Genomic DNA, 237,151 nt, shown 5'->3' with positions numbered 1-237,151 from the left:
TTTTTTGGGGGGGGGGCAGAGCTTTGTGACGTCATATTTGAGGGGGGGGTCTGACTTGTTTGTGACGCCGTGTGACGGTGGGGGGGGGTCAAAAATTACGTGACGTCATTTATGGACAGCCCCCATAGGAACAATATAATTTTTTTTGTCGTGCGGTAACGATGTCGAACCACACACGCCAGTGAGCAGCGAGTGTTCGTCACCGCAGAACGTAAGATTCGTTCCCAACGGCCGACGTAGGTTTTATTTCTGTGTGCGGTTGTGCGGTTGTGCTTCCTCGATGTGTGTTGCGGGTTGTACGGCGCGATGTTCGGCACCTGTTGACGATCCGCTTGCACGTGCTGCGAGCTCGTTCTTCTTCAAGAATGGATTTGTTGTTGTTGGAGCTAAACGTCAGACGTCGTGCCGGACGACGCGTAAGTGCAACCCGAAAACGCATCGAAGAGCTGTGGGGTTTTGAACTTTGCCTCCTGGAGCAAGTTTTGCACCCTCTGCGTTAACCTGGCAATGAACGAATCATTTTTCACAGTCGTGTAAACCCAGTTTTGGAATTCAGGGAATTATAACTACAGGGAAAAAAAAGAATTCGTCAGCATAGCCAGCCTGCATTATTATAGTCGGATGTGAATTAAACTTCATTCAGCTGAACGTTATTTACAAACCAAAATGTAATAGTCAACTTGTGTTTTCAGTACTGCCATCTTTTTGAAATTCAACACCCACAAGGCAAATCGTAACGCTCGTGCGAGCACCGCGTGCAGAGAAAGCCTCCTCGTGTGTGCTTCATGAGACCAAATTAAGTTAACACGCGAGTTTAAAATTGGCAGCAGCTGCCAACTTGCATGATTTCGACTTTTCATTTGAATCTGCCTCCTGTTAAAAGTTGTTTATTTCCTCCTAAGTCTAATTTAAACCTATCCCATAATGCTTTTCACAAGCGTAACATACAAAATGTTGCATGCTGCTCCACGTGTTCTTCATAAAAGTATCAATGAACAGTGTTGGCTTAAAGCTTTCGTGACTGCAGGAATTCATATTCTTTGGGTCTTCAGGTAAAGTCACGAAGATAGGTTCAAAGAAAACACGTGACTTTACCGAAAGACCCAAAGAATATCAATGAACAGTTTAATCTTTCTTGATTTAAAGTTTTCGTGACTGCAGGAATCCATACTCTTTGGTTCTTCAGGTAAAGTCACGTAGGTAGAAAATAAAAGAAATCACGACGTTTCGGTCGCAACACAAGCGTGGGAAAGCATTGCTTTCCCACCTGATGACAGATGCTTGTGTTGCGCCCGAAACGTCGTGATTTATTTTAGTTAAATCTTTCTCTAGTTTCCGATCAACACGACTCCATTCCATGTTCATAGTGTACCCATTCCAGGCTTTAGCATATTCGCAGCATGATCACGTGTCACGTCAACTGGTGCTGTACACATACACTCAAATTTCGGTACACTTTAAAAACTCGAATTGATGACCATGTCACGTGCATCGTGTCATCATCGCTGCAGTAGATAAGCAATGTTCCAAATGAAAGTGCTGACATTAAGACCGCGATCTCCACGATGTGTTTTAACGCAGTGAAAAGCAGAACGCAGGCGTGCGTCTGCATTGGTGTACGCTTTCTTTGTTCAATAAAAACTGGGCTTTGATACATTTGCAATGAGTCTTCTTTCTCATGCACACATGAGGATGAATGTGCCCTGTTTAGCCTCAGACTAGGCCAGTGTTCCGAACGGGCAATTATCCAGGTCGGCACAGGGCACGTGGTTGCTCCCCTGAGCATCACCCAATGTTGATATTCACACACGATAACAGCACTGGGCGGGGAGCGGTGGTGCAGTGGTTAGCACACTGCGCTATGAACGCAAACCCCCGAGTTCGAGTCCCTGGCCACGGTTAACACCAGTGGCGGCTGATATCGCAACTGGTCCCCCGCGTTCCACCTGCCACCTTCACCAACCTGTACTGACCAGCATGGTGAAGTATGGTCAAACATCCACCATGACACGGGGGTTAACCTGAATCAGTGGATTCACAAATCAATTTACGTTCGATGAACCTACGGGAATCCCAGGACCGGTTCAAAGAGCAACTCCCATTGATGCTGTACGTGGCCAGAACTGATTCCACGTGCCCAGGTTCACACGCATGTATTTGAATCAAAATAATAATAATCATCATCATCATCTACAGCTTTCTCAACGCGCTGGCGGATGAAGTCCTCCACGCGCTGTCTCTCTCACCATACGTCATCACGTTGGTCAGTGCGGGCTGCCGAAGGTGGGCTTAGGATCGGATCGGAGAGCTTGCCACTGGTGTTAGCTGTGGTGTGGAATCAAAGTGAGGCCACTCGGTTGATAGCGCAGCGCACAAATCACACTTTGTCAAAGCTCTACCCCGAATAATACATTCGGTGCTTATATACGTGTGTGTGTGTGTGTGTTCTGGGACATCACGTACAAATGTGTTGTTTTAATTTATACTGCAATTCAACGCATTCCGTTCGTGGTCACACATGGGCGCTGTAGGCAAGGCGTAAACGGCTCACACGAGAGCATCCCGAGTTTGGCACTCGATTAGCACCTTTACGAAGATTGCGCATTGCTATTTACAGCTTGCCAATTCACCGATCTGCTCCGTTTTAACGGAGCACCTGTGAGGATTGGGAGTCCGAGTACAGGAACACTTCTTTTATCTGCGACATTGGGGGGGGGGGAATATTGCGGATCCGATTATCCGTGGCATTTATCCGCGATTGTACTCTCATCCACGGGCTTAGAATTTGGGGATAATCACGGATAATACATTTCATGGAACCTACTGCTGACGTGGGTAATAAGGTCGTGGATGAGAGGAGTTCTGGAACTCGACAGGGACTCCTCAACTTACGAACGAGCCAGGTTCCAGAGGTCTGTTCGCAAGTCCAACTTTACTCCTGTCGATTACAAACATTGTGTACGGCATGTACACTAAACACGCGGATGGGCTTTTAAAGTTGTATAATCTCCTGTAGATGTAGATGCCATCACTGCCATCTATTGCGTGGTGGTTGAACTTCGGTCCGCACATGCAACTGGACATGAGGACAGATTTGTTTGTATCTCTGAAAGTTCGTAAGTAGAATGTTCAGAGCACCTGTATTGTGATCCCATGCTGGCGTCACAGTTGATGCTGTGACAAGCGGGAGGCCCCTTCAAACACATTCCTGCGGAAGGAGCTGGTAGGAACGTTGGGTTGCTCGGTCAATGGCCAGGGTCAACGGCGGCGTGGTGTATTCCGCAAATATGCCCGACTGTGAGGGCGGGCACAAGCCGGCGTGAGTGGGTTACACGTTCCTTCGGAGTGGGCAGTTGGTTGGACAGCGCGGCGCTCAGGGGGGGGGGGGCAGTTGGATGAGTGGGCATGTTGACCCTTCCCCCCCACCCTCCCCGACATCGTCAACCAATCGCGGCGTAGCTCGGTGTTCAGTGGGGAGGTGCATGGGTGGGCGGAATTCCGGATATGCATGACAGACAAATAATCCCTGGTGGGCAGTGTGGAACCTGTTGTTCCTACCTGTATAACACTCTAGGTAACTAAGACTCACACACACACACTCACTCTCACACTCTCAGACTCACACACATACACTCACTCACACTCTCAGACTCACACACACACACTCACTCTCACACTCTCAGACTCACACACACACTCACACTCTCAGACTCACACACACACTCTCACACTCTCAGACACACACACACTCACCCTCACACTCTCAGACTCACACACGCACACTCACTCTCACAGTATCAGACTCACACACTCTCAGACACAGACACTCACGCTCACACTCTCAGACTCACACACACTCATTCTCAGACACTCGCACATACACTCTCACACTCTCATACTCACACTCAGCACGGCGTTCAGGGGGGGGGGCAGTTGGATGAGTGGGCATGTTTATCCTTCCCCCCCACCCTCCCCGACATCGTCAACCAATCGCGGCGTTGCCCGGTGTTCGGTGGGGATGGGGATTGCATGAGTGGGCGTGTTTACACCCCACCTCTACCAATGGCGGCCCCGCTCGGCGTTTGGGGGGGGGGAAGTTGGATGATTGGGCGTGTTTATCTTCCCCCCACCCTCCCCGACATCCTCAACCAATCGTGGCCCTGCTCGGCGGTCGGTGGAGGGGGTGCATGGGTGGGCTGCAATCCTATGCACGACAGACAAATAATCCCTGGTGGGCAGTGTGGAACCTGTTGTTCCTACCTGTAAAACGTTGAGTTTTATAAGGGCACCACGGGGTGATCAGCCCCTCCTCACCCAGCCCCACCCCTCCCACACCTCACCCAGCCCCACCCTCCCCACCCAGCCCCCCCACCTTTCCCTCCCCACGCAGCCCCACCCTCCCCACCACTGGCCCCTCCCCACCCTACCCTCCCAACCAAGCCCCTCCCTCCCCACCCTCCCCTCTCCACCCATATTTGGAATGCACAACGGACAGAATAATGCCCCGTGGGCTGGTGTAACCAGGAGGTTACTACCAGTATAATAAGAGACGTACATTGTGTACCTATGCACACGCCATGCGACAATAGATTCCATTGGACTAACAAACGACAAAATGCATATAAGTATTTATTTGTTTAACAGACAGTTGTGCATGGATAACATGGAAAAATTCTTGATTTTTTTCTATCATTATAAAATCGACCTTACTTTTTTATTGCAAAATGAGAGTTTTTGCTCTTAATATTAGCGTTACATAAAATGTATTCATCAAATGCAGGATACGTACAAGCAATATGATTTTAAGCTATGAAATGCATTAAAAATAACAACAATTTCTGCTTGAACTAAATGTACACACAAGGTTAAAATCTTATAATTGCAATGCCAAAGCTATAATTAGTGCAGATATATAGAAAACACACAATTGCATATTTAAAGTGGTCAAATCAGCTTAAGCGGGGCAGGAATAATATCCATTACACACTGATATGACCCTTTCAAAAACCAGCTACCTTTGTGTATGTTCATGCAACAAATGGAAAATGAGCACAGCCTATGGTACTTTTTTTAAATAACAGTCATGTAAGTAGTTTTGTAAAATTTCTATTTGGCTGAGAAGGCATTTTATAAAGAAATCTTGACAGCAGATATGTTCACGAAAAGCTCGCTGTACTAAGGTTAAAAATGGTAATGTTACATTCATGAAACTGTACGCTTTGTATTTTCGTACAGCACAACACCGTGATATGAAAGTCCTTAATGAACAAGAGTAACTGTTAATTTGATAGTACTGTGGTTCTTTTTTTGCCATATTTGTGTTAATATTCACAGAATACAGGTTGTATACAATGTGTATCGAATGCTGTAACTACTTTCAAAGGAAGGTGAAATTAATCAAGGAAAGCAATACTAATGGATACATTCAAAAGATGTGTTAATGAATGTACGTGTTTTATTATACAAGGTGATCCCTTTACAGATATCTTCAGCTTTCTCACAACCATCTTACTAATTACATTGGCTATGGTGAACAAAGTATTTTGGGGAGTATTAAAATGTCTAAGAAGTGTATTGTCATTGGTGTGAGACTTGCCAAGGTTTTTAATTAAAATGTCTCTATTCCCGACCCCTCTACCCCCAAACGTTATTTTGGTGAAGTGTCTACCAATGGATCAGCCTGTATTATTACAGCAGGGGTGGCTGCGTCTAAAGCTGCGTCATGATTCATTCCACCTGTGCCAACTTGCTCAGGGTCGCAATTTCAATCGAAGGATCGATCCTCTTTATTAACATTGCAGTGACTATAGCGGCCTCTCGTGGCTGTAGGAGGTTGCTTGTATCATTACACCACCAGTAGGTTAGAGGAAGTGTCATGATTTGTTCCAATTAACATTATGGGGACAATGTAAAAAAACATTAACGGATTGACTTCTTAATATTCTTAGGTTTTTTCGGTAAAGTCATGTAGGTAAAAAATTAAAATTAATAAAAGTAAAATAAAATAATCGTGCTTTGACGGTTCCACCTGAAGACGGAGGCTTGTGTTGCCTCCGAAACGTCGTGATTTTGATTTTATTTTTATTAATTGTAATTTTTTTACCTACGTGACTTTACCGAAAAAACCTAAGAATATGAATCCTTGCAGTCACGAAAGCTTCAAATCTAGAATTGACTTCTTAATGTGGTGCTCACCAAATGCCAGGACCATCGCAATGTCTATGGGACGACGTTCCTGCTAGAATGGATAATGCTGCAATATTAGATTGGGGAAATGTCGAACACCGGTCCCAAAACTTCACACCCACTTGAACAACGTGCTTATACAGCTCTTATGTACAAAGGTCGCTAATGCACGCTGCACATTGCTAAGTGTTACTCGATGAGCATCGTTGATGATTAGTTCACAGTACCGTTGAAGTATTCTATACCCAGATTTCTCCCATCACGGAAACACCGGATTGTAATGCATCATCAATATTACGAGTGTTTAGATATGCTTAAGCGATGCACTTTTAAATGTTTCTTCTTTTGCTCTGTGTTTTCGATGTACGTGACTCCTTTAAACCAATCGCTGCCATCAGTCCTGTTGTTGGGGTACACGGGGAGGTAGGGATAGCAGGGTAGACATCTAAGACACAAAGCTGAGGGACCCTGAAAGTGTCTTAAGTGGGCGGCAGGGGGGCGCAGTGGCAACACTTGTACATCGCAGCAAGAAGGCCCTGGGTTTGATTCCCAACTCGGGTGCCTTTTTGTGTGGCAGAGGTCGCAATCGCGTACCCGATACCCGTACCCTACCCGATACCCGGCTACCCGTACCCGGTCGGGTACGGGTACCCGTTTGCGACCCTGGTGCGGCCGGGTACGGGTAAGGGTAGGCCGTGAGTCACTGGTGAGTCACCGTTTGTCACTCATTTCCCAACGTCTTGACTCTTCTCACAATTCAAGTTCCTAGAATCAACCCACCCGCACCTGCAACATGGCTTCATCCCAGAGGTCGCAATCGGGTACCCGTACCCGTACCCTACCCGATACCCGGCCGGGTACGGGTAGCCGGGTATCGGGTAGGGTACGGGTACCCGTTTGCGACCCTGGTGCGGCCGGGTACGGGTATGGGTAAGGAATCAAAACCCGTTTGCGACCTCTGCTGTGTGGCGTTTGTATGTCCTCCGCAATGTTCCTCCGGGTTCTCCAGTTTTCTCCAAAAGTAAAACAAACACAAAAGTACAACAAGGTAACTGGTAATGGCCAAAACATCCAAACGCACAACAAATACCGGCAAATGACTCTTACTGGACTTACACAGAGCAGCAACATCGCCCCATACTGTGAAAAACTTGGCCAGGACCTTCTCGAAAAAAGAGTCTTGAGATTGAGTGAGGGTTTCCTGGGTAAACAAGCGTAATAACAAGAATAAGCACAGGTAATCTCGTGGGCTTTATCCAGCTCTACGTGTACACATCACGGGCAACACACACCAAGTTACAGGACGGATAACAAATGAGAACAAATTAAAAGGGTCATCGCCAGGAAATTGATTTAGGGTCAGGCCTGATAAATAATAATGATGAAAAAAGCATGTGTGCCAATCGTTTCTACCTTTGTGTAAAAACGGGATGAAGTATAACACGTATTAAGCAATTTTTGTAAAAATTTCTACTCGTTACTCTCAGTGACATGATTGGAATGGTTTCTGGTGCAAGGAATTAATGTCCCCCCTCTTCGTAGATCTGCGTCTGGGCCACTCCAGCCGGTGGGCGCTGGAGCAGTTGCACCGCCTGCACACTCGATGGCTATGCCACTGATTACTGCACACGCAGTTACAGGCAGTCCTCGACTTATGGGCGAGTTACGTTCCCGAGATGCGTTCGTAAGTCCATTTGTTCGTATCTCGAAAACTCGATATTTACGGTCAGTGTCATAAAATGTGTTATGGTTCACCAATAAAAGGGGAGCACTGTCATTGTGCATCATGCAGGATGATGCTGGGACTCATCACATCTTGTGGATGATTGCTTCGCCGAACAAAATAGTTCCGCGGTTCGGTTTGTAAGTACGAACGAACATTTGCAAGCCGGATGGCTAAAAATAATAACATCTTATGCTAGTTCGTTCGTAAGTGCTGATGTTCATAAGTCGTATTTCTGGGACTGCCCGTATAAGAAATACTAATGATCACATTTAACAACAGCGAATGCAGTCACCGTTACTGTTACAATGATTAGCCATGTTCTGTCCACTACTGGATGAAGGCCCCTTCACACTGCCACCATCCACCACAATCCTGTGATGCTCCAATTGGTCTCACTCCTGCTCAAACTAATCTCATCGCTCCATCACCACAGTGGCCGTAATCCTACTCAGGTGCAGTCACTCCTCTGCCATGATATTCTGTTTGTGTGCAATGTCACAATTTTTTTTAATGTTTTAGTTTCATTGGGTGTATTTTAAAATAAAAATTGTTAAAATGCTTTCAACATGCCTCAAGAATAATGAACGCAAATCTAAATAAATTATCTGAGCTGTCTTATTGGCCTCATATTAATGTGTTTTTGTTCACAAGTAGATTTTGCTTTCTTATACATTTTATTACATTAATACTCGACGGAAATATTGGAATTTTTACGTATGCATGTACGTATTTTACACAAATGTATATACAATACAGCACAATATGCATATATAATCTACCATATGTACACACACATATACATACACGCATGCATGTATATGCAGATACACTTTTCGTATATGCACACACACTTGTGTGCATATTAAGATGAGGGATACAGCAACATGTGTTTGCATATAAAGAAATGAAAGCTATGCATTGGGGTGTAAGCGACTGATTGGTTGGCTGTATGAAGGCACTGTCGTGCAGTGAAAGGTGGTAGCGCTGGTCTGCGAACAATCGCCGTTGTCCGTAATAATATCGATTAAATGCCTTGGGAAACCAATTGGAAGTACCGCCGCACATGCTGGGGCACGTGTGTTTTCTGCTGTGTCGTACGCATCACACATTCCGCTACTCTGAAAACTACAGCACTTGGCAAAGACTACACTTACTTGGGGGACACTTAAAAACGGGATGGATAGCTCTACGAGTTAGTCTCAATGCCCATTTGGGTGTCAGCATATATTACAATTTATATAAAGAGATGGTCCAGCCCCGAATGTACACATTTATAGGAAGTGAAGATTACGTAGTATCAGTCCCGAATTATACTAAAAATACTATGTTTTTAACTGTGTGGGATTAATTTAACTCTAAAGTTATATCTGCTTAAATAGCATGCTATTAAACAGGTTCCAGTAGATAACGATGATCAATGTCGGGATTTTGTATTTAAAACATACTGCAAATACACTATACAAATGTACGATTTATATGCATACTCTACCAATGACTACTTTATATTAGTAAAAAAAAAAAATTACAATGCCACCCCTTTTTTTTTGCAATTCATCTGCACTAAAAAAAATCCAATTCTGGTCTCAGCCTAAACTAGGACACCCGCGACTCGCCGCCAATTTTCATGCGCGAGATGCATTCATTTCACGTGCCGCCACAACCGCATGCACACTCCCGACCGCACGGCCGCACTACAGATTGAGCATGAAGAAGACCTCTGGTTCCTCGCTGAGGTTCGGCTCGGAGTAGGACGGCGCCTTCCCGACCACCAAGGGCTCCTCCATGAAGCGGGCCTTGGTGAGTGTCGAGCAGGCTCCGTCCGGTGCCTCCCGCCGCTCCGTCAGCAGCGGGTTGACATTGATGCCATCCAACGAGCCCACCGAGTGCCTGAACAGGCCGTAGCTCGACGCGGGATACCTCTGCGCAAACTGACTCCGCTTGAGCGCGCTGCTCGGCGGCTGTCCGCTCGGCAGCCTCCTCTGTGGGCCCGAAGCGCCCTGCTGCTCCGTGGAGACGCTTCTCAAGAGATTCACCGGCATGGTCGTTCTGCGGTGGAGGGAGCTGCCGTCGCTGATGCTCCTCGACCGGGAGCCAGAGAACGCGGGACCGTACGAGAAGGACCTCTCTCGCATGGCGGTGGGGCTGAGGTTTTGCGTCCCGGGCGACCTCAACCTGGGAGAGGTCGAGCCTTCAGGCGCACGTTGGGGGGGCGACGACGTGTACTCGGGCACCTCGTCCTGAGTCAGCGTCGCGAGCTGAATAATCTGCTCGGTCAGCGGGTTCTGTGGTTGGTTCGGAAGGCGCCCGAGCGCCACCATCCTGCGCTGCTCGCGCATCGACTTTGTGATAAAGCTGCGGCAGATGCTCTTGTACTTGCTCTGGAAGTTGCTCACGATGTCGTCCGATGTCAGGTCCCCCAAGCTCTTGGACTTGGCTGCGGCGCTGTCGCCCCGTGGGGCGTTCACCTCGGCCGCCGCCTTGCTCGACTGCACGAGCGTCTGCATGTACAGCCTGTTCCACGACGGGCGAGCGGCCGCCACCGTGTCGCAGCGCGCGCGGCGTTCGTGGGCGCCGGCGGCCGCCCTCTTGCCTGCGCTCATCGACGTGGCCGGGTCGAGCGACAGCGTCCTGAGCAGCACGCCGCTGTCGGGCGACGGCTCCTGATCCTCGCCGATCGTATCGCCGTCCGCGCTCATCTCCCGCACTCGCGTTCCGTCGCAGGGATCCGGCCCAGACGTCTCGCCATTGGTGGATGGTGGAATCTCTTCTGCTCCCCCGAAGACGGTTGTTGCGCTGAATGGTGGTCCGTTAAGTTTGTCTTTACGCGTCACCGCAGCCGAGTCCGGGCTGAAGTATGCGACATCATAAGACATGGACCTTTTAAAAGGTTCATTTCCACTTGGCAATGCGGAGGAAGTTTCCATAGCAGGTGTAACTTGAGAATATTGATCATTCGTTCTATTTCCCGAATCTACTTCGTCGTTCCACTGGTGTCCCAAGATGCCCATGAACTCCCTTTTCAACATTGCTACCCTCTCAAAGCTTGAAAGCGATTGCCTGTTATCGTACGGCCTCTCCAAATCATTATTTGGCTTTTCAGATGGAAAACGAAAGTGTGGCACGTTGCCTTCTATTTGGCCTTGTGAATCAGGCATTGTGGACTTCTTCTCTCGAAGCTGGACAAAACCGAAAGGCACCTTTCCTTCATTAGAGCCAAGAGCTGATGATGAATTGTCCTCATTTCTCACATTTATGTGGTTGTTATTTTGATTATAAGACATGCCATTTGCATCCGGAATTAGCTTTGCAGTGAAGTCCGATCGAGCAGCTTCCAGTTTTGTTTGAGTTCCAATGGCTACGTCGTTTTTCACACCCTCACCCACTCTATTGTCCACTGCCATTTGCTCGTTCGGGCGAGACGACGCTGGGGGAGACACCAACTCATTTGCTCCGGGCAATCCACCGGGAACACAACGGGGATCTGGGCCCACCGTGTCCCCTCTGAGGAACACATTTTCCAGCTGCTTCTTCTTTAGCATTGCAATTGATGAGCGGCCTTCATACGAAAAGGCGTCAATGACCGTGTCGGCCGATGAGACACTCGACGCGGATGCCACGCTGTCGCGCACGCTCTTGCCGTCCAGCGGTCTCCACAGCTTGTCATTGGCAGTGACGTTCACCGAAAACATTGGCGACGGCTCAATGGAGCTCCTTTTCATGCTCTTGTCTAAGGGATCTTGACAGTGTCCCGCTCTCCGTGTCACCTCTCCGGTAACGAGACCGTGGTTTTGCGAGCCCGGGATTGGCTCGGCGCGATTCGCCAGTGTCTCATCGGAAGACGACTCCGAGCTCGTGTTGATGTCCCCGTCGAAGCCGTTGATGGAATCGGCGCTGTCCGAAGCCGCCGACAGATCTCTGTCCTGGGACTCGATAGAAGCGTGGTGGCTGAGCAGTGGGTGGCTCGCGTAATGTCGCGCGTCGGGCCGGGATGTGGGGCCGCCTGCCGCCGGGCTCGCATCGGGGTTGGCCCCGCAGGTCGGCGACGGAGGGTCACTGCTCTGAGATTTTTGAGAAGAAGCCCTCTTCAGAGACGCACGGTTGATCATGTGGAGAAGAAGAGGATGTGGGGGAGTGCTCGAGCGAAGGTCGCTGGAGTGTGCATGGTTGTCTGGAGCAGAGTGCGGGCATGCAGAACCAATTCCACCTGCTTTGAAAACAAAGGGAGATCTCGGTTAGAGCCCGCACCGATCAACTTCCACATTGACTGCTCAGCAAGATTTATATAACCCGCAATGTTTACACCATGACATCAAGTGGAGTTTGACTAAATAGCGTACCCTGGATCGCACCCGGTGGTGATGTGCCAGGATTTCTGAGAGAAATCCAGTGCGGTTGATGAAAAGGGGTAATAGATAACGTACGGTATATGTTTTGAATTTATAATGATACCGTCTGTTACAGAGATAGCTTTCGACTACATTAAGGATTTCATGTCATCAAAGGAGCTTATTTTGTTATTTCATTAACGTGCCATGCCAGATGTGATGAAACAAACCAATGTAAATTTGCTTTGTAAGCCGAATCTTAATTGATCTATTTTCCTACACCTGGTGCTGCTAACAAAATGTAATGTTAATCACCTCGCAATTTCAATGACTTTAGTTTTCCTGTGTTAATAAACCTTTGAAAATAATTAATTATACAAAGCAATCAACGTAACATTGTCTCTTTGAATTATGAGACAGATATAAGTAGAGAAAAAAAAGTATGATGAGTATCTATGCAAATATAAACGTAAACATCGGTGGCATCACACAATTGCTCACCTTGCTGGAAATGTAGAGTGCAAGTACGTCTACTTTATTTGAAATTCTAAATAATTAGCATTTTCTAAAGGAAGAGTGGGTATGTGTTTCATGTAAGCCCACCGAGAGCCAATTTGATTGGCCCAAATGTGCACACGTGATATATTTTTTATTTAGGCATTTCAGCCAATTAAATTGTTGGCTGCAAGCTACCCCATTTGTTTGGGTTAATGACTTTGAAGCTAGGATGAAACATCGTGTGAACGTATAACACCCATCTGAGTAATTATATTAGATTAATAATGTACGCTCAAAGGAAGGTCAGTGTTTTCCCGCAATATCTGTGTATTGTATTTGTAAATGTAATCACACTTTAAATGTAAGTGATTTTTCAAACCTACATCAATAATGCTGAACCCCATAAGAATACATATAATAATAATGTTTTTTTGCTAATACTTTATATCACACAGTCAGTGTTTCAGTAAATGAATGGGAATGCAACAGCAATGATACCATGCGCACAAACAAACGAGGAAAACCACGGAGAGAAATGCATGTACACATTTGTTACCTGAACGTTGAGTTCCTAGTCAATCCTGAGCTATTTTGCAAGCGTTGGAAGAGACATAACAAAGACAGCCTATTACAAGTAATGCTTATCCATTGGAACACTCTGGCAGACACAAGGCTCGCTCTGGAATTATGATACTGGGAATAGTTTTAAAAGGTGCATTCGTTATTCGACCAAAAGTTCATCACTGTTTGCAAATTTGGCAATGAGGAAAAATTATTTCCCACCACATATTTTAAAACAAATGTTTTTATTTTACCAGGTAAGGCCCACTGAGCTATTTAGCTATTTTTCAGAAGCGACCTGGCCACACATGACATCTCAACGAAGTGACTTATCACGTGGAAATGTATAGCAGGCAAATACTCAAAACTCATGTTTCTAAATGTGGAGAGAACAACCGGACGACCCGGAGAAAAATCCACGGGACCACGAGGAGAGAGACATGCAAACTCCAAATATACAGCAGCAGGCATCAGGGTCGGGATCGAACCCACGACCTCCTGCATACCAGGCGAGGTAGTCAACATCTCCCCACCGTGACGCCCCTTATTGAGGGAGCTCCTTGGAGCTGGAGGCTCTACGAGGTGAGAGGAAAGGATCGCAGGCCTATCCTGGCCAATAATAAACATTATAACCGATATCGGTTGTGATGATGACTTTAAGTGGAAAATAAATCAACACAATTGCTTTCCTGCAAATGTGTCAGTGGGGGAGCACTTCAAATAGATGTCCCTCCAGACCGGCTCTCTAGAGTTCCCTCTAGTGGAGGGACTTCCACCAGCAGGAGAGCGAGCAAGGCATTGCAGGGCTGCTCCTTTGCCTGAACGTGTCCAGTGCAATGCAACATTTTGATTAAAAACATACACATAAACGTATTTAAACGTTCTATTCTACTGCCAGTATTCTAACGTTACATTCTACATTGCAGCATACGTGACTAAACTACTCCCGTGAAATTATACCTAGTGGTGGCAGTCATCTGTTTACATTTCTATACTATGATTACATTCTATCTGTTAAACGTTTCTGGCACCTTCATCTTGTAATTGTACAATGACGAGTCTAAAAGCAATCTGCCCTGAACCAATTTGCACTGTTGGGAACGTAATATTTAATTTTGAGTTATGATTTAAAGCTTTCGTGACTGCAGGAATTCATATTCTTGGTTCTTTCGGTAAAGTCATGTAGAAGGGAAATAATAAAATAATATAAATATAAAACAATAAAAATTCTCACGACGATTCGACTGCAACACAAGCAATCATCACCAGGTGTGGATTTCACACACAAAATGCGATGTCGTCACTTGTGAGCCAATCCAGTGCAAAGCAACAAAGCTCAATAAATAAATGCGCAGCAGTGAAACAAATTGAAATCAGAACAAAAAGCAACCGTTTCACGTGCATGATTGAATTTTTTTTTACCAAAACTTAACTCAAAATTAAATATTCTTGGTTCTTTCGGTAAAGCAACACAAGCAATCATCATCAGGTGTGGATTTCACACCTGATGATGATTGCTTGTGTTGCAGTCGAATCGTCGTGAGAATTTTAATTGTTTTATATTTATATTATTTTATTATTTCCCTTCTACGTGACTTTACCGAAAGAACCAAGAATATTTAATTTTGAGTTAAGTTTTGGTAAAAAAAAATTCAATCATGCACGTGAAACGGTTGCTTTTTGTTCTGATTTCAATTTGTTTCACTGCTGCGCATTTATTTATTGAGCTTTGTTGCTTTGCACCGGATTGGCTCACAAGTGACGACATCGCATTTTTCCCTCTATCTGAGACCGAGACTGGAAGATTTGTCCACAACTCTAGCTGCTGCCTGATGGGGCTGGTTGTAATTACCGGCGAAACGTCACGTTACTCGAATTGTAAACGTTGTGGGTTTACTCACCAACACAAAACCGGTGTGCTGTACTAGTAACGAATTGGCGTGTTCTGTTTACGTGACAAACCTTACTAGTTGGCTGTGTCGGGTGTCGGCGGGTTTAACGACACATTTATGTTCACGTGATCTGACCCAAACAAAAACCACTGTTATAGATAATATTGTTCGCGTTAAGATGGTCACGCTTGTAAATGAGACTCATTTCTGGTCTCTTGAGTTGTGCACCTGGTTAGAAAAACGTAAAAACTTGAGACTTGACACGTGACAAACAGCAATCACTCTAAAAGGGTTCCCACACAATGCGTGCTAGAGTCACCCGTTAACCAAAAGGACCGGCGCTAACAAAACGCATCACTAATTCAAGTGGTCGCGCGTTTATCGCTCCATAACTCTGAGTATGTTATTAACAGTAGCTAGCCTACAGACGACAGAGTTGTGCATTCTGTATGACACCCACGGCCTCACACTGCCCCGAGGCAATCTCATTATTATATTGTGTTCTCTCTTTGCTTGTGTGTCTGTCTTTGTGTCTCCTTGTCTGTGTTTTATCCCTCTCTCAAATTTAGCAATCTTTGGAAGAACGTCATCAAACAGTTGGGGTGTTGACTGTTGTGTTGGCCGACTCTGGTTGTATTGCATTATATTTCTGAGTTTACTATGTTTTTTTTCTCATTCATAACGTACCTGATGATGGTTGCTTGTGTTTCAATCGAAGCGTCGTATTCTATTATTATTTAATGTATTTTCTTTCCACTTGCCTTCACCGTAAGAACCACAGAGCAATCTCATAGAGTTCATTTGTCTTTAAATTTGCCACCACAACCACTACCACAAGTCAATGTCTCATTCCTTCACCACTGAGCATACCTCCTTACAAGTGCGAAGTTCGTTCACAAGGACATAATTAAACCATCGTAGGCCTGCATCCAGTTGATAAGCAAAGTTCTCTCGACAACCTAGCAGACCGATCGGTAACACCTCACTGAGGGACCAGAATTCAGTGAAAGACGACGGGACTGGATAAATGTGTGCCAGGATGTGGGGCGAAGCTTGCATATCAAGTTGCAGTGAATCTGAGAACCTATAGGCATCATGATGATGCCGCACGAACGTTTATCATGACGTGCGTTTATTGGATGGGTCATTACACTTCGTTACTGAAGTGTTTAACTTATGAGTAGCAAATATGTATTTTTCCCCGTTGTGTGATGTAGGATGAAGTGGTCGGTATAACTTGTTTTAACGAGTTAATCATTCTCCGAAAAAATGGATGGCTGTTTTTTTTTAAATAGGGAAATGTTGCTCAGAGTTTTTGTGCAGAAAGATAAACAACACAAAATTGCGGCCAAAAGGTTGAATATACAAAACAAAAATAGTTTCGACGTGAAATAATTTGCAAATTAGCATCAGGCATTTCTTACGGAAGCCAATTGCAACTGTGGCTTTAAACACGAAAAAATAGAGAAGGAAACGTTTACAAACTCACTTGCCATAAGCGTTAGAAATGGTGAGGATTATATAATTAAAGCTGCTCTGGCATACAGTACGCCAAAGACATTTGACGACGATTTAAAGTTTAAACACGGTGCTTATACTCGCATACACTGAGGTGTCCTGTCGCTTTTCGAATTACATTTTTGTCATATACAATGCCAATTGAAACGCATCCTATGAGGTGGCTTTGTTAAATGGAGTCATACGTGAGAAAATATATTTTCTTTCTTTTTTCCTTACACAGCCATGGAGACCCAACCAATAAAGTGCTGTCATCCTCACGGTGTGGCAGACGCATGGCAAAAGAAGGCGATTGTGCAGTTGCACGTACGAGCTCATTTTGGAAAGAAGCCGCTGGGACAAACTCGGCAACGTTCGACATTCCCATGATATTGAGCAAAGAAGCGACATTATTGCCCCATTTCCCACGATCCCTTTTCAATAACCTGCAAAGAACTGCAGCGCACTTGCTGTGCTGGACACGTGCTTCGAATTTTACGTCTGGGCTGATCCGCAAGGTCACGGACATAAAAAAAAAAAGTACAATGACATCGATAAATCAATCTCCCGCTCTCCAAAAGGGACGTGCTTCTGCCACAATCCATTCCGGCCATGCCTAGAGCCACCACGACCTATAGAGTTTCGCTGCCCAGTGCTCATTTTAGTCGGGAATCTTAGTCTGAGGCAAATTATTGAGAGAAATCCACAGACTAAGACTCGACTAAAACTTCATAGGTTGTCGTCGACCAGACTACGACTAAAATGCCTACTACATTAACACTGCTGCTGCCCTTACCACGACGGAAGATGGGGGATTTGCTCCTGATCTCCTCTATCTTTTCAGTGAGCAGTTTATCCATTTCCCTCTGCAGAGTGCCCACGGGTCTCTGCGGAGCCTGCGGGGCCCAACACGCCTCTGGCTGCAAGCCGTCAGAAGCGGCTCCGTTGCTGACGACCGAGGCCACCCGCCAGTGCACATCAACTCGGCCCTCCTCGCCGACGGGCCAGGCCTCGGCGCCGCCTACCGGGCCCCGTCTAGCCGAGTGCGACCTGCTCCTCGGCCCGAGCTTCCGGAACGACGCCGGCGGGGCCGCGTCGGACGGGGCGGCCGCGGCGGCACGACCGCCGCTCGTGCCGCGGTCCCCGACGTCCGCGTACACGAAGCTCCTCGTGGACATCCCGGAGCCCTGGTCGTCGAAGGACACGTGCCTGCGCCTCGGCCTGCCGGCCCGCCGCCGCGGAACCTCCGTCTCCCGGCAGCCAAGCTCCAGCGCCAGGCTGCACCTGACGCAGTTCTCCCCGGCGCCGAGACAACCGCCGAAGCACGCGCCCACGGGGCCGCGTGCCAAGCGAGCGCGGCCGCGGGCGTTCTTACCTCCCTCGCGGCAGCCCTCGCCGTCCGCCTGCGCCCCGCGGGAGCTTGCGTCGCGGTCGCCGCCGTCGTCTTCCTCCTGTTCTTCCGCGGCGGCGTCACGCCGCGACGGAGCCGAGGTCACCGGCGCCGCGGTCGCCGTCATCCCGTCGGCCGCGAGAGCCTCGCCGGGGTTCCCGACGGCGCCGGCGGCGGCCGAGCCGCACGCCGGCTGCTCCGCGACCTCGCCCTCCTTCTCCACGGTCACCAGCAGCGACATGGACTTGTTCTTCCTGCGGCCCTTGGCGGGGACGCTGGACGTGCGCCGGAGGAAGTCCTTGCCGAGCGAGCGCCGCCGAGAGAAGTAGGACGTGCGGCTGTCCAGCGAGCCGTGCTTGACGCTTCTCGAGAAGAGGCTCTTGAGACCGCCGACCTGTTTGATCTGGGAGAGAGGGTACAGGTATTCCGTGGCTCTCTTCTCCACCGCCCCACCACACCCCCCCCCACCACCACGAAGACCGCCACAGGCAATGGTGCACAAGCTCTGTTCTTTTAGTTGTTTCTCGTTACTAATGCATGAGCACTGCCAGAGAATAAACTGACAACAAAGGGTGGGCCATTATTGAAATATTAATTTGGTTTTGTGATGGCTTGTATGCGCGTGTTCTTTTAAGCAGTATATGAACCTTATGGCGGGAGCCCTGGGTCTCATAAGCTCCCGGCTCTCGCATAGACATTATGTTATAATGTAAAGAAGAACTTTGCTCTTTTTCACCAATGGGTTTGAAGGATGGTGGCAAGTGTTGTCTTGTTAAACTATGCTTTTAAAACTGAAAACTACTAACCTGCAGTACCTCTATTTAAATACGCTCTCGAAAAAATTATTTACACCTTTCTGTCAATCATCGTGTTTCTCGGTGTGGATTTGCGAACACACTTTGCAAACAGTACATAAAATAGTACGCGTTTTCAATGCGCTGTTCATGTTGTAACAAGCGTTTATACCAATGTTACTCTACAGAGTAGTGGGTCGCCGCTCCACTTATCCGCATTGATACGAGCGGTATGTGGGGACTAAAAAAAAAAAACCTATCTGAACAGATGCATATGCACAAGAGAAGTATTATCAAACAGGAGGCATTAACGGTGCAACGCATCTCATCTGTTAAATATCTGCAGTTAATAGGATTGTCATCGATTGATCCTGGCTGCAGACATTGGTAGGTCACACATAAGAATGAAGATAAGAGAGCAGTTTCACTGTGTTATGCATACCGTGATGACAAATAAAGGACTTAAGTCGTGTCGGCAGTTTGAGCAGCTTTGGATAAGACTTACGATCCTGCCCAAACCCGAGCATGGAGTGCATTCGCTTGTTCAGCTCTTCTGCGCATTCGTCCTCGCTGCTGCGCTTGGACACGACATGACAACAGAATTATCCATGCCAGGTGGGTCGCGGCGTTTATGTGCTTGGTGGGATGGAGTCGCCAAAAATATTTAAAATCATTACGATTTTGACTTCCGTTTATTCGGGACCTCGGGGTCCCGCCATAAGGTTCATATGTAATATGCATGTACGGGTACGGGCCTTTGCCAGTACGCTGCTGGATGAGGGCCTTCTCACGCGATACGGGTCGAGGAGGTTATATGACCATACTTCGCCATTCTGGCCAGTGCGGGGTTAGTAAAGACGAGGAAGCATAAACGTCTCAATGCTGACTTCTAAGCCTTAATCAGCATTTTATTAAGGAAGCCCCATAATTGCTAAACTAAAAAAAAAACTTATTCAATCATTACAACTTGTCTAGTGTATGTAGTTGAGCTGGCAAAAATTTGACGACGTGTTGTAGTCGACGGGGGATTTTTTTGTTTTGTTTTACAGTGAAACCAACCTTTCCAGAGAACTCCTTGATGACCACGTGCACAAAGACCGAAGCCTCCGCTACTCCCTCCAGGTACACGTGGCGATAACCTGCGGGCCTCACACAGCGTTGCGACGTCACGTCGAGCGTTTGACCGCATTAAGAATTTTCATATTTGGAACACCGCCGGCGTCGTTTCAACCCACCGCCTCAAATTTGTATTCAGTGATTTACATTATTAGTCATCGTCAGACTCAGTATTCATTTGTAGATCTTTCATGCCAGCTGGCATCTCTCCATCTGTTGGACACTCAATGGAAGTCCATATCTAGGTATGAGTCTTCTTTTTATGAGCAACCATATACAGCCCCTTGTTGTTTGAGGCAATCCGTAACTCATTGTGGCTCACTGATAAGAGCTTATAAGGACCAATATAACACCATGGGTTTACATGGCCATCTACAGTGTGATTTCCCGCACCTCCAATTAGCATGGTTGGCTACGTACGGTGCAAAAGAAATTCAACATACATATAGTGGGATGTTTCTCTGAGTGCAAATAGCAAACATGTTTTTGATGCTGTGAATAATGGGTAAAACGCTTATGTATAGGTATATATGTAGATACTACTGACTTTATTGTATGTGTAGGTATATATGCTTACAAAATACATTATTTTGCGGGAGTCGACAATTGTTGTAAACCTGTTGGATCAACTTTTTACCCCCACATCTGGGGGGGGGGGGGGGTCCACTTTATATAACGTTTTGATTCAGGCCTTCTGAAAGGCTCTTACAATTTAGTTGACGGACAAATGGACAAACGGAACGCCGGGCTTTTATAATAAGATATTTGATTAAGCACGCCGATGGGAATTCCGTTTCTGAATAAGCTACGGGCACGTGAAGCAAAACGTCGTGCCGAACAACACATGCTGCAACTCGAAAACACACAAGGAGCTGAACACAATGCATCATTATTCTCATGATGATGAACTGGAACAGAGCAAACACGGTGCACAGCACGGCTGCAGGAGGGGGTGCCTGCCAGCGTACCGGGCATCATGCCGTTGAAGGAGATGGTGCGCTGCCCGATGAAGTCTCGGCCGATGGGGTCGTGGTCCCACACGAGGAAACGGATCAGCGCCATCTCCGGCATGTGCAGCGTGAACACCAGAGTCTCGTCCCACACGGGGTTGAAGCCTGCTCAAGAGGCGCGCACAAAGCAGGCGGCATTACGGAGAGGCCATCTTAACGATCCTACGTTGAATTTCGATGTAAAGCTTTCGTGACTGCAGGGATTCATCTTCTTGGTTCTTTCGGTAAAGTCACGTAGAATGGAAATAATAAAAATAAAACATAATAAGATAATTCTCACGACGTTTCGGCCACAACGCAAGCGGCCGTCCTCAGGTGAAGACCAGGTCTTCACCGCGTCTCCCCGACAGACCTGGTCTTCACCTGAGGACGGCTGCTTGCGTTGTGGCCGAAACGTCGTGAGAATTATCTTATAATGTTTTATTTTATTATTTTATTATTTCCATTCTACGTGACTTTACCGAAAGAACCAAGAAGATGGATCCTACGTTGCATCGTTAGTAAGTAATGTTAATACTCAAACGGCACCGACATGAATGCACCATCCAAAACTTGCAGCGCGAGCACTGGTCACGGTGATAAGAGGGACATTGATGGGGAAGACCTTGCCAAAAGGATGGATGACAGGAGTGGGCGACAGTGGTGTTTGACCGAAGAGGAACATCACGATGGGCAGCAAGTCAGCAGCACAACGTATGGCAGAGAGAGTGGGAGAGCCATTGCCAACGAGCCACTGGCCTGTAGTCTGGGAAGGGGCGATAAGCAGCATTGTGTGAATTCACTTTGTGCTGCACAAATTCCCACATTCAAATGCAATTTGGATTTATTAGCATTCAACTGCAATGCAACCGCATTGCAAGGCGGCCTACAAAGAGAGCGTGACGTGTATCGTGGGGAGGGGGGTGGGGGTGCGGTATGTGTGCACGTGTATTTGTATGGTTCTTGTCAATCCACTGCTCAATGAAGGCCTACCGCATGAAGCGTCAGTCACAGGAGTTGTACTTCACCGTGATGGCCAGTATGGGTTTGTGAAGAGCCGGGTGAGAAGCGGTGCCATGGCAGGCACCACTCATCGTTGATGTTGGCGTCGCTGTGGCGAGATGATAACTACCTTGCCTGGTATGCAGGAGGATGGGTCCTCCGGTTTCCCCCCCCCCACAGCCCCGCATTTTGAATCAACGTGCGTTTAGAATATTTGTCTGCTATAAAATTGCTCGTCATAAGCCACTTCGTTGAGCGATCAATCGTGACCAAGTCGCTTCTGAAACAAGGGCTACGTAGCTCAGTGGGCCTTACCTGGTGAAATAAAAATAGTTTATAATTTTCTTACAGGTTTAGGCTTCTGGGTTCATCGTACATTGCGCTAACCATTGTAACACCGCTTCTGCTTATAAACCCCAGAGGAATGATGTGATTTTTTAAATGATTTATTTAACTATGTATTTTTCCTACTTTGCTTACTTTTTCATATATAGAAATGTAACAGCATATTATATCTTGGTGGAAAGAGAAGTGGAAAATTAAACGATTTAAAAACCTTTATTCCTTCAAATATTGAATAGCAGCATCCTCCTCGGTGTCAAGCTATTAAATATAATCCACTTCAAGCCCTTGTATGATGAACAGAACCCAATTCCCCCGTTTCCCTTCTTGTCTCTGAACTTTCCTCTGTATTCCACGCCCCCCGCCCTTAGGTTCTCCCTGGGCAGAATTATCGTGTCAACGTGTTCTCACCAGACTCCTTTCATGGAAGTCAACTCAGGAAGACACCTGTGGGCCATGGTGGTAAGTGTCTGAAATTCCGGGGTATAAAACCTGACCGACCCTGGAATTATATTTTGCGAGGGTTACCTGTGAGTCCGAGCCGCAAAAAAAAGAGATTGCAACAAAAACGATGTCAAAATAATACAATAAAGCCGCATGTGTATTGAAGAAAAGCTCACAAATAAGAGGAGAATGAGGCATGCTGGGAATTACACTGTGCAACAGACAGCTTGACACATGCATCAAGGAACACGTGTAAATCAGAGACATAATACTGACTGTTACTGTGTATGTTTGTTGAACTTGTTTCACGCCGTACGTAGCCAACCGTACTGATCGGACGTGCGGGAAACGGAAAACAAACTAAACGCAAAAAGCAGTTCTAAGGAAATGAGTTTTCAATCTAGATTTGAAAGTGCTTAGCTCCATTGGATTCCTAATAAAAGACCGTTCCAGACGGCCGCAGAAGCGCATCAAAAAGCACGTGATGCAGTGACCGTCTTTGTTCGATGGTTATCAAAAACCCGCTGCGAGGATGACCGTAGTTCGAGTGATGGTTTATGCTCCTTGACGTGATCAGCAAGGTATTGCGGTTCATTTGTGGCAAGCACTTTGTGTGTAACGAGCACGACCTTACGAGGGGAAGTCAGTGGGCTTGAGCAGGACATGGCTAGCGGGGAAGATGACTGATGGATGAGATGTGTGATGGAATGGCAGCCAAAATAGAATGCCCCCAAAGGGGCGACCACCGATGAGACCAGTTCCTGTGGAAGGGTGAAATTAATTGTAGCATCCCAGCAGGACTGTGAGGGATGGCGGTGGCAGTGGATAGATGACAGCTGAAAATAATGTAGTTACGACTCCCCGCGTACGCAGACTTTAAACAAGACGGTATATCTCAATGAGCCGCCACTCCATTCATGCATATTCAACTAGGATATGTCTTACACTGACAATGTGGAATTACAACATTGCACTAAAAACACCGGATGACGACAATAAAAAGGAAACACGAATGCAGATGCGTGCACGTGAAAAATGACACACGCTTGATTTGAAGCTTTCGTGATTGCAGGAATCCATACTCTTTGGTTCTTTCGGTAAAGTCACGTAGGTAAAAAAAAAAATAGCTCACGACGTTTCGATCGCCACACAAGCAATCGTCTTCACCACCTGAAGACGACAATCGTCTTCACCACCTGAAGACGATTGCTTGTGTGGCGATCGAAACGTCGTAATCTATTTTTTTTTCTACCTACGTGACTTTACCGAAAGAACCAAAGAGTTGAATTACACACGCATCAATGAATAACATTCAAGACTCTTCAGAGGGGAGAAGGTGAAAACTCCCAACACACACTGATACAGCATCACCCTCAGCTGTGAGGCCTTTGTGGAAATGCTGATAATTGTCATGGACCCTTTGGGCTTCGTGCGTTGCCTGTGTGTTTGTCAGTGTGTGCGCAATGAGCACATGCGTTTGTTTACCGTTGTCGTCGATGACTCGAGTCTGTTCCTTGCAGCAGTCAACCGGCAGCCCAATGATTTCCACCTCCACAAAGGGGTCAATGATCTGAAAGAGACGAGTAGGCCATCTCGAACGCTCTTCGACGTTGAAGCCAATGCCATTGGGAAATAAACCGATGCAGAAAGCAGTCGTTTTGGTCGACATTGAACTCGTGTTGTTATTCAAACAAAGACGGTCACCGCATCACGCGCTTTCAGATGCGCTTCTGCGGCCGTCTGGAACGCTCTTCCTTCCGATATTAGGAAGCCACTGGAGCTACGCACTTTTAAATTTAGATTGAAAACTCGTTTCTTTAGAACTGCTTTATGTGTTTAGTTTGTTGTCCTTCCCCCGCACGTCATATTAGCACCTGGCTATGTACGGTTCAAAAGAAGTTCAACATAGAAGGGAAGTAATAAAATAATAAAAATAAAACATAAAATAATTATTTAAAACATAAAATAATTATTTAATGTGTTTTTTTTCCCTTCTACGTGACTTTACCGAAAGAACCAAGAAGATGAATCCCTGCAGTCACGAAAGCTTTAAATCGAAATGTAAAAGTTCAACATACATACATGCATAGGAGGCTTCGACTTACAAGTCAGGGGCTGACTGAGAGGGGGAGGAGGGAGTGAGGGAGGCAGGAGTCTGGACTAAGGCTACCTAAAGTATGAGAACAGCAGCAGCTGCTGCATAGAGATGCTATAGCGGAGGGGATTGAACACAAGGAGGATTAGTTAAACACGCAAGTGCAGGTTTAAATCCTGTAATATATATATCTTCCAAACCTCATATAATCTGACAATTGAAAGAGCTTTTTGATATCTCTCCTATGCCTTCTTTATATACCTTTGTCGCAGTCTTCTTTGTATTACAGGCCTCACTGGCTGGCATCTGCTTAACAACTGAGATAAAACCGGTTGCAGTGCTGGCTGCTCTGGTTCTCTGTTCCTGGATGTGAGTGAATACGCTCAGGTATGTAGGTGTAGTGACGCCGGCACACGTTCTTGCTTTACTCACGAGCCTTTATTGTGGACACTAACACTAATTCTAGGCCCGGTGTAACAGGCCGTAGTATACCCCCAGGCCGTAGTGTACCCGGGGTTAAAACGGCCTAGGCTAGATTATACCCGGGAATATTATGGCCTAGGCCAATTTATACTCTGGGGTATATTATGGCCTAGGCCAAATTATGCCCCTATAGGCCAAATCATACCCCCATGATAGTAATAGTGTTGAGCGATATACACATGAATTCGCTGTGGCCATGATCTCGGCATCTGTTGCCCAGACTCTATCACGAGAGATGCCAGAGGTGTGCACATATTCATTGACATCTTGGTCCAAGTAGTCCCGTAGTTCTTAGTTCCTAACCCTATTCCGTGACTTCCGGCAACACTTCAATGGAATTACACGCGTATTCCACTTCACTGGCTTCGACTGCTTCTAAAAATGCTTCAATTGATCAAATTGAGATTCTTACTTCCATTGATACGCTTTTTAGATATTGATTGCAGTTCGTTGTCGGCTGTTCTCTGTATGGATAATTGCCTTTGAACTTTCACATGGGGCATGTTCTGGCCTGGAGGGCTATGGTCTGGCCCAGTCTAGTTTAAACCCCCGGGGGGTATAGTTTAGCCTAGGACACTTTATCCCCCCGGGTATGCTCTAGCCTGGGCCAAACTATACCCGGGTTTAATCGGGGCAAGAGTTATTTTAGCCTGTTACACCGGGCTTCGGTTCTTGATGCTTGAACTTCGTCTTCTCTCCAACTGTCCCTTGTCCTTTTGCGCTCCCCTTTTACATTCCTCGAGCCCCCGTTCTCGAAGGTTTGCTCACCCCATTTCCCTCGGGCGATCCTCCTCCTTCTTCTCAAGCGGTTGTCAGTCGTTACCCCGACAGTCCATCCTCGTTTCCCCGCCTTTTACGTTTGAATCTCTCCACCAATCAGTTCAACTCTCTGGCCCTAACCAATCCTGTTTGAGGCCTCCCTGCACCAAACAGAGGCCCTTAAAACACTTCTTGGCTGCACTAAACAGACGTCCTTAAAACACTTCTTGACTATCCATTTGCACACGTACCGTGTCAGATAAGTGGTTTGTTGTTTTCTGTCTTTACATATGTATATGTATGCTGAACTTCTTTCGCACCATACATAGCCAACCGTGCTCATTGGAGGTGCGGGGGCAAGACAAGAAACCAAACACGAAAAGCAGCTCTAAAGAAAGAAGTTTTCAATTGAGATTAAAAAGTGCATAGCTTTAGTGGCTTCCGAATATCAGAAGAAAGATCGTTCCAGATGTCCGCAGAAGTGCATCTGAAAGCGTGCGATGCGGTGACCATCTTTGCTCGATGGTGATCCAAAAGCCACTGCTGTGAGGATGACTGGAGCTTGCGTGATGGTTGACTAGATCAGCAAGGGAGACACTCACCTCTCCTCTGTCGCCAAGCATGGAGTCTGGGGGCTTTGGGAGTTGCTGCCCACTGATCACCTTCACGATGAGCTGGGTCTTGGGGTAGCCTGGCAAGGGGTCTTCTGAGAATGGGCGGAAGGTTCCTAAACACACCCCAAACACGGAGACACCGGCGCTGCTCTATATACCCAACGTAGCAACACTCGCCACACCGTTTGCAGAAAAAGTAATGCTTATATGTCACGTTATTGATGCTTAATGCGCTTTACTATGAAGGACAATTAAAACAGTATTACTATTCATCATTGTGGTGCAGGGCCTAATATAAGTGATGCTTAAAAAAATTAGACACGTTTGTTTTTTACAACAATCCAGAAACACATGCTAATTATTCACCAATTTATTTACCACGTAATATGATTCTGAAAGTCTTTCCTGAGGAGTCGGTGCCCGGTGTATTTTGTTTTCCTGTGTGCGGTGGATCCAATTCACGTGGTTACTACAACGGCTACGAATGAAGAACCGCAACAGTCTGGAGAGTTTTCCTGGATGCCGTAACAAAACGCCGCAAGGCCACTTCAGGTTCGATGGAACTCCAAAAAAATCAGAGGTTGATGTAAATCAAATAAATAAATAAAAATCGCGTTTTGGAGAAGACATCCTCTCAAGCTGTGAGCAGCTGGGGACGCCCAAAGGTCACGCTTGCGCGCGCGTGGATTTCGGCGGCGAGCCTTGTTGCGAATTCTGCGCCGAAGAAAATGACAACGCGTCCTCTCAAACGGTGCCCTTTCTAGCGCGGCGAGCCACCCTTCAACACGCGCGCGCAAGTTGGCAACGGCGCGTCTTCACGTCTTCCTCCCTTTTTGTTTTTTGGCGGAGAAAAAAAAAGTCCCCGTGCGACCTTTTTTTTTTACCGCCAACGCGTCTGGCGCGACGAGTTAAAGCGGTCACCTGACGCAGCGGCTCCGCGCGTGGCTCAGTGTGGGCAGCGGAGGTTGGCTGTAAGTGTCGCATGAAATCCACTGTGTGTGGGTGTCGAACACGGCCGTCTGCTGTAGGGGCACCTATCGCTGGCACAAGTTGGCTACCGTATTCCTCGGATTAGAAGATGCTCTTGAAAGTCAGGCACACCCCACCCCCCTCCTCCCTACAAAAAAGAACCTGTGTCCGGGCGTCAATAAAGCTGTACGAATCTGGTCGCACACCTGCCCGGATGATATAAAACCGTACCTCAACCTTTGCTTTAAAATAAGAGAGAGCACGATAGTGCGTCTCACAATCAAGAGAATACGTGAAGTGAGGGCTTGGAATTGTATTTTTTTTCATAAACTATACGTCCTCGTGTAGGCTTTGGAAATTCGTTACAATTAATATTGAGTCACCTGGCAAGTACGCGGTGGGTTGTTTATTTTGTGACCAATCTGATGTGGGTTTCTTTGTGCATGGGGAACTCAAATTTGTATCGTTTATAAAAACAAGAATAGACAATCATTTCCATTTTGTTATCCTAACATCGCCCAACGACGTTATGCATAGATCCACTTCCTGAGACTGAGAGGGGCTTTCCAAAATAACATTCAAATCATTTAATTAAAAACTTTTTACCATTCCTTGTAGAGGAAATCGCATTGCCATTACCAGCAATTCTAAAGAGTCATTTTTACTTTCAAGTCAGGCCAAGGTCAACGTGCCCACAGGCTCAAAGGAGCAATTGGCTTTTTGCTCATCCCAGCTGGTGAATGTAGCCCACAATATAAGTTCCACAATCGTATGACAGGGATATTGACCCGTCCCAACTGTGAAAAAGAGCTTTATAGCTCATCGGATTAATTATTAAAATAAGAATAAATAGTCTCATTATGAAAAATAGTCTTATCAGTTTCTTCCATAGGACAGCCACTGTTCACTGCCCAGATAGTGGTAAACGTTGGATCAAACCTCGTTTGAGCTGATTGCAGACTGGGATTTAGACTTGCGCCTCTGACCTACGTAACCCGAAGTTTGTTGCATTGTGCGTAGTTATGACGGTGATGCTCGAGGTGCAGCCCTGCAAGGTTTTGCTTTCGTCACTCCTGGCGGAAGGGCACCCGCTTGAGGAAACTTGAAAACAACCTTTACTCAATCCAGGATAGCCAGACATCTTAGACAAATACAAAGATCCCCGTGTAGCCTTAACAGGCTGCTGGGGCTAGTGCTGTTAGCGAGCACCTATGAAGGCCAGAACGGCACACGAGGGGGTAGGTGGCAATGTTTACACACCGCACAAGGTAATCTTAGAATAGGTGGCAGGACCAACACTTTACGTTATCACAGGCGACCTACCAATTTACTAACTATGATGTCCTCATTGATATTGCAGGATGTAGAGAGGTTTGAGGGTTTCAAGAAATAGCCCCAATGTTATTTCAACTGTCGTGCCAGAAAATTACGGTGCAAAATAAGTTCAACGTGCATACGTACAGGAAATAAAACCGGAAACCTCTGCATTGAAACACGAGTGTGCTGACCGTGACACTGCTGCAGCATCAATGGTGGTGATGATGATCATGAGATATACATATACAAAACATGTACCCATGGCCATACACCATGGGAAGGGGAGTAGAGTTAAAGATTGAATGTACGTGTGTATGTTGAACTTCTTTCGCAACATATACGCATCCAACCGTGTTAATCGAAGGTGTGGGGGAAGGACAACAAAATAAACACAAAAAGCAATTCTAAAGAAATGAGTTTTCAATCTAGATTTGAAAGTGCATCGCTGTAGTTGCTTCCTAACATCTGAAACTGATGAAAGGATATAATAATGAAAGGACAAAGGAAACGGGAAGGGAAGAAATAAAGGATGTGAAATGAGAGAAGTATGTAAAAGGAACAGATAAGCGGCACCAAAGGGTCAGGAGAGATGGGGATTGGGAAGAAGAGGTGACATTCGTGCCTTGCGATAGACGCAGAAGATGGGGAGAGGGGGAGGGATGCAGGGTGGGCGTGGCCAAGCAGAAGTCACGTGAATGACGGGAGGCTTGAGCTGATACATGTGTAGATATTCTTAGGTTTTTTCAGTAAAGTCACGTAGGTAAAAAATTAAAATTAATAAAAGTAAAATAAAAATAAAATAAAAATCACGACGTTTCGGAGGCAACACAATCCTCCGTCTTCAGGTGGAACCGTCACAGCACGACAGCTGTTATCAAGTGAGAGAAATTCCAAGAAACAGTATTTGTATATATACTGGTTGAGGGTGGGAGGAGCCAAGGTAGGCCCTGAATATTATTTTTGTGAGGTTCGGTGCGGCTGAAGCACGCTGTTAGGAATGAGCCTTTGTTGCGTAAACTAGGTGCAGATGATGTAAAGGTGCGTGTAAAAGGGACTGAGCCTTTTTGTTATGTAGAGAGGATGCGGCTTTATTTTTATTTTACTTTTATTATTATTTTTTTTACCTACGTGACTTTACCGAAAAAACCTAAGAATATGAATCCTTGCAGTCACGAAAGCTTCAAATCTAGAATGTGTGTAGATATTTATGCACCATCGAAAATGCAGTCGGGCTTGAGGACGTATCCGCAGTTGCCATTGTCCATGAAACGAGCCCTGTTCATCTCCATGACCCGTCCACTTGTCTGATAGTTCAGAGCCACTGGAAGGAAAAGCATCGAGACGCACACGCACGGAATTCAAAACCATTCGTTTGGCAGCAACACGAGATGACAACCCTGCAGATCCGCAGGGCCTCGATACCCGGCATTGCTGTCTCAGCATTGTACATTAAAGTGGAGACTAAAACCACCTCTGGTTACGATTCAGGGGGGTCACAATTTGGTTCAAGAATCGAATCTTTACTGTGTTATTTGCCAGTGTTTGTTTGTGTCGTGTCCTTAGTCCATTTCTTTGGTCCCATCAGCTAAAGGTAATACGGTAATAGCGTACAGTGTGATATAATTTGCATGAATAGTATTCATATTTGCATGAAGAGAATATCTGCTCCTATGACATGATGCATGCATCATGAGCCCAATATGTTATTTTAGACAATCATCATTTTCATCAGCCATTATCTATCCGCTGCAATCCCACACAAGTCCTGAGATGGTAGAAACAATCCCGCTCCCGCACATGAGCTAATCTCATCGCTCTGTCTCCAAGGTGTTCTCTCCATTGGCTACCATTCTATCACCAATCTCATCCACCCTCGCCACAAACGATAGCTCAACGAAGTGGCTTATCACGTGGACATTTTTGTAGCAGCCAAATACTCTAAACGCACGTTGATTCTAAATGTGGAGGGAAAAAACCACACGACCACGGGGAGAACATGCCAAAATCACAGATGATTGCCTGTTACGTTAGCCTTGGCTGGGAATCAAACATTTGCACGCAAAAATTCTCCCCCTGGGTAAATGGGCGATGTTCGCACCCATCTGGCAGCCCACGTTCCAGTAGGGCTGCGGGTTGAAGTTGCTGGAGTCGACGCGGTAGGAGGAAGGGTAGATGCGTGAGAGTTGCCGCTGGTTGAAGGCAAGGAACGCCTGCGATTTCTGCTGCAGCATTTGGCTCGCCTTGTTCTCACTGAAGGACGACACTTGCCAGCTGCTTGCCACCGCTGCAGACAGACAGAGAGAGAGAGAGACAGTGAAATTCCCCCTCGCGAGGTTTCGAGACATCAACACAGCCTGTACACGAATATACAACAATGTGATCACTTTGAAAATAGGACACAATAATTTAAAAAAATTACAGCCTGAAAAGCTTTACATTCGAACAAGCGTTGGATCGTGTTCATCTCCAATGGGGTTGTTATGTGCCAGCGGTGGAAGTTCATCATTGCCATCTCCGCAGAAACCGCTGTTGAATTCCCACGCAAAGCAGCACCCATTTAATTGACCCCGACGGGGATGTGAAATCATGGCCCTTCCTACTGAAAGTTAAGTGGTCTAACCACAGAACTGCCCAGCTGGAGTGGATTAACACTGCATTACCCCAGATACGAAAAAGAAACAGCGGTCTTTTAATAACACACATTTTTTAGGAATTCATCAGAATCAGAATATGTATTTATACTGGAGGAAGTCGATGAGCTATAAAGCACTTTTTTCACAGATGTCCATTTGGGATGGGTCAGAAAGTTCAAACTACAAACAATACAAAAACACAACAGGAGTGCAATTTAAAGGAAAGGTAAACAAATCACAAAAAAAATAAGAAAAACATTTACGATTTTTATTTTACCCGGTAAGGCCCACTCAGCTATTATCTTTTTTCATAAGCGACCTGGCCACAAATGATAGGTCAACGAAGTGGCTTATCACGTGGATATTTATAGCAGCCAAATACTCCAAAACGCAAATGTGTAGGGGAAAACCGGAGGATCCGGAGAAAAATCCACTCGACCACGGGGAGAGAGACAAGCAAACTCCAAAAATACAGCAGACGTCACGGTCGGGATCGAACAGACGACCTCCTGCAAACCAGGCGAGGGAGTTAACATCTATCCACAGCGGCGCCCAGGGGACTCTAGCCTCCGCGTACCGTCGTGATCGACGTCGTGCACGGCGACGGAGCGCGTGTACTGCACCAGGTCGGACAGCGCTCGCGACAGCTTCATGGTTTTGCCCGGACCACGGCGAGGGGAGGCGCGGTGCGAGCAGCTGCCCCGGCTCTCCTGCCCATTGAGTCGGGCGCTGCGCACGTGGTGGGGGGCAGAGGGGCAGGAGGGTTAGAGAGACGAGCGGGGGCGTTACGCACGGGGACCGCCACAGAGGTTCGTGCTGGAGGCCCTGGGGCAGACCGCCCACGTGGGTCACCTCCTTGCACCATCCGCAGACGCGCGCAGTGGGGCCCTCTTGCGTGAGACCTGGTCATGAAGAAATTGAACATTTAAGCTGATGGCTGATCTATAATGTCAATGCCAGATGTATCACCTTGTAGACAGCATGTGGCTCTGCTGTCTACACGGTGTCCTGATCGAGATTGAAAACTCTTTAGAAGTGCTTTTAGTGTTTAATTTATTGTCCTTCCCGCACACCTCCGATGGCTATGAAAGAAGTTCAACATATTTACATGATCTGTCCACTGATGATGGGAGCACATTTGAAATGTGCACGGTGATCCATTGAGTGACAACCCACTGATTTTTAATGACCCTTGTTCTTCTCAAAAGGTGATTGAATGTTGCGGAAGCAATGGCTTTGTATCCTACAGAGGGGAGTGTTCCTAGATAAGAGGGTATCGAGATTGATGGGAGACACGTGGAGGCTTTTGAAATGCATGTGTTGTTTTCTCTCGCATTTCTCCCTCGTCATTTTAGTGGCGCATCTGTGGATCGATCACCCGGTACGTGGTGAACAATAGCAAACAAGGGGATGGACATGTATGCCTTCTTGTCAACACCCATGCTGGGTGCATGTATGTGGAACTTCTTTCGCACCGTACGTAGCCACCCGTGCTAAGGGCCTCCCCATAGGTCGTGGGGTCATGGGAATTATTTGACCATGGGGGCTGGTGAAAGTGGGCAGCATGTAAGTGGGAGCATACTACAGTACAGCAATGGATTATTCTTGCACTGCCCTCTGCCGTTCACGAAGATAAAGGTGAGAACACGCCAATACAAATACAACTAATGTAATGGGCTGAAGTGGGTGGGTAAAGTTAGAGGTTTTTATTTGGAATGGAAGACCACTGCAGAAGAGCAGACTCATTGGTTACTATTCTTATAAGCACATACAATATGGCACGAAGTCTACTATGTGCGAGTGTCACCAATTACAAGATTAGGCCATTAGGTGTCAGTGTCACAATTTGACAAATTGTAGCAAACATTTTTTGAAGAAAGCGAGAATTTAAATTACATTGTCTTCATTTGGCTAAACAAAGTATGTGTGACCTTTAAAATGGCCTTAAGTGAACATATCCTGTACATATAACCCAATAATCACATGTAATTAGATGATTGGCATTGTAGTACTGTAGCAATGTAGTAATTTTATGACAGCTCATGACGGTAACAATACCAAAAAGTCTCAATTTGTAAACGCGTGGATGCAAAAATGTTCCGTCGCTTTCAAAGCGAGAGAACAACTCAGCGATGCAAGGAAGCAGACGAGTAACGGGAAGCACCAAATCCCGCTCCTCCCCCCCACCCACCACATCTCTGCGGTCCTCTCTATATAAAGATGTTCTCTACTATTAATGAATGTTAATGAATGTTGCCAGTGGGGCAACACTACATCCGATGCAGATGGAACAGGTGGCGTCCACACTTTGCTGGACCGTGTTCTCCTGGCAAGCCACGGCGTGGCACCTCAACGTCAACGGGGAAGGCAGTTTCGCGACGTTCGTGTGATCCACCGACCCTTCCCTCCAAAGTGCTGACTTGCAGGCGCGCGTAGCCACCGCCGCCCGACGGTGATTACGATCGTGCGCGTTAAGCCAATTGTGCAGAAGAGCCTAGTGCCGTTAAAAAAATAATCAATTGCTCATCTCTGCAATGTGCCACATAGAAAGAAGAAGATCGTGATGATGATGTTGATAGGGACATTTGAGACAAATATTAAAGTGCAAAGTCCAACATTTGTATCACTCGATCGCTCGCACGTTCGCTGCCATGAGGATTCGCGACATGACAGTGCGATAATTGGCACCCTTTCAGCAGGCGGGAGATTTACTTTCAGACTTTGGCATGCCCCAACTTTTATGTCAAAAAACCGAAGTTAATAAAAGCAGATTACAAAGGAGGTCAATAGCAGGCACCCAATTAATTTTTTTTAAAGAATCTACAAGGTTACTTCTCCCAAGAAATCAAACTTCGACGGTGACATGCACACCCAATCTTTTCTCGATGTCACAGAGTGCACAATTAATCAGCATGTGTGAAACAGTGAATGCAAAAGTGTCAAAACGCGTTTTAGCACGCGATATGGCGTATAATAAAACACGCACACGCTGCAGCGTTGTCTGCACTTAGCGGCCACTTAAATGCTGCCGCTGGCGTCACGGTTTGCACACACTGGGCTTGCAGTCCAGAGGGTTGCAAGTTTGATCTGTAAGCACGGCATATGAAACTATGGTGTCCACACCAAGCAATTAGTCGATTGGCAGGCCGCGTGCGGTGGGGTAAAGTGTTGGGTAAAAACAAAGATGCCACCACCTGATGACTTCAAGTGAAACACATGCTAGCTCAACATCAGGTAGAATAAAAGGGAATTCGAGCCAAATACCTGCCGTTGCGCAGAGGACTCTATGTAAAATAATGTTAATCTTTGAGCCTTTCACAATTTTAAATACCATACATATCTCATCTTTCCATGGTGTAATCATATGAATGCTAGCTATTGCACGTGACAGTTTGCCTCAAGGGCTTCTAACAGGAAAGGACTTCGGCATTAAAAAAAGAATTCAACTTATTTTTTCTATATAAGTATGTTGAACATGTTCGCTATCATCTCAACACACAATGCCAAACGGACTCTAATAGAATGACAGACAAGGCGTGTTTACAATGCCACTCTGGCGATGCGTTGCCGAGCGCGGATACGCTTTTTACCGATGTACTCTTGAGATCAACTCGGTAGCACTCCGTCCGCCAGATTAACCTAGTGCCCTGTATGCGTATAAAGTTACGTAAGTCGATAACGAGTGCTGTGGTGCAATAGCTCTCACCAGTCCGACTGAGTGCCATTCTCTTGCTCGGCTTCGTCAGCGGCGACTTTTGGCTTCACGTTCCGTTTCTAAATCAGAGGAGAGTGCAAAAGAAACTGACATTACCGCCCCACACGTTAACATTCACAACCAGATTTACGCGTAGGCTCTCGCGACCAATATTATCCATAATCGAGGTTTTTTTGGATTGGATCGCGTAAATATAAACGTGTTTGTTAAACCCGCCACCACCCGACACAGTCAATTATTAAGGTGTGTCACGTAAACAGAACGTGCCAATTCGTTACTAGTACAGCACACCGGTGTGCTGAATTGACAATTCTGGCTGTCGCCTGATGAGGCTGGTTGTAATTACTGGTGAAACTTTGTAATCAAATTGTAAAATGTTGTGGGTCTACTCGCCAACACACCAGTGTGCTGACATAGTCACTGATTGTCATGTTCTGTTTACATGACAAACTAATTGGCTGTGTCGGGTGGTGGTGGGTTCAACAACACATTTATATTTACAACATCTAACAACAACAAAACCTATTTTATGGATTAACAACCAGAGATGTATGACGATGCTATTTGGTGATCGAGAATTAACACATTCCTGCTGCGGAGGGAGCTGGTAGGAACGTTGGGTTGCTCGGTCAATGGCCAAGGTCATCGGCGGCGTGGTGTATTCCGCAAATATGCCCGACTGTGAGGGCGGGCACAAGCCGGCGTGAGTAGGTTAAACGTTGAGTTTTATAAGGGCACCACGGGGTGACCAGCCCCTCCCCACCCAGCCCCACCCCTCCCACCCCCCCACCCAGCCCCACCCTCCCCACCAAGCCCCTCCCCACCCAGCCCCTCCCCACCCGCCCCACCCTCCCCTCCCCACCCAGCCCCTCTCCACGCTCCTCTCTCCACCCAGCCCCTCCCTCCCCACCCACACCTCCCGGCACGACGGACACAATAATCCCCTGTGGGCTGGTGCAACCAGGAGGTTCCTACCAGTATAACCCTTTCATGGAGATAACCTGCATGATCTGAAACAACTACCAACAGCATAACGCATATGTATATGCGACTGGCATTTGTTTTACTCTGAAACGACTCTTGGTCCACCGCAGAGGTTTGCTTTCAAAACGCGTCAGAGAGGACGTCCGGGGTGGAGGGGGAGACGTGTACACACGCTCACAGATCATCACATCGCACCACCGTGAGGGACAGCGACAGTTTATGGAGGCCCGCATCCAGCAGCGGATCAATTGTGGCTGAGGATGGCGATATGATTAAGTTCTTGGTACGGGCTGTCTGTTGTCACCGCTCTCAAATCTCCCACTTAGGCACGGAACCGGCAGTGTTACTAATTTAGCACGTGCCAGTTTTGTTAAGGCCATTAATGCAGTCGGCACAGGATCCAAATATCTTGCGCAGACGCAGCATCCACAGAGACAGCGATTTTGCAATAAAACACACGCGGCATTTTATGTGACAGCTAAGCCACCGTCTCAACGAGGGGGGGGGGCATTGCCGTGCTTATATAACGGTTTTGATGAATGTTTTCACATTGACTGAGATTAGACGTTGTGAGATGTGGCTGGGCGCCTCGGGGGGGATGATTCTACCGTGTTGTGAGCCGGTCCGCCACCGCCACTGCGATGCTGAATGTGAATCTGGGCAGACATCCGTGATTAAACCAGATTCTCCAGTGTAATAAGTTGAAGGTCTCTGCTCAGTCGCGAATGCCTGCGTACACAACCCCCCCACCCCCCCACCCCATCCAAACTCTAATTGAGGAATGTATATATACAAGGTGCTTAAATAAAACGTGAACGATTATATGGGACTCTCGTTTTAAATGGGAAAAGAACGGAGAATACACTGTAACATGATTTAAGAAATGTATGTTAATAGTTTAAAATAGTCAAAGAGTCTTCACTTGTTCGCCATCATTGTCAACGCGTTGCCTGGAATCTTCTCCAGGTGGTCTCCAGAGCCCGGAGGCACATTTCTTCGTGGAATTGTAGCAAATTCTCAGAAGTGTTCACATCTTTTTCGAAGCACCCTGTATGTAAAGTGTGTGTATGTTGAACTTCTTTCGCACCATACGTAGTCAACCGTGCTGATCGGCAGTGAGGGTGAAGGACAGCGATCGAAACACAAAAAGCAGTTCTAAAGAAATGAGTTTTCAATCTAGATTTGAGAGCGCATCACTTTAGTTGCTTCCTAATATCTGAAACGAATTAAATTATATAATAATGAAGGGACAAAGGAAACGGGAAGGGAAGAAATAAAGGATGTGAAATGAGAGAAGTATGGAAAAGTAACAGATAAACGGCACCAAAGGGTCAGGAGAGATGTCGCCAGCAACAAACTAAATGGGAAACTATTAAATCAAGTGCACATTAACGACTGTGACACGTGCAAAATTGAACAAATAAGCAGAGATCTGTGCAAGATTAGAATAACATTGATGGACAAAAAAAAAGAACACGTGCGTGAGAGAAAACGTATGAGAGTTACACAAAATATATTCACTTGCTGAGAAGAGTAGTGGGACAGAACACGCCAGCAGAAATAAACTTTACGTCGGATTGCCAGCCAAAGTAGGGGAACTCAACCGAGAAGACATCCTCTGCCAAGAAGGAGCGATGAGATTCGCCCGTGGATTACTAAGTCACAGTTCTCCGTGAGGCGGCAAAGGCTTGGGGGAGGCTTTCATCCAGAATTGCAATGAGCATGGCTGATGACGACGGTGATGGTGATGATGATGGTGATGAAACCTTAACGACTAGAGTCGTTACGGTGCACGAAGCAGTGCCAATCACGTGTTGACTGGAATAGGCCAATTGCAGTGACTCCCGCGGCGTTCTATATTGCCATCATCCAGGGCCACTCACTGCCGAGCAATCCTGTTAGAGTTCCAGAAAGATGCATTTTCCATAAGGACGCGTGCGTCAGTGATTTGCGTTTGCGTAACATGCGGGCTAAAAATCCACTATCAAGGGTTACCTTTTCCTTTTGAAATGCTCGGATGATGGAGCGTCTCTTTCTCACGGCAAACTCCTCCGTTACCTCTGTTCCCTCCGACTTCGGCAGCTGCAGTGAAGCGAGAATGTTAATAATCAAACGAGCTTAAATAACGGTTAAAGCCAAGGTGTCTCCCTGCTCAAGCAAGCAAGAGGCAAACCTTCTGTTCAAATGACGCCCTTTGATTCGTAAATATTCTACATTTCTATGATCAGGAGCAGTCACAAAAAAAACACAACTGGTCAAATTTTATCACAAACCGGTGCCATTTTTATTTAGTTGATGATGGGCTGCATCAACTTCTAACTGGGATTTCGACTCGCACACAATTGTGAATCATCTGTACAAGCAGTGGCCAGAACAAAACCTGCGTAGCTTCTCTAGGAGCTGGCAATGTTTGAATCCTGAGTGTTATTAATTTCATTTTTTTTCCTACGTGACTTTACCGAAAGAACTAAGAGTATCTCCCAGGTCACCATTTCGTGTGGCACACGTTGTACTTAAAACCTGTTTCGATCTTTGACTCTTTAGCCCCAATTATGCCAATGGGTAAAGTTTAGCCTCGAAGTTCAGCTGTATCCCCACTGAGAGGCGAGCCAAAATTTGCATTTAACACAAAGAAGCGGGCTCATTTTTATAAGCATAAACATGTCCAGCTGTACCCCCCTGCTGATCTTGAGAAAATTAGATTTCAGTGAATATTCCTGTGGGAAATTATACAAGGCCATGTGTCTCACTCTTCAATGCAAACGCAGGCACGCCAACTCAAGAAGGCAGCTTCTCACTGTTGCACAGTGTTTCAGTTGTTCTCAAACAGTAATTCCAGTTGAGTTTATGCCATCACGTTTCATGTTCAATTTTACAATATGTATCCCACGTTTGTAAGTGTACATGCAGTATCTAAGTCTTAGGTTAAAGCTATTGTCTTTATGCAGATACTAATAATAAAATGCATCATGTACTTGTTTTATTATATTATTTGAAAGATTAAAAGGCCTGTACCATGATATTGCTTTACTTGGATGGAATCTCATTTCATATGGGCACTTTTGAATCAGATTACAGTATTTTATATCTCAGGTTTAACAAAGAGTATAACACGTAGGCTTTCGCGACCAATATTTTTAAACCCCCCCAACAAATTGTAAATGTTGTGGTTTCACGCTTCAACACACCGGTGGGCTAAAGCAGTGAACTATTTGTCTTTTGTCAACGTGACACTGTTTTACTGATTGGCCGTGTCGGGTGGTGGAGGGTTACGACACATTTATAAATAACGCGATCTAAACCCAAAAACGTTGATTATGAAAGTAAGAGTATCTTTACAATGCAGCTTTATAAAGTCAACAGACATATTCAGGCAATAAATATAGTACCATTCGTTAGCTTGTTAATGTTGAAAAAATTCATCTATCGCCAGGAGATGTAATTATTTTTTTTAAAATAAACAAAGTAAACTAATAGATAAATAAAATGTAACTGTATCATATTTTTATGTCACGGAAAGGCTGCAAGTTTGATTGAAATATTCCAAACTTGCAGTAGTTAGGGGCTGGGTAGATTGCTGAATATAGACAAATGGTTGATACCTTGTCACGAGTGTCGATTTTTACTCGCTTCTCTAGAGGCTGCATATCTAAAAAGTATATAGAGAGTGGATATGAAAACCTTTCTCGAAGAAACCTTTTTTTCCTCAATTTCCAGCAGCGTTTAGCCTAATTTATTTTTCCTTGGACAACTTTACCCATTTCAAATGTTGTTAAATATTTGTTAAGACCACCACTGTAAGCAAAATATAAATGTGCTTTACATTCACGGGGTTATTACCTCCTTAAACATAAAATAGTAAGTGGATTTTCAAATTTTCACTTAAAGCTTTCGTGACTGCAGGAATTCATATACTTTGAGTCTTTCGGTAAAGCCGCGTAGATAGAAAAAATTATACAAATATCCCGACGTTTCGATCGGAACACAAGCAATCGTCATCAGGTGCAAAAAATAGCAGGAGAGCTGCTGAGGCAGGATGTTATAAAGGTTTGAGATGGGTGTAGTCCAAGGGTCATAAGCGAAGTGGGTGGGGCTAGTGAAGAAATTTGCATGTCAATGTAAAATCGACGACGAAGTTGCGGAGGTGGCCATTGTATTGTGAGAGATTAGCATGTCAATGTAAGGGGTGGCCATTGTATTGTGAGAGATTAGCATGTCAATGTAAGATCGTAGAGCCACCGCCACATCGAGGAAAACGAGCAACGGTGGCTGTGTTGGTAAGACATTTAACCCGTTAATGTAAAGACATTTAATCTGTTAATGAAACACCAGAGAGTCGAAATCAGGAATTTTCACTCCTGGTTTAAGGTCACAGAGGTAGTCAAGCACTGCCTAAATGCGTATCTTAGCACGGACAAATACGCTCTTGTAGTTTATTCAGGTAAAAGGTAAATGTGCAACCCCGCAATTCCTTGCTCGTGCCACCGCTGGCAGAGGTGCCTCCATGAGAGACAGCTCCTAAAGAGGCCCTCTAGGAGGTATTTGACGTATTATTTCTTCCCACTGGCCCAGCTATCTTTGAAGAGGTGGGATTACTCGGAGATCACCGTACTACGTGTGACCCGCTGATCGACCAACTGTGGTGAGCCCATGCATACTGCTGGGGGACAGAGCTGCGGCTGGGGGGAGCGGTAGTGTCGTGGTTAGCACGTTGCCCTACGGCCAACACCAGTGACGATTATCTGAACCGGTTCTAGACCTCCCCTAGGTCGACTCAGCCTCAAATGAGAACACAGTGCAGTGTGTAAACATCGCCACTGGGGAGACAAAGGTGGCCGGGCGTGGCGCTGACCACCCAATCCCCTCATTTGCCACAGTGCCCGGCCTTCACAGGTGCTCGCTAACAGCACTTGCCCCAACAGTCTGCAAAGGCTATACGGGGGATCAATGTCTTTATCTTTTGGGGGGGGGGTGGGTGGCATTTAAAGAAACAAATACCATTGTTTCAACGCTGTGCTAACCGTCGCAAAAGTGAACCACCTGCTCTTGCTGGAGGCAGATGGCGGGCTTGGTGGCACGTGGCAGGGCTCCGATGGTGAATTCCTCAACCTCCTCCTCGTGGCTCCTCAGCTTCGACTCCTTCTTCATGAACTCGAGGCGCCTCTTGGCGAACGACTCCACCAGCTTGCGATGGGGGCTGCTGTTCTGTACGGGGCAAGGGCGGCACAGAGATGGGTTCGCAGCCGCCACTTGCCAGCGCACTCGGGCGGGCACAGCTGCCACGGTCCACGAGTTAACAGTAAAAAGGGGTTCATCTTCTTGGTTCTTTCGGTAAAGTCACGTAGAATGGAAATAATAAAATAATGAAAATAAAACAATAAAATAATAAAAATAAAACATAATAACATAATTCTCACGACGTTTCGGCCACAACGCAAGCAGCCGTCCTCAGGTGGAGAACAGGTCTGAAGACAGAGTCATTCATGAGAATTATTTTATTATGTTTTATTTTTATTATTTTATTATCTCCATTCTACGTGACTTTACCGAAAGAACCAAGAAGATGAATCCCTGCAGTCACGAAAGCTTTAAATCGAAAAGTAAAAAGGGGGTAAAGGCACAGGCCCTGCAATGTCTTGCTCACGCCACTGCTGGCGGAAGGTTCTCCACTAGAGGGAGCTATAGAGAGCTCCTCGAGAGGATATTGTGGCCAACTCTTCAAACGCTGGCCAAATGTCTTGGAAAAGGTGGGAGGACCCACACTTTACCCCCTCACACACACACATGAGGCCTTTCATACCGTTGGGCTGACAGAGTCAGGGTGGATGTAATAAACTTGGGACATTTTTTTCAACCGCCCGTGTCGGTAGACCGAATCAGCGACCTCTCACCGTGTCTCATTGACCGTACATTTTTTTCTAAACCTGCCAATGATAGTACTTCGTCAATTCACCTGACAATCGTATCAGCGGAATAAGCTGCTGGACATTTGTGACATAGAGTTTTACAGCTTGTGGGATTACTCCAGTGTAAATAAAGATTCTGATTCTGACAGGTTAGTTGAATTTGTAGGCTTGCTAATAGGCTATCAGCAACCAGTGTTGAAATCTATCTGGCTGTGGCAGAAATTTAACGACAATGTCAAAAACTATAAAGCTACTTTTTATTTTACCAGGTAAGGCCCACTGAGCCACAACTTATAGCTCAACGAAGTGGCGTATCATGTGGAAATTTACAGCAGCCAAATATTCTAAACACGTCTCTAAATGCGGAGGGAAAAACGGGAAGACACGGAGAAAAATCCACGTGACCACGGGGAGAGAGAACATGCAAACTCCAAATATACAGCAGGCGTCAGGGTCGGAATCGAACCCAGGACCTCCTGTATACCAGGCGAGCTAGTTAACATCTCCTAGCCACCGTGGCACCCGATTGAAGGGGTAAGAATCCTTCATTGTGCGTGCCGCTTTTTTCGCGGATGGGGTTGTTTTGTTCAGCCCTTGGTGGCTCTCACTTTGCTAAGCGACAGCCAAATACAGGAAGTCAATGGCAGGCAATCAAAAACACACATGTATTACGATTGTATGGCAGTACATCCATTGTTGGACTTTCAATGTAATCTGAAATTTAACCCGGTACATTTGTCCACGTGGTTATTTCATTACTGGCGTTTCTCTGCGCCCTTTCTCAAATCGCTGTGGTCACCACAATAGTGCAGTTCGAGACTATGAATGGATGGCCACGCGGACACAAGGAAACCGGAAAACAGTCACCTCTCATACATTTTCATTGATGACAAAAATAACGTTATGTGCCTGCCGATTTAAGACTCGTATTTCAGGGAAAAAAATTTGTGCAATATTTCATTTGTAAAAAAAAAAAAAACCCAAAGGGAATTGGTAAAAATCAAAGCGTAAATTTATTTATAATAAAAAATACATAAATTTGTAATTCTAAAGATATAATTTTCATCACCAGTATAATTTATGTGTGTGTGTTATATTGTGTCTCTACTTCATGACATCGTCTCTTTAATTACAAATAGGTAGCAATGCGTTGAGATGTGTTGTATCTTGTACAACAGATCCAAAAAGAGTATAAAACTGATTAATACAAACGCCAATAGTTATTGTGCTATGTGAATGACCTCCTCCTGCCATATGAATGTGGAATTTCTACCTCTCAGGACCTCCACTCGTAACGAGCTCCATTGAGTGCACCGTCCGATATTTTTTGAAAGAAATGTAATCATCAAAATTACTTCCTTGTTCAGTTTAGTTGTCTATAATATTCAAAGTTTGCAACATGGGGCATGAGCTGGACTCTAAATGTCACAGGGTGTGTGATGCTGTCCACTGTTAAGTGCACGGTGTTCCATGCTAGTGTCCTGCCGAATTAGTTGTTATTCAGACGAAATTGAACAATCGACCCCATGCAGTGACAAGGGCGCTAACCGCCAGGCTATCCATCTGCCAAATGACCTCAATGAAAGGCTTACTCCTTATGCTTATGAGAGTTGACAGAAGTGCAGCAACAAGAATTGCTCCATATGGTTCCATTAAGTAAAAATGTCACCAAGTACAAAATAGTTTTGTTGTTTTTGTTTAAATTCCCCTTGGGTTTTTTTTTTGGCCAGCTGCCATTTAAAACAAATTTGCAAGAACGGGATTTTTCAGCAAATTAAATGGTCATTCGACAATAATGGCAGTCCTCTCCATTCATCCAAACGTCTTGGGCAACAGTTGTGGAATTCATGATGTTAGACGGAGGCCAATACCATTACTGCAGGTCACATGCACACATTTATCATTCAATTAGCCGTATTGACAATGCCTGATGTGACCAGTCCATGAAACTCAGTTAGACCTGTAGATGGAGGGGACAGGCGAGTTCAAACTCTGGTTAACACGGCCCCGGTATGCGATTGTCATGAGTTCACAACTTAGATATGTCCTTCAGGATTAATTCTAACTGGGTTTTATCGATTTTGGCAACAACAAAAATAAGAACGATTTGTGGTCACCAAACACAAGTTGTGCTGAATCGTACTTTTAATAATTTACTGTGTGGATGGTTATAGATTACAAACCCTGTGAATTCAAATGGGAGAATGGGTGGAAAGGACTTAATATTTGTTTTGTAAGTACATGTGATTTGCATCATATCAACATTACATTCCAAACAACATAATGTAAGGCAAACTAACTTTGCAACGTAAACTTATATTTGGATCAAACTCATATTGGGGAAACAAGCAAAACAAATGCAGGAACAAGATCAATATGTGTGTATTTGCATAAGAACTTAAAACCAACGAAACTATTGTTGAAAGGAAGTACAAAGAGAAAACAATACATTGTCCCACCATCACAGCCACCCAGCAGAAAAAAAAGTAAAATTCTCAAATGTTTAAAAAAACGTGAGCCATACTGTACCTTAACCTTCAAAGATGCGTACGTTTGGGCAAAAAGTTAAGAAAAAAACTACATTAGTAAAATTTAGCCAAATAGCAACCCGCAACTTTAGCTACGACGATAAAGCGAGGTCAGAACTACAGAGAAAGAATCTGAGCATGATTTCATCTCATGCAGCAGATGGTGTCGTGTGAAGATTTAAGGGGGAGTGAAATATGTATATATAAAATGTAAACGAGTGCAACAAATAAAACGTGGCAAACACCATCAGGCGTTTTTAAAAATTTCAATGGGATTGATGGAATATTTTGACACTGTTTGTCATTCAGTTAAAAACGGGTCAACCGGTGGTGCATGCGGGGGATTATGTACCAATGTCCAGCCTTAACATTCCACGTGGGGATAAAAAAAAATATTTGACTTGTTTATGGTAATGCATGGCAAGTGCTCCGTTGTCAGAATGATGCATCTTACACATTGCAGGAATAAATCATTAGGCTGGAATGTGCCTCCGCACATTAGCTCTGCCTGGCGTGTGCAGCGGGCAGACGCAGCCTCGCCCTAACAAGTTGGGGAAGGAGGTGCTGTGGCTGTCCGTCACTGGTAGAGTGTGTAGAGAAAACGCACGCGAAATGGTGCTGCAATCTTGACGTGCAAAGCACGCCGGGACGTACTGGATTGTCTGTTTAAAGTCACTGCCTTGTTTTACCCAGTGACCAGCCGTTGGGCGAGGTGGAAAGTGCGCCGATGCACCTCAACTGGACCTTAGGGCCTTCTTGAGTAAATGTTCACGCTAATTGCTGCTCGCAGGCCCAACGCGAATAAGTTTAGTAAAAAATGCACAATCTATATATTCAAATCTAGATACAATCTCTATCGTTGCGTAGTTTTACGTTCTTTATGTGCATTAGTGGCAGATTTAAAAGGCAATGCACTCTACCTGTCTTTTTCCCGGTTGCATATAATGCACACATGTTATTACCTATTAAAGACCGAAAGAAGAGCATTTCTCCACAATTCTGGCTGTCGCCTGATGAAGCTGGTTGGAATAACCGGCCAACCGTCGTACTCGAATTGTAAATGTTGTGGGTTTACTCTCCAACACACCAGTGTGCTGAATTCGGAACTATATTTAGTTTTTGTGAAAAACCTCACTAATTGGCCGTGTTGGGTGGTGGATTTAACAACACATTTATATTTATGCGATCTAACCCATTACTTAAATAAATTTTAGATTGTATCATTTTAAGATAATTATAATAATACTAATAATACCTTCCAGAGGGGCCCTCGAGGTCTGCTTCGAGTGGAGGCCCTTCCACCAGCAGTAGCATGAGCAAGCACTTGCAGGGCTGTACCTTTACCGTTTTAATAATTTAGTCCTTTGTCTGCGAGATGAAGGTCCCCCCAGGCTAGACTTCAGAATAACATTCATTCGTGTTATCTATATTTTGTTGAAGCCACCATAGCCTTTCATTTCATTCTGAAGGGGGTTGGGGCTATGGTAAAAATAAATGTGCACTGGGAATTTAAGTTTGTTCATTTTAAAAGCCATACGAATGAGATATTGCCAAGGATCAGCTTTCACATCCAGGTACCGCGGATTTTAATAGTTTCCTAAGGGCAATCCATAGCCATAACCAACCACACAAGATGGCATCTGAGTGAGGCTATATCCCCAATTCAATAAGCATTGCCAGTATTAAAGTCTACATTGCATTATCATGAGATGGCAATGCTCACAAACAGTTATGACCAGTACCCAACAGGCATGTGTTGGGTATTGGTTAAATGGCCGCTGCAGTGGCGAGATGTTAACTACCTCGCCTGGTATACAGGAGGTCGTGGGTTCCATCTCGACCCTGAAGATGTATCTTTGGGGTTTGCATGTTCTCACCGAAATCACGTGGATTTTTTGTCCGGGTCTCTCGGTGTTTCCCCCCCCCACATTAAGAAACATGTGTTTAGAGTATTTGGCCACTACATTTCCACGTGATAAGATGCTTTGTTGAGCTATCATTTGTGGGCAGGTCGCTTCTGAAAAAGAATTCGATAGCTCAGTGGGCCTTAGCTGGTAAAATAAAAAGTTTTTAGTTCATACATATTTGACAAGTGCTTTTAAGGGTTGGGAGAATTGAGAAAATTGGTCTCTGCCTCAAAGTGAATCTGCGTGTGTGCAAAATGCATCAATTGCTGTATCTGTATTCAATGGCCCGGGTGAGCATGTGAGACAGACGATCTCATAGGAAAATGACATTAATGCTTGTAAATGGCATTAATGCTTGTTAATAGCATTAATGCTTTGTATCAGCAGGCAAAGGAGAAGGCATAACCTACTCAGGGTGCAATGGCTAATTTATATGGAAAACATAAATCGTCTTAAATCATTGGGAATGTTTTTTTAAGGGTTGGGTTGAACATGCAAAATAAAATGTGCGGGATATAACACGAAACCACACGTCAGATTCGTACAACACAATTTAAACGTATATATATATTCGCTATACAATTGCAATGTTAATATTGCTGTTGATAAAATACACGCTAAATTAAATGCACAACACATCGTAACATTGCAGCAAAATATTCCCATTTCCTATTCAAATACAAAACAAGCAATACATATTAAACAGCACCACAATAAGTGAATGCGATTGGAGAGAGCATTACAAAAAAATGTTGCCATGTTCCACAAAAGCTACCCTGATTGTGCTCTTAGCATTATGACATGAGCCAAAGACTCCAATCTGATCTCTTACAAAGCAGTCCATTCATTCATCTTGTTGGAAAGTGGCGCACGGAAGTCGACATCACAGAGCCACTTCTGAGATCGCTTCAAGCAACCCATTCTGCTTATGAGAGTAATGTTCATTTCATGACTGTCAGGTCAATAAATTGAGCGTAGAATCAAATTTAATGTGAATGTGTGTGCAAACATCGGTGAGCAATTCTAGATCTGAAGCTTTCGTGACTGCAAGGATTCATACTCTTAGGTGTTTTCAGTAAAGTCACGTAGTAAGATATAATAAAAAAATAAATAATAGTAAATGGAAATATATTTATTTAATTTATTTTCATTTATTATTATTGATTTAATTGATTTATTTATTGATTTAATTGATTTATTTTCATTTATTATTATTTTATTTTTTATTATTTTTTACCTACGTGACTTTACTGAAAAAAACCAAGAGTATCGGTGACCAAGCTGAAACCATGAACTCGCTAGAATCGAGAACCTCGTTAAAGCACGAGTGATAGCCTGGATTTGAACCCAGGATTTCAGCGGTGCCAGGACCAGAGCCTCGAGTGGCTGAATGGGTTGCTGTAGATCTGTTCAATCCACAGAAGAATAGATCAGTTTGATCTACAGCAATAAGCAACAACATTAATCGATGTATTGTTACGCAACGAGTAATTTGCACATAAGAAAGAACAGGACGGCTATTGAAAGAATGTGAAAAAAAGCAATGAACGGAGATGTCAGTTGCATTTTCAACACCACGTTTTGCCATGTCGCTTATATATGTGTGTGTATGTAAAACCAACCGTGGTTTACGCAAGCATAAAGAGCAAATGCAAATCTTGTCAATTTGCAAGGAAATTCAATGTAATTTTAACAATTTACTTACCATGCCAATTCATGCCAAAAGACCCTTCTAATTGACAGGATACCTCTCACAAACCATGGCTTGTAAGCATGTCATTTTTAACGAGTGACCCACACAAATCAGATGCACATCCACATTCATTCTGCGGCGGACTATCGCACAACCCACGTCAAATCATCGCAGGAGCTCTGAAAAAGAAAGGTGAAAGTTTCGGAAGATATGATTCATCCGGCACCGTCTAGGAAATGCAATCGTACACCATTGTCAGTGCGGACGGGACAACGGCACACTTCACAGGGCATATCCAGATCTATTGCAGGCACTGTGAGCGGGGAAACAGAAAACAAATTACTGTAAGAAAAACAAAGGCATTATTCCACAGGCATTACCTGTACCTGAATGTTCATTGATTGTGAGGCAGGTGCTAAATGGGGTCGCATTCGGATCCTTCAACAAATAGCCCCGCCCTGGTCGTTACAATATTGCAAGACTCCATCCCCCCCAAAGTTAATTACAATGCAGTACTAATCAATCGATGAATGCACTAAGCTGTTACAAATAGTATGAAATACATTTACATTTCCCGTAATGAGAAACCGCACACGCTTTTGTTCAGAAGTAGTTCATGTAACTCGTTCTATCGCAGTGCCTCTAATGATTCCCCCCCCACAATCAATGTGACACATTTCCATGATTTGGGGTTCTGATTCGATTCGAGGATGATTTATTTTTGCTTATATTTGGCCACACCGCTTGTATTGTTTCTAATTTTCTATCTCGTTTCCACCTGTTCGTTAAACAGCATTAGCCTAAACACGACGATAGTACGTCACTTGACTAAATATTTTGCACAATTCGTAAATAATACGTCGCAATGCAATTGGGATTTATACAGCGTCTAAATGCATCCGCATCTCAAGGGTGCTACTCTCACACTTAAGATTTGTACTATTAAGCTGGAATAGAATAAAATGAATCAAAATATCGTTACATACATTTCTTGTTACATTCCTATAACCTCTATCATTAGCGGACGATGTTAACATGTTTAGCGTGCTCTTCGGCGGAGGAACACTCTGGCCTAATTCTGAACACAACAGCGCTTTGTTTACTATTGCTTCCAGCAGCGATCACGCTTTGAAGATGCGCTCCCACATCATTAGACAGTGGGGGGGGGGGGGGGGGAGATTTGGAATGATTGCAGTAGCATCGGCATGCGAGCTGGTCAATAGCTAATTGCTCATTAGAGCTAATAGGATTTAGAAAATAACGCACAGGTTAATTTGAAAGCTTTGGTTTGAATGCAGTCAAACGTTGCCTGGACTCCACAGTGCCACGGTGATTTAGGGAGCGCTGTGTGTGCCGGTGAGTGGGAGATACTGTGACTATGACAGCGAGACCCACTGTGTATGCATCGTGGAGAGATGACCGCATGGACAGGCAGAAGGATAGAGGGACACACAGTATAAGCAAAACAAAAACAAAAATCCCCCGTATAGCCTTAGCAGACTTTTGGGGCAAGTGCAGTTAGCGAGCACCTATGAAGGCCGGGATATATTTTTAGATAGTTTGTTTGTAAAATATGTTCATATGCGGACGTATGTTTTTTTTAGAATAATCATTTTATACGGCCCTTTTCCATTCACTGCCGGATGATGCCCCCCCCCCCAAGCCATGCTAGTTATGAGGGTTGTTTGACCATACTCAACCACTCTGGTCATTGTAGGTTGGTCAGGGTCAGGTGGTGTGGGAGGGGGGCTCGTTCAGACACCACCCACCACTGATGCCAGCCTTGGTCGGGATGCGAACACAGGTCACCGGGTTCATAGCGCAGTGCATTAATCAATGTGCCACCACAATCTGTTATTCGGCTGAAATAATATTCACAAATATGGTCATGGTAATGTTCCAGACATTCAAAAACATTCCTGAGAATGTGCATATTAATTCCAACGATGAATTTAACCGAATGCGTACCATTGGTTTGAATGATTGCTTTTGTTTGTCTTTAATAAAAAAAAGATTCCGTTAATTTATTTAGTTTATAAACCCATAAAAATCCAAGCAGAAAGCCACAACTTAATTGTTTGTCGCACGCTAATCACGCTGAAATAACTGTAAAAGAATATAAATAATAAAATGTGAAGGTAAAAAAAGTTTAATTACATTACAATCACGAGCAACGGAATGTGCATCGCATGTGTCTGCTTCGGTTATTTTCAGACGGAGCATTTAATTAGACAACGATCCCTCCTAAATTTGGGTCGACATTCTAAAGTAGCAGCCCACTGCGCCCGCGCTTATTTTATTAAACAGAAGTGAAAGCTGCCAGACGGTTTAAATGACGTTGACTATTACCCAACAGTTAAAGGAAATTTACTTAAATCCAATTTGGCCGAGGCAATAGGAGGAAGAGAAAAATAAAAACACATTCCAATGTTTCGCCAGAATGTCACTGCTAACACTCAACATTCAATTTACTTTTGTTTACCGACACACTTTTTTGGCAGCACTAAGCAATGTTTCCTGCTTTCACAATGCCAGATCGATAATGTGAGACCGGCGAATTTTATTCGATGTTTGTCGAAGCCACATTTAAACAACCGGCGATAAAGTGCCAAATTCCCCGTGTGAAATAATGCTCGCGGCGATCATTCGATGATGCGTTTTTGTTTGACGAAACTGCCGCACGCCGCCACCCACCCACCTACCCACACGCCCACCCATCCACCTACCCACACACCCACCCACCCACCTATCCACACGCCCACCCACCCACCTACCCACACGCCCGCACGCCGTGACTCGCCGTTATCTACCTAAGCATCGCTACGTGCGTTCCCAATTGCAAATCCGCGGTGTCAGCCGCGCGCATCAATTACACGGGGCAATGCCGGATGCGTGGGGTGAGAAGCAAATCGACGTTTTGTTGTTGTTGGGTGATAGCGATGGGGGCCAGCCTCTGCGCGATCTATGTAGTCCCATCCAAAAGCCTGAAGATGTTTATCTGTCACGACAGAATTTGCACGAGATACAGCCGACGTCCATTGCATTGTGATAAAAGCGTCCCGCTGTAAAATCCGAGAACTTCCTATGAGAGATGTTATCTCAACTTCTATATGAAACACATGCCGTATATTCGGAATGCACATTGCAAGAAGTGTGCAGTTGATAATGACATTGTACACTGGAAGAAGCTCCACGCTGCTTAATGGTGAAAGATAGCAATCATTTACATCCCTTTATCAGCTCACTGTTGGACGAAGCCCTCCGCGCAACTATTCAATCGTAAGGCTTATTTGACCATACTTCACCACGCTGGCCAGTGAGGCTCAGTTAAGGAGGAAGTGAAGAGTGGCCAGGGCTGTTTGGGATAACTCGCCACCTCCTAGCGGTAGCCGTGGCTGGAAATCGGACTCGGCTCACCGACTTCATAGGTCAGGGCCGGAACCACGTGCATCAATCCTCCCCTCCCACGAACTTTACACTGCAGTGTCACATAAGAGCATTCATATGCGTGCACACAAACGCATATGTTGTGTATGCATGTCTACAAGGAACGTGTACGAGTACACACGAACATGCTTGTGTACACACACACACAGCACAGTGGTAAACGTTGAATATGAAGATTTGAATACCAACAATGTCCATCCATTTCATAAAAAAATACATTGGAGCATTTATCTATGTACATTCAGTACATAACAGCCAGATGTCAACATGTATACCATACTGTGTGTGTGTATGTATTGTGGGAGCGGTAGTGTAGCGGTTATTACGCCGCGCTATCAATCCGGCGAACCGAGTTCAATTCCCGCTCACGGCAAACGCCGGCGACGATTATTTGAACCGGTCCTGGGTCGTCTCAGCCTCAAATGAGTACCCGGTGCGGTGTGTAAACATCGTTACTGGGGAGACAAAGGCGGTCGAGCGTGGCGCTGGTCACCCACCCCCTCGTGTGCTATGCCGGCCTTCATAGGTGCTCGTTAACAGCTCTTGCCCCAACAGTCTGTTAAGGCTATACAAGAATATCATTGTGTTTATATATGAAAGAAAATGGTGTAATGAACAATATTTAGCACCTTAATCAGGCGCAGGAGTCAGAAATGCCCAGGGCGGACGGAATGGCAAGCGATACGAGAAGAACGACACTTAGGAGAAGAAAATGAAACCAATTAGAGGGTGGCGACGTGTCCTTGCGATAGAGCCACGACATACGTCTCCGTTGATGAGCTTGCACGCCTCCTCGATCTCGTCAGCGCTGTCCTCGTCCGAGACGTCTCCCTCCTCCGCGTCGTCGCTGATGTTTGCCGGCAGCTTCTTGCCCTGCGAGCACGCACGCACGGGGAGCCGCGGACACATTTATGTACGACGCACCCGCTGTCGTGCCTGGATCGGTTCCTAACTCACTGCGCTCGACAGAATTCGACGTGGAGCGGTTTCAAGTTTTTCATTTTCAAGTTTTATTGATTAGGTATAGCCCTGTGAGCCATGCGGCTCTTGAGTCGGGTGCAACCGCAACAATCAAAATATGAACACAGAACATCCCAGAGCGATTACGCGTAACAGAAACATCCTGGAATAAACCAGCAAATATCCCCACCCCCCAAAAAAAAGTATTAAAACGCTGTGTGAAAAAATCACAATGTGGTGCAAGCCAACAACAACAACCATAAGACAATTTAGATTAACCGTATGTTTTCAAATCACTAAAATAAAGCTATAAAAACAATGTAACAACAGTAATCATAGGAACTGTGATTTAAATTGAACAATAAACGATATACACATAACACGTACGACCAAACTTGCGGCCAAGTTTGGTCGTACGTGAGGTCGACCGACGATCCGATGCTCGCCGATGCGCTCCAGTCACTCGCTCACCGGGCGTAAGTCTATAAAACTAAACTTTGTTTTTATGTTGCCAGGTAAGGCCCGCTGAACGATACAGCTCTTTTTCAGAAGCGACCTGGCTACAAATGATAGCTCAACGAAGTGGCTCATCACGTGGAAATTTATAGCAGCCAAAATGCTCCAAACGCATGTTTCGAAATGCGGAGAGAAACATGCGTTTGGAGCATTTTGGCTGCTATAAATTTCCACGTGTGTTTCGAAATGCGGAGAGAAAAACTGGAGGACCCGGAGAAAAATCCACACGACAATGGGCAGAACATGCAAACTCCAAATATACAGGCGTCAAGGTCGGGATTGAACCGACGACCTCCTGTATACAAGGTGAGGTAGTTAACATCTCTCCACTGTAGCACCCCCCCAGTCACCTCCTTGGTGAGGGTTGCCATCAAGTTCACTCGTTGATTCCTCCACCCATGTTGAGACACTGACCGTTTCGTCTCATCCACGTCGCACTCAACCACCACACTGCACGCCACCGCACTCCGCTTTCTGCCTCTTTCCACGCACTCCTCCACTTTGGAATTCCCTCCCATCATCATCTATTACCAAGTTCCTCTAACCTTGGTCAAGAACAATTAACCTGTGCATTACACCTTCAGCAGTGCTTGTTCGTCGCTTGCCACGTGGAGTTTTGAGACTTTGGATCTGTACTCAGCAACAGTGATGACAAAAAAATAAATCCGTCCCACCATAGCAGTTGAAAACCCCTTCAGGCTCAGTGCAGGAATCATCGTTATTAAATGCTGGTGGTGGCCCATGCCGGCAATCCAGCACTGTGGAGGTGAGGGTTTTTGTGGATCGCAGAAAATGTTTCAAAACTCCTTTCCCATCGGCATCGAGGCACTACACCCTGGGTTGTCAGGAGAATGCGGGGCAGCAAAGTGCGGACTAATTTCCATCTGTTACATCTGTACGACAGAGGGTGTTTCCCCCTCACACACAAGTGATTTTTTTTCAGGTGCTCCAGTCTCCTTCCACATCTATAAACACCCATTAATCGGATTGTGCAGGGTTGCGAGCTGTAATTCACATGAATGATGCAACTAAAAAGAAATAATGTCTTCTTGGTTCTTTCGGTAAAGTCACGTAGAAGGGAAATAATAAAATAATAAAAATACAACATATTAAAATAATACAAATAAAACATAATAAAAGAATAAAAATAAAACATAATAAAATAATTCTCACGACGTTTCGGCCACAACGCAAGCAGCCGTCCTCAGGTGACCTGTTCTTCTCACGACGTTTCGGCCACAACGCAAGCAACCGTCCTCAGGTGACATGTTCTTCACCTGAGGACGGCTGCTTGCGTTGTGGCCGAAACGTAGTGAGAATTATTTTATTATTTTATTACTTCCCTTCCACGTGACTTTACCGAAAGAACCAAGAAGATGAATCCCTGCACTCACGAAAGCTTTAAATCGAAAAAGAAATAATGATTATTATCATAATCAGTATTATAATCAGTCATTTTTATTATAGTCGCATTATTCGCACAATTTGGTGAGCGCAATTGCGGCCTGTTATTCCTCAGGTGTTGCTAAAATGTATATACGGTGCCACTCTGTGGGAAGCCATCAATGGTTGCCATGTGGTTTGACTCACCCACACCATGGACATGTGGAACTTTCACCGCTAAACAGGTGCTCGGTGGATGATCATGACACTGCAACTGCAGGATCGTGAAAAATGGTGGAGGCTTGGGAAAGCCTTCATATAACAGCGGCAAATGATGATGGCCATCGAGAATATGAGTAATGAGTCATTCTCGTTTGCCGTGCAACATGGCAATTCCGGGGAACGATGACGGGAAACATCATGAAGTAATCGTTGTTTTAACCCAGGGCTTTGGAAGTGGAGTTGGTGGATCAAGCAGAGATCATCAAGTGGTATGAGACTCCCAAATTTCGGGCCTGTAAGAAGATCAGCGTATGATCAGCGCAGCACGTTTTGGCAGTAGAGCAAATGAGTTGTGACCAGTCTGTGTGGAGTTTTAAGTGCTTTTCCTTTCATTCGTGACTTTTCTCCGGGTCCTACCTTCTACACTTTAATGGAACATGCAAACCACTCAGAGGAAACAAAGAGAAAAAAAATTGGCTAGGAATCCTGAGGCAGAACAACTCCTGAATGATGAAACTTGGCAACAGTTTCCTGGCTCAAGGATTTTTTTCATTATTATTTAAGTATTCCCTAGTTATTCACAAGGGATACGTTCTGGAGATGCTAGTGCATAGTAGATTTGGTGGATAATGATATTGGCCTCTGAAAATCATCTTAAATACATAAAAAAGCTATGAAATAGATAAAAAAATATATATTTAATCACTTTACCTCATCAATTTCTCTCTCATCACTTTATCGCGTGCCTTTCCTTCTCTCCCTCTCGATGCGGTGGTCGTGTAGAGTTCCAGATGCGATTGGTGGATAGCCAAAATCGCGGATAGCAAGTTTGTGAATAACGAGGGAATACCGTACTCTGTGTTTTACTTTGATAACAAGTGAACACTAACGAAGCATTGGTGAACATTGGAACCGCCTCACCCTTTGCAATCGTCCACATCATTGGCAAGCGCACTTTCAAGCAGGCAGGCAGGCAAATTCACCCAGCCCAGCGTCTAGACGAAGAGAGCCTCGCTTTCCCCTTTACTTATTCCCTTCTTATTTATTTGGGCAGAGACGAGAGAGAGAAAGAAGCAATGAACTCAGCAGAGCGCTGCTTGTGTGCAACGGTGCAGTCAATCAAACGATGGCCAAATTGTAACATTATGGTCCAGCTATCAGAGGTGGGACAAAGTCATTGTTATGCAAGTCCAAGTCGAGTCGCAAGTCATCAAATTCATGACTCGAGTCTGACTCGAGTCCAAGTCACATGACTCGAGTCCACATCAGTCATAGGTGGGACAAAGTCATTGTTATGCAAGTCCAAGTCGAGTCGCAAGTCATCAAATTCATGACTCGAGTCTGACTCGAGTCCAAGTCACATGACTCGAGTCCACATCTCATAGGTGGGACAAAGTCATTGTTATGCAAGTCCAAGTCGAGTCGCAAGTCATCAAATTCATGACTCGAGTCTGACTCGAGTCCAAGTCACATGACTCGAGTCCACATCTCATAGGTGGGACAAAGTCATTGTTATGCAAGTCCAAGTCGAGTCGCAAGTCATCAAATTCATGACTCGAGTCTGACTCGAGTCCAAGTCACATGACTCGAGTCCACATCTCATAGGTGGGACAAAGTCATTGTTATGCAAGTCCAAGTCGAGTCGCAAGTCATCAAATTCATGACTCGAGTCTGACTCGAGTCCAAGTCACATGACTCGAGTCCACATCTCATAGGTGGGACAAAGTCATTGTTATGCAAGTCCAAGTCGAGTCGCAAGTCATCAAATTCATGACCCGAGTCTGACTCGAGTCCAAGTCACATGACTCGAGTCCACATCTCATAGGTGGGACAAAGTCATTGTTATGCAAGTCCAAGTCGAGTCGCAAGTCATCAAATTCATGACTCGAGTCTGACTCGAGTCCAAGTCACATGACTCGAGTCCACATCTCATAGGTGGGACAAAGTCATTGTTATGCAAGTCCAAGTCGAGTCGCAAGTCCTCAAATTCATGACTCGAGTCTGACTCGAGTCCAAGTCACATGACTCGAGTCCACATCTCATAGGTGGGACAAAGTCATTGTTATGCAAGTCCAAGTCGAGTCGCAAGTCATCAAATTCATGACTCGAGTCTGACTCGAGTCCAAGTCACATGACTCGAGTCCACATCTCATAGGTGGGACAAAGTCATTGTTATGCAAGTCCAAGTCGAGTCGCAAGTCATCAAATTCATGACCCGAGTCTGACTCGAGTCCAAGTCACATGACTCGAGTCCACATCTCATAGGTGGGACAAAGTCATTGTTATGCAAGTCCAAGTCGAGTCGCAAGTCATCAAATTCATGACTCGAGTCTGACTCGAGTCCAAGTCACATGACTCGAGTCCACACCTCTGCCAGCTATAGACCTGAGCTTGCACGTGAATCGTGAAACAACAATAAAAAGTGGTGCTCGGAGTAAGAACACATTCCTGCTGCGGAGGGAGCTGGTAGGAACGTTGGGTCGCTCGGTCAATGGCCTGCAGGGTCAACGGCGGCGTGGTGTATTCCGCAAATATGCCCGACTGTGAGGGCGGGCACAAGCCGGCGTGAGTAGGTGAAACGTTGAGTTTTATAAGGGCACCACGGGGTGACCAGCCCCTCCCCACCCAGCCCCACCCCCCACCCATCCCCTCCCTCCCCCTCCCCACCCAGCCCCTCCCCACCCTCCCCACCCAGCCCCACCCTCCACACCCAGCCCCTCCCTCCCCCTCCCCACCCAGCCCCTCCCCACCCTCCCCACCCAGCCCCACCCTCCACACCCAGCCCCTCCCTCCCCCTCCCCACCCAGCCCCTCCCTGTACGACGGACGGACGGACACAATAATCCCCTGTGGGCTGGTGTAACCAGGAGGTTCCAACTAGTAAAAGAAAAACTAAGGGAATGTGGGTAAACAACAAAACGACGATTGTAGTGCTTAAAATGTCGCATTGCATTTCATGTATGTTTAGCACATGTCACATCTTCCTATTGCCCAGAGCACTGTGGGTAGAGGTGAAATTTGAGGCCACCACAACCGGGAAATCGACCACCTCCCGTGGCAAGCAAGTTAACCACATAGTTTTATTTCGATTTAAAGCTTTCGTGACTGCAGGGATTCATCTTCTTGGTTTTTTCGGTAAAGTCACGTAGAATGGAAATAATAAAATAAGAAAAATAAAACATAATAAAATAATTCTCACGACGTTTCGCCCACAACGCAAGCAGCCGTCCTCAGGTGAAGAACAGGTCTGTCGATATGACAGCGTCGTGAGAATTATTTTATTATGTTTTGTTTTTATTATTTTATTATTTACATTCTACGTGACTTTACTGAAAAAACCAAGAAGATTAACCACATAGCTCGCAAACCATATCATGGAAATAATATTACGAAAACAACAATAACAATAGCTTTAAAAAGCACACACAAAAATCCCATCTTCTACAGATGAAGAGGCGTTCCGAAATACAAGATGCACTCCAAACTTTTTCCGGGCGTCAATAAAGTTATACAAATCCCACACACACACCTACTGGATTAGGAGCCGCACCAACCTCACAATAATAATAATACAAAGCTCCGATCCAGGTGCCTGCCTTGGCTCCTCCCACCCTCAACGAGTATATATGCAGGGACGGGTCTCTTGGAGTTTCTCTTGCTTGATACAGCAATCGTGCTGTGACGGTTCCACCTGAAGACGGAAGCTTGTGTTGCCTCCGAAACATCGTGATTTTTATTTTTATTTTACTTTTATTAATTTAAATTTTTACCTACGTGACTTTACCGAAAAAAACCTAAGAATTTGAATCCTTGCAGTCACGAAAGCTTCAAATCTAGAATGGATTAGCAGACTTTATTTAAATAACTTGCTAAACACAGAGAGGGATGAGCGAGCGAAAGTGCGTCATAATCGGGAGAATACAGTGTCGTCTAACTTGTGCAGTCAAAGATGATCGTACTGAGGATGGTCTGGTATCAATGGAACTTTTAAATAATAATGAAAACCGGGAACAACCAAAAAAAAAACACAGCTTACTGCAACTCACAAACATAGTTCCGCCCTAAATTTCGATTTAAAGCTTTCGTGACTGCAGGGATTCATCTTCTTGTTTCTTTGGTTAAAGTCACGTAGAATGGAAATAATAAAGTAATAAATAATGCTTTATTTTTATAATTGTATTATTTCCATTCTACGTGACTTTACCGAAAGAACCAAGAAGATAGTTCCGCCCTCACTAGCCCAAAATGGTGTGACTGCGGCCCTTTGACCATGACGACAAAATGTAAATCGCCTACAACGGTAACAAGGACGATTAAAAAACATTCGATAATTGGTTATTTTACCCTTCTGTCTGGCAACAAAACTGACACCTTTTTTTGCAAGGAGTCATGTTTGCATAGACCACAATAATGCAAACAAAAAAGACAACTCTGATAATGTATACACTGTACTTGAAGTTGATTGGTCCACACCCGAGACAGCTTTCCTTAGAGCCTAGTCTCACATGGGTTGGACCAGATGACGCCAAAAGGCGCACAAATCAAAGACAATGCACCATCAGAGTATGAGAGCTCGGGGTAAGCATTTACACCATTGGAACCTCATTTGCCAGTAAAAAATATGATAATTGTTTTTTTACCCTTCTATCTGGAAACAAAACTGACACCTTTTTTTACAAGGAGTCATGTTTGCATAGACCACAATATGACTCCTTGTAAAAAAAGGTGTCAGTTTTGTTGATAGATAGAAGGGTAAAAAAACAATTATCATATTTTTCACTGGCAAATGAGGTTCCAATGGTAAAAAAAACATTCGTTTAAGACTTGCAACAAAAAAAGGTGTGCGTGCGTGTGTGTTGTGGGGATGGGCGGGCACCTTGACGAGTATTTTCCCCATGAGGCTCTGTGGAGAAGGCAGCCGGCTGGGGTCACCGTCCGCCACGCGCGACAGGTCGAGCTTGTCGGCCAGGATCTCGCGCATGCACTCGGCCATCTTCTTCTGCTGCGGCACGCTGCAGTGGTTCTCTATGGACAGGATCACCGGGAACCTGCCACGTGCCAAGGTTGGGAGCGACAACGTGCGGCGGTTTCAAGGGGCGCGTCGCGGTTTAAGCCCTCTCTCTCTCCGCTTTCCGAGAGACGTCCGGACGCGAGTTGCAGGGTGCGGGTGTCACGTTCATCCCCTGCTGCATCTCGGAAACGCGCAAGCAGTTCGGCGTCAATTCTGTTTGGAGAGGCGATGCGCCGTTGTTTTTCAAGACATACTACTCACCGCAGAGGACCGAGGTGACATTAAACGAAGCTATTTGTATTTTACCAGGTCAAGCCCATTGAGCTGTAAAGCTGTTTTTCAGAAGCGACCTTGCCACAAAGTGGCTTTTCACGTGGAAATTTATAGCAGCCTATATAATGTGGAGGAAAAAAACCTGAGAACCCAGATTAAAATCCATCCGACCATGAGGATAACATGCAAACTCCAAATATACAGGCGTCAGCCTCGCCAAAAATCCACTACCACTCAGGAAAACCCAGAGGCGCTAGTAAACATCTGCCGTACTCAACGGAGCGACTGTCCCGGGCCCCACGCTTAGGGGGGCCGCGCGCTTTGGGGGGCCGCGCACTTCGCCATCACAGTGTCAGATGTAATACCTCGGGTTTATCATGGGACCTTTTTGCCAGTCTCGAAGGTATCCCATGATACAGCTGCTCACCACAAGCGATACATGGTGTGATGCGTGTATAGCAGAGGTGGGACAAAGTCATTGTTATGCAAGTCCAAGTCGAGTCGCAAGTCATCAAATTCATGACTCGAGTCTGACTCGAGTCCAAGTCACATGACTCGAGTCCACATCTCATAGGTGGGACAAAGTCATTGTTATGCAAGTCCAAGTCGAGTCGCAAGTCATCAAATTCATGACTCGAGTCTGACTCGAGTCCAAGTCACATGACTCGAGTCCACACCTCTGGTGCATTGTATTTGTACTTTTTGCATTTTGCCATTCTCTGGTCTGACACTGGTGAGATAAGGCCATACAGACTTGATTCCTTGCAAAAAAGGTTTCTATTTGGTGTTTTAATTTCCAGAAAGGGGAAAACCAATTATTATTTTTTCCACTTCTGAATTAGTTTGAAGGTGTCGGGGAGTGGAGGGGGGGGGGCACATGGTGTGATTTGCCCCGGGCCATGCCCCCCCAACACCATGGTCGACCCTGGAGGTACTCACTGTGACTTGACGAAGGCATACTTGTTGATGATCTCGATGACATCGCGGAAGAGGATCTTTGACGTGAGCGTGTGGCCATGGTAGACAATGGGCTCTCCATCCGGTCCGTCCCAGCAGTCCACTGAGAATCAGAGTCATAATCATCTTTATTTAATCTTAATTTGGAGCTTTTGTGACTGCAGGAATTACTCTTTGGTTCTTTCGGTAAAGTCACGTATAAAGTTAAAATAATAAATTAAATACTAGCATACGACGTTTCGATTGCAACACAAGCAATCATCATCAGGTATAAATGAAATAGCAACAAAAATCTAACCAGAAAACTATAGACAGACATATAAGCAGACAGATATCACCAAGATACATAGAGAGAGAGCAACACATAGGCACACAGAGAGAGAGAACGTCTCTGTGACGAGGCCTTAAATAGAGAGAGGGGGCGGGGGCGGAGAGAGGGAGGGGGTTAGAGAAAAAATTAGCATGTCAATGGGTAGGACGACGGGTGGTAAAGTACGCAAGCTTGAAAATTAGGAGAACGGGAGAGAGACACATTAAATTAAATAACCTAGCAAAATATCGAAATGTAATGTAATGCAACACAGAGAGTCGGTCAACACACAATTAACGCATAGCCTGGTCGATTACGTATTTCAAAGATTGCTAAGTTAGAATTTAAGCGTGAAAATTACAAAGAGAGACAAAACACAAAACACGAGGTACGGAGACACACAGACAGAGCAGAACCTAAGAACAACAAAAAACAAGTGGAGACAGAAATAAGTAGAACCCGTAAAAACACAGTTTTTCACTATAAATCCTTTATATGCGTGGCGGCTAGAGTCCTCTCGTCCTCTGGCTTGACGTGACTGCCACCTATGAGTCAGATGATTGCATTGCACCATTAAGCAATTGGTAATTAAATAGAATATTTTTGTCCTAAAAAGTGTAAAATTTTTGAAAAACATTTTCACGAACATTCATTGTCACGCACAACGAGTCTGTGTGGAAAATGTCAGCTCGATTCGATCACGGGAAGTGGGTTAAAAAACGACCGAAAGATTTGCACGGTCCTAAGCAAGCAAGCGAACTTAATATAAAGGATTTAAAAAGTACACTAAATACACAGGCAGAGAGAGAGTCAGGAGGATGAATCCGATGGGCTATGAAGCTCTTTTTCACAGATGTCCGGTATGGGTGGGTCAGCAAGTTACAACAGCAAACGATACACAAAAAACAACGATAGGAGTGCAAAATATAGAAAATGGTAAACAAGTCACTAAATATTAATAAATAATACATGCATTCATGATATAAGTCCGATTGATCAAGACACGATACAGAGGACGGTGGGAAGAGATTCAATGTGAGGTGGTGTTGCTTCATTCCTTGAATTATAGCATTAATGCGCTTGAACAATAAACCAAGCATAACTATGCACACAGTAATCGCATTACAAATATAAAGCAGTGATGATATCACAGACGCAGGATCTCTTATGCAACATTTTAATCTGCTGTACAAGCACATTTAAACTCTTTAATCGCAGCATGATCATTACGCTGAAATGTGTACGTATCAGGTCCAATGGTCTTCACTGCAATATTGATATGGGGGGCCACAATGGCGAAAAGTTAACTACCTCGCCTGATATACCAGAGGTCGTGGGTTCAATCCCAACCCTGATGCCTGTATATTTTTAGTTTGCATGTTCTCTCCATGGTCGCACGGATTTTTTCTCCGGTCCTGTCGTTTATCCCTCCACATTTAGAAACACTTATTTAGAGTATTTGAAAATCCACTTCGTTGAGGTATCATTTGTTTGTCAGGTCACTTCTGAAAAAGAGCGATATAGCTTCATGGTCCTTACCTGGTAAGAAAAAAATGTTTAATAGTTTATAGGTATGGTACAATTGATCATATGCAGGTAAAGACGCAGCCCTGCAACAGCTTTTTGCACGCAACTGCTTGCAGAAGGACCTCTCAAGAGCCCCTCTCCTCTCAAGGCTATGATGGCCCACACTTCCACACTGGATACATGTCTGAAATTAGCCGGCAGTAGCCGCACTCTACCCCACTACATGCACTCTGATGTAGCATTCACAATTCAGCCATGTTTAAAAATACATAAAAACACACGGGATATACATACGCATTATTTTTCGGATGCGTACACAAAACTTCCAGATCTTCCAAAGAACGTAACGGTTTCCAAGTCCATGAAAAACTAAGAAATTATGCTTTCATTGACAAAATCGCAGAAAGTGGTTTATTAGGGCAATTACGTGACCATGTTTGTCTCTCGATCTTGAACCCAGGGACATACTTGTGTACAAATGCATAGAACTCGTTAATGGTGTTATTGCCGCTCAGCCACTGCACACCCAATAGGAGCCAGTGTAAATGATCAATGTAATGGCATCTTATTAGCCACTAATTCGCATTAAAGATATCTGCAGGGAATCGCATCTGCAGCGGATCCCTGCCATCAATACAGCTGGCTCATTGGGCACTTAGTGCGAGAGAAAGGCTCTCATCCTCATGATCTCGGATCCCACCTTTGTGGGTCTTACACTGCTCTACATTTATTATGAATTCGTAACGATCACCTGTCACTCCCAAACACATTACAGCAGAAAAATGTGTGTGCGTGTGTATGTATTATATATATACCGCGAATGCATTAGCATCAACTAAATGGACGGTTCTCTTGATCTTTAAGCATGACTTACGTACATAATGGGTCCCATACATGTGCTCAGGCTGAATTGCCATTTCTTATATAAATACTAAGCGGCGTAAAAACCTGTCAAATGTGCGTGCGATTCCACGCGGAAATTCCCACCATGCCATAGTAGACATTGAGTTGTGTGAGTGTGCTTTAGAACATTTACCGTGTGTGTGTGTGTGCGCGCGCGGTAGTGCAGCGGTTAGGTACAAACCCAGCGACCCGAGTTCGATTCCCGCTTACGGTCAACATCAGTGGCGAATATCTGAATCGGCCCTGGGCTTCTTTTAGGTGTGTAAACATCAGCACTGCGGAGTTGGTCGCTGGCCACACAACCCCCATCGCGTGCTATGCCGGCCTCAGAATGTGATTGTTAATGGCACTTGCCCCAACAGCCTGGTAGGTCTACACAGAGCGAGTCATTGTTGTTTGTGTGCGTGCGTGTGTGTGCGTGCACGGGCTAGAGAAGAGATGGAGTGATGTGGTACAGGAGGACGTGGAGCTGAGTGGACTTGCCGATGACTGGTACCAGCGGTGTCAAGATCGGCCTCAGTGGAGGAGGCTCGTGAAGGACGCTACTGGGCAGTTGGAGGCAGTCGCCCTCCAACAACAACGGAGGGCAGAGGAGCGACGCTCACAACAACGAGCGGAGCGCCGGGTGGCTAAAGCACAGCAAGTTGGCACAGTAGGGGGCACAGGTGGTGCATCAGCCAGTCATTTCGGTCATCTCGGTCAGTCGACCCGTGGCACCTGGGTCTGCCCCGTGACCTCCTGCCAGCGGGCGTTCGACACTTCACGTGGCCTCAGGGTGCACATGGCCTGGCACAAGCGTCGTGGTGACGTCACCGCCACTTAGTGGCGAATGGCGGTTGTTGTGTGCGTGCGTGCACGAGAACAACGGCAGGGCCCTTTTGCGCGGTCACGAATTGGCAGGAACCTTACGTGCGTCAATGACGCGTCAAACGGAGAGAACAGACTCTGAAGTTGGAGTTCACGCACGGTGCAATGCCAATATCGCCATTGCGTGTCGATTGTTGCGACTGCGCCACGTGAACGGTGCAGCGATTGCGGGGGACGGATGCGACGACTCTTTTACGAGCTCCTCTGGCGGCGACGCAGCGATACAAAGAAACGGGCAGATGCACGGCACGGATATCGGCGCCCTCTTTTGTGATCGCTCGCCTTGCTCTCTCCGAGGACCATAAGAGGTCTGGCGTAGGTGGAATATTTTAGCGAGCGTCCGTGAATGCACCTTGCAACTCCGCGACTGTGCGTGTTGGATGATGAGTCACGGGCTTGGCCGATGGCAGCCAAACGTTTGTCACCGTCACATAATTCCCCGAGCAACTTTAAAACCGGTCTGATTTAAGCCACACACATTGTCGACAACTCCCGTGGCTTCCCCCCCCCCCCCTCTTATCCACGTAACAAAGCCATGCCGTTGCTTTTTGGACAATGAATGTAATACTTATATTCTTGGTTCTTTCGGTAAAGTCACGTAGAAGGGAAATAATAAAATAATATAAATATAAAACAGTAAAAATCATCACGACGTTTCGACTGCAACACAAGCAATCATCATCAGGTGTGAAATCCACAGCAAGAAAATTTGAAGAAAATTTGAAAAAAAATTCTTGCTATGAATTTCACACCTGATGATGATTGCTAGTGTTGCAGTCAAAACGTCGTGGGAATCGTATTGTTTTATTTTTTATATTATTTTATTATTTCCCTTCTACGTGACTTTACCGAAAGAATCAAGAATATGAATCCCTGCAGTCACGAATGCTTTAAATCAAAAGAATGTAATACTATTGCACAGGCCCTTATAATGACGACATATGCACACATAGTATTTACTGTAATTACATACGAAATAAAAAATAATAATAATAATGCTTGTAAAAAAACATCTAAAAATAGGGGAAGCGTTTTTTTATTTCAGTACCTAAAGAAATAATACTTAGATCAATCAATTGGCCTTGTATTGGTCTGCCAGGTCTTCCAAGGTTTACCTTGTTAACACAAATTCTACTGGGATACATTGATCACAAAGAGCGATTTGCTGATGGATTATACGTCACTGCATCTCGGCAATGAAACAAATACCTAAGATGTTTAAATATATATACCTTCTATATAGAGGAGGTTAATGATTTGCATGCCTCATTGATTAAATTAATTTTCAGGGTCACAATTCAAATTCAAGAATCCAATATATATTTAATTATGGTGAGTATTGCTGCATCTCGGAGCTGACAGGGTCACTTGAACCCATTACATGCAACATTTGAATAAAAAAAACATCGATTCTCACACATGCCATTCGATACATGTATTTTGAGATTAGCAATAAATATTAACGGTTAATTGACACGTAAATGCATTAATGTAATATGCACGATATTACGTGTGTACATGGAATTACAGTGATGAAATGTGTTGAAAGGAATATCTGCAGAAGAATAATTTAGAGGGAAAATAATACCCTATATGTATATACATTACTTTACAGAAAAAATTATACTTTTTCTTTATGATGTCCCTTTGCCTTATGACAAACTGGTAAATAATATTCTTAGGTTTTTTCGGTAAAGTCACGTAGATAAAAAACTTTAAATTAATAAAAGTTAAATAAAAATAAAATATAATAAAAATCACGACGTTTCGGAGGCAACACAAGCTTGACGGAAGCTTGTGTTGCCTCCGAAACGTAAAATTAATAAAATAAAAATAAAATAAAAATCACGACGTTTCGGAGGCAACACAAGCTTCCGTCAAGCTTGTGTTGCCTCTGAAACGTCGTGATTTTTGTTTTATTTTATTATTAATTTTAATTTTTCACCTACGTGACTTTACCGGAAAAAACCCAAGTTTATGAATCTTTGCAGTCACGAAAGCTTTAAATCTAGAATGGTGAAGAATAGTGTCATATACTCCTTAATTTTCACGACGTAACACTCTGGCTGGTTAGCGCTGTGGTTCGAGTGCTTGGCTCACAATGGGAAAGTTGAAAGTTAAATTCCTTGTCAAGGGCCATCCTTCCCCCTGGGTTAATAAAGTACCACTTTGATATTATTAATTCATGCGAAATGTGAGTTATTTACGACAACTAAAAAGGTGCAATTGTGAACACGGCATTGATCCTCCCATCGTGCCTTGATTTTTTACGGAAAATCACGATACTGCCTGCATAATGCACAAATGTACGGCCATGACATTATAATAAACTCAGTTTACTCTATTTTTAGATGTTTTTTTACAAGCATTATTATTATAATTTTTTTTATCTCGTATATAATTACAGTAAATACAATATGTGTAGATATGTCGTCATTATAAGGGCCTGTGCAATAGTATTACATTAATTGTCCAAAAAGTAACAGCATGGCAGTATTTTAAGCGCTCTGAGGCCTTCTGAAAATTGCGCTAAAGAAAACTGAGTTTATTATCAATGTTAACAATCCTCAGCAGGTCATAGCCATGACCGCCTACTGCCTCTGCCGTTAGCTACAGGGTCTGCATGTGGACAAGCCCTCACCTCTGTCACTGTGTGGACAATGTGGCACTGCCTAAGAGTGACAATGAACCAATTCTAACACCACGGCATTACACATTCTGTCTTTTGATGATTTTTTTCCAACGATGATGCAATGTAGAATGTGAACTGCAGGCTCAGGGCTGCCAGCGAGGGATGAGCATCATCCCAATGCTCATTTGATCAGAGAGAGAGAGGCGAACTCTTTGACGCGTTGGCTTCACGGCACGCAGCACACGTGTAACCAACTCTGCTGCAGAATTCACGAAGCAGCGGCGAGGAACGAAATCGTGGTCACTTTACAAAGGGCGCAGAGGAGAGTACGGCAAATCTCGCAGTCATTTTCGTGAAAGTACACCCAGACAATGTTGGCAGCCTGTTTGTAAGAGTTAATGGAAGCTTTTTGAGAGGAAAAAAAAACCCCGTCATGCATGTGTCCTGCTGCTCAGCAATTGGAGAGCGATTCTCAGCTGTGTCAAGTCAAGGGCAACATCACTAGGGGGGGGGGGGATGTGGAGGTGCTGGCAGTACACACGGCCTCCCATTAGATTGTATAAGTGGCACCCGCACACAATGCCTTACGCTCCCCCATGCATGCCCCAGGCGGTGAAATTAATCTGAAAGAGACATTCCTGCAGGAAGCAGCCCCCCCCCCCCCATATGCAGCCAAATTAACGGATCACCTGCGTATAAACACTGGATGAGTGGCGCTTAAACACACCTGTGTATAGGGCACGTGCTGATTTAATGCACCTCTTTGTGGGGGACGGGAAGGGGGAGGGTTACAAATAGTTGTAGGCAGTACTTGTATATTCGTGATCCAGATGTCTGGTGACCGCCCCCCCCCAATTCTGTAAAAGTATTATTTTTGTAAACCAATGTGTGTGAAAACAAATGAATATGCAAAGTAAAATGTTTGGGGTCAGTTAATTGCGGGTCGCAAGACATCTGAACCACCCAGTGTTATGAGCATGGGGACAATATGGAGTCATTATTGATATAGTTGGGATGAATTAACATGTTTTTTTAATGAAACAAAACATGCATAACGTGGTTGAAATAATGAACGCGAAGTTGAAGAAGTCATCATGCGTACCGTACCACGTTGTTGTTCACTCATTGACATGCTAATTTTTTCTCTGCCCCCTCCCTCTCTCCGCCCCCGCCCCCTCTCTATATTTAAGGCCCAGTCACACAGACGACCTCTCTCTTTGTGCCGATACGTGTTCTCTCTCTGTGTATCTTTATGATATCTGTTTGCGTATATGTCTGTCTATAGTTTTCTGGTTAGATTTTTGTTGCTATTTCTTTTATACCTGATGATGATTGCTTGTGTTGCAATCGAAACGTCGTAGTATGCTATTATTTAATTTATTATTTTATCTTTAGACGTGACTTAACCGAAATAACTAAAGGACAATATGGAGTCATTATTGATATAGTTGGGATTAATTAACATGGTTTTTTTTATGAAACAAAACATGCATAACGTGGGTGAAATTATGAAGTTTAAGAAGTCATCACGACCAATGTGACTGATGCCACAATCGGTCCTTCCGTATGCTCGCTATTGCAGCTGTCGCAGTCAGCAACGAACCTCAGAGGTCTCTTCTTGCCGTGTCCCATCACGTGACTCTAGAGTGATACAATTTTTTTTTACTTCAAATGAAATCCACACGAAATGCTGAGATCCTGGGTTTAAATCTGAGCAGGCACATGTGGTTAAAATTGGTTAATTGTTAAAAACTTCATTGTCTTCAACCTGCTCGATAATTACTGCACGCAAAATCCATAACATTAATGTTGAAAAGTGATGATAATTCAGAATGTTCCGGTTTCGAGGACTGAACATTCTTTGGTTTTATTGGAATCTGATGAATGTCTCTACGGTAGTGAAATGGTGCCCCACCTCATGTGGATCAGAGGCAATTGAATTAATCTCAGAAGAAGTTCTCTGATATCACATTTCAGAGATAGTCGTCTTACCACGTGGTGACAGCACTGCTCATTGTGAGCATTCGGAAATGAATTGCATTCATCTGCAGGGAGGATGCCAAGAGAAAGCTTTTGTTATACAAGACTGCAATATGGAAAAAATTACCACGATAACTTTCATACGATTTTGATTTAAAGCTTTCGTGACTGCATGGATTCATATTATTGGTTCTTTCGGTAAAGTCACGTAGAAGGGAAATAATAAAATAATAAAATAAAACATAATAAGATACAATTCTCACGACGTTTCGGCCACAACGCAAGCAGCCGTCCTCAGGTGAAGAACAGGGCTGTCGGAAAGACAGCGTCCTAATGAACACTGCTAAGCTTGGCAGCGTATTTTTAAGCTGGGTCGGAGGAGAGAGCCTTGACAAAGGGAGTTTACATATCAACAGAGGAATTTAGCATATTGATGACAAATGCAGATATGGGATTAGTCACTACTTGTGGAATGTGTAGGTGCTGGGGTGTCTCAAAGTCATATTATGCTAGTGTATTATGTAGGATTAGCAGCAATAAAGGGAGGGAAATTTTAATAGTAAAAAGCTGCAGCAGCCAAACCACAGCATCTTAAAATTATATTCAACTACTATGTATATGCAGAATCCCCGAATGTAGATGTTGACATGATAGTTCATTGACAAATTCACCAGCATACAATTACCAGCGGGGTGAAGTTGGCCAAATCACTTCCACAACTGCACGGTGTAGGGATGCCCTCACTCAGCAGTGGATTAAAAAGAAAAGTATTATACTCTTTGGTTCTTTCGGTAAAGTCACGTAGGTATAAAATAAAATAAAAAATCACGACGTTTCGGGCGCAACACTTATGAATTATAATACTTTTCAAGAAATAAAAGTATTATTATTCATAAGCATGCACTGAACTTTGCCAAATAACTTTTCGAAATGATCACCTTAGCTCCTTCGCTTCCTGTGATACTAAATAGGGCAAAAAAGGGTGTATAAAATTACTCTTCTGGTGGCAAGATTGGCATCAATTAGTATATTCTGGAAATACTACAGGAATTCATTCATTGAGTGTGCGACGCTTGCAGCTGCGCTCGAAGTCAAACATTAATTAGGATCATCATATACATTATTAAGCAGCCACTACGGCTGTATAAATTAGACACCCTTCCCCTTTGCACTGTACAAGTACTGCCAGCTCATTAATTTTGACTAATTGACAAATCTGCGGAAAATAATGCACTGCAATTATGTGTTAATTTGCTTAATTAAAGCTGATTTTGCGGATGTGATCAAACAATTGTACATAACCAAGCCAAACAGATTATTACGTAATTTGGGGATTTTAGAAACGTGATTCAAAATACTCAGCTGTATATATATACAGCAGAATATTTTAAAAGCGGCGGATGAACAACCCAATCGCGTGCATTTTGAGAACGAATATCGTTGACCCCCCATTTATGGTAAATGCTGGTGCAGGATTTTGTGTTTAGTTTGTTGTTTTTCCCCCACACCTCCGATTAGCAGGGATGGCTACGTACGGTGCGAAAGAAGTTCAACATACAATCATTCATTGTCGTGAGACTATCTGCAGCAAGCCTACATTTCCTGCTTTCAATGACAATGCCTGTCACACCCCCTGCGATGGCTCTGTCTGCCCCATTAAGACACGTGCATTTTCAAATACACCTTCGCCACGCACAAACACAGGCCTGAACCTGACCCCAGAGGGGGAAATAGTCAAAGGACAGCGCCGTCACCTTTAATCGCTTCCCGCTGAGAAATGCCCTCATTGTCCCAGAGAAAATTACAAGTTTCACGGAGCGAAAATCAATGGCAGGACTGTGTCTATTGCCCCGAATGTCGAGGCTTCCTGTGCTGTAATGAACATGCCCCACCGTTAACCTTTCTCAGCAGAAGGCCGAGTAACCTGTAGGGCACCTTTAGGAGGAACATTTGTGGCACACATCCCAGAGGATGTGAGTGAATGCTCTGGTCAGATTCCCCAGAGTGATTTCAGCATTGCCGATTTTTTTTTACTTACATCACCTAGCCTTGTAGACCTTGCTACTGCACCGTGTGACAGGATTACAGGTCAAGTGATGTACATCACTGCTGGGTCATCCTGTAAGGCCAGAAAGGGGCCCTACCAATACTTCCCACTGGAAGCTAACTCGTGCTCATTCAACTATACTTGACCACACTATTGGTATGAATGTACAGCGCAAGCTTTGAAAGTATAGGCACAAATACGTACATTCAGTGCAGTTGTAAAGAATACTGAAAAACACGTAGGTATGACTCGATGTTCATATTTTACAATGGATGTGTGAAAAACTCCAACATATATTCGTCTCAAATGAGATTTGCACAATTGATACTGAAACTGTATTCCAAGTATAATATATATATATATGATTAAAATCCATACCAGACTGGAAAATAAGTGGATGAAAAAGTAAGAATGGAGGGAAGGCTAGGAGGGACTGTACGAAATGAAATAATAAGCACTGATTAAAATAGAAATGTAATTCAGTGACATAAAACAGGGCTTCCTCCATCATGAAGTTACCAGTGTTAGTCAAATTACATAATGGTTGCTAGTAATCTTCTTGGTTCTTTCGGTAAAGTCACGTAGAAGGGAAGTAATAAAATAATAAAAATAAAACATAATAAAATAATTTTCACGACGTTTCGGCCACAACGCAAGCAGCCGTCCTCAGGTGAAAACCAGGTCTTAAGAGTCGCGGCATCTCTTCAGAAAGGTTTTCACCTGAGGACGGCTGCTTGCGTTGTGGCCGAAACGTCGTGAGAATTATTTTATTATGTTTTATTTTTATTATTTTATTACTTCCCTTCTACGTGACTTTACCGAAAGATCCAAGAAGATGAATCCCTGCAGTCACGAAAGCTTTAAATCGAAATCTTATTATGTTTTATTTTTATTATTTTATTATTTCCCTTCTACGTGACTTTACCGAAAGAACCAAGAAGATGAATCCCTGCAGTCACGAAAGCTTTAAATCGAAAGGTTGCTAGTAAGTTAATCATGTATCCTTACAATCGGTCCAAACACATACTGACAAAAACAATGCCCAGTAGACTCAATAATGTGTGTGTATGAATATGACCAAGTTAAATTTAATACCGCGCTTGCAACAATCGCATGGTATGGCCTGATACGATTCAGTGAAACATGCTGTCCCCTGAGGGGCTGGCTGTGGATAGCAAAATGAGGCGAAAGCCACTTACAGATGTTTGGGCTAAGGCCCCACAGTGCAGAGGCATCTTCTCAACGATTAGCACAGTAATTGGCAACACCATTCACTCATCCCCAGAGTCCATCCTGCTGTGGGAATTATCTGCCCATTGCTCTATATTTTTTGCAATATTGAAGAAATACAACAACAAAAGTCCGTACAGTTGCTTTTTACATTCGAATCGTTTTAAAAAAAATTGTCCAGCAACAAGAAAGCCATATTTTGAAATGTCATAAGCTAAAATATCTAGTTAGTATTTTAGACTCCCACTGCATGCATGTGTAGGTCTGTACACAGATGGTGTAATAGCAACTGCTCACCCTGGGATAAAGCAGCAAGTTAATGACACCACACATATGTCCCAATGTACACACACATAGGTGTGTAGCAATCTGCGTTGGAAAGTAAGAGCACCCGCAGCATAATGCCGTTAAAATCGATGATAAAGAATAGTTGTGCCACACCAATGAATCTTAGGAATTATGGTAAGATCATTTGCCCAATGCAAAATGCTGCCCGAACAGCAACGCAATTCACGTGGGATTGTACAAACAGCAGCTGATATTACACGAGGTTAACCTCGCTTCATGCGACAGTTGTAGATGCACGTAGAAGGGAAGTAATAAAAGAATACAAATAAAACATAATAAAATCATTCTCACGACGTTTCGGCCACAACGCAAGCAGCCGTCTTCAGGTGAAAACCAGGTCCGTCGAGGCGACAGAGTCTGAATGAAACAGCACACGAGCTTGGAGCATATATATAAGCTGGGCGCTCAGCTTATATATATGTTTGCGTTGTGGCCGAAACGTCGTGAGAATTATTTTATTGTGTTTTATTTTTATTATTTTATTACTTCCCTTCTACGTGACTTTACCGAAAGAACCAAGAAGATGAATCCCTGCAGTCACGAAAGCTTTAAATCGAAAGTTGTAGATGCGTCCCAAAAAAAGGCGCACGAAGCGAAACCGCACGAGAGAGGTGCCTGCCGAGTAGCGCACACGGCACGTACCGTACACGTACAATGTTGTCTCACATCCGACCGCATAGCCGCGTGTAAGTGAATTCAAACAACACAAGAGTGAATTGTGGGTGGAAATAGGTTCAACCACATATATGTGTGAGAGCGCACAAACCGAACCTGCATTGTAGCGAGGGAAACCTGGAGAAGCATCTTATGAATTACAGAAAGATAATTATATAATTAGCCTCATATAATATTTCTGCAGATGGGTAGACTGCCCAAACAGGAAGGCATTTAACACGTGATCTTACAAATAGCAGATAATTTGATATACTGCCCAACAAATATAAAACGCTTCTAACCCTGTTAAATGCTTAGGCAAGATGTAGATTTGAAGTTTTCGTGACTGCAGGAATCCATCACTCTTTGGTTCTTTCGGTAAAGTCACGTCGGTATAAATCATCAGGTTTTCCCACCTGGTGATGATTGCTTGTGTTGCAATCGAAACGTCGCGATGTTATTTATTTTATTTTATACCTACGTGACTTTACCGACAGAACCAAGGAGTATGCTTCGGCAAGACTTCAGCTATTACCAGTGATAACCTCGAGGTAGCTGTGATTGTTAATTGACAGTCATTTTCAGAGCTGAGATGGAGTCGAAGGAACGGGACACATACAATGCTCTACGCACTTGTGAATGAAGTAGATATACTTTAAAATTGGCGGCACAGATGTGGTAATGCCGCAAGAAAATTACCAGGTCACGAGAAGTTTTATTTTAATCCCATGAATATTCTGAAAATGTAAATGCACTATTCACTATGCCTCTAGAGATACCTTACCACAGAAGCCTCAATGACAAATCTAGAGAGAATGACATTTACTGCCAGGCACACGTTTTGAGCAAAATACATTTCTTCTATACTGTTTTTTTTTTTCGGTAAAGTCACGTAGGTGAAAACAAAATAAAAAATAAAAAAGAGAAAACCACTAAATTAAATCACGACGTTTAGTTGTTTGCTCTTTATTTATTTATTTTTCCCCTACGAGACTTTACCGAAAAAAACAAAGACTATGGATACTTGCAGTCACGAAAACTTCAAATCTAGAATTACATTTCTTCTTTTTGTGTTTCATTTTCTGCGTGAAGTTCACAGTGTTCTCTGTTTATATGACCGAGAATGCCAATGTATTTTTCTTTATTCCATTTCCACCTTCATCAGATCTATGAAATGGCTTTTCCAGTTGGCACAATGTAAAGGGGTGCAGCGATAGTGACATGTTAACTCCCTCGCCTGGTATACAGGAGGTCGTGCGATTGATCGCTATTCTGTCGCCTGTATATTTGGAGTTTGTATGTTCTCCCTGTGGTCGCATAGATTTTTGTCCAGGTCTTCTGGTTTTTCCCTCCAAATTGAGCAATATGCGGCGTTCAGAGTATTTGGCTGCTATAAATTTCCACGCGATAAGCCACTTCATTGGGCTATCATTTGTGGCTAGGTCACTTCAGAAAAATAACTATATAGCTCAGTGGGCCTTACCTGGTAAAATAAAAATAGATTAGTTTATATGCACGTGTGACAAGTGGTTATTCAATGAAGAATGTGTATATTGTTCTCAGAATGTCTTTTCCTATATTCCCCAATTTATTTCACACAATGAACGTTGTCACGCTATTGTTTGTACACCAGCAAATTGTGTGTACTGCACGTTTATATCCCAGCGTCCATAAATTATGTCTTGCAGCTCATTTATTATGCATTAATTTTGTTTCAATGGCCTGTGTCTCCAATAGGCGACATTCATTAATGTTCAATGAAACGGACGAATTGCACATGGCACTTAGTCCTGTTGTGATTTCGTTAAACATCAAGGCATTATTTTAATTAAAGGTTTTCACGGGACATTAACAAATGAATTTAAGCTTCGTTTTTTTTTCCAACTGTAAGGTGTTCTCATTGTTGAAAATTACGTGAAAAAAAATGTGTGTTGTATCATGACGCATTACAGCATCTAATCAGATCACAATGGTTGCCTACAATGACACATTTAAATTCAACATTTAAGGTCCATCAGTCAATATTACATTGAAGTGTTATCCAAGACAACGCAAAAAAACACGTAATCATCTTTTAATTACAGTTCGTATATTTAACAAAAGGTGTCGTTTTATTTCATCATATTTGTGGACTCTTCAAAACCCAATTAACTTGCTTTGTGCCTTAGTTAAAAAACATCTATTTTACTTTGCTTGGGAAATATCACGCGCAATTCCTACGATAATGGCCTAAATTTAATGCGAAATCAGCTTTTACACGATTCCCTCTCCACAAATTATGGTGCAAAATTGGCGCTCGGGCCGTGATCATAATGTGCTCTCCGCACTGTTGGATCAACCTCATTAAGTTAGCAACACACCTATTACGACCACTAGGGGAGATTATGTAAATGTCTAGGCCAGTATGCTGTCCAAGCAACCGTGTTTACACATTGCACCAGGTTACTAATCTGACATCACCTGAAGAATGCGCCTGCTCTCGTCAAATCTCGCAAAACTTAAGCAGTAAATTTAGCTGTGACGGTCCCACCTGAAGACGGAGACTTGTGTTGCCTCCGAAACGTCGTGATTTATTAATATTTTATTATTTATTTTTACCTACGTGATTTTACCGAAAACATCTAAGAGTATGAATCCTTGCAGTCACGAAAGCTTCAAATCTAGAATTAAGCAGGGCTGAAAGACTTGGACAGCGCCTGCATTTGGTTGGACACAAATTAACGGGGTGCAGAAGTAGGCATTGCGGGCAGCAGAGAGCTTTGTAGTTCTGCACTCACTCCTTCCTTCACCAACCCGCACTGACCGGTGTGGTGAAGTATGGTCAAAGTATCCCCGCGTCCCCGTCCTCCCCGCCAATGGAGAATTTCCAGCCACTTGATGCTGCTGTGCAGCGCTACGCCGGCTCCACGTTTCGGCCGCCCTCGGGGAGGGCCGATTGCAACGCGGCAGGGCACGCGGCGGTTCTCATAATGAGGGAGTTAGAGGGGGCCCTGTACGTGGTAATGATGATGCACCCCGCACTCAAGCTGTGCTGCAGCCTCAATATCGCAACCAGCACGACGACGGTGGCTGCGGTACTCGCGAAAATAATTCAAAGAGCATAATTACTGGTGCATTTTCCAAATTGCCAGGTTTTCATTATTTGTGAAGTATTACACAATTACCTCATGCCAAGTCCCCCCCCCACCCCCGACCCCCTTAGTGGGAAATGAGTGCCACTGTACGAGGGAGTGAAATTTCAGACGACGGCGCAAAGTAAAAAAATAAAGGGCAAGTGTTAAAGTGAAAAACAAAAATGATGAACAACGTAAGATGCACATATCAAGATAACACGGGTACTGTAGAACTAGAAATCCGGCAAATAAATAACAGTATTACAGAAAATCCCAGTTAAGTGCATATCAGTATCATATAACTACTGCATGTATATTTGATACATCTAAATATGCAAATTGTTGATCATCTTTTCATACAATTGGATTTTAATTTTAGTTAATCTAATAGAAGAAACAATATACTCTCCGATCATTTACTGTAACTCAAATATCAAACTTACAGTAGTTTTGCCAAACATATACGTGTATTAAACACATAATCAGGCTCTGCACACTTTATATGGGCTTCATCATCACACTCCCCTGGAGAAAAATTAATTGGTGTAATTAAATATTATTCGACCATTGATATGACCGTTAATATGGGTTCAATAAAAACAAACATTGCCCATCAAACTATTTGTTATTTTACCAGCTAAGGCCCACTGAGCTACATAGCTCTTTTTCAGAAGCAACCTGGGCACAATTGATAGCTCAACAAGGCGGCTTATCACGTGGGAATTTATAGCAGCCAAAATGCTCTAAACGCGTGTTGATTCTAAACATGAAGGGAAAACCTGGAGGACCCGGAGAAAAATCCACCCGATCCTGGGGAGAAGATGCAAACTCCAAATATACAGCAGGTGTCAGGGTCAGGATCGAACCCATGATCTCCTGCATAACATGTGATGTCGTTAACATCTCGCCAACTTAATGATGATGACTATCACATATGATTACGTTTTAGTACGGAAATGTAGAACCTTAGGCTTAGCCCAACCAATTGATCTCCAGGCCATACATTTTAGGTGGCGATTTTTTTAAATATTTAGTAATACTGTAAGCATCAATTATACTATATTTGTGTCAAATTTAAACTTTCTAGCTCTTACAGATTTTACATCATCAGTCATGGGAGTCCATACCAATTAGGCTCTCCATAACAAGCTGCTAATCTGTACATTGGAATTCTTGTCCTGAGAAATGATCCGAGGGCACTCCACAAATTTCAATGAACGAGGTGTCATATTAAATCTCCTGACACACAATGTATGCGAATGAGGTTAAATTTACAGTCGACTAACTCGGCGTAATTACCCGGTGCTCCTTATCCGTTCAACCATTTACAACAGCACGGCATTTGACATGAGCTCCATTTCAAAAAGGTGGCCGGCACCCACGCCCGGTCACCTTTGTCTCCCCTGTGGCGATGTTTACACACCGCACCAGGCACTCGTTTGAGACTGAGTCGACCTAACCGAGGTCCAGGACCATTTCCGATATTCGTCACTGGTGATGGCCGTGAGAAGGAATCGAACTCGGGTCACTGGGTTTGTAGTGCAGTTGTCTAATCACTACACTGCCGCTCTCCTCAAGACACATATATATACACAGTCTGTAGTTGCCTTCTTGAAGAACACCGCGGTATGAATACATCGCGCTGTAATAAATAATATATAACATAGGGTATAAAGCACAGTTCACGACAACACGTGAGAAGCGTAACGCAGGCTGAACAAAGACTAACGTGCATGGGTAGCATCTAGAAGCATCCAGCAGCATCCCGCCTCGTGTGCTACTACACCGCGCGACGTAGTTCCGTTCATTCGATCGCGTTATATCCAATTGGCATCCGCGCGTAAATAAAAAAAAATGCGTTTCCTGATACATTCATCGCGTTACACACAAAATTCGCATCGTGAGAAAACACGCGGCGTTATAGGAGAACGGAGCGTGGACACCGAGAACAGGGACAGCGCGTACCTTCCACACAGCGGCAGCCGGCCTGTAGCACCCAGGCGTACATGTCGGCCCGGGAGTGCGACATGAGCTGGTCGCCGGTCAGGTACGTGTTGTGGGACGAAGCGATGAAGTAGTGAGACAACGGCTGCTTCATGTCCTGGTTCAGCTTGTAGTGCTCCATGTTGAATATGTCGCCCTCCGGACTGCGCATGTAGTTTGTGAAACCTGGAAAACCGAATCGGATCAACAGTACGCATGGGTGTTCAGAATCAGGGTATGTATTTATACTGGTGGAATACGATGGGCTTCAAAGCTATTTAATTCACGGATGTCCAGTAGGCGTGGGTCAGATAGGAGTGCAGAGTATAGGAACGGTCAGCAAATTACAAAAAAAATACAAATAAAATTAAACTAATCTTGATTTGAAGCTTTCGTGACTGTAGGAATCCATACTCTTAAGGGTTTGTTTCAGCAGCCTGTTTCTCTATCCCACCTGAGGACGATTGCTTGTGTGGCGATTGAAACGTCGTGATCTATTATTTTTTCTATCTATGTGACTTTACCGAAAGAACCAAAGAGTATAAAAAATGTTCACTATTTTAATTTTTATATTCTTGGTTCTTTCGGTAAAGTCACGTAGAAGGGAAATAATAAAATAATATAAATATAAAACAATAACAATTCTCACGACGTTTCGACTGCAACACAAGCAATCATCATCAGGTGTGAAATCCACAGCAAGAAAATTAGAAAATTCGAAACGTCGTGAGAATTTGTATTGTTTAATATTTATATTATTTTGTTATTTCCCTTCTACGTGACTTTACCGAAAGAACCAAGAATATGAATCCCTGCAGTCACGAAAGCTTTAAATAAAAATGTATTTTAATTTTAACAGATAAAGGCCCACGGCGCTATTAACTTATTTTTTCAGAAGCGACCTGGCCACAAATGATAGCTCAACGAAGCGGCTTATCACGTGGACATTAATAGTAGCCAGATAATCAAAATAATCTCAACGCATGTTTATATTGAATATGTTTACTCAAGTGCAGTATCAGCCCTCTACAGCCACCCCCTTGATCCCCCCCCCCCTGCCATGCTGCGGGGATGGTTTATCGATGACTTAAAGCTTTCGTGACTGCAGGAATTGATATTCTTTGGGTCTTTCGGTAAAGGATGGCAAGTTACCATTCTTGAATGTTTTAATCGTTCATGAAGCCATCCAGATATAAAAACACAAACACAATTTCAACCGAGAAGATGGGTACAAACTCAGCAATCATTGGAAGGACGTTATTAACCAGTTTAAGTCATAACTGGCTGTGATGTTGAGCAGTTATTTTCGACTCTCTGGTGTTACATTAACAGGTTAAATGTCTCACCAACACAGCGACCGTTGCTCGTTTTCCTCGATGCGGCGGTGGCTCTACGATCTTACATTGACATGCTAATCTATCACAATACAATGGCCACCCCTTACACTGACATGCTAATCTCTCACAATACAATGGCCACCTCTGCAGCTTCGTCGTCGATTTTACATTGACATGCAAATTTCATCACTAGCCCCGCCCACTTCGCTTATGCCCCTTGGACTACACCCATCTCAAACCTTTATAACATCCTGCCTCAGCAGCTCTCCTGCTATTGTCTCACCTGATGACGATTGCTTGTGTTGCGATCGAATCGTCGTGATATTTTATTATTTTTTCTATCTACGTGGCTTTACCGAAAGACCCAAAGAATATGGTTTATAGATGTTCATATATATATATAAAACCCAGATAATGATCCCCACCTTAATAAACACGCATTGCTGGGGAAAAGAGTGATTTGGTGAGCACCTATCAGCACGGTTGGCTCCATAACGTGCGAAAGAAGTTCAACATACATACATGAGGATCTGGTAGGGGGCGGGGGGGGCGCTTTACCAGCCTATTCACAATGAGTATATAAATGTGGCAAGGGCCTCTACTGAGTGATGTCATCCTAAAATTACGACCAAGGGACAATAGTGCGCCAACATCAACGCAGTGGAGACAATTGCGTGCGGCCCTCGCTTGAGGCCGAGGTGATGTACAGGGGAAGCAGTGATCGGGAGAAATAAGATGCTGATTTATAACAAGGGCATCAACCATCGTCGTGTCTGTAAACATTCTTGACCGGTGAAGGGCTCTCACCATCATCATCATCATGAGTTGAGAGTTTTCGTGAATTAAAAGAATGTCGTAAAATTGAGCTTCAAAATACATCTGACTTGGATGACAAGTTGGTCTATCAGCACAGTTATAAAGTGAACCTTTATTCCATCGCTATAAACCTATTGGCAGTCCGGCAACACATCCTGGCAGAAAACCATTCTTGTAAATAATTTCTGTAGGATATACTATATGTGTAATGATTCATATCCCACCAGCAAGCTGATGAATATTCACAATGCGGGGATATAATTTTAATGAAGTCATGTATTGTTAATTTATAGGAATTCTCTACTTGCATTATGTTTCAATGATTTCTGCGTCATGTGTACAATTTTGATCGTAACATTACCATAAATGTATCATTAGCATACTATTTCCATACACTTTACATTAATGGCATATAATTTCTTGTCACACACACAATTTGTAACATGTAATGTGAGTGTAAAATATCATTATTAATCAAAATATACATAAATATTGCCCTGCAAGCAATATACACCACCTCCAATCAACCCTTTAAAAGTAACTATATATTAGGAATGTAATTATGCATCCATTCATTGATTAAAATCTATTCTTACCCTCATGATTTACGAATTCAATGATCTGTATAAAAATCAACAATTTTTCAATCCCTAAATGTGCAATTGGTTCATGTAATTGCTGCAGCCACCGGAGGTGCTAAATGCACTACCAAATCAAATTCACAATTAAATTGTGACCCTACATCATGAGAATTCAACAACTGGCTGGGGCAATTAAGGCAAAAGCATTACACAATAGAATGAATATAATTCTAATTTAAATTTTAAAAAGTTATACCAATCAACCATTTTCAAAACCCATTTTAAAGAGTATTGTAGTTGTAATCTTGAGACTGCCGATATGTTTGGGAGATTAAAAAAAATGCCAGTGTCGAGGTCTGCGGGACATGAGAGAGTTCGTGAGTTTTGTTAATCCTCCATTGAATAAGTGCAGACGACAATGGTTTAATGCATGGCTCACGGTTCGAATCGCATGGCCACAGTCACACTGTGGCTCGTATCTTTAATGTGTCTCTATGTATCTCTACGAGTCTCTGTGTCCCTATGGGTTCACTATAAGGTCACCCATAGTGTGCTTTGCATGGCCACAGTCGCACCGTGGTTTATGTCCTCAACGTATCTCTACGCATCTCTATGAGTCTCCACGCCTCTATGGGTCTCCTATAAGGTGACCAACAGTCGAACCGTGGCACCTGCCTTCACGCAAGGTGGAACGCAACTTCGTGGACATCGAGGGTCACTAAACAATTCCGGGTGGTGGCGGCGTGTCGCGCGTTCTGGGGTTGCGCCCTCAAACCCCGCTCCCCCAGCCCAAAGCCACGTGACAGAATCGGCAAGATCAATGTCTTCGGCAGATTGCCATTTGTAGCAATGGAATTCTACGTCTCACTGAACGGACACGGTTTCAATTTTTTGAAGGGCCCGTCATATATTCCCGCTCAGTGATGTGTGTGTTTCCCACCTGTTACTGCTATGAAAAAGTCTTAAGCAATTTGTTTAATACCACCAAACTACAAATGGTATCACTTTTAAACCTCTTGTAAAAAAAATGAACAGTATAGCCCTGTGGCCATCCATTGCTGGGTGAAGGCCTCGCCATGCCGTTTCAGTTGCGGGAATTGTTTTGACCATACCTCACCACAGCTGTCAGGAATAAAACTCAGGTCGCCGGATTCCTAGGACGGTGAGTGACCCACTGCGCGATCGCTCCATCTTTTTTTTTAATGAAAGATGTGATGCGTTAAACAGCACAGCATGTGCACTGTAGTGTAGGAGAGATTACCCTGTGATGTTAATACGTAGCGTGATGTGATAAACAACAGCTTAAGAGTAGTTCTGCATGGTTAACACACCCCTGGGCGGGAGAAAATCCTGCTTAATGAGAATATAATGGTGTGCAGTCGAATGTGAACCGCTGTATAAAGTATAACGCCCAGGCACAGCAAGCAGCGGTATGACCTTATGAAATTCAAGGAGGCCATTTAAATATTGCATGCCCTGTACAAAGTGCTTCGGGACAGCTCGTGACGAACACTTTTGCCGTACTCGAGGTTGGAGGCAATTCATTCGGCGAACACGGGAAATTAAATTACTCTTGAATAATGCTAATGAATTATTTTACAAAGAGTATAATACGGGAATAAAAAATGGACCATTATTTACCAAGGAAAAGCCTCACTGAGTCACGAGACTATTTTTTGGGAGGGCCCTGCATTGGGGATGTTTAGCCAATTGCCTTCATGAGTATGACAAAATAAGAATAGGTTTTACCCTTTCTGGCAATAAAACAGCTGTGTTAAGATCTTGATTTGAAGCTTTCGTGACTGCAGGGATACATACTCTTTGGTTCTTTCGGTAGAGTCACGTAAGTATAAAATAAAATAAATCACGACGTTTCGGGCGCAACACAAGCGTCCGTCATCAGGTGGGAAGCATGGTCTGCTGCCCTCGTCTATGAGGCCTCTCTCCTATCTTACAGTTACAAGCTAATTTCTCACATTAACATCAATGCTAATTTTTTTTTCGATTTAAAGCTTTCGTGACTGCAGGGATTCATCTTCTTGGTTCTTTCGGTAAAGTCACGTAGAAGGGAAGTAATAAAATAATAAAAATAAAACATAATAAAACAATTCTCACGACGTTTCGGCCACAACGCAAGCAGCCGTCCTCAGGTGAAAACTGTCGCCTCGACAGACCTGGTTTTCACCTGAGGACGGCTGCTTGCTTTGTGGCCGAAACGTCGTAAGAATTGTTTTATTATGTTTTATTTCTATTATTTTATTACTTCCCTTCTACGTGACTTTACCGAAAGAACCAAGAAGATCAATGCTAATCTCTCACATTAACATAACCACTTCCGTGCCCTCGTCAAGGAAGCCTCTCCCCTATCTTACAGTTAACATGATAATTTCTCACATTAACATCACTAGCCCCGGCCACTTCTTTATGACCCTTGAGCTACACCCATTTCAAACCTTTTAAAACAGTCAGCCTCAGCAGCAGACCACGCTTTCCCACCTGATGACGGACGCTTGTGTTGCGCCCGAAACGTCGTGATTTATTTTATTTCATAACCTACGTGAATTCACCGAAAGAAGCAAAGAGTACGGGTGTTAAGATGTTCAAACACCAAATAGATGCCTTTTGCAAGGGATAAAGTCTGCATTCACCATATAAAGTACTTGTGGTGAACATGCAAACCCGTCCAGTGGTCTGACACTGGTGCGACTAAGCCCTAAAGAAGGCTGTCTCTGGTGTAGGCCAAAGACAATTAATATATTATCAGAGCATGTTTGTTTGCATGGTCACAAGTACTGTGTGTGGTTAATGCAGACATGATTCCTTGCAAAAAAAAGGTTTCTATTTGGTGCTTGAACATCTTCACACCTGTTTTATTGCCAGAAAGGGTAAAACCTCTTCTTATTTTTTCATACTGTGATACTGACAAAAAAGGTCCCATTTTGTAGATCACCTAATGCGTATTTGGAGTGTTCGTGGAAACCAGAGTTCCACGGCAAAACCCTTGGATACGATGGGATAACGATGCAAGCTCCCCACGGATGCATCCAAGCTCCCCCCACACACAGAGCCCACATGCTTTCGATGCATCAGTGGACTGAGCCCATTTCTGTGCTGTCATCTCCTGGTCACCTCACAGCCTCCAGCTGTGGTGGTCACCCATCCAAACACGACCGAGGCTTAATTCTCCTTAGCATCTGGAATCTCATGAAATTGACCACATTCTGGGTCACGTGATTTTTTTTTTATAAATTCCCGCCTCGGGGTACTCTACACAATTCAGCTGTAATTTTTTACGTTACTTAAACTACCGGGTGATAATTTGTGTATATGAGCGTGAATGACCGATGTGCTTATATAGTTTCTCATAATGACAATATGGTTAGCATACTGCTGTTACAGCAATGTGGATAAATTCAAGTTATTAATATCTCGATATGTTCCTTTGTGTGTGTATATGTATGTTGCATTGTACATGAATGTGTAAAGATAAAAAGTGTGTGTGTGTGTGTATACAGCAGAGGTGTGGACTCGAGTCATGTGACTTGGACTCGAGTCAGACTCGAGTCATGAATTTGATGACTTGCGACTCGACTTGGACTTGCATAACAATGACTTTGTCCCACCTATGAGATGTGGACTCGAGTCATGTGACTTGGACTCGAGTCAGACTCGAGTCATGAATTTGATGACTTGCGACTCGACTTGGACTTGCATAACAATGACTTTGTCCCACCTCTGGTATACAGTATACATATGCACAATATATGTATATAGCCTGCATGAACATATATACACACTATACAATGTAGAGTATATGTGTGTGTGCACATGTGTGTTTGGACAACTTCTTCTCTCATCTTCTCTCTCTGCCATTGAATAGAAGCCCACAGCGATGTACGGAGGGACAGGCACCATCAATCATGTCGGCATGATATATCACTCTGCGCGGCTAAATTAATCAAATGAATAGTGGCAGCACATGAATGGTGGGGAAGCAACAGTGATAGCGGTGCGTTGTCATTCTTTACGTTATGGATTGTAAGAATCCATTTCAAAGGTACATTTTGATCATTGGCAGTCGAAGGTGATTAACTTGTGTGTGTTACAGAAGCCTGTGGAGTCAGATGCCGTCTTTCCACAGCCAATGGGAAGTGGGCTCAACCTGGATTTCGGTGTTGACCATGTCAGGCCAACCACACTCTGGTGGCAGGGCCACCTTTGCATAATGGCCAGCAGCTGAGAAACAGACCGGGACAACACGGGCGGCAAAGACGGATCAAATAGCCGCGGGTCAACTTCTGAGCTTCGTGAGTGTGTTAAGAAAAAAAGATTATAACTCGGTTAGCATAACTTAACCCAAGTACGTATTAAGCCGTGTTTTAGAAATGTCAAAAGACAAGTGACAAATAAATAGCTCGAAAACATAAAATTCGTTCTGTGATTGGGTATCGCACGAGTTGAAGAAGCTATAGTCAGAGGCAGGCGCGGGTTGATGTTGGACATGAGTGGGCTGCAACCCACCTGTAAGTCAATATCACCGAGTGAAAAATCCAAAAGTACAACATTTTATTTCCCTCTGGCTACGGACAGGCAGGAGGAGGGAGGGCCCAAACGCGCAGTGCCTAGCAGCTGTGGAAGCACTGGGACGAGACACGAGGGGAGCTGGACCATCCCTGTCAAGAGTTTGATTTCTCATGGCTTCTGGAAAGCAGGGGCAAACATAGAAGCCTCCCAAGGGGGTGAGGCGGTCCTGAAATGTCAGGCTTTTCAAATAGGGCCCTACATTAATAATAATAATACAACATTCCATGTATTATCTTTTGTAAATATCAACAATATAGAAATGTTCATTGCACCTCCCCCCCCCCATCTACCCCACCAAGAAGGAAACAGAAGGCAGCGATTATCTCCACAGGTGACCCTGATTGAGCGGTGGAAATTCTAGCAATCCCTTCACATGAGAAGTTATTGTTTGTTTTGTTGCACAGAGTGGAACACAACTCTATCGGACACAGGGTGATGGGGCTGAGTCGACGGCAGTGAGACAATATTGCTAGCAAGGCCAATGCACTTTCTACATTCACGTATAAAAACGTACCCATTACCGAACCACAGGCTGCTGTATATATATAGATGTGTACATTTGTCATGTTTTAGTTTTGTTCCGGGGTAAAAGTGGTGACACATTAGCATATTAAACATTTGCTATAGTGGCAAAAGCCTGCCTTGCTTTTAATATGTTCGATGCATTCAATTTTACTACTTTATGGCCTTAGATTATTGCCTGTGCTTTTATAGTTCCTCGCGCTACATTCCTCCAAGCTTGCTTCGGCCATGCATTAATTTTCAGCATAAATCCCGGCACTTTGCATGCGACTTTGAAAAACGACCCTGTGCAATTTCGCAGTGTACGAAAGAGGAATACGGCTGGAACAACAACACTGCAGTTAGTTATATAATGGACATGGCACTGAGGATTTAACACACTTTTAAAATTCAGAATGCACTAAGAAATACGCATGAAAACAAGCCAATGGATGGCTTGAGAACAGTAATTCAGAAATAACAATAAGCATGTGATATTCTACTGCCGCCTGCGTGCCAGTGTGGCATCCGCAACAATCGTGCGGGGACTATCCCTGCGTTAATATAAAATGGTACCGACGTCCGCCCAGATGTTGAGAGATTGTTTTTTTTTTGCTGTTACCGTCAATTCCCAGAAGGCCTTGCTGCTTGTTCTCCTCGCACGGCTCGAACATGTTGACGACGTCCACGCAGTGCTCCCTGCTCACATCCGTCATCTGCAGCGCGTGGGAGACAGCGTTCACATCGTTTGCTGCTTACCCCCCACCCCTTCTTCCTTATGGACCTAAATTATACTCTTCTCTAACAGGGCATCATTACCTTGGTGTTGCAAAAAAGCTATAGTGCCTTGTACACACGAGGAGCTACACTGAGATAGTTAACTCTTTCCCGTTCCGATGACGTATGTGTACGTTATCACAACGGAACCGGAAGAAATACAATTAAATAAACTTTATCAGTACTGAGGCTCCCAGAAAGCTATGCGGGAGGGTGCGTGGCACAGTTTGGCGCCAGCTATCATAGAGTGCGGTCATGTCGCTACACTTCTCTGCGGCGAGTACAATGTCTTTAAAACAACGGCGCGATGCTTCTCAAAATAAAATTAACGCTGAAACGCTCGCGTGTTCCGAGATTCAGCGGTAAGCGGGACACCCGTCCTGCAACTTGCAGACATCTTGTAACGGCAAAGGGTTAAATGAGCATTGCGTTTGCGCTCGTCTGTCCTTTACAGCCCTGAGCCAGTGGTGGAAATTCTGTTTGCTTCCCCATGAAGCAGTACTTGTTGTATAGACCCCCACAGAAATGATGGGATGAGTCAACCCCTCAACCAGGAATATTAAACCTTCCAATTGCAAGCCACTCGCTCCACTGCCGAGCCAACCTCACTGGCTTTACTGGATCGGGTCACACAAATTATTGTCCCCAATAGGATGATGGGTCGAGTCAATCCCTGACCAGGACTTGAACCTACGTCCTTCTAATTGACAGTCAAATGCTCTATCCCAGTGGTTCTTAACCTGGGTTCGATCGAACCCCAGGGGTTCGGTGAGTCAGTCTCAGGGGTTCGGCGGAGGTTAAGACACACACCTGACTCACATGATTGTGCACCAGTAAAACATATACCTATGTTTTTAATTTGAAAAAATCATATTTTATTTTTACAATTAAGAAGGGTTCGGTGAATGCGCATATGAACTCGTGGGGTTCGGTACCTCCAAAAAGGTTAAGAACCACTGCTCTATCCATAGGGCAAACCCAGATGGTTTTGAATTCCATGTTTATCTTTAAAGACAGTCGGGGCAGGTGCTGTTTGCGAGCACCCGTCAGGCGTGGTGTGACCAGCACTGACCTGACACATCTACGTTTCACAAAGCAGTCTCAAGGAAATAACTCTGCTGCAATATCACCGCCAGTGGGCATTGGATGCCAATGTAAATAAGATGTGTCTAACTTATTGGGGATATTTCCAACCGAAATGAGTTTCACACATCTTTCGTACAACATGCTTTTTAATGCTCCGCATTGAATAGGCGCACGCAGAGACACGGGGTACAGTGCAATAAAGCATCATGTAAATATGTAGATCAAGCAATGGATTAAGAGACCCAGGTTGTTAATCCATCCGTCTGTTGCCACACGGTGGTTTGTGACTAGTAATCAAATGGGTTTTACCCTCCCCCCGCCCCGTTATTGCTGTTATTATTATTCTTAAACTCACTCAACGAGTGGAAAATAGCGTTTGCAAAGATTACGCGGTAAATGTCACGTGCAGCTGAACATGCAACGTGTGGCTCAAATTTAGGCCTAGAGTTTTTCAGGACACTCATGGCGAGGTACGTCCCGTGCAGTCACATATACAGCGCAGTCAATGGAACTTTAGCTCTGTACTTTCCGCCAGAGCTGGGGCAATGCATTGATTGATCAATTCAAATTGGCTCTAACGCTCCTGCATTGAATTGAATGTGTAAGAAATTCAAGATTTGATCTTTATTATGAAAATATCCAGGATATGGAAAAATAGGAATAGGGTTTACCCTTTCTGGCAAAAAAACTGGTGTTACGATGCTCAAACACCTAATATAAACCCTTTGCAAGGAATCAAGTATGCATTAACCACACGTACTTGGTGGTCTGACACTGGTGAGACTAGGCCCTAAAGAAGGCTGTCTCTGGTGTAGGCCAATCAGTTTCAAAGACAATGCATCATATTTTATCAGAGGATGTTTGTTTGCATGTTCACCAGAAGTAATGTGTGTGGTTAATGCGAACTTGATTCCGTGCCAAAGGTTTCTATTTGGTGTTTGATCATCGTAACATCAGTTTTATTGCCAGAAAGGGTAAAACCTATTCTTATTTTTTAAATCCTTTATATTAAGTTCACTTGCTTGCTTGCTTGCGCGCTTACGACTGTGCAAATCTTTCGGTCGTTTTTTAACCCACTTCCCGTAATCCAATCGAGCTGACATTTTGCACACAGACTCGTTGTGCGTGACAATTCATTTTCGTGAACAAACATTTCCAAAATTTTCCACTTTTTAGGACATTTTTTTTTTCATATTTAATTTAAAATACCAATGTGATAAAAATGAAACTCTTACTCAAGAAAAACAGAAATTAATAATAAAATAAAACCGAGGCCACGCATATAAAGGATTTATAGTGAAAAACTTTGTTTTTACGGGTTAATTTTTATACTTTGATACTGACAAAAAGGTCCCATCTTATGTCCAGTATATGTTTGTCAATCCACTGTTGACTGGGTGAGGACCTCTCCGCACCACGTGGGTCATGGAGGTTATTTAGCCATACTTCTCCACGCTGGTCAGTGCATTTTTGGTGCAGGTTAGTAGCATAAATCTAGAAGCAAGTGCAGTTCAACAATGCTCTTTGCTGACAGCAGCAGCAGCAGCCTGTACAGCACCTGTGTTAGGCATGGTAGTCACCCATACACGCACTATCCATGCTCGACCTTATCCTCCTGGATCTAATGAGATCAGGGCTGATTCAGGATAAAATGTTGCCAAAGATTTCATTGATCTTGCATATATTTCATGAGTTTTCAGTCCAATTCTTGCATCCACGAGAGGGAATCGCCATTTAGAGAAAAGCGAAAACAAAAATTCCTACCTATCGTTTCTTGGCGGCACCGTAACAATTCACCGAAACACAGTGGAGGGTCAATTGCTTCCCCGCTCAGGCAAATGAAACGTCTCCCCTTGCCGCAAGTCACCTCTGGTCGGAGCGTCTGTCCCCATTATATAGCGGGCATTAAAAGCTCTCAGAAACAGCTGCCTCGTCTATTATTCACTTCTTAAAGTCAGGTGAACGAAGGGATAAGGGAGAGCCTGAACGCAGGTGACGACGCACGCACACGCCCGACTGTCTCGCCCGTTACGTAGTGTGTGGTGCCAGCATCTCTGCGATGGCCGCTATCGGTGACGCTCGCTTCACTGGCGAGACAAGCTTGAGAATGGTTTCAGTGCAATGACGCCATTAAATGGGGGGACTCTTCCCCACCCCGTATCGAAAAGCATTTCGTGAAGTGTCCCGAACTGCAGCGGCGTTTAGACGCTACGCAAGTTGAAATTGTATTGCATTTTATTTTTACAGCATCTAGAGCTGCGGTCACACTGAAGACACGTTGTACATTCAACGTCAGTATATATATGTATATAGGATGGTTTTACATTGAATGGGCCTTGTTGAACAGGTTCCGGACAGGACAAGGTCTCTCAGAGCAGCTAACCTCTACCCTAAGGGGTCTTCACGACAACCCAAGCTGCAGCCGTGGCACCGTACAAACGATGTTGTCTACTGGCGGTGACCGTCCACTGGCCAAGTTCAGCTGAGGGCCACGTGAAACGCACATGGCCACCGAGGACGCTACTGGCGCGGCTCGGCGATTACGCACCCGCTGAATGAATACGTTGAATGCTGGCGAGACGCGAATGGGGATTACCCCTCTGAGTGAGTGAGCCATCATTTGTCTTCTATCAGAGAAATAATTGTATTTTAAATGTAAATTATGTACAGCCAATATCACTCACACAGGTGCAATGGCAAACACGAAAATATGGACTCTGAGCAAGGGCAACATGTTAATCACCACCCTCTGTGGTTGACATCCACTGTCAAAATATTTCCATTGGAGGCGCTCACGTGAGCTTATAGTTTTCACGAGTGATGTTGTCGTTCAGGAGATCCCCTGTGAGACTCTGCGGCATACACAGCGAGCACTCCCCACTTCGTCAAGCATTGTGCCGTTTCGACTGCTGCAGCATTCATTCCTGCCTTCTCATGCACGCTCTCTCCCCCGTCGTGTCGGCAAACTTGCACTACACTTCTTCCCATCGTACTTTTCATTGCACGGTTATACTGGTAGGAACGAAGTGGACCAGACCACCAATAGATTATATCGTCCGTCCGTCCGTCCGTGTATCAACATCGCCCCCTACTGCAAACACTTGGCAGGACCCTACAAAAACCTTTTGACTCAGTGGGGCTTTCCTGGCTTAACAAGTGTAATAATACATTATGTTTATATTCTTTGGTTATTCGTTCCTACCAGCCCACCCCGCAGGGTCCTGTTCTTTTCCAGGCCTACTTCTCCTTCTTCTAATATAATTTGCGCAAAGTAGCTCAGCTTTCCACGGTGTTCATCCTTCAGTGTTCTCTGTTCTATTTGCGATTCGTCGAATAAGTGGCCCCGCTTGACATTCTTTCCATCCAGGGATTTACGAACTTTATTTCTTGTTGTATTGAATCTCAATTAATTGTGCCCTTGTTCCGATGCCCAAGATTCAATTAACATACAACGCAATTGGGAAGATCATTGCAATTAGAACTCTCAAGTCTTAATTAGTTTAATTAATGTTTAGTTCTTGCGGATGTCTAACATCCCGCACATCCGATGAGCACGACTGGCTACGTACGGTGCAAAATAAGTGTAACATACATTCACACGTGTGTGGAGTTACTCCTCACCACAAGCCAATTTCCTTAATTAATTATTCTGGCCAGCCTCCTGTTGGTGTTCGTGTTCAATGCCAAAGTGTGTCCGTATCCAGTATCGACACAAGGCGAGCGCGGCACCTGTTGCTCTATCTGCAGGAACCGCTGAAGCTCATCGACCGTCAGGTGGTCCTTGCGGTTGCTGTAGCGCAGCAGGATCAGGTAGAGGTCACGGCGGGTGGACATCTTCTGGTAAAGGGCGCAGAACTCCTCAAAGGTCAGCGTTCCCTTGTCGGTGTCTGTGTCGGCCTCCTGTGGAGCAGAGGGTTTCGTACGTCGATAAAAGACACGGGGGGGGGGGGGGGGGGGAGAGGCACGCGTGCATCGTGCAAGTCCGAGGGCAGTATTCTCGAATTGACAAATGTTCACTTTGGTGAGGTTTTTGTTGGTGTTTATTGGTAATGCGGTGACGTCTGCACAGCAAACGGTATCGGTGAGATTTCCAAGACAATGTGTTTCTCAGCTGTGTTGTTCAGATTGTAATCTCGGCCAATGTATAAGGTGTCAGTGAAGGCACCATCCATGATTAAATAATTCTAATTAGGCTGCAGTTTGAGTTGGGTTGATAAAGCTTAACAAAGATAAAGACACATATCTCCTATATAGCCTTAACAGATTGTTGGGGCAAGTGCTGTTAGTGGCCACCTATGAAGGCTGAAGCGGCACACGAGGGGGTGGGTGGCCAGCACCACGCCCGGCCGCCTTTGTCTCCCTAGTGGGAATGTTTATACACATCACACTAGGTTCTCAATTGAGGCTAAGTAGACCTAGGAGAGGAGGCCCAGGACCGGATGAGATAATCGTCACTGGTGTTAGCCGTGAGCGGGAATCGAACTCAGGTGGCCAGGTTCGTAGTGCAGTGCGCTAACCGCTACACTACCGCTGATAAAACTCAATACGCATACGCACATACACTTGATAGGATGAAGATTTTATCATATGGGTTTCTATAATTCTATAATAAGGGTTATGACACCTCTTTAAGCACCCTATATATTCTTGATTCTTAATTGAGCATGGGACAACACAGATCATCTCGGAATATCCCAAGCCAGTGGCATAAGTCCATATTGCAATAGTGAGGCAGCAGTATTTCTTTCGGGACCATCAACACCCCCACTGATAAATGCTAAAGTAAAGAAAAAAATAACCCAAATAAATAATGCACGGCAAAACAATCAAATAACCAAACTTTGCAACAAAATGTGTCATTTCTGGAAGGCAATAATGTGGGGAATAGAAATGCAGGTCTGCAGCAAAGTTGCCCCGCGAAATTTGTGTTTCAACAAACAATTGGATATCCTTCCAGTTTGACAGACACTAGGGGCACGGATGTTGAGAAATCTCCCACGTGCAGTGGACCCAAAGCACATGGAGGTAGCAGCCATCATAATTTGGCCATCTGACTGCAATTTTCATATTACAGGTGTGATCACGACATCTATTAGCAGAGTGCCATTACTAGTCCACCACCGCTCCCCGAATGATAGTTGTTTTCATTTACGTGAAAAGATTACGCTGTTGACAGTAACAATGAAAATAATAGATGCAATTATAGGGCACTTAAATGCCTCAGCATCTCAAAGTGCCTGAAATCGTATCTCATCTAAACTAAACTATTTTGTTTTATTTTACCAGGTAAAGCCCACTGAGCTATACAGCTCTTTTGCACAATTGACCTGGCCACAAATGATAGCTCAACTAAGTGGCTTATAATGTGGAAATGCATGATCAGCCAAATTCTCTCAACGCGTGTTTCTAAATGTGGAGGGGAAAACCGGAGGACCCGGAGAAAAATCCACGTGACCACGGGGAGAGAGACACGCCAACAGCAAATATACAGGCGACAGGGTCGGGATCGAACCCACAATCTCCTGTATACCAGGTGAAGTATTTAACATCTCGGCAACCGTGGATTCAAAGGGACCCCCCCAGAGGCAGCAGTTCATGTGCAGCACAAGCAGACAACAGTTTGCTAGTAGGGGGCGATTATTGTTTTGTTTATTCACAATTGAATAATTTGTGGGTAATTTTTTTTACATTTGGCAAATGTGTACCGTTACACTGGCACACAATGGTCTACTCTTTTCCAACGACATTACTGTGAAGCAGATAGGCGCATGTTTTTTACGGTTAACTTACAAGCAGTATTAACCAGGGCATCCTTCCGGGTTTCAAATCGACATACGAGTGGCAGTCTTTCCCGCAGCGGTTGTAGCGCCGTGCAACAGAAAGGGCATGTGTGTTGAAACGCCACCTCTCACCTGGAACATTTGCTTAACCTTCCTGCGGGGAAGGTTAACGTTGAGCTTGTGCATGAGAAGCAGGACTTCGTCGATGCTCAGAGATCCATCGCCGTTCTTGTCGGCCTCCATGAAGGTCTGCTTCAGCCACCTGAACGGTCCGTTATGGATAACGAGTTTTCCCATTGCGGCCACAACGTGTTGGCAAATGTCGGACTGCGTTCTTGCTTTATTGTTGCCTGCATGCCTGCCACGTCAACACTCCATAACAACTAAACACATACCGCTTTGCGGGAAGACAACAGCAGTTACTGTATTCTTGGTTCTTTCGGTAAAGTCACGTAGAAGGGAAATAATAAAATAATATAAATATAAAACAATAAAAATTCTCACGACGTTTCGACTGCAACACAAGCAATCATCATCAGGTGTGAAATCCACTGCCTGATGATTTCACACCTGATGATGATTGCTTGTGTTGCAGTCGAAACGTCGTGGGAATTTTTTTTGTTTTTATTGTTTTATATTTATATTATTTTAATATTTCCCTTCTACGTGACTTTATAAAAAGAACCAAGAATATGAATCCCTGCAGTCACGAAAGCTTTAAATCAGCAGTTACTGTATTAAAATATACTGCACGCGCTATAGGAATGTGGAATTTCTGTCTTGAGGCTGCCAATTGATACAGGCTCCAACCAATGCTCACTTCGCTATGCAGGAACGTTGACATTATTCGTATAATCAAACACCACGGGTATAAATGAATATTTTAGCACGTACATGCAGGGTAATTCATTGGTGGTTGGCTATATTTGCAGGGGGCATGCACGTTGCGGATTAGGTGTATGGTGGTAAGAGAATAGACATATCCAGAGTGTCTCAACAGGCCACTTTGGAATGCCTGAACAATTTAAAGCTGCGAAAGCAGTTGTTGGAACGTAATCGTGAGGCAACCACAGAATAACCGTAAGGCCCAATTCACAATGGGCAAATGTTATTTTTGCTGGCAGAAATAATTATTTTCTATTGTATTGTGTAATGCATCGGCGGTGGCGAGATGTTAACTCATATACAGGAGGTCGTGGGTTTGATCCCAACCCTGACCCCCTGTGCTTGGAGTTTACATTTTCTCCCCGTGGTCGTGTGGATTTTTTCCTGGGTCCTCCAGTTTTTCCCTCCACATTTAGAAACAGGCGTTAAGAGTATTTGGCTGCTTGAAATTTCCACGTGATAAGCCACTTCATTGGGCTATCATGTGTGGCCAGATCGCTGCTGAAAAAGAGCTATACAGCTCAGTGGGATTTATCTGGTAAAAAAAAAAAATGTTTGTTTATCCTGGCAGATATCAAAATGTAAATTTTGCTAGAACCTCTGATTTCTAAATAGGATCATAATGTGTGACCTTACTGTGTTATCGTATTCACTTTTACCTACCAGCTAAATCAACCATACCCACACCTCCATGAACAGTGATATTTCTTTTATCCACGTTAATGGTGGGGAAATTATTGGCAAATCATATTTAATCCGTGCTTTTCTGCGAACATTATTCCTCTTATTTGACGAATTAAATAACAGATACACTTGAATAACAGATTTCAGCAAAATAATTGTGGACAATAAGACTAACTCAGCACTTCCATGTGACGCCTGTCCATGGATAGAGAGGGATAATGTGATTATTTGTCCACATTACTCGTGGATAATAACTTGCTATCCATATACACCACCTCGAGGGTGGACCTCCGTGCTCAAATTTGGCGTGCAATTCCTTGTATCTGTACAAGTAAAAATGTGGCCAATGGGAAGATTTGAGGACGAGTTAGAGGCCCCAGATGGTGGAATTTCTGCCACGAACCTAGGACCACTTGATGGAGACAATCGGCCCCAATGCACATGTGATCAGTGAGATACTACAGAGTACCTCGGTTTAAAATGTACTGCCGATTCACCTTGTGTTTGTTCGTGGTATAATATTACTTAAGGACCCTGCCATACTCGTTCCCTGCAATGTCGATGTTATACTGGTAGGAACGAAGTGGACCAGACCACCAATAGATGAATGTGTCCGTCCGTCCGTCCGACTGTCCGTCTGTCCGACAAGATGGCCGCCCGCTCCCCCTGCGATCCGTGAACTAAATGAACTAAACAAGATGGCCGTCGCATCCGGCGCAGCCAATGACATCGCCTGTTGCAATCCTTGCTCTGTGGGCGCGCGAGTCAGTGGGGAGGGGGGTGTGACGTCATCGCTCACCCCCCATGCACAAATCATTTTCTTTATAACTCCTCTATACCCGGTCGATATCCCTGTACCGGTATTAGTATTATTCCTACCAGCCCACCCCGCAGGGTCCTGTTTGTTTTGTTGTTGCTGCTGTGCTCATGCACCACAGGTCTCCCTTGTAAAATAGCCGGGCGACTGGCGAAATGGGACCATCGTCTGTGTAATAAACACAAATAAACTCACAGTTGTGATAATTTATAATGCACTCCTGAGAATGTTTTTTTTTATCTCACTCCTAATATACAGCCGTGCCTAAATGTGTGCCATGTTAATTAAAGGAGACATTCCCAAATGAGACAAATTGTATGATTTCAGAGGGCCTATAATTTAGTTTTCACTTTTAGTAATTGCAATTAACATAAAATCAACATATCTGGTACCCGAATCCAATTTGCGTATTGTAACCTTTTCACCTGGAATAATCACAGCCGACATAGTGCAAGAAAAATGGATACTTAATGGTCGTAATGGTCGCGATCATTACACTTGTGCAAAGTACCATTTGCAAGATTACAATTACAGAATGGAATATTACTGAAATACTGAAGAGAAAATCAGTGGCCAACCTCGAGCCTGTATTAGAATGTGCGATGATTTGCTAAAATTCAAATGCAACCATGCATCTTCTGTGGGGCGTTTCAGTTGCCGAGCATGCATTCATATACACGTCGTGGTGAACATCTAAATAACTCGCGAAAGAGGATTTCATGGATGCAAATGACACGAAATCATTTACTAATAAATTATAATTCCGCACTGCTTAAGGGAAATAAAATATTAAATCGTGTCTTATTATTAAAACGATCAAATTGCAGGCACATGGATAGCCATTGAAAGTTTAATGTCTAAAACTGATTAAAAATATATTATAGATTTGAAGTTTTCGTGACTGCAAGGATCCATACTCTTTGGTTGTTTCGGTGAAAATAAAATAAAGTAAAAATAAAAAATACTTGTAAAGTCACGTAGGTGAAAATAAAATAAAATAAAAATAAAATATTTGTATTTTATTTTATTTTCACCTACGTGACTTTACCGAAAGAACCAAAGAGTATAAAAATATATTATTTGTGAAAGTCAAGTTTTGTACATATGGTAATAACATATTTAAAATGCACTGCTTTTATGTGAATGTGTGTTTTTTAATATGATCTCAGGGTGAAAACTAGTTACTGTTTTTTTTTACAATCCATGCCTTTACAACACTCGTGATTTGATCACTGCCACACATTGTTTATGGGAAACAGCGATTTTAAACTTGTAAGTGAAGTAAATATGGTCCTGTGGCTAGTACTTGGATGTATAACTACCAGAGCTTGCGAGGTGTTGGAGGCTTAGGGCCGTGAGGTGGCCAGAAGATGACAGTGCGGAGTGTCACCCTCCTCGTATGTGCGGGTCTTACTCCAGGTACACTGGCTTCTCCTATCACATGCCAAACAATCGTTAAAGAAATTGGCCAAACATCCCAATGCAGGTTCTTCTGGAAAATACTCTTTGCGACTTCGTGAGGTTTTTTGGGTAAAAGAAAACGTAATTTCTCAACAGCCATAGGCATTATCACGTTTGTCCTCAATTTCCTACACTGGCACAGGTGTCTCAATCTCTCACATCCATCTCACAAACTCTCTGGCTCATTGTAGACACGACGCATCGTCCATAACGGTGGATAATATTGGTCGCGAAAGCCTACGTGTGAAAATGAAGCATCGTGTCTCTCTCTATTGGTGGTCCTGAGAAAGATGTGGAAATCATGCTTCTTTGAGTCGAGTCCTGGAACTCTATTCTATTTCGGATTTATATAGTGGCCTTTCTAGAGCGCTTTACAATGCAATAGGACGGCCTTGACTTTCCTCAAAGTGGAACATCATTTGAACAATCCTAGATTGATGATGGGCTGAGTTGACACCAGACTAGAAAGATTGTCAACAAAGAACCTTTATCTGAACTCATGACCTTCCGATCAGGTAAGATGTAGAGATATCACTCGATAGATAACGTTACACTAAACTTACACCACACAGCAACTGAACGCGCTTCCTGGCTGACTGAGCCCTGGCTACCGCACCTCTGAGTTCTCAATTGAACAATTGTGTCCATACGTGCGTTATAAATGTTTTATTCTTATTTTAACTAAATCGGACACTGACTTATGAGTTGCTTTTCATTTGGACAAACGCGCTAGGGAGGTGGGTGGGGAAACTTTTACACTTACCAAAATCTGTTGATATTTTGTCTTTAAAAAAATATATATATATATCTCTGTCATGTTGGAACAGAGTGTGAGGCTGTGCTCAGATTTGTAATGGCCTTCTCTGGGTCTGAGTTAAATGGGATCAGGACTGTGCAGTAATGACAACACACTGTGCTTGCCGGTACTAGGTGACATCTGCTGAAGTTATCAGAGCTGCACTGTAATTATTTTAATATGCAACCTAATCATCCTGGGCGCCTCTGCAATTCAGCAAAAATGTCATGCCCAGCAGCTCTGATCTGACTCGGCAAGGGACGTGTGCATCTTGATTTGGACAAAGGTTAAAATTAATATTATTATTTTTAACGCGTGTTATACGATAGGAATGACATTTCAAATGGAACGCACAGTTTATGAGGGTGTTTTAAAACAGCATACATCATTATAACAGGCACATTTAAAATTAATAAGGGCAAATATTCAGTCCACATTCCTATGGCTGGGGCAGTCTCTCTATAGGACAACCACTTATGACTTCGCACAATATGGAACTACTTTTCTGTGCTCCAGAGGAATAATGATGATGGAATATGTGAAAAGAGAATCATATTCATGGGCAGTAGTGACTTGACGAGGGTGTGTTGATGCAATTAGACTTGCTGCCATAATAGGCCATCGTGTGGTTAATATTCACAACAAGTTTTATGCTCGAGCCTTATATTTAAACCTACAGCAGCGAGGACTCGTAGCCATTAACCAGCTTGAAATTCACCCGCTGTTTGCTGTAGATTTAAGTCAGGCCGCAGACACGGTGAGGGAACAAATGGGTACATGGGAAACGAGGCAGGGGGGGCTGTTATGTTCAGGGTGTCTGAAAATGTCCCATTATCCCGAAGCTACCCAAGTTTGCGTTTGGCAAAATGGGCTTAACAGGGCATTGTGGACAGTCTTTTATAAAATCTCATTAAACAAAAGGCTGCCGTGCCCACGCTCGTTCGCTCAACGTTCACATTTCCATCCACATTTCGGTGTGCCTCATTGATGTTCAATGCCGAATATACAAATTTCCAAGTTGATCTATTCGTAAATTCTGCATTGGCAGTGGTGTAAAATCATAATTAAAAAACAACAACAACAATAAAAACCTCACAATTATCGATAGCACTTCCTTTAAAGGAAAAACACATTTCAGGGGCAATGTTTTTTGGGCAATGACTTTTCTTCCTAGCACGTGAAGGGATTTATTTAATAAAAACGGGTTTATTATTTATGTGCTATATTTCCTGAAAGGTTGCCGATTACATGAAAATATGTATGTTAAGGCCACATTGTTATTGATGAAAGTTTGAGTGGGAAAAAAATATGAAGTGCATTAATTAATTAATACTTGCACAAGTACTGAGCCTCAAACCAATGCACTGCACAGGCAACAACAAGAGCCACCATCCACCACAAAGTGGCAGTGATATCACCACATTGCTTGTGCACTTTGAGGTCACGTGACGTGTCAAAACGGCTCACTGGCAGGAGGTCACAGGCCAGACATAGTTACGGTGGCGAGATGTTTACTACTTCGCCTGATATACAGGAGGCCACGGGTTCGATCCTGACCCTGACGCCTGTATATTTGGGAGTTTGCGTGTTCTCCCAGTGGTCGCGTGGATTTTCTCCGGGTTCTCCGGTTTTCCCCTCTGCATTTAGAAACACACGTTTACAGTATTTGCCTGCTATAAATTTACATGTGATAAGCCACTGCATTGAGCTATAATTTGTGGCCAGGTTGCTTCTGAAAGAGAGCCATATAGCTCAGTGGGCCTTACCTAGTAAAATAAAAAGTTAGTTTAATAGTTAGTTACGGGTTAACCGATCGAGATGACCGCTGGCAGATTCTATTTTTCGCGGGATTCTTGACCATCGGCTCACACCTTAGGCATTCACGCACACGCACGCGTGCATACGCGCTCCGACGCACGCTTCCCACGCAACGCATGCGCAAGGATACTGGTCGCGCGTGCGCTGCCGCTTGGCCAGGCAGTCCTCGTCGTTGATGCCGGCCATGAGGTAGCGCAGGCCCGTGAGCCAGCTGCGAGCCTCGTCGGGGCTGCCCGTCACCACGGCCAGCCACTCGGTGTGCGAGCCGTGGTAGATGCAGAGGCAGCACGCCGGGTCGAAGGAGCCCTCCGGGTAGCGCTGGAAGATCTCCGAGTTGCGGCCCTCGCACACCTCCCGCACGGAGTCGATGGCGACTGCGACACGGGCAACGCGCGCCCGTTCAAGCGATAGGCGACGAGCGGCAGTAGCGACGTTCAACAAACGAAAAGGCATTTTCAAGCCAGCGATTGCATGCACGGCCGTCCACAAATCCCAGTGTTCATATGACAGGATTATGCAATGAGGCTGAAAATCTGTCTGTTGGCCAGAGACGCATACTGTTTTTCTGTGAATGTTTTAAGTGAAGCCGATATTATGCCTGCTTACAATTACAGCCCTTTGTCAATTAAGTGACAGCATGAAGGCGTCCCGATGTGATCACAGTCATAGGGGATTTGTTTTACCATACTTCCTCGCACTGGTCAGCAGGCTAGTGATAGATCTTTGGAGGGCAGAGGAGGTTTTAATGACTTGCCACTGACCTGAGGCATTGAAAGGAATCGAACTTGAGGACAAATTTTAAACACCGCTAACTCAACTTTAAACGTGTTGTGTAATTATTTAAACTGCAACTCACACCACAGAAATTACCCACAATGCCTCGGATTGCAATTAAAATGCTTCCTTGTGAACGAGCTTTCAGAGCTCGATAAAGCCACTTCGTGTAAAGAACCATCTTGTTTAGAATATCCAACAAAATTAAAAAGTAATAAACAATAAATGTAATTAGATTTGGTCTAATCTTAATTTTGGAGCTTTCGTGACTGCAGGAATTATTCTTTGGTTCTTTCGGTTAAGTCACGTCTAAAGATAAAATAATAAATTAAAATAATAGCATAAGAATAGATTTGGTCTCTTCACTAATTAGTGCAGAGGGACATTATCTGATTAATTCCAAACAATTCATGGTTGATTATTGATTGCAAACTATCTTCGACCGTAGTTGTTTATTTCTCATTAATGGTTAATGAGGAACACTCTAGGCTCTTGTTCACACTCATCAATCACGCCATATAAAACACACTTTTAATCAATTCTATTCATATTGAGTATGATTAACAGCTCCACCACATGTAAAATGACAATATTTTGCATTCTCTATAAACAAACGTTGTGTTGCTCTAACGTTTTTAAACTGCAATGCCTCTATATCCGTTATCCGTGTGACTAAACGATCGAGGGGAGAAAAAATCAGCCTCCTGCAATGCCCAAATCAAATGCAGATAAAATGAAAATTCGATAGCTCCCGAGGTATTGACCGTACATCCGCCATTCCTATGGTGCGGATAAGAAAGTGAGGAGTTGTGGGTAACGGACGGATTAAGCAGAGGTGTGGACTCGAGTCATGTGACTTGGACTCGAGTCAGACTCGAGTCATGAATTTGATGACTTGCGACTTGACTTGGACTTGCATAACAATGACTTTGTCCCACCTATGAGATGTGGACTCGAGTCATGTGACTTGGACTCGAGTCAGACTCGAGTCATGAATTTGATGACTTGCGACTCGACTTGGACTTGCATAACAATGACTTTGTCCCACCTCTGGGATTAAGTCTACTCTGTGCACGTTCCGTGACCGTGCAGAAATACTAAATTCTAAATGACCGAAAAAGAAGAGCTCATGTGGACGGTGGCAACGATGGAGGATACCTTTCATCCGTCATATTTTGTCTCAACAGATGTGTGAAAAAAACTAATTTTTTCGGGAACTGCTTTTCGTGTTTAGTTCGTTTTCCTTCCTCCACACCTCCTATTAGCATGGTTGTCTACGTACGGTGCGAAGGAAGTTCAACGTATATACTGTACATACTAAGAGACAAGTTTGCCAGCTCACTGTATTGTTCCCAATTTGCCTGTGACGTAAAATGATTCGTCCAATCCGTGTGACAGTGGTCACGAGGTCATGGTCACGTGGTCTGGTGACGTGGGCTTATTACCCAATGCTATGGAGGTAACGAGCGTGGAGCAGTTGGGCTGCAAGGTGATCAGAAGATGGCAGTATTGAAAATAGATTGCTAAACCTATCTGTGCAGATTTTAAATGTTACCTTTTCACGTGGTATAGTAATTCCCGATTACAAGAGTTGGCAGTGCATTCGTTTAACAGGCCTCATTCTGCTGATGAGACATGGAAAGTCAAAACCAGTTCAAAATTTGCCCGCTAAAACAAATGCTGGTTTAAAAAATGGTTCAGAAGGCCCATAGGCTGATTTACTAAAATGTCGTTTTTCGCACTTGGCACGGTAGATCCATGTCTGTTTATTTATGAATGAATTGCCCACAATCCACCAGAATAGTGTACAGCGAGTTTCATTCAAACATTCTCTCGAATATATGTTCTCAGGTTGGACCACACATTGTTCAGCACGATCTCCGGCGTAGCTTCTTCGTGAAATGAACGAAATTAGCTCTTGAAGAAGCTCCCAGCAAATAGTACGAGACGACAGACATTGCTCCAACTGCACGTGGTACAACCAGAATACCGCAACGGAGACACACACAACATGACCACGAAAAAAACCTGTGCAGTAGCCGTTAATTCACACATTATTAGTTCCATGAATTTGCTTTGTATGGCACTAACATACTAACATCGTCAAGGCAAAGTGTGCCACTGCTCAAGCACGTAGTGGCGTGGAACATAATTTATTTGGCAGCCCCGAGGCCACTTGCCACTCATTTCAACTTCACATATCACTCCGAATTTCTCACCCGTGCATGTTCACGAGGTGGCACTCATTTACAGGCCCTGCTGGGATGAAAGCGCAGCATTAATAATAACGACCCCCCTACCCTGATGGTGTTACGTAGCTGGGTGGAACTGTGATTACAGCATTCTGTTCATTATCAAGATGCAACAACTTCGCGTTGGGAGAACAACTCGGCACATTATACCTCAAGCGTAAGTTACAGCAAGTGCCATGTTGCCGTGAAAATGTGTCCGTTTCCACAATTGGCGCTGAGCCGCTGAAGGGGGATAAGTGCCACCGCACTGCACATTTGATCAAGGAGACAATTTACCTTGGGCCTCGTCTCGCTGGACATTGTTGTGGGAAAATAAAGAAGCGAGTTGTTGCAGGTGGCTGGAGAGCTCGTAGGATTGGAGCGCTGAGGCAGTACCGTTGTGATGCTGGGTTTTGCATCATGCGTAGTGAGTCGATGGACTCAGCCCCAGTCAAGGACAGAAAGGATTCAGAGATTAAACTTATTCTTTGGTTATTTCGGTAAAGTCACGTATAAAGATAAAATAATAAATTAAATTATATTTATACGTGACTTTACCGAAAGAACCAAAGAATAATTCCTGCAGTCACGCAAGCTCCAAATTGAGATTAAACTTGTGTTTTTTTTACTCAATTTGGCTGAAGTCCAGGTCTGAAAACAATGATTTACACTTTGCACTCCTGTGTTTTTTTTTATTGTTTGTCGTTGTAACTTTCTGACCTGCCCATACTGGACATCTGTGCAAGAAGAGCTTCATAGCACATCGAATTCTTCCAGCCTGAATCAAGATTCCGATTCTGACAAAGAATAAAGATGACGAATGCAGAGCAGTTCTGTCATTTCATCTCCCAGGTCATTGTTCTGGCACAGGGTGATGCACTGCTGGCTGCAGAGTTATGAACAGAAACGTCTTCGGCTCGTAACATGGGGCCAGTTTCGATTTAAAGTTTTCGTGACTGCAGGGATTCATCTTCTTGGTTCTTTCGGTAAAGTCACGTAGAAGGGAAATAATACAATAATAAAAATAAAACATATGAATGACGCTGTCTTTCCGACAGACCTGTTCTTCACCTGAGGACGGCTGCTTGCGTTGTGGCCGAAACGTCGTGAGAATTATTTTATTATGATTTATTTTTATTATTTTATTATTTCCCTTCTACGTGACTTTACCGAAAGAACCAAGAAGATGGGGCCAGTTGCACAATTGTCGCACATCCGTGGCACAACTGTGGCACAATTGGAACATGATCGCATGAAGGCAATGTCCATTGTGGAGCAGAACTTACTTTTTGCTTTCTCCTGTTTCCTCGAGGGCCTCCAGCGGATGCAGCTGCGCTGCTCGTCCAGGTAATAGAGGCGGGGAAGGCCCTTTGGGCCCCCTTTGAGCTTGATCATCTGCGTCCCCGACTGCATCGCCGTCAGAGACTTCTCCACTGCAAGCGAAGGGGATAGCGGGAATTAAGTTGTTGTTGTTGTTGATCAAATCAACAAGTGGAATATAACGAATGATACTTGCTGTCACATTAAATGATAACGTCCGTGTTATATACGGTTTTACCCGCTTGTTTGCTACGTAAAGTAAATAATAGTTGAAAGTTTATAATGGCGTTGCGTCGACCTGGTCAAAATAACTTGACATAAAAACAGCGGTCCCAATGTAATATCGTCCAAACCTAAAATTCAACAAAACTATTCAAAATGTTCTTTATATTATCCAGGTAGGAGGCCACTTGAATTATCTTTTGGAAGGGACCTAGACAACAGTTGCAAATGTCATGTAATGTTTGTTTTCAATTATGGGTTAAGCCACCCTTCCTTGTTTCGTATGAGGGTCAACAGGCACATGTTGCTGATTGTGTAAGGTTTTAAAAATCGCCAATATCTTGCCTGCTTAAAATGTTAATTAATCGACAGCACGGTACACATCATTGGGGACATTGGTAACTTCGTGTGCTTAATTAAGACCAGATTAAACGTCTAATGAGACCAGAAATAGCTTCTTTCAAGGTAGACCTGGGTAAAAATAATCGTACATTGCAACAACAAAAGTTAGAGTGCGACAAACACAGCACGAAGCGCCACATGTAGTGTGCAGCTCCAGCAATCAGCTTCGAGAAGAAAATGACAAAAAGTGACTTTTCTGCAGATATGTTTCCACTGTGCTTAATTATAATGTGCACGCGCCCGCGCGTGTGTGTGCGTGAGGCCAACCGCATTATAATATTTCCACATTAAACCTATTTACGTAAACGTGTGGTGCAGCATTAGTGATGTATGATGGCCATCAGCAGGTCGTTGTGAAAAGTCTCTTTATTTTTGCTGTAAATGATAACAAGGTGCATTTTCCCCAGGGTGTTTTATGTTATAAATTAGCCACGATTCACCACCAGGGTACATTTAGTGAACCATGAGGGCCAGGCAGTGTTTAAAGATTTCGTATCGCGGTTTCCTCTGGATGACAGAGCGCTTCCAAAGTCCCGTCAGCCTTAATATCTACATGTTGATGCGGATTCGATATAACTTTGATAAATGTCCACTATTGCACAAAGCTGTAGTGCATCTGGAAGCGTGTAACGCCCTATTTCCTACCCCAAAACGCACACTTGACCCAATAATTCCAGCGAGGGCAGACTGTAAATAAGATTTAGCGAATTTAGTTTTTATACTATGGGGAGTAGAATAGTTTACCCAGCCAATTTAAGCTGACAGAGACAGGCACAGCTAGGATGACATCGCTCCTCTTTCAGAGACATTCATGCGCACATTTAAACATGAGCTCTTATTTCTATGCCACGGTGGCTGAATAGAGGGCCCGAAAGCTGAAAAAGCCAATCAGCTTGAAACAAACAGCACAACTGAAGTTGCCATTGATGAATTAATACATTTCTTGAATTGAGCACAGCTGCAGACAGCGGTCACGTGAAAAGGTCCAGTAAAATGTATTCAGAAGTTAAATAGCCATTGAATGTTGGTTTATTCAAACAAAAGTTTGCAACACAAATGCTCAGACAGGTTAAACAGGCATTGCAGTCAACTAAAAAACTGGTTCAGTACATTCACAGGTAAACTGAACTTTTTTATTTACCAGGTAAAGCCTACTGAGCTAAATGCCTTTTTCAGAGGCGACCTGGTTACACATAATAGCTCATCCAAGTGGCTGATACTGCGTCCTATGTGGTCATTTATAGGAAGCAACCAAATAATCGAAATGATATTTACCAAAATTGCACAAAGTCTACTTGAAAACACTGAATGTTTTGTTTTGGACAGGGGAGAAAAAACAATATATATCTACAATTTCTGCTTCGCTGAACAAAAAGCCACGTGCTCTCCAAACATTAGACGAACGTCCGCCAGTGTGTTGTTGTTGATTAAGGTGTTAATGCATTGGCAACAACGGCAATGGGCATTTTTTGCTCACGGAAAGAGTTCAATGGGGCGTGTAATGGAAAACACGCAGACGGAAGACTATCATTTACAATCCCATTTCGTATCACCCCCCCCCCCCCGACTTCCCACTCCATTAAAATGCCGCATTATTATTTCGCCAGTGCAACGACATTCTTGCGGCGACGTGGGTTTTGGCGTTATCCATGCCGAGTGGAGAGTTTCAAGTGGAGAAGGGGTCACGGTCGCGTTCACGGATTGATGCCGCTGCTCGTTTTTACCCGACTCGCGTGGTAATGACTGGGATCAAACGGCTTGCTTGCGGTACCACCACTTCGCCTGTCCGTCACGCGGTGGCTAGAACAAAAATGTCATGCGAATATCTTACGGTGTATGGATCGGGATGCTGGTGCAGGACAAAGGAGCAAATGTATTTCCATCACCTCGTTTAGGGGCCGTCCATAAATGACGTCACGCGATTTTGGACGATTTTTGACACCCGTCCCCCCTCGTCACATGGCGTCACAAAAAGTCAGACCCCCCCCCCTCAAATATGACGTCACAAAGCTCTGCCCCCCCCCCAAAATCGCTTTAAACTATTGTCATTGTAGTGCGTATTTAATGTGCCGCTGCACTCTGATGTTGTAGGAGAAAACATTTATTAAAAAGTATATTTAATGAAGTAGAACGTGTTGTCTATATTTATTTACAGTTGCGCATTTTGATGTGACGTCACATTTCTCAAACCCCCCCCCCCCCTCGTCACACATCGTCACAAATTTCTGACCCCCCAGGTGCGTGACGTCATTTATGGACGACCCCTTACGTGTAACATTCAACGCTCGTCGATTTTTCTTTCCCCCCCCTCTCTCTCTCTTCCCTGATTCGTCAACCTCAACTTCCCATCAACCTCTGCACGGCAGGAGGTCACCCCTTCGCCTTTGCTGCTCCCATTGTCTGGAATTCGTTTTCTCTTCTTGTACAAATATGACTCTCCCGTCTCTGTTTAGACATGAATTACAGCAAGTTAGACGTATAATAAAGACTCCCCTCTATTGCAATGCTGGTGCATGTGTTACTATCAGGCAAGAGTTTCCAGTCTAGCCAGGAAAAACACCCGGCCACCTTTGTCTCCCTATCACTGATCTAAACATTACATCAGGTAAATTTCGATTTAAAGCTTTCGTGACTGCAGGGATTCATCTTCTTGGTTCTTTCGGTAAAGTCACGTAGAAGAGAAATAATAAAATAATAAAAATAAAATATAATAAAAGGATTCTCACGACGTTTCGGCCACAACGTCTGAATGAATCATTCAGACGTTGTCTTCCCGACAGACCTGTTCTTCACCTGAGGACGGCTGCTTGCGTTGTGGCCAAAACGTCGTGAGAATTATTTTATTATGTTTTATTTTTATTATTTTATTATTTCCCTTCTACGTGACTTTACCGAAAGAACCAAGAAGATTACATCAGGTACCCATTGAGTCGACCTGAACATATTTCGGCATCTTGTACATAAGCACACACACATTAATACATTGTACAATTTGTTCCTAGACAAAAGTAAGCTTTACATTTGTTATCATCAGCATGCAATTTGCTCGCAAGTATTTACCCATAATCACTGCCTAAACCAATGAAAACATCCGAATTGGACTCCGCTTGTGTTTGCTAAATCCACTCCTCGAGTAAGGTTCATATTTTGCGCCCCACATTAATGACTGTTTAAGTGATCCCCAGGGGAGTCAGTTTCACATCGGTGTGCGGGCAATGCAATGGATCACAACACAAGACGACAAAGAGACCCCCCTCAGACTTTTACTGAGAGTCACACGGTGTTTTTTTTCCCGAGGCTGCACGTATTTTCCTTTTGAAGGAATTAATAGGAAATAATCATGTACGCGATCTAACGCCCCCAAAAAAACTCTATTATGGATATTGGTCGCGAAAGCCTACGTGTTCATTCTAGATTTGAAGCTTTCGTGACTGCAAGGATTCATATTCTTAGGTTTTTCGGTAAAGTCACGATTGCTGTGACGGTTCCACCTGAAGACGGAAGCTTGTGTTGCCTCCGAAACTTCGTGATTTTTATTTTATTTTTATTTGACTTTTATGAATTTTAATTTTTTACCTACGTGTTCAACTAAATAATAGCAAGTTTGCCCTTCGCATGCTCGCTTTGTACCTCTCACTTCATTACCGTATTTATTTCCTTGCTTTACCCCATTCGCTAACATGAGGGTGGTTAATTCATCAAGTTAACGACGTGAAACAAATCTTCACACAACAAGTGTGCGAGTCCACCCGAATCCGTGCTGCCCCCCCCCCCCACCTGCCCCCACCTGCCCTCCACCTGCCCCCCCACCTGCCCCCCCACCTACCCCCTCCACCTGCCCCTCACCTGCCCTCCACCTGCCCCCCCCCACCTGCCCCTCACCTGCCCCCCACCTACCCCTCACCTGCCCCTCACCTGTCCCCCCCACCTGCCCCCCCACCTGCCCCCCCACCTACCCCCCCACCTGCCCCCCAACCTACCCCCCCCACCTACCCCCCACCTGCCCCTCACCTGCCCCTCACCTGCCCCTCACCTGCCCCCCACCTACCCCCCACCTGCCCTCCACCTGCCCCCCCACCTGCCCCCCCACCTGCCCCCCCCCCACCTGCCCCTCACCTACCTCCCACCTCCCCCCACCTCCCCCCCACCAGCCCCCCCCCCACCTGCCCTCCCACCTGCCCCCCACCTGCCCCCCCACCTGCCAGAGACTTACCTGCACGCTGAACACGCACGCACACGCACGCGCTGAACACGCTGAACACGAGCGCGTGTACTTCTGATGAAACGGTCCGCATTACAACCGAGACGGTGCCGAGTTCTTGAAATTAAGTGTGTTGGTGAGGGGGGGGGGGGTGCCTTGTACCGCACTCATCCCGTGTACAATCCGTTTCACAGAAGTGGCAGCCTAATTACATTCCGTGTAATTGCCTCGCTCGTTTGTTTCTGTTATTTTGTCTCCCTTCCCGGAAAGCCGTGCCTCGCGGCCGTGCAGTGCTGAACCTCGCTAAGGAATGATCACAGCGTATGAAACGCGTCCCTTATTTGGGGCTCTGGGATAAATAGGAACAAGTGCTATGCCGCGTAAAGGTTTTTTTTCCCTCTATCTCGGACAAGAATTCAATACAGCAGCACTCTACGAATGCTTCTCCCCACCCCCCCCACCACCAAAAAAAATCCAATAATTAAAAGCGTCACTCAGAAATTGGGGACACACGTTCAGGAAAAGTGAAGGAACGCAACAGAAACGGCCGAGCAAACTTCACGACCGAGTTAGTTTTCGTTGAGGTATTTTGGATCCCGTCGCAACGATTGTCGTCCGAGGTGGCGGCAATTTGGGCCTTCATTCGGTCGTGGATTGACCGCGGCGGACGCCGACGATGATGATGAAGATGATGTTGGGGTTCGTTTATTGTGTATCCGTATTGTGGCGGCGTGCGTACATCTGTCACCCAGCCACTTTGGCACAGGATTGGTGGATGCTGTGGAGAATCACGCGTGGACGAGACGTCCATGTCCAGGGTACCGATGTATGAGGCAAGTACAGCCAGTGTCGGATTATACTCGGAGCAAAAGTAGCTACAAATGCTACGGGCCCCGCACCTTCAAGGGCCCCGCGCTAAATGCTTTTAAGCTATCAATTCTGGTTCAGTGATTCTGCACTTGCTCTATTACTATAGTACTATACCGCCTTCAACGTTTATGGACGACTGGGTGTTTGAGGTTAGCGATTTGTCGTATTATCTGGCTGTATAGCAAATGAAAAAATACAATTACTTTAATATGCACGTAAAAAAATTGCGTTTTAAGATTTATGCGTTTATTTATTTATTTAGGCCCCTTTATAACATATGCTACAGGTCGCGCACTAGCTTAATTCAGCACTGAGTACAGCAAGTAGGTCGCTATTCGACATGTGGAGTTTGAACACTCGTCCCGAAAACGTGTGAAATTTCGCTGGTCATTATGGTTTCTTCCTTCGGGCAAAATTTTGTCAATAAGGAACGGGACGAACATCTCAATCAGGAGCATCCTTAGGTCTTGAGGCACAGCTGGGCTTATTCGTAGGTTTGCTCGTAAACCTAGTTAACTTATGGACACACGTTTTCTCAGGATTTTTGCCTCATTTGTAATTACGGTTTCCTTTATATTACTGCTAATTTCAGTGCAAAGATTTTGAAGAGCAAGTGCCTTTCAGAAGCTGAACAGCTAGGAAGATGATCATAACGCTTTTGAGAACGTTATTGAAAACAGAGAAAATATAAAAATATACATAATAAAAAAAAAGACTTGGGAAACACTGCAAACAAAATAAAATAACGATAGGATTTCGGCGCTGTGTACTTGTAGTGGTGGTGTTGACGCGCGCCGACTGTGACAGTGATGGATCACGGGGCAGCACGGGGTGCGGGGTTGGGCACGCGTTGTGGGCGTGGTATGGACGCGCGCGCCGGGAGTGACGGATGACGGGGCGGCGCGGCGTGGGTGGTGAGGCACGCTGAGATGTGGGAAAACAGGATCGTAGCGAGTGCCCAGTGATTGGTCAAATAGGATGGGTGCTCTCAGCGACGTCCGCAGGTGGGGTATAAAGGGGGACGCGCGAGAGCACTCGGGGTGGTTAACCAGTTGAAGATCGAAGACGGAGTTGAAGAGATAGTGCCCCGAGACCCCTAGTCCCGCTGTCCTTGTAGGGACCGGGGCCCTGTGTGGCTCGGAGGCGAGACTGTGGGACCCGTGGTTCGACGCCCACGTGGGTCGGGACTGGGGGACCCACAGTCGAGACGGACACCCCGGCAGGGTGTGTCCCGAGTAGCTCAGTGGGTGTTTGTCACCCGAGTAGCTCAGTGGGCGTTAGTCGCCAGAGTAGCTCAGTGGGCGTTAGTCGCCAGAGTAGCTAAGTGGGTGTTGGTCACCCGAGTAGCTCAGTGGGTGTTAGTCACCCGAGTAGCTAAGTGGGTGTTAGTCACCCGAGTAACCAAGTGGGTGTTAGTCACCCGAGTAGCTAAGTGGGTGTTAGTCACCCGAGTAACCAAGTGGGTGTTAGTCACCCGAGTAGCTAAGTGGGTGTTAGTCACCCGGGTAACCAAGTGGGTGTTAGTCACCCGAGTAGCTAAGTGGGTGTTAGTCACCCGGGTAACCAAGTGGGTGTTAGTCACCCGAGTAACCAAGGGGGGTGTTAGTCACCCGAGATACTACAGTGGGTGTTAGTCGCCTGTGAACCGAAGTTGGTGAAATAAAGAGTGTGCTACCCGTGAAGTCGTCTCCCGCCGAGTTACTTACATTACATACTCAACAGTTGATCAGAGTGACAATGATTGTGTCCGACTGCAGTGGAATCATCGTGAATGCTGGGCTGAGGACGTGGAAATGCCCCAAACCAGAAAGAGAATGCAGCTGATGGGCTGTGAGGCAGATAACAAAGGACACTGCCCCAGTAAAACAAAAAATATTCACACATATACTTGATATAGATTTGGTAAAAAAAAAACCCACAACGTTCTATAGCTTTTCAAGAGCTAAAATAGTTGTAGAAATGTAAGACAATTCTGCGTTACTATATAATTGTCATTGTGTAACGCCGTCGTGGTTCGGGAGTAATTAACAGCGTTAAATGATCCCTTGTGCAGTCACTAATCCTGACGTAAATGGTTTATGTATTCCGAGCTCAACGTGGAATGTTTATAATTTTAGCGAATATAATGCAGCACCGCCAGTCGAATTAAAGCCATATTTATTATACATTTACGTGCGTTTATCTTATACCGCATTAATATGGAAATATTAGTATAGATTTCGCAACAAATGATGTATGAAATGGGACTTTTATATTCAAGTCTATATATTAATGTTTTATTTGCCTGTGTTCATGAGGCAATAAGCCATCAGTGCTATATAATTAAATACTGAATATGTTTTTTTTTGTCTCTGGTGAATAACAATGTTGAAATAAACCAAACACTGTATCATTATTAATACAACAGGAAGCCAGAAATACCACTTCGTGTAATTCGTATTTGAGCCACAACAGAATTAAAGCTAAGTTGTTCGCCGTTGACAGAATATTACTATATTTGTTTACAGAACATTGCATTTATTACAAACACTCACCGCTATATGAACATTACAAATTCCCAATCCTCAAACCTGATTTGATCAGACCGGAGTTACTAGATCGGTAGTGCGGTGCATTAACCACCACAGCATTGCACAAAGGCAAAGATAAAGATCTCCTGTATAGCCTGCACAGGCTGTTGGGGTAAGTGTTGTTCGCGAGATTCTATGAAGGCCTGCACCATTCCCGACTTACTTTGTCTATACAGTGATGATGTTTACACATCATACCAAGTGTGCATTTAAGTTTGAATGAACCTCGTAGAGGTCCAGAATTGGTACAGATATCACTCACCACTTATGTTAACTGTCGCCAAGGATCGAACTCAGGTAGCCGGCTCGTACACTTACCACTGCATGATTGCTCCCCATCCTCACAATTGCACAAATGCACGTACACATGCCAAGATCCCCCTTATAGTCGTATAGAAGTTAGGAGGCAAGTGCTGTTAGCGCGCAATAATGAAGTATAACAACAGGCATGAATTGCCACGAAGTGATGATGACACCGTTGTGGCCCTCGTACCAGGCTAAGTGCACTTTAAGGAAATAAGGAGGCAAAGGCTTACTTACAGAAAGTCACTGGGTAGACCTAGGCATTGTGTGTTAACTGATATGACTGGCAGATGCTCCACCCTACCTCCTTTTGCAAATAGGCTGATCTTGACATCACTTACACCCGTCAATCGCAAGTCCACTCTTCCATAGGTCCTCCTGTTCCAAGTCATCTCCTCTCTACTCGAGCTCATGCTATGCACATTTAGCCCTCTCGATGTTGCCAAATAGGAGTTGCTGGGGCATGTGGCGACTAAGCCGTGCGAGCTATGCGATGCAGCTAATAAATCATTGCCTGCCAGTGGAGCCCAACGATAGGGGTTGTGTCCAAGTATCTGTAAGCGCCTCGCAATGCAGCCTGGACAGACTCGGGATGGACTCTAGGCAGGCTGGCGTGAATGCTCTAAAATCAGCACATGCGTTCCTACAAGTGGTTCCATGTGACACAAGCAGAGCACTGAAAGGGCGCGACCACGAGTTAGACCAGCTGAAGCTTTGTATGGAGTGGCAGGTCGGGCAACTTACACATAGTATTACACAGCACGGGCCACCATAAAAAGACAAAGACCCCCCATATACCATCAACCGGCTATTGGGGCAAGTGTTGTTAATAAATTCCTTTGAGGTCCGGCATGGCACACAAAGGGGGTGGGTGGCCAGCCCCACGACCTACCGCTGTTGTCTCTCCAGTGGCGACGTTGACACATTGCAATAGTTACTCATTTTAGGCTGAGTCGACCTAAGGGTGGCCCGATTCGGATAATTGTCACAAGCGGAAATCGAACTCAGGGCGCCAGGTTTGTAGCGGAGCGTGCTGACCCCTACACAATCGCTCCCCAACCCATTCACACAGAGACACACACACATACACACCCAAAGCGCACACATTCACGTGGATGCAACACATGCATAATGACAAGAATGCTTTGCGCAAATAGCTGGGTTCCCTTTAAAACGCACCACCATGCAAACCAAAAGCATAAATATGAAAGCAAAGGCCCTCGTGCAGATGATGAAAAGCAGCCCCCTAGGATGCAGCCTGGCGAGCCGATCACAAGGTGCACAGGTACTTTGGCAAATTAGCTCAAGCCATGATATCAGAGGTAAAAAAAAAACCAATAAGATACCTCCACGATTTACACTTCACCTCCAGCCATGCACTTAATGAAAACTATATTTCATCGCGGTGACGTTCTCCGCATGTTTCATGTCCCCCCCCCCCCCCACCCTGTGCAGTGGAGTAATGCAAATATTGCATTGGGCGTTTTGAATAAGAAGAAAAAAAGTATTTTTTATTCATCGCACAGTGTGCGCAATTAGATTGCCTTATTTAATATTGGTCTGTGGAAAGGGAGGTCTGCTGTGGTGCTATCACTGTGCATGTAAAACAAGGGCATTTTCCTTTCACGGCCAATACTGCCTGCAATCAACTCATTGAACCACTCGCACACACACACACACGACAGACACGAAGGGAAACAAATGTGTACACGTTAGAGCTAGGGCATTAAAACAAATCCCCACCTGGAATTGCAATTCCATTCTTCTAGCATGATTCTGAGCGGGATCACCACGGTGGTGAGATGTTATCTCCCTCGCCTGGTTTACAGGAAGTCGTGGGGTTGATCCCGACCCTGACATCTGGAGTTTGAATGTTCTCTCCGTGGTCGTGTGGATTTTTTCTCCGGCTTCTCTGGGTTTTCCCTCCACATTTAGAATCAACGCGCGTTCAGAGTATTTGGCCGCTATAAATTTCCACGTGATAAGCCACTTTGTTGAGCTATCATTTGTGGCCAGGTCGCTTCTGAAAAATGCATGATAGCTCAGTGGTCTTTATCTGCTAAATTAAAGTTTAGTTTATAATTATCAGCAGGGTCGTACGTTGACCTGCGATTGGCACGGTTTGCTACGTACGGTCCGAAAGAAGTTCAACATATGTACGTGTGCAGTGGCATCGCTGGATGTCACTGCACGCCACTGTGTGAAGCCGGCTTGGGAGAAGCCGGTTGCGCAATGTTCACATTGCAGACATCTCTTCGAGTGGCAGCGGTGCCGGGCGGAGGGGGCTGGGGGGACCACGTGTCCAGGGACAGGTCCTTGTCGAGGCTTCGAGAAGGTGGGCGTGGCTAGGGGCAGAGCGAACCCCGAGATTGGAGATATAAGCCGGAGCCCTGAGCGGCGCCGGCTGCTGTTGTATGAATGAAGATCTCCACGTCGTCGCCTGCGAGAGGAGCTCCAACTACGGGACCCGGACCCGAGCTGGGGTCCGGTCTGCGATAGCCACCCTGTGGGTTCAGAGTAGCTGGCCCGGAGGATATACCTCCCCAGGTTATCTGGTGGAAGGGGCAGTTACCCAATTGTGTTAGGGCTATTGTTAAATAAAGCGTGGCCTCCAAGAAGAAGTCTCTGTCTCCATCTGTACCCACTACATATGCATTTGGCAGGGTGGCCTGGCTGCGCAGAGCCTGACATCCCATTCAGGCAAGAAGGGAAGGCCCATGAAGCCTGGCTACCCTATTAGCATCTTCTTGGTCTATTGAAACGTATAGCGCACAGTGGGACCGATTCCACCCAGATCCCAACACGGCATTCAGGCAAGATGGGAGAACCCATGTGGCTTCGTCAGCCTATGCTATACATGGATCAACTAAGCGTATAGCTCAGCATGTTCACGGGGCAGCTAGGTGTGTATGTTTGCTCACAATAACGACGCTGACACCATTGGGCTGGCAATGCCCTCCCCCCAAAGTGTTCCTCGCAATAAAGACACTGAAGACCTTGGGCTAGCAATGAGGTGTCCAACTGGACCACAATACATGTGCTTGTACCAAACTGAGTGGGTATTAGGAGGGGTGTTCCGTGGGCATTAAAACAAATCTGGCAGCTTCAATAAGTACTCATATGTCCAAATCACATTCATAACACATGTGCACAGCCTGGAAGGTGGAGACTTGCAGCAGAAGGGGGATACTAGACGCGTCAGCTGATACGCGTTGTACCAGCGTGTTCAATAATTATCCACGTGTCAAGTCATCGTACGAGACGAGATGCAGCGTTTCCAGTGGGGTTTTTGGTTCTGGTTCTTTGTTTTATGGCTCCTTCCTAATGAACAATATTTGAATAGTGGGAGATAAATACAGACGCATTACGTTCTTAGCACTTGTTTTATTATTATTTGTGTAATTCTGCGTGTGTGTGTATATACATATTAAATGTGGGGGGGGTGGCAATGAACAACTTTACCTAATTTAGGACTTTGCTTTGACCACCTCGTCCTAAATTTACCAGTCAACATCAGCAGTGCACACTGGGGAAATATACGTACATTTATGGCCAATTTCATATCCAGAAAGGCCAAAGCACATTCCTCAGGCGATTTGCCTCGCTGTTGGAAATGAAGACATTGCAACATTTTGCTGAGAAATCTGACCAAAAGGGACATTTGCCAACATGTAAATCGGATGGTCACTCGAATTATTTGTTGTTGTTATCGTCTGAAATGAGATTACAGACGTTGAGGATGAGCATAGCCAGGAAGAGTAGGTGACCTACGACCATAAGAAACATTTAAAGGAGATTGAGAAAAAATCTATTTGTGGATATTAGATAGAGCTAAGCTGAAGAAAGCTTAAGGAATGTGAAGATGATGCATGATGGTGCAGTTGGTTGGTAGGGTGGTGGTGGGTAAACGACACATTTATATTTACTCCATCTAACACAAAAAAAACCTTTATTGTTGATAATATTGGTCGCGAAATTCTACGTGTTCATATTCTTGGTTCTTTCGGTAAAGTCACGTAGAAGGGAAATAAGTAATAAAAATCATTCATAATAAAATAATTCTCACGACGTTGAAGGCCACAACGCAAGCAGCCATCCTCAGGTGAAGAAACAGAGCTGTCGGAAAGACAGCGTCCTAATGAACGCTCTTTCACTTAGAACGCTGTCTTTCCGACAGCTCTATTTCTTCACCTGAGGACGGCTACTTGCGTTGTGGCCGAAACGTCGTGAGAATTGTATTTAATTACGTATGATTTTATTATTTTATTATTTCCCTTCTACGTGACTTTACCGAAAGAACCAAGAATATGAATCCCTGCAGTCACGAAAGCTTTAAATCGTAAATTCTACGCGTTAAAGATAATTCAAAACAAATGGTGGGACTTGGGGAAGTGAGACATGTTACGTGGTCTCTCTCTTACAGATGTTGGTGAGAACTCTAAGTGAGGCGATAACAATCGCCTAATGTTTGAAAGTTATAGGCGTCATCAATAGATGAATCTACGTCTATCTTTATAATCGGTGCTCACACAATTGTTCCCTGTGCGCAGGCTGCCGGAGTTAGATAAACCCCGAAGTGAGATAACCCCTCGCTTGTAGGAGATGGCACCAAGTGCTCTTTCACTCAGGCAATGTTTGTCATCTAACCGTGTCCCTGCGTTGTAGAGTCACGATGCGTGCACGCGGTTCCCCGTATCGACGACCATTCAACTGTCAAAAAATACAACCGACGTATAATAGATGTTTAATAACGCTATTTCATCCGATATTCTGCCCGACTGTCAGAAATTATTCTTTCATAGATGACAGATGTATGTTTGGGCATTTGTAGACTTTGCAAAGGAGAATGATTGAGGCGGTGAGGCACAATTGAGGTATTCCACGTCTGTGTACACATTTCGGAAATAGATCCACTAATTTTGTTTGCAAGAACCAGCTCCACTTCTTGGATGGGGTCCACGGCTATACCAAGAAGATGAATCCCTGCAGTCACGAAAGCTTTACATCGAAATTTATACCATCTGGTCAAGGAGTTGTGTCTCTTTGCGGAATGTTAAGAGGAGTGTTTACGTCTTCAAATGTGACATCTGCAATTCCCGGGTTAGATGTCATCCGCGTTGGGTATTGGCCATGGCTGGGAATCGTCAAACACATGTCGTTGAAACAAGAGCATGAGTAGCACCCCATGCAGAGTTCTCGAGATTGGAGAGGTAAGTATGGTACAGTAAAATCCACTAACATTTTACAGTGGGCTATTTATTTTCGTCTATTTGTATGTTTATTTACGTCAATTTCATCCAGCAAACACATTTAGAACACTAAACAAACATATGCACAACACCTGAAACATGATCTTATGCAAGAATGTGCAAAAAAGTTTTGTTTAATAATAAGGATGTAGTGATTATCCGGCGTTTTTTTAAAATGCGGAGCCCCATTTCCCCCCAAAAAGCTGCCGGACAATCGATGATCGACTTACAGCGCAGCTGAATGCATCACGCATGTAGAAATCACGACGAAGTTTAATGTAGCGGAAGTTCAACTCACTGCACATCATCCAATTACAGAAAATAATGCCCTCATCAATGCTTCACCCTGCCTGAAGACCCCCACAAGACCCACTTACTTGCTGCAGTAATGAAAACGCAGACAGAACACCGAGAAACACAGGCCCTCCCAACACTCTCTCCAGTGTCTCTCAATATTTCATTTTGCTTCGCGAGCCCTCCACGGGCATCCACGAAACCTCTCCCAGTGCTGGTGATCTTTTTGGACTGCCAAGAGCCCCTTTCCGGCATTCCCTTGCGGTATCATTACTGCTTTCGGCCAAGGCTATATTGACATACATACTGTATATATTAATTAACTTGCCTATTCCCCCAGAGTGGCATTGTCATTCCACGGGAAAATTATATTCCTGCGAGCCGAGATAAAATTGTGGGCATTTCCAATGCTTTCACACATGTTAGCTCTACCACCCCGATGTTTTTGTTTAATAGGTCTGGTAGAAGTGTGTCAAATCTGGCATTGTGTTTGCCTAATCCTGTCACTAGCACAGCTGGCCTTGCTGAAACACCTCGATGGAATGGCTCAAGGCTCATTGAATTTGTGTGTGCATCATTACTGCAGTACTAAGTGAGTGTGCATTTGTGTGTGTGTGTGTGACTCCATGCATAACTTGCATGTGAGCAAGCACAAATCCATTTCATCTTTTAGCATCCGGATTGTTCATGGCGATAACTAAATTAACTGGCCTGAATCCTTTCAGCTTCTGGGATTGCACGCGATTGAGCAGAAGGGATTTCAGGTGACCCTTGATTGACGTACCAGGATTTAAAGCATTCAAGTTAATTCTGTTTAACCCAGGTCGTAACCCAACAGGTCAGGAGGAGTCTCATTTGCAAGAGAGACTCATTTGCAAGAGTGACTTGGGTTGAGTGCCGTGGCACAGGGTTTTCAATGTACGCGCATGTGTGTATACAAGTGTAATGTGAGGATATATCCGGGTTGCTGATGGGTCACACCTCGTTACGATGATTGGCTCTACCGGTCCTGGCCCATAGCCAATGGGGGAAGTTTAGGGGCGTGGCCCTGACGTAATGGGAAGGTGACATCTGTAAGTAGAGGATTGGATCTGCTGGCTTTAGCCACAGCCAATGGGGGGACGAGTCAGGGGCGCGATCCTGGGAACGTACGATGGGTCTCGAAGATTCCATAGAGGTTAACCAGGATTGGTGGAAAGGTACCACGTGACCCGGGTATTAAAAGGGGTGGAGACGGACAACACGTGGTCAGATCTGGAACGAACGGAGGGTGAGGGCACGCTGGAGCGGGGTCCAGGCTGCCACGTGGCCGCGCGTGTCTCTCTCACGCCCTCTCACGCTGTCTGTCAGCAGCGTGAAGGAGTAAGATAGGAGTGTTGTGAACGAAAGACAAATAAAGACCGGATTCCAGAAGTCGCTTCCACGACCTCTATTACACAAGTATTATGTATAATGTGTTGCATGCGGTGTGCTGCTTAGAATATGTCAAAGCGGTTATCTGCTCGAATGAGCGAGGCATGGTGCTAAGTTCCCGTTAACTACTTGGAACTCAAAAACAATGACAATTATTTCCTCGCCCAAATAAGCATTGAGGCAGTATTTACCTTCTGTTTAAATCTGCAAGCCAGTGTTTGAAATTCCACATTCTTATGGTGGGGCAGAGTTCGTGAACAGGACAACCACCAACAAAGTGTTATCTATTTTATCGAACCTAGAGAGATGATTGGCCGAGCCAATCCCCCCAACAAGGAAATGAACTCGGAGCCTTCCAATCCCTAGCCACTCTCGCCGAGCCTCCTGGTTGGATGCAGCCTCGAGCCGATGGTGGAAACTCCACAGTCGCATAGAAGCTGCGAGTCTATTCATAGGCAAAAGTGGCATTCATAGAAAAAAGCGTAGCGAACAGCGCTGGTGATGTGCACTCGACTAAGTGACGGCGCATTATCCTGCGCTATAAATCAAACGCGAGAAGCACATCTGCATGTATATTGCATTGCTGAGTTATGTTTGGTGGCAAAGAAAAATATGGTACTTAATATCGATATCAATTAGAAACTGCACATTGATTAATTGCACGTGCACAGCCATGCTTCATCTGAATAAGATGGAGTGAGAGGCTACGGATGAGGTTGTCGGTATTACGGCTATTAATGAAGCGTTGTGGTTGGGGTTTTTGCTAATTCATTACATTGTAATTACACGATGCTAAGACATTGCATTTCCCATTTCACAGGATCGCATGAACTTATCATTTAGCCGTAGGTTTATAACCCCATTCGTCGTGAGTGTAATTCCAATAATGTATTTTATTTATCCACGAAAGACCGACTGAGTCTCAAGACGTTTTTTTCAGGAGAGTCTTGCATTGAGATGTTTGCCTAATTATTTGATGATTGTTTACCATGTGGGCTTAAACAAAAAGTAACTATTTTTTTTATTTTACCAGATAAGGCCCACTTAACTATATCACACTTTTTCAGCACTTACCTGGCCACAAATGATAGTTCAACGAAGTGGCTTATCACGTGGAAATGTATAGCAGCTAAATACTCGAAAGGCACGTTGATTCTAAATGTAGAGAAGAAAAGCAGAGGACCTGGAGAAAAGCCACACAACCACGGGGAGAGAGACATGCACACTCCAAATATCCAGGCACCAGGGTCGGGATCGAACCCACAACCTCCTGTATACCAGGCGAGGTAATCAACATCTCACCATCATGTAGCAGTTTATGGAATAATTTTCCCTTATGGAATAGGAATCAGAAATTTCCACCAATTGCCCGGGGATGCGAATTGAGATGGGCAGCAATCTCCAAATATACAGGCACCTGGGTTGGAGTTGAACCCACGCCCTCCTACATACCATTTGAGATAGTTAACATCTCACCACCGCGGTGAGTAAAGCAGAGCACATTGATAAATCCCATATAGACTTACATTATAACACTCAGAACTCTGCACGGATCCATGAACCCGTTGCATTACCGCCGTCTCCTGGCTATACAGCATCCGATGCCTCCACAATCGGGCGTCGCTCATTATGTGTCGATGCAATTACTTGCCATGCTCAGTCCTGCTTTGCTTGTGAGTACTGTTGAGATCAGGCACACGTGTTGTGATCTTGTAATGTGTACTTCGTTTGTGTAACCTATTTGCAAGCCAACGTTTCCGCCAGATAAAACGAGCAGAGGGGCGTGTGCTTATCTGCAATGACATCCATTAAGTGGAGGAGATTCCACATTCCTATGACGGGAGCCAATATTTACAAAGCATGATCACTGTGTACATGTATTTAAAGTAAATTACTAATGTGTACAACTATTGACCGTTTCACGTTTGTGTGTTTACTGTGTGTAATTGACTACCAAAGATGCACTGAAATCAATTGTATAAAATGCATAATTAGCAAAATAATGGCAATAAACGCAACACTGTACACGCTTAGCCAATTACTTAAAACAGCCCGCAAGGGTGATCGAATGTACTTGGGTCACAAGAGCTGGCGCTGCTGTGAAGTTTAGCTCACGGTTGCGTTAAACTCCAGTTATTTTAGATTCAACAGGCACAGCACACCGTGTCCTGCTGCCATGAATCAAACGGTGGCTGCAATAATAACACTGGTCAACAAAAAAAACTTTTTTTTCTGGCCTGGACTTTTGCAGCTGTTTTAGACTAATTTCAGGGTGCTGATTCCAAATCTGATCTCAGATTTGCTCTATCACATCTCATTTTTATGCTATCAGCATACCCCATTTTCATTGATTTTACCAGAAATTAACTCTGTCACTTATGATTGCAAGTTGTTGCGAGTCAGTGACTGCTTTAGTGTTAAAATATGGTGCTGTATTTTTAGGATAGTGTGTTTATATTATCATTTTACGTAGATATCCACATTTATGTAATATTTTTCTTCTGCAGTTTTTATTGAAAATGCAATATTTGATATCTCAAAAACCTGATGTGACGGATAAAAACTGATTTGGAATCAGCACCCCAAAATGACCTTAAAACCGTTGGAATACCTTGTGCCAGAAAAAGTGTGTTGACCAGTGTTATCGCACCACAAGCGGCACACCCCCTTACTGACACTGCAGGTAAAGCGTCGGACGATGCTGGACACAAGGACGTTGGGTACGGTTTCATTGAGGAGTTGGCTAGATGCGCGCTGCCCTGCAAGTTACTTAGAAAGATGCCTTTAGAGTATTTAGACGATTTGACTGCTATACATTTCCACGTGATAAGCCACTTCGTTGAGCTATCACTTGTGGCCAGGTCGCTTCTGAAAAAGAAGCCAATAGCTCAGTGAGCTTTATCGGGTAAAATAAAAAAATAGTTTATTTTTGTATTTTAAAGTGATTCGCTTACATTTCCTATACTATGCACTCCTGTCATGTTGCATTGTCCGTTGTTCTAACGTTCTGACCTGCCCCTACTCGACATCTGTGATAAAAGAGCTTTATAGCTCATCGGATTCCTCCAGGATGAATTAAATATTCCGACTCTGATACTTGCTGACGTCACTGCTGCCCAAAGTGCCTCCCCTAGAGGGGAGCTCAAGAGAGCCGCCCTCTTCACGACATGTTCCATGTCCCCTTCCACGCTCGTCAGTTGTTTTGAAAGAGTCAGGAGCACCCGCACTTTACCCCACCAACATGCCGCTCGGCGAATTGCGATGAACCCATCGCCGCCGCTGGGTGGATGGACAGAGGCGGGGTGGATATTGAGAAACTCGCCCCGTTGTTTCGTCCGCCGTGCCGTGAGACGGATTCGAACCGGCGACCCTCTGCATCGTAAGTCCAGCGCTCTGACCGTCACACGACGGCAATTGTAGAAGCACGCGTTGTCGCAAAACGCCCGAATAAGTGCTCGTGTAAGTTATTCATGTCGCTACCGGTGGGTGAAGGGCGGTGAGGGGGGAAAAGGATTGGGATGTTAAATATGAAGTGTGACCAATTCCAGGTTCGGGTCATCAAGTGCATCTTAATCATGGCTCATGAACACAGGATGTGACACTTAATATTAGAAAGTAGATTGCAAAGTGCGCACATACGGGGCAGAATGAGAGACTCTGTGAGAAAGATGTGTCATAGATGTGAATATTTGCATGGGGTCAACGAGGCAATTCATGAACATCACCACTTAATATTGTGAGGTTATATGTCACTGCTACGTAATCTGCTACATTGTAATGCTTTTAACCGGTAAAAGTATACATTTTATAATAGTCTAATTTCAAGTCGGTATTGTTTACAAAGGTAATCACACACAGGTGTATCATTGTGTGCTATCTATTACCCCCTAGCTACTTAGACACTGCAATGTCAATTGGAAGGCTAAACCTTTTGCACACACACCGAATGAAAAAAAAAGATACTCTCTTCAACACAACGATCATAACAGCTGTGACGTGACCTCTTGCGATTATCGGTCCCAGTTAAAAAGTGAAGCTAAAAACAAAGGTTCATTTTGGCAGATCGGCAGGCGCAGCACGGAAACACAAACGCTGTTTACGCCGAATAAAAACGCTCCAAACGTTATTCTACTAAAATTGCAGGAAGTTACGTGGCTGGGCGATAGAGCAAGTGGCTCGCAATTGGGAGCTTCCGAGTTCAAATCCTGGTTGCGGGTTTGACTCAGATCCTCATGCCGCCGGGGTCGAGAATACGAGCACCGGCTTGAGAGGATGTCACGCCCCCCCACCCCCGACCATAGGAATGTGGAATTTCCACCACTGGCTCCAGGCTTGAGCACCGGTGCCTCGACGCTCACATGAGCAAGCAATCACGTCGACATTTCGACTCAACGGCTTGCCACGAGGTGCTTTGTGTTGAGGCTGCGAAGCGACACAAATAAAATCAGTGGCAGAAATCCCCTTAAGCCACGAGCTAATAATAACCGGCGCGACCCAGAGACCCGTTTTAAATGCGCCGCGCGCTGTGAGGAAAGATTAAAGCAGTGTTGATGTTGTAATTGCCTGTGTTGCACGATTACTTACATGATTGTTGGAAGACTGATAAACAACCCGGCCTGGAAAACCTATATTTTTTGTTGCTGCTAATTTTGTAATATTGGTTTCTAAATATATATAGTGAAATACATATTATTACTCCTACTTAAAAGTGAATAGACCAAGCTATTCATACACGTTAAATTGTCTCCACTACAAAACAAGTGCAGAGGGTGCTGCCCATCTCAATTCGCATCCCCAAGCAATTGGTGGAAATTTAATATTCCTATTCCATAAGGGGAAATTATTCCAGAAACTGCTACATGATGGTGAGATGTTGATTACCTCGCCTGGTATACAGGAGGTTGTGGGTTCGATCCCGACCCTGGTGCCTGGATATTTGGAGTTTGCATGTCTCTCTCCCCGTGGTTTCGTGGCTTTTTCTCCAGGTCCTCCGGTTTTCCCCTCCACATTTAGAATCAACGTGCTTTTCGAGTATTTGTCTGCAAAAAATGTCCACGCGATAAGCCACTTCGTTGAGCTATCATTTATGTCCAGGTCGCTTCTGAAAAATAGCTGTATAGCTCAGTGGGCTTTACTTGGTAAAAAATAGCAGTTTGTTCGATTGCTGACTCATGCCAGAATTTTGCAAAAAAATGCGAACACAAACGCGATGTGAATTGGGCCCTCGTGTGTCTAGAGAGCACGCAAACGCATCTCTGGTCGCCTCTCCTCAGGAATGGGCAACAGCAGACAAAGCAGGAACACAGCAGCGCCATTGGAGCCCAAATGGTGGCCGCATTACCAGCCAAAAGGTTTTCCTTGATGGGTCACTGATGGGAGGTAAGTCTGGGCCAGCAACCAATGCCAGTGGGAAACGGATCATTTCTCCTTCTCACCGTGGTCATTGCCTGGATTACAAGCGAGACATTTGGGCCCACTTATTCAATTCCCGCATGGCATGCAATCAATGCCGCTGTCCATGCTGAAAACTGACACCTTCCAAGACCATTAGTATACCTATATTCTGTGTTTGGAAATATGTGTTTTGAATCGCTTTATAATCATGCCAAGCTGACACGGCATAAAAGCACGACTTCCTCTCCAAGTCTCAAGCACCTAAATGTCTGTTTTTCACGAATCAATAGATTGTCTGGTAAATACTCCACGGGGAATACATGTCAATGAATCGAGGCAACTCTTGTGATGGCCTAGAGGTTAAGGAATTTTGACGTCTGACTGAGACAACATGCAAGGGCTGGACAATTCAAATCATCTTGCAACCGAGTTAATTCTGTGGTACATTTAGTAAAGTGTCGTATTCTTTGAAGTAACCATTCCAAGCAGATATTGCATCAACACAGAACACGGTGAGCCATCTCACTGTTGCTATACAAAAACACATTCTATAAACCGTCAATGAAATTGCGCGTGTAATCGTAACATGAGATGTATCCTTGGAATTGCATTGAAAGACAGAAAGAGGACCACGAGGATCAGAGAACGTCCCTAGACAAGTGACAGAATTCAAACTGCACAGAACAGTAAGTGGGCTTGTGCAGGACACGTCACTAGAATGGATTATGGCCGATGGTCAAGAATAATTACGCAGTGGCAGCCAAGGAATGGAACGCATTGGAGAAGATGCTCACTGAGAGAGACGTAGCGATGCAATCTGCTCATATGCAGGGGTCTCGGTGGATTATTCCATCGCAGGATTGTGGGAGATGGCGAGATGGCTTTGGCGACCTTCGTCCAGTCATTGATGGGTTACGGGCAATATTTGCGGTGGCCAGTGATTGTTTGTAAATGTAGAAACGCGCAATCCTTTCGAATGTGGTTCAATGACGTTTGCTATACTAAGTACATCGATTTAACTGTTGTAAAGAAACATATAAAAGGTCCATCTTCTTGGTTCTTTCGGTAAAGTCACGTAGAAACGAAAGAATAAAATAATAAAAATAAAACATAATAAAATACAATTCTCACGACGTTTCAGCCACAACGCAAGCAGCCGTCCTCAGGTGAAGAACAAGTCTGTCGGAAAGACAGACGCTGTCTTTGTATTTTTTTATGTTTTATTTTTATTATTTTCCTTCTACGTGACTTTACCGAAAGGACCACGAAGGTGAATCTCTGCAGTCACGAAAGCTTTAAATCGAAACATATAAAAGGTGTCGCGTGACCTGAGCTGCCCTGACTGTGCATCAGCCAGTCATCTCGGTCATCTCAGTCAGTCGACCCGTGGCAACTGGGTCTGCCCCGTGACCTCCTGCCAGCGGGTGTTCGACACTTCACGTGGCCTCAACGTGCACATGGCCTGGCACAAGCGTCGTGGTAACGTCACCACCACTTAATGGCGAATGGCGGTTGTTGTTGTTGACTGAGCGTATGTATATGTGCCTCCCAGGGCTCCCGGTGAATGAACGCAGGATAACAAATGCAAAGACAAAGATCCCCCATACAGCCTTAACATACTGTTGGGGCAAGTGTTTGTAACGAGGGAGAATAAAACCTTGCAGAGGTATAAAACTAAAATAATAGCACCTCGTAAAGCTCAGTAGGTTTGAGATATTGAACAAAGCTATTTTAATCACAAGGAATCGCAGGGTCCGAATTATGTTCAGTTCTAGGGATGCTGCCGTGGTACAAAGGTCAGCACGCTGACCTTTGCAACCGTCGCCAGTTCGGTTCAACCCCACACCTCCAACTGTATCCACGCAGCAGCATAAATTCGTACACCGCAGTGAGTGGATCGACATAGTCGCATAGTAGGGGTACAAGTGTGGCTACTCCCATCTCTTCCCAAAGTCTGAAAGAGGAGACCACATACCCTCAAGAGGGGGCTCGCAAGGCCTTCCCCTGGTGGAGGCATTTCTGCCAGTAGTTGCACGAGCAAGTAATTGGAGGGCTCCAACCTTGACCTTCACCATACCTTGACCTTGATATTGGAACTGGGTGTTCCATCAAAAACGCATACGAGAGCATACGTTCCTGCAGCTCACGCAACTAAAAATGCTGAAAACGCTTCATGTATGCAGGTTAAAATAATGTTGCAACATATGTAGCCAGCCATTCTAATCAGAGGTGTAAAGTCTAATCCATGCAGGGCTCTTCGAGAATCAAAACTAATTTCCAAAGGTTTACAAATATTTTGATCGCACGTGGGAGGAAACGAGAGCACGCAGAGAAACACTTATTGCATATTACAGGATAACAAAAATGTAATTGCACGCAGACAGATTAGAAACACTGGCTGCCTTCTACCAAGGCATCTCATTTCCCCATCCGTGTGCGAATTGATCGACCCAAAACGGCCGCATTCGAAGAACGCGACAACAAGTCGACAGGACGCGGAATGTCTCCGCGCGTCGCCGTGTGTGCGACAAGGCGACATTCGGCAACCGCGTTCTTTGCAAGGAATCTCTTATTTCGTCCGCCGCACAAATCGCCGCACGTTGCAGGAATTATCAGACGCGCGATCCTTCCCGTACGGAGGCCTCTTTTGTGGACGCGGGGCCCACAGGACCCCATTCTGTCGCCACAGTCGTTAAACAGCACCTCTGGGATCAATAAGAAACGGCTTTACCGGGACACGGGATCCACTCGTTGAGACGCCATCCTACACATTTTGACACGCTATCGGTCAATCCGTAATAAAAACAAATACGCATTTACAGATGCATCCCACACATGGATGCAATCTTAAGCCCCGTCAAGCACATTTCAGGCGAGGGAATGATGGGGGCACAAGCAACACCGAGATGCTGAACCCAATGTGATACATCCCCGTGTCGTCGGGGGGCTGGGGAGTGGGGGAGGTGGGGGGGATGGGGCATGGGGGGGGGGGGGGGTTGTAGGTGGGGGAGGGGGTAGGTGGGGGCGTTGGTGGAGGGGTGGAGGGTAGGTGAAGGGTGGAGGATAGGTGGGGGGGTGTAGGTGGGGGGGTAGGTGGGGGTGGAGGGTAGGTGGGGGGGAAGGTGGGGGGGTGGAGGGTAGGTGGGGGAGGGGGTAGGTGGGGGGGGTTGGTGGAGGGGTGGAGGGTAGGTGGGGGGTGGAGGATAGGTGGGGGGTGTAGGTGGGGGGGTAGGTGGGGGGTGGTAGGTGGAGGGTTGGTAGGGCAAGTGGGGGGGTAGGTGGGGGGGTAGGTGAGGGGTGGAAGGTAGGTGGGGGGGGTAGGTGGGGTGGTGGGGTTGCAGATGGGGGTAGGTGGCAGGCTAGGTGGGGGGGGTTGGTGCCAGTCAGCTCAGTGCCTGTGCTACGTAGCTCGAAGCTACATTGAGTGAGGACGGCCTTAAAGACAGCGTCTTTAGGGCCGTCCATAAATGACGTCACGCGATTTTGGACGATTTTTGCCCCCCCCCCCCCTTCGTCACACGATGTCACAAGAAGTCAGACCACCCCTCAAATATGACGTCACAAAGCTCCCCCCCCCAAAAAAACATTCTTCAAATCGCTTTAAACTATTGTCATTGTCGTGCGTATTTAATGTGGCGCTGCACTATGATGTTGTAAGAGAAAACATTTATTAAAAAGTCAATTTAATTAAGTAGAATGTGTTGTCTATATTTATTTAAAGTTGCGCATTTTGATGTGATGTCACATTTCTAACCACCCCCCCTCGTCACACATCGTCACAAATGTCCGACCCCTCCCCCCCCCCCTAGGTGCGTGACTTCATTTATGGACGGCCCCTTTTCCTGTTCTGCATTTTCACCGACACATCCCCGTGGTGCATTACTTTCAGCACGTGCGCGTTATTACTGCTCCTGCGAGCCGCGTACACTTTTACCGAACAATATTAATAATCGGTGCAAAAGTAACCGTCAAAAATTGCAACGCGCCACTACAGAATATAAATATCTTCGGTCATACACTGTATTGTAAGCAATTCATGCTGTATAAGTTATACAATTTACAATATCTTAATTGCGTCTAGCTGGCTCGTATTTTTATTTAAACAAAGAAATTCCGTTGATACGTATTTTTAAAAAAAAACACGTGTTCCACGCACACGCATACTGCAGCTCATTGGTCAGCAGGTGCTGAGAGTGTACCGCGAGTGAGCGCCTACTCAGCCCATCATCGAACACGGGGGAGTGGTGATGGGTTATTTCAAGGTGCTCATATTCAGGCTGAGTTAACCTAGAGGAGACCCTACGCATGTGTGAACTTATTTTGCACCGTACGTAGCCAACTGCGTTCGTCGAAGGTGCGGGGTAAGGACAAGCAACTAAACACAAAAAAAAATCAGTTCTAAAGAAATGAGTTTTCAATCTAGTAGATTTAAAATTGCAGAGCTCCAGTGGCTCCCTAACATCGGAAGGAAGAGCATTCCAGACGGCCACAGAAGCGCGATGGCTAGCAGCCAAAAGCCGCTGCTACCCCCAAGTAGGAGCGCGAGTATCACCAATGCACATTGCGAGACAGCGGACAGAAGTCCGCATGCGCGCGCGGGGATTTTAATTCCCAAACAGTAGCCGGGTAGAGGGGCCTTCATAAAGCCTGTAGATCCCACGTGAGCAAAATGTGCGTAAAGATCAAGCAAGAAGTACGGTTTTACAAAGTTTTACCACGTACAAATTCATGAAGGGAGGTAATCCAATTGCAGAGATACATTTGCAGTAGCGCAATGTTCAGACCCGTCCCACGCCATCAAGTCAATCATGAGCGCCTCATTTTAACAATGCACTAATGAAACATTTTCTTACGCACTGCAGCGTGGCAACACAACCCAAGAGGTGATACTGATCATTAGGCATCGGTAGGTGACTTTACATTGTCCAACCGAAGCACTGTTTTCTAATTCAACAAAAACGATTACATTTTCACACCGCTCATCTTGTCAAGAAGCAGTTGTAGATATGCCCTGCGCAGATCATGCTTTACTAGCCTGACGCTAATGCCCATCTTATGCTGTGCAAGCGTTCGGTGTAATTTAAAGATTCATCATGAAAATAGTATTCATTCCCTATGTACACGGATGAAGATCGTACATATCCAGACCTAAACCCGTTTCCAGCAAGTGAAAAGACATTGGTCGCACTTTGATAGGAAACGTAGCGGCACACCTTAGCTTGCGGGGCAGCCAAAGACAGAGACAAAAAAAGCCCTACATTTAGTAGTAGGTTTTTACCCTTTAAACTGGTACAAAACTGACACCTTTATACAAGGCATAATGTTTGCAATAACCACAACACAAGCAGTCAAAATGCAAACAAAAATAAACAACTCTGATAATGATAATGATATGCACTGTCCTTGAAGTTGATTGGTCCACACCCGAGACAGCTTTTCTTAGAGCCTAGTCTCCATTGGTGTTGGACCAAATGACGCCAAAAAGGCGTACAACTCAAAAACAGTGCACTATCAGAGTATTGAGAGCTCGGGGTTAAGCATCAACACTATGAGACCTCCCTACATTGCTAGCCAAAGCTTTTAGCAGCATCTCCAGCTGCAACACGAGCGCAATATGAGCGGGGTGTGAGGTGTGCGACGTTCGTGCATTGCTCTTGTGTCTTCCTTACGGCGAGGGTGGTTGGTCAGCGATCATTTTACGACGTTCGTGTGCCCAAGCCGGTGAGTGAACCAGTGGACGGGCACCTGGGGTGGCCTCGCGGTGGATATCCTGAGCCGCTCTCGGCAAAACGATTGAAGTGGGCATTGGCAGTCGCTGCGCGACTCTCCGGTTGGAGATCAGTGGCCGCGGCCGCGGCCGTTGGGCTACCCTCGACACGCCCACCTGCCGCACGGTGTTACGGTGCGGTTCAACGCGGGCCATCTATTTGCGAGCTAAATCGAAACCAGGGGATTCTTCGGCGCGGTCGGTAATTAAGAGCTTGCTCAGGGACGTTGGGGCATCGCCACTAAAGTACGGTGGGAGGGCGGTGTGTTGTTTCTATGCCCTGTTTTCCAAAAATTATTATGAATTTTTATTATTTTAATCAAAATTTCATAATCCGGCATATACAACAGGTGTGTGGAAAAAATCGTCAGGGATTCATCCGATGAGCAACTGGACGCTTCTGTGCGATGTTAAGCCTGAGCTGGGTGAGGCGCCCACACGTGGAATGGGGCCACACAGACAGGTGTGCACGACACAAATACATAAAGAGAATTGGGCCTCAGGGAGAGGGCATATCGCAAGGCGGATGAATGGAATGATTTCTTGCTTAATACTCTTGGCAATAACACGGGTCCATTCAGTTGCAGAGCCAACATAAAACACATTTGCTTCAATTATACCATTGTAATCACGGTACATACATAGAAATATTTTTTTAATGCATATTTGGGTTTGGAAATTGCAATATATTACATGTGCTATTTGAAAAAGCATGCGATTGGGATTTTACTATATTTTTTGTAGATGACCCCCTTTCAATGGTTATGGAAAATACTACTCGAGCAGACATGTGTGGTGCAATGCAAATTATGCAGGGAAGCCATGTAGCGAGAAAAAAAAATACCTCATTCGTAGTGCTTGCACAGAGGTAAAGAATGTTTTTACGAATCACTACATTCATCAACAATGGCTTATAAAAGAAAAATATATGACTGCGGTGATATTGTGGCAAAGGCACTCTTTCAGAAGAGAGAAAGGGCACAGGGAATGTAGTCGGAGATGACTTCGTACACTCTTGGGCCCTGAGAATAAGGCGACAAATTCAACAATTTGTTACGAAGCTCAGGCCAAGGCTGACACGTCTGATCAGAATCAGAATCGGGATTATTTATTTACACCGGAGAAATCCGATGAGCTTTGAAGCAATTTTTCATGTACGTCCAGCAAGGGCAGGTCAGAACGTTACAACCACAACAAACGATACAAAAAACACGATCTGAGTGCAAAGTATAGCAAAGGTAAACAAAGTATGGGAAAGGTATTGATGGTTCAGTCGTAAAATATCCAAGCATCAGAAGATCTCGCCCCAACCCTGCTGCCTTTACAAAATGTTTTAAATGTTAAGAACTAACACAACAGCAGCAAAGGGTGCACTGTGTGTTGTCGGGAGGTGGCACACAGGTCAGATGTTTTCCGGTTTTGGAGTTCAATTATGGCCCAGGGGACATGTGGCAGAGAGGAAAAAGACCCGATCTCAATGTATTCCATCCTTCGTAGGGAACATTAATCCTGCTGCTTTATCAGATTCCAGAGACAAATCAGTGTCATGGCCAGGAAATTCAATTTAAGGCCAAATGTGGGGGGCAGACTTAATTTTGAGGGGGGCAAAATAGCCATATCCGGTCAACTGTGGCCTCAAATGCCCTCATACTAGAAATAATAATAATAATAAAACAGAAATTAAACGTGTCACTTGACGTGATCGTACCAATGTGTGCCTGGTGCCATGGGATATGATCGCACCCATGTGTTTCCTGTGCCATGGAAACATTAAATCGGAGGAGGCCGGGTGGCTCAAGGGGACAATTCCCACATTGGAGCACTGACTCAGCACCCGCGCTCAGGCCTCGGCTGAGCCGTTCGACATTCAACGGGTGTTCATTGTACGGCACAATGTCGCAAACCTGGCCACCGCGTACCCATCCTGACCAAAATCGCCACTCAAACCCGATGTGGTAAATGTGCGCGGTGTAGGTGTCATTTCTAGATTTGTTTGCAAATCCGACCTTTTCATATATTCAGTGTCATTTGCATTCGCTCGCTTCTAACGCTCAGTAAAGCATTCGCCAGAATTTAAAGAAGTTTGCGCTTTACTTGTGTCCAACAACCTGTTCATGCGTGGCGTAACTACCATTTCAATATATGTTCACATATCTGACTTGTTCTAAAATAAAAAAAATATTAAAAAATACTTTTTTGAAAAAGACGCTTTAAGGAAATGTACTGTCCGAGCTGCCCCACCCCCTGCCCCCTTCCCCCATCGCCCCTCCCCTCCTTCCACATCCCCCGCCCCTGGGCGTGGCTCCTCGAGGCTTGCCGTGACGTAAGGGACCACGTGGTGATTTACAGGCAACGTGAGTTGAGCGTGGACAATTATAGCCATAAAAAATATTGTTTAAAAATATATATTTAAAATGTTTAACGATAGAATATAGTATTGTCATCAGTATGACATACCTATACCAATTTTGCAGTCGATACGACATTGGGAAGACGGTTTAAATTGAGTTACAAGATTTGAGGATACGACAACAGACGGAGTGAGTTAAATAAAAGCGTGCAATAAACCAACATTTTTTACTATTTTAATTTTACTAAGTAAGGCCTACTGAGCTACACAGCTCTTTTTCAGAAGCGACCTGAACACAAATGATAGCTCAACGAAGTGGCTTATCACGTGGACATTTATAGCAGCCAAATACTCTAAACACATAGGGAAAAACCAGAGGACCCGGAGAAAAATCCACGCGATCACGGGGAGAAGATAAACACCCCAAATATACAGGCGTCAGGATCGGGATTGAACCCACGACCTCCTGTATACCGGGCGAGGAAGATAACATCTCGCCACCATGGCGTCTCATATACGACGTGCTGTATAGCTGGTCGGATCGTCTTAACCAAGCCACTGATGACTGCACTCTAAAGGAAAAGCCATTGCATAAATGAGGTGTCGCATACACTTTTGGCTTATGATGTAAATATTGGCAAAAAAAACCCATAGAGTACACTGGTCACACTGTGTGTTGTTGCCAGTAGGACAAATTGGAATATAATTAGTCATCCTGACTCATTTAACAGTTCTGTGCATCCCTTGCCACGTAAAAAAGAAAGTGTCACGTTCACAATTCTTGCACACTGCATTCGCACCTATGAGGCGTGGTGGCAACTGTTGTGGGGGCGGTGGAGCAGTGGTTCATACGCCGCTCCATGGACCCAGTGCGCAAGAGGTCAATTCGCGTCTGAACCAGTGCTGGGCGACGCTTCACCAGCGCACAGTAAGCAGTGTGGTGAAGTACGGTCAATCAATTCTAGATTTGTAGCTTTCGTGACTGCAAGGATTCATATTCTTAGGTTTTTTCGGTAAAGTCACGTAGGTAAAAAATGTAAATTAATAAAAGTAAAATAAAACAAAATAAAAAATTCACGACGTTTCGGAAGCAACACACGCCTCTGTCTTCAGGTGGAACCGTCACAGCCACGACAGCTGTATCAAGTAAATGAGAGATCACAAGAAATACCACCCCGTATATATAATGGTTGAGGGGGGAAGGGCCAGGAACGGCACACTTTTTTTATTAATATGGTAAGGTGAGGCTTAAGACTAAGAATAGACTGCATAACAAAGGACTGAGCCTTTGTTATGGAGAGGTTCGGTTTGTAACTAACACCTAGCATACATAACAAAAGTGTGAGAAAAGAAAGCAAGTAAAAACTAAAACTGGTAAAACAACAAACTGGTCAATCGCCATAACCGGCCCACCACGGGGAGGGCTTCATCCATCAGTGGATTGACAAAGGGCTCTAACAAATGGAATTCGTTCTTTTTTTTGTATAACGATTACACAGCTGAGAGATGCACTGCAAGTCCACGATACATATCCAACGGAGGCAAATGATAAATAAACTACGACGAGTGTAAATGAGCGTAGCAATTCAATACAAAAGTGTGTTAAGAATTATTTTTTTTTATGTAAGAATATCACTTTGGTCTGGTTTTTTTTCTGAGATTTTGGAAATTTTCATTAAGTTATAAATGCGGTCCTATCCTTTATTGACAATCCCATTTTTGTATGATTGTTGTAAAGTAAATTTTAAAGGTAAGTGATCGTTTCGCACTGCTCTCATATTTGATCAACTGGATGTGCTTGCTAATTCATTTACAGGCACAAAGCTAAAAGGCATTCACGAAAGCCATTGACAATTTCACACTGGAAGTATTATTAGTATTATTCATGTTAGATCGTAAGGAAGAAAATAATGCACACGTGCACGATGTGAATTTCCAAAAACACGCACACATGGATGCATCCCAAATAATGCCACAAACTAATTTCACACCCTTTTAGTCGCTTAGCATTTGCGGAGTACGCAGCGGCAATGCTACTTAGCCAACTAAAATCAGTCACTTTCAATTTAACGCTGAGTGTCATTTCCTGCATGCCATAACGGTAGCTGCGATCAACCCAGTGTACAATCAGCGCACCACAGTTCCCTGCGAAGCCTGCGCTGTTATTACATGGGTATCGTGAGCTGTGTTGCAGGCGCATCGATCGCAAGCAAGCCCTCGTGTTTAGCTTCAGGAGTGCTTTCGATTTCTTCTTTCACACGGTGCACCGCCAATTAGCCCGCTGGCACGCAGCAACTGTTTTTCTTTGACACCTGTTTTTGTTGTTGCTGCAAATTCTAAAAACCGAAAGTGTCGCGCCGGATCGTGCAACAAGACTCGTAACGGCACCAGCACGGCGGGGCAGGTGTTATACATCCTTTACGTTCAACCGAGGGACGTCAACGCTGCTAAAGGACGATACCGGGAAATGGGAATGTGTTGAGAATACCCTTGACGCTCGTCGACAGCTTAGTTCCCTACCCCTCACTCCCCCTCTCTATATCCCGTTTAGGCTAAAACACAACAACAACAACCGCTATTCACCACGAAGTGGCGGTGACGTCTCCACGGCGCTTGTGCCAGGCTATGTGCACTTGAAGGCCACGTCAAGTGGCTCAAACACGGAGCTTACTTGCACCTGTACGTACATTTATTCCTGGTGATTCCATAGTTACATTTTTCGATTCGATTGTGTTTATGTCACTATTAGACGAACGCATGGAGTTTACCTTTACCTAACTTTTTCTGGCGCCTCTTGTTCTACCATTATATATTTGCACTGTTTTTTTTTTATTTACGTGAATATTGTTTGCGACCGTTAAACACCTCGTTTGTTAGTTGTGTAATATTCCTTAAGGATCCTGTCCTTGTTCTCAGCAATATTCACGTTTCGTCTCTGTTTTCTTGTCACTGCTGTGCTCACGGCACCACGGATCTCCTGTGGAACATAGCCGGGCAACTGGGCCAAACTGGACCGTTGTCCGTGTCACAAACATAAATACACTCGAACACCACGAGATGCGGGCTTATGTGGCGTCCAATTGAGACACTCATTTGGTTGGATGGAAGAAAGCGTAACGAGTAAGTGCTAGGGCAGGTTCAGTGGAAGAAACGTCCAACTGGAACAATTCAGAGAACGCGTAAAATCTGGATTTTACACACGGTATGTCAGAAGGTGAAGGCTTGCTGGAGGAAGCTCGAGGAGGTTGGATGTTGTGGAAACGGCCGAGGGGTTAAAGAAGGAAAGGCACCGCTTGATGACTTAAAGAAAGGCCGGCTGTTTGCCGATATGCAGAGCAAAGCACAAGGTCATGTGGTACAGGGACCCTTCAACTGAGAACCCTTAGGTAGAGAACTCGAGGGAGGGATTTGTAGTTTTCGTGATTGCAAGGATTCATACTCTTTGTTTTTTTCGGTAAAGTCACGTAGGTAAAAAAATAAAAATGTTTTATTAAAAATAAATTAAATTAAATTATTTATATAAAAAACATTTTACCTACGTGACTTTACCGAAAAAAACAAAGAGGTCGAGGGAGGGACTGTGCCTGCAAACCGATCGCCCTTTGTCGACCCATTGCCGGATGAAGCCCCCACCCACGCAGTGCCAGATACGGGGGTTGTTTGACCATGCCTCACCACGCTGGTCGGTGTGGGAGCGGTGACGGGAGGTCCGCTTGAGAAATGACTCAACACTGATGTTAGCCATGGCCAGGAATCACACTCGAGTAGCCGGACTCATAAATCACAGCAACAAACATTGCGCCACCAATCCCCCCAACGTGCCCACACTGCGAATTATAATAATGCAGTATTTAACTGTGCATTTTTTTGCAAACTGCTGTGTTTTCACATTGTCTGCCCGTGGCTGAATAATGCTTATGAAACCTTCATGAGAGGAAAATTTAAACACTGCCCTTGTGCGGTTTGTGTCTTTTTGTTTCACATCAATATAGTGTTGTGATTATTGACTTAACATGCCTCCAGCAGTCAATGTCCTCGGTACCAATGACCCATTATTCCGATGTATATTTGTACACTTAAGTTAATGGCAGTTGTATGTTTTTACATACACCTCACCGTACACCGTACATACATAGAAAAATATTAAAAAACATTTTAATTTCCAATTTATTGTCATAGCCTGACAATTGTTGTGAGTGAACAACTATCAGAGTACATAGCCAAACCGCACCTTCGATAAGCGCGGTTGGCTGTGTACGGCGCGAAAGAAACTCAACATACGTGCATACATACGATGAGTGGGCATTCACAGAACAAGTCACCATTGTGGTAGCGGTAGTCGAGCGATAAGGGGGGCGACTGGCTGACCGGCATGCGAGTGGCTGGAGTGAATCGGCGAGGGCTGAGTCATCAGTCGACCTGACCGCTGTACGGCCGTTTGTCAATCCACTGCTAGATGATGGCCTTCCAATGGCACGTGAGTCAATGGCGTTGTTGGAGTGTACTTCCCGAAGCTCGCTACTGACGCGAGGCTCAGCAGGGGCACGAACTCAGGCGACGCGGCTCACAGCACAGAGCAATAAACAGCAACGGTCTCCTGCGGTGTATACACTGAAACATTTATATTTATTTCACACTATTTTCGACCACTTGCTTCGAGCGTACACAACGTACAATATACGCGTTAAACTTGTTATGTATAAAAGGTAATTCGTTTCGGTCAAAGAAAATGCATCCGTGGAAAGTATATACTGCACGGTAGTTTCTACTACGTGTATGCAATGTGCATAATAGCATACTGCACAGCATTATTTTGGCAAGAAAGAAAAGCGATTTGTATATGAAAGGTATGTCAAAATGTGCCGGCTGGTAACGTAGAAATGTAAATGCGATGCAGTGAGTCCTCAGGGGTGTTTGTGAGACAACGTGTAGAATGTCCCACACAGGCGACAAATAAACTGTCAGCCTGGCGATTTGGCGTCAACAAACGCCGCCTTGTCGGGGTGCATAACAAAGCACGGAAATATTGTGTCCCTTGCCTGCGCAGTGCTAGAGCAAAGCTTGCGTCGTTCTCTTGTATTGCAATAGAGGCCACTTTAATTCCCTAATCCACTCAATCGTATGATTGTGCCATTGTTGACCTTTGATTTCGAAAATAAGATTCACGATGCTAGCTTTTTGAATATGAAATATCATCATCATTGCGCATTTAGGCACCCATTTATTTCCGCCCAACGTTATTTTTTTCCCATGACGCTTTGGGGGTAATCCATAAAGTGTTTGCCTGGGCAAAAGATTCGGGTGAAAATTGCGGTCAGGACCTTATGATGCCGTTAATCTTATAATCGGCAACGTCAAACTGAGGTCCTGGAGATCGGATCAGACTACTGAGCCGAAACTAAATTTTACGTCGGCATTATTTTTTGTTTACTAGAATTGTAACGATATTTATAGATTTTTCTGTATCAGTGACTTGTGTTTGATTACGGGTAAGCAGGGCCTTTGTGTGCTAATAATATTGTTTCATTCTGTGTTGTGCCCTCCGTCATTTTCTTAACCCCATGGGCCACAGAGGGAAGCAGTTTGCTCAGGCTGATTGGTAAGTGCATCCTAGTGAGTGGGCTTTAATGTGGTCTTCGGCCCTGGCATCAGTACGGTGAATAGAGAAAAAGTCATCAAGTTGTGCTGGACCAAACAAATTTTATTTACCAGGTAAGGCCCACTGAACTACGTAGCTCTTTTTTTCAGAAATGACAGCTCAACAAAGTGGCTTATGTGGACATTTATAGCAGCCAAATACTCTAAACGCGCGACGTTGATTCTAAATGTGGAGGGTAAAAAAGAACGGAGGACCCAGAGAAAAATCCACGCGACTACGGGGAGAACATGCAGACTCCAAATATACATGCGTCAGGATCGGGATTGAATCTATGAACCTGCTGAGTGCCAGGCGAGGTAGTTAACATCTCGCCACCGAGCTCTAGAGGTGAGCCCGATACTACCTGGGTGCAGTGGCCAAAGGTGGGTTCGCACAAGATCACATAACCCACGAAACAAAACACGATGACCACGCAAGTCTAACCTAAGTGACATCACGCGGTTACAGATGAGCCTGATGACGTCAAATAATGTTGGACCTTTCACTCCACCTGCTGAAGTTGGTCCCAGTACGTGGAGCGAAACGTCAGACACCATGCCCCACAGAACGCAGTGCAACCGGGAAGCGCATTGTCGAGCTAGAAATCCGTGCATTTCCTCGTGTCCCCCATGATCCCTGCGGATTGAGCAGACGAGAGGAAGGTGGGCTATGACAAATGACTCCCGTTGCTGTTGTCATGCTTCTCTTTCAAGGGAATGATTGCCTAGTGGCAAGACGCTGGATAGATGCCTCCTGCCAGCAAAATACAGAGAGCTGGGTTTATGGCTATTGCTGTAAGGTGAAGGAAGCAGGCTTAGCTTAATCTCAAACTTTTTTACCCCCTTTTTTTTCTGAAAACCAACATCAAGAATTGTTTTATTTAAACAATGGGAACCAATGGAACCAGCTATTAAACGGTTGCATAAATATCGTTAAGAAAGCCTACGTGTTAAACTAACATATCGTTTGTTATTTTAAATAACTAAATATGAAATAAAACATAACCGCGAACTGCGCAGCACAACGCGAAAATCTACGCAGTTGCACGATAGCTTTGGCTGGCAGCATGTCCTATTTGTATCTATGTCATATTATATCTCACCATACCCAAAACGCACCACTGGCAATGCACACAGGCCAGCGGATAATTGTACAACGCAAATATCCATCTGTAGGTTCCACGGACTATCATATGCCGACCATCTCCAAAATGACAATGGATGAAAAGTTACAACAAATTCCGTCTGTGGCCGTGAAGCCTACAGAGGGAATTGGGAGGGGGGCAGTGGGTTGTGAGGGTGTCGTGGTGGGGTGGGAGGGTCAGCAGGGGGGGGGGGGGGATGGCAGCTTGTGCTTCATTCCACACACGTGCCTGGCTTTTTAACAACACCGCTGCAGCGTGAACAGGTGCAACCGCGATAGCGCTTGAACCCGGCGTCTGGGTTCTCGTGATTTCATCATTGATGCATACGAAGGGGCAGAGGGTCTCCGGAAAAGGTTTGCATTATGTGTCTGCGGACCGAAGATTTATAAACAAATCAAGACAGATAAGGACGGCCGTCAAATAATTTATTTTCCAAAGTGCTATTGTTGTGTGGGAAAATAACTCCAAGAACATTTTATTTTTTACATAGAATTATTATTTTTTGCTTAATATTCGTTTCCTTCATCTCCCACTGCCACCCCACCAAAGAAAAAAAAATTGCAATCGATCGATATCCTTTTTTTGGGACCGAAAATACGTTTTCATGATACAACCGCTACGGGGCTTGTTGCCTGTCAAGTGGATTTTTTTTGCTGGCGACGCTGCAAGGTTTGCACCCTTCCTTCCATCGGAGGCGATCGAGGTGGCGAACGTCGACGCAGTGCGCACTTGCTCCCACAGCTGAATAAATAATTGTAATATATTGCACGCGTCAACTGCATTTCATATAACAATATATATTTTTTTAATTGCTCTCTTAGACACTCGCCATTTATCCTAATTAACTACGTATAGAGCGGGCAGTTTAAATTATGATTACATTTTTGTACGGGGAGTGTGTTTTTTTTTTGAGGATGGAATTAATGGCAGCTTCAACACACACTCGGGACACGCGATTTGCTGGGCTGTTGGTAATTTTACGTTGGGCGGGGGTGGGCCACGCTTTCATCGCACACTACTCAGATATTCTAACAACTTTGGAGCGTATTGGCTCATAATTCAGCATTAATGCTCTTGGCGAAGGTCAAAATCAGCATCTTCTCTCTCACACTCCCCGTGGTTCAATCCAAAAAAAGTCTTGCACGTTCAAAAGAAAAATCATGACCCATAACTCTATATACGGCTATTTTCCCCAGATGAATACAAACGGAAAAAGTTTCTCTGTAGCACCTTGATATATCCAGCATCCTCCAAAATTAGCATAAACTAAGTCCTTATGGACATGAAGTTGTAAAGAAGTGCAATCGTAAGCATTCTAAAGCAAAACTTTTTACTATCACTGCATGGCCGGCTGTATGCTGGCACGTTGCAGTGAAAGTACTGGTATTAATACCTAGGCTTTCGCTACAAATGTTATCCATAACAGAGAGGGGGGGTTGGGTCAGACTCCTTAAATATAAAGACTTAAACAGGAGGATTTATCCACAGCTCTGGCTGTCGCCTGATGCTGGTTGTAATTACCGGCGAAACGTCGTACTCGAATTGTAAATGTTGTGCGTTCAGCCTCCAACACACCGGTGTGCTTAACTAGGAACTGATTGGCATGTTCTGTTTATGTGACAAACCTTTGCTAATTGTCCGTGTCAGGTGGTGGCGGGTTTAACAACACATTTATATTTTTTTCTTCTTGGTTCTTTCGGTAAAGTCACATAGAAGGAAAATAATAAAATAATAAAAATAAAACATAATAAAATAATTCTCACGACGTTTCGGCCACAACGCAGGCAGCCGTCCTCAGGTGAAGACCAGGTCTGTCGGGGAGACAGACGCTGTCGCCTGATGCTGGGGGAGACAGACGCTGTCTCCCCGACAGAACCAAGAAGATGAATCCCTGCAGTCACGAAAGCTTTAAATCGAAATTTAACACATTTATATTTACGCGATCTAACCCCAGAATAAACTCTATTATGAAAGTACTGGTACGACACAAACTATGTACAACAACAAACTGCATGGAACTTCTTGGAAATATTGTAGCTTCTGGCACAACTTGCTCTTAATAATTGATCATATAGTTTCTAAGGCTCCCTCGAACATGATGGCTCTAGGCTGTGGCAATGCACGACAAACCACAGTGCCAGCACATTTGATCAAATGTATATAAGAAAACCAAGCCGATTAAAAGTGCTCGTTGCAGAGATGGGTATTTCATTTTAATTCCATGCCAGCTCCAGGACTTACTTGTAAGATGGCAATAGTTGCTAACATTTAATTAAATGCATAGATTTTCCTTGAACGTTTCGTACATTTTTGCTCAAATTTGAAATTCCCTTTGTTTCTTTAACCATTACCCATTTTTAAAAATACGAAATGTAATATATTAAAAAATACGTTTTTTTTAAATCAAATATACCAACATCTTTTTTGGAAGATAGAACGCAATACAACAAATGATGGTCCATTATACAGTATTGTAATTGGTTTACGTGCATGTTTTATAACAATAATATAATACTAATTTAAATGTATAAAGTGTCCTTAAACAATCGTTCTCAGGGCACCTTTGCATGGAAAGAAGGGAATAGTTTAACATCAACCAAGGAAAGAAGAAGAAGTGAGAAAGACGTCTGAAAGTAAATAAAGAGAGAAAGCCACTAAAAAAGCCATTTGCGAAAGATTTAAAACATTCAGACAGAAGAGCAATAAAAAGCCGGCATGAGAACTAAATAAAATAAAACAAAGCGCTGAACAAAAGGAGAGAAGGCGGGAGGCAGGACAAGACGACGCGGTTCTCTGCCAACCCAGAAGTGATATATATATACACCTTGGCTTGAACCATCAAGGTTAATGACAATGCGCTAAGGAGTGCTACCGCGTGGGTTTTCACCGTTGTGCTCTACAGCTCTCCGATAAATTCTCAGAACTCGAAATCAGTTCGCGAAGAAGCTCCCGGCATATGGAGCAAAATGGCAAAAACATCAATACAACCCCAACGAGTGGAGCGAAACGTTGGACATCAATCCAAAATTGCAAGTGGTACGAGGCCAAAAACAACAACAACAACAACAACAGAGAGTAATACAGTTAAAATGTCCAACTCAATCATAAACGTGTGGAATAGAATCTCATCGCAGGGGTTGATTCAGTCCATCAACCGTTATTCTATCAGAGAATAGCCCTTGCCATAGGAAAGTTACATTTCCATTACTGGCTCACGAATGACAGTGGAGTTGAGTGCCAGCCCAATTCTCATTTGGGCATTGCCACACTCTGACCTTGACTCTTTTTTGCGCGAGCATTTTTGCCCCATACTGAGATTGTAAACCACAAAAGGCGAGGCAGAGGCAACACAAGAATTCCATCATTCTGCCAGGTAGCCCCCGTGGCCTATGCACCACATCATTCCAAAAGTTGGAAATGTTGCAAGTCATCAACAAAGACAAAGATCTTCTCGGTTCTTTCGGTAAAGTCACGTAGAAGGAAAATAATCAAATAATAAAAATAAAACATAATAAAAGAATATTTTTTTTTATATTGTATTATTATATAATGTTTTATTTTGTATTATTTTATTATTTCCCTTCTACGTGACTTTACCGAAAGAACCAAGAAGATGAATCCCTGCAGTCACGAAAGCTTCAAATCGAAAGACAAAAATCCCCTGTATAGCCTCAGCAGACTTTTTGGGGCAAGTGCTGCTAGCGAGCACCTAGAAGGCCGGCATGGCGCACGAGGGTGTGGGTGGCCAGCACCACGCCTGGCCGCCTTTGTCTCCCCAAGTGGCGATGCTTACACACCGTATCAGGTACTCATTTGATGCCGAGTCGACCTAGGGGAGGCCCAGGACCGGTTCGGAGAATCGTCATTGGTGTTGGCCATGAGCGGGAATCGAACGCGAATAACCGGGTTCGTAGCGCAGCGCGCTAACCGCTACACTACCGCTCATGGACAGCCACATCTCACATTAGCATGATTACATCGCAACTGACTTGAACGCATGCATACAGGACAGTATCTTAATATTCAAGCAGGAGCCATTCTATTTTTTTTTCTCCCAAGCCCTCTAGGAGCGATTTGCAGCTAAATTTGTTTCCTTCTTTTATTGGCCAAATAAGTAATTAAAGGTTGGCTGCATATGTAATGCTTCGTTAGTCTGTCTCGTGGTCACACCTGGCAAGGGAGTTCTGGGCGCCTGCAGGAACCCCCCCTCCCCCCACTCACTCTGCTGAGCCCATGGTTGGTCTCAGAGGAGCCTTTTCTTCAGTGATGATGGGAGGATCAACTGGTAGAGAAACGCTATGCACACTGTAATTGCCTGAGTGTCTCAGCTTAACGGAAGGGATACATTTGGCACTTCTACAGGCTACAGGCGCCAGACATCAAGATTCACGTTTCAGAAGCTGCCAGAAGTGAGCAGGTGGTTGTGAGACAGTGGCAGATTCAACGGGAGGGCCGAAAGGGTAGCGCCCATTAACACCACAGCATATTTGTAATGAATATTTGCCAGAGAAAATGTATGTTTTTAAGTATATATGTTGAACTTCTTTTACACGGTTAACAATCAAAGCAAGCAGCCTTTTCCATATGCTCCGTAATTTGAGATTGGTGACCTTTTTGGGTGGCTTTTACTTGAATAAAGTTCTCCTGTCACCTAAAAATTTACTTTTACAATTGTTAGAACTCATTTATTCCATGCGCAAGCTAAGTTACAAGAACACTAACACTAACTAGCCTTTCACCATGCAGCATACATATATACATAGTTTACTTTCATTATACAGTTTATTTTCTGCCTTGTTTCGCTGTCACGTACTAATTTAAAAGCATGGACATTTAATTGCATATATTTTCACGAACCATTAACATGTAAAAAAGCACTCTGTCACTGACCCAAGATATGTGGACATGACCCTTGTTTTACAGTTAAAACGTCGCTGCCATTACAGCGCTGTTTTATGACCCAGTGTATTTTTTCACATTATGTATTTGTCTGCTTTTGTGTGGGTGTGATGAAACAAAGAACCGAGGCTATCTCTCCGCACGCCATTAGAAGCAAAACGCTCAGCCGTGCTGGTGACTTAGTTAATGCGCTCGGCAGTTAAATCTTCCAATGCAGAGGTCACCGGTTCGATCTCCTGCCGCTGCGATTGAAACAAGTTTCTCAAATCCGCCCGCCTCTGTCAACCCAGCAGTTATTAAACTGAAACTAAGCTATTTCATTTATTTTACCAGGCCAGGTCCACTGAGTTACATATCTCTTTGTTCAAAAGTGACCCAGCCACAAATGACAGCTCCACGAAGTGGCTTATCACGTGGAAATGTACAGCAGCCAAATGCTCGAAACGAAAATTGATACAAAAAGTGGAGGGGAAAAACTGGAGGAAAGTCCACGTGACCACCGTGAGAACATGCAAACTCGCTTATATCTCGCCACCGTGGCGCCCCATGAGTGCACCACATTTAGTCTATTGGAAGGTCCCTTGTGGTGGGGTAAAACGTGGGTAATGCCACCTTGCCCAAGGCGTCTGGCCAGCAGGGAAGAGTGGCCAAGAATTACCAACCCGTGGTGTTCTCTCAACAGATTCCTCTCTCTGGTGGAGGCCCTTATGCCAACGGTGCTGTGAGAAAGCCATTGTTGGGATGCACCTTCACCTATAAATCAATCAATACAACCGTGAAATCACCATTCCGGTAAAGCTAACACAGAAATTGCCTAAGGAAGAATCTGCCTCATTTTTTTTTTCAATCGTCGAGGTGGCCAGATGGCTCAGAGGGTAAAACCCTGTGCCAGAACACCGAGTCAGCACTGCTGAGATCCTAGGGTTTAGCATCCCACACTTCCAACTGGGATAACAACAAGTACACCCGTGTAGCACAAACAATGGTCTTATTCCAGCCACTCGTGGCCATACGTAACTATGAGTCCTTAGGTTTCTCTTTGAAATGAATTAAATTATTCTAAATGGACTCCCAGTGACACCGGTATGGCAGCAAGAGCAGTTTACGTGAATGCTGTCACAAAGAGGTCACGCGTTGGGTGAACATCCTTCGCTGACTTTGCGCGATGGTTGAATGCCTCTCAATGAGTACGCACATTCTCTTCAATGGCCTCTGCTCTATGCACATAGTACGTGTGTGAGAGCTTTGAGGAGGTCTTCATCCGACAATGGATTGATCATGGCTGATGATGACAGAGGATATGTAAAAAAACAAAGCAAAAGTCATAGTAATAAAACCCCGATAGAATTCTACAAAAAATGATCCTATTGTACTGCTCGGCTTCGATCCCCGTAAAAAATACCGATGGATGAAGGCTACTTAAATAATATTTTACATTTTATAATTCTTGACTGTTGTTTATTTTAAGTCTATTACATTTTTGATTATTTATCTTGCGTTGATCGCCGATTGTTTATTGTTTATTTATGTCTGTTAATTGTGATTCATTTTTTAATTGCTTGGTTGCACCGTGGGACCAAGAGAGAGGACTGTAATTTCATCTGTGTTGTATGTCATGCATGTAACACACTTGACAATAAAGTGACTTTTGACTTTTTTTGACTTTTTACTTCATGCTGCGTCGGTCATGGGGGCAGTTTGACCATACTTCACCACGCTGGTAAGTTCTGGTTGATGGAGGGTGGGTGTAGGGAGGGGGGGGGCAGTACAAGTTCAGGTATCGCTCGCCACTTATGTTAGCCGTGGCCAGGAATCAAACTTTGGGTCATCAGACTCATCGTGTCAAAGCACTGTCCACAGCAACACTGCTCCACCCCCCAATAAAAAAATATATATAAAGCTATACATTATTTATTTTCTAATTAGGTGCACCTTCATTAGTTGCATTAGAAAACCCTGCACGGGCTTTCTTGGGAATGGCTGACGCACCGTGGGTTAGCAATATTTTCCCATTACACACCCGAGTTCATGTTAGGTCATTAAGAGGGCAACGCGGTTCCAGCAAAAAAGCTCTGGCTACGAATGATTCCAAACTGAAAGCTCAGGTGTGCATCATCACCACGTACGCCAGGATACCTTGAATGCGTGTCGCACGTCTTCGTATGGATGACGTGGACGTAGAGCAACAGCTGTAAATTGTACACTGGGGTGGCGACGCCTCCTTTGTATTTGTGAATCGGGCACCGGGTCACCAGGCGTTTCGCGGTCTGCTCATCTGTGCACTGAGCAACCGCATCCGCCATGGTTTGCTGAATTCAGATGGCAGGAGGCACAGTTGGTGTGCGGTCACGTAGTGCAAGCGCTACGACATACACGTCTTCTCAGCTACAAGCTTTCACTTATAATTGTTGTAGAAGTGGACTGGGTTTGATGCGTGTGGCGTATTCATGAGAGTAGGCTGTTGCGTACCAGCGTGATGCGGTCAAAATTGTCCGCATTTTTAAATTGCCTCCAATTTGAAGACGCGTTTTTTTTTTTTTGCCCGCTAACTCTACGAACGAGATGCATGAATTTTAATTGGAATCTCCGGCGGAAATGTGGCTTCCGTTTTCAAATCAACGGAATCGTGAATAACTAGAGTAAATGTGAATTGACCAAAAGAAAAAAAAATACCCTGCCCATAATCATAAATAAGGGAGCGAGCATCCGAGTCACTGGGGGGGGGGGGGGGGGGGGGGCTTGAGGAGGTTGGGTGCCCCCCCTGAGTTCCAATAAGGTCGGAGCATTCCGACTGAGAAATAATAAAAACTGCGGTTTGTGCATGGGAAAAAAGGTCACGCAGTTCCCCGTGCCTTTCCACAAAGGTGAGTCTCACCTGCTCCTCCTGCCTTCCCGTCAAGACCAATTATTATTATTCATTGACCTCACCGCGTACTTGTGTGTGTATATTCCTTGTTCGCCTCAATGGCAACATTGCAGAGCCACCGTTATGCGTAAAACGACTCTTTTTCCCCCCCCCACTAAAGATCCACTCGCACACACCTTATTTGCACACATTAAAAATGCTGCTCACCTGTGATTCAACGAACGTGTTTTTACTGGTCACGCTTTCCACGTCGACGTTAGTGTTCTCGCGTTACCGCGGTACACGGTAGTCGTGTGGCCGAGTGCCTGTAACCGGATCAACCAGCATGGGGCCGTTCCCATCAAAGCACAGGAGGAGCTGAGCAGCCTTTATCCTGCATCGTTCTTGGATGGTTAACCACCGAGCACAAAAACACACACGAGCGCTATAGGCATCGCGGGCAACAGAGTGCAGTGGAGCAAAAAAAAAATCAAACCCCCATTGCTGTGTTTGCACTTCCACCACCACGCACTGACCAGCGTGGTGAAGTATGGTCAAACAACCCTCAAGACCCGCACGGCATGGGCAGGATACTCGTCCTCACAGGGGATTGATAAACGGGCTGCGCATTTTTGTGATTTATATGAAAACACCGTCTCGCTGATGAGACACTGGTCATCGAATACAATTGATACCTATGGAGGGGGGATGACTGAAATGCATTTAAACACGAGCTTGTATAGGCACAGAACTGGATTTTTTTCGAAATGTTGGTTCACAATTGAATAGTATGCCCAAGATTTACGCAGCTGGCAATTACCAATACACCCTCTTTAGCACAGTAAACGCTTTTCATCCTAAAATATTAAATAGTTATGGAAAGATAGATGATGAATATAATATCAATAAATAGGGATGAAACCTACACAAGTCACTGATCATCCGTGGTTGTTTAGTTCACACAAACTGTGTTTGTTGCATTTTTTTGCCACAGAGCTCCATAAATGAGACAGATAATACACACTTAGAAAATACTTGGGTCAAGTGCTGTTTATGGGCACCTATTGAAGAAGGCCCGCAGAGCACAGGAAGAGGATAGCGTGGTCTGAACCACAACCAAGGACCTTTGACACACACTGCATTCAATTCATATCTACGGCGGAAACCAAATCAAGGGGGAGGCCAAGGCCAGCTTCAGAGAGCAATTGTCAACGATGCTCACCAGGAATGGAACCAGCAGTGGAGCATGCTGACCACCACTACGCAAAGACTCTTCCCGACACACACACACAGATCAGCTTTCAAAGGCAGAGCGGGCCTACAATATTGGCGGTGTCTCTACTGTCACATCCTATTGCAATGATGCACGGTCGCCCGACCCGTAATGCAGACCGCAGAAAGGATGTGGGAAAATGATGGCATGTGTTTCCACCACCGCACACCATTAGGCTCAAAGCGGCGGCAGCGCATGCGATTGGCATGCCCCGGAGTCTGTCCGGTTGTAAAATGCCAATACTTTCGTTGTTGCAAACACGCAAACACAGATCACTCCAGAATTCCCCATTAAGGAAAGGCGACGCACGGAAACAAATGGAGAGCACCCCATTAATACACGCGTGAATGGCGCTGACTGCTTTGCTCATTCATTTGGAATATGACAATTACAGGGAGTACAAGCTCCATTGCAAATGGAAACAAAGTTTCGTGATTTTCAATGGGCTTCAATATTCACAAGCAATACGAATTTGATTATTAATATATTTATCGTGGTGACATTGTCGAGTCCACGTTCTCCCAAGTGTATATGTGTGCGTGCACTGCTCCGTTACAATGGCGTTGTGCGCGACATTAGGCAGTTCTGTTGTGGGTGACGGCGGTGAGATGCGTGCAGCCTAATTGAGTAGCCACTGAGATGTTCAGAGTTGTATTTTTTACTGGTAGGAACCTCCTGGTTACACCAGCCCACAGGGGATTATTGTGTCCGTCCGTCCATCGTGCATCCAATAATGGGGGGTGGGGCTGGGTGGAGAGGGGAGGGTGGGGAGGGGCTGGGTGGGGAGGGTGGGGCTGGGTGGGGGGTGGGAGGGGTGGGGCTGGGTGGGGAGGGGCTGGTCACCCCGTGGTGCCCTTATAAAACTCAACGTTTAACCTACTCACGTCGGTTTGTGCCCGCCCTCACAGTCGGGCATATTTGTGGAATACACCACGCCACCGTTGACCCTGGCCATTGACCGAGCAACCCAACGTGCCTACCAGCTCCCTCCGCAGGAATGTGTTTGTTACACGGGAGACGAGAATTAACAGTGCATGAAGGATATAGTTCTGAACAACGGGAACAGTGCAACGAGTGCAAAATCAACATAAAATAAACAATAACAAAACACGACATATACAGTGTATATTAGTTCACTTGAGTGGAGAAATAGGACGGTGGTGGACTGCACTTTGAACTCAGCAAACTGAGTTCGAATCCTGGCCAAGGCTAGCATCAGTGGTGAGGGATATCTGAACCAACCCACACTGACCAGCGTGGTGAAGTATGGTCAAACATGCCGCCATCAGGCAGTGGAATGACAAAGGAATTTAATTGTATTTTTCATAAATTAAGTTAACTTTCTCCAAAGACATAAAAATAAATGATTGCTATACACATTTCAACGTTTTATGGTAAGTTATATAACTTTAAACATACACAGAGAAGTACATATATATATCGTTGAGTGTGTATTTTGTACCTGTGTGTCATACTATATGTGTATTTAAAAAAGCACTCAATAGTTGTAATTCTGAATGGTTATGCATGGCAGAATACGGGGATGTGTATTAGAATCACTACAGAGTCTGGCTTGGAAAACCACAAACCAACTCATCTGTTGTAAGGGGTACTGTGCAGTGACCACTATTCGACAAATAACTTTGTATCTTGACTTAAAGCTTTTAGCAACTGCTTAATGTGCCGCTGTTTTTTTAACAGGACATTTGAGAAGTAATGGCAACATCCATTGCTGCAATGGAAATATTTACAATTACCATCACGGGTTCATTAACACAGTGAGCATCTGCGTTGGGATGCATGACCAATGCCACGTATACAAGGGAACAAGATTTGAAGCTTTCGTGACTGCAAGGATTCATATTCTTAGGTTTTTTCGGTAAAGTCACGTAGGTAAAAAATTTAAATTAATAAAATTAAAATAAAATTAAAATCACGACGTTTCGGAGGCAACACAAGCTTCCGTCTTCAGGTGGAACCGTCACAACACGATCGCTGTATCAAGAGAGAGCTATCAAGTGAGTAGCTATCAAGTGAGTAGCTCTCACTTGATACAGCTATCGTGCTGTGACGGTTCCACCTGAAGACGGAAGCTTGTGTTGCCTCCGAAACGTCGTGATTTTTATTTTATTTTTATTTTACTTTTATTAATTTAAAATTTTTACCTACGTGACTTTACCGAAAAAACCTAAGAATAAGGGAACCAGACTCAAAGCTGTGCAGAGATGGATTCAATAATCGACTTACTCTACGACCATGTCCAGGCCACCACATAGGCCAATATATATTTGAGAGTTTTACAAATGTCTGCGATCATCCAACCTTTGCCTACACAGCTGGATTAAAGGCATGCGGCATAACAGATATGTAACAAATTAGAGACAATTACTGCATATTAAGCAACCAAACATTTATGCTAACAAGTCTTAGTATAATTGGCCATTAGGAGCCTGTTAACTAATACACTCTGAATAGTTAATCGGCAATATTAAGTGGGAGGCAATGCAGCTGTTGATGTATTTATTGCATTAATGAGGATCACATGCCAGTTACAGCGAGGTAAAATATTAGCATAATTCTACTGGTAATAAGGTCGCTTAAGCAGCTACAATTAAATTACCAAGCAGTGTCCGTTATTGTTCAGCTATTGCCGAAGCATTTGCCGCGTGTTAGCGAACAACCACTTGCAATGGCTGAAAATATATTGGGACGTAAAATTTGTTTACCCTTGGGACTACATTCAAAGCACAAAGTTGGGTTTGTTGACATTGTCTCTGAGGTTCGCTCTCAATATGCACAGTGGGCTGTTTTGGAAATGCCAAACTTGTGCATTCATCAAAGACCTTTGGCCATCTGTCTGTTTCCTAATACGTGTTCTATTTTAATGTACACTTTTGCAGCCAGAAGCTTCAAAGATACACTGTTTAGAGCAATTTGTATAATTATGGGTTAAATAACCCACCAAAATATGTATTCCAATAAGTTATGTGCATCATGCCCTGTATTAATGAAATGCATCAGTGGCTCACATGGTGGTTTAAAGTAATTAAATTGTGCATTTGGCACCGCGTCATGAGACTCGTGGCTTTAATACGTGACTCTCACACAGCAGTGGACACGCCCCGTGTCAGAAAACAGCCCACTGAAGGAGACGTAGCAGAACTAATTCTGAGATCCCCTCGAGTGACCATTCATCCACAATTGGTGTGCTGCTCCGTCCCACATGCCCTGCCACGGAGAGGTCTGTCGCATGGCAGTTAAACCGATATATTATGTTTGTTTTCTCAAGAGGTGGATTTTATTTTGAGTCAGAATTTAGTGAAATATCAATCATCATTTTTGAAAAGATGATTCTGAACACTCACCATGATATAAAAAAAACAAATAAGTCGATACTTTTCTTCATAGGCAGACACATTAATATCTGAAGTAAATCTCAACAGCATCAACATGAACCTCATAAATGCATACTACTCCTACGTATCGATGTGGTCAGTGTAATAATAATGATTACTTATTCATCCACGAGAGCCACACTGAGTCATTGGACTCTGTTTCAGGGGGGCACTGCATTGGATTTTTATTTTAACATGTTTTCAGCCAATGAACAGCGAGTGTTTATTACAGTGGTCAACACAATTTTTCTGGCATGAGGTATTCCAACGGGTTTAAGGTAATTTTGGGGTGCTGATTTCAAATCTGGCATCAGTTTTTGTCTATCACATCAGGTTTTTGAGATATCAAATATTGCATTTTCCAAAAAAACTGCAGAAGAAAAATATTAAATAAATGTGGATATCTACATAAAATTATATTATAAACACACTATCCTAAAAATACAGCACCATATTTTAACACTAAAGCAGTCACTGACTCGCAACAACTTGCAATCACAATTGACAGAGTTAATTTCGGGTAAAATCAATGAAAATGGGGTAAGCCGATAGCATAAAAATGAGATGTGAAAGAGCAAATCTGAGATCAGATTTGGAATAAGCACCCTAAAATTAGTCTAAAACAGCTGCAAAAGTCCAGGCCAGAAAAAAAATGTTTTTTTTGTTGACCAGTGTTATACAAGAGGGAGCAAACCGAAGCACCTGGATACGACCCATGGTCGCGAGGGGGCAATGCTCTATTCCCGAACAAATGGAAACAGGTGGCGATCAGTCCACTTGCTCTACTGCCTTCTCCTCGCGAGCCAGGTAATGGCACCTTCTCGACACCCACAGGAAGGGAGTTTCGCAACATCTGTGTGTGATCCACCAAGCCTCGTGTTGCCTCAACAGCACTGGATTACAGGCAGCCGCGTGCATTGCCACCACAGCCCAAGAAGACAACAATATCTGTAGGCTTGTTTGGCTAAATCGGTATCACTCAATGCTCTGGTCCTTAAGGTGTTAAAAGTAATCATTTTGAAAACTGCCTTTACTTATTTTTCTGCCCAGATGATTGATAATTCAGTAGTGTCGCCTCTAGGGTAGAAACAATAAAGGCTTAGTTGTCATATTTCCTCTGAAAGATACAAGACGGGTGTGTTTTTATGGTTTAAAAAAATCCGATCTATATTAAGAAAAGAGGAAGTGTGTTCAGCACAAAATTAACCGGAGTACATTCGCAGGCTGCGGCTGCCGAGTTAAATGCGGCGGAAATGCGACGATGTAGAAAATGCCTTTTAACGCAGTGAACAGAAAATGTGCGGAGGATTATTCCGGCAACTCTTTGGCCTTCTCTGCCAAGTGATCGGTATATATTTTTTTAATTTGCCGCACAAATTATTAAAATAAATGAGCGAATCTCAGGGCGTTGAAATCAAGCCATGCATGTTGCTGGGCTCGACTTTGTAAAAGGCTGAGCTCAGGCGGATTGATGTGAAATTGATTTTAAATGCAGCAGTGACCGGAAAACTCATGGACACAGCGTCAAAAGGGAAAAAATGATTTTGGCAAACAAACTTCTCGTATTTTTCGATTTAAAGCTTTCGTGACTGCAGGGATTCATCTTTTTGGTTCTTTCAGTAAAGTAACGTTAGAAGCAAAATAATATAATAATAAAAATAAAACATAATAAAATAATCCATCCCAGCATAAATAGTCGCTCCAAGCCTGAGGCGTGCCATTCAGACTCTGCCTTCTCGACAGACCTGTTCTCCACCTGAAGACGGCTGCTTGCGTTGTGGTCGAAACGTCGTGACAATTATTTTATTATGTTTTATTTTAATTATTTTATTATTTTCCTTCTACGTGACTTTACCGAAAGAACCAAAAAGATGAAACTTCTCGTAGCGTGTGACTGAATCCCCACTCAAACACAGAGGCCTCGTGGGCCTGCTTGAACTGCTTGAGCGAGTGCAGTTTGCGAGCACCTATTTTCGAATGAAGGGCACCATCGGGGGAGATGGTGTAGGGATGCACTCAGACTCGCCAACATGGTGAAGAAGTCCCATCACTGACACTGGATGGAGAGGCCTTCATCCAGCAGTGAATTGACCAAGGGCTGTACATTTTTTACAATTGTATTGGTACAGCATTGTCATGCACTCTCTGCCCTTGGAGATCCAACCGAATGTTTTGTTAATCTCAGAAAATAAACTAAACTATACCCCCCTTCCAACCCAGCTTAAATATACGCTCCAAGCTTGGTGCTGTTTCATTCAGACGCTGTCTCCCTGACAGACCTGGTCTTCACCTGAAGACGGATACTTGCGTTGTGGCCGAAACGTCGTGAGAATTATTTTATTATGTTTTATTTTATTATTTTATCATTTCCATTCTACGTGACTTTACCGAAAGAACCAAGAAGATGAATCCCTGCAGTCACGAAAGCTTTAAATCGAAATTTAAGCTATTCCATTGGAACCTCCTTTGCCAGTAGCAAAATGTGAGAATTGGTTATTTACCCTTTTATCTGGCAACAAAACTGACACCTTTTTTACAAGGAGTCATGTTTGCATTGACCACAATACCTGCGGTCGGAATGCAAACAAAAAACACAACTCTGATAATGTATGCACTATTCTTGAAATTGATTGGTCCACAACTTTTGACGTCATCTGGTCCAACACCATGTGAAACTTGGCTCTAAGAAAAGCTGTCTCGGGTGTGGACCAATTAATTTCAAGGACAGTGCACATACATTTTCAGAGTTGTGTTTTTTGTTTGCATTCCGACCGCAGGTATTGTGGTCAATGCAAACATGACTCCTTGTAAAAAAGGTGTCAGTTTTGTTGCCAGATTAAAGGGTAAAAAAACAATTATCTTAAACTAAACTACGTTTTTTACTCCCAGATAACGGCCACTGAGCTATATAGCTCTTTTTCACAAGCAGCCTGGCCACAAATGATAGTTCTACGAAGTGGCTGATCTTATAAGCATTTAAATGTGCCACTAGTGCCACCAAAGTCCAGCGATGAACCCTCGTGAACTTTGCATTAATCATCCCACACTTCAGCCTCCTCTCGTCCTGAAAGAATTTGCTATTTAAAGTCTTAATGTCTGTTTTATTTACGTTACACATCAAACAGCATCCCGCAATCTAATTTAATCAACTGTAAAGACCACGTGGTCTTACATTCAGAAATGATTGCTTGTAATAAAATAAAAACGAGTACTTATCCCAACGATGGTTCTATTTATAATCAGTTTACGGCCCTGATTTTTCATGAAAAGATAAATCTTTGAATGTAGAAAGAGTTATGTGCAGAGGTTGATTAAACGCAGCCTGGAAAATTGAAAGCTTTAGCAAAACTATCTTAAAAATTTGTCAAAACCAGCTTGAGCAGAGGGCTTTAGCCGGTCAATGATTATAAAATAAGAATGCTGGAAGATACAAAAGTGCTATTACCTTCTTTTATTAAATTTTGATTGATTTTGCTAGAACATCCACGGCACACAAACCTGCCTCAAGGCTCGTCTTAATGAGCAGTGTTATGCCTTAGGAATTTTAACCTTTTTACTGCTCGACTCCCAGTAAACTCACTGCCTCGTTTTGCATTGGCTTCCTCGTTATAACGGTTCCAAAGAGTTACTCCAAACTCGAGTCCTATCTTTAGTTTTTTTCCCTCTTTTAATCGTCTGAAAAAGCAAGTGGAGCGAAACGTCGGACATCGTGCCAAACAACAAATGGCACGACCTGAAAACACATCGCAGATCAGGAACCGAAGGCAACAATATTTAAATTATCTTACGATTTCATCATTTGGCAAATTCACATTTACGTGCTAATTGAAGAGATGGGTGATTAAATGCTGTGCGTCTCTGCGTGAGTCTTGCTTTAACAATACGCAGCTGTGCTGATTTTAACATCATCTATGTTTCATTTCACTAACAGCAGGTAAAACAAATATCTGTTTACAAATAAAGTCAAAGTCTCCCTCTGTGCTCAAGCACTGGTACGTACGTATTAATCTCTGTTGTTGGGTTTTGATCCAGTGGAGCAGATTCCATATACCTCTGGTGAACACTTGTTTCTCAAACTGGAAACCACTGTTGACCTTCCCCTGCGAATGGCACTAATTTAACCCACCACAGAGAAATTCTTGCGCTGAATTTCGCCCGACTGGAATTTCGTCTCGCGTAGTTTACACACACACAGAGATCTGGCAGCTCTCTCTCTCTCTCTCGATTGGGCTTTCTCGAGCCACAGCTACACCACGTGCAATAATCTCGTGCGCACATGAAATAAATAAATAAAACATTTTTTTAAACAACAACCAGTGCCCTTTTTAGGCCGACAGGTATTCAAAGCCAATATTCTCAATTGGCCATTGAGCATTGCATCAGATTTAGGAGGGGGTTTTGTTGTTAGGATTCACGTGTAAGCCACAGTCCCACGACAGTAACCACTGCGATGCCGTGCATTTATCTTCCAAAATAATTATTTTAATGCCGTTACAGAGGGGATGGAAAGCTGAAATGCAGCACAATTATAGCAGCATGTTCATATTTTAGTCATTTACAATGATGCTTGTATAATCCTATTGTTTACCACCTATTTGTTATAATTTACCATTCTCGTTTCATGTTTAAGCTCGCTTATACACTGTTATGAACTCCATTAGCCTTAAAGTAACAATGCGAATGTGATTTACATTTAATTAGCATGAGCTACAAATATTAGATTCGCACACAAACGTATTGATGCTTCGTTACATATCTAATTCGTCCATTAATTGTGAATATTAGTATTCATATTCTTGGTTCTTTCGGTAAAGGCACGTAGAAGGGAAATAATAAAATAATATAAATATAAAACAGTAAAAATTCTCACGACGTTTCGACTGTGCTCCCTTCTACGTGACTTTACCGAAAGAACCAAGAATATGAATCCCTGCAGTCACGAAAGCTTTAAATCAAAATTTAATATTAGTATTGTTTACGCTATGTTTGCGCGACTTCATCATAAACACCGAGGCTCATGCCCACCAGAAATAGCATCTTCAAAGTGCGCATTCTGGCTTGTTACTCCGCAGTATTCTTCTGAGTTGCCAAAATTCCTGTGCCAAAGTAATAAACCCCTTTGGGCTTTGTGCAAAAATTATGGGAGAGTAATGATGAAGAGTACACCGGGTGTATGATGAAGCAGTACCCTCCACCGAAGCTCTGAGTCACAGAGCAGCCATGGTGTCGTAGTGGTGTACCATCACTTGCTAGGGTCCTCGTTAGACTTTGGCAGTCTTCTTCTTGGTTCTTTCGGTAAAGTCACGTAGAAGGGAAGTAATAAAATAATACAAATAAAACATGACAAAATAATTCTCACGACGTTTCGGCCACAAGGTGAAGACCAAGTCTGTCGGGGAGACAGCGTCTGAATGAATGACGCTGTCTCCCCGACAGACCTGGTCTTCACCTGAGGACGGCTGCTTGCGTTGTGGCCGAAACGTCGTGAGAATTATTTTGTTATGTTTAATTTTTATTATTTTATTATTTCCCTTCTACGTGACTTTACCGAAAGAACCAAGAAGATGAATCCCTGCGGTCACGAAAGCTTTAAATCGAAATTTGGCAGAGTCTGTTTATTAAAGAACATCACTTTGGCACATTCTGGGAAGCACTTCAGCTGTGTGCCTCGAACATTATTATATCGCTTTGTCGCGTGCTGAAACCGTGTTTTGCCTAGATCAGGGAAATGTCATATCCTGCGCACAAACCCTCTTAACCTCTTTAAAGGTGCATTTTAAACTGCGATAGCCTGCTTGAGGTGGGTCTCAATGTTACCCCACCACATGCAATCGGCAAAACTGCAGTGCACAGATTTTCAATCTGGGTGGACCGATGTGATAATAGATAACACAATCTCAAAGTGGGTTGTAACCCCTTTGGAATACAATTAATGTTTTTTTTTACCTAAAAACAAGAACCGCAGCATAGTAAGGTGGCCAAATGGTTGAGAGGTCTGAGATATTTTTTTAAAAAGTATTGAGCTGGCACTGCTCAAGTCCTGGATTTAAATTTAGGTACCCAATGCGATGATTACAAACTGGGTTCCAACCGGTGAACAAGTTGAAAGTCTCAGCTCCACTGATGAGTGGGGGGGAAAAAAAAACCTCCACCAGGTTTTAACGTAACTTGGGCACATTACAACTTTGGCAGTGGCAATACTAATTAACCGTAATACAGCGCCTTTCATCGAGACATCACTATGCGCTGCAGATCTGAACATTTCTAGACTCTATTACAAAAAAAGAGCGATACAAGAAAATCTAATTATGGTAAACTGACCGCACCAAACCATTGGCCTAGTGGTCCACAAGCGATAGGAGAGAAGTTTGTTTATAAGTCGCGACTTAAAAGGCATCGACGGTGTTTGGTAGATTCTTTGTTTGGGTGCATTCTCTGCTCTCCCCCCTTTCCCTTGCGTTACCTTCCCCTAAAAACACCACGCTCCCGATTCGTTGTAGGGCAGAGAGCCCAACCTTTTCCTTTTTCTCCTGCCCTGTGAGCACGTGGCCTCGGGCTTTCATCCGCGAAATATCTGTGCCCCCCCCCCACACTATTTTATCGATTGTACCAGGCTCTTTTTCAATGAAAATATAATCATAAAAAAATTAACCCGTAAAAACAAAGTTTTTCACTATAAATCCTTTATATGCGTGGCATCGGTTTAATTTTATTATTCATTTCTGTTTTTCTTGAGTAAGAGTTTCATTTTTATCACATTGGTATTTTAAATTAAATATGAATTTATTTTTTTCCCTAAAAAGTGGAAAATTTTGGAAAAAAAATTTCACGACAATAAATTGTCACGCACAACGAGTCTGTGTGCAAAATGTCAGCTTGATTGGATCACGGGAAGTGGGTTTAAAAACGACCGAAAGATTTGCACGGTCGTAAGCGCGCAAGCAAGCATGTGAACTTAATATAAAGGATTTAAAAAACATCGACAGCGACTGAGTCACGGATGCTGCTGGTGAGCAGGGCGACCTCCAGGTGGGGGGTAGGGGAGGAGCCACATGCAGAAGGCCCCGGCCCTTGGAACAACGACTAGTTCATGGGATGCAGAGAGGAAAGGAGATCGTGATCCGGAATTCAGGGATGCAATAGGTTCCATATTCTTAGATTTTTTTCGGTAAAGTCACGTAGGTAAATAATTAGAATTAAAATTAATAAAAGTAAAATAAAATAAAAATCACGACGTTTTGAAGGCAACACAAGCTTTCGTCTTCAGGTGGAACCGTCACAGCCACGACAGCTGTATCAAGTAAATGAGAGATTACAAGAGCTACCACTCCCTATAGCTTGTGTTGCCTCCGAAACGTCGTGATTTTTATTTTATTTTACTTTTATTAATTTTAATTTTTTACCTACGTGACTTTACCGAAAAAAACCTAAGAATATGAATCCTTGCAGTCACGAAAGCTTCAAATCTAGAATTATGCAATAGGTTCTGAAGGTCAGGTGGGTGGTGGGCACAAGGCCCCTCAGAGAGCTTTGTAGGTTCGACGACGACCTTTTTGTTGAGATCGCCATCTCGTGAACACGGTTGGGCAATTTTAAAAAGCGTCCAACTAGTGCGGGGAACAAGAGGCCCCCTTTTAGAAGACTTCAGGAACAGCTCTATGATGTTATATTCCAGAGGCCATTCTCTGCCACAAGGTGATACACTGCTCACGGTGAGGGTTCTGAATGGATAATGTACACATTGCATCACAACACAATTGGAATATAATTGTGAAGCAAAATAATACAATTATTAATCCTGCATGGTACTTGTCAGCAAACACTAGTTTATTGTTTTATCAATTAGCTTTTTCAAAGTGTAATAATTTTCCTCACGTCTAAATGCATTGCGTATACATTTGCTGTCGATGTTGAGGTCAATACGCTATCATGACACTTCCTGAAGGACTATTTAGCAATATATTGATTCTTCTTCAGTATTGTTAATTACTCGCCAAGTGCATTACCGTCAATGATAATCATTATTTCGCCGTCACAGCGGGATAATTTTTAAAGAGGAAAAAAACGCGTAAAAACACATTCCTGCAGAGGGAGCTGGTAGGAACGTTGGGTTGCTCGGTCAATGGCCAGGGTCAGCGGTGGCGTGGTGTATTCCGCAAATATACCCGACTGTGAGGGCGGGCACAAGCCGGCGTGAGTAGGTTAAACGTTGAGTTTTATAAGGGCACCACGGGGTGACCAGCCCCTCCCCACCCAGATCCACCCCTCCCACCCCCCACCCAGCCCCACCCAGCCCCTCCCCACCCTCCCCACCCAGCCCCTCTCCACCCTCCCCTCCCCACCCAGCCCCTCCCTCCCTCCCCACCCAGCCCCTCCCTGCACGACGGACGGACGGATACAATAATCCCTGTGGGCTGGTGCAACCAGGAGGTTCCTACCAGTTTGGGCCCGAGAGAATGAGGGAGGTTCAAGTGGGGGTGTTGTGGAAAGATTTGAGAGAGGGGTAAGGATGAGGGAGAGGTGGCACAATGATGGATAAGAAGGCGGGTGCAAGAAGACGGTATAAAACCAGCTGTGGGATGGGGGTGTGAGGCTCTGGTGAGGATTGAGCATGAGCGAGACGCGATCTCAGCCCTGTGTGGGACTCGCCTTTCGCATGGTGGCTGGGAGATGTTAACTCCCTCGCCTGGTATACAGGAGGTCGTGGGTTTGATCCCGACGCTGCCGCCTGCTGTATATTCGCAGTTTGCGTGTTCTCTCTGTGGTAGTATGGATTTTTCTTAGGGTCCACAGATTTTCCTTCCACATTTAGAAACGTGCGTTCAGAGTATTGGGCTGCTATGAATTTCCACACGATAAGCCACTTTATTGGGCTATCATTTGTGGCCAGGTCGCTTCTGAATAATAGATATATAGTTCAGTGGGCTTTATCTGGTAAAATAAAATTACAATTGTTTAGTTTAGTTGTACAGTATCGTGGCATGGAGGGCATCTCTCACTGTATTTTGCTCCCAAACGGCCTTCCTTCACCGACCGGCCCTGATCAGCATGGTGAAGTGTGTTGAAGTAACACCCACTCGACATGCACAGTGTAGGGATTCCCTCATTCAGTAGTAGACTGTACGAAGACTGCTCTCTGCTTTGGATAACACAGCCCAGACTCTGTTGTTTTGGTGTGGGGCAAATTCTCCGATACTTCATCAACATTGGAGGAGAAGTTTGTAAAATAAATTATGTGTTCCTTTAAAACTGACATTATGTAATGCAATAACAATCAAATCCAGGGTATTAAAAGATGTTTACTGATTTACCAAACTATTATACGTGATTTATTCGTAGACGTACCATATAACAATATGCAATACCACCGACTGCTAAATTAATTAGTTTGTTCGTATTAAAAACTATCTTCTAATGAACGGATGCTGCTTCTGTTGTTCTACAGTGTGCGACAGTTGTGCAGGAGGCAATAACTTTTCTGTAAAATATTTGTGACAATGGAGCATATTTTAACATAATACAGCAAAAGGTTATTGAATTTGTTGCGTATCTTGTGCGGCTCATGCAAATGTTTTAATCGCACCGCTCAACACGCCACCGCCAAGACCCTAACCAGGACAAGCGGACTGAGAAACGAACGAACAATTGTCCGTTACGATTGTGCAACTGTGTCCACACTTGTGTATATTATATGCACTGACTAGATTTTCTTCTAAATTGCGTGCCAATTTGCATCCCAACTGCACTCAAGGCAAACGGGTCACAGAGCTGAGTATTCCACGCACGAAATGACCTTCAACAGAAGATCTGCCCAACACCACCACCACGGGACTGCCCTGTTTGTGATAATGAGAGGTCCCTTATGTTCATATCCGCTGATTATGGCAGTAGCTGGCCCCTGTCATAGGAACGTAGAATTGCCACCTCTGACTCCGAGCCACTAATAGATGGTGATATGTCCGAGCGGTAGCGTATGTGACTCCTGTTGTTGAGGGTTATAGCTGCCCTGTGTGTTGTCTGCTGCAAAGTAGATGTTAAAGGTCCCGTGACGTTATGTGAAATAGAGTTGGCCACATGTGCTGGATTAACGGTCCACATTTGCCATGTAAAAAATTGACTCAATACTTACTAAATTGGGTAGAACCAAATAGCAACTTCATCCCCTATTGGAACACCATACTCATTTGGAAACAGTGTCCCTTTGTGATAGTCTTGCGCGATGATAATGGCATGAATATTAAATCAATTATTATAAAGTATTAATGGAGTTGTGCTATTGAACTTTTGAGGCAGTCTGACACTTTGGCCTTAATTTGCTTTTTTGATGATTGCTCAGAAAGCCGAGACCATCCGTTTGCGATGCAGGACAACCCGATTTACTCCTACGGAGGAGAAACCCAGGATCTCAGTGGCACTACTTCGGCACTCATGAGCACCAGTTTGCACATTGCGCGATCAGCCGTGGCCACCTCGCTGCCTCAGCCTAATGGTGGGAAAGTTCCGTGAAACTTACCCCACCGTGTCAAAATGCGACGCCATTACGAGCGTGGGATATTTGCAGGGACCCAATTAAATGACGGCGTGGTTTGAATTTAACATTAAAGGAATACGCAGGTGACAGAGGTAAATCCTTTGTTGTAAAAGCCATTTAAAAGTCAGAGAATTGAAAATAAAGCAGCAAGTACTTGCCCGGTGTATTTGCATATGAACTATGGAAAGTGAGGTGACAGACATGAAGTTGAGCAGCAACATTTTAGATTTTGCCAGTGTTTCAATTTAAGTTATGTATACAGAATGTCAATGCCCCTTCATCTCTATCGGGGCCACTGAAAAAATATTTTTGAAGGCCAGGGATAAAATGCCAGGTGAGGTCCCCTCTGAGAGTTCTTGACAAAGTGTAATCGGCGTGCCCCTGTTTTGATGCTGTTTTTTTTTTAAATTAGGCGCCAAATGTTTCGATGAAAGGGTAAATATAAAAGTAATGCATTCATAAATGGATTGAGTCACCTTGTGCGAGGTTACATTGAGTACCACCTGCACGTTTTAAATGAGTTATTTTTTTGTCAGCATCTATCACTTTTATTTCATCATGTGCTATACACACTCGCACGCTTCTTAACATTGAATGTGAGTCAAAAGTCACGGTCTCCATGCTCAATGATGGCAGTGCTCAATTCCACGAGAGGTCCTGAACCAGTGGTGGTCTCCACGGTACTCAGTGTTATTACCGAATACCACTGTGAATATATATCCGTGTGCCGCTGTAATAGTACCGCTGTGGGTGCCTAGCAGTACCATTGTGGTGTGAGTACCATTATGAGTACTGCTATTGGTAGCCACTGTGAGACCTGTTTCTCCGTGAGATACCCACTCGCGACTTTGATGCAGCCTCACCCGCTGCTGCTCACTTGCCTGACCTATGAGAGATGATCATGATGACGAACTGTGATAATAGCATTGCATTAATGTGCTCTGGAATTTGAACTACAGCATCACATCATTGGGACCCCTGCTGCTCCACCAGTTGCTTTATATTCATAGGGCACCTCCGATTAGCACGGTCGGCTACGTAGGGTGTGAAAAAAGTTCAACAACACGTATATATATATCCAGGCCTTATGGAGTATTTTAAGCCAGAGTCAAACTGCCTCCCTGCTCAAACAGGTTGTGTCGCGCGCTCATATCCATCATTCGCTCCATGTGCTGGCAGCATCTTTAATCCCAGGTAGGGTTTTTTCATCTTCTTGGTTCTTTCGGTAAAGTCACGTAGAATGGAAATAATAAAATAATAAAAATAAAACATAATAAAATAATTCTCACGAGTCTGTCTTATCGACAGACCTGTTCTTCACCTGAGGACGGCTGCTTGCGTTGTGGCCAAAGCGTCGTGATAATTATTTTATTATGTTTTATTTTTATTATTTTATTATTTCCATTCTACGTGACTTTACCGAAAGAACCAAGAAGATGAATCCCTGCAGTCACGAAAGCTTTGAATCGAGGGGTTTTTCAGTTCCTGAAACCCACCGTTGGCAGCTCTGAGTCTGTAGTGGTAATTCCACATTCTCACGGCAGGCAGGCAGGCAGGTCGTCTTCGTGGCGACAACCGCTAACACCTCTCGAAGGAGTTGAGCAGTTGGGGGACGGAATCCATGGATGGGATTTTAACTAAAAAAACCTTCACGATCGTGAGTCAAGCGCCAAAACCGCAGTGCCAACCAGCTGGATGAAGCTGAAGGAGGGTGAGATGTATTACGAATATATTGGTATTCATTCACGCAAACTTTTTACGACCAAAAATCTACTATTATGGGCCAAATTATATTACAAATGGAAATTACCTACATATGCTAAATTATGGATAATGAATGCGAATGGTCTGCATATGACAGCCTGATGCACATTTCTGGAATAAGAAGCCATCTGCGTGGCAGCTACAAAAAAGTTCCCCATTGCAATGCTTACTTAAGTCAATCACAGGCACCATTTGACCACAAATGATGAATATCCATGCAACTATATGAACACACATTGAAAGAAACATCTCATAACATGCATTAAGCGTAATGTGCTCTAAAACACCCCTGACAGACGTAATTATGCGAGCATTACTTATCTATTTACGTGAATTTCCATATCACGTATCTGTCCGTATCGCATTTTTTTCTGGGTGGAGTGTTTTGTTGATTTGATGTTTTTATTTGGCTGCCTGTCACAGTGTGAAAGAAGAATGAAACATGTTGAAGCATGCAAATTCTTATTCGGTAATCAGATTTCAAGTGTCAGGAACATATTGATGTGTGAAAGATGGCAATGGGTCATTATCTATAAAAAATATAATTTTACAAACAGAACATTACGCGTGAGAATATTAAAAGCTTTAATGATGACATACTGTACAACCGTGTGGGAAGGTTAAAGTTACGAAGATGTTACATTTACAATTATACACGTTTCGTAAATCATTGTGGCATGGCACATACGGCATTGATGTGGCCAGCAGCAAGCGCTGCTGATCGAGGAATCGAATCGAACCAAAAATCGAAGCAAAAACCGGTTTTAACCATTTTTTTCCGGAGCGAAATCCAAACCACAAAATATTGGAACCGGAATGCAAACCCAGTTTAAAACCGGTTCAGAAAGATAACGAGTGTTGCAGCTTGGATGGTAAAATCGTTCACGAAAGGGTGCGATTCCTAAGGCAATAACCACCACGGGACACATTGACCGTGGCCCCTCGGCACAACGCGTGGCCATATACGCAGAGCCGCACGAGGTTGCACACAGCCAACACGGACGCTGAGGGTGAGCGGCTCACGCTGCATGCCAGAGCCGCACTCGCACGCAGATAAACATAGGGCTCGATGCACACATTTGCCAACGGTAAATGGAATGTCACGGGGGATTCGCTGTCTCTGCATCTCCCTGTGCCATTGCATCTCCCGGTATATTTTCAGCTCCCTTTGCATTTGCATCTCCGCTTGCATCGACAGCTCTCTTCTGTGTTTGCATCTCCCCGCGTCATTGCATTTGTACCGCCCCTTGCATTTGCATCTCCCTTTGTCATTTTCTCTCCTTTTGCATTCTCATCTGCCCTTGCATCTGCATCTCCCTTTCTTATTGCATCTCCCTTTGCATTTGCATCGCCCTGCGTCATTGCATCTCCGTCTCACCATTTCTTGCAAGTTGCAGCAGAGAGAGGGACGCGGCGTGTTTGAAGCGATTCAAGCGTGCATCGTGTCTCTCTGTGTTGCAAAACACGTTGGTATATTTGCTAAGCAACGGAACAAAAACCAATAGCAAAGCAAGAACCTCTCCCGTGTAGCCCCACGTTGTAGCCTGCAAAGTAGGCTACACGGAAGGTCTTTAATTTGCTAACTTAGAGTAAAAGTGCAAATCTTAACCGGTTCAAAACGGTTTTCGCAAACGGTTCACAGGTGCACCCAAACTGCCCCCAAAAGCCGGACGGTTGATTCCCTGCACCTGACCACCTTTGTATCCCCAATAACTGGTGTTAGCACATCACTCCAGGTGCTCATTCAAGGCTGAGCTGACCTAGGAGAGTCCCAAGCAAGGTTCAGATACTGATTTACACTTGTGTTCTGCTTGCCCTGGAATTCTTACTTCAACACAAAGGCGGATCCATTACGTAGCCTTAAAGACTGGGTAAGTGTAGTTAGCGAGCACCTATTGAGGCCACATGGCGTACAAGAGGGTAGTTTAGCCAGCACCACAGAGGCCACCTTTGTCTCCCTAATGATAACGAATGATACTAATAGGGTTTTTCCCCTTTTTTCTGGCAACAAAAACTGACACCTTTTGCAAGGAATCATGCTTACATTAACCACAATACCTGCAGTCAAATGCAAACAAAAAACAATACTCTGATAATGTATGCATTGTCTTTGAAACTGATTGGTCCACACCAGAGACAGCTTTCTTTAGAGCCTAGTCTCATATGGTGTTCGACCAGATGATGCCAAAAGGCGCAGAAAAAGGGGAAAAACCCTATCAGTATATTTTGGTACTGGCAAAGAAGGTCCCATGATGATAACGAATGAACCTAGGGGGTGCCGAGCACTTGTCTCAGATATCACTCACCACCAGTGGACATTAGCCGTGGGCCAGAGATTGAACTCGGCTCTGCAAGGTTCGTATGAAAATGCCCACTGTGTTGGGACTCTGCGGTTGCTGGGAGGTGGGTCGGTGATGGCAGCACCGCGTGTCACCCCCTCGTTTGTGTGGCGCCTCCTCTGGTCGCCTGCCTCGAAGCCAAACCGCACTTTGAAGGAATTGGCCAGACGTCCCAATTGACAGGAACCTCCCGTAAATGAGCATTGAGACTCCAATCGCAACAGAATAACATCATTCACCACAGCGCTTGGAACATGCTAGTTGCACAAGCGCCTGGTGCACCGACATGCTTGTGCACAGCCGAACATAGAGGGCAGGATATATGAAGAAACCAAATGGTATAAAAAAAAACATTTGAAAGCACTTCAGATTGCTTCGAGTGGTTTATCCTCGACCATTATAGCCGTTCAGCCAATGACAATTTGATGCACGCCACTACTACATCTTTTGTGAACCTGGCACTTAATGCTGCGCATTTGTTCCTGCGCTATTTATTACATTTCAAAGTCCGACTGCGTATGGAGAATTCGGGGAAGTTTCGCTGTGGTCAACAGCGAGATGCGTGTCTCTCGATGCAACACGCAAGTTTATGGGTGACTTTTGGATAAACACACGGGGCCACAGCAAAAATAAACCACTTAAAATGCCTTAAATAGCATCAGAGCACTCAGTCCCCATTCATGCCTCTCTTCAAACATTCCAAAAATATGTTTTTTTTTCTATTTCATTTCATCACCCGTTGTCAAATTCCAAGCGGTTTAACAACAACAAAAAGGATTTGTCAACAAAGGTACACCCACAAAAGAAAGGTCAGGACATTAAGCTGACAACTGGAATACATTGCCCTTGAGAATAGAATATTTTGACCACTTGACGGTTCTGCCTACATTACTTTTATATATGTATAGACAGTGGCGGCTCCTGCAAAATCTCTCAGGGGGGGCAAATGTTTGGATGATTGATAAGGATAAGGTCCACCCATGCAATGGATAAATTAACAGCGTAAGCATGTAAAGGCAACTTCACTACTTTAATATTAATGGAAATTAAAGTGACTCTTACAATACATCTCCTTGTTTGTTTCTATACTCACTATTATTACACTACTTACATCACATTACTCGCTTAATACACTGCTTACTCATACTGAAATTTTGCTCTTCTCTCTTTCAAAGTAGCAAAGTGATCAATTACTCTCTGATTGAAAGCAGGCATGTTCCTGACTAGTTCCCTCTCCATGGAAAGCATAGCCATTGCATTCAGACGTTCCTGTCCCATTACATTTCTCAGGAATGTCTTGATTCTCTTTAAGGTTGAGAAACACCTCTCAGCTTCAGCAGTTGTCATGGGAGTGGTTATGAGGATGTTCAACAGAGCAACAGTCTCTGAAAAAGTATCCTGGAGGTTGTACTTCAGCAAAACCTGGTACAGCGCTAGTGCACCACAGCAGCCCTTGAATTCTGGACTCTCATAAATGACAGACAGTTCAGTCTTCAGCTTCGCCTTATTTAACATAGGGTATGCCCTGACAGTGATGTTCAGAGCCTCAACAGGGAATGTATGGCCATGCTGTTGAAACATCTCTCCTTGTAGCAGCGTGGCACTTACAAGGTGGTCGGAAAAGGAGAACCTTTCTTTGGTGTGCAATACAGTATATAATTTAATGTTGGGTTTGTCTATGGCAGTATATAGTAGGGTGTAGACTCGTGTGATGTAAGAGAATAAAGTTTAGATGCAAGCACATTATATATATTTTTTTACGACGTAGAATTGTAATGTATTACTTACTGTTAGTAACTCAACGTTTTGTAGAGTATATTTAGTATACTGATGATAATATGTAGTTTATACTTTAGTTGTTTACGTGGTGGTTTTAGTTACTGCAGCTACATACTATTAACACTCCTTCCCTTCATTAATGCTACCCTTATCCCCTCCCTTTGATGCTGCTAATCCTGCATAATGCACGGGCATATGCAGTACTAGTCACATACCTGCATTTCCCATAAATATGCTAAATTCCTCTTGATATTTCATATTCTTTTGTTAAGGCTCCCCCTTTCTTCCACCCTTCCAACCCATCTTATATACATGCTCCAAGCACGTGTGCTGTTTCATTCAGATGCTGTCGCCTCGACAGACCTGGTTTTCACCTGAGGACGGGTACTTGCATTGTGGCCGAAACGTCGTGAGAATTATTTTATTATGTTTTATTTTTATTATTTTATTACTTCTCTTCTACGTGACTTTACCGAAAGAACCAAGAAGATGAATTCCTGCAGTCACGAAAGCTTTAAATCGAAATTCCACTAGGTGGCGACAAATAAAATTGTTGACTGAAACGTGCTTACGTATGATGACGTAAGCACGTTAGTGCGAGCCCTCCCGGAAGCCATAGAGAATGCATTGCAGCGCCCGCCTTTCGAAAAAAATCATCTTTTAATGTAAGTCTATGGGACCACTCGGGGCGATTCTCAGCCGGAGTGAAATCGCCCAAAAAGAGGCGGTACTCCACAGAACGTGACATGACGCTGATTGGACTATATCCAGAGGCACAGTAACGGCTAGCATAGCTCTGTGGTTGAATGAGATTGTTAATGTGATTGAAAAAGTCCCTTTCACACATTGGTGGTGCGTCGCCCAATCGCCCTAATGAAGAAACCGCCCCTGTGTATAGATAAACACTGCCATGGGTACCTGGGAGAAAACGCGGTCGAGCTGAGTGGCGAGCGCACACTGCTCGTGAACCCGGTGAGCCGAGTTCGAATCCTGGCCACGGCTAACATCGGTGGTGAATGACTTCTGAAACGGTCCTGGGCACGCACTTCACCCACCTGTACTGATAAAATATGGTGACATTTGGTCGTACAACGCTCACGACCAGATGGCACGGGAAGCCCTTCATCCAGCAGTGGATAGAAAATTGTCTCTGCAGTGTTACTATTCTTACATTCAAGGGGAATATCTGAGCTGGCTTCCATGAAACCTCAACATTTGTGGAATATATTTGGTCACTGTTGAGCTGCGGTGATAACAAAACACGCACGTAAATACGTCGAAGATGTAGGCGATGCAATACATGTGAATTCCACTGGGCCACCATCTCTCTTTCAATCATTTCGTGGTAACCAAAAGTGGTAAGGGAGGGTGGTAAGGGATTGTGGTAAGGGGGGTGGTAAGGGAGAGTGGTAAGGGGGGTGGTAAGGGAGAGTGGTAAGGGGGGTGGTAAGGGAGAGTGGCAGAGGTGGGACAAAGTCATTGTTATGCAAGTCCAAGTCGAGTCGCAAGTCATCAAATTCATGACTCGAGTCTGACTCGAGTCCAAGTCACATGACTCGAGTCCACATCTCATAGGTGGGACAAAGTCATTGTTATGCAAGTCCAAGTCGAGTCGCAAGTCATCAAATTCATGACTCGAGTCTGACTCGAGTCCAAGTCACATGACTCGAGTCCACACCTCTGGAGAGTGGTAAGGGATTGTGTTAAGGGGGGTGGTAAGGGATTGTGGTAAGGGGGGTGGTAAGGGATTGTGTTAAGGGGGGTGGTAAGGGATTGTGGTAAGGGGGGTGGTAAGGGATTGTGGTAAGGGGGGTGGTAAGGGATTGTGGTAAGGGGGGTGGTAAGGGATTGTGGTAAGGGAGGGTGGTAACCTGCATGGTTTTGGAACCAGAATAATTGTCCAGGTTGACGGTGCACACTGGGAGGAAGACCTAACTTCAAAACACAAATAAACTCGGCCCTAATTAAAAAAAGTACCGAAGCATACTTCATATAGAGAAAGACAATATTTTAACGGATAGTAAAATCCTATCAATGGAATTGTAATTGAATTTCGTTGATTGACTTACAAACATAAGACAATACGTAAGCTTAAAAATGTGTCACGTGGTGTATATATCGTTGCCAAGTTATTTTGAAATGTTTTTCTCTCCAATGATGTGAAAGTCTCCTATGTCATTAATATGAGGACCTAATTTATGTTGAATGCATTAAGATAATTTAGCCGTGCTATTAGAGAGTTTAAAATAGAATATTAATGTGTGCTATGACACGGCAGTACATTATCTCGAATTTTGATGCTGTATAGATGAGATGGATCAAGCTTAAGTTAAGAGTTTTATCAAATTATAGACTTCACATGGTCCCATTTTGAATAAACCAGCACCATTTTATGATAATTGTTTTTTTACCCTTCTATCTGGCAACAAAACTGACACCTTTTTTTACAAGGAGTCATGTTTGCATAGACCACAATACCTGCAGTCATAATGCAAACAAAAAACATAACTCTGATCATGTATGCACTGTCCTTGAAGTTGATTGGTCCACACCCGAGACAGCTTTCCTTAGAGCCTAGTCTCACATGGTGTTGGACCAGATGACGCCAAAAGGCGTACAAAAAAAGGTGTCAGTTTTCTTGCCAGATAGAAGGGTAAAAAAACAATTATCATATTTTTTACTGGCAAATGAGGTTCCAATGGAGCACCATTTTAATTGAGGGAATTTTTGTTACCACCAATATAGTATCTAGTGTTCATAAAGTATGTTTATCAAGTCGCTCATGCGAGTGCTCTAAACATTAAATAATGACGTTTGTATTTTAACCGAGCAAGACAAGAGAATGCAGAGCTCATGACAAGATAAAAAAATGAAATGCCGGAAAGTAATCTTGTTTGGCACTGAATAAGTGTCATGATCAATGCCAGAATACAAACTATGACGTACATCCTTCACAGGCATAAAATGACCGTATTTCTGGAGCCAAGCTCAGAGTCGCTCTAACGCCAGGTGAGAGAGGGCGGGGCCTTTAAATGTCTCGTTGTCTTTCCCTCGCATCTCCGATTAGCACGGTTGTTTACGTACAGTGCGAAAGAAGTTCAACATACATAAAGCATACATACACACGTCTTTTACTGGTAGGAACCTCCTGGTTACACCAGCCCACAGGGGATTATTGTGTCCGTCGTGCAGGGAGGGGCTGGGTGGGGAGGGAGGGACTGGGTAGAGAGGGGAGGGTGGGGAGGGGCTGGGTGGGGAGGGTGGGGCTGGGTGGGGAGGGGAGGGTGGGGAGGGGCTGGGTGGGGAGGGGAGGGTGGGGAGGGGCTGGGTGGGGAGGGTGGGGCTGGGTGGGGAGGGGCTGGTCACCCCGTGGTGCCCTTATAAAACTCAACGTTTAACCTACTCACGCCGGCTTGTGCCCGCCCTCACAGTCGGGCATATTTGCGGAATACACCACGCCGCAAGATGACCCTGGCCATTGACCGAGCAACCCAACGTTCCTACCAGCTCCCTCCGCAGGAATGTGTTAAAAGTCGGAATTGGACTAAACGCTGTGGATTTTCAGTGGGATAATGAAGTTCCGTGGATCTTGTCCTTGCAACAGACGAGGTTGTGATTCGTGCTGCAGAGAGCTTTACCATGTCCACTGCACTTGCCGAGCAATCACTTTTAGTAAACGATGAACATGCCACGGTTATAACCATTGCGTATAAAATGTAATTTAAACACGACAAAGTTGGCAGCTGTGCCGATTCAACTAAATGTGAAACAATCGTATTAACTGTGTAAATTAATTTTAAAGAGCCTCAAGTCAAGTTCCTTATTTAACGACAGTGCTGCAATAATACCAAAAGCGATCGCCGTCTTATTAATGCATTGCTTTAGCATGCGACATTCATCTTCATGTAGTTACTTCGCTGATAATGCAAGCACGCCCTTCCAGTCGGGCGTGCGTTCGTGCCGTTGAATGTCCATGCGCTGGAAAAGATTTGATATTTGTATTAATTACAATGTGATAGGTCATTTCTGTGGTGGCGGGGGGGACAAAACTATCGGACAGAATGGTGGATGAGTGAGAAAAATATTCATATGGGGTGAGAAAAAAGGAGATGCTGTTCTGAACGTGAGATGCATGTGCAAGTGAGATGCACGTTCAAGTAAGACCCACGCGCAAGTGAGATTAATGACACAAACGCAGGACAATTAGTTCATTGGCCAGAGCAGACATAGGTACCACTTAAGGGTGCACAACTTTAGCCACACCAATGCATTTATATAACCGATACCAGTGAATTATTTGACGACTATACTCTTAGGTTTTTTCGGTAAAGTCACGTAGGTAAAAAAATAATAAAAGTAAAATAAAAATCACGACGTTTCTGAGGCAACACAAGCTTCCGTCTTCAGGTGGAACCGTCACAGCACGCTTGCTGTATCAGCATGGAACCGTCACAGCACGCTTGCTGTATCAGCATACAGCAATCGTGCTGTGACGGTTCCACCTGAAGACGGAAGCTTGTGTTGCCTCCGAAACGTCGTGATTTTAATTTTACTTTTATTAATTTAATTTTATATTTTTTACCTACGTGACTTTACCGAAAAAACCTAAGAGTATGAATCCTTGCAGTCACGAAAGCTTCAAATCTAGAAATATTTGACTACTCACGAATTCCAGAATGGTTATCACGTAATTCACTCTTACTTTTACGCGTGAATAAATTGTAACTGCTAAAGTTATGCCACCTCAGGTGGTCCTCGCAAGTAAAATATCTGTCCTGGGCCCATCGACGACAGAAGACTTCACGTCAACATTGATGGGGGAAATAAACTCCTTAAAAAAAGTTGTTTTTTAAACAACGGTTTTATTAACAACTTTGTTTAACTCACGGTCGAGAAGTACGTCAATGATGCGGTGCCTGCTCCCACATCAACGCTTTTACTAGAATTAATTCGTTATTTTATCAATTAATCTTCAATGTACAACTTTTCGATGTAAAGCTTTCGTGACTGCAGGGATTAATCTTCTTGGTTCTTTCGGTAAAGTCACGTAGAAGGGAAATAATAAAATAATAAAAATAAAACATAATAAAATATAAATTGTATTTTATAATGTTTTATTTTATTATTTTATTTGTATTATTTTATTATTTCCCTTCTACGTGACTTTACCGAAAGAACCAAGAAGATGAATCCCTGCAGTCACGAAAGCTTTAAATCGAAACATAATAAAATAAAATACAATTTATATTTTATTATGTTTTATTTTTATTATTTTATTATTTCCCTTCTACGTGACTTTACCGATAGAACCAAGAAGATGTACAACTTTTGCTTGTGTGGAGTGAGGGTGGCCGTAACTCGTTGACACGGAGCAGGCGCGCCTGGGACACGTGGCAGCCTGGGTCACGTGGTGCCTGCTTCTTGAGTACGTGTGCACAATTTGGTATTGATTGGACAACAGGAAGTAGACTAACTTTCGATGACAAGATTTGACCACGACAAACGTAGGAGTCAAGTTAAGTAAAACCGTTGAAAAAACTCACATTATATGCCGTGCCAGACTAAAGCAGTGCCACGTCTGGTGCGCGTAAAGGCAAATCATTCCTTTAGTAACCTAAGAGAGCCTCTCTCAGTCTTAAAACATTGATAGCAATGTCCTGACTGCGATGTTTTGTTACTTTTGTATCTGGCGGGAAACAAGAGTGCACAGAAAAAAACCCATGGGAATGAGAAAACACTCAAAGTCTACGCACACAGCCTGTGGAGAAAGCAAAACAAACCCCAACTCTCGATTTAAAGCTTTCGTGACTGCAGGGATTCATCTTCTTGGTTCTTTCGGTAAAGTCACGTAGAATGGAAATAATAAAATAATAAAAATAAAACATAATAAAATAATTCTCACGACGTTTCGGCCACAAGTCTGTCGAGAAGACAGACTGTCTCCTCGACAGACCAGTTCTCCACCTGAGGACGGCTACTTGCGTTGTGGCCGAAACGTCGTGAGAATTATTTTATTATGCTTTATTTTTATTATTTTATTATTTCCATTCTACGTGACTTTACCGAAAGAACCAAGAAGATTAACCCCAACTCGCTGAACTGCTTCCACGAGGCACTTCGCTTACTATCGCACACAACACGGCTCCATTCCTATGCGATCCACCAAGGCCTCGACTTCGATGTCCTGCATTAGAGGCACATGCCAGGGCACACGTGTCGATCATTCCTTTTCAGAGCGCTACTGCCACGTGCTCTTTTATTGCCAAACCAAGTCGCTCTGCGGTCCAAAAAACCAGCACCTCTACATATCACAATTACGGGAAACGATGAGCTCCCTGATGGCTGTTGACTGCAGTTCAGCGTGCATGCAGGGACATCGAATAGAGCAGTGCCCAGGGGTTAATCCTACATGCCCTGTCCGTATGGGCAGGGCCACGCGTCGTTTCTCGTGGGGGGAAATGTGGAAATGATCTCATAATTCTCAATCAGAAAGGCATTTAGCCTGCATAATGATCTTTTCACGGGCGCGTAATGAGAATGCCGCACTAAGATGATAATCTTTGGTGGAGGATGACGTTCCAAATGCGACGCGTCAAATCTGGTCGACGAGAATGCTAATTCCCAGCGCTTAGTGTACACATGCGGATGAGGGCCGTGAACGTGTCGCGGAGATGGTGTTCACGTGAATACGTTGGGGAACCCTCGAAAGGAACAAAGAGAGTACCGTTCAATGTTTCTAGAAATGCGCTTAGCAAGGAAGGCCTGCAGTGGAGTGGTCAATATTGCATCCACAGCCTCTATTATCAACATCATCATCCATAATTTGCATCACTTGCTGAATGACAATGGGGTTCTGGTTTCTCTCTTGAGCCACGATTTGCTCTATACTGCTCTCTGATGCGTTTTCGGGTTGTTCCAAGTGTTGCTTAGGATGACATTTGTCCTTTCACTCCACGTACGGGAAGCTTATTTAGGAACTTTCTACGCACGTACGTATGTTGAACCTCTTTGGCGCCCTATGTAGCCAACCGTGCTATAATCGGAGGTGCGGGTGAAGGACAACAAACTAAACACAAAAAGAAGTTCTAATGAAATGAGTTTTCAATCTGGGTTTAGTGAAACCTCGGACACCATGCCGAACAACCCGCGATACAGCCAGAAAACACATTGGAGAGCTGTATAGCACAACCTCAAAAACCTACGCAGTAGCTTTATAATATATTCTTGGTTCTTTCGGTAAAGTCACGTAGAAGGGAAACAATACAATAATAATATTGTTTTATATTTTTATTATTTTATTGTTTCCCTTCTACGTGACTTTACCGAAAGAACCAAGAGTATAAATCCCTGCAGTCACGAAAGCTTTGAATAAAAAATTTTGCTTTATATTGTTTTTTTGCACTGACGGCTTAAATAGGATGTGTCCTATCTATAGCATTGCTGGTGAGACTCCGAATATAAAACCCGGTCCATAATCTTTCTATTTCAACAAATGCTCTTACAAAATATTACTTTGGAAAATCCATTCGTTGTTGGCTGAAAATTATACATTTTTCCCTCTACAAAGTATTCATGTATTCGCTAGTTTAGGAATCCAGCCAAAGAGTAGGCGAATGCTACTTCATCTACTAAATCCTGAAGTGTTGTAATGTGTGAATGCGAACAAAAACATTGTAGAAAACACTCGCACATGGTGTGCGATGTACCATCTGTTGTGTCATCTGCATTGAAAAAAAAAAGAGAAATAAACTAACAGCTTATGAAGTTACTACGGATTTCCAACGCCTAGTTTTTAGCTCAATTAACGTTGCTTAGAATTAACGTTGAATTTTGATGACAAAGAATAATTACAGATTAAAAAAAGTAAACAAATATTTGTTAGACAAATAAGTTTGCAAAATTGCCTGAATAGAATTTGCAGCAAATGTAATCGTGTTTTTTTGTAACTCCGAATAGAAATGAAAATGACAAAAATAACAAATAGTTGGCTATAAATGTATCGGACTTATGAAACTTGGCCAAAATCCCTTTTGCACTCCAGGCACTCCGTTAGAATTATTCAATATCAGGCAACTCTACGCAACGGACATCAATGGAAATGGTGCAGAGAAAATAAAGTCAATCAATGTTCGCTAAATAACAAGTAATCATTGACCACTTTCATGAAGATTTACTTCATTACCGTGTGAACTCCTTGAATGTTGCTTCCACTGGTGGCCTATTTGTTAAATGGCACATTTATATATATATTAGGAGTATATTTATTTTAATATTGCTTAATGCAATTCATTACACAAACATATTGCACGCACTTATTCCAGCAACTAATTTTCACGAGGTCACGCGATCGTTAATTGAATCGTTCTTCAAATACATTTCATGCGCCCACTGCAACTTTTAATAATTGTGAGTAATTGTGCTTTTGCTGGCTGTGACAATTAAATAATCCTCACACATTACTGGATCTTCTTCTCCCCAGTGCTGTGTGTGATGCCCCTATGATGCAGACTTCAGATTCCAGAAAAGGTCAAAGAATGACTTTTCGCGCTGAGCTCTATTTCCAGATACTTGTCATTTATCATTGTCATTCCTGAACCTGAGATCCATACTGAATAAAAACCCTCTTATTCCGAGATCTATATGACATAACATTTATTTTTAAAATGAAGTGTCTTATAATAGAATGGCATGGGGTGGGGGAGTGTCTCGAACAATCATTTTCAATATAAACTAAAGTTCACTTGTTAAAAAAAACCCAGCAAAATGCAAACATATGCACGCCGTACATGACAAGACCGATCTCGCCCCCATTATCCTCACAGTGCCAATAAAGGTTGCTCTTAGTAAGCATCTATTGAAAGGCTGGCACAGCAATACAGAAGTGGGTGCTATGGCCAGCAGATTATGTATTTCTCATCACTGAGTCTGCACACTCCAGGGGACACTAAGTTAAATATGAGTCTACCTCGGGAAAGTTCAGAACAAAGTCACTTACAAAAATTCCATCGATATGCCCAGGACCACTAGGATTGTAGCTTAAGATCACTCCAAGGTTGTAATTTTACGCGTTTTTTTGTTTGTTTAATTTCCCATCATGTAAAACGCCTCATTAAAGAGCCCTCGATGCGCTTCGATCCCGACACGTCTATGCCGTTAATTTTAAAGCAATAAGTGGCTGCGGCTGAAGAAATAACACGTCCCAATTATTGTCGTTGTTATTTACTGCTCATGGCAATACGAGGCATGCGCCGGCGCAAATGAGCACTCGTTTTAGAAACACCAACACTTTTTTTTTTATTGAGACATCAAATCCTCCTTGGCGTAGAAATTACCCAGCACTTGAATGCTGTGCCATCTTTCATTTAAAAAAAATTAATAACGCCTTTATTACAGCGTCATTCCCAGCAGCAATATTAATAGGAACTTTTAATAACTACTTAATGGGAAACTGGCGAATCATTTAATCAGACTAAAGGGTTCCCCATCAGAATTCCCATTATTAATTTTCATTCGCAGTACCCTAATGTTAACACCATGTTATAATCTTTATTACATATAGGTATGCAGAGTTAAGCAGGAGTGCAAATGTATTCAATGTGTTGTAATGGCAAGTGTTACTGCTTTTTTATATTATCATAATAATTCAGAAAATCATAAATGATTTTCAAAACTCCAATCTAAGAGGGTTCCGCATTGGGATATTTGACCAATCCCATGCAGTTGAATACGTAGGCTTTCGCAACCAATATCATCCACAATGCAGGTTTATTTGGGTTAGATCGCGTAAATATATAAATGTGTCGTTAAACCCGCCACCAGCCGACACAACCAATTAGTAAGGTTTGTCACGTAAACAGAACATGCCAAGTCGTTACGAGTACAGCACACCAGTATGTTGGAGAGCCAAGCCACAACATTTACAATCGGAGTACGACGTTTCGTCGTGTGTTTTACTGGAGGACACACACATATGATGGAAGAACACCTAAGGATCCACACAAACGGGCCAACACACCTACTTGCTGTACTTACACTTATCTGGTCTGCCTCGCAGCTCCACAGATTCAAGAGCTTCACAAACCTGCGTGATCCACTAATCACGGAATACACGAAATGTGTCGCTTTGTATGGTTATTCTGCAGGCGATCGTGAACAGCACTTGCCCCAACAGTCTGTTCAGGCTACACGGGGGAGCTGTGTCTTTGGTTATTTTGTCCAGGCTGGAATTGCTGTTGTGCCACTATTGTATATTTTGTTCGCGAAACAATCTTGTGCTGCAACGATTTATCCCAAGTCAGCACGTGGAATAATTGACATTGCTCCGACTCATCTACTCTCAGAGGCATTCCATTCCTCGAATCTATGCGTTCTCCTTTCTACAATTAAATGCAATCCATGCGCCCTACCTGCTATGACAACGGCTTCCAAAACGTGGTCATTTGTGAACAAATGTGGAGCGAAAAACTGAAAAGTGCGCAAAGAAGCGTGGCTCTGGAATTTCAATGAGACATCCACACTCATAACAAATGGCCATGAATAGAAATACGCTAAACCTTGCTCCTCTTGGCGGTTTATAGCAATTTTGCTTTTGTAAACAAAAGGAACCGCTTCCTGCTGTGTGATAAAACATCGCAGACAGGCAGGCATGGAGTGGATGTAACCTATGAATAAAAGCAATTTATGGTGAATTTTTACATGATGCGTACAGACGGTAAACTGATTAAAGTCCAAAGAAAAAATACATTGCCAACAAATTAACATTTTTTTATGTGTACGTGTAAATTAAACGTAGAAGCAATGATCTGAGTTATGACTAAGGTCATTAATGTTGCTTTGTGCAGAGCAGTGCACGACCAATTGCATTACTACAGCTGCCTTGTAACGTTTAGAACATGTTAGCCTTCACCAATTTTAAACAGACAAACAAACTTAACTTTACCTTCCCGCACTGACCAATATGGTGAAGTGTGGTCAAAATCCACCTTTACCAACATGGGGTGCAAACACTTTCATCCAACGAACGGTGGATTGAGAATGGATGATGTCTTGTTTGTTTTTCATTGGCATTGCACGTCATCCAGTATTGCAATGTGGCAAGTCGTTAACGCGGCCGTAAAGCCTAAGAACGAGCCGATCATTCTGGAACGGAACTAGCTTCAGTGGGTGGTGCAGGTGAAAAACCATAGTCTGAACATCATCGCGGGCTTCCTTGCCCTTAACCTTCCCGAGAATTGAGTCTGCGTCAAAACCGCTTGCAACCGTATGCCATGGGGAAATGTCATCTACGGGGACACAAAGGTGACCGAGTGTGATACTGGCTGCAACACCGGCCCCTCATCACTGCAGCGGCCTAAGCATGCGTTCGATAACGGGATTTACCCCTGGAGTCTATTGGGCTCAAACGGAAGACCTTTTTGCGTGTATGTAGAGTATATAGATTCACGTGCATTTCGGCCGCGTGATCCACATTAGAAACAAGCTCAAGGATTTCATTTCGACGGCAATTTGCATCAGGTTTTCCAAGAGTCAGCGTCATTTATTGCACCGTTAAATAATTAACAAGTGAACTCAACTTAATGGAGGGGGTGGGGGGGTTGGAGAGAAAAAAACAGCCGAGTGTTAGGAGCACACTCAGAAATTAGTCGCAACGCTTGTACCTGCTGTCGAATGGACACGCAATGAAAATTAGACTCTTGATAATTGTTTTTTTTACCCTTCTATCTGGCAACAAAACTGACACCTTTTTACAAGGAGTCATGTTTTCATAGACCGCAATACCTGCAGTCATAATACAAACAAAAGACATAACTCTGATAATGTGCACTGTCTTTTGTTTGTATTATGTATTATGACTGCAGGTATTGCGGTCTCTGCAAACATGACTCCTTGTAAAAAGGTGTCAGTTTTGTTGCCAGATAGAAGGGTAAAAAAACCAATGATCATATTTTTACTGGCAAATGAGGTTCCCATAATTAGACTCGTGTTTATGTAAACATGTACACTTGTCAGCCAATTTGACGCACAATCCCTAAAACATGTGGCGGACGACCAGTTGTGTTCTCTCCTCTAAACCGAACCATTAATCACCAGCCACGGTGAAGAAGGCCCACGGCCGAAAGTGATGTGAATTTTCTCAGGAGAGTGGCTCTGTAACTGCCTTTTGGCAAGAACATGGCAACAAAAAATAAAAAAATTCCTTTCCAGATGTTTCCGCACCTCAATGCCTCTCCAATTACTACACGACACACCACCGACTGGCAAAATCTGGCACTCGTAATTGTGTTTAAAGTGAACGATGGGATATGTAAGTGCCCGATGTAATGTACTTCGCCTGTCTCTTTTTAGCGATGTTTTGCCCCAGGTCACAGCTTGTCGGCTCGTGGTGGCAGCTTTTAGAAAAACGCAGAACAAGCTGTAAATAAGTCACGAAAATAAACTATAGAGAGCATTTCTAAATGTGGCACATTTTTTGTTATGAATATGTTTAAGTAATGTAAAAATAAACATTGAATTGTTTAGAAATTAAGGCTTTCTTTTTTTCTCATACTGTTATGAAACAAATATTGTAAGCTTTAAAAGGCAACTTTTTTGGCAATGGTACTTCTTCAAGGCATCTCTCTGCTACGATGAAAGGATATTGTCCAAAAACATCACCTATTTTATATTTTAGGGAAATGTTATTGGTTTTCTTTTTGTTATTTATGCTTATACACCACCGCAAAAAAACATCATTTATAAAAAAAAAAAGGCTGCCTCATTTGAAGCGGGCTATTATTCTTAAAACAAGGGTGACTTCTGAGATGCATTGTCCCCATTTGCAAGGGTGATGTTTGCTGTTACCACATACGTTGACATTTTTTGCGAGCAAGCCCTACACGGTGGGATTGTTTTTGCTGACACAGGCTCGCACATCGACTCACTCTCGCTGCTACAGAGTTGCTCTTAATGACCACCGCACAGCGGGCGGGCGGGCAGCACGGCTCTCCAGCTCATTCCCAGCAGAAATGATCGTGAGGAGCAGCAGTGGAGAGACGAACTGGTCAACCCTGTGTGACCTGGCCCAGCGGAGGTGCTAAGCTGACCACTATACTGTACTTCACAATCGTAAGAAACGAAACTACACTTTTTTCGATTTAAAGCTTTCGTGACTGCACGGATTCATCTTCTTGGTTCTTTCGGTAAAGTCACGTAGAAGGGAAATAATAAAATAATAAAAAGACAACGTCGTGATAATTATTTAATTATGTTTTATTTTTATTATTTTATTATTTCCCTTCTACGTGACTTTACAGAAAGAAACAAAGAAGATTAATCTACACTTGATAAAGCATAGACAAAGATCCCCCGTATAGCCTTGAAAAGACTGTAGGGGCAAGTGCTGTTAGCGAGCACCTACGAAGGCTGGCACGGCACACGAGGGGGTGGGTGGCCAGCACCACGCCCGGCGGCCTTTGTCTCCCCAGTGGCGATGTTTACACACCACATCAGGTACTCATTTGCGGCTGAGTCGACCTAGGGGAGGCTCAGGACCGGTTCAGATAATCGTCACCGGTGTTGGCCATGAGTGGGAATCGAACTCGGGTCGTAGTGCAACGCGCTGACTGTCACGCTGCCACTCTCCACGATATAGCAACAACAACACTTCTCATACAGTATATGTATAATCAATTTCAGTGCCTTCATGGGTCAAATATGTTTTTTTGTGTGGTACTCATCCCTGTTGGCAGGCCAGAGCCAGTGGTGGAACTTTCATATTCACATGGCACAGACCAGGTTATCCAAACACAGCCATTGTTGACTCTCCACAAACTGGTATCTATTTTATTAACCCAAGACGCATCCATGAGCTGAGTCTACCCCTAATCTTTCAATTGCATGTAGAAAACTGCAATATATGAGTCTTAGGGATTTACAATTGCCCTTATATTTTTTTAAACATTCATTGTGCATGATATTACACGACCTCAGGTACGCTATCATTGTCCAGTGGCTAGGCAAAGTGCACGGGCGGCAAACTCATTCACTGTTGCCATCAGTGGCAATAACAACCCTTCCAACAATACTGGAGATGCAGTTATACGATATTACAAGCTCGTATGTTGACCTATGCTTTGGTAGGTATAGCTCAAGTTCATACTTTAAGGGCCACGCTTCTGGTGGTAGGCAAGACACTTCACTAGAAGGGATGATGGCCAATGGTCAGGAGTGGCAGGCGAGGAATTGAAACGATTGTGAGAGGACGTCCACTGAGGAGAAGGAACAATGAAATCGGCTCGTATGCTCGGTGTGATCGTGACGTCGCAGGGTCGTTAGAGATGATGGTGGCTCAGGGAGGCCTTCATCCAGCTGTGGATTGACCGTGGCTGATCACAATGATGATGACTGAGAAAAAAGAGTTAAGAGTCGAAAGAATATTCTTGGTTCTTTCGGTAAAGTCACGTAGAAGGGAAATAATAAAGTAATAAAAAACATAATAAAATTCTCACGACGTTTCGGCCACAACGCAGGCAGCCGTCCTCAAGTGAAGAACAGAACACCTGAGGACGGCTGATTGTGTTGCAATCGAAACGTCGTGAGAATTTAATAAGTTTTATTTTTATTATTTTATTATTTCCCTTCTAAGTGACTTTACCGAAAGAACCAAGGATATGAATCCCTGCAGTCACGAAAGCTTTAAATCGAAATTTTGTCGCAAGAATGTTTGCATGTGAAGCCACTGCCAGTGCAGTCGAGTGAAATCGCTGCCAGACCATGGTAATGTCACCTCCATTCACGATCACGGAAGCCCCATTACTTGAGCCACTCGGCATGCAGTGATGCACCCATCAAATATTCTGCAAATTAATCATGCTGCAAAGAAATCCCAATTCCTGACAATTCTATATAAAGTATGCATGGAGCATGGGTGATTTTGTCAAATGCATTGTTTTTAAAATTCAATAAAAAATTGTGACTCCCATTCTCCTCAAAGCAAACAGAGCTTGCAAAAGCATCTAATGATTGTTTGCTTTTTTAGTACTCGAGACGACACTCAAATGATTTACTTTCGAAACAATCTGCCAATTAAAGCACCTGAAAAACAAAAACAAACGCCGCACAACTGCTCTTCGAATAATTAAAATCGCTGCTCGTTGCACAGTGAAGAATGGCAAGCATCATTCATTTCTGTAAATCAGTCCCGAAATGAAGTGGTTCCATACGGCAATCCACACTACTCCCTGGAGGGACTTTGTGTACCACGTGGTGCTGACAATGGCACTGGGTACACAAGACAAAGGCGGCAAGCTTCACCCAATAGCTTCACTCAGTTGTCTGACTGCTCTCAACAACAATAGCCCAAACACGCCGATTCTATCGAGCAAATGAATCCCAAAGAGACTATTCAACGGCGGGCCAACGAAAGACGTTGTAATTCATCGTCTTCAACGGTTCTGCAGTTCGTATCAACAATTTAACAATGTGTTCCAAATCAACTAATGAATGGGCCAAACGGATTGTATTTGCAATTCGTCAGCTCCAAGACCCTGTAAGCAATCTACAAGCTGTGACGATATTGTTGGGAGTGGGTTTAGATTCATTGTAAAATGTAGATTTCATTGTTGAATTCGGATTTTGTACGCATGTATGTGGAACTTCTTTCGCACCGTACGTGGCCAATCGTGCTCATCGGAGGTGCGAGATTAATTGAACGGAATGTGTGCTAAAATTCCTGATGCAAATTTGTGATCTCACTTTGATTTCATTCAATGCACAGTCATCAAAGTACTGCGAACTAAGAACTCTGCAACCTGCTTTAATCTTCAATTCAGTTATGTGCCCCCTCCCCACCACCCAAATGTGCACTGACCAGCGGTGTGAAGCAGAGTAACAAAAAAAACTTCCACAACCGACATGGTGTGGGGAGGCCTTCAAAGGGATGTAACAACTTGAATGTGTTTTATTGTTGTTTTATGATGTGCGTACGTCTTGTCATGAGTGGCGAGCATGTCCAATAGATTCTCACCTGTTTTTTCCAAGCCAGTATATGAGAATAATCATAATCACCGTCATCATAGTCATCGCAAAAAAAAATGCTCTTGGTCAAAAAAAGTCAATGTTTAAGTTTAAAATGTCCTTCATATTTTTTTTTGTTAAGCATTCAAATATGCAGTGGATTCATACCCCGCGTTTTCGAGGAAGATGTCCGCATATGCAATGAGCTGGTAATTATTCATTTTTATGGTTGTAGATGTTAATGTAGTTCACTTGACATTATGCCAAATTAATAATAACAGCAAGTTGGCTAAGCAGAGCTTTTAAAAACTTTGATGAGTCATTGCCCGATGAAAACAACTCTGTTAATAACATCCCAACAAGTATGCACGTGGAGAAACAGTTTTGTAATTTTCATATCTATGTAAATGTGAAAAATAATCTCGTTAATTGAGACATTGTTGGAAGGCGCCTTACAAATACATGTAAATTATTATTAATTGAGAGGAAGATAAATAAACAAAAAGCCACTAAAATCTGTCTGTCGCCTGATGAAGCTAGTTGTAATTACTGGCGAAACGTCGTACTCAGATTGTAAATGTTGTGGCTTGGCTCTCCAACACACCGGTGTGCTGTACTAGTGACGAATTGGCCACGTTCTGTTTACGTGACAACCATTACTAGTTGGTTGTGTCGGGTGGTGGCGGGTTTAACGACACATTTATATATTTACGCAATCTGATCCGAAAAAAAACTATTATGAAAAAACCCACAAACCCTGGGGAATAATTTCATCACGTTTTGTTTAAGAACGCATCTGCTGAAGCCGTACCAACTAGCCCGCTGCTCGTTTTAATATAGAGCAATTTGAATGTTTTAATATTGTACAAAAAAAATGGTGATGACAGTTAATATACTGTGCTCTCCAGATCACAAGATACTGCTTCATTTTCCTGAATTTTATCGCTAAAGTTTTGGAGTATCATATCATCTGAAGAATATGGTTGGTACCTTGCTGATCATTGAAACAAATTTCCGTCCCCTTTTCTTGCAAAACAATTATTCAAGTACTCTCATACATTTGTTAAAGTATATTTAAAACCAGTTTGGGACACACATTATATATTATGAAAGCTATTTACACAGGTGTACAAAAACATAATAATTTCCAGAAAGCGTGCAGTCCGGAAGCCGTGATGGAATTTACACTTTCGTATCGAACAAACAAGCCCAATCACAAGATGACCACCCTTGTCTTCAAACAAATTGATAAGCCTTTATAAAAAAGAAATCACAATTTTTTCGCAATTATATTTCTACTGTTGCTTGACGTCACCAGAAGAATTGACCGTTTGGAACTCTCGAATGGACAATGTTAGAGAAGGGCCTGCGGAGGCAGATTTTGCAGAGGCCGATAAGTTACTTTTTTAACCACACACTCGGGGGTGTACCTTATCACATGCCCTGCTTGACGGAGAAAAATGTTCATCGCAACAGTCAAATTGTTATTTTTAAATCCTTTATTAAATCCTTTATATTAAGTTCACTTGCTTGCACGCTTGCTTGCGAGCTTACGACCGTGCAAATCTTTCGGTCGTTTTTTAACCCACTTCCCGTGATCGAATCGAGCTGACATTTTCCACACAGACTCGTTGTGCGTGACAATTAATTTTCGTGAAATTTTTTTTCCAAAATGTTACACTTTTTAGGGGAAAAAAATTATATTTAATTACCAATTGCTTAATGGTGGCAGGCAATCATCTGACCCATAGGTGGCAGCCATCTCAAGCCAGATGACGAGAGGACTCTAGCCGCCACGCATATAAAGGATTTATAGTGAAAAACTTTGTTTTTACGGGTTAATTTTTCATTCTCAGCATTACAATGTAGCAAAAAGTATCTGAAAGCATCATTAAATAAGATGCGATTTTCTCATGCAGTCTTTGGTTACTGGACTGAGAACATCAACTCTCTGCACTCGAAAACCTTTTTTAATCATAAGTGACTATCCTGGTTTGAACCAATGATCTTAGCAGTGCAGGCTCAGTGCTCTGACCCCTGACCTACGAGGCCACCTCCACCTCTTGGTGATCGCAAAGTAAACCAACCTCTGACTGCGATTGATTGCTGTCATAGCTAATGAACAAAATAACAAGTAGCCCGTACCAAAAGCAAAAAAAAACCCAATGTATTCATTCATTCAGAATCTACTTCTGGAATCGTTGAAAACTTTTTTTTTCGAATATTTTTTTAATGGACCAATATGAAAGTGAAAATGACAACACAGATTATTCTTGAATTCAACCATACCCGATTGTGTCGTCACCACCGCAGCCGTCCATGCAGTTAAGCATTCATGGCTGGTAGCCCATTGCATTTAACGTACGTGCGGCATTGTCTTGGCAGAAAATTCCTCCGGTGAAGCTGCATCACGATGGGATAAGATGCATCCCACCTTTTGACCCAAAAGTTACAAATTGATCCAAATATATCAACACCATCATGTTTTTGTACTCATAGGCAAGTCCCTGAATGCACTAATGGATTTAAAACAAAAAGGATACGAAGCTCATGCAATGTCCCCCTAATAGTTACGAATACCGAATATCAGAGGTGGTAATCCGATTTAGAGGAAACGTATTTGCATTGTATGAACGTGTATATAATTATGCATCTTGGTGTACAGGTTTGCAAAGCTTAAAATATACTTGCCCAGAAATATAATATAATCAATGCACAAGAATATAGGAATGAAATTAGATTTCATGCATAGAGATATGCAGCGTAAAAGATAAAGGCGCAGCCCTGGAAGTGCTTGCTTGTGCCACAGCTGTCAGAAGGGCCTCTACTAGAGGAAGCCCCTCGAGTGGCCGACTCTTTCACGCTGGAAGAGGTGGGAGTAGCCAGACTTTACCCCACCACACCACGTGACCTGCCGATCAACTCACGATGTTCTACACATTTGTAATGCTGGGTGGACAGAGGTGGACAGAATTAACAACATTTTGCCCATTGTTTCAAATGCCGTGATGGGAGACCGGAAGCAACAACCTCTGGATTTAACAACAGCAAAGACAAAGACAAATATCCCCCATATAGCCTTAACAGACTGTAGGGGACAGTGCTGTTAGCGAGCACATATAAGGCCGGTATGGCACGCGAAGTGGGTGGATCGCCAACACCATGCCCAGCTGCCTTTGTCTCCCCAGTGGCGATGTTTACACATCGCACCAGGTACTCATTTTGAGGCTGAGTCGACCTAGGGGAGGCCTAGGACCGTTTCAGACAATCGTCACTGATGTTGGCCGTGAGCGGGAATGGAACCTGGGTCACCAGGTTCATAGCACAGCGCGCTAACCGCTACACTACCGCTCCCCACAGCAGCATACACACACACAGTATAAGATTACCTATTTTCAGATGTAGTCAAATAGGCTGCAGGATAAATAAACTAAACGATTGATTTTACCAGGTAAGACCCACTGAGCTATGTAGCTCTTTTTCAGAAGCGACCTGGCTACAAATGATACCTCAAAGAAGTGGCTTATCAAGTGAAAATTTATAGCAGCCAAATACTCGAAACGCACGTTCATTATAAATGTGGAGGGAAAAACGGGAGGACCGGGAGAAAAATCCACGCGACCACGGGGAGAGAGACGCGCAAACTCCAAATATTCAGGCATCAGGGTCAGGATAGAACCCACGACCTCCTGCATACCAGGCAAGGGAGATAACATCTCGCCACCTGGGCGCCCGTTTGTAGGTGACGACTGACTAAGGCTGGAATGACATGTGGGGGTGGTGTGGCCACTGTCGATAATGATCCCAGTTGACCTACAAATGACCTGTGGCAGGTTCAGATACCACGTGACACTAATATAACCGAGGTTGCCAGCATTGTAGCACAATGTGCGAATGATTACACCACCACTCCCTTCAGAGAAGCCTACACCTGCAAGGATTATGGATTTGAAAGAAAAAAACACATAACAATTATGATATGATTAAGTCAATGACCTGGTAAAATATTTTCACAATGGTAAGATTATATTTGTGAGTGGTGAACAAATAAATATGATGTAAAAAATGATAATAATCATTTTTAAAAAATTACCGATTCTCATTCCATGAACGGTTGAAGGCCTTCCCACAGAATGTCAGTCATGGATTTTTGTTTGTTTGTTTAACCATACTTCCCCATGCTGGTCAGTGCAGATGCAAGAGGGGAGGCAAGACCAGTTCCGACATTACTCACCACTGGCAATCGAACTTGGAACGCCAAGTTCCTCGTGCACCGAGCTAACAATCGCCACAATATTCCACCCAACAAAAATATAAAACGGTGTAAAAAAAAATGTCACCAATTATATATCGATTCAAGCATTCGTGACTGCAGGGATTCATATTCTTGGTTCTTTCGGTAAAGTCACGTAGAAGGGAAATAATAAAATAATAATATTTTATATAATATAATAACCAGGTACTGCAGGAAAAGACTGAATACATGAACCAATGTAAGGAATACATAAATGAGGAAAATAAGACGACTCAATGGTTACGGAGGGCAGAATTCAATTAGCATCCGATAGACACGATACCCGCATCACACCCAAGCAGGTTAGTATTGACTCTCGTGTTGCAAGTCTCTCTCTCTCTCGTGATAGCAAACCCCGGAGGCATCAATTAACTGCTCACTTCCTGCATAAGTGACTGCCCTGGGATGGCAGAGCATCCTCTCAAGGTCGGCTTTGCACAGCAGAACATACTAACCTTCAACACCTTGTGCCATCTGATCGAGTTCCATTTTCAATGTCGTTCGAGTCTTATTCATCCTCCTCCTCCTTCTTCGTGAACAAGGGCAATTACTCAAAATGTCACCAATTATATACGTATTGTTATTTTAAGGCAGTGTTGACGAGTTTGTTGAATTGTTTGGTTAATTGTGTTTGGGCCCCACTGCCAATGCAGCATCGCCAAATAATGTATTTACACGCGTTGCCTTTTTTCGCAATTTATTCCAATTTGTGCATTCTGCGTCGTGTCATCAGAAGAGTAATCCGTTCAGAAATCTCACAGAGCAGCACACGGCATATGTCTCAAGAGACTGGCCCGTGGAGGAGATGTTTTCGCACTGCTTCTAAAAACATCCTTCAGGTCAACTCTTTATCCCCAGAATAGTGAGAGATCATTTGTCACGTGTCGTTCTAAAATCTCACAGTTCACCCCCAGAACAAAAGCAAATTTTATTTCGTGGGTTGTTATTTTTAAATCCTTTATATTAAGTTCACTTGCTTGCGCTTACGACCGTGCAAATCGTCGTTTTTAAACCCACTTCCCGTGATCCAATCGAGCTGACATTTTCCACACAGACTCGTTGTGCGTGACAATTAATTTTCGTGAAAAAATTTTTCCAAAATTTTACACTTTTTAGGAAAAAAATAAATTATATTTAATTACCAATTGCTTAATGGTGGCAGGCAATCATCTGACCCATAGGTGGCAGCCATCTCAAGCCAGAGGACGAGAGGACTCTAGCCGCCACGCATATAAAGGATTTATAGTGAAAAACTTTGTTTTTACGGGTTAATGTTTCTCCATTTATTGGTGACCAGGCTGAGACAAAAAATCGCGACACTTGACAATCTGATTTGTTCACGGGCAGCTGCCAGGATTCAAACTCAGGATTCAGCAATGCTCGCATAGTATACAGGATGTCGTGGGTTAGATCCCAACCATGACACCCATATATTTGGAGATTGCATGTACTCCCCGTGTCCTCCGGGTTTTCCCTGCACATTTAGAAACATGCGTTTAGAGTATTTGCCTGCTAAAATTTCCACACGATAAGCCACTCCGTTGGGCTATCATTTGTGGCCAGGTCGCTTATGAAAAAGAGCTATACAGCTCAGTGGGCCTTACCTGGTCAAATACATTTTTTTATTTAGTTTGGTTTATCTGGAAGTTTATTTGTTTAACAAGATGCTACGATACTATAAACATTCAATCTAGTCTTGGTAGCTACATTGAGCCGTGGTTAAAACTTGTAATTTTAAATTGGAAGACGCCAAGTTCAAACCCTGGTCAGCGGTAGACTCAGCCCTTCATCCATTTGTGGAAAGTCAACAGTGGTTGTCCAATGGCGAGACTCACCTCAGCCAAAGGAACAGTGGATTTCCGTCTCTGGCTTGAGGGCTACAAAACAACAGATGATTACGACCCCATGCTCGTTTTGAGCAGGAAATTACTTTAATGATGCTTTATTTGTACTCAGAAATTAACACTACAGATAGCGGTGGGGGGGGGGGGGGTGGCGGGGGTTAACCCACAAATGCAAAACTACAAAAAATAATAACATCACTAACAACAGAGCGCAAATGGCTGCACTGACAGAATCCACAGGAGCCTCCCACCACAACATCCCTGGTCCCAATCAAGAGGAACACGCCGCTACAAAAGTCATATTCAATAATTCATGGCACGGCCAGAGGAGAGGACAGCAAATTGTATTTATTGCAGCGCAAGTGCACAGAGCGACTGGATTGCGATCCAACCGTGACCGTGGGCCAGAGGTCGCAAACGGGTTTTGATTCCTTACCCGTACCCGTACCCGGCCGCACCAGGGTCGCAAATGGGTATCTGTACCTGGCCGGGTACGGGTACCCGTTCCCTACCCGTACCCTACCCGAAATGAGTGACAAACGGCTACTCAGCAGTGACTCACGACCTACCCGTACCCGGCCGCATCAGGGTCGCAAACGGGTACCCGTACCCGGCTGGGTACGGGTAGCCGGGTATCGGGTAGGGTACGGGTATCGGGTACCCGGTTGCGACCTCTGCCGCGAGCACACAAAGCGATCGCGCCAAGTGTTCGCCGAGAATCGTATCCCATCGCGAGCGTCGCTCTCGCTGTTGTCGCCCCACATTATGCGGCGGCATACTCCGCGGGCTGCCGCTGAGTAATTGCAATGTGCGCGGAGATGCTCTTTTGCTCAACCATACGCAAAGCTAGCAGGGGGCCCTGGAGGTGAGCTCGAAGACCTGAAGCACGCAAAAACTGCATTGTTGAGAGAAACGTTCGTCTGTGTGTGTGTGTGCGCGTGCGCGGTTTAACGTGCACATAGCCTGGCACAAGCGCCGTGGTGACGTCATCGCCACTTCGTGGAGAATGGCGGTTGTTGTTGTTGTGCGTGTGTGTGTTTGCAAATATGTAAAGCGAAGAAAGAAAGGTTTTGTCACATCATATTGTACGTATTATATTCAACCCAACAGCATATATGGGGCACGTGACAGTTATTTGATCAGCAGGTTGGATGTGGTAGGGTAAAGTATGGGTGCGTCCACTTCTTCTAGGATGGCCTGCTAAGCATCGAAGAGGAGGCCAAAGTTACCCATAAAGAAGGGGCTCTCTAGGAACTTTCGGGGGCTGCACATTTACCTGTGATATTCACGTGTACACTCCCTAGATTTTAAACTTTTACGATGCTAAACATGCACACTAACATAATTATTAGAGCATTTGACTCGGTGTTTTTCCAGTTGCCCCTGTGAATTAACCATCGGTGCTGATTGGCATGGATATGTATTTAAAACCTGCCCAAATAGGCGATGGAGCAATACTTAACTGTATCAGCAGTCCTGAGTCAGTGCTGGGAAATTCTACATTCCCACGTGGCCGAAACGTCGTGAGAATTATTTTATTATTTTTATTTGTATTATTTTATTACTTCCCTTCTACGTGACTTTACCGAAAGAACCAAGAAGATGATTCCCAAGTGACTTTTCAGAATGTAGCCTTGGTTTTATCGACCTCAGATGGATGATGGGCAAATAGGTTTGTACCCGCAACGTATGCATTCGATAACCGCAGTGCCACCCGGAATGAATTAAATTAAATGTGCATTTTATATATGATGTGGTAACACTTTCACTATTAACCTCTTCACGTGAATGACAAAGGGTGCATTGCCAATGGGGAGACTGAACCATCTTATCGTTTACAGGTGACATGGTTACGAAATCAAGTAAAACGCCGAAGCCGTAAAGGCCACGCTGACCGTAGCGGATCGAGAGAGCGCCGGCCGGTTTGGACTTGAGACAAAAAAAACAACAACCACGATCAGCCAAATATATCACAGGGCAAGAAACTAAAAATAGGCAGCCACATGAGCAGTGTGACGGGTGACAGCGTCCACTCGGGCCAACTAGTGGAACGGCAACATGGACCGCCTTGAAGAAGCGATGAGAGCGACGAGAGCTGGACGAAGCACCTTTGAGAAGCCTGCAGGGTATCATGAAATTTTAATCGGAAACTCATTTCTTGAGAACTGCTTTTGTGTGTTTAGTTCGCTGTCCTCCCCTCACACCTCCGCCGAAAGGCGTCATCTGGTCGAATACGGGAAAACCTCGCCTTATTGGTTCTTTCGGTAAAGTCACGTAGAAGGGAGATAATAAAATAATAAAAATAAAACATAATAAAATAATACAATTCTCACGACGTTTCGGCCACAACGCAAGCAGCCGTCCTCAGGTGAAGAACAGGTCTGTCGGAAAGACAGCGTCTGAATGAACACCACCAAGCTTGGCAGCGTGTATTTAAGCTGGGTTAGGGGAGGAAGGGCACCGTGACAATAGAATTTGCATATCAACAGGACGGTTGCTTGCGTTGTGGCCGAAACGTCGTGAGAATTGTATTATTTTATTATGTTTTATTTGTATTATTTTATTATCTCCCTTCTACGTGACTTTACCGAAAGAACCAAGAAGATGAATCCCTGCAGTCACGAAAGCTTTAAATCTAAACTTCTTGGTACAGGCAAAGATGGGCCTCATGATATACACACAGGAGGTTGGGCAATTGTTGGCACTGCCTCATCACGCGTCTGCCTTCCTGCTTGTCTGTGGTTCTTCCTCGTGCCTCTGATTTGTACCAAGAATCAGCGTCACAAGTTGAAATTATTATTATATGCTGGCCAGCCATGTGCGGGTGTAACGGGGAAGTCGATTTGAAAATGTTCCAATGAGTTTGTATCTCTAAGTGTATTAACATCTTAGTCAATACATTTTCTCATACTTAGCCTATATTAAACAGATTGCGTCTGTGAAGGATAGTGGGTCCATTTACCAGTGATACAATTACACAATGGAAAACCTCACAGGACACGTGATATTTGAATATCCGCTCTCAAGGTATTCTGCATTTGATGACCCATTTTAGTGTTGAAACATCTGGCTCGTGCGCTGAAGCTCGCATGGCACAATACAATAAGTCTTCGCACTCTGATAGCCTACCCCCCACCACCAGCGCCCTACATTAATGTCTTAATCATAGCAGGCAACATCTGTAGACTTACAGCCCCATATGCCTCCTTCAGTAATGAGCCACGCTTGCTGCGTCGTGTTGGGAGCGGTAAAAGGGGCATCTCGCATCTTGTGTTTCCACCATGATAGTTCCAGCAATCCCAAACGACCGAGCAAGTACAGTAATGCAGTAGCACACTTTATACCGTATATACATATTTAAAAGTTTTGCTGGCTGGCTGGCTAGCGCACGGTCGGGCAAGTGAGGGTTGGTGGCTTTACCGTGCACATCTGCATGGGGACGTAACCCCCACACCCTCCATCCCACGCAAATGCGCGGGCAGTGCAAGCTAAATTCATGGTTAAATATCACCCCTTTTATGAATATAATGCTGGATGAAAGCCTCCCAACGACATGCCCAGTCACGGAGGTTGTTTGACCGTACTTAATTCCACTGGCCAGGTGAGGATAATTAAGGGTGGGATGGGGTAGGGGAGGGGGCCGCCCCCCCCCCAGGACCGGTCCAGACGTCACTCGCTCCTCGTGTTAGCTGTGGCCGGGATTGACACTCGACGTATCCCTGGTACATATTGTGCAGAGCACCAACCCACTGCACCACAATATCGAGGTGTTTGACAAATGTGCACGCGCACACGCAGCGTGCATGTGATACAGTGTCTGCGTCGCACGCAAACATCGTATCCTTGCTGCATAATTCATGGCTGTAAATCTCATAAGTGTCGGCCAACATACATGCGATGTAGCTCGGCTCCCTCTCTCCACCCCTTGACCCCTTTATATCCCAAAGCTTATTATGCCGCCAGACCCACAGCATGAAGTCAACATTATAAAGAGTTTCCGCATTCACCCCCATTTCCTTTAACAATGACGGTGGCTCCACGTGTGGCGTTGCGGATTGGGTGGCAAGTTGCGGCAGATTCCAAAGTGTCAAAATGCGGTGCGGCGTTTCGTAGCAAGGAGGGAAACAGCTCGGCTGCATGTGCTCCTTCGTTCGATTAATCCGTTCGTGTTGCGTGACTCGTGGCAGGACAGGTGTATAATATCGAACCCAGAAACGAGATGAGAAAGATGAAATATTCAGGGTGTCAGCACAGACCGGATGATCATGAAGCCTCGACGTACGCGAAGCCAACTGCAGCTGAGTGCACTTCCATTACAGAGCAGTCGTCAAAACATTCAAGTGGCTCTCCTACTAAACCCAATGTTAGAAAAGATTAACCCGTAAAAACAAAGTTTTTCACTATAAATCCTTTATATGCGTGGCATCGGTTTTATTTTATTATTCATTTCTGTTTTTCTTGAGTAAGAGTTTCATTTTTATCACATTGGTATTTTAAATTAAATATGAAAAAAAATTTTCCCTAAAAAGTGGAAAATTTTGGAAAAAATTTTTTTCACAAAAAATTATTGTCACGCACAACGAGTCTGTGTGCAAAATGTCAGCTCGATTGGATCACGGGAAGTGGGTTAAAAAACGACCGAAAGATTTGCACGGTCGTAAGCGCGCAAGCAAGCAAGCAAGTGAACTTAATATAAAGGATTTAAAAAGATTAAACTTGTATGAACAGTTATTTATATGAAAACAGTGTTACCGCTTCTTATGAATACACGTCACAAATTGCATTCAATAGGTCACACAACACACGAGGTGCACAATTAAAGGTTTTCTCGAGGAAGTGAGGCCCTGGCATTGTGGCTCATGAACAAAGGTTTTTGTCTTTGTGATTTCAAATTCTATTTTTGTGCTGTGCTGCTGACAACACAGTCTCCCATCAATTTAACAAGCCTGACTCTGCTGATGAGACACTGTAATAGCGAAACTGGTCTTAAATCAATGCTCCAAATTTCACACTCCCAGAAGGCCATGCTGCTGATGACTTGTGTTAACACATACTTTTAGATGTATATGTGAAGAAACGGATATATGTAGGGGACGTATTGTCTGCTTATTTATTTTATTAATATGTTATAGGATCGTTGCTGCGTATAATATTGCAAAGAACAATTTGGTTATTCCTTGAAGACATCATCAGTCAATCCTGCGCCTACAACTGGCTCAGAGGCAAGCAATTTCATCGCTAGGCTACCAAGCTGCACTCTTTTTTATGTACATATAAACAATGCATTGGCATGGGTTATGCATCAAAGGATTTGCATCAGGATGTGCTCCAAAAAAAGCCACTCCTCAGGTCTTGCTCATCTCAAAAGAACCCACCTGCTTGTCTTATGCAATTAAGTATAATTGAAAATCAATGTGAATACATAATCAATTGAGTAAATGGGGCATGGCGCATCTCAGCTCTGCTGGTGGCCCTGGGTTGGTGGTAGAAATTCCACATTACCATGGTGGGGGAACAAACGATGACATTTGTAGACATCCCACAATGCGGTACTGATTTTGTGAAGCCCAGAAGGACGATAGGCTGAATTAACCCCTGACTCACATGCTCATTTTGATCTTTCGAATTGTCATGAAGCCCGTTAACCAGGAAAGCCTCACCAAGTCACGGTGGCGAGATGTTAACTACCTCGCCTGGTATACAGGAGGTCGTGGGTTAGATCCCGACCCTGACGCCTGTATATATGGAGTTTGCGTGTTCTCCCCGTGGTCACGTGGATATTTCTCCAGGTCCTCCGGTATTTTCCTCCACATTTAGAAACATTCGTTAAGAGTATTTGGCTGCTACAGCTTTCCACGTCATGATAAGCCACTTCGTTGAGCTGTAGTTTGTGATAGCCAGGTCACTTCTGAAAGATAGCTATGTAGCTCAGTGAGCCTTTCCTGGTAAAATAAAATAAAGATAGTTTAGTTTTTTATTTGAATTCTAAATATGTATTTTTTCTCAGGAGGATCCTAATATCGGGACGTTTGGCAGATCCTATTAACGAACCATGGGTATGCAGAGAAAAACACCCATTCAAAGGGAAAAAATTCACAGCTCTGCACAGATTAGATTCTAGAATTGCGTACACTGTTGTTCTGCCATTTCCTGTCCACCTCACAGTTCAGGCATAGAGCACCTGGTATTCCCAGACAGCCTGCAATCCGAACACTAACCAGGCTCACACCCGATTAGCTTCCAAGATATTCGCGAGGTTGGTTTGCCGTCCATTCAGGGTGAAATTAAGTCACGTCCATTCACTGCATCATTAGGCCGGATGACAACACTTTTAATCATCTTAATTGTTTTGCAGCACTGAAACCGTGGGCATTTTTTTATTTTGTAAAACACCTCGACATTAATATGTGTGATGTCACTTTATTAAAAGCAAAGTGAAGCAAATCTAGGATTCTTGTTATGAACTGTCAAAGGCAATTATTTCAATTTACTATTGTTTCATCATTAATAATAAATTAAGTATTTTGTTGTTGAGCAAAAATCAAGCTCAAGATGTGTCACGGCATCCTCTCAGGAAGCTGGGTGTGAGTGACGAAAGCAAGGTATTGTTTTGGAGTAGTTTTCATTTCAACATTCAATTACTCGCCTTATGAGTTTTGACACGTTGCTGCGACTAGAATCATCTCGTATTTATTTGATTGATGGGTACACACCGTTTAAATGTGTGCCCAATGTGCAAACCAGCCCCATCAAATTCGTGCTCTATGTATATATATCCACACACACAAAAAAACAGGTGGCATCATAAACCACAAACAAAACGCAATGAAGACTGAGGTGACAAGAGTTCATACTATAATAATAACAACATAACTTACGAACACAAACTTATGAGATGCGTTGGCGGTGTTGCACATGTGCACATAACAAACACTCCACACATTCTTCAATACCCCCTGCCCAAAAAAGGAAATTGTATATTTAATAAGCTACATTGCAGGCAATTGTCATTCATAGCGGAGATATATGGTGACAGCAGATGTAATGTTTAGTCCTTTGTCCATCCACTGCTGGAGTAAGGCCTCCCCATGTCGTGTGGGTCACGGGGGGTTGTTTGACCATACTTCACCTCGTTGGCCAGTGTGGGTTGGTGCATTTTGATTCCCACAGCTGGGAAACAAACACCCAGGCTGCCGGGTGTACAGCAGATTGCCCTATGCACTGCACCACCACTCCCTATTGAGGCATTAGCCCATTAAGTTAGGGGTTTTCTTTCCACATACACTTGCAACAACTGAAATGGAAAGTTGATTCATATAATGGGGACAAATCGTATGCTCAGATTATAAAATCACACAAAAATGTGATAGGTTGATCATAGTGCCATTCTGTCAAGTTTTGACCTTTCCTGACAACACAATTGTATTCCAATAAAATCTAAACACTTATTTTAGACATACTGTTTATATATATATTGTGTGTGTGCACGTTCATGTATGGCACATGGGACAGCTGCCACAATGGCCGTGAGTGACACAATGATTGGAAAGGCGTCGAAAGTTGTTAAGGAAAATAACACGGATTTTGAAATGTGAGATGAGGTTGAGATAGCAGATGACATCATGAATGTACATTACCTTCAACTCTAATTCAGTAATAAATATTTTGAAGATGACTAATAAATAAATGTATACGTTATTGAGACCTCTGAGCGTGGTTGTATCGAGTTAGTTAGTTAAGGAGCACTGATGTTTGGCAACAAAATACAGTTGGCTTTCTCATTAGGAGCTTATACATGTGTGATTTATAACTGGAAATGTTCAATGTGATACTCGAGTTAATTTGAATAATATTACAGCCACAATTCAATTAACTTTTTGACCGTCTGAAAAACATTAATTTCAGAGGCTGAATCTATAATGAACAATCGGGGATGTATTTTGTTTCTGAGCTTCTAATGCAGATGAATTTGCCACATTTAACATGTATTTACACACGTGGTCACTACAATTTGCGGCTGCTATTTTTCTTCTGCGCACATTATAATTACTGCAATTAATTGTTTTCCCCTTCTTATAGATATCGCAGCCTTGCTTTAAAAAGAAACGTGTTGCCTCAAAGGGCTTTCGCTGCGATATAAATAGCATGGGGACGCATAGCTACCTGTTTTTTCTTGCTACAAAGTGATGACATCCAGTGAAGAGAGAGAGTGAAAAGGCTTCTCCTGAGCATGTGCCTAGCATTAATCTGAGCGTGAGCATCTACCTGCAATGACCGAACACGCATTATCGCACACAATGCGGTCTTTTATTAAAAGGTAAGTGGTGAAAGGTGCAGCCCTGCAATGTTTAATTTATGCCACTGCTGGTGGAAAGACCTCCACACTTGAGCTAGTCCATCGAGAGGGAATTTTGGCCTACTCTTCCACACTGGTCAGAAGCCTTGGAAGAAGTGGGAGTACTTGGACGCGGTCAATATTACGAGTCATACATTCGCACCTCCGATTAGCACGGTTGGATATGTATGGTGCCAAAGAAGTTCAACGTACACACATACAAAGCGCACGAATATATGCAGATAATTGCATCAGTAAATATAACTTTTTGATCATCGCTGTAAAAATAATTTTTTTGTCATTCAATCATTAAATCCTCCACAATCTCGGCAAACGCTCCGTTCGATGAGATTAGACGAGGGAGCTGAGGAGCCTTTCGATGAGATCATATAGTTCAGGCAAGGAGGGAAGCTTACCCTTTGGAATTATTAACCGCATTGCCCGAGAGCTAAAACGCACGGAATTGAACGGAGATTAAACAACCTTGCTGATGCCACCGTCTCAACAGACGACCTCCAACCCACACGAACATTGATTCCACTGCAGAGACATCAAATGACCGTGTCACAGCTCCCCCTCAGCATTAGTGGAGAAGGATGTCACATCTGGATCCTTGTGCAAAAGCCCCCACAGGAGCGAGCGGCAGAGCAAAGCAAAAGCACAGAAGCGGCTGCTGCCTGCTGCAAGCCGGCTCGGCTCCCCCGAGGAAATGATGCTGCTGGAGTGGAGATAGATGCCCCGCCACCAATATTAGGCCGCCAGTGAAAGCCACAGGAGCACCGCCACACAGATGGAAGATGGGGATAATGTGGGCAATTCAGGCACTGCGAACACATTAAATACAACAAAGGCAAAGATCCCCCGTATAGCCTCAACAGACTGTTGGGGCAAGTGCTGTTAGCGAGGACCTATGAAGGCCGGCACGGCACACGAGGGGGTGGGTGGCCAGCACCACGCCCGGCCGCCTTTGTCTCTCCGGTGGCGATGTTTGCACACCGCACCAGGTACTCAATAGAGGCTGAGTCTACCTAGGAGAGGCTCAGGACAGGTTAAAGATAATCGTCTGTGGTGTTGGCCGTGAGCGGGAATCGAACCCGGGTGGTTGAGTTTGTAACGCAACGCGCTAACCGCTGCACTACCGCTCTCCCCGCACACACACGCATATACACAACAACAACCGCCATTCGCCACTAAGTGGCGGTGACGTCACCACGACGCTTGTGCCAGGCCATGTGCACCTTGAGGCCACGTGAAGTGTCGAACGCCCGCTGGCAGGAGGTCACGGGGCAGACCCAGGTGCCACGGGTCGACTGACCGAGATGACCGAGATGACTGGCTGATGCACCACCTGTGCCCCCTACTGTGCCAACTTGCTGTGCTTTAGCCACCCGGCATATACACACACGCATACACACACACACGCATATACACACGCATACGCATACACATACGCATATACACACACGCATACACACACACACGCATATACACACACACACGCATACACATACGCATATACACATACGCGCGCACGCACACACACACACACCATGCGTGCTCTATTTGTGCGCGCTGCTTCAGCGATTTACGATTGCATTATAATTGCCTCAAGAATTATAAAGCATTTATCATGGGCTAAAAATGAGGCTTCATTGTTGAGTATCAAGGGAGACATCGGCTCTTCCGCTGACTGCCTCTTATCCCAGACAGACTGCTGCTGCTGCTACTGCTGCTGCTACTGCTGCTACTGCTGCTGCTACTGCTGCTGCTGCCGGGACAAGCGATGTTCGTCAGCAGCCTATTAGGGTCAGCACGGCATCGTGAAGAGACGGTGGAGCCTGAGATCTGCATTCGTTATCCATCTCCAGTCCAGAAAGTTCGCGTGGTACTGGAGGGCAAGGCTTCATTATAGCTGGAGCTGCCTCTGCGGGCTGAGCTCCAGAAAATATGTATTTGCCCTCCACTATCATCGTTAGGGGGGATCCCAGAAAAGATTCCATGAGAAGTTAAACCCTCGTACTGGGCAATTGCCGTGGGCTGAGCTGAGGGGCCGTCCATAAATGACGTCACGCGATTTTGGACGATTTTTGACCCCCCCCCCCTCGTCGCAAGGCGTCACAAAGTCAGACCCCCCCTCAAATATGACGTCAAAAAGCTCTGCCCCCCCCAAAAAAATAAAACATGCTTAAAATCGCTTTAAACTATTGTCATTGTAGTGCGTATTTAATGTGGCGCTGCACAATGATGTTGTAGGAGAAAACATTTATTAGAAAGTCTATTTAATTCAGTAGAACGTGTTGTCTATTTTTATTAAAAGTTGCGCATTTTGATGTGACGTCACATTTCTCACCCCCCCCCCCCCTCCTCGTCACACATCGTCACAAATGTCTGACCTCCCACCCCCCCCCCCTAGTTGCGTGACGTCATTTATGCACGGCTCCTGACCTAGGAGAAACTCGGACCAGGTTCAGGAACCAACCGTCACTGGCGTTGCATGCGCAGGAATTGAATCCAATGCGTGATTGTGAATCACCGCTCGCTCCGTCTATCATAACGCCGTCGCTCATCGCCGCCGTGCGCTTGCCTGCCATACCTTCTTTTACGCGCGCCTATGAGGAGGACGCTCATAACGCCCCTCCGGTCTTACCGCGTGAAGACTGCACTGTGGCATTTGCGTTGAATCTGGTTTGCATAGGAGGTGACCGACGTGCCCCTTACCCGGAGGCCCAGAGCGTGTCAGTGGCCGCCGTATCAATGACAGGGCCATTGAAGCCGACTGCGAGACACGCACAACGCTCTCTCGCGTGCGTGCAAAGGCACGCTCACGCTTGATGACACGGGGAACCCGGCGAATAATCGCGACACGGCAGTCGCAGACCGAGCGATTTCCGATGCATTGCGACTGATGGGCACAACGTGTCGTCACACTGCAACCCGCCTACTGGCGAACCATCGCAACGAAGACGGCCACTGCGTTTCGCGCTTTCGGATGCGCTTTTGCGGCCACCTGGAACGCTCTTTATTCCGATATTAGCTATGCACCTTTGAATCTCAATTGAAAACACATTTCTTTAGAACTGCTCTGTCTGTTTTGATTTAAAGCTTTTGTGACTGCAGGGATTCATCTTCTTGGTTCTTTCGGTAAAGTCACGTAGAAAGGAAATAATAAAATAAGACTCTGTCTCCTCGACAGACCTGTTCTTCACCTGAGGACGGGTACTTGCGTTGTGGCCGAAACGTCGTGAGAATTATTTTATTATGTTTTATTTTTATTATTTTATTATTTCCATTCTACGTGACTTTACCGAAAGAACCAAGAAGATGCTCTGTCTGTGTTTAGTTTGTAGTTCTTCCCCCCGCGCCTCCAATTAGCACGGTTGGCTACGTACGGTGTGAAAGAAGTTTAACATACATACATACATCACACGCGCGTTATTTCACGAGGGATGAACACTTAGACGAACAGTCCTCAGCTCCCTGAGCTTTCTTTGACCTGAGCTAGGGTCTGGAACATACGCGCAGGGTACTTAGTTAAAAGATAAAGGCGCGGCCCTGCAATTGCTTGCTCACGCCACTGATAGTTCAAGGGCCTCCACTGAAGGGAGCTCCTTGGAGAACCCCTCAAGAGAGAATTTGGTCTACTTTTCCACACTGTAAGGTACTGTGCATTATATTATTAGGAACAGCAATGCACAAACTATAAAAACAATAGAATCACACGTGTAGACTTAGGACAGTTAACATACTATGTTTTATTTTTATTATTTTATTACTTCCCTTCTACGTGACTTTACCGAAAGAACCAAGAAGATAGGAGCCGGGAGTTTATTTTTGCGACACGGAGATCAGCCAATCGTATGTCTGCCACTGCACGACTGTTAATGCTTTTGCTGATGACTCGTTTGTTGCAATTAAACAGTTTATGATTATTTAGAGTAGAAGGTGAATAGACATAGGTTAGTATTAAGAAATTAAATATTTACTGGACATATTAGTTTTAAACTGTTAATATATATAACAATAACGAGCACATCTTGACTGTGGAAATTACTTGGAAACATCAACGATGTCAGATCTGCAATGCTGGAAGCAACCTCGAAGATTACTTTACAGTTGTTCAACAGCTGAACTCAATCGCTCAAAACTGACGTCTCAATGCGCTGTGCACACACACACTACTCGCTACCGACCCACCCGCTCAGTAAACTATACAGACTTTAACCTGGTCAGAGCCCCTATCGTGCCGGTTATCGGGTTAACACCAGATTAGTTCGCCAATTGACAATGGATTATAATCGGTCCGATACAAACATTGAATCGCGAGTGTGAGGATCGATCGATTATTTTTAAATATATATGTTCTATCAGTTTGGCATGTGACCTTGCAGCCAGGAGAGGCGCCGCATTGCATCGCTGTTTAAACAATTCTTAAGCTGAATTACAGCTGCGGATCGCGACATTCGATTGACTTCGCGAACTGAACGTTGGATCAATACATGCCTGATGATCAATATTTGTGAACCGGGTGACTAAAGTGTCACGTGGGTGTGTGTAACGTTATTAAAGAACGGTGTGTGCAGTTGGAACACAGCAGATTTGTAAAAGCTTAATTCACTCCCACGTGCATTAAGCAACACTGGACAGAAAACAGAAAGGAATTTCAAACAATGCAACAACCGCGGAGGGTTCAAATGTTCGTATCGGCATTCGCCTAGTGCACGGAGAAAACTGTGCCCTTACTCGCGACGTGAGTTTGTGCCAGGCTTAATAATGAAATAAAAAAATATTTGGTTATTCCAGCCTCGGCAGTGGTGCACAAGCAATGGCCCTTCAATGAGAAAAGAGGGCTATTGCCCGAAACGTCGTCGATTACATATGTATTTCCCTTAGAAGCCACAGTGTTGTTGACGGGCATATTTTAATTGTTTGTTTGTTAACAATTAAAGTACTTTAACACCCCCCACCCCCCGCCAAAGCGTAAAAAAAAAGTTGTTCCGCCAGTCCACGAACCGTGCGTCGTATTTCAAAGGGAATTAATATTCCGCGGATAATTCACCGTCAGGCCCGTCACATAAACGTCGTGGGCACGTGTTTTAAAGTGAGGCCAAGGAAGCCGCGTGATTCACTCCGCGCATAAATACTCCGCGTGGCGTCTAAGTGGCGTGCGCGGCGTTGATGCAAGCGTGGAGCTGATGCACATTGATGCACATTTGATGCACATTTGATGCACATTTGATGCACGTTGATGCACGCTGATGCACATTTGATGCACGTTTATGCACACTGATGCACACTGATGTACATTGATGCACGCTGATGCACGCTGATGTACGCTGCTGCACACTGCTGCACACTGATGCACATTAATGCACGCTGATGCACGCTGATGCACATTTGATGCACGTTGATGCACATTGATGTACGCTGCTGCACACTGATGTACGCTGCTGCACACTGATGCACACTGATGCACATTAATGCACGCTGATGCACGCTGATGCACATTTGATGCACGTTTATGCACACTGATGCACGCTGATGTACATTGATGCACGCTGATGCACACTGATGTACGCTGCTGCACACTGCTGCACACTGATGCACACTGATGTACGCTGCTGCACACTGATGCACGCTGATGCACGCTGATGCACGTTGATGCACACTGATGCACGTTGATGCATATTGATGCACGCTGATGCACATTTGATGCACGCTGATGCACGCTGCTTCACACTGATGCACATTAATGCACACTGATGCACGTTCATGCATATTGATGCACGCTGATGCACATTTGATGCACGCTGATGCACGCTGCTTCACACTGATGCACATTAATGCACACTGATGCACGTTGATGCACACTGATGCACGTTGATGCACACTGATGCACGTTGATGCACACTGATGCACATTAATGCACGCTGATGCACATTTGATGCACGCTGATGCACGCTGCTTCACACTGATGCACATTGATGCATATTGATGCACGCTGCTGCACACTGATGCACATTGATGCATATTGATGCACGCTGCTGCACACTGATGCACATTGATGCATATTGATGCACGCTGCTGCACACTGATGCACGCGCACTGTCTGCAGAGCCGGTGGGAGTGGGGGGGGGGGTTGGACTTCAGCGAGCGATTCAGCCCGCACCTCCGATGATCACGGCTGGCTCCGTACGGTGCGAAGGAAGTTCAATCTTCATACATACAGCCGGCGCATCCCTCGCATCTCTGGGCTCTCACGCTCACCCCCTAACGCGAGTGCGCACTCGTGCTGTATCCACATCTGCCTTCACGTGGGACATCGATCACGCATGGGCAAAGACAAAGATCCCTCGCCGAGCCTGTAACAGGCTATGCCGCACCTCCGGTAGGCACGGTTGGCTACGTACGGAGCGAAAGGAGTTCCACGTACTCACATACAACAGACTGTCGGGGCAAGTGCTGTTAGCGAGCACCTATGAAGGTTTTGAATGGCACGCGAAGGGGTGGGTGGCCAGCGCCATACCTGGCCGCCTTTGTCTCCCCAGTGCTGATGTTCACTCACCGAAAACCAGGTACTAATTTAAGGCTGAGTCGACCTAGGGGGAGGCCCAGACGCAGTCCGAATGTTCACCGCTGTCATTGGTCGTGAGTCGGTATGGAACTCGGGTCGCCGTGTTCGTACCGCAGTGCGCCAACCACTTTGCCACCACTCATGTGCACACGTGCGCGGCATACGCATGCAGTGCGTGCCTCGCCGGCCAGCAGTGCAGTGGGAGTCCGCGGATCACGACTGTGGTTGCGACTTGAACTCTCATCCAACAGTCCATTGGGTCTGAGCCGAGGGATGACTCAGAGCGATTGACTGCTGGATGAGGGTCTCTCTCCGCATCACGGTTAGTGGGGTCTATGTAACCGTACACCTCACCATGCTGGTCAATGTGTATCGATGAAGACATGGAGCGAAGGGGTGGTAGCATAGAAGCGCTTTTGCTGTGCTGCGTCTCCAAGGAGTTGAAAGAAGAAGTTTCGCTTTGTGGGAAAGTCGACGGGCGGTTGTCTTGTGCAGAGGCCGGCCCCTGCCAGACGATGTGTTGGCATTGCAAATTCTCTGGCTCAGCACAGGAGGGCATCAGTTTCCTTGAACTCGCAGCAACAACAAAAAGGTCCTGGGGTTCAATTCGTGACTCGGGGCATCTTCTGTGTGGGGTATGTATGTGCTCCTGCTGGTCTACGCGAGTTTGCACCATGTTCTCCACTTCCTTCCCGTAGCGAAAAGCGTGGAACGTAATTGGTCAGTTTCACAGCAGTTGGCATTCGCGAGGAATATTATCCATAAAAGAGTGTTTTGTTTGGGTTAGAACGCGTAAAAATAAATGTGTTGTTAAACCTGCCACCGCCCGACACAGTCAATTAGAAATGTTTGTCACGTAAATAAAACATGACAATTAGTTACTAGTTCAGCACACCGGTGTGTTGGAGAGTAAACCCACAACATTTACAATTCGAGTGCGACGTGATTACAACCAGCTTCATCAGGTTGTCGCTTGATGTTGCGGGTTTACTCTCCAACACACAGGTGTGCTGAACTAGTAACTAATTGTCATGTTTTATTTACGTGACAACCCTTACTAATTGGCTGTGTCGAGTCGTTCCAGGTTTAAAGACACATTTATATTTACGAGATCTAACCTAAAAAGAAACCTCTATTATGGAATGTAATTGGTGTTGGCAAAACATCGAAATGCAGCATCCACTTGAAATAAAGTCTTTCAGACTCAGCGTCTCGCTTTCCTGGGCAATTCAATAAGCAATGATTAAGTAACTGCGGTCTATCGGAAACGTGTGGCATTGCTTTTCGCTGTGACGAGCCAACAGCAGCGGGCGCAGCGTTGCAAGCAGGTGGCTGGCAGAGCTGCCTCGAGTGAGTACATTTATTCCTGAAAGCTACACCCTCAGTCAGGAGGAGACAGGGACATTCTCGATTAACGGCTGATTACTGGCAACTTCAATTCGAGATGCCCAAAATCCCATTTCAAGAGGGACTTTATCTAAAAATACGCTTACAGGAGTCCATCACAGGCGTGGCGGACGGGCACGGGCTGTGATTGCCACTCCTGAAGAGAGGCGTTTCAAAGAGAATTTGCTTGTGCTTGAGACCAACTGGGGCCAGTGACTGACACAACAGAGGTCACGCACGAGCTCTATTAGCCAGCACACTGCACTGCGATCCATTGTGCCAAAGACACCGGACACGACCTCCCCTGGGTGCTCTACATGTTTTAGAATGGACATGCGGAGTAGAATATACCGGCCTCGCACGTATGCCTGCATGAGTCTCATGTCAATTTCACTCAATGGAGATGATATCACGTTATTTATACGATGCTGCAATAAAACCCAATGCCCCATGCAAATGATGACTTGCTATTGCATGTCCTTATAGTATGTCCTCATGGCAACTGATTCCATGAAAACAATGCTCATTATCATGGGACTTGTCTATATGTGTGCGGTTGCGTGCATTGTGAGTGGTGGTTCAGCGGTTAGGACACTGCTCGACTGTCAGTGACCTGGGTTAATTTCCCAGGCTATCGCATCAGTGGCAAGTGGCATATTAGCTTCTCCTGATGCTGCTCTGGGTAGGACCACCTGATGGCATTGTATAAACATTTGGACTGGGGAAACGGAGATAGTGTGGCATGGTGTCAGCCACACCGCTACCTCATGCTCTGTGCAGCACTTAATAGGGGCTTCCTAACAGCACTTGATCCAGCAGTACAGTATATAAAGAGTCATCTTTCTCTTTGTGTACGTGGGGAGCGGTAGTGCAGCGGTTAGCGTGCTGCGCGATGAACCCAGCGACCCGGGTTCAACTGCCGCTCACGGCCAACACCAGTGACGATTGTCTGAACCGGTTCTGGACTTCCCCTAGGTCGACTCAGCCTTAAATGAGTGCCTGGTGCGGTGTGTAAACATCGTCACTGGGGAGACGAAGGCGGCCGGGCGTGGTGCTGGCCACCCACCCCCTAGTGTGCCATGCCGGCCTTCTGAGCCGCTCGCTAACAGCACTTGCCACAACATTATGTTAAGGCTATATTAGGGATCTTTGTCTTTTTCTCGTGTACGTGGGCATAGAAACGGCTGGAGGAGACGTTGAGTGAACTTTGACAGCTGGTACGAGGAAACTCAAACTACAGATCGGCCTCTGTAAAGTAGCAAGAATGTTGCTGCTACTCGGCAGCTGGCAGCATCTACCCTCCAGCAACGAGATTGTGAAGCGATGCTCGTAACAAGTTTTGGCAGAAAGGGTCTTGGTGATGTCACACCCCACCCCCCTCACCCCCAAATTAAGTGATAAATGCTGTTCTCTTGTACGTATGTACAAGTGTGTCACTTTTTTATTTTTTACAAAATCAAGTACCATCTGCTCATCTTGCTCGAGCATTCTATAAGCACCTGGATCCCTCCACGTTGTAACAGCACAGGAGGATGCGTTCCTATCATTCCCAGCATCCACTCTGTTCTTGTCATCTGTCCACATTCCCTTTGCATGTAGAATGGTTACTCTGTCCGACGACCAATTTGCGTAGCATCGCCTTTAAGAAGAACACACCAGGAACAACCGTTTTTGTGTTACGTATGACTTGAGCCCCGCGTGTACACTTACGTAAGATGATGTGGTCTTTCAAAATATCCACAGACGCCTTTTTTTGTTGTTGTTGCAAACTAGCAATGCAAGGGTATAACCGGTAAATAAATACACGGATCAAGGTTTGAAAAACACAAGACACATGTAGAGAAGCTATGCAATGCAGAAATATAAGACAATCAATGATGAATACAGTCAAATAAAGATTTTTTACTTTCGTTTTTTTTTGTTGGGGAGGGGTGGGGGGCTATGCATATTTTCTTCCTCAACCCTAGATTACGATTAAACATCTGCTAGCTCTTATTTTAATACCCTCAAGAAGGGAGCTATCTTGAACTTTCAATCATGAATGGCCTTCGACCAGCAGTAGCATTAACAAGAAATTGCAGGCCTGCACATTTACCCTCACCATATTCTAACAAACGACTCAATGTGTTTTTTTACAGACCCAGTATTTTTTTTTCCACGGCAGGGTATTGAAAAAAAGGCAAAAACCAGCAGGCATAACATTCCCTGTAAAACATATTAACTCTACATTGTAAAAGTGTTTTAGGAAAACGTAAAAATCACGAGTTATTCGATTGTACAAGATCATTATCACATCGGTGCATTCCCGATGCAAACAGTCATCAACGCGTGGTGGCAGACGCATGCGATGTGAGATTCCACGAATAGCTGCATGATAAAAGCCATCTCACACCTTTTTTGCCGACACTGGCAATGGCTTGGTTTTGTTAGCCCAGGGTTGATATGGCTCTAAGGCAGTTCTCCTTTGGAGTAGGGCAGAGGATGAAGCCTTATCAGAACCACGGACAGCTCTGCAAGCGTCTGACATTACTACTTAGCCTCCTTCTGAGCTCGATATTACAAGCGGCCACATGTATGTATGCTGAACTTCGTTCGCACCGTACGTAGCCAACTGTGCCAATCGGAGGTGCGGATCGGAGGTTGCACATAGCGCGATAGCTGAGTTCAATTAATGAGGTGGCTTTAATAATAAAATAGGAACGGCCTTTCTTTTTTTTCCAAGGAAAGCCTCAATATGCAAAGACTTCTTCAGGAGGGTCCTGTGCTAAGATGCTTGGGCAATTATGCTACTGGGTGCATTTAACACGCAGGCTTTCGCACACCAAAGATTGCTATTCATAATTAAATGTGCGCCTTACGTGACAATTTATTACTGCCTAGGCGCACTGCCGGTATCCTGGAGATCGATCCGCAACATTCACGCTCCACCTTTACGAATTGGCCGCGTCGAGTGGAGGAGGGCGTTCAAAGCGCATTTTACTTCCGCGATCCATCCCATAAATAAATTGTGAATCGATTGGCGAGGATTTGTTTTGCTTGTGGGAGGAAACCGGAGCACCTGGAGAAACCCCAGGCAAAGGAGAGGGGGCCACTCACATTTCCATCGAGACAAATTCAATCTACCGCTATGCTGCCATCTCCTGGCCACCTCACAGCCTCAAGCCTACGATGTATGACATTTCCCCATCCAAGTAATAGTCAGGCTCAAGTCCTGCTCATCTTCTGCAATCCAATGAGATTGGATGCACATTTCTGGGTTATTTATTTGCCAGCACAACAGCCTCATCTTTCTCTGGATGTGTTTGTGTATTCTTTTGAGCACATGTGCATGTGTCTCAAGATTCTCTTGATCTGTTTTTTTTCACATGTTGTTTGGAAGACTATGCCTTTTGATATTCATATGCTCTGTGGTTTGGGGAAAAAATGAAACGCATCACAGGAGTCCACGTGACATGCACAGAAAGTAATAAAATCATTTTTAGATCACAACTCAAGCTCTAACTACAGATACAACTGACTGCAGTGCAAAGTACGGGATATGACATGACCTACTGGTTGGCAAAGTGTTGAAAGTTCATGACATTTGATGAAAGGACTGTGAGAAGATTGCTTGCTATTACTGAGTCGTGCAAGCCATGTGCCTGTTCAGAAGTACTATAAAATGCACATAGCGTACAAAAATAACAGAATGGTTATAACACGTGATCGCAAAGAAAAAAACTTAAATAAAAGACTATTGTTGGAACGCAACTGGAAAACATGGCAAGATATGTACACCGAGAGCTATCTGAAATCCCGCAAACCTGATTTGCATGGTTGGCTACGTACGAGAAGTTCAACATTTTAATTATGAATCGTAATCTTGGTGTGCGAAGGCCTGCGTGTTAATTTACTCAAAAACAGAATTGTCAAGCATCCTAAAGCAGCACCCTCCTGAAAAGGTCTTTACTCGTTGAGGCTTTCCTGGGGGAAACTGAAGGCCGCTCTTATTGTATTGTTTAATCCACCTCTTTAATTTGACTCATGCGTATTGCACTATCTGCACCTCGGATCCGCACCTCCAATTACCACGGTTGGCTACGTACGGTGCGAAAAAAGTCCAACATACAAATCCGAACTCGACAATCAACATTCACATAGCAGGGCACAACGAATGCCAGCATTTTGCTTTGTGGTACCCCTTTAATTGAGCGCAGAGTGATGATCGGCTGAGTCGATCCCTTACCGGAATGTGAATGCACAACCTTCCAATTGTGATTAATTACTCTGACATCACGGGCACTGTCTGGCTGGATTAACTATTGCGCAGTTCAATCGTAACACCGTTATCAAATCAGTGTGATGGCTCAAAATCATGCATGTCTATAATGATATCGGTGAAGGAGATTGTATTACAAGAGTGGAGATATTTAAGAAGAAATAAACTTTTACGTCTAAAAAGGCAATTTGCACTCGGGCAACTTATTGCAACTGATTGAGCGGTGCGATCGCTAGCTATTTAGAATGTGCACGAGATGTGTGCTATAAATGTTACACGATGGAGATTGTGTGCTTGGTAGTACGACATTAGCACTTTCCTTTCTTGATGCACAGTATTTAATTATCTGTAGCAATGAAATACGCACGGACAGATTGTTAACTGCACTCCTGAACTGAAATGCATCAACACTTTTGTTTTCACAAAATGAAATATTGCGACTTGTATTTCTTCACTAATGAAGCGACATACATAGATACAATTGGCCGCGTGTTTTTTTTTTTCCATGGCACATATTCATAGAAGCGGATGTGGCAGCCTATGAAGATCATAGACTCTGCAACGTCATTGCAAAAATGACGGGCGGTAGAACGTTGAACTTGAAGCGGGGCGGCAAGTAGTTTTTTTTATTTCATAACAGAGGGAAGGAGTGCGCCCACAGCGTGTGCACAGGCCCAGGCGACTTCAGAGCAATTGCCAAAGCACCTCCTGAAGTGAAAAAAGCAAACATTGCCAATCATCATGGAGTCACTCCGTATTGATGGCTCTGGTTTCCCATCGCCTTGGATTGGATTAAGAGAGTGAGAAAAAATGCGCACTGTGTGAGCATTCACGTTGACCCTTTGTTTTAAACTAATGGGGGGCAAATAATACTAAAGCCAACTAAATATCGTAAGAAACAGATGTTGTCTTTGTCCAATAAGAGCGCAGCTTGTGAATTTATTCGGAACGTGAGTCAGATTGTGGACCATCAGAAGGATACATCATCACAGCCCTTGCCATTTCAACTTACTACATACCGTACTACTATACCAGTGTGCCAGTACCGAGATTGGTACCAATAAATACAACTACGGTATTCAAGTAATGTCAAAGTGACCCCATGCCCATATGAGTAATGGCGCAGTGATCTGCTAGTGGCCCTGATAGAGATACACATTAACTGCACGTTCCCATGCCAGGAGCCAGTCTATCTAGAGAACAACCGTCTTTATTGCTTCAACACAGCCACCATCATCACCCGCTGCACCTATACCATCATCGCCATCACCACATTCACCTTCACAATAAACAACTTGTCCAATTTTCCTATCATTAATATTATCGTAATCATCGCTGGTTCTCAACCTACACGAGCCTGCCAGTGATTCAAATGTTCTGCCATGCTGCCTTAACAATGCAGCATTCATACAAGTGATGCATTGCTACCGCTAATATCTACAGCCAGAATATCGCCATAGGCTTCAGGTGTATTTTGGAATGGTGAGTGAGAGGGGCACATCCGCTGAGCTATGCCAAACCATCAGACAGAAACCTTTGATTTGAAACTATACACAGTATTCCAGAATGCATTCAAAACATGGCTGCGAAAGATAACTGACAGGCATTAACTGCTTTTCCTGCCTGAGCTCCACATTTTTGCATTAATGTCACTGCCCAGTTACAATTTGGAGCGAACTGATGTCACGTTTATGTGAAATGGTAGAGGGTGCAAGTCCAGCCACTACCTCATTTTGTAATCTAAATCTATACATTATAAAAACCGAATGTATGCTATACCTTTCCAAGCATTATTCTTACTTCAGAGTTCAATGATACATGACAGAAGTCAGTGTGCAGCTCTCCAAGATGTACGTTTTTTAACAGCATGACGTAAAATGTGATCCGTCAAGAAGTGTGTTGAACTTGCCACGCTAACATATAGACGCTTCCCTCACTTTGTGCGGTAGATGCACCTCCGATTAGCACAGTTGGACATGTACGGTGCGAAAGAGGTTCAACACAGATGCATGCATGCGTTCCAAAAAAAAAAAGGGCGCAGAAAGTGAAAAGCGCCCGAGGCAGCTGCCTGCAGAGTAGCACACACACAGCTCACAGCCAGGACACGCAAGGCAATGTTGTCCCACATCCGACCGTATCGCCGAATGTAGAATGAATTCAACCCAGTGCATTTTGGGTAAAAAGAGGTGAACCGCAGGTACGCTCAATTGAATTGCACAAATCCCTACCCGCATAAATCGTGGGAAATCTGTATAATAAAGTTATATTTATTTATTGCTTTCTTTAAAAAAATTAAGCTCTCTTTCTAGAATTCAAGGTGTTAATAGCCGTAAGATTATAAAGTTAAGAATACAAAAGCGTCGGTCGTGTTTTATTGAAGGTAAATGAATGATGTAATGGAATTATGTCCACAATGTTATTACCCTCCACCTAAAACACAGGTTGGCCACACAATGGTATATTCTCGTTCGCTAATGTATGATAGGAGCTTGAAAACAAACAAAAAAATCCATAACCAGATAGAGGGATGATATGAGTGAGTTAATGAAAGGAATGTGACATTACGATTCCCACGGTACTGAATTGAGTTGTTTTAACAAAGCAACCACGAGAGTTCTAAAGGCGAAATATAATTCCGATGTGTGTGTGTGTGTTTTGGAGCCTCTCAATCAACGTAAAATGCTCCTCCGACAATAACGGAGACAGTAATATAAGCAAGTAAACACAGTCGTGCTAAAATGTTGCGCACTTTGAGAGTTCCGTAATGTTTTGCTCAAAAGATTAATTACAACTCCCCATTCGTTTGAGATGGAACTCCCAATGTTAAAAACACAACACACACATTTTCAGTTTCTCGTGGAACATGCCATTATTTGTGCGAGATTCCCGTCTTCTCTGGCTAAGAATAGACACTATGCATATGTAATGACCGAGAAATGACCCCAAGCCAATACGCAGCTGAACGGCTATTTGAAATAAACAAACGGTCTCCGATTGGTGGAAAGATGTCTCCACGGCGATTGGTCAGGAGGCAGACATTTAAAGGGACTGGAGGAATAAGGTTTGAACGGAATCAATCGGAAAACAGAGAGTATCCGTTAGAGGGGAAGGACAGGGATTGGCTAATGAGAAAAAAACAGGAACAAGATGATATTTCGATTTAAAGATTTCGTGACTGCAGGGATTCATATTCTTGGTTCTTTCGGTAAAGTCACGTAGAAGGGAAATAATAAAATAATAAAATAATTGTTTTACATTTTTATAATTTTATTAAGAATAGGAACAAGAAGGTTCTAGAAAGGGCGCTGAGGACTATAAAAGGGGGGGGGGGAGCATGAGGAGTGGGGACATTGGGAGGAATTTACAAGCTGGAAGGCAAGGCGCAAAGCCTAGGGTCCTTTGTTGCGGCTGTGTCCAAATAAAAAGTGGCTTTTGCCACTTTGTCTTCAGAGTCGTTACACATACAGCAGTGTTGTCTCTCCACGCATTCTATGCACACCACTCACTTACGCCAGGCAGCTGGCATTGCTGGCGCCCTCCTGGAAGATTACAGTGCAGCTGCGCCACAGTGGCCGGCGCACTCGGCTTTGAACGCGGTGGGCCGAGTTCAATTCACAGCCACGGCTAACATCAGTAGCGAGTGGATATCTGGAACTGATCCTGCCCCCCGCCGCCCGCCGCCCCCCCCCAACTTAACGAACCCACACTGTGTGGTGAAGTATGATCAAACACCCTCACCCTCCACGACCGCGAGACGGGTGAGGCCTTCATCCAGTCGGGGAGCGACGGAAGGGCTATGAATTATTTATCGTTCGTACACTTTACCTCGCCAAAGGGGATACAGCGGGAGGGCCAATGGCGTTGTGCCCGTCGCCCAACTGGCACATGGGGCTTGGCCAACGTTGGCCGGTCACGGAGTGAAACCTCGCACCGCTGTGTTTGGGGGTGAGCGTCCGCCATTATACCGACGTTGGATTCATAACGCGATTATTTTTTTTATATATATACGTTGAAGATATAACATTGTTTGTTTTCATCATCGTCCTCAGGTCGGCTGCTTGCGTTCTGGCCGAAACGTCGTGAGAATTATTTTATTATGTTTTATTTTTATAATTTTATTACTTCCCTTCTACGTGACTTTACCGAAAGAACCAAGAAGATGAATCCCTGCAGTCACGAAAGCTTTAAATCGAAATTTGTTTGTTTTCCTCAAGCTCAAGCACAGTTACATTTTTTTGAATAGCCGAAAGCCTTTGCTGTGAATAAACATAGATTTTTTTATGTTACAGTTGCGCAACAGGGGCGTTTCGTTGAAAGTGTACACGTTAACCCAGGTGAGCCCTCGTGTGAAGAAGCCTCGTTTGAAGGACACAAAGAAGCGTGGAGAGATGGATGCTGCCGGTTGCACTGAAGAGACAGAGAAGAGAGGAAACGCCGTGGATAGGGAATGAGCGTCAAGTGGACGGCATCACATTGACTGTAGAGTGAGCGGGTTTGGGCAGGCCACGTTGCTAAAGAGGGGTAGTTCCCAACAACGTGGTCCTTGGACAACCCATGATCCTCGTGGAAAAAATTGTTAGTGGTTACGATTTCTTCACAAAGCACCGGATTTTATTTTTTGAACTGCACGGAGGTCTGGAGCATTTTTTGTTTTCTGAGGGTTCACAGTGGCCCAAGGGTTCGGGAACAGATTTTCTCCAGAGGATGACGGCCTATGGATGAATCCGTGACAGATTGGCAGCCAAATGTGGGAGCATGGGCGCGAGGAAGAGTTACAACGACGGAACGTGTGCAGGAGCGAGATAGGCCGGAGGGTGCGCAACACCGTGAGAAGCATGACATCGGTGTGGGAGAGGCATTTATCCAGCAGTGGATAGATCAGGGCAAAACAATGATTATGAGTATTACAATATAAAAAAAAACTGTTCCCTATATTATGAGCAAAGTCCCCATGCTCAAATGAGCATTGGAAGATATCGTCTTGGTTCTTTCGGTAAAGTCACGTAGAAGGGAAATTATTTTATTATGTTTGATTTTTTATTATTTTATTATTTCCCTTCTACATGACTTTACCGAAAGAACCAAGAAGATGAATCCCCGCAGTCACGAAAGCTTTAAATCGAAATATTGAAAGATACTCATCCCCATGGGTGCTCTTGACCTAAGAGTGAGAAATTCCGAATTCCCATGGGTACACCAGGAATTCCCACTGACAGCCACGGCCGACTTTCTAACAAAGCTGCATTGGTTTTTTTTTGCAAGTTGTCAAACGTGAGAGAAGGAAGAGTGAAGGTATGATGGCCATTGATGATTATTATTATTATTGGAAGATAGCTGCAGTCCAAAAATAATTTGGCTGAGACGCTGGAGCTAAATATGATGCAGAGTGAATGACCGGCATAAAAATAACTCCACCGCATGAACACACACACGCACACACACGGCTCTGCCATCAAAGAAAACAACAACTGCTTGAGATGGGATGATATATTACTGCCTGATCATTCAAAGTCAATGTGTCTCCCTCTGTAAACAAGCACTGGGTGATGAACACCACCACCATCATCATCATCATTGCCAGCCCTGAACGAGTGGCGGTAATTCCGTGTGGTCAGCTCCATATGAGAGACCCCGGGCATCCTGTGGATGTCCCACAAAAGTGGAACCCAAATTTACTGGCCTCGAAGAGGATGATTGGCCGAATCAACCACTCAAATGGAATTTGAATTCCCCACATTTTGATCTAAGCACCAGTGCAACCAAAGGTCTAACCCAACTGAACCCGGTTCTAATTTGAAATGGCTCTAGTCAAACATAAGAGTGGCCGTACTTGTCTGGAGACCTTCGACCTACCATTGACCTCATTCAATCACAACAGTCATTTTAGTGGGGACAAAAATACAGCCAATTTCAATTGGCAAGCGGTGTCAAACTTGACGAGAAAGCGATGCTGGTCATACCACCCCCCTCATTCGCTGTGCCGGTCTTAATAGGTGCTCGCCAATAAAATAAAAAAAGCATTTTCCCCAACGGTCTATGTAGGCCTATGCAGGAAATCTCTACCTTTGTCTCGTGGGAATGAGCGAGTGTGTACGTGCGCAGTAGTAGCACACAGATTCAGGCACAGTGTTACTATGATCCCGGTGGTACAGGTTTCACTCCCGACCACGATGAGCATCAATTAATGCGGGTTTTCACCACGGAGTACCCAATGCAGTGCGTGCACATTCATCAGCACTGGTAAGACAGAAGTGGCTGTGTGTGTTTACTGACCATACTGCTCTCTTGTGTACCGTGTCAGCCTTAATAGGTCCTCACCAATAGCCATTTCTGTTTATAAGGATATGCATTTCAAGTCTTTGCTGTGTACTCTGTGTGCATTGTGCAACATACATCCCAATGCATCAAAATGGCAGCGTGTAGGGGAAAGTCATTCCCAAAAAGATCTGGCACGTGTTGCTCTTTGCTGTCTTTTTATCTTTATTGAGGCCACGTTGTGGAATGCCAGTCGTGGGAGACCCTTGCATGTCAACATCCAGTACCGATGGGAAAACGTGCACATCCTGAGAATGACCTATTTTTCCCAGTCTCTCTCTTCCCAGATAACGATGTGTATCACAAATGCCAACATTGCATTATTCCCACTTAATTTAACATCAGAAACTGTGGGGCAGCTGGCTTATTGTGTAATTGGTAATGATCGGTTTAAGCGCAGTGCACAATATGCACACACGTGGGCATGGTTCGTTTATAAAGGCATTTAAGCCAAAACGACTGAATGCCAAATTGAAAAGGAAAACAATGCTTTTATGTCCATAAATAAAGCTGCACTGCATCCAGATTGAGCTGGCTGGATGTCACTGTAGTTTGGTGTTCGACTTTGCAATCATAAGAATGAGAGTTCAAATCGTGGTTTGTGGTCGATTCATTCCATCATTCCTCCAGGGCGAATAAAGGAACGTGGAATTGCCAGCAGTGGTTGAGGGCATCCAACACAGGTGAGCAATACGCAAGGACACACTTTGACATGTGGCTTATAATTTCATATTACCATTGTCAAGAGAGAGCTGTTTCTTGTGCTCTTATCCAAGCTGAAATCTATATTTTTTTAAATTACCCGTGCGAAAATTGCCCTCGTTATGTAGCACCCAGTTTCTTCTTGGATAATGAATATAGATGTAGCTCGAACTGGTTACATAATGGTCACTGCAATCACTTGCACAAAGAAGAGCAGGTTGAGAATGGCCACATGCCCAGGTATTATTTGTGAGTGTGAGGCCACTATTATTTATCATTACTTGAAATATAAATTGTATACTTTATATTGCATGTGCGCTTTCACCATCGAAAACAAGGAAGCTTTGATTCTAGATTTGAAGCTTTCGTGACTGCAAGGATTCATACTCTTAGGTTTTTTCGGTAAAGTCACGTAGGTAAAAAAAATATAAATAAAAATTAATAAAAGTTATAATATAATTTATTTTATTTATATTATTTTATTAATTAACTTTGAACGGACAGCCACGGGCACACCTCGTTGGGCTGAATGAGCACTGGCCAGCGACAATGCAAATCCAGTCCCATCTTTCCACGTCGGTGAAACTCCTCCGAAAGTCAACACGTCTACTCTGAGCCATTGCGAACCGCACACGAGTCACCTTTCTCCCCCGTCAGTCGTGTCAATTTTCGGCCTCGGGAAACACACGGCCTTTGAGCCCGCCCTGCAGTCGTTTTATTCGCTTCCATTATTAATGCAGCAAATCGATGAGTTAATTCTTTTTTTTTTAAGCGATGAAACGTGCGTACCAGCCGACTTCAGTGAAGAGTGGCGAACGCTTTGTTGTCGGGAGACATCAGCGCCGCCAATTAGGGCTTAACAATGCATAAATACGATTGTTTGCCGCGCAGAGATTGGTCTTTTAAACCCTTTTTATTAAGTTCACTTGCTTGCTTGCTTGCGCGTTTACGACCGTGCAAATCTTTCGGTCGTTTTTTAACCCACTTCCAGTGATACAATCGAGCTGACATTTTGCACACAGGCTCGTTGTGCGTGACAATTTATTTTCGTGAAAAAAAAATTCCTAAATTTTCCACTTTTTAGGAAAAAAATGTTTTCATATTTAATTTAAAATACCAATGTGATACAAATGAAACTCTTACTCAAGAAAAACCGAAATGAATAATAAAATAAAACCGATGCCACGCATATAAATGATTTATAGTGAAAAACTTTGTTTTTACGGGTTAATTTTTTATATATACAACTGTAGCACATTTACCGACACCGAGGGCATAATTTACAAAAGTGCCTACATTAATTTCTAATCGAACAATTGTTGCCTTTTGTAAGAGGTTAATCTAACGCAGCAGCAGCAGCTGCAGCAGCTTCTCGTCCATTTATACCCAGCAGAGCAATCACAGACCGTTTTTTTTTATTCTCCAACAATAAAAGGTGGCATATGAAGGTAATCTAAACAAATGACTATGAACTAGTTTTATTTTACCAGGGAAGGCCCCCTGAGCTATATAGCTCTCTTAAAGACGCGACCTGGCCACAAATGATAACTCAACGAAGTGGCTTGTCACGTGCAAATTTATGGCAGCCAAAGACTCTAAACGCGTGATGACGTTGATTCTAAATGTGGAGGGAAAACCCGGAGGACCCGGAGAAAAATCCACGCGACCACGGGGAGAGAGAGACACGCAAACTCCAAATATACAGCAGCAGGCGGCAGGGTCGGGATCGAACCCACGAACTTCTGCACACCAGGCGAGGTAGGTAACATCTCGCCACTTAACCAAACCCATGGCCAAATTCCGTGGATGTATTTCTCCTTTGTCGTGCGCTTCATCGCTGGCGTCAGTTGGGTAAATAATGACCTGAGCAACGTGCCCGAGCACGAGAAAATGTCCGTCCGAATATGTTTTCATGATGCCGATATAATGAACCGAAATGCTGCGGTGTCAAATATCCTTGGCCCCAAATATTGTTGTGTGAATAGTGACAAAGTGGGATTTTTCACCGAAATAATCAAGAAATAAATGCGGGGTTGTGTTCAGCTCCTGTTTGCAGGGTCCAGATTCAGAAGTGACAATCACATGCAGCATTTCTGCTATTTTTAGTTGTTTTTTTTTGGTCGTTGCAATTAAGGTACGCACACAACGAGTCCGGTACAAAGCACCCGGGGTTTTTATTCTGGCGAGGGAAAGGAGGGAGCGCTTCCCAGTGCTTACACGAGTCTAGGTGTGGGGGAGGAGTGTGGGAGTTTGTGCTTGTGGGCGGGGGGTGGGGGGGGGCAAGGGCAGGTGGGAACAGCAACCGACATTCTAGGGGTGGATCAGGTGTGGCGATGGAGTGACAAATGGACACACACCTGCAAATCATGTAACATACATGCGGATTTCATGAGATGGGGGTTACAACCTCGCCTCCGTACCGTGGCCCATCTACCCTCAACTGACGAAAGTAAAAATAGAAGAAACGGGCGAGGGTTTTTTCTTCATTTCCAAGTTTGTTTTCAAAGTTGCAGAGCACAGGGCCCAAAAGGCCCAAGATGCCGAGCGGCCGGCAACAAACGACGCCACTGAAGGGTGTTTCTATGTTTCTTAGGATGAGCAAAGGCTCATAGAACTTGGAGAAAGTGTGCTCGATGACAGGGAATTCCGCGGTGCAGTAGCGTGATAAAGCAGCAAAGGGGAGAGGAGTTGTGACCCGCGGTGTGGTCGATTGAACGCGGTACGGTAACGGACGGGTCGTTCGTGAAACAATCGCTGACGAATACTCGCAAAGTAGGTGGACGTACTCACTTAACTGAACCCGACCGATATGTTAGCTCACTATTTTAGGATTTTACACATTGCTTCCGCAAACAACTGGCCTTCGGTTGCCACAATGTGTTGTGTGCCGTACACGCGATGCAACGAGGAATGACAATTATACACCAACCGAAAGGACAATGTGATGCAAGCAAATATCTGAGCTGTACTGCCTATCTTCTTGGTTCTTTCGGTAAAGTCACGTAGAAGGGAAATAATAAAATGATAAAAATAAAACATAATAAAATAATTCTCACGACGTTTCGGCCACAACGCAAGCAGCCGTCCTCAGGTGAAGAACAGGTCTGTCGGAAAGACGCTGAAACGTCGTGAGAATTTAATTTTATTATGTTTTATTATTTTATTATTTCCCTTCTACGCGACTTTACCGAAAGAACCAAGAAGATGAATCCCTGCTGTCACGAAAGCTTTAAATCGAAACTGTACTGCCTAGATATGATCATTTACAAATGACCATTATCGCCGTCATATTTGTAAGTCAAGTGCTCTGCGATGTGAATGAATGGTTTTCTTGGCCGGGTTTAACAACGGGTTCTCTCCCGTCGACAGCATACATGCTGTTCATCAGATTCTGTAAGATGCTAATAAGTGTCACACACCACCCCGCGTTGGCTGTGTAGACTATGCAAATGCATGAAACACAGTAAAAATGTATACAGTCGTCCAAGCTCTCACACACCAGGGTCTACAGTATGTATGCATACATAGCACAATTATTGAACGTAAGCAACGTAGCAATGTGCCTTGATACGAAACGTGTTGAAAGGGGTGTACATACACTGGCATGATTTATGGAACAGAAACGCACGCAATGGCAAAGCAAATTAATCAAGAGCTGAAAACTACGCAAAGAAGCATGCAGATACATACGCTTCGAATTGCGGTGAGAGACACAAAAAGAGGAACACGTGGATCGGAGAACACAACACAAGTTAGAGACGTAATTGATGACTGTTTAAGGCACAGTAAGTGGGCTTGGGCAGGACATCACCGGGGGCGATGACGGCCGGTGGTCGAGCCTAACGACAGAGTGGCAGCCAAAGCAGGGAGAGACCCTCGAGGGCAAATCCACCGTGGACGATGGAGCGATAAGATCGGCTCGTGTGCGGACACTTGCATCGTAACACCACGAGGGAAGAAGATGGCTTGGGCAAGCATTCATACAGCAGTGGATGTACGCAATAAAGGGTTGTCTTGGGTAAGATCACGTGAACGTAAATGTGTCGTTCACCCACCACCATCCGACACAGCCAATTAGTAAGGTTTATCACGTCAACAAAACGTGCTAATTAGTTAGTGCTTCAACACACCGGTGTGTTGGAGAGTAAACCCACAACATTTACAATTTGAGTAGTGCGACGTTTCGCCAGTGAATGCAACCAGCAGCTTCATCAGGCCATTGGCCAGAATTGTGAAGAATTCTTCCTGTTAACGATCTCAAAGTGGATGGCTGATTATAACAAGTCGTCCAATTCTGCAGCTTGGCGCTCAGGCCTTCTAACTCGCACCGCTTTAAGATGTTAATTAAATGAATCCTAATAATGGCTGCGAGAAAGCCAGTCAGTGATCGTGATGCGTCGGAAATCGTGGTTATAAGTCTGAACATGTGAACGTGATATGAGCACACAAAAGGATTGCCACTCTGATGAGAGCGATGTCATGAAGTGATTTCTGGGGCCCCTAGCGGTCGGGAGACAATGCGCTTATTTTAATTAATTTTCTGCAGCGCTCTATCAAAAACGGGGGGGGGGAGGGGGGGTTGGATTCGAGCCCTGGGCCAGGAGCGAAGGAGTTGCAACCACCGCGTCACCCATAGTGGACAGAGAAGCATTTCAAAATAATGAGATTAAGCACATTTTCTACGGTGCCGCAAGAAATGTCAACCACGAAAGAAAGAAGTGTGTCACGGCGGGACGGGAGCCTAAGAGGTGACACAAGTGGCATAGAAAAATGAATAGCCGGTTGACATTCCGCAAAAAAAAAGATAATTACGCGAGAGAACTTTGCATTGTACGTGTCCATTGCACGTGACGTTATTCAAAGCGCTTCGTTCGTGCTGCCCTTTCCGCCTTGCGTTTGTAAGTGGCGAAGCCGTCTCCTGCTTAGTTAAACGGGCACATCCTCCCGGCAACTTAAGAGCGCAGCGCTGCCGATGTAAATTGCACACGCGGGGAAAAAAAATGGCACCCTCCGAAGCTTACCCCACCCCCTCTCACACACACACACACAACTAACGCACGCGCCTCTTCGTGAGGTCTGTTCAAGCTGCATGTCCGTGCGAGCAATAACTCGGAGCAAATCCACACTGCGTGGGATTTTGCTCCGTATCGAGTCCCTTACCCTCGCATCCACCCCTGCCGACAAACACGTGAAAAAACCCGGCTGGATTACGAGTTCACTACTCCGGGATTGATTTCCGCGTGTGCGGATTAGCGGACCGGGGGAATCTCGATTTAGTGCCGCGTAAACTGATGAGAAAGCCAAAAGCAATCACAATGCATTACAACATTCAGTTTAATTTCCTCATCAGGACGTGGACCGAACATCCCAGGCAGAATGCATAGAACAATATTTAACCGCGTAAGATGTTATTCAAGATTCATTATCCCTTTCGCAGGGAAATAAATTCTACTTTGGATATGAAGGGATGCCTAGAATTTGGTTATGGATAATTGTCAAAATTGTAAAATACTTGATGACGCCAGAACACATTGGGCCATATTTTGCATAATATATATTAAATTAGGACTTTGAATGCATGAAAACCATGAATAAAATAAATAAAAATTTAAGAAAATCCCAAATGACCCTATTTAGTTAATGTTTTCCCAATAGGAACAAGATGAATGGAATGCAATGGCAATGCTTGCAGTGGTAGAGAAAGAATAGCGCGTGTTACTGTGTTTCTGTAGCTGCGACGATGAACCATTATCCAGTGAAATGATCGCCCAAGCGAACGCTCGCACACTTTGAAATCAACTTCACAAGCACGCTTTTGATAATGAACATCAGATAACCGCTTTGCAAGAGAGGAGCCAAGCAAGTAATCAGAGCTTAGCGGAGCACCAATGCATTCCCTGTGCATGCAACAAGCTTGCTCCGCTGCAGACATGAAGCTACACTTTGCAGACATTGCGGGTGTGTGCAGGAACATATCAAGCATGTTCCACAAGCATTCATTGAACACTTGCAATGCTGCTCAATTTTTGGTACTGGGTCTGCATTGCAAGCTAAGCTCAAGGGTGAATTAATTTACGACACCATTTAAATCGTGGTCTTATTTTGTTTTACATCATTAATTTCCCCGTGTTTCATGGATGCTTGTGATTTTCCTCCACATCTTATTGCATGTGTTATGGTGACGCAGTGGTTTAGCCTGCTGAGCTATGAACCCGGCGACATTGAGTTCGATTCCTGGCCAGGGTTAACACGAGACAGCACGCGATCTCACACACGGTATTGCCCTCTTCCCTTTCACCAATCCGCACTGATCAGCGTGGTGAAGCATCTTTAAACAAACCAACATGACTGCCACGGCAGTGGAAGGCCTTCATCCATTGATTTAAAATTATTATTTATGACTCAATGGGGTTCAGCGCAGTGTCATTTGCAGAACGAAACACGTGGTTATTTATTTCACGTTACATCTATGGGCTTCAATGATTCTTGCAATAACATTTTATTCAAAAACATGCATGCTATAATGTGATTTAGATGCGAGATTGCCCGCTTGAGTGAGCTTCAGCAGCAGCAGCAGCTCTGAAAATGTGTCAATTACAGGTGGCAGAGAGAATCAGGCTCATTTAATTTCCAATGACTGATTGTGCAACAATCCTTATCTGCAATGATCAACCACAGTAGGCATTTACGTATTACGCATGTGAAAACAATCATATTTTGGCGCACTGTATATAGCACGCAAAATGTAGCAAATACACACCATCTTGCCATTCATCCTCAAACTGTTGGGGCATGTGCTGTTAGTAAGCGCCTCTTAAGGTGCAAACAGAGGCAGTGTTATCATCAACCCGTCCAAAGCGCCTATGCCTCCTTATATCTGATTCTGACACACTTCATCGGGTACCGATTTCAGGCCGAGCCGACGTGGAGGAGGCCAGCACAGGTTCAGATACCAGTGGGCAATGGAGAATAATTATCATTGATCATGATGCATTGTTGGAGACTTCTACACAGCTATTTACGGTATCTTACACATCAATATATGCACGTGCATTACAGATGACAATATACGGGCAACTGCCTGGAAATGTATAGAATCGCTCATAATATTGCAACGTTGCATTCAAACTTCATAGGGGGGGGGGGGGGAAGACAATTATTATTTAATAATTGCAAACTTAGCAGCAACAAGCACAAAGACGATTACAACCCGCTTCCACTGAACCGTCGCCACTGCCCTGAATACTGCTAAAGCACTTCCACAATTGCACTCAAAAAACAGAGACAGATCTGTGCTCAGACATGAGATCCTCTCAAGAGCTGGGGGGGTGGGGGGGGGTCTGAAGCCTTGATGACGCACACCCAACGAATTCTCATTCCAAGTGAAAGCGACCACAGGCCGCTCAGCGCAGTGGCCGTTGCGCAAGGTCGTTCAGTGCGACCTGTCAACTCCGCCAGCCCCTTCAGCGACAGCCGCCGTGGGAGACCATCGAGTTTGCTGAGTCGCGGCTGGATCGAGCGACCTACTCATATCCTCTGACCTCACTCGACGATACCTCCTCCAGCCGCTCAATGCTCCAGTCACGCTTCGCTCAGCGGGGGGGGGGGGGGTCTCTAATTTTCCTCTGCTGCCCCCCCCCCGTAGTTTGGAACTCCGTAGTAGTTCCCCCCCACCACCACTACCCCTGTCATATGTGCTGTTGTTGACTCCCTTCCGACGGTCCAAGTCCAGGCTTGAGGATCTTCCCTAATTCCTCTTTGCCTGTGACTGACTGCCCCTTTATATGTGTGTACAAATATTTTAACTAACTATGCCCACTCTTTTTGAACGGCGACTTGAAACGCGGTTGCGTTTAAGATGCTGCATGCAGTCCGCGTCGCATTATTTATATATGGTGGAGAAGGGAGTGATGGCGCATTTGTTAGCATTCTGCAATATAAACCCGGTTGCCCTGAATGTTATTCTCAATAACAGATAACATTAAGTGGCAAGCGATGTCTGACTTGGTTGTGATCCCCCACACTCCCTTCACAAACTCAGCACTGAATAGTCGAACAAGCTCACCTGAGCATCACGGTATCAGGAAGCCTCTCATATCCAGCAGCCGGACTGAAAAGGAGCTGTACATTCATACTCCCGCGATAGTCACACGTTTGCCAACAAACACAATCTAGGAGCTCTTCGCGTTTCGGTGTCTGACAACTTAATTCATCTGCAGGAGGGCAAACGCACGTCATTTTAACGTTGAATAATATACGCGATAAAATGTGGACGCAATTGCTTGTAAGATTTGATTTCCATTTTACAACTCGTGCATGCCCATTCGCTGGGGACGTTACCAATAATAATGACCGTCATTCTGGCACGGCAGGGAGAATAAGAAGTTGATGGACCGCTTTTCGACTCTCGTTATTCAGCAACGGAACGTGACTTACTTTCACGGCAATGATTACGTAACGGCAAGGATGGACGTTCGCTTCATTCATACACACGCACATATTTACGCACACGCGCGCACACACACAAACACAGCCGCCCCACAGATGAAGTGCTCGACGCAAGACAGAGAGTTGCTGCCGTTACCTTCAGCACTTTGGAAGGAAGATTCTTCAGTGGACTCTGCCATCATGGAGCTCACTTCTTGTTTTGAAATAAAATAAATACAACTCCTGTAATAAGACACCACCAGCTTCCTTTAGGGCGATCGAGCGCCTCTCAAGCAGAGTTCGTGGAAACTTTGTGACTTATACACACAAGTCGTTGCTGTCCAAACGGCGCCACACAATGTCTCGCTTTTGGCTCATGAGAAAGAACGAAAGAGATCTTTAAACAAAAAAAAACGCAAAACGCTAGGCGCAAACTTGTTCCAATGGGTGCGTGCGAGCTGGTCCCGTAGGCATCGCCGCCGACGACGGTGGATTTATTTTTTCGAGCGACGACGCAGCACTTCTCAGATATTCAAGCCCGAGTGTCTGGCGACGCAACACTTGCGGGCAAGAGGAATTGGATACGAGAGGCCAGGGTGGCTTGGCGATGAGCAGCCAAACCGAAGCGAGCGAGCGAGTGTCGGGCTTGGCGGGCGGGGGACGGCGTGACACGGGGAGGCGCACACACGCACGCGCTCCTCGCTCGCACAACACGCGCGCGCCCGCGCGCGCACGCCGCTTGCAGGGAATATAGCGGAGCCGGCTTTATCGCATCAGCGGTGCCTTAACCCCTTTCTTGCTGTAATCCAGAATCCTAGCAAACGGAGACGAGCATCTGGGCGCTCGTGATTGGACGACGGGCGTTTGTGATGAGCTGTTGTGTGTGTGGGGGGGGGGTGAGGATGAGTTTGGGGGCTGGGTGTGTGTGTTGGTGGGGGGTGGGGGTCGACTGAACCCCAAATGAGTATCGGGTGCGATGTGCGAACATCGGGCATGGTGTCGTGCCGGCCTACATAGGTGCTCACAACCGCTTGCCCCAAAAGTCTGTTCAGGTTATACGGGGGATCTTTGTCTTTATCTCGGGGGTGTGACTGGTATTGGAAGTGAGTGAGGCACATGGGTGGTGGCTAAACAGCAGCAGTGCACATTGAGAGATGGGGGAGCAGTGTTTGATTGCGCTCTTCATTATCTCAAGTGGGAAAACAATTGGAGAAATCTATTGCAGCTTCCAGCAGCAACTGCTCGGAAGGGCACTAAGCATGTTTTTTTTTGCTTCATGGATTTGTCCAATTAGCCTGGTGTGCAATTTAAATATTAAAAATATATATCAAATTCATACATTCTAAAGGCATATCGTGCATTGCATTGTGGCTTGCCCAATTGCCCATTGCACGTGTACATATGTATTGCACGAAAACCTACACGCAAACAAATATACACGTGCATACAAAATAAAGGAGGACTGGCATGCAAGCGCAGTGTGAGGCATTATGAAACGGTGTTAAAAATAATTTTAGTTGCGACAAACACGCAGCGGGTATTAAACGCTCGGCCTCTGATGTGTGACTATTGATGCGCCTGCGGTGACAATCATTACAGGCTGACCCCACAAAATAAATAAATAACCTGAAATAAAACAAGCCGACAGGAACAAGAATAGGAGGGGAAGAAATTTCATTTTTTTATCACGAGTTAACGCTTTTACCCACCTACCGATGCATCTTTCCCAACTGAATTTTGGCCGTAACTAGAGAATGCGGTGTGGGGAGGGGGTCACGGAAAGGCCATTAGGAGGTAATAACAAGGCGGTAAGTAACAAGGAGATTTATGTGTCACTCGCCAAGATAGTGGCCGACCATCCCGCAGGCAGGAGCAGCCGCGCTGCTGGCGCGCACGCGAGGGCCCAGCCGGAGGAGGAACGGCATTAACCGTTTGTTGTCCGGCGTCCGCGTCCGATGCAGAGCCCCCCCCCCCCCCCCCCGCCTGTTCCGGCCGAGCGGCGCACAGACGCGCACGCACGCTGCGGCCACGGACGCCCGATGCAGCGGCGGCGGTTTCACGTACGGAACAGAACAAGCCGCGTCGATTAATATCGAGCACTGAGCTCGCTATACACGCCATGTGCGAATCGACGCTTTATATATTAAAAATAAATATTACCCCTTATCGGGTCATAACGTCTCTGCGGCGGCCACTATAAGCCGCTACCATTGGCAGAAATGCTCAAAATAATCGATTCTTGGATTGACTGGCGAACGTAAAGCAATTCCGTGCTCTTGCAAATTGCTGGTGGAAGAGCCTCCACCGGGGTATTTTGGCCTACTCTTTCACGCTGGCTTGAAAGTAATGGTAATTCATGAAAATGGGCGTGGGGGGTGAGGGAGCTTGAGGAAATCATTCCATCCCCGGTGCTTAGGGCGCTCCGCTCACATTCAAAATGTTGTAAATTCAATTTAAGGTCGAGAATCAACTCAGTTCACGTCACCTCTGCCGGTGGATAAAATAAGTTCCACTTCATGGAAAAATCGACAGCGTTCGTCTTAGGAAATAGAGATGTGTCCCCCGCCACGAGAATGTGGAATTTGGCTCGGGGCTGCCAGTGGAGACGAGGACATCCCAACGCTGACTTGATCACGATGACGCCGAGCTGGAAGTAAACGACATCCATCCAACGGAGAGAACAAAGAACGTATGACATCTGTCAAACTCCTGGACATCTGTGAAACTCCTGGACATCTGTGAAACTCCTAGACATCTGTGAAACTCTTGGACATCTGTGAAACTCCTGGACATCTGTGAAACTCCTGGACATCCGTGAAACTCCTGGACATCTGTGAAACTCCTGGACATCTGTGAAACTCCTGGACACCTGTGAAACTCCTGGACACCTGTGAAACTATTGGACACCTGTGAAACTACTGGACACCTGTGAAACTACTGGACACCTGTGAAACCACTGGAAACCAGTGAAAAAGAGCTTCATAGCTCATCAGATTCCTCCAGTATAAATAATCTGACGGTAAATGTTATGATTCTCACGAAGTGACGTCTTAAACTCTTATCTGCTTTTTTATTTCTGGCCTCTCTATTTATGTGCTGTGCAGAAGAAGAGCCATTGCCCAAAACGTCACCTTTTGTTTTGCCCTTGAAGGCCACAGTGTTATTGACGAAAGTGTGGAGGGAATAGGGTTGTCTGTATGTACGATGAACTTCTTTCGCACCGTATGTAGCCAACCGTGCTGATCGGAGGTGCGGGAACAGTGGGTTGCCACCACTGATGTACCAAAAAAATCAGATGTGTTATGGGAAGAATGAAAATGTCTCGGAGTGGTGGAAGAGGGGAGAAAGACGCGTACATTAATTGGCTTGGAGTGCTGTGCAATTACGCAACTCACAAAACCCAGGACTTGTAATGTCTGACAGATTCCCCTGGGACAGCTACCACCAACACGAGAAGGATCCTGGGAAAACCAGTACAGGTGGCAAACCCAATGTAGGAGAGTGGCCTCTACAAGTTGAATGTGAATTTCCGACCGATGGCACAATGTTGCCCATGGACACGATGACCGCCCCAACGCAATTTCGGCAGGCAATCACTCTGAATTTGACGTTATTGATACACGGAAACACCAATAATTAACACCCTTTACTTAACCAAGTGGAAGCTAATTGAGACCGACTCAAGTAGAGATGCAGACCAATAGTTGTTGCATCGGAGCGTGTTCATTCGCATGCTTTACCGTAAGTACAGCATGTGTGGTTAATGCAGACTTGATGCCTTGCAATCGGTGTATCTATTTGGTGTTTGAACTTCTTAACACCTCCAGTTGTTGTATTGCCAGAGCCTATTCTTATTTATTTTTGTGTTAGCAGTTCTAACGTTGCTCCTTTGCCTATTTATCCAGCAAAAAGACACGCTGAGTCGAAATACGTATTTTCAGCCGGGTCTGCATTTTTAATCGAGCTCCAGGTAATAGCTTTGCATTTGGTATTTTCAGCACACAATCGCCTAAAATATAAACAGTTTTTTAATTTTATATCTTGTTTGTATTCTAACCCTAGTTGTGCATTTTGTTCAGTGATGATAAGGGACGAGCACAGTGATAACCAAGCTAGAAGGCCACCCACTGATAACCCATGAACAATCATGCTCATTTAATGTGTTATTATAGTTAACATATAGTCCTGTTATCTGTGCACGATTCCGATCTAACGTGGCACAATTCAGCAGGGACACAACACGAGCCGAATCTATATGCTCTACAAATGGTAAAATATAAAATATCGATTTACACATTGCACCGCGACTCCTGCAACCATTTCAGACTTCTACACGCTGGACATTGCGAAGTGTGGGGGGGGGGGGGAAATATAATCTCATCTGATCATGACATGACCCGGATGTTGATTGTGTCACATTCCGATCCATGCTTGATAGATCCGATTATCTGATTCTGTTCTTTTTTAAAAAGGAAAAAAAAAATTAATAACAGATCGAAAACAATTCCAAATAAAACTCGTAGAGCTCCGTGACACATATATATATCAACACTGGGATGTGTGTGCAGGCATGGCTCTCTGGCACGTATTTTTACTAAACAATTAAAACAAATAAGTAACCCGCATAAACAAACTGCCGTGCGCTCGGCTGAATGAATCAAATCAGCCGCTGTTTCTTTTGTAACCATTGCTATGAATGAAATCCACATATTTGTAATTAGGGGCCGTCCATAAATGACGTCACGCACCTAGGGGGGGGGGTCAGATATTTATCCTACAACATCAGAGTGCAGCGGCACATTAAATACGCACTACAATGACAATAATTTAAAGCGATTTGAAGCATGTTTTATTTTTGGGGGGGGGGGCAGAGCTTTGTGACGTCATATTTGAGGGGGGGTCTGACTTTTTGTGACGCCGTGTGGCGAAGGGGGGGGGTCAAAAATCGCGTGACGTCATTTATGGACGGCCCCTTATTCATTCATCCCGCGTTTTGCCATTCAACTCGATCGCCAAACAAGCACACCGGGGCATGCGAAGTGGCCAAGTACATTTCGGCAACACATCTGTACGAGTTGACCACCCGCACACTTCCATTAGACATGGTACAATCCACACTGAAAGCATTAAACCCATGTCGGCTACAACCAGCACAGCTCACAGATTATGGCACATACCATGGTACGGAAGGGGGGGGGCAAGTCCTTTTATCATCATTATCTGTACTCACGTGTTACCTAAATGAAGACAGCACCAGATATTAAAGAGGGAGGATATCAAGTTCCCGGTTTAATTTCCATTCCAACGCGTGGTGCAGCATACACATGCCCGTGTGCCTTCAAGCAGCGGGGGGGGGGGGGCGGGGAGGGGCATCCAAACACCAGCGTTTCCAATATGGTTAATGTGAGTTGTGGAGAAAAATCAATGAATTATTCAATTGAACTCTACCTGGCATGACCGCTCATGGAGGGAAATAATCGGCCGACTGAAAACCAAAACCCTCCACGCATCGACCATCCCAAACCTCCGGCACAAGCGCTTGTGCTGTCATGCTGTGACTTAATCAAATGCAATGGTTACCTAAGCCCCTTCCACTCGAAAACCCAAACAGCTCGATGCAAGCCGTTCACAAGGGTGACACACACACACACAGGCCGTTCACAAGGGTGACACACACACACAGGCCGTTCACAATGGTGACACACACACACACACAGGCCGTTCACAAGGGTGACACACACACACACACGCAGGCCGTTCACAAGGGTGACACACACACACGCGCAGGCCGTTCACAAGGGTGACACACACACACGCGCAGGCCGTTCACAAGGGTGACACACACACACACGTAGGCCGTTCACAAGGGTGACACACACACACGCGCAGGCCGTTCACAAGGGTGGCACACACACACACGCAGGCCGTTCACAAGGGTGACACACACACACGCGCAGGCCGTTCACAAGGGTGACACACACACACACACAGGCCGTTCACAAGGGTGACACACACACACGCAGGCCGTTCACAAGGGTGACACACACACACACACGCAGGCTGTTCACAAGGGTGACACACACACACGCGCAGGCCGTTCACAAGGGTGACACACACACACAGGCCGTTCACAAGGGTGACACACACACACACACAGGCCGTTCACAAGGGTGGCACACACACACGCAGGCCGTTCACAAGGGTGACACACACACACGCGCAGGCCGTTCACAAGGGTGACACACACACACACACAGGCCGTTCACAAGGGTGACACACACACACGCGCAGGCCGTTCACAAGGGTGACACACACACACGCAGGCCGTTCACAAGGGTGACACACACACACGCGCAGGCCGTTCACAAGGGTGACACACACACACGCGCAGGCCGTTCACAAGGGTGACACACACACACAGGCCGTTCACAAGGGTGACACACACACACAGGCCGTTCACAAGGGTGACACACACACACGCAGGCCGTTCACAAGGGTGACACACACACACACTTGCAGGCCGTTCACAAGGGTGACACACACACACTTGCAGGCCGTTCACAAGGGTGACACACACACACACAGGCCGTTCACAAGGGTGACACACACACACAGGCCGTTCACAAGGGTGACACACACACACACGCAGGCCGTTCACAAGGGTGACACACACACACACAGGCCGTTCACAAGGGTGACACACACACACACACAGGCCGTTCACAAGGGTGACACACACACACACTTGCAGGCCGTTCACAAGGGTGACACACACACACACAGGCCGTTCACAAGGGTGACACACACACACTTGCAGGCCGTTCACAAGGGTGACATACACACACACAGGCCGTTTACAAGGGTGACACACACACAGGCCGTTCACAAGGGTGACACACACACACGCAGTTCACAAGGGTGACACACACACACGCAATTCACAAGGGTGACACACATACACACACACACGCAGTTCACAAGAGTGACACACACACACAGGCCGTTCACAAGGGTGACACACACACATACACGCATGCCGTTCACAAGGGTGACACACACACACGCAGTTCACAAGGGTGACACACACGCAGGCCGTGCACAAGGGTGACACACACACACACACATGCAGGCCGTTCACAAGGGTGACACACACAAACACACACGCAGGCCGTTCACAAGGGTGACACACACACAAGCCGTTCACAAGGGTGACACACACACACGCAGGCCGTTCACAAGGGTGACACACTCACACACTTGCAGGTCATTCCCCTGGCCCAGAAGTTCACCACACACTGCGCGTAGAGTTCCGCTTGTGGCCAAATTGCCCAGAAAGCGCCCAATCTCACTATATCCAAGCTAAGCATGAGTTGAACCTGGATAGTGCTTAGATGGGTGGCCAACATGCACAAAACACTGTTGTACTGTACTTCGGTGCTCCCACATCTATGTTCCTTGCCTATAACCCACAGTGACCAGTGTGGTGAAATATGGTCAAAGTATGCATGACACAACGAGGCCCTCGCCCAGCAGTGGATGCACAAAAGGCCTTCACAAGTACACATACCAGGTTTACACATTACGTACGGTTTGAACATCCAAACAAATTAATCACCAAACTGACGACGCAATGCTGCTCACTGCCTCGGAACTATTAAGGCATCTTTGGACAGGTGGCTGGAAAGCGAGGGACCTCGATAGAACCTGGCTCGAAAAGCGTTAACGGGGACCTTCAATCGGAAGGCAAGGTGCATGTGGAAAAACCGCGGGCTCATCGTCCATGGGGGAAAAGGTTTATATTTGTCTGTTCGCCTGCACTGTTCGCTTGCCTGAGAGATATTCCCCGCGCTACAATTACCCCACATGGCTCACGCCCTGCGTCACGGCAAAAGCGTTCGTCGTCAGTCAGAGGGCCTTCCAGCGTCCACAAGCACTGTGCCACATTTTTCATTGTTTGCGTCCAAAAAAAAAATGTGCCGGGGCCCCATTTCCCACCGCTTCTCTCGCCCGACACGCCTGTGAAAGTATTCCAATCAATCACCCTGCCACGCGCGGCAAGCCGCACCGCCACGCACCCTGCTACCCCTCGGACGCGTATTTTGTGTTTTTTTTATTCGCGGCTCAGTTTATATCGGCAGGTGCCGCACGGGCAGAAGAAGCTCCCTGCCACGGCGGCAAGAGCGACGCGAGGCGCTCTCGCCGCGCGTTCCGGTTTTTTTTCTTGAAGGAGGCTGTTAGCAAGAAGGAGTGGTTCTCTCGCCAGCCGACTGCAACACACACACACACCACACACGCCTCGGATACTTCACACGCGTCGCATTCGCGGTGCGTTATGTGCAGGGTGACCCGTTCCTGGAAAACTCGTGCAAAATAATAGGGATAAATCACTGCGGAGAGAAAACAGCATTTTATTTCAGAGCCTCTCACAATCATGACTCCCACCAAATAGCAACAAGCCGTTAAAGCTCTCCTCTGAAGCATGCGGAGTTGTGAAAGGAAAGTGAGAGGGTCGTGATCAATCAGTGGGGTATCGATACGTGGATCACCCCGTCGTTGCGAGTGAGAAAGCGGGCATGGAGACACGTTGTGTAGGAGTGTTTGCTCATTTAAAAATAACCACAATGAGCAAAATTAATGAATGAGCCGATGGCGTACGCTTGAACTGTCTTGGGAGATCTGCTGAGGCTTTTCTGAATAAATACATTATTTTACGGGCACAGTGCGAACACTGTGTGCATATTCTTGGGTTTTTTCGGTATAGTCACGTAGGTAAAAAAAAATTAAAATTAATAAAAGTAAAATATAATAACAATTTAAATAATATATATTTTTTTTTACTTTTATTAATTTAAATGTTTTACCGACGTGACTTTACCGAAAAAACCCAATAATATGAATCCTTGCAGTCACGAAAGCTTCAAATCTAGAACTGTGTGCATATTCGATGCTTTATTCCATATATTTCAATATTTTGCATCTGCATCTTCATTAAACGCCTCGTTAAACTTCTTCAGCAACGCGAAATTTTGTTCGTGGCTGCTGTGAGCCAAGTGGTAGAAGTTCCACATCCCGATGGCAGGGAAAAACCTCGCTGCAGGAAAATCACTTTAGATTTTCTATGAATTGTCCCTCGCTTTATGAACCCCAGAGGGATGATGGGCTAAGTCAGTCTCCGACTGATGACAGGTATTTGTCAGCTAGTGTGTGTTGGCACCACCTGGCCAACGACATAAATGTACATAAAATAGAAACATGTCAACGGATATTCAAGCTCCCCACCCTGCACTGCCTGCGTTCCCTGTTTCCTGGAAATTGTTACGAATTTACCAGATTTTCTACGCTCATCTCAAATAGTTTAGAAATGTGGGATACTTAACAAGATCATCCACGGTGCACGTGCTCAGTCACA

General features: G+C 44.5%; 1 protein-coding gene across 1 annotated transcript; it reads right to left on the bottom strand.

Annotated features, from left to right (window-relative positions):
- Positions 1-5,944: 5,944 nt before the first annotated feature.
- On the bottom strand, positions 5,945-228,469 carry LOC144942715 (uncharacterized). The gene is made up of 22 exons (XM_078869575.1): positions 227,900-228,469; positions 104,942-105,088; positions 100,781-101,024; positions 94,322-94,451; positions 92,139-92,309; positions 87,169-87,262; positions 78,710-78,913; positions 61,116-61,236; positions 59,769-59,940; positions 52,578-52,685; positions 41,372-41,536; positions 38,327-38,413; positions 35,339-35,406; positions 32,210-32,361; positions 31,098-31,283; positions 30,213-30,320; positions 26,702-26,826; positions 24,248-24,332; positions 20,954-21,100; positions 19,929-20,008; positions 18,061-18,478; positions 5,945-12,119 (listed from the first exon to the last, which is right to left on the bottom strand). Exons 1-22 carry the CDS (start codon positions 227,943-227,945, stop codon positions 9,604-9,606), a joined length of 5,574 nt encoding a protein of 1,857 aa, XP_078725701.1. The 5' UTR covers positions 227,946-228,469; the 3' UTR covers positions 5,945-9,603.
- Positions 228,470-237,151: the final 8,682 nt, after the last annotated feature.

Source organism: Lampetra fluviatilis, chromosome 28, assembly GCF_964198595.1.
Source record: "Lampetra fluviatilis chromosome 28, kcLamFluv1.1, whole genome shotgun sequence".
Lineage (NCBI taxonomy): Eukaryota > Metazoa > Chordata > Hyperoartia > Petromyzontiformes > Petromyzontidae > Lampetra > Lampetra fluviatilis.
The sequence above is the reverse complement of the archived record's forward strand: the minus strand, read 5'-3'. Positions and strand labels throughout refer to the sequence as shown.

What these genes read in the sequence shown, in the direction of transcription:
- LOC144942715 (XM_078869575.1), bottom strand. Translation starts at nt 227,945, where the DNA reads ATGATGGCAGAGTCCACTGAAGAATCTTCCTTCCAAAGTGCTGAAG. An exon ending in AGGCCTTCTGGGAATTGACG is followed by an intron (nt 78,914 to 87,168) that starts GTAACAGCAAAA and finishes TCGGTTTTCCAG; the next exon opens with GTTTCACAAACTACATGCGC. An exon ending in CGAGGGCTGCCGCGAGGGAG is followed by an intron (nt 12,120 to 18,060) that starts GTAAGAACGCCC and finishes TTGTTTTCAAAG; the next exon opens with CAGGTGGAATTGGTTCTGCA.